Genomic DNA, 288,358 nt, shown 5'->3' with positions numbered 1-288,358 from the left:
AAGGTGATGGAATGGACCGAGATGGCCACACAGAGCTCCCAGTCTCGGGGGGCCTGGGACAGCCAGGTCCGGCAGGGTTAAGCCTGGGATGGACCTCCTCAGTGTCCTGTCTAATGCTGCTTCCTGCGAGACTGCTGTGGAAAGCTTCCAGAACACCTCTGGGAACAATGGCCAGAGCCCCTGGAATGGGGCAGAACAAAAATTTGTGGAATTCAGATATTAATCTCCCTTCCACGGCTGCCCCCTTTGGGGCCATTTTCCCCAGGAGGGACTTGTCCACAACAGATGAGCCCGTAAAGAAACAAAAGTTCCCAAATGGGGTTTGAAAGACAATTTGTGTCACGTGTCCACCTCCACTGAGACCGGGGAGGCTCTGAGCTGGGGCGGAAGGTGGAGAGGAAAGACGGGGAGCAGCGACGGCGGGCCCTGGCCTCGGGCTGCCATCGGCAGCCAATCAGGGGAGGCCGTGGGAAGCCCGGTTTAAACCTGGGGTGCGGCCGGGAGCTTTGCTTTACTCGCCACCACACTTGGAGCAGACACAGGCCTTGCAGCCACGCTCTGCACCATGCCAGGGCGAGGGGCTGGAGGGTGTGGGGACAGGGAAGCAGTACAGGTCAAGTTCCTCCGGGACTTTTCCCTTGTCCCTCCCCAGGCTATTTTAAGCTGTAGAAGGGCAATAATGGGAGGTGAGTAGCATAGCAATCAGGTGCAGAGATGACTGATGCGTTTGCAGCCAGAGACAGGGGACGAGTGAGGGGGCTGTCGATAGGTCTGTGCGGTGACGTGGGCTGGACAGGGCTTGGCAGCGGGAGTGGCCATGGGAGGAGATTCAACCTGGAGACCAGGAGGACTGCGTGTCAGAAAAAACAAGCATCAGGTGCCACCTCAGGGTTGCACCCGGGGTATCAGCGATGCGAACTGTTTGATTCCAAATCCCTCCCTTGCACCAGCCTCAGCATGCAGGTCCCCTTCCATGTTGTTAGCCGAGGGACCTGAAACACAGATGCTGACGGGTTACGAGTTGGGAACAACGCTGGGACTTCACTTTCTATAATTCTGTGATGAAAACAGACCTAGCAGAGCAACAAAGCCAAACCGTTAACTTGGCCCTCGAGCCTCTGAGGATTTTATAGGTATTTGAGAAAAGAATCCCATGAATTATTTCTTCCTCTGGAGAGATACACCACCCCATCCACTGTCCTGCCAACAAGGCTTGTCACACCCTAGGAGAAGAAAGAGAACAGAACAAAATTTCTCTTCAGATGGTCAAAAATAAAATTAATTCCTATTCTCAAGATGAGAAAGCATGATGGAAACTTCTCACGGGTCCAGAGACACCTCCGCTTCCCCAGAAGTTTGCAGGAAGTTGATTCATCTCAGCAAACATTTACGGATGCCCCTATTGTGCTTGGTACTGGGCCCCTTGATTCTGCCAGCGGGAGCCTCGGGTGGGAGACAAGCCTTTCCCACCGCAGCAGGCCTGGACAGCCCAGCCCCTGGGAGGAGGCAGATTTTGCATGAAATCTTAAATGTAAGGGCTATAAGAGGGTGGGGAAGGGAATACATGGCTTTTTTGGAAGAACACGTGGCATAAGAAGAGGTGGAGAACCAGAGCTCTACTTTCTGGTTGGGCTATATATACAACTTTGCCTCTGGCAAAATAACTTGGGCAAGAATTGGTGGCAAAATAACACCAGCAAGAATTCCCAGTGACTATCCCTTCCTGTAAACTGCAATCTGTAGCCCTTAGGGACAGTCCCAATTACTTGGGGCATAGCACAGGATCTTGCTTGCCTTTTCTTGGTGTTAGTTTGGTGCAAAAGTAATTGCGGTTTTAGCATTGTTGAAATTCGCTGTTTGACACTGGAATATATTCTTAAATAAATGTGGTTATGTTATACATCATTTTAATGTGCATTGCTTGCTTTATGTGTTTTTGCTAATGACTTATTACTTGCTTTTTATTTTATATTTATTTTAGACTATGGAAATGATGTAAGACCAAAAGCAAATTTGAGCGATTTTCTTAGTTGAGTTCAAAATGGGTCGTAAAACAACAGAAACAACTTGCAACATCAACAATGTATTTGGCCCAGGAACTGCTGATGAACGTACAGTGCGGTGGTGGTTCAGGAAGTTTTGCAAAGGAGACGAGAGCCTTGAAGATGAGAAGTGCAGTGGCGGCCATCGGAAGTTGACAATGACCAACTGAGAGCAATCATCGAAGCTGATCCTCTTACAACTACTGACGTTGTGGAAGAACTCAACGTTGACCATTCTATGGTCGTTCATCATTGGAAGCAAAATGGAAATGTGAAAAAGCTTGGTAAGTGGGTGCCTCATAAGCTGACCAACAATTAAAAGAAATAGTCTTTTTGAAGTGTCATCCTCTCTTCTTGTAGGCAACAACAATGAATAATTTCTTGATCGGATTGTGACGTGCGATGGAAAGTGGATCTTATACAACAACCAGTTATGACCAGTTCAGTGGGTGGACCGAGAAGAAGCTCCAAAGCACTTCCCAAAGCAAAACTTGCTCCAACAAAAGGTCATGGTCACTGTTTGGGGGTCTGCTGCCGGTCTGATCCACTACAGCTTTCTGAACCCCTGCGAAACCATTACGTCTGAGAAGTCTGCTCAGCAAATTGAAGAGATGCACCAAAAACTGCAACGCCTGCAGCGGCATTGGTCACCAGAAAGGGCCCAGTTCTTCTCCACGACAACGCCTGACTGAAGAGGGCACAACAAATGCTTCAAAATTTGAACGAATTGGGCTACAAAGTTTTCCCTCATCCACCACATTCACCTGACCTTTCGCCAACCCACTACCACTTCTTCATGCATCTCCACAACTTTTTCAGGGAAAATGCTTTCACAACCAGCAGGATGCAGAAAATGCTTTCCAAGAGTTCGTCAAATCCTGAAGCACAGTTTTGAATGGCACAGGAATAAACAAACTTATTTTTTGTTGGTGAAATGTGTTGATTGTAATGGTTCTTATTTTGATTTATAAAGATGTATTTGAGTCTAGTTATAATGATTTAAAATTCATGGTCTGAAACCACAATTACTTTTGCACCAACAAAATAGTGTTAATTTTGTAGACCATTTTTTGTCATCTATATTTAATAATTTTATTTACTAAAACTATATAGTTCTGCATTGCAATTATTTGTCGATGCTTTATGTCCCTACTAGATTGTAAACTGCTAGAGGGCAAGGGCCATGTCCTGTCATTCCTGCTCCCCTCGTAGCATCTGAAAGCATGCTGTAGAGTGCAGTGCCCAACGGCACTGTTCAGAACACAGGTGTGAAGCAGGAAGACCTGGGTCTGCCCATGCCCTGATCCCCTCCTGGCAGCGTGACCTCATGCAACTGATTGAACCTTTCTGAATCTCAGTCTCCTTATCCAAAAAGTGGGCATGCATACAGCTGCAACAGGGCATTACTGTTAAGATTAAATGGCACGACAAAAAGTGAGCAAGGTAGTATTTGGAGCTTAACAATTGATCAAAGGCAGGGAACCATGCAAAACCTAAAGTCATGATAGTAGTGGATATTCAATTATCATTAGGATGAGGTGAAATAGCTGAAGGCAGCAAAACTGACAGGAAACAGGGACTTGACAGGCACACAGGCTGATGGCCTATTTTGAATCTGCTACTTTCTCCTTGTAACTTAATCGGAATCAGGGTTTCTCCACTGTTCTACCACAATATTATGTACTCAATAAATAGTAACTTAAAAAAGAGATCACATAGGTTAATTGCCTTCTCTGGTCTCACTTCCCACTACAACTTGTCTGCAGAGACCTAGGCTTAATATTTGAATCCTGCTAGTATTAATCACACAAGGGTGAGCAATGTGTTGTTGTGTATCGTATTAGAATGTGAGCTCCTGGAAGGTAGTGGTTTTTGCCTTATTGGTTTACTTCTGTGTCCTAAGGACCTAGAATAAGATCTGGCTTATATTAAATATTATGTGTCCAATAAATATCGGATGAATGAATGAATGAACAAATGAATGAGCCCCCGGGCAGTTTTCAGCCGGTCATAGCAGTTCATTTGGGTGCTAAAGCAGTTTGGATTAGGCATTGTTACTGGCTGACAAACGACTAAAGCTCAGCTGTCCAACGCGACTGCCCCTTGCAGTTGAGTTAATTCAATACCTGAGGCATCTTCTGGAGATTATGTCAGAACAGCCAGTTTCCAGGGCAGGCAGGCTGGGCTCATAAATCTGCTCAATGCATTCTCTCTCTTTAACAACAAAAAAATTCATTTGGAGGTAAAATGTCTTGAAGGGGTCTTCAATAATATGTGTCATCGAAACAGAGAGGGCCCAACGGTCACCTCAGCACTGGGAGCCGTATTTCATGGCTAGTTAGCATCGAACGTTATCTCATTTGTCAACAGAGCGCTGGGGAAGTATGACCAGGCAGCCGCTGTGGGACAGGCCGGCTTGGAAGCAGGGGAGTCCGGGCTTACGGGAGGGAGAGCCTGCTCAGCAGCGGGTGTGTGCATCGCTTCAGAGCCTGCCTGGGACAGCAGCAGCCTGCAGCTGATTAGTACGCTCTCTCTGGCCACAGTGAGTGGCTACGCTGCAATTACTCCTAAACACAGACCGCAGCAAGCACGGAACACTCGTGCTTTCAAAGGGGTTTTCCATCCTTGTCTGGCGAATAACTGAAAAACAAAAAGAAACTGAACAAAACTGGGAGCTACGCTGGGATATTTATTGACCTTACTTTACAAAGGGTTTAACTAAGGTTACGAAGGGCAAAGACAGTACTTACAGGATAAATATTTGTATTTAAAGAAAGGGGAACAAATGGGTAGAGGATGTGAGTTTCACTTTTACCATCTGGTAGGGCAAGTTGGCAACTTTTTTCTTCATTAAAAAGTTTCATGCTATTCCATGTTTTGCATTGTAGGAATTTTAGGAGTAGATTGTCTAGTTCCGTGGAAAATCTTGTTGAGTTTTTAATTGGTTTAGAATTCATTTACAGATTAATTTGGATGATATAATTTTTTAAATCCTTTCATGTTTATTCTAGTATTTTACAGGGTTTTTTTTTTTTTAAAAACTTTGATCCATATAAAATAATTTTGATGCGAACAATGAAGTAGAGATCCAGCTTCCATTATTTTTCCTGACAATGAGCCATTTGTCCAAACACCATTTATTGATTAATCCATCTTTCCTAACTGGTCTGCCTTATATATCTTACACTAAATTTTAACTTACTTTTGGATTCTCTTTTCCATTTCCTTGATGTCTGCCTTCTATTCATGTGCAAATATTAAGCTTATAATTATTGTACCTTATAATACTAAAAATCTTCTCCAGAATTATTCTGGATGTACTTTTACGTTTACTTTCCCATTACTGTTGAATCAGTTTGTGTGCCCTGACTAACCGCTCCTTCCCCTCTAACATGTCAATCTCACACAAATGTAAACATACAGATTTCTAGTTTTGACAACTTTATAGATTTATAGAGTCTTGATAGTTTTAAAATATTGGCTTTTCACCTCAAAAATAGAGTATTTCTTTCCACTCATTAAAATATTTTTTTTTTTTACAATTCTCACCAGTATTTATAAATTTTCTTTGTAGAGCACTAGCACATTTCTTGCTAATGATTATATGTTTATTCTTTGTTGCTATTTTAATTACAATCTTTTTCTCATTATGTTTTCTAAGTGGTTGATCTTTTTATAGTGGGAAGGTATTGAATTTTTTATGTTGATTTTGTAATCAACCACTTTACTAGGTTTTCTTTTTGTTCTTAATTATTTTAAGCTAACTCTCTTGGGCTTTCTAGATATGCTCTCTTATCTTTGGCAAGTGACAACAATTTTGATTGCTTTCCGATTTTATGCCTCATATTTTTTTCTCTTGCCTACTTGTACTGGTTAGTACCTCCAGATTAGTGATAAAAATCATGGGCAGAATAGCTTGATTTACTCCTGATTTTAATAGGGATGCTTTTAGTGTTTCATAGTTAAGCATAATGCTGGCTTTTAGCTTAATCTATAGCTACTTTATGAAGAGTTTTATTTTTATTTTAAAGTTAAGAATGGGTACTGAATTTTATTCAATATTATTTGTCTACCAGCTGCAGAGGTATCTATGCCTTCTCTGCTGCTATGATGAATATTGCCGTGCAAGGCATTTGGTGGCTATATATTCCTATGTTAATGTCCTTCAAGATTGTTGGTTAATACATTATTCAGGACCTTTTCAATGACATTTTTAGTGAATTCATTTCTGTCTTATGTCGTTTTATTTTTGTCATATTTTGATATCCATAGTATGATGGTTTTATAAATATAATTTGGGAACTTTTGATTTTTAAGTTCTAAAACAATTCTGAAAGCACTTGGGTGATCTGTTAGCTGAAGGATGGATAGGATTACTTGGGGACCTGGTGAGGTCTGGTATCAGTTATCATGTTCCTCTGCAAGTTACTTTCTGTAAATTCACGGTTAAACCTAAAGACATTACCAAATTTATATTTTATTTTATTTTTGTAAGACTTCTTCTTAAGAGTTGTAGGGTACTTTCATTAGGAATGTCTGATTTTTCTCTTTTTATGGTATTGGAAGCCATTGATAATCATTATCTAGATCCATTAATTCATTGGGAATTACTAATTATTAATATCCCTATTGTACCATTTCTTTTTTCTTTATTTGATAGAATATTTTGTTAAAAGAAGCTTTCTCTTATCAATATTTGGTTATATTGAGGTATAAGTTCATATAGAAAAGGCAGAATAAATACCCTTAATTCTTGCTTTTTTCCCCCCCACATAGTGAGTTTTTTCCTCAGCATATTTCACAGGAGAGCAACGAGAGGTATTTTGATGCGTCGTTGCTGTTGTTGACTTTGTATCTTTACGAGCTGCATTTAAAACTCACAACTAACGGACACGGTGAGCGTTGTAGAGGGAAGGGCATGCCTCTAATCCCCGAGTGGGTGAGGCAAAGTCATAAACCTTAACCAAAATGTTTGTACCCTCATAGTATCCTGAAATTAAAAAAAAATTGTTTGATGTGCTGCATTGTAGCTACCAGCCTAATTAATACTCACATTTTCTCATCTGTGGAAATAAGATCTTGTCAAACTTTATTGACGAATCTTTTTGACATGGACCTTGTAGTATTTGATATTTTTCTTGCTTTCTAATGGAAAAAAAATCATAGTCCCATTTTGTGATTTCTTTTACTTTCCCAGATCTAGAATGTGGGATCATTTTTTTTTCAAAGAATCCTGGTTTATCTTAGGAGAAAATAATATTTACAGAACTGGGCACAAGGTATGTTTGCTGCTACTGGGTCAATCATTGTTGGTAGGCTTTTTCAGTGGATAGAGTTAAGAAATTTTTTTAAACTCACTTTGTGAGTTACCACTGATACTTCAAATTCTAATAATTAACCATCGTAATGATTGATTTTCTTTATTTTATACCACAACACACACAACAATTTCCTTTTGACAATATTAACACTACTATCAAAGAGGTTTAAGTGTTTGTATGTGGTAATTATTTATATTCTTAGAATATATCCCCCAACTATGAACACGCAAAAATCACTGTTTTAAAGTCACCTACAATAGTGTCTTCCTGAGTAGTTATGCTGAGTGGACACTGAGTTTGGATCACTTGTTTAATTTATTTTCTAATTTGTAGGTATGGCTTTTTAATTTAATTTTGTGTTATAATTTGCATTTTCCTAATGACTAATGATATTGAATGTATTTTCATGTGCTTGTTGGCTATTTGTATTATCTTCTTTGGAAAAATAGCAACTGAAATAATTTATCTATATTTTAATTGGGTTTATTGTCTTTTTTGTTATTGAATTGTAAGAGTCCTTTAAGGATTTTAGATATAAGTCCCTTTGTATACATATACGTATATAATTTATAAATATTTCCTTCCATTCTGTGGGTTGTAGTTTCACTTCTTTTGATTGTGTCCTATAAATTACAAAAGTTTTTACTTTTAATGAAATCCAATTTGCCTATTATTTCTCTTGTTGCTAATGCTTTTGGAATCTCATCTAAGATACCATTGCCTTACATAACATCATCACAATCCTGTGCTTTTTCCTAAGATTTTTTAAAGTTTTTACTCTTACATTCAGGTCTATGGTCCACTTAAAGTAATTATTTGTGAGGAAATATTTGAATATTAATTATGATGTGAGGAAGGGATCCACCTTCATTCTTTTGCATGTGGATGTCAGTTGTCCTAGCACCATAGTTAAAAAAACCACATCTCCCAACTGAATTGTCTCGGTACCCGTGTAAAATATCAATTGATCATAAATGGGAGGGTTTATTTCTATACTCTCCACCGTGTTACATTGATGTAAGGTCTATCTTTATGCCAGTACCACACTGTCTTTATTACTGTACCTTTGTAGTAAGTTTTAAAACTGGGCAATGTGACTCCTGTAAATGTATTTTTCTTTTTCAAGATTCTTCTGGTTATTCTGGGTTCTTTTGGTTTTATTGATATTCTCTATTGTTTGTCTATTCTTATTTCATTTCTTTTCAGTCTAATCTTTATTGTCTTATTTCTTATGCTTATTATTGATTTGAGAGCTTTATTATTTTTTAATATATGCCATACATTACAGCTATTCATTTCCCTCTGAACATTGCTTGAACTGCATGCAATCCACAACTTTTCGTATGTTGTATTTTTGGTTTATTCATTTGAAACTATTTTCTATGAGGCCATTAAATATGAAAAGTCGGATTTCAAATCAAAAGTTTAGTTTATAATATCTTATACAAGAAGCACTACAATTAATCAAAGTATGTGCCTAAACTATTGACACAGTTTTGTCATCTTAACGGCAGTTTGTTTATGTCAGCAGTGAAGAAGTCTGGAGAGCAAGTGGCAATGAAATCGCAAAAAGGATTTTTTGCAGATTTTGAGAATTGAATATTTTTCCTTGCAAGAAGTGGTCCACAGCCTGGAAGAAGTGGTAGTTAGTTGGTGCAAGGTCTGGTGAATACGGTGAATGACAGAGAGTTTCCAATCCAGCCTCTGTTTTGAACAGTGTCATTTGTGTGACACATGGTCGAGAATTGTCTTATCAGAGGATTGGCCTGCCTCAATTGATCAATCTCGACTGTTTAATTGTAAGTATCCTCATCATTTCATTCAACTGGTTGCAGTAAACATCTGTTGTGTTTGACTGATCAGGTTTCATGAAGCTGTAGTGAATAATACCAGTGCTGGACCACCAAACAGACACCATTGGCTTTTTTTGATGAATATTTGGTTTGGGACTGTGTTTTGGCACTTCATCTTTATCCGACCATTGTGTCAAATGCTTGTGATTGCCAAAAAGAATCTATTTTTATTACACATAACAATATGGTATAGAAATGGTTTGTCTTTATGTTGTGACAGTGAAGAAAGGCAAGTTTAGAGACATTTTTTGATGCTTGTTTAATTTATGTGGTACCCAGGTATCCAGTTTTTTTTATCTTCTCAATTTGTTTTAAATGGTCTAATAGTACTGGAATGGTAACACCAAACCTTGTTGTTAATTTACGTGTAGGTTGAGATGGATTTGCTTCTACTATAGCTTTTAGCTCATTATTATTCACCTTCATCTCAGGTCGCCCACGTGGCTCATTTTTAATATTAAAATCACTAGAATGGAACTTTTCAAACCATCAGTGTACTGCGGATTCATTAGTCACATCTTTTTCAAACACTTCGTTGATATTTTGAGCTGTCTGCACAGTACTGGTTCCATGGTGGAACTCATATTTGAAAATAACACAAAGTTTTGATTTATCTATGGTTTTACAAGAATTGTTTAAGAAAGATAATCACAAGTTGAACTGTGTGTTTGAAAGAATGAGGGTGTACCTTTACAATAAAAATAAAACATGAAGTGTCAAAGTGAAATGTCAGAGATATCAACTGTCAAACTTAGTACTTACGGAAATTGCACATCTCATACTTAATGACCTAATACTTTTCCCTATGATTTTTTTTCTCTGACTTTTAAGTTCTTTGTGAATATGTTGTTTAATTTCTACATGTTTGTGAATTTCTCAAATTTCATTTTGTTTTGGATTTCTAATTTAATTCCAGTTTGGTCAGAGAGTGTGTATTGTATGACTCTAAGCATTTTAAATGTATTTAGGTTTGTCTTAAGGCTTAGCATTAGAACTCTACTGGAAAATGTTCCCTGTATGCTTGAGTAGTATGTATATTCTGGGGCTGTTGAGAGGAGAGTTGTGCAAATGTCTGTTAGGTCTAGTTGGTTTATGGTGCTGTCTAGCTATTCTACTTATTGGTTTTCTGTCTAGTTGTTTTATTCATTATTGCAAGAGGGGATTGAAGTCCCCAGCTATGATCTGAATTGTCTTATTCTCCCTTCTATTTTGCCAGTTTTTGCTTCATGTATTATGTTTCATGCATTAAATGCATATATATCAATATCTTCCTAATAGACATAATTTATTTGCCTCTAGTAACAATTTTTTTGTCATAAAATATATTTTATTTATATAAGTATAGCCACTATAGTTTTCTTTTGTTTACTTCTTGAATGGTATATCTTTTTTAGTCATATTACTTCCAAATTATTTGTTGAATCTAAATTATGTGTTTTATATGCAGCATATAGTTGGGTCATTACAAAACATCTTTTTTAATCTCTACCTTATGGTTGAAGTGTTTAATTTATTCATATTTTTTGTAATTACTGACTAGGTAAGATTTTCACGATATATATGGTATTTTTTCTATATGTCTTTTTGTTTTGTTTTGTTTTGTTTTGCAGCCTTTTCTGTAAAATAGATAACTTTTTCATGTAGACTTTTAATGCTTTTGATGTTTCTTTTACTATTTTCTGAATGATTATCTTATTTTTTTTTGAGGATTATAATTAGCATCTTAAATTAAAATAATCTTGTTCATATTAACTTAATTGTAATAATATACATAAACTTTGCTCTAATATACCTTTTTTGCTAACCCCTCTCCTTTGTGCTATTATTATCATACAAATGACAAATTCTTACATTATAAGCCATTCAACACTACTTTATAATTATTTTATTTTGTAATCATCATTTGAATCAGGTATAAGAAGTAAAGTTTCAAATAAAACTCCATTTGTACTATATTTTATAATGCCTATCAGGTTAACTTTACTAGTGCTTTTTATTTTTTTATGTGGATTCAAGTTATGACCTACTATCCTGTCATTGTAGCCTAAAAACCTCTCTTTAGTATGTGCTATAGGGCAGCTCTGCTAGTAACACATTCTCACAGTTTTTGTTTATCTTGGACTGTCTTAAGTTTACCTTTATTTATTTATTTATTTATTTATTTTTGAGACAGAGTCTCACTCTGTTGCCCGGGCTAGAGTGCCGTGGTGTCAGCCTAGCTCACAGCAACCTCAAACTCCTGGGCTCAAGCAATCCTGCTGCCTCAGCCTCCTGAGTGGTTGGGACTACAGGCATGCGCCACCATGCCTGGCTAATTTTCCCTATATGTTTTTAGTTGGCCAGATAATTTCTTTCTATTTTTTAGTAGAGACGGGGTCTCGCTCTTGCTCAGGCTGGTCTCAAACTCCTGAGCTCAAATGATCCACCCACCTCGGCCTCCCAAGTACTAAGATTACAGGCATCAGCCACCGTGCCTGGCCTTACCTTTATTTTTGAAGATAGTTTTGCTGGATATGGAATTCTTAGTTAACAATCTTCTTTCAACAATTTGAAGATGACATCGCACTGTCTTTAGTCTCCTCGTGGTTTCTGATGATAAATAAGCTGTTGATCTTAATTAGAATTGCTTGGATGTGATATTATTTTTCCCTAGGTACTTTAAAGATTTTCTTTCTTCCAGTTTGGCTATAATTTGTCTAGGAATGGATTTTCAAATTTTATTCTACTTGCAATTTGTGGAAATTCTTGGGTATGTAGATTAATAATTTAAATCCAGTTAGGAAAGATTCGGCCATTATTTCCTAAAAAATTTTTGTACCCCATTCCATTTTTGTTCTCCTTCTCAGACTCCTACTATGTATATGTTTGTACTCTTGACAGATCAATGAAGCTCTGTTCATTTTTGTTAATTTTTCTACTTTTCTAGTCTGGGTAATCTTTCTTGACTTATATTTAAATTCACTTATTCTTTCTCTTATTTTCTCAACTCTGTTATTGACCCCCTCTTAGTGGTTGTTAAATTGTAGTTATACTTTGTAACTCCAGAATATCTATTTGGTTCATTTTCATAATTTCTGTCTTATAGTCAACATCAAGATATTCTACTCAATATCATTATTGATAGTATCTATCCAAGAAGACATAGTTCTCATATTTTCCTTTAATTCTCTATGATTTATTTTAGGTATTTGAACACATTTATAATAGCTGCTTTGAAGTTTTTGTCTACTAAGTCCAAAATCTGGCCCCTGTTAGGGACATGTTCTGTTGGGTGCTTTTTCCCCCTATGTATGTTGAATACATTCCTGTTTCTTTGCATTTTTTATTTTGTTGAAAATTGGATATTTTTGATAAGGGACTGTAACAACTCTACTCAGATTTCTTTCCCTTTTCTAGGTTTTTTTTTTTTTTTTTTTTTTTTATCTTATTGGGTTTTTGGTTTTATTTTTGTTGTTACTTACTTTCTTATTGCTGTTTGTTTAGGGAATTACCTGAACTCATTCAGTAGATTCTGCATTCTCTGCAAGTGAAGCCACCGAGTTCTCTGCTACTTTTATTTTTTAAAAACATTGTTTTAATTTTTGGGCTTAGCTTCCTGGAGTTCATGCCTAAGACAGTGTAATGTGATCAGCCAGTGTAGGTCAGAAGATTTCTTTAAATGCCTTATTTGTTTGTTTTCCTCCCTTTGCAATGGGGATCTGTGTGGGAAGGCACAACTTCAAAATTCAGACAGTTTACCAGGTGACCCTAGCTTTTGCTTCCTTTTTATGGAGTGTTTCAAGGTCAGCCAGAGGTGAGTGGGTCTTATCTTTTACCAGATCTTTCCTTGGTATATGCACAGCCTTTGAGTTCTCCAAGAAAAATGGGAGAGCATTCAAGTTCTCTGTGGTCATCTTGTTCTTCACCATTTCCTTTTATATTCCCGGCTAGCTTCTTGTTTGCCACTAGCAAATCAAGTCATATCCTTGGAAAGCTGCAATGTTGTCAAGAAATTGCTATTGTTTTGGCAATGTCCTAAGGGTAGGGCTTTTTAAATTATCTTCCTGATGAGCTGAGCTCTGAGTTAAATTGAATAGCCATAACACATGGGAATAGAGGTTTTTCCTCGGAGCTGGAAGTTCAGAGAAAATATTGACTATGCTCTGAAGGTTGTGCTTTTAGTGGAGTTTCAGATGAGGCAGGTCATCTTGGTTGGCTGCAGGAATGCTGGCGCTACTCGTTTACACACTACTGGGCTGGGATGAAGAGGGAATGGGAACAACCTCAGGATGAAATGTCACATGCCCTGCTTTGTTACTGAGGTGCAGTAGCTTCTTTTGCATAACTGACTTCGAGTGTTACGAGGAGGCTTTGGTCAATTTCCAGTGTTCTGAAATAGGTAGTAATTAATTTTGTTTTGCCAATATTGTCACTGCTTTTGCGGTTCACTGAGGTCATCACATCACCATTTTGGTGGATCACTCCCCCATTTTCCTGATAATTAAGCTAAATCCTCAATATCACAGTACAAGGTCAGTACTATATTTTATTCCTTATATACATGATTTACCTTCATGAAAAATACATATTTTATGTTCAAAACCTGCCTTAAATTGATGTAATCTCAATCATTTAGGTTGTCTGAAGTTCATTCTTTAGATTTTCAGGAAATAATCATGAGAACAATATTCCCTCTATTCTTGCAGGAACAAAACTGTGCTTATAACTTTTCTATTTGAATACCAGTTTTACTGGATATACAGTCCTTGGTTTACATTTTATTTTATTGAATATTTTAAATATCTTCTGATATAAAATGCTGCTATCAAAAAATCTCTTGGCCATACAAGTTTCTTTTCTTTACAAGTTATTCAGCTGTTTGCCAGAAATCCCAAAGGATCCTTCCTTCTTGCAGGAAATCTTCCTTCCTTCTTTTCTTTCTCTCTCTCTTTCTTTCTTTTTTCTCCTTCCTCCCTTCATTCCTCTCTCCTTCTCTTTCTCTCTTTCATTCCTGCTTTTTTGTGCATACAACAATTTTATTGTACTATCTCTCAATGTTAGTTTTTCTGGGTAAATATTGACAAGTAGTATGTGGCATGCTGTTTTAATGCATGATTCATGTCATATTTCAATTCAGAAGTTTTCTTGAATTATATTTTTATTATTTGTGTTACTTGGTTTTCTTTTCTTCTTTGGGAACTCTAATTCTATGTATATTGTATTTTATTTATCTCTTTTCTATATTTACTACTTTATCTTGAATGCTTTTTGTTTCCACTTCATTTTTTTTATTAATAAATAATTTTGACAAGGCATGATCTGTTATGCTAATTTTATCTTATAATTTTTTAAGTATTCATTTCAGAAATGATGTTTCTCTTTTTTTAAATAATTTTGAAAATACTCAAAAATTAGTTGATGAAGTCAAAGATGATTGTTGTTTTTTTCTTTTTTCCAAGTTTGTTTCTAAGAAAATATCTTTATTCTACTATCTTAAACCTAGGTTATCAGAATATGTTCCACAGGTAATGTTTTGCTATCAGTGCTATCATCAGCCTTGGCAGGTGTCAGAATCTTTATGACTTTTTTTTTCTGTAGTGGCTTTCATTGCCATGGATAGAAAATTAAACATTTAAGAACTTCATGCCCTTCCTTTGACACTTTTTATGTTTTCTTTTCTACTCTTTTAAATAAATCTGATGCATCTTTTTTCTTTCACTGCTAGAAAAAATTAGTCATATAGCTTTCATCCAGCTTTTCTTTTATTAATCCAATCAATATTTATTGAATTTTTACTATGTACAAAGCACTAGTCCAAGTAGCAGACAGAAAGTTCTTATTGTCATGGCCCTTTATTCTAGAGAAAGATGAAGACAATTTAAATAAGCCTGCATGACTTCCACAGCTCTCCAGGGAAAGGCTCTTAAACTGCTCACCTTCTCTACTTTCAAAGTTTACCAGTTCTCTTTGAACTTTAGTCTTGTAAGGGTTTTATTTGATAGGATATTGGTTTTTATGATTAATTATATTTTATTGCTAATGCTGAACATTGTATAATGTAGCCTTCAAAAAAATATTGAACTTGTTGGGACTCAGAGGTAACATAGTCTAAGCTTGAGCCAGAATATAGATTTCACAGAATAAGTTTGGGAGTATCCCCTCCTCCTCAATTTTTTGGACTAGTTTAAGTAGAATTAGTATTACTTCTTCATTGAATTCCTGATAGAATTCCACAGTGAAGTCATCAGGTCCTGGACTTTTCCTTGATGGAAGACTTTTTATTACTGCATTACTGCTTCTATCTCATTACTTGTTATTGGTTTGTTCAAGTTTTGGATTTCTTCCTGGTTCAATCTTGGTAGGTTGCATGTGTCTAGGAATTTATCCATTTCTTCTAGGTTTTCCAATTTATTGGCACATAGTTGCTCATAGCAGTTGCTAATGATTCTTTGGATTTCTGCAGCATCAGTTGTAATGTCTCCTTTTTTATCTCTGATTTTATTTATTTGGATCTTCTCTCCTTTTTCTTAGTATGGCTAAAGGTGTGTCTATTTTGTTTATCTTTTCAAAAAGCCAAGTTTTTGTTTGGTTGATCTTTTGTATTTTTTTGTTTCAATTATATTTTTTCTGCTCTGTTCTTTATTATTTCTTCTACTAATTCTGGGTTCAATTTTCTTTTGTTTCTCTAGTATCTCTGATGAACATAGATGTAAAAATTCTCAACAATATAATAGTAAGCTGAATTCAACAATATATTAAAAAGATTATTCATCATGATCAAGTGGGATTCATTCCAGGGATGCGAGGATAGTTCAGTAGACACAAATCAATCAATGTGATCCATCATATCAACAGAATGAAGGACAAAAACCATGTGATCATTTCAATTGATGTTCAAAAAACATTTGATAAAATCCAACATCCCTTTAAGATAAAAAGCCAAAAACTGGGTGTAGAAGGAATTTATCTCACTCATGACAGACCCACAGCTACTATCATAATGAATGGAGAAAAACTGAAAGCCTTTCCTCCAAGATCTGGAACAAGACAAGGATGCCCACTTTCACCACTATTATTCAACAAAGCACTGGAATTTCTAGCTAGAGCAATCAGACAAGAGAAAGAAATAAAGGGCATCTAAATTGGAAAAGAAGAATCCAAGTTACCCTTTTTTTGAAGACAATATGATCTTATATCTACAGAAACTTGAAGACTCCACCCAAAAACTATTAAAACTGATAAATAAATTCAGTAAAGTTGCAGGATACAAAATCAACATATGAAAATCACTAGCATTTCTATATGCCAATAGTAAACAACCTGAAAAAGAAACCAAGAAAATAATCCCTTTTATATTAGCTACAAATAAAATACCTAGGAATAAACCTTAACCAAAGAAGTAAAGGATCTCTACCATGAAAACTATAAAATATTGATGAAATAAGTTGAAAAGGACACAAAAAAATGGAAAGACATTCTATGTTCATGGATTGGAAGAAACAATATTGTTAAAATGTCAATAGTACCCAAAGCAATCTACAGATTCAATGCAATCCCCATAATAATACCAATGACATTCTTCACAGAAATAGAAAAAATAATCATAAAATTCATATGGAACCACAAAAGACCCAGAATAGCCAAAGCTTCCCTAAGCAAAAAGAACAAAATGGGAGGAATAACATTACCTGACTTCAAATTATACTTACAGAGCTGTAGTAACCAAAACAGCATAAAAACAGACACATAGACCAATGGAACATAATAGAGAACCCAGGAATAAATACACATCTATAGTGAACTTATCTTTGACAAAGATGCCAAGAACATATATTGGGGAAAAGGCAGTTTTTCAATAAATGGTGCTGGGAAAACTGTATATCCATATACAGAAGAATTAAACTAGACCCTCATCTCTTGCTGTATACAAAAGTCAAATCAAAATGGATTAAATACTTAAATCTAATACCTGAAACTGTGAGACTATTAAAAGAGAACATTGGGGAAATGCTTCAGGACATTGGTCTGGGCAAGGACTTCTTGAGTAACACCTGCAAAGCACAGGAAACCAAAGCAAAATTGGAAAAATGAGATCACAAAAAGCTAAAAAGCTTCTGTACAGCAAAGGAAACAATCAACAAAGTGAAGAGACAACCCACAGAATGGGAGAAAATATTTTCAAACTACCCATCTGACAAGGGATTAATTACTAGGATATATAAGGAGCTCCAATAACTTGATAGGAAAAAATCAAATAATCTAATTTAAAATGGTCAAAGGATCTGAATAGACATTTCTCAAAAGAAGACATATAAATGGCCAACAAGTATATGAAAAACTGCTCAACATCATTAGTCATCAGAGAAATGCAAATCAAAACTACAATGAGACCATCTCACCCCAGTTAAAATGGCTTTTACCAAAAAGACAGGCAATAATGAATGCTGGAGAGGATATGGAGAAAGGGGAACTCTCGTACACTGTTGGTGGGAATGTAAATTGGTGCAACCAGTATGGAGAATGGTATGTTGGTTTGTCAAAGAACTAAAAATAGAACTACCATATGACTCAGCAATCCCACTGCTGGATATATATCCAGAGGATGGGAATTTAGTATGTTGAAAAGATATCTGCACTCCCACATTTATTGCAGCACTATTCACAATAGCCAAGATATGGAATCAACCTACATGTCTGTCAACATGAGTGGATAAAGAAATTGTGGCACATATACACAATGGAATATTATATAGCCACAAAAGGATGAAATCCTGCCATTTGCAGCAATATGAATGGAACTGGAGAACATTATGTTAAATGAAATAAGCCAAGCACAGAAAGACAGATATCACATATTCTCACCCATAGATGGGAAGTAAATATTAAAAACAATTGACCTCATGGAGACAGAGAGTAGAATGATGGTTACCAGAAGCTGGGAAATGTGGGGGGAGGGTGGGAGGTAAAGTGGGGAGGTTAATGGGTGCACAAATCCAGTCAGATAGATGGACAATATTTGGTAGCACAACAAAGAAACAATAAGTTAGGGTATACTTAAAAATAACTAAAAGAGTGGAATTGGAATGTTCCTAACACAAAGAAATGATAACTGCTTAAGGTGATGGATGCCCTAATTGCCCTGATGTGATTAATTCACATTGTACACCTGTATCAAAACATCACATGTACCCTATAAAGACATACAACTATTATGTATTCATAATAATTAAAAAGTAAAAAAGGAATACAGATTTCAAAATATACTGAATGCAGGACTTTTAAAAAAAGAAACACTGAAAGCAAATGCAGCCCATTGCGTAATACAGGCCACTTGGAATTTAGCACAAAAGGGCATTTTACAAGCTGCTTAAAGGTAAATCTTGTATCTATAGAAATATTGATGCTTCCTGAGTCAACCATCCATCATTATGTCCACAGATTTCCACCAAAGTTTACAATGACTCTAATTTTCCTTGTGTTCGAATTACTTGCACAGAATCAATGAAAAACAGTTGCTCCTTGTCAGAATTATAAGACAACAAATAACAGAGTTACAGCGATCTTTAGTCAACTTGTTAATTATAAGTATTTTGGTTACTTGTTAATTTTGAATTTTCTCTGAAGTGCAATCTTGCTCTGTGTCTTTCTCCAGTGGAGTGCCTGAACCTCGTGAGTTCCAGAAGGTCGGGGCAAAGCAAGTAATTATTATTACTGCCCTTTTGAGCCCAGAAATCGTTACAAATAGCAAGATGGAAACTTTCACCCGTCATCCTAAGCTCCTATCTGTTCAGTCCACATGCTCCTGTGTGCCTGTTTTTATAACACGCTCATTATCAAAGCTGGGAAATAAGACATTCAGCTTCAATTAATCCCTGTTGTTCATTCTACTGTGTTTATCTTGTAAACTCCAGAGCTGAGCTAATTAAAAATTAGCTTAGGTGGGCATGTCATGATTTCTTCACCAACTTTTTTTCCTGCTTTGACCAAAATTACTCCTGCAGTTGAATGTCATCAGCTTAGGGTTAAAGATGACATTATTTCAAGGGACATCAAGCTAATGTGGGGAGCAGAAAATAAAGTAGACAGAGATTGTAGCAAACATTAGGTCAGTGTTTTAGGTTCCCTGAAAATAGTCTCTGAGATGGGTTGTGGCATGCAAAAGGCCTTTTTGGGTGTGATCACAGGAGACAAACCTGTAAAGAAGTGAGAAATCAGAATTAGGTGGAGGGGAAAGGTAACCTTCAATGTGGTCTTACCTAAGGCCCCAGCCAAATGCGCGGGACCTGTTGAGCTGGGACAACTCCTCACAGAGACCAGGCCTTTGGTTCCCTGATCAGCTTCCTCAGTGGTGGTGTAAACTTGGACGTGGAGGTTCCCTAAGGCTGAGGGCAATGTCCAGAGTAGATGCAGCGGTTAAGTGCCAGCATTCCATAGTCATGGCAGCTAGGACGTGTGTGTTTGGCTTTGTAGAGCGGGTCTGGCTAGAGCTGCAGAGACTCCAATACAGGTAGGCTTAAGGGTTAAGGTTGGGGAGTCTGTTTATGTTACCAGAAGTACAATTTAGGAGTCAAACTCTTCATGCTACTAGAAGTCTAGTGATTAAGCCTCACTGCTAGGCTTTTAAAGCCATGAGGCAAGAGTTAATGGTATAATAACATCCATGTTTCTTTAAAATGAGTAGTTAATTTTCAACCCAGACCCGAAATAGGCAATGGCTCTTCATGTAAGAAAGTATAAATTACAACCTACTGCAGCATCACACACTGAAGGTAACAGAAGGCAGAGGAAAAACTGTTTGGGCAAATGGGCAGGGAGAGAAAAATAAAGTGGAAGAGAGAGAGAGAGAGAGAAAGGTGTTTTGTCTTTCCTGAAAAGCAGCTGGCTTTTCACAGATAATTTTTAGGAAATGCAACTAACTATCGGAATATTGATCATAAAAGTTAGAGTCTATAAGTGACTTTTGGATTTTCCATCTCCACTAAGGGAGAGTGCTTTTTACAGACCAATGTTCCTGCTGAGAACAACCACAAAATGGAAAGAAAATACAAAACCAAATCTCTTTGAAGGCTTTAGAAAACTACTAAGGCAGCCAGAACGTGAAAGGTCAGGATCTGAGAGAGAAGGAAAGTGTATTGAGATGGGGCCAAGGTGTCACAAGGATTTTCCCATGGAGGCATTTGGCAGTTGTTAAGTGGCAGAGGGCTTGGAGGCTCAGAAGCCACACAGAAATCAGTGGTTGGAGATTGGGAAGCCACGCTGAGCCTTGTGAAGCCTCCTGGAGGAGAGAAATTAAACTTAGACTCCTAAACTACAAGGCAGTCAGGTGAGGATTGACCAAGATGCCAGAGAGCAGGGAAGTGCACTGAGGTATACAAAACCATGTGTGCTGCTCTTCCTCCTGTCAACCTTTAGGCATAGGAGTTAAGAAGGCAAGAAAAAAGCAATAGAGAAGAGCAGAGCTTTTGGTAGTCATGACTGGCTGAGCAGACAGACGTTCTGAGCCCACCAAATAGAAGGGAGCCTGAGAAACACTCCACCTTCCACTGGTAGGACAAGGAACGGATGCTGGTGAGGAGTAGGAGTGAAGACATAAGCCCGCTCTCAGAACACTCTGGAACCCACCTTCAAACCATCTCAAACTGACTGGATGAAGGGTGTCTACTCACAATAAACCCTTTCGGGAAAGAAGGGAGAACCAGCCAGGGCATTAAGTGATCTGTACAAAGTTTAATACAAACTGTGTGCCATTCAGTTAAAATTACTAGGTATACCGGGAGTCTGGACGAAATTAAACAAACAAACAAAAATGGAAGGGAACAAAAGCCACAAAAATGACCACATGGATCCTTAGTTATCAAGGGAAACAGACTTTAAAATACTGATATTTAATATTTTCGACCAAATAGGTGACAAGTAGGAAAATTTCCACAGAGCCTTGGAGTCCATAAAATAAGAGACAGATAGAAATTATAGAGATAAAATATAGTATATGAAATTAAAATCCCAATATGTAGATTTAACAAATTAGAAAAACAAAGATAAGATTAGGAAAACTATAAAGTAGTCAGTAGAAAATGCCCAAATTCAAGAATAGAGAGGAAAAAAATTAAAAAATACATAAAATAACATAAATGACACAAGAGAAACAACAAAAATTGCTATATATATGTAACTGGAGTCCCAGAAGAGGAGGAAGGTCAGAATGGGGCAGTGCAGTATTTACGGATATTGGCTAGTAATTTGCCCAAGCCAATTAAAGACATCAAATCACAGGTTCAAGAAGATTTACAAACTCCAAGCAGAATATATGCCAAGGGATATAAAACTAGGCACATCAGAGTAAAACTGCCAAAATCCAAAGTCAATAAGATAATTTTAAGTGAAACAGAGAAAATAAAGTATTATCTCTATAGAACAACAGCAAGACTTATAGCTGTCTTCTCAATAGAAATTGTTGAAGCCAGGGACATGGAACACCATTTTTAAAATGATAATATGAACTAAATGCCAATATATAATTTTATATTGGACAAAAATATCTTCCAAAAATAAAGGTAAAATAAGTACATCTTCAGGCAAACAAAAGTAGAAAATTTATAACTAGGAGATCTTCATTAAAAGCAAGGGCTTATTCACTAGTGCATCAAATATGTGTGTAGTATTGGGAGAGTGTTAAGGAAATAAAAGTGAATGAGGCATAAAAAAAAAAAGAAATTCTAGAGGAAGTTATTTGGCAGGAGAGAAAGAATTTTAAATGGAGATGTGGAAACATGGAAGTGAATATATAGCATTGGGAACAGTATATATGAGGGAGGTAGCTCTAAATTTATATTGACTATAAAAACAATGTCTTGTAGACCTTAATGTCAACATAGAATCAAAATACATAAAACTAATAAAGCCAAATTTGAGTGTGGGAATTTAACATAATTAAATTGTTGTAAAGTATTTATGCTGTCTAAAACACTTACAAAGAACTCATTTATATTATACTTTAATAACTCAAAGAATTCATGTAACCACTGAAACTACAGTAAAATAATTTATAAGAAGATGATAGACAAATTGCATGATTAAAATATTATTTGATAGATTCAAAATAAGGCAGGAGAGGATGAAAAGGGATTATAGAATATATAGGAAAAATAGAAAACAAATAGTAAAATAACTTTAAACCCAGAAATATCATTAAATTAAATTAAATTACATTTAAGCCTTTTATCACAGATTATATGGAGCAATAATGAGCCTGTTGCCATCACAAGGGCTGAAGTTAGTGCCTCCTCTGAGTATTGGTGGGGGTATGGACAGGATCCTTCCTTCCTGGCTCTGCAGTAAGGGCACTCGTGCTCAGAGTGGGAAAGCACAGCTGTGGCTATTTATAACCAGCCTAAATGAAGTATGCATATTACTGGCTGTTTCTAAAATTAACATGCAGTATCATGTTTCACCTAAACAAGACTGATGTACGAGCACGACTGAGGTGAAGGGTCGTCTCACCTTGCCTTAGGCCTCGGGCTAGTCCCGGCTGCGGAGGGCATGGCTGTGGGTTAAGCTGGGCATGAGAAAGTTATTTCTGCCCTTCCAAGTGTCAGAGTCCAGTTTATTTAAAGTTACGTTAAGTGAAACAGACACAAGCTCCTTGTGTCCTTCAGGCAGGCCCGAGACAGGTCAGAACAGACAAGCACAACAAACTGTGAGTGAGGTCCCTCTGCCACCTGTGGAGGTGGGGTCCAGCGTGCAGTCCTGGGAATGCCAGCTGGGGTCTTCGAGACCAGGACTGAGCCGGGGGAGGATGGGGCAAAGGCAAGTAATAGCACCACAGCTCTTCCTGCCATTTTGACTTGCCTTTTTCTCGATCCATCCTTCACTTTGCTCTGTGAACCTTTCATGGACGGCCAGAGTTCTGGACAGATTTTGCTCATGTTTTGATGCTCCTGTGGAGGGACAGGAGTTGGGAGGTGCCCATCCTGCCATTTTGCTGACACCACTGTTTTTGAACTTCTAAAAAATAGTAATTCTAATAATTTGTATGTATATTCTCTTGTGTTTTACATATACACTAACTTATAATCTTATAATAATTATATTTTTATTTCTTTTTTCATATATAGCTATATAATTATGTTTTATAATACATGCTACTATAGCTATTATGTAATCTGTATGTCACACTGTGCTTACTACACGCAAGCACACACGTACTAACTAGCTAGCCAGCTAGCTAACTGGATATCTCAAAGTACTGGCTAAAATTTCTAATGAAATGTATATAAATAGTACTAGAATAAAAGTATTTGATAGATGTACTCTACACAATTTAGAGTGGTCCTTATATGCCTAATTCGCTGAAAGTTATTTGCTTTTAGCCATTACTTTGTTTTAAATTTTATCTAATGCATTTTCTGCATCGATTCAAACCATCATATTTTTAAAAATATCAAATACAATCATGTATCACTTAACAATGGGGACATGTTCTGAGAAATGTGCCCTTGGGCGATTTCGTCCTTGTATGAACATCCTAGCAGGTACTTACACAAGCCTGGGTGGTGTAGTGTACTACACACCTAGGCTATATGGTGTAGCCTGTTGTCGCTCTATATACAACACACAGAGCATACAGATGTAAGCTTATTATTATACATCTTGCTTGAGATTGATTTTTCCTGAATCTGATGACTTGGGTGTTTAATTATCCTTATGAGCATTGCACCCCCTGTATTTTCTATATTTTCTTCATGCAGAACTCTGTGTTAGATCTGTGTTAGATGTTCTTTTCCTGTGTTCCTTTTATTTTAACCTCTCTCATAGTTTTCATTGTCTTGTCTCATTGTGTTTCACTCCAGAAAAAATCTTTACATTTGTTTTTATGTTTTCTAACTTATTTCTTTATTACATCTAATCTGCTGTTTGAAGTAGTTCTATTTCGTTGTGTTTAAAATCTTCCTGGTAGTCTCTTAGTTGAAATATAACACAATAGGCATTTTTACAAATTAAGCCCATGACTAACAAAAAACAGTACCAGATTTTATACATAGGTAATGAAGAGTGTCCCAGGCCGCTCCTGGTGGTCCCTCCCAGGCATTGCCCACCCCCTTCTCGTGGTAACCACTCTCCTCCTTTCTAACACAATTGAATACTTTTACCTGCTCTCAATTTCAAATAAATAGAATCAATGCAGTATTCACTCTTTAGAGTCTGTCTTCTCTCACTCAGTATTATGTTTATGAGACGCGTTGTGTCATCGCACTTATGAATGTATCATTATTTTTCATTGCCAAATTCTTACGAATGGTTATACCACAACGTCCTCATGCCTTCTCCTGGTGGAGGCAATGAATTTGTTCCTGACTGGGGCCATTAGGAAAAGTGAGTCTCATCCTTGTCATCTGCTGCATACTTTGCACGTATCTGTAGGGTATATAGCTAGGAGCAAAATAGAATCATGGTCAAAGAATTGGTGTGTATTTTGCTTATGTATGTATTAATATTATACTTCGAAAGGGCACCAATTTATATACACTAATAATGCCACATTGTCACCAAATCTGATTTTGCTACTTTTTATATAATCTGAGCCATTCTGGTTGGTGTGGTGTTGTATTTGGCTGATATTTTTGGACATCTTTTTTCTTTCTCACTTTTTAATTTTTTTTTAAATTTCTTTAATTATTTAACACATACTTGTTTTATGTTCTGATTTGATAACTCTATTATCTGAAATTTGGGGCAGTTTCTTCTGCTGATGTATATTTATGGTGACTTGCTTAAACACGCACACGCATACTCACACACCGACAAATTTGAGATTACATAAGTTTGTTGTAAGTTCGGTGAAGACTGGCTTCCACTCAGGATAATTGTGTTGCTTCTGATAGTTGCTCTAGACTGCTATTAAGCAAGGACTACTTACAATTAAGTTCCCTTCATTTATGGTAGCATTGTATCAATCATGAAGGGATACGAAATTGGTGGAGGATTTAAAAAGCTCAGAGGAGATACTCTTTTTCATCTTCGGTCCAGTTTGAGATGGATTTTTTTTTGTATTTGTTTGTTTCCATTGTGAGGGGATGAGATTTCTGTAGTCCACCCATCAGTGCACCAAAAGCCATTGGAAGGGCTTGTACCGATGCTAGTCTCCCAGCCCCAGACTCCCTCTCCGGCTACCCCACAGCCTTCTCCGGGGTGGCCTTTCCCACCCGCCGTCCTTGTTACAGAGAATGCAGGAGCTGAGGCACCCACGTGTGGGTGGCCTTATAGCGCCCTGCTCAGTTTTGGCTCCGGGACTTGGCTTTCACTTTTGCAAGAATATGTGGCATTTTAACTACTATTTTTTATTATATTTAATCCAAGATTTTTGCATGCTTTTAATAAGCAAGCTTGTTTGGCTTTCCGGTCCTTGTCAGATGTGGCGCTGTCAGCATTTCTTTCACTGGTGATTTCTTTCTATTCATTCCTTTCAATCTTCCGTTAGATGGACCTTGCAACTGCTGGTTTATTTTCATTTTTGCTATGTGTCTTTACATACTTTTCATACTTTCGCCACGTGTGCTACGTGCAGGGGCATCCTCAGGCATCTAGTTCATTATTTGCTTTCAGCTGTGTTTATCCTACTCTCCATCCAGGTATTCTTTTTGTTTAGTAAACGTAATTTAAATGTTCATGATTTCTCATAGACTTGTGGTTATGATTATTTCTCCTATGGTTCTAAGAATATTGTCCTGTTCAATTTTCTCTGTTTACTTTGTTTACCTGGATTGAGTTCTTTTGTTTGTAAATTTGCTTTTATTTATCCAAACTTGTGGCTTCCTATAAATACTAGAGAATTCCTGCTTTGGGGATCGTCTCTGGAGCTGACACTCCCGCTGACCGGCTCCTGTGTCTGTGCAGCTCGCGCAGGGAAGTGGGCGGCACAGCTGCCGGGACTCCCTATTAGCAGAAGCAGGAAGGAGGGGGCGAGCTATTGAGAGGTGAGTCGCCCGCAACATCCTGGACGCTCAAGTTTCCCTAGTTGCTTCTGGCAGCTGCAAACTCTGCTCTGTCTCTAACTCAGGCTCTGAAACCCACAGATCTTACCCGGCACTGAGGCCTGGCCCTTGGGGTGGCTAGGCCAGTTATTACAACGCGCACTCTTCACACATTAAAATATAATATTTTCTTTTACCACTTTCTCAATAATGTGGTAATCTTAGAACACGTTAACTCCATTCATCCTCTCTCACCATTTGTGCCATTGTTTTAGAGTATTTTAATATTCTCTATATTTTTCATCATACACTGCATACCCTCATTATTTATTTAGATTTATCTACTTATTTACAATCTTTTCATCCATCCTGAATATCTGAACTTCAAACAGACATAATTTTCATTTGGCCTGAAGCACTTTAGTACATATCTACTGATGATAAATTATCTTTTTTTATGTTTGATAGAAATGTCTTTATTTCACCTTTTGTCTCAAGGATATTTTGCTGGGTATAGAATTCCTATATGGCGGTTCTTTCTCCTTCCTCTGCCCCCATAACTTTAAACATACGGTCCCACATTCCATTGCCTTCTGACTTTCCTACTCTCCACCAAAAACTACCCCCAACGTTACTGTTACTCTTTGAAGATCATGTATCTCACCCTCTTAGCCTTGGCTTGCACTAGTCTCGTTCTATGATGTGCCCTGGCTTTTCTTCATTGCTTTAGTCAGTTCAAGCTGCTGTAACAAAATGCTCCATAAGCAACAGAGATTTATTTCTCACAGTTTTGGAGGCCAAAAGGTCCGAGACGAAAGTGCCCTCAGATTTGGCTCCTGGTGACACTCTCCCCCTGGCTTGTAGCTGGCCACCTTTTCCCTGTGTGCTCCTACTGGAGAGGAAGCAGCTTTGGGTTTTTCCTTCATGAGGACACTGATTCCATTGTGGGGGCCCCACCCTCATGACCTCATAGAAACCTGATTGCCCCCCAAAGGTCCCACCTCCTAATACTGTCACACTGGGGGTGAGAGTTTCAACATATGAATCTTGGGCAGTCCCATTCGGTCCATAACATTTATATTTATCAACCTGAAGCTTGATGTAGTTTGTTAGTTTTACAGTGTCCTGAACCATCCTCCAGTATACTGGATTTCCTGTCCTGTGTGTAGTGTCTGTGTTGTTTTAGTCAAGTCTGGTACTCTCACATGCATCATAATTTTTGTTTTAAGGCTAGGTAATGTATTTGAAAATATTTAAAGATAATTTGAAGCTCTTAATAATGTTATCTTTATTCACAGAAGATCTATGTTTGCCCTGGCAAGCAGCTGGCTGGGGGAAAAATTCCTTAATCTAATCAGAGATTAAGATGATTAAAATTTGGGGTTCATGTCAATTTCCAATTCTTTATTATTCCAAGGGTGTTGCTCTTACAACACCTAATCAAAAGCCGTGCTGTTTGCCAGACAATCTGGTCCTTGGCCGGCTCTGATCTCCAGTTTAGGTGCCCTCAGCCTGCTGGCGTGGGCAGAGCCGGCATTCAGGCCTCAGCTGCTCTGCCCTATTTTTAAAATTGGCAATCCCTCAAGGGGATAAGAGGTGCCGAATACTGAGCTTGCTTTTACTGATATCCCCCTTTGAAAGCTTGGCTGCAAAAATTCTCTCTGACTTTGTAGCTCTATGACATATTCAAATAAGGATTTAAAAATATATATATGTGTGTGTGTGTGTGTGTCTGTGTGTGTGTCTCTCTCTGTGTGTGTGTGTATGTGTATAATCCAACTTTTCTAGTTTTCTGTTGTGGGAAACACAGCCCCAGGAGACCTGTGTTTCAATCTCAATACTGTCACGAAGCTGTAAGATATTTTGACCTTCTGAGTTTTCTTTTTCTCATTCCAGTCAAACCATTATCTGCCATGTTCACTTCTCGGGGCTCCGAGAGGATCATGTAATGCACTAGGTGTGGAAAGGACGTTCCACCTTGTAACGGCGTGCGGTACATAGGCAGCGTGCTTCCCCGAATGAGTGCGAATTGCATCAGCATTGATGGAACTCGTACCACACACAGGGCAGTGTTCTACGCACTTTATGAGTGTCAGTGCATGACACCTTCACAGTGCTCCCATGAAGGATGTATTATTATAACCGTTCTGCAAATGAAGAAACTGAGCCACAGAGAATTTAATTGTGTTGGTAAAAGTCACGAGCTAGTAACAGAGGTGCCAGAATTCAACCTAGGTGTTATGGAATGTGAGATCCTGTTCTTAAAAAGGGGAAAGACGCTTTACAAAGAAGAAAAACAAATGGCAATTAAGCTTAAGAAAGTCATATTTGTTCTAGCCCATTTGAAAAGCTAAAATAATTGTGTGCTGTGTTGATGAGAGTGTGTCCACACAAATATCTTCCTTCCCTGGAGGATGTGCCTGTGGGTGCAGTCTTGCTGGGGGCAAGTTTTACCTTATGCTTCAGATGACTTAAAATGTTTATATAATCTTATCCAGTTATGCAAATTCGTGGAGTATATCATAAGGAAATTGTTAGATATACTCACAAAAATGTGTGAAGCGATATAGCATAATGCTTTATGTCAGATTGAAATGACTTTCTTCATGTAAATATCTGCCACATGGCAAATATTTAGTAAGTTACTTTGTACAAAGATATTCATTAAATATTATTTATCATAACAAAAAGTGGGAACAAGAAAAATGATCCACGATGGGGTAGTAGTTAAATAAATTACATACCATATTTAGAAATACAATTAGCCCTTAAGAATTCTATTTCCAAGAATATTTAATGGCAAGAAAAAATGCATAATATGATAAATGTAAAAAAGTAGAATATATTAATATAATTGTGGCTACAGCACGATTTTTAACTTATATGTTATTGTGTTTGTGTACATTTATAACATATGTTATACATTTATATTTTGAACTCTTTAAATTATTTCTATCAGGCTATCTACCCGTCAGACTCTATCTTTTTCAGAGTCTCACGCTCTACCAACTGAGCTAGCCGGCGCCTGCTCGCTCTGTCTCGGTAAGTCCGTTTTTCTATTATCTAACTACACAGGGAAGGAAGCCGAAAGGCTACTGAGAGATAGCTTAGAATGGTGGCATGACAGGAGATTTTCATTTTCATATATTGTTCAGTATTTAAAAAATGTCTATAAGCTGCGTACCTTAATTATGAAATTATGAATACATGCACACGTATGTACACATACCCACATATTAATATCTGTGTCTATGCGTGTGTGTGTATAGTGAGTATACAATGTGAGTTTGTCTTGTGTGACCACTAAATCACGTCACGTGCATGTAGTGCCTAGAATGTCCAATACTGTCCTTGAAGTGTCGACTGATGTGCATCCCATACTCGCCAGTCTTTAAGTCGCAGCTCTTCACCGTCCTGCGCCTCCCTCTGCCTGGCAGCAGACTGAAGACGTTCTGGGTGGGGTAGTCCTTTCTGTCTGTCCCTGTCTAAATGCACAGCTCCTTGCCCTTCCTCCTTGCCCCCACTTCCTACTGGCTCTGCCACAGATTAGTAAGAATGTTGCCACCGTGGGCAAGTCTTCCTTCGCTCACCTAGCGTTGCCCACAGAGGGTGCCTGCACAAAAGACTCCTAGAGAATTTGTAAGAGAACTGATCCGTTACACATTCCTTCAACGTGATTCCCAGATTCTCCTCGTATTACTGTGAGTCGAGAGTACATACGGGAGCAGAAGGGGGGGGGTGGAGAGAGAGAGGGAGAGAGAGAGTTTTATCCTGTTATGGCCATGCACCCATTTCCAAGAGGACCCGAAGGCTGGACCCTGCTGGAGTGCTTCCTGTCACCAAATAGTGTCGTGTGCGTGGCTTGAGAAATTTAGAAAGGGGATTTGAGAAAAACCTGGGGAAATATACCATTCAAATATTTTTCTTAGTTGAATTGACAACCTTGTTTGTTTTTATTTCATTTTTAGATAGCTAAAGCACTTCTGGCAAATACAGAAAAGAAGCCCAGCTCTTTGGCATTCATGTTGAATACTTAGCTTTGAGTGTTGTTAATCATTTATTAGGAAATGCTTTCCCTTCAGATGTGTGTATATCAAGAAGTTGTTTGTTTGCATAAATGTAGTCTCTAATCCAAAAGTTTTCCCAGAAGAACACGTCTCTGAGTTTGTCGTCAGAATGTGCGATCAGGGAGTGCACACTCCTACACACTCATCCACTCTACACAGTGGGGCACCTCTCTCTAGGCTACTCTCTTGCCCACTGAATGAGGGGCAGCCCCTCAAAACAAGGAAGGCATTAATACTAGTGGGCGTTAGGTGGCCCTGTAATCCTATTTCAGAAGTTATTTGGCTGGTGTTGGAGAATAGTCTTAAAGGAATCGGGAACTCAGGTGACTATATAAAAAGATGCATTTTCCCATGGCACCCGGCCCCCCGCATCACAGAAGAGCATTCTGTGACTCCAGTGTCTGTGTCCTAGTGCCCTTTTCCCATGTCACTTTGGAAATGCCGGCTCCCGCGGAAGAGCCGCAAGGCACATGGCATCGGGGACATGTCCCAGGTGCCAGCCCTGGGACATGCCACACCCTGAGAGCGGTGTGGGTCCTTGGCCTGCCCCTCCTGCGGTGGAGATCACTGGACTGTGGGGAGGGGAGAAGCAAATCCTTTGAAATAGCTCCGTCAGAGTGTTCGGCCCTGAAACGGCGGAGAGCATTCATTCGACAGAGATTTCTAAGGTGCTCCAGGCCACCCTGGCAGGGGGACGAGGGTGCAAAGCAGGTCCCGATGCCAGGGTCACAGGAGCCTCCTGCAACGTGAGAAGAAACGTAGACCCCGAGAGGACATCCCCAGACCCCACAGTGGTCGGTAGCAGGCTCGGCGCTAGATTCTGGGGTCCTGCTTCTCCTTCCACATCGGCCTTCCAAAAACTGTAGCCAGATTGTCAGGGAAGCGTGTCAGCGCGTGGTGTTTGCGGCTGCCTCTCTGCGGCTTGCCAGCCTCCACTCCACGCCACCGCATCGCCTCACCTCCTGTTCCAGCCCAGCCCCACGCGTTCCTTCACTCAGACTAGTATTTATCAGCACCTCTGTGTGACACCAATGACGCTCTGTCCTTTCTAATTTATATCGTATGATTTTATAGTTTGTATCATCCCAAGCCATCTCACTAATGAAGATAAAAATAGAAGAGGAAAAAAATCTAAAAATAGCTAAATTAACACCTACTAATGCTCCTGTCACCCCACCTCTTCATTAAAACCATTTCCTAAATTCTTGCTTTCATTTGCTCATTTGGAAGACTGGAAATGCCAGCTTATCTTGGTCCCCAGAAACTTCTCCTGGCCATTTGTTTAGGGCACATTTGCACTCCTCATTCCTCTGCAGAACTGAGATTCTCCTGCTCAGTGGCTGCCCAGGAGTAACCAATTTGGCTTTTATTTATTCTTTGCAAATGCTCCTGTGTCTTGTTTTCCGGACCCCATATTTGAGGAGTGCATCCAAACCTCCTCTTTTTTGCTCATAAAGGCTTCTTGCTGGCACTTCAAACCACTGTCTATCTCCTGCTCTCTCATATCCGCTAGAAAGATTGTATAATGGAAATCGCATTGGAGAGGGGCAGCTTCTGGTGCATCAGAAGAACCCTGAGAAGTAATTTTCTAAAAACAGGTTGTTGTTAATACCAGCAATAAAGTGGGGCTTGGAAAAAATACCCACTGTCAAAACACAAAGGAAGGTGAAAAGGCAAACAGCAAGCTTTTGGAACACGCACCTTATCGTGGCGCAGACAGGGTGTTTTCCTAGAGAAATCGCTCGCAGCGAGTATCTGAGAATAATAGAAACAGTAACAGCGGCACTGCTGAAGCTAGAAGGGAAGGAGGGAACGAGGGGTTGGGGGATGAATGTCCTGTGGAGTCAGGCAGCAAGCTGGGAAAATGTGCCTGGTGGAGTAGGACGAGCTTGGGTTCTGGAGTCCCCAAGACCTGGGTGGCATCCGCCTCAGTCACTAGTCATGTGACCGTGAACAAGTCTCTTAACCTTTGTGGATCTTGGGGCCCCCGGAATAATGGGAGATGAATGTATTTCAGATTCAGAGAGGTTTAGAGGAGACAGGCTTGTTCCGCGCCTAGTGGAGTGCAGAGGAATAGAATCTACTCTTCCCAAAGGACGCTCTCCCTTGCTGGAGTATTCCGAACAGAGAACGCGTTGACACAGAGGCAGGAAATGAGGCCCCTTGAGAACTGACAACGGGTTAGCAGGGGATCTCTTTACAGGTACATTTCCAGTGGCGGGGGTGGGTGCGGGGGCATTCTGCCTCAGGCACCGAAGGCTCGAGCTTTGGAGTTCACCAATTTTATTTCACAGCACAGAGCATCTGGGCATCTGTGGCGCTCGGCCCTGGGCGGGGCATGAGGACTTTGAGGGGAAGAAGAGCGAGGTGTGGCCTTGAGCAAACCTGTGATATTACCGAACTCTGCATTTCTGTGCCCTTCTCTGGGCACCTCCAGTGTCCCCATTCCCACCCCCACCAAAATTACTCACAGTAAAGGCTGTTTCCACCCATGGACATGAGTATAAGTCATAGACTTTCCCTCTATTTCCACTTTCACCCCTAAAATTTAAACCTCAGATTCAAGCACCTTTCTAGACCAACTCTCCCCGTTTTCCTCCACATGGACCAATGCTGATGGGCTTTGCTGTCATCCAGGACAAACCTCTACTGGCAGTGCCATGGGAAGACGTAGATGGATCAGTGACTCTGTCTATAGCCCCATGGCACCGTTCCAAAGCGCTCAGCTCCACTGGTGCTTGTTGGTTTTAAGCTGGGTCCTGCCATGCTGTGCCCCTCTCGGCTGATACATCTGTCAGTCTTTTAAGACTGTGAGACAAAGATGCATTAATTTGTAAAGCTTGGGTCTCCACTTGGCTGGTCTGGCCCCAGAGTTTTATTTTTTCCAAATACATTTTACATTTTTGCTAACAAACATCTAGGTAGTATTTATGATGTGCCAGGTGGTATTCTGGTACTTTACAGACATTGACTCATTTAATCTTTGTAACAATCCTCTAAAGAGGATATTATTATTATTATTGTATGTCTATTTGGGCATATTATCCCTGTAAGAAAATCAAGACACAGAGAGGTCAATGTCACATAGAAAATAAGTGGAAAAATTAGTGTTCCAGATTTAGCCATATAACTTTTATAACAACATAGAACTTTCTAGTACAGTGCTTTCTAGTACAGTACAATCCCCCATGGAACCAATCCGTGGGGGACTGGTTCCATGACAGCTTCTCCCAAACCTCCCACCCATCCCTCAATTCCAAAATCTGTGGATGCGCAAGTCCTTGATATAAAATGGCACAGTATTTGCAGAGAACCTGCACGCATCCTCCTGAATACTGTAAATCATCTCTGGATTACTTATAATACCCAATACAATGTAAATGCTCTGTAAATAATTATGCTGTAAATATTATACTGTATTTTTAAACTTGTATTATTTTTTGTTGTGTTCTTAGTGTCTGTTTTTTCCCCCAAATATTCCCAGGTGGCTGAAGCCAGAGATGTGGAACCCGCAGAGAGGGCGGGCTGACTGTGCAGCACATCTTGTGCAATATTCTTGATTATCTGAAATGCAGATTTCACCAGAATTGTGTGTTTTATCTGGAAACTAGCAAAACAGAATGGAACCCAGGAGGTCTGCTTCCCAAGCCACCCTCCTCACATGTCCACCGGAATCCTGAGGTGCCTCGTGGATTTTAAAGTTTTGACTGTCACTCAGGGAGTTGTCATAACGCTTTGTCCTGGCCAAAGCAAACACTCCAGGGCGACCCGGCTTCACCAGCTCTCACTTGCTCGCCCCGTGCTGTGGGCTCAGTGCTGGGCGACACTCTCACTGATCCTGGAGGTGTCCTCTGGTATTTCACAGAGGGACATTTAGACAGGAATGGCAGGGGCAATACTGTCCAAGCCTTTTTCTGATTTGGGGCTTCCTTTCCATGGGGGTGTAGGGAAATGAAACTTGCAAATAAGAGACTGGAGAAAAGATTGCTCTTCTCCGAGCAGGCCCTTTTCAAGCCCTTGCGACAGAAAGGTAAGCATTTCCTCACTGAAGAAGGACAAGCTGGTGACATTTCCTCATTTTGCTGCATGTGATATTCACACTGATTCCAATTATGTGCAGCGTCGGTTCTGAGAGTTCAGCTTTAAGGGGCCATAGGTTTTCTTCTCAATTGGGTGGAAGCATTTTAAATCATTCCCACCTCATGCCTGCCGAAGTCATTGTTTTCTTTACAGCCAACTTTCTTCTTTCTTTTTCCAAGCACAGCACAAAAGGTGGGAGGTTACTTTAAAGAAAGGCATTTATTTTTAACAATGAATCAAGATCTGTGGAGAAGGTAGAATTAGAGAGTTAGTTCTTGCCAAATGAAAAAAAAAATTACGAAGACATTATGCTAAAAAAAAGATTCTGTACAGAAAGTGAAGAGTTGTTGGCTTAAGAAAATACAAAATGTACAAAATAAAAAGAACATTTTATTTTTCAGAGGTCACTTCACATTCCCAGGCTTTTTGTATTTTCTTCAGTGTTAAGAATGTGCATATCTTAGTAAGAAACATAACCTGTAATTTGATGGATATACGTTGCCTTCTCTCCTTTTTTGTGGACATGTGGAATCCCTGTTCTAGGAATGCTCCGGGGAGGTGCTACTTAAGGCGATGGATATTTTCTGGGGGCTTCAGGGATCACCCATAATGTTTTGCAGTGGTTGGTGGCTAACGTTTTCAGTGAAGCTTTTCATGAAGTTAATTACCTGAGAAGAAGTCGAGAAAAGGGTCTAAAGATTAAAGGATCATATGTGTCTGATACTGTAATTTACAGTAAGAAATACAAGTATTTGGTTTCTGTTCTGACTCCTGGCACAGAGCTCCTAAAGTCCTGGGTGACAGACGCATCTTTTATTTTAAAGAAGCAACTCGTGGTGGGCTCCTTGGGTAGGGACGGGTCACCAGGAAGACCAAGCCATGGTTAGAAGCTTGGAGCTTTCAGCCCACCCCCATGCTCTGGGGAGGAGAGGGCTGAAGATTGAGTTAATAACTGCCCATGCCTACTTGAGGAAGCTTCTGTAAAAATCCCTAAAATGCAGGGTTCAGAGGGCTTCTACACTGGAGAATAAGAACACGTGCAACGTGCCAGGAGGGTGGCACACCCCAAACTCTGGGGGGACAGAAGCTCCGGTACTCGCCATTCTTCCAAACCTTGTCCGCGTACGTCTCCATCTGGCTGTTCAGCAGATCCTTTGTGATAGCCTTTAAAACAAGCTGGTAAACTTAAGTAAGGGTTTCCCTGAGTTCTGTGAGCAGTTCTAGTGAATGCTAGCACCCAAGGAGGGAGTTGCGGGAACCTCTCACTTACAGTGGCTTGGTCAGAAGTGCAGGTGACAACCTGGGACTTGCAGTTGGCATCTGAGCTGGGGACAGTCTTGTGGGACCAGCCCTAACCAGTGGGGGCTGTGCCATCTCAAGGCAGGTCGTGTCGGAATTGAACTGAACTGGAAGACACCCAGTTGTCCACAAAGAATTGGAGAATTAGTTGATGTGCGAAGACATCCACGCATCTGGTGTCAGAAGCCAAGTGTTCTGGGAGCGTTGAGTGTCGTGAGAGTATGGAGAAACACAGCCTGACTCTCCTGTACGGTGTGGTGACGGGGAAGGGATGGGGTTTTCTGGGACAGAACTTCTCTCTCTTACGTGAGGAGACAGTGCACATGGGCCCTGGCAATGAGCTAGCAGGACAGTCACTCAGTTATTCCTTTTTGTCTTATTCTTCCATCCATTAGTTTGGTGCCCATGGCCTAGGATGGCCTGTCCTGCCTGTGGTGGTGCAGAGCCCAAGTCTGAGTTCCTGCACCCTCGAGAAGGTCCCAGTTCAGCAGGAGACACACGATCCAACAGAGCGTGCAGAAGCCCGTGGTGACTTGAGCAACTGAGTGTGTATGTTGTCCTGGAAGCGAAAGGGCTGGCTTCGCAGAGAAGGTGGGGCATGAGCTCACTTAAAACATGGGAAGGAGTTTGCTAGGGGGACAGATGGCAGGTGGAGAGGACCGAGAGTGAAAGTGCGCGGAGCACGTGAGATGCTGCTGCAGGGACCAGCTCTGCGCAATGTGGAGGGAAGGACGGGGCTGCAGAGGGATGCCGATGCCTTCCTGGCAGGGCATCCTTCAGGACGTTCCTACCAATTAATGCTGTGTTTGCTTGTTTCCTGCTTTTTGTGAGGCTCTGGGATGCCCTGCCTGGCCAGGGTGAATGAGAGGGGCTGCTCTAAGGAGAGCCGCCCACCAGTTCCTAATTCAGGAACAAGACACGTTGCAACATCCAGAGTTTTCCTCAAGGCGGGGTTGGCCCGCCTCCTTCATCAGAAGCACACGGGCACCCCGGGAGCCTGTTAGACTCGCAGCCGCCCAGCCCACTGCAGACCTGCTTCATCAGACTCGCTTCCTCTGTGAAGGGCCCCAGGGGTGTGTATTTGAACAATCTCCCCTAGGGATTTTTCGGCGCCCCAGAGTTTCAGAACCACTGATCTGGAGACACTGACTGGCGTTCCGCGTAGAGGTGAGGACCTAGGCCTCATGACACTCTCTGCCCTCACCAGCGCCGGCGAGCCCTGCACCGGGTTCCCTGGGCTCTTGGTGTCTCTCCAAATCGATGGCAAGTTTCCAAGGGTTTAATTGTCTTGGCATCTCCTGCCAACCAGGAACAGGATGCAGCAGAGAGCAGGACGTCAGCAGTGTGTGCTGATGACTCCCAGACTGACCGTTTAGGGGAGGGTGACAAAGGAAGGCTCTGAGTCGTCCAGCCCTCTGTGCTCAGTCCTTGGAGAGGATACGTACGGGTTTATTGGGAAAGCAGCTACCAGGAACAGCACTGTGCTGGCAGTAGAGGGCAGGGCAGTAATGGTGACCACGCTGGACTCCTGCCCAAGACCTCTCCTCTCGGTGGGCACAGGGCCACGGCAGAGTGGGGGCGGCGCTGAGTTTGGAACCACTCGGTCTCTGCATTTGCTGCTGGATGCCGGAGTCGTGTCAAGCAGAATGGGAGCCATAGAGACAGAGGGGTCGTAAGAGCTTTGGTTCACATTCTAGGGCTGCCTCTTACTGGGTGCTCTGCCCGTAGAGAAATGACAACCTTTCTGAGCTTCAATTCTCATATTTCAAAGGAGGTTATAATGGCAGCTTCACATCGTTCCCGTGAGAAATGAAGACTAGGCCCACTGTGTGAAAAATTTAATAGGAGGATCCCGGATTCTGGAATGTGGCGGGTACTGTGGGTGAGTTGGCCACGCCCCTCAGTCCCTGGTCTAGAGACGCAAACAGGTTCCTTGACTGACGGGGGCTGTGGCAGTAGAATAACCTGCCCCCTACAGGTGTCCGTGACCTAATCCCCAAAGCCTGTAACTATGTCACCTTGCAGAGCCAAAGGGGCATCGCCGATGTGATTAGGTTCAGGGTCTCGGGGTGGGGAGATTATCCTGGGTAGTCTGGGTGGGCCCAAGGTCATCACAAGGGTCCTTATAAGGGGAAGGTCAGAGTCCGAGGCGGCTGCCGGTGCAAACGCCGAGGAACGCAGGCAGCGCCAAAGCTGGAGGAGGCAGGAAACACGTCCCGCTTGGAGCCTCCAGGCGGAGGATGCAGCTCGGCCGACGAGTTGATTTCAGCACTGCAAGACCCATTTTGGACTTCTGACTTCTAGAAAAGTCAAATAATACATTCATGTGCTTTCAGTCACTGAGTTTGTGGCCATTTGTTACATCAGCAATAAGAAACTGGTATGGGGGTATTGTAATTCCTGTTCTAGGGTAGAGCGCACGTTAGGAAGCCTCCTAATGACACGGATAGAGCTGGTGCAGTTCTTAGTGCAAAGACTGCACATTGTCAAATTCAAATGGCCTCCTTTGAAATCACCAAAGGGAGAGGCCACTGAGATTTAGACCCTTCCTCCCCTCCTGTCCTTCCATTCCCTCTCCCTTCCTTTCTTCCTTTTTGTATTTTTTGATGATTAATTAGTAAACATTGTGCTCCCAGCATGAAATCATACGTGCATGGATACTTAACCAATTCTATTTTAATAGCATTGTGCTAAACACTGCTGCACTGGTATAGACACACTCCCATCTACCAGTTCATGTATATTATTATACATAATATTAAATCACACAGACAATATGATACATATGCAGCATATATAATTTCTAAAAGATAGGGACCTCAACAGAATCTATAGTTACAGACACACACTCACACCATAGATGAGCCTTATCTCAATCCTGACTCTGTAGCTTCCTCTTCTTGTTGTAGACAGCATGTTCAGTATAAAAAATTGCCCCTGTACTCGGGGAATAAAGCACTGGTGTGCACAGTAGGAAAACCTGAATGCCCCAAATATCTGGAAGCTGAAAACCAGAATGCTTCCCTGGTCTCTGGAAGCAACAGTGGGAATGGCTTTTATGTCAAGTCTCTGATGTGTTTAAGGTGCGAGTTCCTCTGGGAGAGGGCCACACTGGTGGGCCTGCAGTTGTGGGTGGGTCTCCTTCCATTTCCAGATGGATTTCCCTTCTGCGCAAGAGCTGTCCGGGGGGGCTGGTGCTGGGGAGGCCTCAGGCTGGGCCGGATCCTAGAAGTGATTTCTTACATCTGATGGGGAAACCCAGGTTACTCTTGCAGGAGCAATATGTGGCTTATACGGAGGACTGAGTTTTAAGAAAAGAAAAGAGAAGGAATTAGGAACATCTGGGGAGACGTGTGACTTGCCAGGTACTACTGATACCACTTGGGCATGTCCAGGGATCAGACACAGAGCTGTGGGAATAGTCACGACAGCCATGGTGCCCACACCTGTCTGTGTTGAGCACTGTGTCTTGGCACTCTCCATGGACGCCTTTTAAGTCTCCTGACAACCTCAGAAGGGACAATTTGTAGCCACCGTCATTAGCCACGTTTTATGGACTAGGGAAATGAGGCACAGAGAACTTGATTCATTAGCTCAGGCCCACACAGCGGATGATAAAGCCCATGTCCAGTGTCCCGATGGTCCCTATCACTCAGGCCGCCCTAGGGCTGCTCATAGAAGTTGCCCAGGACTGTCTTTCCCCATCCGTCACTCCAACTGTCTCTGGGATGTTACTACCTGGACCTCCCCCTCTCCTAACCAAGTCGTGACACTGGCCTCTGCTCCTCTGACTGTCACTGAAGCTCGGCTCTCCCCGGTGGATGCTGATTCTCGGTCTCCTCCAGCAATGTGGGCCCATGTTTTCGTGGATAGGAGGAACCACCCTCCCGCTCAGGTCCCGTGGAAACCGTCCCTAACTTCTCCACTCGGCTGGCCCCCGTCAGGGTGGCCAAGACTTCCAGCCCGAGGGATGACAGAAAAGGAGAGTGAGGGGAGGCCACGAGTGGACCCTGGTGGCAGGCCTGGAAAAGCCATCCTGGCCGGGGAGGGGGAAGGGGCTTTCTCCCAGGAGGGGCTGCCTCGTGGTGCAGAGCGTGTGAGTTAGGGGGAGGCAGAGAGGGAGTGAATGTGCATTTTAGCCAAGTCTGGTGCTGAGCAAGGCTGGGGCCCCTGGAGTTTTGGTGCTTTCCAGAGCACAGATTTCAACATGGAGCAGACAGACAGGGTCTCGTGTCCATGAGAGTGTCCGGCAGGGAGGGACCAGAAAAGAAACCACAAGGCAGCTGCACGGGACCTCTTTCTCATAGGCTGGTTGTAAAGTGAATGTCATGAGAGCTGCTTTTCTTCAGCTAAATAAATAACAATCTAGTAGACAGAAATTGACCATTATACTTGCTACTGACTGTTCTGGGGAAAGTTTTAACCCATTTAAGTCTTTTTTCCCTATTTGCATAGTACCTAATTCACTGGGTTATTTTGAGAATGAAACAGGATGATTTTTTAATGCCACTAAGTGTCGGGACGGGCCTGTCACACAGCAACGCATAGTGGAAGGATGCTGTGAAGGAGTGGGCGAGCGTGTCTAGGAGGCAAAGGGTGACGGCTTCAGGAAGGGCTGGATCTAGAGACTGAAACAATGTCATTGGGATGTTGTCTCTTTCTCCAAGAGGTTTTTCCTCCACTTTTCTTCCTCATTAGTCAGATTCTCTGTACATGATGACAAAAACTGTTCCCCGGTAGTTCAGCCTTATGTCGTGCCGTTAGGAATGCCTACAGAAAGAGAAGATTTCTTTCCCAGTAACTGAAGAAAAGTCCGGGCCTTTCCTGTCCTTGGCGTGAATGGGTGCTGTGCTCAGGCCTGGCCAACCCCTGTAGACTGGAGAGACCATTGCTGTGTCCTGTTTCCACCCTGCTGTCTGGGAGAAAGTTAGCCCCACCCAATAACAGGAAAGGCTGATTCCCCCAAAGAAAACGGACATGCTACTGTCAGGAAAATGAACAACAGATGTGGGGCCAGCAAATCAGCACTTGCTAGTGCCAGTCACTGCCACTCAGGGTGGGGCTCTGGCTTTGGGCCCAGAGTTAAATCACACAATCTTTGGCATCAGTGGATGCGCAGTTGCGTTGAGGAGAACCACACACACAGAATCGGGTCAGTGTAATCCAGCCTTGCAGGTACTGTGTGCATGCGCACGGACAGGAGGGGCCCGTGGGATCTGGGGGGCGGCATCCCTCCAAAACGATGATGTCCTCTTTTACGGGCAGAAAGCCAAGGACGCTGCTTTCCCTTCAGAGCCCACGCTCTGGCGACTGTCTTTCCAGTTGGGGTCCTGGTTGGGACTTGGCACCGCGTGGGTTCTGCAGCAGCGAACGTCACTGTGGCAAAGTCGGGAAGGATGGCAGACTCCGAGAATCACCCGAGAACAGGGGAAAAATGAACCGTCCTTTTACAAACTCCTCTAATAATAAAATAAATCAGCTGTATTGTTCAGTGATGAACTGCTCTGCTCTCTGGCCAGGGGGGCTCCGAAGTTATTACTGGCTAACAATAGCTTGTTAAAGTGCTTGGGCACAGAAAAATCAAACTCTACAGGTCCTGGGAGAATCTAGTCATATAAAAGAGGGAATCCATTCCAAATGTGAGCTACTAGTTCTGCTCTGAATATCCCTGTTATTAACCGGAGGGCTGCAGTGAAATTTCCAACCTGCCAGGGTCTCAATCCTCATCAACTGCCCAGGAAAGTGACTGTGACAGGTGCTAATTGGTGATTATAGAAAAGAATACCTTTGGACTGGAAGAAATGCTCCAGGTGCTAACTAGTCATGATAGCAGTGCTGTCCTGGGGTGGGGGGCACGGTGCTCTTTGGGTGAGCGAGAGTGCTCTGCCTCCGCAGCAAACCGCCCTGATCGCTGCTTCTTGATCTCTCTCTCTTCCCCCCTCAACCCCTGTCTCTCTCCCTCTCCCCAGCCCCCCTTCTTCTCTCCCTGCTCCCCCTTTCCCCCATCTCCTGCTCCTTCTCTCCCCGTCTCTCTTTCCTGGGCTTCTGTTCAAGCCAGACCCTGACTACACATCCCGACTCCTCAACCCTGTGCTTTTTGGCTTTGAAGAAACTCAAATCTTCTTTCAGTTCCCAGCTACCAGCACAAGCTCTGTGACTGGCTTGGTCAGGTCCTACCTAATTTCTCTCTTGGTTTAATTTTCCTCAAGTCCAAATTCAAATGGTATTTGAACTGACCTCAGAGAGTGGTTTCCAGGAAGCCACAGATGTAAAAATGTGTGCTTGAGAAGAATGTGTGTTCTGCTGCTGTTGGATAGAGTGTTCTGTACACGTCTGTTAGATCCATTGGCCTATAATTTTATTCAATTCTGTCTGCTGTTTGCTTGTTGACTTTCTGTCTGGTTGAGCCACCCATCATTGAGAGTGTGTATTGAAGTCCTCTGTTAGTGTTTTCTTGTTGTCTATTTCTCTCTTCAGTTCTGCAAATATTTGCTTTACATATTTAGGTGCTCCGATGTTGGGTCCATACATATTCACAATTGTTATATCCTCTTGATGAATTGAGCCTTTTCTCATTATATAATGACCTTCTTTTTCTCCTGTGGCAGTTTTTGACTTAAAAAACTGATATAAATATAGGCACCCTCTGTCTTTTGGTTAATATTTTCATGGAATATCTTTTCATATCCCTTCACTTTCAGCCTATGTATGGTTTGTTTGCAGGTGACATTATCTTATATAGAGAGAAAACTAACTTTAAAGTCTCCACCAAAAAACTATTAAACTAATAAACAAAATAATTCAGTACAGTTGCAGAATACAAAATCAACATACAAAAATCAGTTGTGGTTTACTAACAATCAACTATACAAAAAATTAAGGAAACATTACATTTATAATAGCATCAAAAAAGAATCAATACTTAGAAACAAAGTTAACTAAGGAAGTGAAAAACATGTATATGGAAAATTATAAACAATGAAATAAATTTAAGAGGGCAAATAAATGGAAAGGTATTTTGTATTCGTGGACTGGAAGAATTAATATTATTAAAATGTCCATACTACTGTCAAAGGATTAATGCAATCCTTACTGAAATTTCTATGGCATTTTTCACATAAATAAAAACAAATCCTGAAATTCTGATAGAACCACAAAAGATGCTGAATAGCCAAAGCAATCTTGAGCAAGAAGAACAAAGCTGGAAGCATTACACTTCCAGATTTCAAAATACATTACAAAGGTACAGAATTTCTAACAGTGTGGTACCAGCATAAATAGAGACCTATAGACCAATATAACAGAAAAGACAGTTCAGAAATATATACACACATTTATGGTTGATTGATCTTTGACTAGGGTGCAAAGAGTACACAATGGAGAAAGGATAGTCTCTTCAATAAATGATGTTGAGAAAATTGGATATTCACATGCAGAAAAATGAAATTGGATCCTCATCTCACATCACATGCAAAAATCTTCTTAAAATGGATTAAAGACTTAAATGTAAGATCTGAAAGTGTAGAACTACTAGAAGAAAACATAGGGGAACAGCTTCTTGATATCATCTGGGCAATAACTTTTGAATATAATCCTGAAAACATAGGCAAGAAAAGCAAAATAAACAAATAGAATTGCATCAAACTTAAAAGCTTCTGCACAGCAAAGGAAACAATCAACGTAGTCAAGAAACACCCTATAAAATGGGAGAAAATATTTGCAAGCCATACAGCTGGTGAGTTAATATCCAAAATATATAAGGAACTCAAACAACCCAATTGGAAAAAATCACAAACAACCCAATTAAAAAATGGGCAAAGGACCTAAACATTTCTCAAAAGAAGACATACGAATGGCCAATGGATATGTGAAAAAATACTCAACATCACTAAACACTAGAAAAATGGAAAGTAAAATGACAAATAGATACTATCTCAACCCAGTTAGAATGGGCATTATCAAAAAAGGCAAAACAAAATATGTTTCTGAGAGGATGCAGAGAAAAGAAAACCTTTGTACATTGCTGATGGAAAATGAAAATAAAAAGACTCTTTAGATAAAAAAATAAAATAAAAAAGTTAGGGAACAGGAGTCTCCTGGTTTTTTGAGCAATTTCTGTCCCTTTCTGTCTAAGCCAGTGACACTTTTCCTGTTACAACTGCCTTAAAAATTTTTGTGGATTTTCTATGTGTCAGATTGTACTCCAATGGTTTGGTAAAAACTATACCTAAAATTTGTTGAGGTATGGTTCCCTCTTGTAGCTTTAAAATTACTTTAAAATTAGGTTCCTATAAGAACATGCCATTAAGATTCTTAAGAGATTGTTTTGTTTTGTTTTATCTTAGCTGAAAGGCTCTACTGACTACCATTTAAAATCTTTCAGAAATCTTCAATAAGTGTGAGTCTCACTACATAGCCTTTAATTTCTATTCACATACTAAACAGTTCTTTCCTTAGCTCATCTCTCTTGCAATACTTTATCATACATAGATGTACCCAACTGACACTAGGCATTCTGCCTAGATACCTCCTTAGCCTGATCAAAAGGTTATAAGGTACATGTGATATTCCTTAATTCACTCCAGGCAGCAGCTTTGCAAACTGCTTTACTACACTAAATATGTTGCCATTTTCCAGCTGCTATGGCAGTTTCCTCATCAGTTTGCTAGCCGCCACTGAAAGTGTGCAGCCTTGCTAAGTTTCTCCACTGTGCTTCCAGCCTCCATCCACTGCCCAGTTGCAAAGTTACTGCCGTGTGTCTGAGAGTTTGTTTTAACAGCAGCACCCCACGTCTAGGGAAGTATTTTTGTATCAGTTCCTTTTACTACCTTACAAACCACCCCAAAACCCGGTGGCTCAAAACAATAACCATTTATTTAGCCTACACATTCTGTGGGTTACCTGGGCAGTTTTTCTGGTTCTGTTGTTTCTGTGGCCAGCTGGTGGGGTGGCCAGTGAGTGGTTGGTCCGGGATGGGCTCATGAGTCTGGCAGTTGGATGAGATGATGGAGGTAATAGGGTTACATATCTATCATGCTCTGGGAGGCTTCCTCAGGCTTCTTCAGTTGGTGGCAGCCAAAGTATCCCTAAAATAATAAGAGGACAAATACCACGGAGCAATTAGTTTTCAAGCTTTATATCATGATGGCTGATGTGCCATGGGCCAAAGCGAGTCATGTGGCCAACCCAGATTTAAAGGGGAGAAGTAGACCCCACCTGTGGATGGGATGGGATGAAATGTGGCTAGCTGTGGCCAGGTTGGCAATCTACAATAAAACCTTAGTCGATCCAGGTCAACGTCCAGCATTTAATCACCACCCTACATGGCCTCAAGTTAAACATTACACTAAAATCCACAAAACCAGTGAATATCTGGTGGGGTTAAAGAATATATTAAATTTCAAATATGAAGTAATACTTATAGCCAATTAAAGGCCAGATATAATTCTCTGTGTTAGCTCATTATAATTGCATAATAAGGGCAGTAAGATATTTTGGAGAGTATAGGAAGAAAGTTCACTCATTACTATAGCATTACTTTTCCATACTCTTTTCTAAGCCAGATGTCAAGTAGAAAAGAAGAAAATTGGGATGGGGAGTAAAAGTATCAGTTTGATGGGTAAACATACAAAGCAGTCCGGATGGCTTATCTCTAGGCACACTGAGATGGGTTTAGATGGCCTTTAAAGGAGTAGGGAATTTAGGAAACAAAGCAGCAAGTGTCTTGCTTCCTTCCCTGCCGATTTAGTAAGGACAGCACTTCACACCTGCGCACACTTGGCAGCTTGCTCAGCTCTTTCCCTTCATCCTCTCGCTTCGCGCTCGCAGTGCCCGCGGGTCCTCTGCACGTGCTGCTGTCTCCATTTTCAAGATTACTGAGACCCGCCCAGCGGCCCAGCGCATCCGTGTCAGGGCAGGGAGACCAGGGAGAGAAGAAAGGGCCTTGCGAGGGAGCGTGGAGGAGGTAGAGCAGGAGATGAGGGCATTGTTCAGAGGGTGGGAGCTCTACGGAGAGCAGGCGCTTGCTTGAGAGAAGTTACTGCTTCAGAGCCTAGAACCGCAAGTACAAGGAAAGGCTCTGGAGATCGCAGAGTTCTTGATTGTTCTCTCAGAAAGCAGGTTCCTTGGGGGCAAGAGGAACCAGGGAGATGAGGCCCAAAGTGAGAACATAGGAGGTAAAGGAGTGTGGGCAGGTACACAAACTGTTTTTTGTTTTGTTTTGTTTTGTTTTTGAGGCTGAGTCTCACTCTGTATCCCTGGCTACAGTGCCGTGGTGTCGGCCTAGCTCACAGCAACCTCAAACTCTGGGCTCAAGCGATCCTCCTGCCTCAGCCTCCCGAGTAGCTGGGACTACAGGTGTGTGCCACCACACCTGGTTAATTTTTTCTATTTTTAGTAGAGACAGGATCTCATTCTTGATCAGGCTGGTCTTGAACTCCTGAGCTCAAGCAGTCCTCCTGCCTCAGCCTCCCAGAATGCTAGGTTTATAGGTGTGAGCCCCCGCGCCCGACCTCACATGAGCTGTTGGGTGCTTGTGCCCACCTATAGCAAATCCTGTTATGACCCAGAACTCTGGATTCTTTTAAAAGGGAATGTTATTGCTTGGAGAGCTAGCTTTCTAGATGTGTTAAAACAATTTAGGGGATACATTTCATACATGCAAATGTGATATTCGTGTCAGCAAAGAGATAATTTACATAAAAGCAGGAATAGCCTTTATAACATGAAAGTTAGAAAAGGGCAACAAGCACATTGCATCAGACTTTAAATGCAACAAGTGGTTTAGAGGGTTTCACTTATTTACATACTTATTTTATTCATTCAGCAAATATTTATTGCATGCCTACTATATGACAGTAAATTTGATAAACATTGAGAGTGTACAGATGAACAGATGCCCACATGCAGATAGCTCAAGACCTACGGTGGTGCAGCCGGTGGAAACACAGCACGAGGCACCATGCATTCCAGGAGCGTTCCAGTGACTCGTAGCACATCTCAGTTGCCACCAGCCATGTTGCAGCGCTCGGTAGCCGGATGTGGCTAGCAGCACCCTGTGGACAGCTCAGGGCAGCGGGGGGACAGGGATGTAAAACATTACCGCATAATATGGAAAATACCATGACAAGGATTTCACAAGGTGCAATGCAAAGGGACATGAGCCTTCAGACGTCTATGTCTACCTGCACTTTAACACTTAGTTTAATTGGAGTGTTTAAGCCACAGTTTCCAACAACGTCCCATTTATGTTTGAACTGAAAAAAATAAATGATTTCATCTCCTAATAAACATGAGAAATGCTTCATTTTATAACCTCTTTTTGAAATTTAATATGCATTTTAATATATTTAAAGCTCTGAGAAGTACTGCAGAAAAGATATCATCTTCAGTGTGCTTAACTTGATATTTCCTCACAGTTGTTGACAATGAAATTCTCTCTGCATAGTTATAAATAATTACGAGAAATACTTCTAGAAAAGCCTGCTTAAAGTGTATGAACTCTGTTGAATAGAATTATTTGGATAACTGAGAGTTCTGTTTCTACTCTGGCCAACATTTTTCCCCTAAAATGTCTAGTTTGGTTTTCTTGCCACGATGAGTGTAGTGAATCCACTTTTACCCCTTCTAGGAATCTACGCCTACAGCACAGGTTTCCTCTGTCTAACATGTCCTTCCTCTTTCTCCTAGAAAAATTTCCTGTTATTTTGCCAGATCCAGGCCAAATATCGCGTCTCCTCAGAAGTGTTCCCTGATTCTCCGAGGTAGGAGCAATGGCTCCCTCCTGTGTACCCAGGACAGTTGCCGTGATTAGCTGTGTTGCAGTTTAATTTCCTTAACGCAGGGCAGGAGCCCAGTCTCAGCTACTTCTGTATCCCCAGAGGCTGGTGTAGCGCCAGGCACCTACTAGCTATTCTCTAAGTTTGTTATTTTTGCCCCATTCACTACCTGGACCCCATTAACGAGGGGTGCTCAGCTAGTTTTCTGTATTGGGAATCGTCTTGCTCCTGGCCCTGTCCAGCCCTGCATCCCGAAGGCCCCGTGTCCAGCATCCCGCAGGCCCCGCCAGGATGTGTCCAGCAGCACCACCTACCACGCTGCTGTGGCTGGAGCTGGAAGACGCCAGCTCTTGGCCTGGCTCTGCCCCTCCCCCTCAGTCTCCTTGCTTGACTCCTAACCCTGCATGCGGTGCTGGCCCCAGTGAGGAATGGCAAAGTACCAACCCCATGCCTTTGACCCTTGGAACCTCCTGGCCTGGGGTCAACCTCTGCCCTTCTGCCCTTAGGGTGCACCTGGCTGTCTCCTCATCCCCCCACTCAACGCCAAGCCCGCTGTGACTGCACACTCGCCAAACACAACAGAACTGCCCAGAAGCTAACCCCTCCTCAATTGTGCAGTTCTCACTCTGTTTGTTCCTTGTGTCTGTGACGCTCACCTTTGAGCTGCCATCTAACATTTGAAAACCCCTCTTTGCTTGGGCACTGGGTCAACTTTGTCTGTGTTTGTGCCCTGTCTGCCTTGCTTCCCCGCCCTCTGCTGCGTCCTCCTCTGCTCGATCCCATCCCCCTGCAGGCGCTGGGCTAAGCCACCTCACGTCTTCTTGGAACAAGATGGAGATTACATAGTAAAGGGCCTTTTTTATTCCTTCTTTTTCTTCAAGCAGTATACCTGTCTTAGGGAACAGTCCCTGACAGCCCTGTTGAGTAGATTCAGATTAAAAAAAATCAGGAGATAAACACGTCCAATTATTTTTCCGTTTCACATGCCTAACTCCATCACAAAGTAGGAGCACGGGCCCTTGGACGTGGGCCTCTATTTAATGAAAGCCTCGCACTGCTGCTTCAGGGCTGTATCATAAAGCGATGCCCTTTGGACCTCAGTGTTACGGAAATGAGAATTGTTTAATTTATGGCCTTTCCTACACCAGCCTTGTAGATCTGAAAAATTAATTAACCAAATGTCATATTTTACTCCCCACAAAACTGGGTAGAGAAAGAAAAGAGAATTTTAATGTGGGAGCTAGGGACCCCTCGGCATGGTAATGCCTCCAGTCTAGGGAGCAGCGGCACATTGCGTCCTGCTCTCCCTGCCCTCCTCTGGCTAGGGCGTGGAGCAAGGGTGCACGACCTTGGCGCCCAGCAGGCTGGCAGGGCATACTGCCCACTCCTTACCTGGCTGCAGGCCAGGCAGGGCTCGATCCTCTCTGAGCTGTCTGCCCATAGGTAGTTTGTTTGGGTATCACTACCCACCTCGTAAGTTTCCCATAAGAATTCAAGGAGAAGCATATTCAAAAGCTCCTAGCCAAAGCAATCTTAAATAAAAAGAACAAACTGGGAGGTAACAATCCACCAGACTTCAAGCTGTACTACAAGGCTATAGTAACTAAAACAGCACGGTACTGGCACAAGAACAGAGATGTAGACTTTTGGAACAGGACAGATAATCCGGAGATGAAATCATCCACATATGGTAATCTAATCTTTGACAAAGCAGACAAAAATATACACTGGAGAAAAGAATCTCTTTTCAATGAATAGTGCTGGGAAAACTGGATAGCTACATGCAGAAGATTGAAACTGGATCCCCACCTCTCACAAAAATCAATTCAAGATGGATAACAGACTTAAACCTAAGGCATGAAACCTTACAAATTCTAGAAGAAGATGTTGGGAAGACCCTTTCAGACAACGGCCTAGGCAAAGAATTTTTGAATAAGACCCCCAAAGCAATCACAGCAGCAAGAAAAATAAATAAATGGGATCTGATCAAATTAAAAAGCTTTTGCACAGCCAAGGAAACTATTATTAGAGCGAATACACAGCCTACAGAATAGGAGAAAATATTTGCTCTCTACACATCCAATAAAGGGCTGATAACAAGAATCTATCTAGAACTTTAAAAAATCAACAAGAAAAAATCAAACAACCCCATCAATAAATGGACAAAGGAAATGAACAGAAACTTTTCAAAAGAAGACAGAATAATGGCCAGCAAATATATATATATAAAAAGATCAACATCTCTAATCATTAGAGAAATGTAAATTAAAACCACAATGAGATATCACCTAACCCCAGTGAGATTGGCCCCTATCAAAAAATCCCCAAACAACAAATGCTGGTGAGGATGTGGAGAGACAGGAACACTCTTACACTGCTGGTGGGACTGCAAATTGGTGCAACCTCTGTGGAAAAGAATTTGGAGATACTTGAAAGAGCTAAAAATAGAAATACTGTTCGATCCAGCAACAGCACTATTAGGCATCTACCCAAAAGAGCAAAAGACATTCTATAATAAAGACTTCTGCACCCGAATGTTTATGGCAGCACAATTCACTGTTGCAAGGATGTGAAAACAACCCAAGTGCCTGTCGATTCATGAGTGGATTAAAATTTGGTATATGTATACAATGGAATATTACTCAATTATAAGAAATGATAGTGATCTAGCACCTCATATTTTCCTGGACAGAGCTGGAGCCCATTATCCGAAATGAGGTATTACGAGATCGGAAGAATAGCTTCCACATGTACTCACCGTCAAACTGGCACTGAATGATCAACACTATGGTGCTCACACTGTAGTAATATTCTACAGGGATTAGGGGGTTGGGGTGGTAAACTCACAACTAATGGACACGGTGAGCATTGTAGAGGGGAAGGGCAAGCCTCTAATCCTTGCTTGGGTGAGGCAAAGACATAAAATGTAACCAAAACGTTTGTACCCTCGTAATATCATCAAATAAAAAAAAAAATGCTCATAGCCGTTGGAGAGCCCAACACATGTTGTGTGATTGGCTCCTGTTCCCTTCCTGCTGTGCTTGATTGGACCCAGGAACCACAGCTGACCCCCGGGCCCTCCCTCATTGCGCGCCTGCCCCTCTCCCTTCCCCTCCACCTCTACTTACCTCAGCGCTGGGGGCCAGGAAGACCCCAGTGTCTACACCCGGCCCAACAATGTCTCTCCAAAATCTTCCCTGAACTTTTATTATCTGAGTTGTTTCATTTCTTTTGCTTAAAGCCCGTGTCACTGGGAAATGACTGCCCCCCACTACACACGCACACACACACACACACACACACACACACACAGGGCAAGTATTCCTTTTGGAACTGGAAGATGGTCTAGAGATAACTGTGCCCGTCTCTCTGAATAGACAGGTGGGGAGAGTGAGGTGCAGAGAGAGACGTAAACCGCCTGGGGATCCACAGGTGGGGCTCCCAGGTCCCCAGCCCCTCTGCATTGTGTGCTGCGCGTGGAGTTTGTATTCAGGAATCCAAGGTTCTCGTCCTACTTCTGCCCTGTACATGGGATGCTCATGCAGCTGCTTAGTGATCCTGAGCCTGTTTTCCCATCTATAAAACTGGCATAACATTCACTGGTTTGGGCACAAAATGAGATCAGATTCCATACAATACTCAAATGATTCATGGTCTCCCCACTGGCCTCTTACGGGAACACTGCTCTCTGTCCGTATGATCCTCCCTGCTGGGCAACTTCAAGGCAGCCAGGTGAGTGTACTCAGTTCAAGGAGTCACCTCTGGTTATCCTCACCTCTGAGCAAGGGGATGCAGTTAGGAAGACATCTGCAGTTCTTTTGCTTATTGTAACAACCACACAGTGGCACTGCTACAGCCCGGGTGGTCTGGTTGCTCACACCACTGTGCTTGTCCTTGCTGGATAACCGCTGAAGCTTGGTGGCCAGGGAGCAGGTGCCATCCCCACCCCTGCAGACAGGGCTGACAGAGTCCGGGGTTGCTGTGGGAGCTGGGAGTTGGGTCTGAAGGAGGAATCTCTTTTCCTTAGCGTCAGGGTGTTCAGCCGGTCCTGTGCCACCATAGGTCTTGGCTTCCAAAGCTACAGCTCTTTAGGGGACCATCTTTTCTATTTTTCACTCCCTGCATGACTGTTTTCCTAAGGCCTGGCCTCAGTGTCAGGGTGGCTGGGTCTGCAGGGCTTCCAGTCACAGAGACACTCAGACCCTGACCCAGTACACTCTCCTGACCTCCAATCCCTAATGCTGCAGATGCACCAAATCCACCCCTTCCTGTCCCAGGACGAGCAGCATTTTCCCAGGCGAAGGTCCCATCATCTCAGGCTGCCATGGGGCCTTCCTTCTAGGGTTGCTGCGAGGGCTGAGTGTTCCCAGGTACCTGGAGAATGTGGCACTCTGCTTTCACTTCTGCCTCTCAGGACAAAGGAAGGCTTACATAAAACGTTTTTATTTAGAAGCAACACAAGGAGAATAAATAAAAAACAATCACATTTTTTTTTTTTTTTTTTTTTTTTACCTACAATAAGATAGTAGGGTGTGGTGTGGGCTGGAAGGCTACAGGAAACAATGACACTTTTATAAGCATAAATTTTATAATCTTCTGATTTTTAAAGCTTGTCAATAGGCTATATATTCAAAAAATGAAATCAACAAGAATGGAAGGAAAACTAAACATAAAACTGAAACGAAGGAACCCAATGAGAGCTTAGTGAGTACCCTGCACACACTGAAGGGGAAAGAAAGCAAGCAAGACCTCATCCAGGTAACTAAAGGTCACACTATGTGACACATACTACGGATCTGGGGCAAGGTGGGATGTGTGTGTGCACGCAGGGGGCAGTACACACATTCTGAACTTTTGAGTAGGTTTGTTCATTTTAGTGTTGTAGAGAAAACTGGTCTAAAGCTATTTTAGATGCAATATAGGGCTGAACAAATACAATGCACTGAGGCTGTGAGGACCAGCGTCCTCCACACAGAAGGGACATCAGAATATGGAATGGAGGTAGATTGAGGCATTGGTGTGGACTCAGGATTTCTAAAATATGTACACACATGCATTTTTAGATGCATGTGTGTGCAGACATTTGTGTATGCATATCCGTGTGTGTGCATGTGTATGTGTGAAAATATGCAGCTGCTTTTTGTTTCTGCCTCTGAAAGAGCCACAGGCAAAGCCCTTCCTAATAGCAATGAGCATATTGAACAACTAGATCATGGTCTGTAATATCATTCTCTTTAAAATGAATCAGAGCACAACAGAGAAATGGCTGATTGCACGACTGGGAAGGGAGGTGCAAGATGAGCTTGGAGCATCTTGTATGCCAAAAATTAAGAGGTGTTAAAAAGACAATGGTGGGGCACGTTATAAGGAGCCAACTCGAAGGGGGTCCTACAGGCCAAATGTGGGACAATTTGAGCATTAAATAATTAAGGGCAGTAAAGGTATTATAAACCTTTAAAAATACAAATTTATTAGTCAACACAGAAATATAGGTAGATAGAAATAAATGGTGGGGAAGAATTATAGTAGAATGTGGAGAGCCATCTGTGAAATGTAGATGTAGTGTCAGAGTTGAAGAAAACCATTTGCAACCAGCATGGTAAAGATTGTATCAGGCGAGACTCACTAATGGATGCTAAAGGTAGGGAAATTTTGATGAGAGGAAGGATATTTGCACGGTCTTAAAATGTGTTCCTATAAACTGCTTATTAGATATTGCAAGGAAAAGAAACAATAATTATACACTGGAGAAGGGAAACTTTTTCATTGGGTGTTCAAAATTAACATCGTCTATGAGGGACAGTTACACATACAAGTATGATAGCGTGAGAGGAACACATCAACTATGTGGTATTTCAAGAATGCATGACCTTAACATACACATGAAGGAAGAATACAGGTTCCCCACTACTGGCTTTTAATGTTTAAGAGAACTCTTGCAGGTTTCTTTTGAACTTTGAGCTACAGATCAGAACAAAAAAGCTGAAAGAAATACAAAGCACAAAGAATATTTTTCAGCAGTTCCTTTTGTGCAGATGGTCAAGCTACCTTAATTGCCTTATACAGCCCTTTAGGTAAGTGTTAATACTAAAGTCCTTGACTAATGAGAAGTACTGTGCATGCTTGACCTGTATCATATGTAAACATGCGATGACACACACAGAGAGAGAGAGAGAGAGAGACAGCGTGCGTGTGCGCGCGTTCTGTGTCACTTGCCAGGGAGAAAGTTAGTTTCCACAAACAGGCAGGCAGTGCGCGGATCTTATGCTCCAAAAAACTCTTGCTGCGGTGCAGGAATGGCTGGAGGATTCCTGTCTTGACTGGGAATGAGAGCCCTGTGTAGGCAACCTCTGATTAACTCACCTAACTCACCAAGCTGGACCAGTCTGGGTCATTTCTTTGGTCTCTTGACATCATCTCAGTTTGGAGGGAGGTTTTTCCACACCGTCCTGAGATTCTCCCAAAACAACAGGTGTATCTCATTTTATTGTACTTTGCAGGTATTGCATATTTGCAAATTAAAAGTCTGTGGCAACCCTGCATCTAGGAAGTCTATTGGTGCCATTTTCCTAACAGCATGTGTTCGGTTTTGTGTCTCTGCGTCACACTTTGGTAATTCTTGCAATATTTCAAATGTTTTCATTATCATTATATCTGCGATCAGCTACCTCTGATGTGACCACTGTAACTACAGATGTGGTGGAAACAGCAAGAGAACTAGAGTTAGAAGTGGAGCTTGAAGGTGTGAGCGAATTGCTGCAATCTCGTGATAAAACTTGAGTGGACGAGGAGTTGTTTCTTACAGATGAGCAAAGAAAGTGGTTTCTTGAGATGGAATCTACTCCTGGTGATGATGCTGTGGACATTGCTGAAGTGAAGACACAGGATTTAGAATATTACAGAAACTTCATTGCCAAAGCGGTGGCAGGGATTGAGAGGACTGACTCTGATTTTGAAAGAAGTTCTACTGTGGGTAAAATGCTATCAAGCAGCATCCCGTGCTACAGAGAAATCTTTCATGAAAGAGTCAAGACACATGGCAAACTTCACTGTTGTCTTATTTTAAGAATCGCCACAGCCCCCTCAACCTTCAGCACCCACTGCCCTGGTCAGTCGGCAGCCAACATCGAGGCAAGATTCTCCACCAGCAAAAAAATCATGACTTGCTGAAGGCTCAGACGATCATTAGCACTTTTAGCAATAATGTATTTTTAAATTAAGGTATATGTAGTTTCATAGACTTAATGCTATTATTATGCATTTAATAGACTACAGTATAGTGAGAACATAACTTCAATATGCGCAGGGAAACCAAAAAGTTGTGTGACTCTATCGTGATTACTGCAGTTGTCTGTAGCTGAACCCGAGACACCGCCGAGGTCCATCTGTGATCATGCAGAAACAGCAGATACAAGATGGGAAACAATGTATCTAAACAAAAGCAGGGGTTGTACTCTTCAAAAATGACAGTGTCATAAAAATCAAAGAATGGCTATGGAAATATTCTAGATTAAAGGAATGCAAAGAGATATGACAACTAACGCTACACCTGGCCCTGGACTGAATCCTGCACTGGAGGGAACAGTGCTAGAAAGGACGTTATTGGGTTAACTGACAAACTTAGATCACAGCAGTGGGCTAGGTAAAGGCACCGCACCAGTGTTAAATTTGCTGGAGTTGGTAATTGCACTGCGGTTGCATCAGCGCGTACCCCTGTTATAAGGAAATGCACACCGAAGGGTTTAGGAGAAAGGGGCTGGTGCGTGTGACTTACCCTCAGATTAGAAACACAGACAGAGAACAGGTATTTAAAGCAAGTGATAAACAAAACAATCGGTGAATCTGGATAAACGGTATATGGGTATTCTTCATACTGTTTTTATTATTGTGACTTTTTTGTAAATTTGAAATTCTTTTCAAGTGAAAGTAAAAACAAAGTTTTTTTGGTTGGTCTGAGAGACATCTGTGAGGAGACAGCAAATGAGGTCCTCGGCTCCTGGTAAAGTGTGTAGAACTGACAAGACCCCCAGGGGAAGGGGACAGAGGTGAACTGCCAGCTTGTCACTTTTGCCCTGGGTCACATCTCCCTGTCTTATCTAAACATCATGCAAAGTAATGAGAATGTATTTTCCAGCTCTGGACTCTCTTTGAGTCACCAATAAATGTCAGAAATAATCCCATGCTCAATAAATCAAATATACGTCTGCACTTAATTATCTCCTTTTGTTCTCACAAATCACTTGCGTTAAAAATACTTTCAGGCAAGAACAATTATAAAAACAACCGGCCATTTGCTCCTGACTTAAGCATGATGTCAGGCCAAGTAGGACTTTCGCCATTTGGGGGGCGTGTGGCCTTGGAGGAAGTGGAAGGTGAGCTGTCAGATGCCACACTTCCTGAAGTGAGCCCCCTGGGGTCAGGCTGGGCCCTCCTTTGGCAGCCGAAGTCCTTACCAACAGAATGTTCTCCATGCCACAGGGCTGCCTCACGGGGCCTGCATGACTGTCACCAAGAAAGGCAAACACTGTAGACTACAACACTTTGAATGTTTTTAAATTTCTTTTGCACTTTATCTCAAAAATCTTAAGTCATATTTCTTTTCAGGCTAATATAGAAGGGCAGGTTTTTTGGAAAACATTTTAAATTATGTTAAATAGATTTAGAATCTGAAGAACTGTCCTCACAGCCCCCCTCTGCTTCTCTCTCAATCTCTCTTTCCCTCTCTCTGTGCACGTGTGCACACACACACACACTACATTAAACATGCACAGTACATGTGTGCAGGCACACGTGTGTGTGTGTGTGAAGTTCTTTGGCACTTTTACATGAATGAGCACGCTGGTCCTGTAGGGTCAGCATTTGCTCCTTTGGTGAAGAGGGGTTTGTAAACTGCCCTGGGGGAGAATGTCATTGAAATAAGCTGAAGCTGGACCCCCATTTGAGCAGACCCAGGAATGGCCTGATGTCTTCCTGACAACATCACGCTGCACCCACACTCTGTCCACAGGTCTTGGGAGGAGCTAGGGAGGATTAAACTAACACTTGGTGCTTTATGTTCAATAATTCAAGGCAGAATTGGACTCTCTCTACACAGCCTGATTTCAGAGGTGATGAGAAAGGCCTGCTGTCATCCCAAATCTCCCTGTCTCCTGCACACAGTGGTCCTGAGAGTCCTTTATCCACCCACAAGCTAAACTCCTCTCACCTCACCACTTGCAGGAAGCAGAGTGTTGGTTCCAATGGAGCCAGCACAGACTTGCAGTCACCTTCTTCGCTTCTTTTCTTTAAGTCAGGCCTGTGCATTTTAGTTGAACTCTGAGATGGGAGAGGATTTAGGGCTTCATTCCAAGAAATCAGCCTTCCAATCAAAACCAATCAGACTCCCAAGAGTAAGGATGATTTTTGGCTTTATTAATAAATCCTATTTTTATCAGAGTTTATCTGAGTTTCTAAAATCCTAGTGTAAATCCAAGCAGCTTTGCCTTAACATAATACCCTTGGAAGCTATTTAAGTTGGTGCAGCTGCTCGCTCCTGCACAAAAGAACTCACATCTGCCTTGCACTCAACCCCCACTGGGTGTGTGCCTGCGATGCAGATATATGTGCTAGCTGGTGAGACGTCAAGGGCAGATAAGACACTCCCTATTTATAGGGCTTCCTGTTTGATGGTGGAGACGCACATGTTGATAGATAATTGACATACAACTTACTAAACACTAACTACAACTGAGATATAAACCAGATTGAGTGGGAGATGACAGGAAAGAACATGTACATGTGCCAAAGGGACTCAGGGAATTTGAGCAGGCTCCAGATGAGTCTGCTAGGTGAAGACTGTGAGGAAAAGAATTCCTGACATACAGAGCATTCCGAGAAAAGCCACAGTGGTGGGAAGGGCGTGGGAGTCTGTGGCAGGTGGAGAAGAGGGAGGTCTGGGGCAGGTGGCTGGAACCGGGGGCACTGGGAGGGGACGGAGATGAGGCTGGGAGAGACGTGCGAAGGCTGAGCGTCAATGGCCTCAGAACTTAACGAAGAAGCCTGAATTGTGTCTGTATTAATTATGGTTTTTTTTCTTTATTTTGTAATGCTTTGACACCTGAGGTCTTGCTAACCCAGGAGAGACTACCTCTTCAAGGACTAGCTAATTCCTAGAGACAACAAAATACTTGCCTGTGTGCATGCCTTCGATTTGCAAACCAACCAATCCTAATTCTATACCTCATGGCCTCCTTTTATCAGGTTCCTACCCTTACCCCAAATCACTGCAGGGCCAGGTACTAGACGACTAGGGACCACCCTACAGCCCAGAGCCTGACGGAGTTATTCAAACCATCCAATCCTTAGCCTGCTGACCCGCCTCACCCATCCCTTCCTGTGAAAATCACAGTAAAGGCTCCTGCCCATGTTCTCCCCTTGCTCCTCCCGCCTCCTGGTCTGCCTGAAGCGCCCCCCAGTGGCCTGGTGTGGCACGGCATGCTCCCTCTTGAGAATTGTGAGCACCAAACTATACTTTCAATAAAAGTCATTTCTTGATCTGCTGGCCTCACCATATACGAATAAAAATAAAATGCCAGGTACATTTTAAAACATTATTCTCAAGGTAAAAGTTGTGCAACAGAGGCATTAAAGTAAGCATAGCTTATAATTTTTTTGCAAGAAGATAACCTTAATGACACTGCAGAGTGTCACCTGGAGTGGAGGAAGACTTGGGTGGGATGAGCAGTAGGAGGCGGCAGAACCATGAAGGAGAACACAGTGAGGGCTGCTGGGAATGGCCATGCTACTGGAAAAGCTTCCGAATCTAGTCACTCCCATTGCTCAGAATGTTGTTTTCTTGTGTCTTATTTTTATGCTTAGTCTGTCTTTTTACTTTCCCATCAGCTGTATTTCCTTGATGCTGGGAAGTGAACTTCTAAGAAGATTACTCCCTCTTCCAGTTTTCTATCTCTAGCTGGACATGGGTTGGGGATGCCAGGTACTCAAGTTTGTTAGAAGAGTATCTAAGGAAGAGCACATGGATTTTGTGAGTGAAGGCGTGAGGATCTCTCCTGTAAACAACATCCATGAGCTAAAGTGTATAGAAGCTTTGGGATCCTTGTAAAACTTTCAGAGGTTTATGCTTGAGCTAAATTCTAGGACTTCATACTCTAAATATTTCAGACAGAGAAATATCCCCTGGATAATTTGAAAGCCTGAGAAATGTGGGAAAGTTAGAAATATTACACGAGTAGACTTGTCAGTATTTCTTTATTCCTGGTCTCAGAACAGCTTGCCAAATCTGTGTTCTGTTCTATTCTAAAGCCTTCTCACTTCCTGTGGAACCACATGGCTTGGTCCTCCAGGTATGGTGCAACACCTAAATTAGGAACCAGACAGCAGAAACCAAGCATAATGACAAACATTAGCCACGGACAAAAGAGTAGCCCACTTGCTGAGACCGAAGGCGAGCTGGCCAACAGTGCTTTCCAGCAGAGAACAGGAGGATAAGGGAGGTGAAGTTACAGAGGCAGGTGTTTGAGGGGCGCTGACCTTCCAATGCAAACCCATTGCCTCAGCTCACAGATTTCTACCCATACGACTGCACTTCAATTTCCTTGGTTAAGTTTAGAGTTGGAAGAAAAATTTTACTGTGATTTCAGACGTAATTTAGGGTGCTTAGGGACATGAGGTCTCATTTTTAATGTGGACAGATTTCAATGTGAATGTGTCAGGGACATTGAGGCAGGAGGTCTCAGTAGTGGTGGGACGTAGACTGAACCCAGCAGGGAGGCATGCTATTGGAGAAGGATCCATTTCTAGAATAAAGAGAAAATGCAGGTTAAAAATAGCCATTAAAAATATGTAGATAAGTACACAAGGCAGATTTATAAAGGAAAGGCTGTGAGATAGACGTCTGAGAGAATGGAATATAAGACGCTGATGTGAGTAGATGAGGAACTAGTTTGTAAACGAAGAGTGCATGCGTATGTGGATCTTTTAATCATTATAAGAAATTTTACCAATCATTAAGCCTTACTTTTTGGAAGGTTTAGTATCAGGCCTTTCACATACATTATCTCCTTTCCAATAGAAGGGAATATTAAAATGTATATAGAGATGAAATTGTCCAAGTCACATGGGTAAGTGAAGGAATGAAGATTGCAAGGAATAGTTTGCTCTATAACTTTGTCTTTGATTTCTATGATTTCTATATGATGTCTGTCTTGCTACAGGGATTTAATGTGGCTGCTCAAAGATACCAGACTGGCCTGGAGTGAAGGACACCAATAGAAAAATAGCCCCCTCATACTCTTGGAAGAACATACAGTTTTGTTGGAGAAATCAGACTTCTCACCTTAATAAAAATGATGGAACAGTAAAAAACAGCACAGACTTAAATACATGACTAGGGAGTTAGGAAAGAGTGAGCTGAAATTCCAATGGAGTTGGGGGGACTGGCCATAAAGCAGAACTTCAACTGGGCCATGGAGGAAAGTGCGGTCGGGCTCGGTGACGCGGGGAGGTGACCCTGGAGGCAGGCCTTTGCATGTTCCTCTACATGACAGAAGGTCCTTCTGGTCTTTGTGTTAAGTGGAGTCTGCAGACTTCCTTCCTAACCATCTCCGTAATCCATCTCCTTCCTCCCAGCACACAGAGAGGTGTGGGAGAACTTGTGTTGGACATTTTGCCACGGGCGAGGCTCACTGTGTCCTGGGAGGCAGAGGTGCTCTATCCTCACCTCCACCCTGCTCCTTCCACTTCCGCATTTCACACGGGCCTGTGGGGTGATGGACTCGCCGTCATCCTTAGCAGGTTATGGACCTCTCTGTCTCCAATTTCTTTCTTACCTAGGGCTGGCTAAAAGGTGGGGAAAGCTGAAGACTTAAGTGTGCTGATGTGCAGGATTGGGGTGCAGGGCCCGAGGCAGAGGGAAGGGGAGAGGGGTGCTAGCCCTAAACCGTGTGCTCCAACCCCACCCTCACAGATCTCTGCAGCAGGGGTCCCGGCTAGTGCAACCACCTCTCACAACACAAATTATTGCTCTGGCATCTGGTAACTTCCTCCCGTGCTTCAGCCTAGCACCGATGGTGCCGGTCTATTGGCCAGTCCTGGTCTACAAACGCGAGCAGTGGCAGAAACTGTGCAATGCTTACCCAGTAACATTCACACCACCTTTTTCTTTCCCAGCAGGGCACAGATTATACACAGAGAGCCATCCTACTCCTTGAATCTATGTGTCTCCTGGAAATAAGAGGAGCCCTGTCTCCAGCCCAGGAGGGAGTGCTGACTGGCTGAAGCCCTGGATGGACTGAACCAGTGTTTCTCAAACTGTGGTCCCTAAACCAGATGCATTAGCACCACCTGGGAGCCAGAAACTCAGGTGGTATTTCCTGGCAAAAACTTGATTGATGAAACTTTCCTTTCTGCTGTTAGACATTGTCACGTCCAGCCAAGCTTTGTGACACAACCTTGTGGCTAGGCAGGAGCCAGCCTGGGGACAAGCACGCAGCAGCGCTGTGGGGCCCTGGAACAAGCTTCCCTGCAGCTGCCCTGCCTCTGCCGTGGGGAAGAATGCTTTTCTCTGTTTGTTTCCGTTTAGCTGGGCTTCTGTACTCTGCAGACAAAAGTGTTCAATTTGAAAATAAAGACAGGACAAGGAGAAGCATAGAGCAAGGAGGGAAAATATGGGCAGCATGAAAGAAAGAAAGAGGAGGAAAAAAGAGCAAAAGGCATCATCACCCTTTCACCCACTGCTCTCCTCTTACCCCAGCCACGCCCTCTACAGACTTCCACCCCCGCCTAATCACCCGCAGCCTGACCACACCACTCGGGTCCCCGTTCCTGCTTCCTTTCCCTGTGACATATCGTGCCTGAGTATGGGTTTCATGCAGTTCACATCTCCTTGGATTCCTTTTGGTTTTTATTTTACTCGGGGTATATCCTTAATTAATTCTGTAGTGGGGGGGTGTGGCTGGTGAATTTTCTGGGGTCCTGTATGTCAGGAAGCACTTTTAATTTTACGTTCACACTTGGATGCTCATTTGTGCAAGTAAAGAACTCTATGGTTAAAATGATTTTCTCTTCACATTTTAACGATATATCCACTGTTCTCCTATTTAGTGTTGCTAAAGAAAGTCCTGTGCTAATAAGATTTTTAAAAATTTTTTTTTATTCAAGATATTATGGGGGTATAAACATTTTGGTTACATGAAATGCATTTGACTCGCTTAAGCCAGGGCCACAAATGTGTCCTTCCCCCATACAGTGCTCCCTGTCTCTGTTAGCTGTGGGTTTACTCACCCCACCTGCTCCAGCTCCCACTGCTACCCCCCAACCTGACCGGCACCCAGTGAGTATTACTACCATGTGAGCACCTTAGTGTCGATCAGGTAGTACCAATGTGATGGCGAGTACATGTGGTGCTTGTTTTTCCATCCTTGTGAGACCTCACTTCCAAGGATGGGCTCCAGCTCTATCCAGGATAATATAAGAGGTGCTAGATCACCATTGTTTTTTTGTAGTGGTCCCAGACCAGATGGGCTCACTCCCGAATTTACTAAACATACAAAGACGAACTCATACCTATATGCAGAAATTATTCCAAAACATTGAGAAGGATGGTATCCTCCCCAACTCATTCTAGGAAGCCGGTATCACCTTAATACCAAAGCCAGGAAAGGATGTAGCAAAAAAAGAAAACTACAGACCAATATTCCTCATGAATATAGATGCAAAAATCCTCAACAAAATCTTAGCAAACCGAATCCAATAGCACATCAAAAAATTAATTCACCACGACCAGGTGGGCTTTATCCCAGGGATGCAAGGCTGGTTCAACATATGCAAATCTATAAATGTAATTCACCACATAAATAAAAGCAAGAACAAAGGCCATATGATTCTCTCAATAGATGCAGAAGAAGTATTTGATAAAATCCAGCACACTTTTATGATTAAAATCCTCAACAAAATAGGCATAGATGGGACATTTCTTAAAATTATTAAGGCCATATGTATGACAAACCCATAGCCAATATCATATTGAATGGGGAAAAGTTGAAAGCATTCCCGATTAGAACTGGAACCAGACAAGGTTGCCCACTACCCCCACTTCTATTCAACATAGTGCTGGAAGCCCTTGCCAGAGCAATCAGACCAGAGAAGGGAATTAAGGGTGTCCAAATGGGGACAGAAGAGGTCAAACTCTCACTCTTTGCTGATGATATGCTACTATACCTAGAAAATGCCAAGTTTTTTTTCCTTTGGTAAGGACACTTAATATCTTCCCTCTTAGCAAATATCAAGTATACAGTCAAGTATTGTTAACTATAGTCACATAGTTGAGGGGAAATAGGGAGATGTTGGTGAAGGTACGAAGTTCCAGTTATGCAAAACGGATGCATTTATACATGGTTCTTTTAAAAAATTGATCCTTCTTAGAGCATGACGGACATCTTCACCTCAAAATCATTTTCATAGCACAGGCAACATTTTTCTTTTTAAAAATTATTTCTCATTTTTTTCTCTCTATTTTCACATATCAATTTTAACACCCTGGAATGGTCAGTACGTCTCTTATCGTTTATCTTACATTTTCTATAGTTTTGCATTTTGTTGTATATCATGAGAAAGCACCTAGATTTTATTTCCCAGATCATCAATTTGGTTTTGGGGGGTCCAATTTATTATTCATATATTTGGTTTATGTTTAAACATGTAATTTGTAACAATTCTTTTTATGTTTGTTGTTTGCTTATTTTTACAATAACCATGCATTTTAAGTTGAAAATAGGCTTTCCATTCTTCCTGGCGTTGATTCGTTTTTTAAATGTCTGCCCCTTTCCTGAGTAATTCCTGGTCGTTCCCGGATTGGGGGTTTGGCTCCTGGCTGGGCCGGAGGCACTTGCTCAGCGCGCGCACCCTCGACCGCAGCGCCGGCGTCGCCTGGGACCTTGTCAGAAACGCGGATTTCCCAGCCCTGCCCCGGGTCTGTGGAATCAGGATCTGTGGGGTGGGGCCCAGAAGTTTGTGTGTTGCTCATGACAAGCCCTCTGGGGGACTCCGATGCAGGCTAGAGGTTGGGAAGCCCTGACTTCGGCTGGTCTCTCCCCAGGCCGTAAGTGACACCATAAGTGACAGCCAGCTGTGTGGCTCCCGTGTGGTCATTCTGGACGTTCCTGGCTAGTACGTCTTTTCAGTTTTCAGAGTCCATGCTACATTGTTTATTAAATGTTTTCATTAAAAATTCTCTTTATGATGTTTGTTTTACTCTCACTTGATGATATTTAGTTGTGTTTATTTAACTGCAGACGAAGAGCTGTGCGAATGGGCAAGGGCAGCTGGCCCGGCCCGGCTCCCGACAGCTGGCTGCGGGTCCTTTCGCAGGGACTGAGCCGCGTGGGCCAGCGCGGGCCGGGCAGGCTCCGAGGCACAGGCGTGCGGCTGGCGGGGCAGGACGGCCTCTCTTGCTTCCCCTCCTCGCCTCACCTGCAAGACCAAACTCACCAGGACTCTGCTCTGCTGCTTTCCCAGACCCCAGACTTTGTCCGGCAGGGCAGCTCATTTTCTTTTTAGAAAGTGTAGGCTTTGGGCCTGAAGGCAAAGGGGTTGCCATCTCCCCTTGCTCACGTATTCACAGGGGCTGCTGTGAGGCCAGAGTGGCTCTGCTCGTTCTGATGCCGGCCTTGAACACGGTGCTTCCCCTACCTGAATCCGCCTTTGGATCCTGTTAAAATACAGAGTTGAGTTTAGTCGGGAGGGTAGGCCCACGTTTCTGCGTCTTCAGCAGGTTCCCGGGTGTTTCCGGTGCTGCTGGTCCTGGGAGCACACGTTAATTCCGTCCTCTGCGCACTGGCCAGAGCGTGCCCTGCTCTTTAAACTATTCCCTCCAAGCCTCTGGTTCCTCTGGTCTGCTCCCGAAGTCAGAACACACAGCTTTCCCTGCGTACCCTTTCAGCCTGCTTTCTTCTATCCTGTCGCCCACTGTCCTTTTTTCCTCACTTTTAGTTGTTTCTTATAATATCCAATATGTGGAGGAAAAAAACCCTTCTTCTTGTTAGTACTGTTTTAAAATTAGTATTAAAAGCACACAGTGTATAGGACATGAAATTGACTCAGGTTCTATATGCGATTATTTTGGATTCTATATAAAGATTTCATTTCCAGCCTCTGCTCACCTTATGGTCTTGATGTACAAAATCGGCTTGTCAGCTAAGGCAAGCTACAAGGCATGTTCTGGTCTTCTGAAGAATATTCTCCTGATCTAACTTAATTAACTCTCTTGGTTCTCTCCAGCCTTCAGGACTTCATACTGCGCCAGTCCTCAGGACCGCCCAGCATCCCCACCCGGGCCCCAGGGTAGCTCGCCACCTCCCCGTGTTCATCCGGAGAGTCAAACGAGCCCAGCCATCCCACTGGCAATTGCTCCGTACCGTCCACACACAGCACTTCCATCCTATGATATGTCCTAGTTCAATTTGTTGTTGACCTCCAAGGAGGTTCCTATCCCCAAAGGAAGGGCAGCATCAAAGTTATAGCTTGAGGGAGCTAATGGACAACAAGCAGGTCCCTTCTTTGCACTGGAGCAACCTTTGCTATTTTATTTCTTGAGGACGCCTTGCTTTATGAATGCATACATGTGAATCTTAAAAGAAAAATCAAAGTCTGAAGGCTGGTGCTATAAAATTAGCACTGCTCAAGGCAGAGAGTGAAGAAAGAATTTTTAAAACTTCTTAGGCCGGAATCTCAGATCCCCTTGAGGAAGGACTTCATCTTCATCTCCAAGCCATGTCTAATTGCCTCTTTGTCATCCTCTGATTAAAACCAGCAGCAATTGGGCCGTCTAGGTGCTCTGTATATAACAAGGTTTAGATACTGGCTTGGCAGAGCAGTGTGGTTTTTCAAAGGCTAATAAGGTTGAACTTGGCACCATCTATCACTAATCTGTGGCTTCATCCTTGGCTCCCCTTTCATGTTCTGCCACATTAAATTTACTGCTCTCATGCTTCAGGTGGCACTGACGATGCTGAAAGTCAGTGGGGTGTGGGGGGTGGGGTGGGACGGCTGTGGTTAATAAATGTGGTTCTGGCAGTCTGGTGTGTACCTGACCTTTATCTTTCAAATAACCTGTGTAAATCCAGAAGAGTCAATGAACCCAAATAGATTGCTGTGTTAGGGGAGACAATGAAATTAGGCGAGCAATTCCACTACAAGGAAAAATGAATGTGTGGCTCACTCAGTCCACACCACCCAGTTCTGCACTTTTTCTTAAGTGGCTTCCTTGGGTGATATTGAGTGACTAGGATTGGCTGCTAATGGGAATAGATGGCCCATTTTCTAATGCGCTGGGATGATGGAACTTGATCTCAGAGGTTATTTTCAGAAGAGAGGAAACAGTGTCATGACTGTGAACAGGAAGACAGGTTGCAGTGTCTTCTCTCTAAAATGGGACAAAGGAACAAAACCCTCCTGTGCACCTTGCCCCAGATGGCTTATAAAGAAAAGTTGCAGACTCTGCTAACTTTTCTTTTTCAAGGGACACTTTTTAGGTCACCCCTCCTGTCACATTTGACTTCACACTTTGACTTGCTCTTGTCTGTTATCCCTAGGGCTTTTGTCTCCAACTCTAAATCTGTGCTTTCCTGCATAGTGTTTGGCTTAGCTCTCTATTCCAATTTGAGCATCTCCTGTGTATCAAATAAAGATAACAGGTTCTACCCTAGGCTGTAAAGAAACCAGCCCTGCCTGAGCTAGTCCCCCTCTTTACATGAAACAGAAGCAGACAAGGCAGAGAGAGTGGGCAAGTGTCCCTTAGGAGTTTACCCTTCTCTGCACCTGTGTTCCCAGGGGCATCTATTCTTAGCTTATCAAAACATGCTCTCAGATTATTATTTTATACAAACTTACAGGTCCTTGTTAATTAAGGAAGCACTTGCTGCTGTGAAAGATAAATGCCTAAGTCTCAGTGACATAGTACAATAGTTTATTTTGTATTTGCATAAAGTACCAATGATGGTGGAAGGACACAGCTCCTCACAGTTGCTGGGTGCAGACTAACAGAAGGTCTTCCATGTCAGCATGCGGCTTCTGAGGTCATCTTGTGGTTTAGTAGATGCCAGCAGGCAGGGGAAGATGACGAGAGCAGTGCTCTGTGAGAGGGTTTGACACGCGGGTCTGAAGGACAGAGGAAGTTGCCTACTTCCAAGTGAGGCTAGGGATTCAGCTGAATTGTGTGTCCAGGAAGAGTGAGAAACCATTCCGTGTGCAGAAAGCCAGTTGTGGGCACAGATCTGCTCAAGAAAAAGAGCTCTGGACTAGAGTTAGGAGGATGGAGTCCTGTGTAGTTCTGGCTCTGCCGCTAACTTAATACATGATCCTCTCCATTTGTTTGACCCTACTTGACATAGATTTGCATACTGACAATAAACTATAGAATCTGCACTCTAAGAAAACTTCTGGTACTAATAAGCTATAAATTTATATTAATAGTCAAAAAGAAAGAACAATAACTAGGAAAAAGCTGTCAAGTTTTGGCTATTACTAGTCATTATATTTTTGTCCCATACCTTAAAGTTGATCTGCATGGCACCTTATACCTACCCAAACTGTCAAACTTTCCCGAGTGTACTGTGCATGTTTCCATCACTTGAGCTCTGTGTAGTTTGAATGTGGTTTTAGCTTATCTCAATTAATTCATCTGTTTCTTTCCCAGGTTGGTTAATTTGAAGCAACATATTTATCAAACCCAGGATTGGGCTCCAGAATCCAAAGACTCTCTTATCTGAAAAGAGGAATGTAGGTAACTACTAATTGGAATGATTTATAGCTGGGCAGTGCATACTTCCCTCCAAACTGCCATCTCCTCCATCATCATGTGCATATTCTTTTTGCATATTTAACTCATAAAATGTAGCCACTACTCCCTCACTTCTCAAAACTCATTAACACCTGCAATTTATGCAATGTACCCATCACTTGACTGTAATTGTTCTCATCTCTACTCCTCTGCCACAAATTGTCAGGTCTGTGCAAATGACTCCCCAAATGTATATCCTGTCCCAATCACTCTCAGGATTGGTAACTATCCAATTGCTTGTGATTATTTTCAAGTGGCTTTCCTGCAAACACTTCACATTCAATACACTAACCATAAAACCAGCATTGATTCATTCATAAATAATTAGTTAATTCCAGGAATCCTCACTATAGATTTCTGCTTTGGTACATGAAGCAGTAATCAGGATGAGACTGACCCTTTTGCCATTAAAAAAAAAAAAAACAAACCCAAAACCCCCAAACCTAGAAAACTATCAAATGGTACATGACTGTGATCCCAGAAAGAAGGAAAACCAATGGGATCAGCCCTAAGAATATCCCAGCCGTATACTGGATGGTATTTTCTGGATCATAACCAAGGGAGGAGGAACTCAAGCAGAGTAAGAGTCTTGCTAAGTTGTATGGACAGGAAACAACTCCAGGGAGGCTGAGATGGATGGCATTTGTGGAACATGGTATTGAAGAAGAAAAATATATGCATAAAGGGTTGCAGACATTCTCATGGGTGGTGTTCTTGAATATTCAGCTGTATACTAATTTGCACAAGAAATTCCAGGAGGTCAGGCAAAGAAGAAGTTCTTGGGAGCTACAGAGTAAACAGTTCCCAGAATCCACACAGTGCTGGGATATCAGGGGTTCGTGATGCCCCCAATATAACCAGGTCCCCAGGCAGTGTGCGCTGCAAGAGATGGGAGAGACAAAGACACGGACACAAAAAGTAAGGTGAAAGGGTGCGGGGAAGATCAGGGGACCACCAGCATTCCTGTGAGCCAGGTGGCACTGACTGAAATCTAGCACCATTTTTGTTCTCTTTTTCATGCTATAGATTACAATGATTGCACATGAAAAGCTCCTGGATTACAATGTGTAGAAGTTTCAAGTCTCCCCTAATAGTCACAAGATGCCTTAGCTAATTACTCCTTTTATCTATCGAAGCAGGAACACATAGCTTGTCATTAAGCACAACTGCGCCTTAAGGTATGTACAGATAGTATCTCTGAACTCAGCAGCTGTGGCCCATTCGACTGAAGAACAAAGAGATTAGTACTTCTTATTGGGAGGTGAGCTCCCCATTAACTGAGGCATTCTACTGAGAAAGGGGAGGGAAGGAGCTCAACCTGGTGTTTTTAAGAATTGGAGCCTGAGTCCCTTCTCCCAGGCTGACATTTTGCAATTTTCCTTTACAGCTGTGGGTGGCTTTCATGTCAAGCCGCTCTGAAGCTTTTTAGGCATGAGGCCCCTCAGGCTTTACAGTGGGAGTCTGCTTTGCTGCACACCCAGATCACTGGAATATCCCCCAACTAGGCAGTTAACTTCTGCTCTTATCTCTGGCTCCTGCTCAGGCAATTCCTTCACCTCCTCTCCTCCCACGGCCTCAGAAATGGGGTCCCTAAGCCCTGGTGGTCTTATCCTCATCACTGGGAGATGCTTTAATTCTGTCTGGCTAGTGAAGATAGACCATACTGAAGAGTCTGAGCAATAAACAGAGATCCCACGTTATCACTTACTCGTAGTAAGGCCAGATGAGTCCTAGAGTAAAGGCTACTCTAGACTTGCCTTAACAAAGCTTAAAAACAGGTCTAGAATGCGTCAACCTGATCCAAAAATCACTTCATTCCCTGGCAAAATAAACTTCATCACTCTTTAAAGTAACATAACTAATTCTGAAGACTCAACAATATAACATTCACAATGTCCAGCATCTAAAATAAATTTATTAGGAGTGCAAAGATGTAGCAGATTGTGAACCATGGCTAGGTGAAAATTCAGTCACTAAAAAAGACCCAGAAATTACAGAGATTATACGGTTAGCACATGAAAAGCTGAAAAGAGCTTTTATAAATATTATTAGCATGCTTATGGATTTAAAAGAAGACAGGAATATAATAAGAAGAGAAAGAGAAGACAATTAGAAATAAAAAAATAAAATAAAATATTTTTTTCTGAAATCTGAGATACAACTGATGGGATATTGGGTACTGCAAATAAAAATATCAGTAAAAGCAATACGCTTTATGCAAAATGAAGCAGAGTGGAGAAATGATAAAAATTTTAAAAAGCCTCTGCAACCTGTGAAATAGTATTAGGGAATCTAGTATTTGTGTAATTGAAGTCCAAAGAAGAGCATATGGAGTGAGAGACAAATAATTAAAGAATTAACAAATGAAAAATTATTCAAACTTGCTGAAAACTATAAGGTCACAAAAAATGTTTGATGAACAACCACCAACATAAATACAAAGTAATCAATACCAAGACATGTCATAATCGAATTATTGAAAGCCCACTGTAAAGAGAAAATTTTGCATATCCAGAGAAAGAAGACATACAGTTAGAGAGACAAAAATAAACACAATTGCAGAATTGTCAGAAATTATGCAAGCCAGAAGGCAATGAAAGAGTGCTCTTGCAGGCTGGAACAAAATAAGTGTCACCTAGAATTTTATATTCAGTGAAAATATTGTAATGAAAGTAAATAAAAGATGTTTCTTAATATGAAGTTAGAACATTTTTCAAATTTCCAAGACCAAAAAAAGAAGACAATTTTCACTAGCAAAACTGCATTAGAAGAAATGTTAAAAGAAGCCGTTCAGATGAAAGGAAAATTATAATAGGTGGAAACTTGAATCTACACACAGAACTGAAAAATGTTAAAAGTGATATATATGTTAATAAATTTTTTAAAATTTTGTTTTCTCAATAGTTTTTAAAATATAATTGATTACATAGAAGTAGAAATGATAGCACTATTTTGTAGTGTTTATAACACATGTAACAAAAAATGTGTGCCAGATATAGCACAACAAATGATGGAGGAATGGAAATATACTGCTGTAAAATTCTTACACTAAATTGAAATTATATAATAATTATATATAATAATGTTTAAAGGTAGACTGTGATAAGTATACATATTATAAATCTGAGGCAACAACAAAGAAAGTAAGAAAGCAAGCAAGAAAGAGACAGAGAGGGAGAGAGTAAGAGGAAGAAAGAAAAGAAGAAAAAAAAGAAAGAGAAAAATAAAGGAATTATAGTTAAAAAGTGAATAGCCAATTTAAAAGAAATTAAACAACCTCAAATAATCTGAAGAAGATTAAAAAAATAGCGAAAATAAACAAACAAAGAACAGATGGGTTTTGTCTACTATTTCTCACCAAATAGTAGAAAGATTTAAACTCATGCAAATTATTAGATATAATTTTGTGGCACATATATCTGTAAAAATTATATATAATTTAATTATATTAAAGACAAATAGTGTAATCCCTCCAACTAAAAGGCAAAGATTGTCAGGCTTGATTAAAAAGGCCCAGTTCTATGCTATGTATATAATATGTATTTTATTTTATTATTAATTGAAAACTTATAGTTGTATATATTTATGGCACACAGAGTGATGTTATGATTCATGAATACAATGTGGAATAATTAAATCAAGCTAATTAACATATTAGCCACCTCAAATACTTATTCTTTGTGGTGAGAACATTTGAAATTTACTCCCTTAGAAATTTTGAAATGTGTAATGCACTATTATGTACTATATTCACAATGCTGTGTAGTAGATCTTTAAAAAAATCAAATTCATGCCTCTTGTCTAACTGAGGCTTTGGACTCTTTGAACATGATCACTCCATTTCCCCCACCTCCCAGCCTCTGGTAAACACCATTCTACTCTCTGATTCTATGATTTCATTGTTTTATATTCCACAGCAAAAGGCGGAACAGATTATTGAATCTGGAAATTAACCTCTGCATATATAAGTCCATTGATTTTTGACAAAGACACCCAGAGTATGGGATAGGAAAAGGACAGTATCCTAAAAAATGGTGCTGGGAAAGCCAGGTATTTATGTGCTGAGGAATGAAATGGGACCTATGTCACACCGTATAAGTCAACTCAAAATGAATTAAAGACTTAAACATAAGACCTGAAACTATAAAGCTGCTAGAAAAAAACATAAAATAAAACTATATAACATTGGTCTGGGCAATTATTTTTAAGATTTGACTGCTAAAGTGCAGGCAACAAAAGCAAAAATAGACAAATGGGATTACACCAAAACAAAAAGCTTCTGCACAACTAAGGAAAAAAATTAACAGAGTGATGAGATAACCTATGGGTTGGGAGAAAATATTTGACAGCCATATGTCTGATAAGGAGTTAACATCCAAAACATTTAAGGAACTCAAACAACCCTATAGAAACAAAGTAAATAATCTGATTAAAAAATGGGCATGGGACCTGAACAGAGATTTCTCAAAAGAATATATACAAATGACTGACAAATATATGAAAAAATGCTAAACATCACTCATCATTAGGGAAATGCAAATTAAAATCACAATAAGATATTAACTCACACCTGGTAGAGGGCTAATATGAAAAAGATAAAAAATAAATGCTGCCAAGGATGTGGAGAAATGGGAACTCTTGCACACTGTTGGTAGGAATGTCAATTAGTACAGCCATTATGGAAAACCGTATGGAGATTCCTCAAAAAACTCAAAATAAAATTACCACATGAAGCAGCAACACCCCCCCTTCTGGGTATTTACCCCAAAGATTTGAAATCAGTGTGCTGAAGCCATGCCTGAACCCGCATGTTTATTGCAGCGCTATTCATAACAGCCAAGTTATGAAGTCGATTTAAGTGCCCATCAATGGGTGAATGGATAAAGAAAACATGGTCTACATACACAAGAAACACTATTCAGTGTTTAGAAAGAAAGAAATTCTGTCATTTGTGACAGCATGGATGAAATTGGAGAACATTATGCTAAGTGAATAAGCCAGGCACAGACAGGCAAAACACATTTTAAATATAATGACAGAGGTAAATAAAATATATGGTTGAAAAAATATAACATGCGAACAATAAACGTGAGAGAAACAGAGGAAGGGAAGGGATGTCCGCAAGATGGCTGAGCAGGAGACTCCAAGCTATCCTTTCTCCCATAAAAACACCAAATAACTAACCACATACATACGAAAATAGCTTTGGGAGATTTTTAGCAATCAGTTAAGAAGCTACAACAACCAAGATAATGCCTAAACAAGAAAAAGCTGCACCCAAAATGGTAGGAAAATTTGTGGCCTATTGTTTGCCCTTTCCCCAGCCTCTTCAGAGCAGCCCACTGTGGTCAGGAAGAAGCCACCCAATTCCTGGGTCCTTCCTGGGTATGGAAGAGAAAGAGTAGCACTTACCTGAAACATTCTGGCTTGTCTGGGACTGTACAAAGGGCTGGTTTCTGTTTTGCCTGACTCAGAGCACACAGGAAAGTCGGCATAGTTTGGATACCAGCTTGGATGATGCTGAAAGCAGTGGCGGGCATTGGGGTTCATCAGCGCTGCAGGGGAACTGCAGACACATGGGGTCCTGAGGACAGGAGATTATGAGCAAAATAATAAAACAGAACAGCTAAAGCAAGAAGATGTAGATGTGAGACTCTTAAGGAAATTAAGGCATTTAAAAGCAGCATGAGTAAGGGGAATCTGTAACAAACACACCATGCACAGACCTACGGAAGACATATACCCAGAAAATGTTGGGAAGCACCTCAAGCCTTCTTCCAGGTTGATTACTGAAGGTCTTTCCTGGCATGGAGCCAGTTCACGATGACTGGACAAGTGGCTGTTTTTTCCAAATGCCTAATTTTTAACAAAAGATGAAAAGACATACAAAAACAAACAAACAAACAAACAAACAAAAAACCCAGAACAACATATCCCAATCAAAGAATAAAAGTAAATCTCCAGAAACTGACTTACTCAACAAAGACTTTATTTTTAAATTTTCAGTGATTAAATGCATATTTATTTATTTATTTTATTTTTATTGCACATATTTAAGGTGCACAACATGATGTTTTGATGTATAGTGAAATGATTATTGCAATCAAATTTACATATCTGTCACCTTCTTACTACCTATTTATTATAGTAAGAGTATCTAAAATATATTCATTTAGCAGATTTTCAGTATACAATATACTATTGTCAGTCATGGTCCTTGTGTTCTACATTAGATCTCTAGATTTATTCATCCTACCAAACTGTAAATTTGTACCCTTTGACCTGCTTCTATGCATTTCCTCCTCCTCCCTGTTCCTGGTAACTATCAGTCTACTCTCTATTTCTATTTCTTCAACCTTTTTTTTTTTTTGATTCTGCATATATGTGAAATTGTACAGCATTTTTTTTGTGTGTGTGTGTCTGGCTTATTTCACTCAGCATAATGTCCTCTAGGTTCATCTATGTTGTTGCAAATCACAACATTCATTTTATCTCCTTCATTTTTAAGCCTGAATGATATTCTATTTCATATATATAGACACATGTGCATATATGTGTACATATATATGCGCGTGTTTGCATGCATATGTATATATGTGTCACATTTTTTTAATTCATGCATCTGTCAATGGACACTTAGATTGTTTTCAAATCTTTGCTATTAAGAAAAATGCTGTAATGAATATGAGAATGTGCATATCTCTAAATGGTGTTGATTGTATTTCCTTTGGGTATACATTTGACAACAGAGGTTTGCTGGATCATATAGTAGTTCTATTTTTAATTTTTTGAGAAACATCCATATATCCTTTTCCATAATGGCTGAACCAATTCAACAAAAACTTTAAAAAAATTTTTTTAAATGATCAATGAGCTAAGAGAACACAGACAGACAACTAAATGAAATCAGAGAAACAATACATAAATAGTATTAGGAAATCAATAAGGAAATAGAAATTCTAAAAATGAATCAAACAAAAGTTCTGGAATTGAAAAGTACAATAATGGAAATGAAAAATTCACTAGAATGGTTCAACAGCAGCCTCGAATAGGCTAAAGAAAGAATCAGGAAACTTGAGAACATGTCATTTGAAATTAAGTCTGAGCAGTGAAAAGACAAACAGAATGAAAAAAAGTGAACAGAGCTGAAGGGTCTTGTGGGACACCATGGAAGGGCCAATGTGCGCATGACAAGGGTCTGAGAAAGAGAAAAGGGAGAAGGAGAGTAAAGTATATTATTAGAAGAAATAATGGTTAAAAATGTTGTGTATTTGATTAAAGACAGAGATTTACACATTCAAGAATCTCAAGAACCCCCAGTGTAATAAACTCAGAGATGTTCACGGCAAGACACGTTATAATCAAAGTGTCAAAAAACAAAACCAAAGAATCTTTTAAGCAGTAAGAGAGAAGCAAGCAATCTGTCACTTACAAAGAATACACAATAATATTGACTGCCAGTTTCTTATCAAAAACCATGAATGCCAGAAGACAGTGGGATGACATTTTATTGCTGAAAAAAGAAAACAGTCAACCAAGATTTTTATATCTGGCAAAAACTGTCCTTCAAAATGACAGAGAGATCAAATAATTCCCACAAAAACAAAAATTTAGGGATTTCCTTTCCACTACACTGCCATACAAGAAACGCTAAAGGGAATCCTTCAGGTTAAAATGCAAGGACACTAGACAGCAACTCAGTCATATGAAGAAATAAAGATCTTCAGTAAAGTAAATACATGAGCAAATATAAAATTAAATATTACTGTATTTTTTGTTTGTTTTGAACTTTTTGTTTCCTATTGGATTTACAAAACAAATGCATAAGAAATTATTACAAATATATATTATTGGGAATATAATGTATACAGTTATATTTTTGACAACACCAAACATAAAGGAATAGTGGAGATGTATAGGAGAAGAGATTATTTTATGCTTTTGAAGTTAAGTGGGTATCAATTCAAAATAGATTGTTTTAAATTTAGGATGTTAAATGTAATCCCATGATAACTACAGAAAACCCTTAAAATTATTAATATATGAAAATGGGAAAAGAGTCAAAATGTTTTGCTATGAAAATTGAATGAACACAAAAGAAGTCAGTAATGGAGAAAATGAGAGACAAAAGGTATAATAAATACAGAAAACAAATAGCAAAATGAAAGAAATACACAAGTAAGTCCTTCCTTTACAGTAATTTCTTTAAATGATAAGATTAGGCTCTCCAATCAAAAGACAAACATTGGCAGAATGAATAAAAACACATGATCCAACTATATGTTGTCTATGAAAGGCTCTCTTTAGATACAAACATAAAGAGATTGAAAGTAAAAAGATAAAAAGATTCTATGCAATTATTAATAGTAACCAAAAGAGAGAAGAGTGGGTGTACAAACATCAGATAGAATAGACTGTAAATAAAAAGTTGTTAAAAGAGAAAAAAAAATAATATATTGATAAAATGATCAATTCATCAAAAAGTTACATCAATTTTAAAAATATATGCTTCCAATAACAGAGTTCCAAAATACATGTGCAAACACTGACAGAATTAAAGGAGGAAATAAATCTACAATACTAGTTGATGATGTCAATACACAATTTTCAATGATTGATAAAACATCTAGACAGAAGCTCAGTAAAGAAATAGAGGGCTTAAGCAACACTACAAGCCAGCTACATCTAACAGATATATGTAGAATACTCTACACAACAACAGTAGAATACACATTCCTCCCAAGTGCACATGGAACATTCTCCAGTACAGACTATATGATAAACCACAAAACAAGTCTCCATAAATTTAAAGATTGAAGTCATATAAAATATCTTTTCTTTTTTATTCTTTTAAAAAATTTTTTAATTGAAACATTTGTGGGGTACAATGTGATGTTTTTGATACATGTATATATTATGTAATAATCAAATCAAAGTAACATATCCATCACTTGACTTGAAACATGTATCATTTCTTTGTAGTGATAACATTAAAAATGTTCTCTTCCAGCTACTTTGAAATATACATTATTTACTATTGTTACTGTACTAGGCTATAGGACACTATGATTTATTCCTCCTATATAATTTTAATTTTGTACTCATGGACCAATTTCTTTTTCTGTGCGTCACCCCCACAATCTTTCCCAGTCTCTGGTAATGATCATTCTATTCTCTGCTTTTATAAGGTCAACATTTTAGATTCTACAGATGAGTGAGATCAGGCTGTATTTGTCATTGTGCATCTGGTTTGTTTTACTTAACACGATGTCTTCCAGGATGATCCATGTTGCAAATGACAGATTTCATTCTTTTTTAAAACTGACAAGTGCTCCATTTTGTATATATACTACATATTCTTTATCTATTCATCCATTGATGGATACTTAGGTTGATTCTGTATCTTGGCTATTGTGAATGGCACTGCAGTAAACATGGCAGTGCAGTTGTTTTGGACAAACTTATTTCTGTTGTGTTGGATGTACACCCTATAGCAAGATTGCTGAATCATATGGCACCTTCATTTTCAATTTTTTGAGGAACCTCCATATTGCTTTCCATAGTGGCTGTACTAATTTACATGCCTATCAAGGGTGTTAGTGTCCCCTTTTCTCTACATTGTTGCCAAAATTTATTATCTTTTATCTTTTTGGTAATGGCCATTCTAACTGGAGTAAGGTGAAATTTGATGTGGTTTAGATTTGCATTTCCATAATGATTAGTGATGTTGAGCATTTTTTTCATATACCTCTTGGTCATTTGTATGCCTTCTTTTTGAGAAATTTTGCCTATTTTTAATAGGATTATTATTTTTTTGCTACTAAGTTGAGTTCCTTATATATTTTTAATATTAACCACTTGTAAGATGAATAGTTTGCAAATATTTTTCCCATTGTGCAGACTGTCTTTTCATGGTGTAGATCATTTCTTTTGCTGTGCAAAAGTGTTTCAGTTTGATATAATCTCATTGTCCATTTTTGCTTTTGTTTCCTGTATTTTTGGAGTCATAGCCAAAAAATTCTTGCCAAGTCCAATGCAATGAAGCATTTGTCTGTTTTCTGCTAGTAAGTTTGGGTCTTACATCTAAGTCTATAATCCATTTTGGGTTGATTTTTGTATATGGTGAAAGATAGGAATCCAGTTTCATTCTTCCATATGTGGATATTCAATTTTCCAGCACCATTTATTAAAGATATGGTCCTTTCTTCAATGTGTGATCTTTGCACCTTTGTCCAAAGTAAGTTGGCTATAGATGCGTGGATTTGTTTCTGGGCTCTCTACTCTGTTCTAATGGTCTATGTGTCTGTTTTTATGCTAATGCCATGATGTTTTGGTTACTATAGCTTTGTAGTGTATTTCAGAGTCAAGTAGTATGGTGTCTCCTGTTTTGTTTTTTCGTTCAAGATTGCTTTGGCTATTCAGGGTCTTTTGTGTTTTCATACAAATTTTATGATTTAAAAAAATTTCTGTGAAAAATGTCATTGGTATTTTGAGAGAGATTGCATTGAATCTATAGTTAGGTTTGGGTATGGACACAGGATATGTTTCTATTTATTTGTGTCCTTTTCAATTTCTTTTATCACTGTTTTATAGTTTTCATTGCTGAGTTTTTTTTTTCACCTTCTAGGATAGATTTATTCCTAGGTATTTTGTGTGTGTGTGTGTGTGTGTGTGTGTGTGTGTGTCTATTGTAAATGAGATTGTTTTTCTAATTCCTTTTTCAGTTAGTTTACTATTAGTGTATCAAAATGCTACTGGGTTTTGTATTTTGATTTTCTATCCTGCAGCTTTACTAAATTAATTTATTAGTTCTAAAAGTATTTTGTGGACTCTTTAGGTTTTTCTGTGTATAACCATGTCATCTGCAAACAGGATAGTTTGACTTTTTCCTATCCAATTTGGATGCATTTTTTTTCCTTACTCTTGCCTAATTGCTCTGGCCAGGACTTCCAGTAATATTTTGAATAGAAGTGGTGAAACTAGACATCTTTGTCTTGCTCTAGATCTTATTGGAAAAGCTTTCAACTTTTCCACATTCATTGTGATGTTAGTTGTGATTTTGTCATATATGGTCTTTATTGTGTTGAGTTACATACCTTATATACCTAATTTGTTCAGAGTTTTTCTTGTAAAGGGATGTTAAATTCTGTCTTTTTTTTTCTGGATCTTTTAAAATGGTCATATTTTTGTCCTTTATTCTTTTAATAGGATGCATCACATTTATTGATTTGTATATGTTGAACCATACTTTCATCCCTGGGATGAATCCCACTTGAACATAATGAGTGATCTTTTTAATGTGCTGTTAAATTTGGATTGCTCATATTTTGTTGTTAGTTTTTGCATCTATGTTCATCAGGAATATTGGCCCGTGGTTTTCTTTTTTGTTTTTTTGTTGTATTTTTGCATGGTTTTGGTATCAGGGTAATGATAGCCTCATAGAATGAGTTTGGAAGTATTCCCTCTTTTTCAGTTTTCTTGAGTAGTCTGAGAAGAATTGGGATTACTTTCTTTAAATGTTTGGTAGAATTCAGTAGTGAAGTCAGGAGGTCCTTTTCTTTTCTTTGATGGGAGACTTTTTATTAGTTATTCTTTCCTCAATGGTTACTAGTCTGTTCAGATTTTTTATTTCATTATTATTAAGTCTTAGATGATTGAATGTGTCCAGAATTCATTCATTTTTCATACTCATCCAATTTGTTGGCACATAATTATTCATAGTACTCCCTTATAATCCTTTGCATTTCTGTGGCACCAGTTGTAATGTTTTCTATGTCATTTCTGATTTTATCTGTGTGAGTCTTTTATCTTTTTTCTTGGTCTAGATAGAAGTGTGTCAATTTTGTTTATCTTTACAAAAAACTTATTTTTATTAATCTTCTGTATTTTAAGTCTCTATTTCATTCATTTCTGCTCTGATGTTTTGTATTTCCCTTGTTCTACTAATTTTGAGTTTAGTTCTTGTTTTCCTAGTCTCTTGAGGTACATGATTAGGCTGTTTATTTGTAATCTTTGTTATTTTATGACATAGTCATTATTTGCTACAGACATACCTCATTTCATTACACTTTGCTTTATTGCACTTCACAGATATTGTATTTTTTATAAATTAAAGGCTGATGGCATTTCTGCATTGAGCAAGTCTATCGGCACCATTTGTCCAACAGCCTGTGCTTAGTTTGTGTCTCTATGTAAAATTTTGGTAATTCTCACAATATTTGAAAACTTTTCATTATTATTATTTAGTGATCTGTGATCAGTGATCTTTGATGTTACTGTTGCAATTATTTAGGGTGCTAAAAACTGCATCCATATAAGATGGCAAACATAACCAATAAAAGTTGTGGGTGCTCTGACTGCTCCACTGACTGGCTATTTCAAGTTAGTAGGTTCCCCAATTTCTCTTCCTCTTCTCAGGCTTCCCTACTCCCCCCAACATAACGATATTAAAATAAGGCCAATTAATAACCCTACAATGGCTTCTAAGTGTTCAAGTGGAAGGAAGAGTTGCCTATCTCTTTCTTTAAATCAGAATCTAGAAATGATTCCGCTTAGTGAAAAAGGCATTTCAAAAGTTGAGATAGACCAAAAACAGGCCTCTTGCACCCAACAGCCAAGTTGTGAATGCAAATGAAACATTTCTGAAGACAATTAAAAGTGCTCTTCCAGTGAACACATGAATGCCAAGAAAGTGAAACAGCCTTGCTGATGACGTGGAGAGTTTGAGTGGTCTGGAGACAAGATCAAATCAGCCACAACACTCCCTTAGGACAAAGCCTATTCCAGAGGAATGGCCCAACTCTCTTCAATTCTGTGACGGCTGAGAGAGGTGAAGAAGCTTCTGAAGAAAAGTTTGAAGCTAGCAGACATTGTCTCATGTGGTTTATGGAGAAGAACCATCATCATAACATAAAAGTGCGAAGTGAAGCAACAGTGCTGATGTAGCAGCTGCACCAAGTTATCCAGGAGATCTAGCTAATATAATTGATAAAGGAGGTGCCCCAACAGCAGATTTTCAATGCTGACAGAACAAATCTTCTCTTGGAAGAAGATGTCACCTGGGAGTTCTATAGCTTGAGAGAAGTCAAAGGCTGCCTTCAAAGCTTCAAAGGACAGGCTGACTCTCTTGTTAGAGGCTAACGTTTCTGATAATTTTAAGTTAAAACCAATGTTCATTTGCTATTCTAGAAATCCTAGAGCCCTTAGGAATTTTGGTAAATCTACTCTGCCTGTCCTCTATAAATGAAACAACAAAGCCGGGATGACAGCACATATGTTTATACCACGCCTTACCGGCCATTTTAAGCCCACTGTTGAGACCTACTGCTCAGAAAAAAAAGATTCCTTTCAAAATATTACTGCTCATTTCCAATGCACCTGATCACCCAAGAGCTCCAATGGAGATGCACAAAGAGATTCATGTTATTTTCATGCTGCTAACACAATATCCATTTTGCAGCGCATGGATCAAAGAGTAATTTTGACTGTCAAGTCTTGATATTTAAGAAAGCCATTTAATAAGGCTATAGCTGCCTTGGATAGTGATTCCTCTGATGGATCTGGGCAAAGTAAATTGAAAACTATCCTGAAAGAATTCACCATTCCAGATGCCATTAAGATTTGTGATTCACAGGAAAAAATCAAAATATCAACACTAACAAGAGTTTGAAATAAGTTGATTCCAATCCTCCTGGATGACTTTGAGGAGGAGTTCAAGAATTCACTGGAGGAGGTGACTGTAAGATGTGGAAATAGCAAGATAACTAGAATCAGAAGTAGAGCCTGAAGATGTATTTGAATTGGTGTGATCTCATAAAACTTGAACAGATGAGTTGCTTCTTTTGAATGATCAAAGAAAGTGGTTTCTTGAGACGGAAACTGCTCCTAGTGAAGATGCTGTGAACATTGTTGAAATCCAACAAAGTATTTAGAATATTACATAAACTTACTTAATAACACAGCAACAGGGTTTGAGAAGATTGACTCTAATTTTGAAAGTTATACTGTGGGTAAAATGCTCTCGAACAGCATTGTATGCTACAGAGAAATATTTCGTGAAAGCAAGAGTCAATTGATGTGGCAAACTTCACTGTTGTCTTGTTTTAAGAAGTTGCCACAGCCACTCTAACTTTCAGCAACGGCCACCCTGATCATTCAGCAGCCACCAACATTGAGGCAAGACCCTCCACAGGCAAAAAGATTATGACTCGCTGAAGGCTCAGATGACCATTAGTATTACTTAGCAATTAAGTATTTTTAGTTAAGGCATGCACATTATTGTTTTAGACATAATACTATTGCACACTTAATAAACTACAGTATAATGTAAACATAACTTTTATATGCACTGGAAAAGCAAAAAAATCATGTGATTCACTTCATTATGACACTTTACTGCAGTGGTCTGAACCAGACTCACAACGTCTCTGAGGTGCGCCTGTACTGTATGATTCCAGTTACAGGAGTCTCTACAAAAGCCAATCTAAAGGGTAATGAGAGAATGCAGTCCAGTGGTTGCTTGGGGCTGGGAAGGGGCACAGGGAGATTTATTTAGGGGTAATAAAAATGTCTTAAGTCTTAGATATGGTGGTGGTTACATAGATGTCTCAGAACTCATCAAACTATACTCATAGTAAAAGCATTTTATTTTATATAAATTATGGTTAATAATGTCAATTGAAATTAAATAAAACTATTTCATGAATAAGAATGAAATGTATAATTTTGCATATCAAAATTAGGAAAAAGGAAACATAAATGAAACTGAGTCATTTCAATAAAGGGCAGATAAAAAACCATTACTATGAGAATACGCTTGGATTTGAACAGATCTGCTCCACACCTGTGTCTGCCGCTTCCTACCTTGGATCATTGCTTAATAGATCCAGCTCAGTTTTCTTACCTGCTCTTACAGATTTAGTAATTACACCAACCTTAAAGTGTTGATTTAAAGATCAAATGAACATAAAATACTTAACATTGGGTATGATATCAAGAAAGTATTCAATAAATCCTAAACATTTTTACTAGTATCACAAAATAATAATATCACTGAAGGAGGTTTCCTTTTCATTCTCTCATAGCACCATGGTGATGTTCTCCCCAGCACTGAACCTGGCTGCTGCCACTCTGCATTTCCATGCATGCTGGTTTGCTTGATTTCTCAGCCCTTCCCTGCAATGTGTGCCTGCTTTGGCCACTGCCGCGCCGGCCCTAGCACCGCCCTGGCCCGTGGTGGGTATTCATTGTTCCTTTGTCCAACGATTGAGGATGTTCCAGGAGCACAGAGAAAGGCAGCCGCATTCTTCCTCTCTCTGGGGAACTTCCATTTTCAGTCTTTCTCAAGCCTACTTACTCTCATTCCTGCTGCGAAATGAAAGACCTCGTCCCATAGAAATCAATTTTGGGTTTTGAGCGCACAAGCCCTGGGGTTTCTGGGGGATAAAAGAGCCTTTTCTTGTAGTCTTGAGTCTAGGCTGGGTGTCCCGAAGACCCTTGATGTGGAGGGCAGGGGAAGGCCGCCTGGCGCAGCAGGAAGAGTTGAGGGTATTATTGGGTTTTGCAGACCCTCCCTTAGGTGTCAGCCTCCTTCTTTCCCTGCGTGTTGCTTGAACTCTTTGCTTCTGCCTTCCTGCTCAGGTACCCGCTATTCATGAACTCTCTCTTAAGCCTTTCTTTGAACTATTCATAGTGCTCATTCCTGCTAAGAACTTATATTAATAAATGTGACATATGGAAGTCCTTACAGATTTGGATCACTCTCTGTAAACTCCACTTTTGTTGCCTTGGTGAACAAACTGTCTGGGGGAGGTTACACATGTTGCCTCACATCGTGCAGCTAAATAGGAACACAGCCAGGGCAGGACCTCGGATCCCTGAACACACCATGCACTTCTGACGGACGTGAGAAGCATTCCTTTTGAATCCTCACCCCCTGCCCGTATTAAATGGCAACTGTGGAGGTTGTATGCCCTGGGACAGGGCCAAATTCAGTATTTTTATCTCCCAACATTGATGCTGTCCGCTGTGCTTACCCTGTGGATGTTATGAGCCTAACATGCTTCCTAAATATTGCTGCATGTGTGTAAGAATGATGGCCCATTTTGTTCTTATTGGCAAATACACTTTGAAGGGGGTGCTCTTTGATTTGCTTTTTAAGTTTATCCCTCTCCAAAAGCATGTTCTGTTGCTCTGACAAATAAAATCTTGTTTTAAAAGGACTTAACATGTAGGTAAATTTTATTTGTCTGTCTTCCAAAAGGAGCAGCAGTGGTTATGCCCATGGATGTGTGCACTAATTAATCATCACCTCATCTTCCCCTGAGTCCCTGACACCCACCCGCAGCAGCCTTGGCTCTCACAGAAGCCAACGCGATGGCAGGGAATTAGCTTTTGTTACACTTGGACCAAACAGAACAGGTTTGAAAGGGTAATTGAAGTTTGTGGAAAGAAGAACTGTGTATTTTTTCCCTCTTCTCCAGAGATTATCCAATAAAAGGGATTTTTGTTCTGCACAATAAGTGGGAATTGGCAGGTCGGCAGCCCCTGTCACTGCTGTTCTCTCCACCTGCTGTCCAAAGGGCCAGGTCACCTGAGCGAGGAGTAATTAAGATCCTCAGGAAGGGGCAGGTGTCAGGGGCAGCAATGGGATCAGGGGGCTCTGTAATTCAGGAGGCCATCAAAATAAACGGTGCTTTTATTTAAATGTGCCAAATTACCCTAACAAGCTGTTTTTCAATTTCAGCCGCACTCGAAATTTTATCTCCTTAACTCCATCCCAGGTGTTGGGTTCTGCCACTGGAATGAAATATTAGCAATAGAAGCACCGTTCTAGTTAGTCTCCATTCAACCCCAAACTTTAATAGAAATAACCTGTCGACTTTGATTGAGTGTGATATCACTATAGGAGCCTTGCATTTAAACTGGGGGATGAAGAAAATTGCATAGTGTGTGAAGCCAGTTTGACTAAAATGGAAATTTTACCTCAGTCCCATCTGGCTGTCAAAAGGCCACTTCTAACACTTTCACAAAGCAATTTACCTTCACAGCAAAAAATAAAAAAATAGAAACTGGAAATGCAAAAAACCTCAAACCAAACCAAACCCAACCTGCATCTCTGCTGCAGGGTTTGAGCTCCTGTCCCCTGTTTCTCAGGGGCTGGGAGAGTCCAACCCCAGACTCGCCTGCTAGGCTAGGTGCCCTTTGTTCTTAAGCACAGCCTGTTTTCCTGGATTTTAAATATTTTAAAAGAAGAAAAAAAGCACCCCCAAATAGAAGCTCCTAAATCATCTGTTAGATAGTTGAATGAAAATGCATTCCACACTGGCTTCAAGACTCTGAGGGAAGAGGGTATGCTGATTGTCATGGCGTGCAGCAAACCCGGCAAGAGACGTGCATTCCCGGGCGGCGTATGGGCCCTGGCGCAGCTCTACCGGCAGTTCCAAAGGTCCATTTCACATCCGGGGCTGGAGATCTTGCCACAAGTTCCTTAGGGAAACTCCTAGAACTGATCCTGTACGTCTTAAATGGAAATGCCATTTTGGTGACAGTCCTGCATGAATACAAGTGAATGTTGGTGCTCTGACGTGTGTGCAGTGGGGCTGAGGCTCCGAACAGGAGAAATGGGGCCATTCTGATCGTACCCCAGAAGGATTTTTAAAAAAGACATTTAGTCCGTTGTCTGCCTGAACACTCTGTTCCAATGTCCATTAAAAATGCACGCAGGATACGGTGGAGAGTGTAGATGTGCACTAGAGACGAGCTTCAGAAACAGGCTCTGCTGCCTCTCCAAAATAAAAGGTTTCCCCAGACTGGCTAACCAGAGCATCAGAGGAAAGAAATCCCTTTGTTCGGAAGGGAAAAGTGAGGTCATGGATTCCACATGGACAATTTCTTTTAAAAAATTGGCTTGGTCAGTAAAAGAAAGCAGAGGCCGTATCTATATGCAGTTGTCTTTGAGTGATCAGACACACAAGCACACATGCACAAACACACATGCACACACACACGCACACGTACATGCACACATGCACACCCCTTGGTCATCTTTTTATCCTACAAAGCAAATTATAGACCACGAGGAACAAAATACAGACTCCCTGGAGCGTTAGTCTCTCAAGCCTCCAGGTCTGGACGTTACTTCAGTGTGTCCTTATCAAAATAGACAGACAGACCGGCTGACTAACTTGAAAGCCAGTATTACTATATATCCATTTATAGATGTGAAACTGGTGCTCTAATGTTTTGAAGGCAACCAGCTTGGCCAAGATCAGCCAGCTGCCGAGTGCCGGAGCTGGGGTGCGACCGGTTCCTCTCATTGCGCACTCCGCACCGTGGGCCCTGGCCGAAGCCCTCCTCCCCGCGGCCCTCTCCTTCCAATGGGTGCCTTCCCGTCTCCCATGGAGGGCGCTCCGGTTTAGCCGAGAGTTCACACAGAGCTACAGCAGCCACTGTTTTAACCTTTAGGATGTTCTCTCACCATTTTCCATCTCCCTGCCAACACTCACAGGCCCAAAGTGCCACTCGTACAGGCCGTGCCCTCCAACCTCCAATGTCAGACATAAACCTTGTGTTGGGCCATCTGAGCAAAAGTGCTGCTGGCCGATAACAGTATAATGTATCACAACTATCTCCTAAATTCATTTTCCAAAACACTCCTGTAATTATTCCATTAGATCTTGGGATAAAGTTCACGTTTCTGATTTCTTCTTATACTACTAATACTTTCTCCCTACCAGCATGTATTCCTGCGTGGCCTCCCGCACCCCGCTGCCTGCGGTGTGGGTGCTACTTTCCGTGTCTGTGCGTGGGGAGAAACTGTACATGGCACATCTCACAGACGCACTCACCCTTTTCAAGAGGCATTAGCCATCCAAAACAAATCCCACAATGGATGTTATTCCGTCTTACAAAAGAAGGAAATCCTATCATTTGCAACAACACAGATGGACCCAAAGGACATGATGCTAAACGAGATAAGGCAGGCACAGAAAGACAGATGCCGCGTGACCTCACTTACTGGGGGAATCCAACTGTCCCACTCACAGAAGCAAAGAGCAGAACCATGGATACCGGGGCCAGGCGAGGGGGAAGTGGGGAGTTGTTTAGTACGTATAATGTGTCAGTTATGCAAGATGAATCAGTTCCAGAGATCTGTCATATCACACAGCGCCTATAGCCAACGATAGTGTATGTTGTATTTAAAAGTTTGTCGAGGGTAGACCTCATGTTAAATGCTCTTACCACAAAACAAACAAACAAAAATTTCACATACGTTCTTTCCTCTAATTCTTACAAAACCTAACATTGTGCGAATTATAATGTCTCACTTTCCATGTGACAGTATCAATAATTCAAGAGGTTGCTGAAAGGCAAATTCACCGTGAAGCTTAAACTGTGGAGTTCCTCACTCGGGTGAGCTCCTGCGGCCGCCGGGAGCTGCTGAGAGCCGCAGAGGGTCCGAGGTGTGAAGGGGAAGCCGGCTGCTGTCAGGAAGCACTTCTGTGTGAGCACTTCCAGTACCTTAGAGAAAAAAGGGTTCAGACTGTCCAAACTCCAGGCATTTGTTGTGATTTCCTTTTTCATTATTAAAAAAAATCCCATTCATAATTTATTTTGTATTTGCATTCTTTTTACTTAAAGATGGAGCACCAACATAGAATAAGCCTTAAGCCCACAAAACCAGGTTCCAATTCTGAGTTATTGACCTTGCCCGCAACAGTGGGAGAAGAAGGCCTTGAACACAGTCCGTACCATTCCAGGTCCCCATGTCCTTTCTGGGCACCAGATGCTGACACTGCAGTGGCCTCTGCCAAGGCCCAGGGAGCAGTGCCTTCCTCCCTGATGTCTTCCCAAGGCAAAGACAGCATCTCTTCCTGTTCCCTTGGATCGCACACAGCACTTTTTGAGGCTTTTGATTAAAAAATACATTGTTTTTGCAGCAACTGTACAGCAAACTGCTTTGCTACTCTGTTCTCCAGTCTTGATCTCATTTCTCCAGCTAACCTGGAAGAGACGCTGGGCTGAGGAATGTGTCCTGTCTTCACCTTTCTGAAAACGGTTGCCATGGCAGGAACTTAGCAAATTGCAACAAGCCTCTCAGAGGATGGCTACCCTTTCTTGCATCACCAGGTACCCTGCTGGGGATTTTCACAGGCCTTTTGTTTTAGAATTGTAAGGAGAGTTTATGATCTAAGATGTCAGAGAGACCCTAAGAACATCCTCCCCCAGATAGTAGAGGACAAATTCATGTGTGTGTGACTTTGCTTTCAATGTTCACCTCCAAGCAGAAGTTGCTCCCAGCTCTGACCATTCATTCATTCATTCATTCAGCAAATATGTTCCAAGCATTGACTTAGATTCCGGAGACAAAACTGAAATAGATTTCCTCCTGCCCTCAAGGAGCTAAGCAAAGAAAGTCCGGAATTTCCTACTATCGATAATGTTTCTGTAAAACTTTAAGTGTTATGGATTATTTCATACTGACCCATGAAATGAAGCTTATCACAGATAAATGGGGCAATTATTTTTACTTGACAAGGTACACTTGCTTTATGGAATAAATTTGTTCCAGAAAATTCGTCTATGGAGTAAGTCTTGCCTTTCTTTCTAGTAACCTTCCATATAAAATCTGACACATTTTTCTGATCGAAAAAGTCCTTTGATTAAGTCGCACACTTTGAGGGTGTGCAGCACCAGTGGCAGAGGAGAGGAAGGATGGAGGGGAAGGGGTAGAGCAGAGCACATCTGGCCTGTGAGATCCAAGTGACAGGTCACTTACCTTGGCAACATTTGGGGAACTTTCTCAGTTCAGAATCTGCTTTTTCATGACAACAATTCATTTTCCTACTCTTCTTCTTTTTTTCTCTGACCAGGAATTTCTAACCCTCTAATTTATTCTTTTCCCATTTATCTGTAGGACATAGAACTTGGACTACAAAACGTTCTTAACGGTTGCCAGAGGATGTACTGGCAGCATGGCTAGAACAGTATTTAATGAGTTGAATACTTTTTATTCTTTATAAAAAGTAAGTTTGAAATTTGGACGATTAAAATGCGTGCTGGGACAGTCCCCACTGATAGCTCCCGTTCCTATGCTGCTTTTACGGAGGAAGGAGGCCAAGCCAGCTCGCACTTCCTTACGCGCACGTCCTCTGCGTCGCCGGCGTAGACAGCACCCGCTTCCAGGGCAGGCACGGGGTCTTCTGTTTCTGTAGCGTTTCCCGTAGAACTTGGTTCCATGCTGCACACACAGCGCAGGACTGGGCTTGTAATGGTTCCTATTGACAGTTACGGCCACACCTGGCCCGATCACCTCTCCACTTACTGACGTCACTGCGTTGCCCCCATGGCTTCCAGGGAGCTCACCGAAGGTGGGGCCGGTCCGGTCCTCCCTGCAGCCTCCGCACTCAGCACTGCGGGGGCGTCTGGTGGGGGCCAGCGAACGTAGGGTGAGCGAGTGAGTCAATTCCGTTCGTCTCACTTCTCACGACTGGTTGATTTTGAAGTTACAGCTGAAACGACGCGTGTCAGTGTTCGCAAGCTTTGCTCTCCTGGAGCGTGTAAGCTGTTGGTGTCTAACTCTCCTCTCTGCTCTGCCGGACCGGCTCTGATGTATTCCGAAGAACTCACTTCTTCCCTGGAAGTTTTCCTGACACTTGAACAAGTGGTAGCCGCTGCCTCCCCGGTACTCACACAAATCCTGGCACAAACGACGGTTACAGCAACGCTTTTGCGAACACCCGGGTGCTCCCACACTGTGCTCGGTGCTGTGGCCCTGAGTGCATGACTTGGGGTTCAGCAGTGCCCCGTATCTCTCCTCCCACTGGGTCTGCAGAGAAGACCAAGTGTGGACACGGGGGACCCTGTTGGAACACTGTCCCCCACATTCCAGCTTTCTGGCATTTTCCCCTGAGCCTATGATTCATGTGGCTCCTAGATGGAGTGTGTGGTTACCATGCAACTGATTTTAGCCTTTTCCTCAGTAACAAAAAAATAATAATAATTGCAATAGACGCCCATCTACAGTCATGTCATGTGTCTTCAGCTGCACAAACTGAATTCCTCTGGCTTGAGGGAGCAAATGCTGTTAAAATCATACCGATTTTTGGAAATTCCCGGCTGTGTCCTCTCGCTGAATGATAAAGCTCAGCTCTGTCTTTGGTCCCTGTAGTTGTGCAAGAGGCCTGGACATTGCTCCCTGCGGACCTCGTGGCTGTCCCCGTCCCTCCCTGTGGTCTGCTGGCCCTGCCATGACAGAGGCAGCACCCCTGTGCCCGGCTGTCACGGGGCAGACCCAGGAAGCTGCTCTCTTCTGTCCCGCTGTGTCACACTCTGTCCCTGGGCCCTGAAACAACACTGCCTGTGTTCTGTGTCCCACCCATGTCCTCATGAAAAAGACATCCTCGGTTTATACCAACACTCCTCCATCTCAAAAATAAGCCCCCTGAGCGTGGGTGAGGTGGTGAGACAGGGGCCTTGGGGTCCCCTCCATGGCTCTCCCTGGCTCTCAGGTGCTTCTGTGCTCAGGTCACCTCTGCCCCAAGGCCACTTTCTGTTGTGTAAAATGATGTCCGAAGACCACAGGCAACCAGTTCCTCTGACAGACCCTGGCTCTGAATCCCAGTTTCCGCCTGTCTGGCACCCAGTTTCTGCAGCGAGACCCCATCAGGAGTGAAGTAGAAGAGTTCGCGTGCAAAACAGGTGATGACACGGAAAGAAAATTAGCCCACAGGTGCTGCTCTGGTGCATGGCGGGCGCGGTGGTGGTGTTTGCAGAGAGGGCGAGACAGCCAGGGGGGACCAGGACACCAGGTCCCGGGACCAGCAGCCCCGCGTGGCCCTAGCCTGTCCATTCTCCAGCAGTGTGAACTTGGGCAAGTATCGTAACTACCTGAGCCTTTGATGCCTCATTTAAAAATGAAGATAATGATACTCAGCTCCTCACGCTGTGAGGACTGGAAGGGAAGCAGTGGCACCTGGCACGTCACGCTGGCCTGCACCGTCACCCCCTCAGTTCCTGCGGAGAGACCTGGTAATCAGTGAGCGGCACGAAGCAATGCGATACCTGAATCTTACGAGTTAAGATTAAATAAAGTGCTAAAAAAAAGAGAGTAAATAATTTATCTGCTTTAAAGACTTCACTAAAGTAAAAGGCAGGAAAGTGTTTTCCCCCAGCAAGGGAGAGGCCTAAGGCGCCAACTTACTGGTGACATCTGAGCGAGGTTTCAGAGAGTTCCTGACATCACTCCTCGTTCCAAAAGCCATCAGAAAGTTGTTCTGCAGTGTTGTTTTAAGTAGGATTCAGGCCTTCCGTGGTAGCAGGAGGCCTCCCAGGGCAGCGGGGTTATTCGCCCTGCGCTGTGGCCTGCTTGGTGAGGCCTCAGCCCGGCCAGGAGCCTGCAGGGTGCCCGCTGGGCCGCAAGTGCGACTGCCCGGGCGCTAATTTGTGCCTGCTGTGGAAAGGGCAGGAGACGGGTTCTGCACAGATTTGGTAAAACGCCTTGGGAAGAAGACATCAGAAGATCCTATTACAAGGGAGTTAGCACTAAGAAAGATGCACTTCCGCACTTTATGGCACATAATTTTGTTCTTTATGTTTTTAGAACCATGCAATGATTTTTCCCTCTTAGAAATCCATCACGTTTGGTCATTTATACTCTGTGTAAGGGGAGTGAAGAATCCTCTAAATGCCATAAAAGTTGCTCCATGTTAGCTCAGTTTCACCTAGAATGATTTATGTTCTATCTTCCTTTGAGTAGCCTTTTTTTTTTTTTTTTTTTTAATTGCTGGTCCTGCCATACACCTCACTGAGCATCCATGAAAATAAATAAATAAATAAATAAAAAGGGAAAGCTGAGAGGGATCGATTGTTTCTGTGCTTGGTACTATCAGGCTCAGTGTTGGACAAAATAGAGGAATAGCCCGTGTCGGAAGGTTCGAGTTGTCATCGCTAGCAGCCGTGCAGAGCCGCATTCTCTTGTGAGAGAGAGCTGAGGGTTAGTCCAATAGGGGAGGGAGAAAGATGAGGCTAGAGAGAGAAAAATAAATGGAAATATGTTTTCCTAGTGGCAAAGCTTCTGTCTCTCTTGAGCAAGACATTTAAATTATTTCCTCTGTATCTTACGTAAAATAAGAAATATTTTAATGGTCATTAAAAATAATATATGAGGTTGTTTAAATACCAGGTAAAGAATACAGCTCCTCTTAAACTAATCATGGCAATGTAAATTTCACTGGTGCACGATGATGTCAGAAGCACCCCGGGGGATGAGAGGGCAGAGCTGCTGGGCGTGGCTGTGTGTTCGCAGGTACCATATTGGAGTGGAGCATGTGCCAATTTAAAGCCAAAGAACCTTCATAACTTCTTAGCCTGGTCCTGTTGGAAGAAGAAACCAACCACAGGCCTTGAGTGTCGCTATACCCTCTAGCTGGGCAAGCCCATAATGCAAAGTACTGACTACTCTCTCCCTGGGCCTTTTCTCAGGATTATATTTTCAGGGAGTAACTTGAGGGATGACTTAATGTCTCTATTAGAGACCAAGAGCAGGTTTGCTTACTGCTTGCTATAAAATGGTGGATTCCCTAAGCCCAGTGTTCTCCAGCTGTATACAAACCCACTGCATGCTCAGCATCCATGTGAGCCATGGTGGGACTTAAGGGTAAGGGGGAAACAATGCAAATTTGCCACTTGCTGTGCTGTAATAATGAAGTCCTTGGTCTCTGACCCAGGAGTCTTGTGTCTTTTGCCAGCATCCACGAAACAGGAATAAACTAATTTATTAGCTTGTAAGTTGGCCAAAATTATATCCCAGACCTGTTGATGTCCTGCCAAATTATTTCATCCATCCAATTCTTGGTTTGCTCCTGTGTAGAACACAGACAATAGTAGTGCTGTGTAAAGATCGGTGTTAGCATTTAATACCTTACTAAATGTTAAGGACCTAGCCCAATTCCTGCTAAGTGGCTGGATCCTTTCCAAGGCCCCAAGCTATGTGGATGTTGCTGAACTGTTGCTATGGCGTGGTCAGAACCACAGCACTTAACAAAGCATTGATTCCTTCTTTTTCCCATGTGTCAGTCGCACCTGCCATTGGACACTAAATAGCGTGGGAATGGGTCTGCATTGCAGGTGTCTCTCGTGACCCTGACTGTGCTTAGCACAGCATCACCAAGACCCTGAGCACCCAAAAACAAATATTTGAGCACAGCTTGATGAGCACATACCTCAGCCCTTCAGGTAAGACACTTATTCTACACCTTGTCAATAACAGAGTTGATACAATCAAACCTGTTCACTTGCCTCACAGGATTTTCTTGGGAGACAATGACATAATTAATGTATTTGTAAAATTATGAATATTTGAAATCATAAAGTAATAACTCACATTTACTTTGTGTACTTCTGTGTGTACCAGCTACTAAATTCATGTATCTCATGTTAGCCTCCCAATAACTTTAAATTTTTTTTTTATTATTTTACAAATCTAAAAACCAAGGCTCAGCAAGGTTGAGTAAGTTTCCTAAAGTCACACAGCTACTAAGTGAAAGAGACAGGGTATGAACCCAGGACAATCTGACTGAGGATTTGTGCTGTTCAATGTAGTAGCCACTAGCCACAAGTGGCTACTTAAATTAAAATTAATTAAAATTATATAAAGTAAAAACTTCAGTTCCTCAGTTGTACTTAAGTAACAAGTGGCTTGCGGCTACCATCTTGACCATATTGGACAGTGTGACTAGAACGTTTCCGTCATCCACTGGGCAGCCCTGGAGCCCACTTTACTCTGTATATAGCACCAACTTTCCCCACCCCCTTCTACTCTTACTGCCGCGCAAATGATACTTTTATCAGCACACATCAATCCCTGCCCCAGCCCACTCGAATGGTGTTTCCTATACTCTCCTTTGCTTGTGGCCACCTTCTGTTTCCATGCACTCCCCTGTTCCTCTGTTTGTCAACCCTAACCAAGCTTCCCAACCCTTATCAGGCGGCAGATCCCTGACCTGGTTTTCTGTTTCCTGACGTTGTCCCCTCAGGTGGGATGTTCCATTAGTACTGGGTCTTCAACCCGACACTGAGCTCCCAGCTAAACTGAAATTAACTACCTCTGACTAAACATTGTGCTAAGTTCTGAACATATATTATCTCATTTATTCATCGGAAAAAATTCTAGAAAGTGGTTAACAATATCGCTGTTTCATAAACGTAGAAACCAAGGCCTAGGGCAGTCGGTGCCAACCTGCTGCTCTGGGTGCCTCTACAGTGACAGTTTCCCGTCCCTGGGCGTGTGGCTGCCTCAGGCTGTTCTTGACCGTCAGCCTCATTCAGCAGAGCCACGGGGAGCTCTAGGGCTGGTCACCTGCCTCATTGGTTCCACTCCGCGCGAATAGAAAGTGGTGGGCACACTTACACAAAATCTGAAGCTCAACAAATGTTGGTAGAAATGAATTATCATCTTTTTCATTAACTGTTTTTGTTAACAGAGATGAATTAAGGATGCTACAGAGATGAAAACAAATCTGGCATCTTTGGAGGAGAAAGCTGTCTCCCGGCTGAAATATTACGAGTATGGGCACTACGTACTTCCCGTGGACTGAGTGAAAGCCCAGTGAGTGACAGAGACAAGGAGTATTACAGAAGGTCAGAAAAGCCAGAAAAACAGAGACGGAGAGCAGTCAGGACAACTTTACCACCACTCGGGAGGACCGACTCGTGCACTGAGCTAGGAATTCAAGCTCCTTAGCAAGGCCAATCTTTGCTCCCTTTCTAACCTGAGTCCCCAGCAACGTGGCATGGTTTGAGCTCCATGCAGCTTGCATGTCCTTACACATGTGGCGCTTCTTGCTCACCTGTGTGTTTTTGCTACTGTATTTACCCTACTTGTGACATTCTTACCTCCTGGCTAATTTCTAATTCTGCCTTAAGAGTTCTGTCCTGGAAGTCATGTATAATCCCCACCAGACTTGTATCAACAATTCTCATCTGTGCTACCTGAGTCTGGGCTTATGTCTAAAACTGCACTTACCTGGTTTGTTTATGCTGCTATCTCCCTGCACCCATTAGCTTTTGCTGCTTAAGAAAGCGCGTCAGAACTTAGTGGCTTCAAGCAACACTCATTTATTATTGGTTGTGAAGCTAAGGGTCATCCTGGTGCGTCTGCTGATTCGGGCAGGCTTGGCTGGCCTCAGTGGGGCTCACCCATGTGTCGACCGTCAGTCTGTGTGTAAGCTGCGGTCTGGCTGATCTAGAGTGGCCTTACTGACATGACTGTTGGTTGGGGTCCAGGGGAACTAGGCTACATGACTCCCCACAATTCAGCTGGCTGGCCCAGGCTTGTTTACATGGCAGCTGGTGGAGAACAAGAGCAGAAGCACATAAGGCCCCTTCAGGCCTGGGCTTGGAGATGCCACCATGCCATTTCCCTCACATTACACTGGTCAAATAAGGACAGAAAACCAACCATGCACAATAGCTGGGAGGTGGGAGTTGCTGAAAGTCGTAGTGCACAGGAGTGATGATTGAGGCTATTGTTGCCAATGAGCTACCACACTCTGGGTATATTTGTCATCAGCAAGGCTAGAACTGAGCATCACTCATCCGTCTATGCCCAGACCTCTTTGTTAGGCCTTTGTGATCGTTTTATAATGGATGCTGATGAGTGGAAAATATCCAAGTAAACACTCCAGGCAAGAGGAAACGGGGAGATGGAACAAGCCATGCAGTTGCCCTAGATGAGGACCTCTGATTCTTATACTATAAAGCCAAACCTGGAAATACAGTAACCATGCACCATCCTCTTCCCTTGCATTCCATCTTCCTGCTCACTGAGATCACCCCGTCCACCCCGCACACAAAGATATTTCCAAGGAAGAGTATATGGCTCAAAGGATACTCCTGTTAACTGCACTCTCTTAATTACTACATAGATTTTGGCTCTAAGTCCATGTCTTTTCTCCCCAAAGGTTAACTGGGCCCGATAGGTATGAAATCTGAGGGTCCTGTCCCCTCATGCAAACCCTTCCTGCCTCACCCTCTGCCCTGCAGCTCTTACTTGAGATCTCCAAGAAAGAAGCGGGAAGGATGGAAGGTGGAAATAAATAAGAAGGAAAAGTCAACCACAGGGTTAAAAAGAAATATGCCTCTGTCAGGTCAATTTATAATCTGTTAAATTCTTTCAGAGAAAGGTCCCCTGCAGGGGTCTCTGGGGACTCCATTTTGTCCCTGACCCCCTGGTCCAGCTGCCACTTGGGAGGCGAGAGACAGGCGGGGCTGCTGCCCTCGGAACAGCTTCCCAAAGTGCATTTTATGGAAGTATTAAGATCAAATAGGGGGAGGCAGAAGTTTTCATGGTCCTAAATGTTGGGAAACCTTGAGACACAGCGCAACGTACCTCTTCTTCATGGAGATCCACGTTGCTTGCTGTTATTTCACCACTGAGAACCACTTGACATAAAATCTACACATTTCTTTTGAAGCACATTTTAGAAAATGGTGCTTCCATTTCCAGAGCATGTGAGGAAATGATATAGTTACCTATAAAACTGCCCCCAAAATTTAGTGGTGTAACAACCCTGTATTAGGCTCACAAGCTTTCTGGATCAGGACTTCAAACAGAGCAAACCTGCAGTGGCTCCTCTCTGCTCCCCGACACCTGGGACTCAACTGAAAGGCTCACGGCTGGGGCTGGAGTCGTGCTCAGGCTCACTCACTTTCACGTGTGGTGGTTAGTACTGGCCGTGGCCAAGACTGCAGCTTCCGCTGCTCACCGGAATGCCACGCATGGCCTCTCCATGCAGCCTGCTCTTTCCCACCACCCAGGGCTGAGATCCAGGCACGGGCACCCTGAGAGAGAGCCCGGTTGGAACCATACCACCTCTTATGACGTAGACTCAGAGATCATGTAGTCACTTCTGTCACATTCTATTCATAAAGGGGGTCATGAAATCTGCTGATGTTCAAAGGCAGAGGAAATAGACTGCCTCTTCATGGGGAGTGGCAAGATTCTGGAAGCGCATATGGAACTGGAAACATTTCTGTGAACTTTTTTTGAAAAATACTATCTGCCATACTAATTATGTGCAGAGGGCTGCATGGATATGGGCCTCATAAGACCAGAGAATTGGGGTAGGAAAGCAGCGAGGGGATATGTTTAGAAATGGATATTGGAGAACACAATGTTTTAATTGATCCATATAAACAATCATTGAACTATATTTTGTCAGTAGATTATATTGCCACATGGAACAGCGCAGCATTCAAGAGTTATGAAATCAGATGAGTGATAATACCTTTTACAATCTCTACATAAGGATCCTTCTATGCTCATGCTTAAATGTTTCACTGTATTATGTTTCACTAATAACTCACTTGGAAACACTTGGCAGAGACTTAAATTCAACTGATCACTGTGAGATAGCTGGAAAATTGGAGCCGCACTGCATCTGCTGCGTTATGAAGAGACTGATAACCTATTATTGTATTTGATATAGGATGTTAAAGATTCAAATATAATAGCTTTAAAGATATTATATAATATAGGTTTCTCCAGTCTTCAGACAAGCCCTCCAGCTTTCAAGAACTTCTCTTTCAGGTGTGTCTTGATGTTTCATGGATGATACATGCTCCTTAAAAGTCTAATATTACTGAGAAAACCATTGCCTGTGGCAAGTTTTATTCTTTCTGTCCATTCTCTACAGTTCTGGGAACCGGCCCTGCCATGCTGGACATCAAGGGCTCCCCTGGGCACGGACTGTTCTGACCAGGGTCACTGGTAACTAGTGGATCCCGGTGGAGCTTGTCAGCCAGCACAGGGAGAAAACGCATGTCTTCTCTTTGCTGTTGTGCTGTGTTGATGGGGTGTCCCCAAGGCAGTCTTGCTTGTGTCCTGATCTTTGACAGTGTATTTAGCGAAGCAGCATTCATGAAACTCCACAGGCATTCATCCATGGAGCCGTATGGGGGACAAAGTCACCAGAGAGTAAAAATGCTGCATTTAAAAATCACTTTGCAAGAACCTCTACTTCTGCACAAGGGAGTTGCCCATTCCTTCAAGGGCTTCCCTTTACAACTGAAAAACCACACACATAACACAATGACCCAGTACGGAATTAGTTGAAATTTAGAAAGAAGATGGGGTACATGAAAACCTCAGGATTTGAGGAACAAAATAGCAGCAAGTTCCCTGGGTTTTCTTACTGTTTCCCATATATTCCAGATAAGATGATAAAAAAGCCTCAAATTCAGAACCACCACCAAGCACAGAAAAAAAAGAAAATATAAGCTGTAAGAAATACCTATTTTCTTCAGCCAAAGTCCCAGAAAAGAGTGGTCTAGCAACAGAAGATATTTTTGGCAATACTTACTTTATTCCAGTCAAACCCCAACAGAAAACCCATACCCCCCAGCCCTGGTAAATTAAGCAGGGCTGAGCAGAAAATTGGTCTTCCATACTACCTTTTCCCTGGAAACAGGTGGCATGCTCTAGATCTTTTTCCAGATGTTGTCAGTCTGGCTGAGTAGGGAGCTGGTTTTCTGTCCCTCACCTGACAGAAGTAGGTGGCAGTGATGTGGTTCCCTTGCATCTGAAGTATCGGTGAGGTTGAGCAGGAGACCTCAGTTCCTCACACTGTAAAGCAGGTGGTAACCTGATCATTCCACCCTGATGGTGTCAGCTGGGTCCGTCAGTGAGTGGAGCTCCATCCCACCCAGCAGCAATGAGACCTACTGGGGCGGTCTGGGCGGGGGCTGATTATCGCTAGGCTTCACCCTCCCCGCTTCTGTCCCATCCTGTCATCAGGGCCAACCGGGAAGCTGAAAAGATACAACCACTCAGACCTCATGGAATACCTCAATAGGAGAACTGCCCAAAAAACAAAAAGATTAAATAGGATCCAGAGTTTTACAGTATAATATCCAAAATGTCCAGGATATGACTGACAATCACTTGGCATACCAAGAACCAAGGACATCATCAACAGAAAAACACCAAGGTGAATCAGAGGCTGGAATTACCTGAAAAGGATTTCAAGGAAACCATCATCAAACTGCTTCAAGAAACAATTCAATTCTCTTGAATCAAATGGGCAATTAGAAAAAAATTGGCAAAAAACCCAGAAGTATAATCAATAGACATTATGGATCCAAAACATATGATAACTACTCACTCAGGAAAAAAAAGAGTAAAAAAGGAAAAAGAACAACAAAAAACAACGCTTGCTAGATGGGCTCAATAGTAGAGTGGAACTGACAGAGATAAAACAATTGCATTTGAGGGCAGATCAATAGACTTCCCACTCTGGACAACACAGACAAGATAGTCTTATAAAAAAATGAACAGGGCTTCAAGGACCTGTGGGAGAATAATAACAAAATCTAAGATTTGCAATATTGAATTTAAAGAAGAAGAGGAAAAAGAGAGTGAGGCTGAACAACTGTTCAGAGAAATAATGGCAAAAACTTTAAATCTGGCAGAAGACAAAAATCAAACTGCAAAAAGGATAAACCCAAGAAATCCAGGCCAAGGCACTTCATTATTAACTTCTGCACTCTAAAGCCAAAGAAAAAAATCTTGAAAGTAACAAGAGCGAAAAGATGCATACTGACAGGAGCGACAAGCTGAATGACAGTGGATTTGTCCCCTGAAACAACAGAGGCTGCAGGAAATGCAAGATGCTGTGAGTGCTGAAGTAAGGAACTGTCAACCAAGAATTACCGCCCAGCAAAACCAACTGCAGGAATGAAGGGGAAATACGTTCATTCTCAGACAGAGGGAAACAAAGAGAATACTTGGCTGGCACCTACCTGTAAAGAATTGCTAACCAATGTTCTCTAAACAAAAAGAACACTAACAAGTGAAGGCTCCTCACTTCAGAAAGGAGAGAGGAACTTTGAAATGGGTGAGAACAGAGGTAAACATAATAGACTATCCTTACCATGACTTTATTAAACCATATATTTGGTGGTCAAAGCAAAAATTATAAAACCACTTTATGTGGTGTTCAATATATAAAAAGGAAATACTTAAGAGAATTATGTATTTTTAAATATGACTGAAAAGAGACTTAAAAGGAATTACATTTTCTACACTTCTCTTGAAGGGGTAAAGCACCAATACCGGTAGACAAGGATAAGTTGTACGAGTATATTGTAATATCTCAAGCAACCAGTAAGAAAATGATACAAAGTGATACACTAAAAAAGACTATAAGTAAATCAAGTTGGTTCTCAAAAAAAAAAAAAAATCAATAAAATTGATAAAACCCTAACAAGACTGACAAAAGGAGAGAAGACATAATTCACCAATATCGGGAGTGAACTAGGGAATATAGGAGCTACCACTATAAATCCTGCGGCCCAGAAGGAGATGACAAGGGTACTGTGAGCAACAGTCACACACAAATCTGACAACTTGGAAGAAATGGACTAGTTCCTTGAAGACCACAAAGTACCAAAAAATCAAATAAGATGAATTAGAAAAACCTGTATTTTAATTTTAATTTTAATTATTAAAGAAATCAAATTTGTGATTTAAAGACTCTCACAAATGAATTTCCAGGGCCATGCTGCTGCATTATAGAATTATACAATTCTATAAAACATTTAAAGAATTAACACCAAGTTTATACTCTCTCTTCCAGAAAAAAAGAAAAGAAGGAAAAACTTCTCAACTCATTTAATGAAGCTAGTATTACTGTGCTAACAAGGCCAGTGAAAGACAGTACAAAAGGGAAAACTACAGACCAAATCTCTCTTAAAGTTAGACCCGAAAGTCATCAGGAAATATTAGCAAATATTATGTTATATAAAAAGTAGCAAAAATTGGGATCATAAGTGTGAAACATAAAACTCTAAAACTTTTACACACAAAAATAGGACATTTTCAGGATCCATAGTTAGACAAAGTCCTTAGGATACACCAAAAGTAAGGAAAACAAGAAAAAATTAATAAATTTAATCTTGTCAGAATTTAAAACTTTTACCCAAGCAAGCACCTGTGAACAGGCTAAAAAGGTAAGTTACAGATTGGCAGAAAATATTTACAACCATATATCTGACAAAGGACTAATACATGGAACATAAAGCTCTCAGGCTTCAGCAGAAAAAAGAAAACAAAACAAAAAAACAACAAAAATAAGCCATTTCATTTAGAATAAGGACAAATGACCTGAAGCAACACTTTACAAAAGTGAATAAATAGATGTCAAACAGGTGCATGAAAACAGGCACATTAAACATCATTAGCCAATAGGAAAATGCATATTAAAACCACAATGAGATATAATTACACACCTATCAGAATGGCTAAAATAATAAAAAAAAAAAATAACGACCACACCAAATGCTGGCAAAAAGGCTGAGGAACTGGGTCCCTCATATATTGCCAGTGAGAATGTGAAATGGTACAGCCAATAGCTTCCGAAAACAGTTTGGCAGTTTCCCATAAAACTAACCATGCAACTACCACACGACCCAACAACTGCACTCTTGTTTGTCCATCCCATAGAAACGAAAATTTATGTTCATACAAAAATGTGAATGTTCTTAGCTCCTTCATTCCTAATAGCTAAAAAAACAACGCAGATGTCCTTCAGTGACCGGATGGTTAAAACACTGTGCGTTGCTACTCAGCAATGCACAGAACAAACTAGATACACATGACAAGCCTTGATGAGTCTCCAGAGAGTTTCACTCTGAGTAGCACAGAGTAAAGGAGAGGGTGCCCACAAGGCCAGCTCTTTTGATGATTTTGTTTTATAAAGCAGAGGGCAACTTAGGTCTTGAAAGTATCAAGATTAGAAACTAACAAGTCTCCTACTGAGATCAGGACTTTTTCTATCACATGAGAACTTTTTTTTTTTTTTTTTTTTAATAAAAGCTAACTCTTTCTCCCCTGGCAATTCTAATTAATAAAAGCCAACCCCAAAGGTTATATATTATATGATTCAATTTTTATAATATTCTTGAAATGACGAAATTATAGAAATGAAGGACAGATTAGTGGCTGCAGGGGTTACGGAGGAGTTGGTGGTTGAAAGGAAGTAGATGTAGTCTTAGAAGGGCAGCGTAAGTGACCCTCGTGGTGATGGAAATGCTTTATACTGGCTGTATCGATGTCAATATCCTGGTTGATATATCATAATTTTGTGAGATGTTACCACTGGGAAACAGGGTAATAAATATATAGGATTTTTGATATTTCCTACAGCTGCATGTATACCACAATCATTTCAAAATTAGAAGTCTAACTAAAAACACTTCTCTCCTGTCCATGATTGAGGCTTCACTACATCTACTTGGGATGCTGGCGCCCTCCTCGACCTGGTGTGCATCATTCCTGAAGCGGCCTCTCAGTGCCTCTGCGTGTCACCATGCGAGGAGCCTACCCAGGACTTGACATGTGCACCTTGTCCCTTCTCCCCAGGAGTAGCACAGTCCCAGCTCCCTGTGAGTTGGTGACTAAGTGATCGAGCCATTTGTGGGCCAGATCTGCCTGCTTGGGCCTGAACTCGGCAGCTAAGGCTGAGCCCTGCTTGTGCGAAGAGCAAGGCGCGGAGAGTGGCTGCAAGGCCAGATCCTTCAGCGACTCCATTCTACGGCACAGAGGGCAGCGTGGATCCTTCCGGCATCAAGATCAGAACCTGACAGGTCTCATACTGAGACCTGCACTTTTTTTTAACATGGGAGAATTTTATAAAATTTAACTCTTTTTCCACTAGCAATTCTAATTTTAAAAATGCTTGTTATTAATATTATTGCCCTGTTTTTGTATAAGATTTTTGTCTTCCATTTACAATCCAAATGGCACTAGTTTCTCCCCACAGTAGCTTTACCAGTTCCCGTTAAGCAGCTGAATGGCATGTTGGTAAATGTTCAAAAACTGTCTCTCTGAACAAAAAAGAATGTATGTGTATGCACGTACACACATAAACATATATGTACATGTACATATATTTGCACACATCTATTATAAATTTTACTCATATGAAGAATGTTTATGGTGCACAATTTACAAATAACAAAATATGCAATGTTTTGTATTGTAAATTCCATAGAGCAAATCAATTCTCACAGAATGCTTTGTTGATTTTTGCTGAACTCACATCCATATGGTTGCAACTGATGAACAAATGTATTTCCCATATGGTGCTAGTTGATACTTTTGTTTACATTAACATGTGTAAGACAAAAGTGAAAACATCAAGGAAACTTCCCTCATTTGTCAATGACGTGAGTAAGTTCTTTGTGGATTCAGATAATTGTTGTTAAATACTGAAAGAATGTTTTCTACATTTTTGTGCTGTATGAGATGTAACAGCTACAGACATAACATTTTGAAGTTTAATCTGTATTGTCAACTTTTTTCCATTACCTTCTTTAGTCTAGACAGGGCCCCAAAAACTTACTGTGAAGTGTCGGAGAGTAAATATTTTAGGCTTTGTGGGCTAGACCTCCTCTGCCACATTACTCAGGGCTGCTGTTCTAGCATGGAAGCAGCCACAGACAGCACCGAACAAACGGGCCTGGCTGCGTTCCAGCTAAACGTCATCCACACAAACACACGGCGGCTGGATCTGGCCGACAGGCCGGAGTACGTCAAGTCTCGTTCTAGACCAGAAGCCAGCAAACGTTCTGTAAAGGGCTGGATAGTAAATATTTTAAGTTTTGTGGCTATATAAGATCCCTGTAGTATATTCTTCTTTATTTTTGGTTTATAACCCTTTGAAAATGTAGAACTGATTCTCAGCTTGCAGGCTAGATTTGACCCACTTGCCTATATTTGGTGATCCCTGGTCTAGAGAACTAGCAAAACAGTGGACCAAGCCTTGACTTATAGGATGCGCCTATTTCTCTGGTGTAAATATTCCCTGGGTGATTAATGTGACACAGAGTTGGGAAGAGATGCATGGTAGAACAAATGATACATATTTCTACTATATAAATACAATACATGTGTATAATCTCAATGGCATAGAAAATAGGTGTAGTAAAATCATTAGGAAATGATGAATTTTGAGTATCTGTTACTTTTGTTTAAAAATTATTTAATTATAATTACATTTAATATATTAAAATTATATTTCATGCTATATGAATAATTATAATTAAATTTAAACTTAATTCAATTTAAATTTATTAATAAAAAGGTAAATAATAGAAATTGAATTGGATTTTTTTTTGGAGACAGAGTCTTGCTCTGTTGCCTGGGCTAGAGCTCCATGGTGTCACCCTAGCTCACAGCAACCTCAAACTCTCGGGCTCAAGACTTCCTCCTGCCTCAGCCTCCCAAGTAGCTAGGACTACAGGTGCATGCCACCATGCCCAGCTAATTTTTTCTATTTTTAGTAAAGATGGGTCTCACTCTTGCTCAGGCTGGTCTTGAACTCCTGACCTCAAGTGATCCTCCTGCCTCGGCCTCCCAGACTGCTAGGATTACAGACATGAGCAACAGTACCTGGCTGAATTAAATTTATTTATAAAACCACTTTATGGATGTATGACTGATATACAAAAAACTGTGCATATTTAATATATACAACTTGAATTTAGAGATAAGCATAGGGTTAAATTTAAATTTTATTATAATTATAAACTAGAGGTTGCCTGGCTGATAAATAAATTCTTATTACTATAATGTCCATGGTCCTAGGACTAGGTCAGGTAGTCCTGCTGGGGCAAAGTTGAGGAAGAGAGCATTAGGGCAGGGGCCCTGAGTCCCCAGGGACGGAAGTATTGATCCAATTATGGGGCTGGGGAGCCAGGGAAATTAGAGCAGCAACTATGTCCTGGTCAGCAGAGGGCACGTGGTCTGGGGAAATGTTGGACACGGGGAACACACCCATTGCTACGCAGCGACTCCCCAGCAGATGTGTGCAGGGACTGGGTGGGCGTTGTCTGTAAGGCTCTTTACATGGGTCTGGTAGGGGTAGGAAGGGTTCAAGAAATACTCATTATTATTAATATAACAATATCATAGTAATATATAATATAATTATTAAACAGAAAGAGAATGAGAGGCTGTGGCTGGAGTCCATGATGCTTCTTTTTTTTTTTTTTTTTTTTTGAGACAGAGTCTCGCTTTGTTGCCCAGGCTAGAGTGAGTGCCGTGGCGTCAGCCTAGCTCACAGCAACCTCAAACTCCTGGGCTCAAGCAATCCTACTGCCTCAGCCTCCCAAGTAGCTGGGACTACAGGCATGCGCCACCATGCCCGGCTAATTTTTTCTATATATATTTTAGTTGGCCAGATAATTTCTTTCTATTTTTAGTAGAGACGGGGGTCTCGCTCTTGCTCAGGCTGGTCTCGAACTCCTGACCTTGAGCGATCCACCCGCCTCGGCCTCCCAGAGTGCTAGGATTACAGGCGTGAGCCACCGCGCCCGGCCGATCCTTCTTCCACTGAATCTGGTGACACTGAAGTTCCTGATGAGGTCCCCATCTCTGGAACAATGAAGGGCCAAAGCCTTTGGGTTTATTTGTGTGAAAGAACAACCAGCTGTCCAGAGTGTGAATGAGTGATTAGCCCATGTTCATATACAAATCAGCAGGCAGGTTCCAGCTCCCAGCAGACAGTGCCAGCTGTGTGGCAGCTGCATGCGTATGGCTTCGGGGTTCCCCCACAGCCGCGCCTGCCAGCCGTGTCCAGAAACGTGGCCTGGCGAACAGGAGTGAACGGCAGACGAAGCCGGACCGTCTGTCTCCTGCTCCGTATGTTCCCGCTTTGCTCATCTTCACCTCTGACAAGTTGCAGCTGAAAGGAAAGAATCAATCCCTGGCAAACCCTATAACATAGCTGTATGGGGAGGAGGACGCCTTCACTCAGCAGCAGGCAAGGGAATAGTGTCAGGCAGCCCCGAGGAGAAATGCATGTGATTTATTATTATACCAGATCTTGAATAGGGAGGAGGTTGTGTAGTTTTAGCAAACACCTCTGTTCCAGGGAAAAGAGGTGAGCTGAGAAAGAAAAGGCAACATGAGAGAGGAGCGGTGAAGACAAAGACAGTGACACCATGGAAAAGAGCAGAGAAACCTGATTGAGGGGTGTCACTGGGCAGCCTTTGGCAATGGAGGAGCCCATAGACAGGCTGAGCCAAGACATGTGGCTGGGGTCTGGAAGGTTCTCCTATTGTTGACTACCTTAAGTAGTGCTCATGCAATCTCAGGAGGCTGAAGCATTTCCAGAAAACAAACAAAAAAAAATCTAACTTGCATAAGGAGTCAGAATTAAATACAGAGATTTGAGTCTTTTTCTACAGCCTTATAATAGGAGGACTTACCAGGTGGCTGGGCAGAGCGTTGCTGCTTCAGGGTGAAAGTCTTATCCAGGTGAGCTCGCTAGAATACGCCAGGTGATAGGGCAGCTCTGCCAAAATGTACGGGCCTGAGCCCCTCTACTGCCCCCCACACCACCACTCCAGCACCCCTGCCCTCTCTCCGCATCTCAGAGCGTGATGACTAGGCTGAGAATGTGGCAAACAGCCCAGCCCCACACGGGGTCAGTTTCTAAGGCCTTTGACTCACCAGCTGTCACTCCCCTCTCAAGCACTCCCTTTCTCAGTGGATTTTGCTGACCTCCCTGCCCAGGTCTCTCCTCCCCCTCAACCCAGACTCCCGACTGTTGCCAGGCAGATCTGATGTGAATGTGAGTCACTTGTTCATTATCTTTAAGTGTGCATAGACTTAAATTCCTGGGTATGGTTCACTGGTTTCACTAAGCTCCTTGTTACATATGATTTCTGCCAAGGTGCATTCCCAGCTTCCTCCCCTCCCCTGCACCTGTTTGCATTTTGTCAGCACTGAATTGCTGTAGATCCCTGCGCTTTTGCACACGCTGTTCCTTTGCTTGGAAGGCCTCCCTTTGTTTTCCTCTCTCATCTTGGTTTAGATTTCTGGTCCTTAGGTATCAACAACACCAACAGTCTTTCACCAGCCCACCCATCTGACCCAGGCAGACTCTCACCCCAGGCCATACTGCCTTTCTGTTTTTAAAAAAAGCAGGGGAAGCTGCCTCAATACACGTGAATCCAACTCTGCACAGACATTTGCAGATGATGCTTCCCTGGGGAGAAGTTAGGGAGCTATTTTTAAGGCAAAAATAAGTGAATTTCCTAACAAGGGAATAAAAGATAGGCATTTTCATTTTTTAAATATAAATGTAAAATCTTAGGCATAAATTCCAAAAATATTTATCAACTTCCTGTTGTTGATTATATGCTGAGAGAAGGTAACAGAGATGGAGGAAGATGGAGGAGGAAAGGATTTTATCCCAAGCTCGAGCTATGTACGTGGATATCAATCTTTTAACTTCAGTAGCTGCGATCCATTTGATCAAGGAACAAAGAAACTACATGCTTTCCACTGGGAAACTGGTTTTACATTAACTGAGGCATTGCGGAGAGAAAAGGAGAGAAGGAGCTGGGCCCAGTGTTCTAACAATGGAAGCCGTAAGACCCTTATCCCAGGCTGAGATATTGCAATCTACCTCTACAGCCATGAGGAGTTTTCATGTCAGGGTGCTCCGTGGCTTTTCATGCCTGAGACCCCTCAGGCTCTGAGGTTGGAGCATGCTTTGCTGCACTCCCAGATTGCTGACATGTGTCCCCCAGCTAGGCAGTTAGCATCTGCCCTTATTTCAGGCTTCTGCTCAGGCAATTCCTTCACCTCCTCTCCTCTCACAGCCCCAGACACAGCAGCCCTAAGTCCCAGTGGACTAGGTCCCATCAATTGTTGAATCATAGGGGTTCTTTAAATATTCTGTTTCTCAATCCCTTAGCAGATACATGATTGGCACATATTTTCTCCCATTCTACGAGTTGTCATTTCACTCTGTTGATAGTGTTCTTAGATGCACAAAGGTTTTATTTTTCATGATGTCCAACTTAATGTATTCTTTCATTGCTGCCTGTGCTTTTGGTGTCATCTCCAAGAAATAACTGCCATTCAACGCCATGAACTTTTCCCTTATGTTTCCTTCTAAGAATTCTATAGTTTTAGCCCATATGAATCTGTTGATCTACTTTCAGTTAATTTTTGTATATGTACAAAATTCATGAGGGAAGGGTCCAACTTCATTCTTTCACATGTGGATATCCACTTTTTCCAAGACCATTTGTTGAAAAGACTGTCTTTTCCCTGCTGAATGACCTTGCACCCTTAATGAAAATCATTTGACCACATACGGGCAGGTTTATTTCTGAGCTTTCTGTTCTATTCTGCTGGTCTATGCGTCTGTCTTTATACCAGTAACATACTGTTTTGATTATGGTGGCTTTGCACTAAGCGTTGAATGTTTTCATTTATTAAAGAAGGGATATGACTGATCTTGTCTCTGGGGATAAAAAACTTGAACAAAATATTCCTAGTCAGCTCCATGAATGCTGCTACGCCAAACCCAGGGAACACGGGGCCAGGTGGAGAAATGGGCAAGGTCAGCAGAAGGAGGTGCTGGGGCCACTGCGGCATTTGGAGCCAGCTGGGTATGCGTTGTGCAGGCTGCCCTTTGGCTCTGTTGCTGTGAAACAGATGAGGTCTCTTGTTATTGGCCCTGGGTCTGGCTAATAGTGGGGAGACCTGTTCTTTCCGGGACAACATGTGTGCTGATTTGTATATTGTAAATCACAGTGAGACAGAGACCGGTACATCAAACGCGTTGTACCAAACAAAAGCTAGAGATTGCCGCGCCACCCCGGTCTCGTCCTGACGAGGTGGTGTCAGCCACCCCGGTGGTCACTAGAGTGGCAAGGTTTGCCTGCTGAGAAGCGCAGAGGCCAGAACCAGCCCACATCTCACACCCTGGGAAAAATTCCTCAAGAAGCTAAGGGTTTAGGGATCCTTCATATCATTTTCCTTCAGGGCAAGATATTCAGGTGAAATTTAGTTATAAACCCTGCCCAGGTCTAAAATCCTATCCCAAGTTTCTTTGACTGCAATTGGGATGCAAAAGGACAAATCATAAAGAAAAAGAAGTTAGTAAGGGACTTTCATTTGTCATATGTTCTCCCTATATGTCTTTGTTACAATAAGAAGGTCAATGTCCTGTGTTGGGTAACTTCCTGCCCAAGAATGGTTTGTAGCTAGACTTCCAGCATGGTCCCTTTAAGAAAAAAAAATATTGCATGACTGTTAGGGTTTTAGAAAACTTTTGGCAATTTTTCTGAGGATCTTATAAATAATGCCAATGTTACCTCTTCATACTTTTGGCTTTCCAAGTGTCTGTCTGAGCACAGTGTGGTAGAACCTGGAATGTCAGCACTGGAAGGGAAAGATCTAGTTTGATCTACACATTGTCTGTACCAGAAGACTAGAGAGCAGAGAAAAGAGGCAGCTTCCTCCAAGTCACGTGGCCTGCACGTCTCTGCGCCAGGACTGATGGGGCTCCCTGACACTCAGGCTGCTTTTCCATCTGCACCTCCAGCGAGCGTAATTCTGGACGGACTCAGATGCCTCAGAGCCTTAGCAGGGTGGCTTGCATTTAATAGATGCTCAGGAATTGCCTGCGGATGGACTGAGCAACTAAACCACTAAATTAAATACTGTAAAGTAACATAATTAATGGTGTTGGTGTGTTGAAATTCTGTCTCCACCCAGGACTCTTGTATCCCCCTAATAATCAGAGGCACATTGGCCGCATACTCTGGAAGGCCTAAGAAACTGTAGCCACTGTCAGAAATACACTGCATGCAGTACAGGAGCACTGCATACGGTACAGACACACTGCATACGGTACAGACGCACTGCATATGGCACAGACACACTGCATATGGCACAGACACACTGCATGAGGTACAGACGCACTGCATACTGTACAGACACACTGCATACAGTACAGACGCACTGCATACTGTACAGACACACTGCATACAGTACAGACACACTGCATACTGTACAGACACACTGCATACAGTACAGACGCACTGCATATGGCACAGACACACTGCATGAGGTACAGACGCACTGCATACTGTACAGACACACTGCATACAGTACAGACGCACTGCATACTGTACAGACACACTGCATACAGTACAGACACACTGCATATGGCACAGACGCACTGCATGAGGTACAGACGCACTGCATATGGCACAGACGCACTGCATGCGGCACAGACGCACTGCATGCGGCACAGACGCACTGCATGCGGCACAGACGCACTGCATGCGGCACAGACGCACTGCATGCGGTACAGACGCACTGCATATGGTACAGACGCACTGCATATGGTACAGACGCACTGCATATGGTACAGACGCACTGCATATGGCACAGACGCACTGCATATGGCACAGACGCACTGCATGCGGTACAGACACACTGCATATGGTACAGACGCACTGCATGAGGTACAGACGCACTGCATATGGTACAGGTGCGCTGCATGAGTCACAGACACACTGCAGGTGGTACAGGTGCACTGCGTGTGGTACAGACACACTGCATACGGTACAGATATACTGCATACGGTACAGATGCACTGCATGAGGTACAGACGCACTGCATATGGTACAGACACACTGCATACGGTACAGACACACTGCATACGGTACAGACGCACTGCATGTGGTACAGATGCGCTGCATGCGGTACAGGTGCACTGTGTACGGTACAGACGCACTGCATGTGGTACAGGTGCACTGCATGTGGTACAGATGCGCTGCATGCGGTACAGGTGCACTGTGTACGGTACAGGTACACTGCATGCTGTACAGGCCCACTGCATACCGTATGGGTGCACTGCATGCAGTAAAGACTGCATACGGTACAGGCGCACTGCATGTGGTACAGACACACTGCATACGGTACAGGCGCACTGCATGTGGTACAGACACACTGCATACGGTACAGGCGCACTGCATACGGTACAGGCGCACTGCATGCAGTAAAGACACACTGCATACGGTACGGGTGCACTGCATGTGGTACAGGTGCAGTGCATACCATATAGGTGCGCTGCATGTGTGGCATGGTGGGATGCTGCTCTCTTGCCTTGGGATTCTTTACTGCTTTCATTGTAATTCGGTTTTTCTCAACTCCCTCCTTCCCACCCTTCTTTCCTTTTTATGGCTCCCTTCTTTTCAAGGTTAGTGCCCTCAGGGTGGCTGCTGGCCACACTGGCTTTCACAAAGGCACACGGGCGTCTAGTGTACTCTCTCTGACCCCCACGCCTCTGCCTGTAGGTTCCCCACAGTCCACCCCAGTTTGTCAGCCTGGTCCCTGCTTTCTGTATCTCACTTTTAGTCATGATATGTGTGGACGTGCCGTGACATTAGGTGAGAAGTACCCCACCCCACCCCAGCACAGCAAAGCCAACATACACCTTAACAAGATCTTGTGATGCCTTACTATAAAAATCACCAGATTGGGGGTATCTGGGGTATTTGAGGATGCTTGTGGAGGGGACTCCTCTAGGGAGAGGCACCATGGAGCCCCTCAGAGCCCACTCGCCGGATCAGCCCCACTCTGCCTGTGCAACCAGCTAGGGGTGGGCTGCAAGGGGACCGCCACTGAGAGGCTCCGGGTGGTTTACAAAATCTTACAGTGATTCTCCACTTTAGTTGCACGTATGGATCGGCTGGAGGATTTAAAACCTGCTAAAGCCCAGACCTGAAAGAAAAAACAGAATCAAAGAGCCATGGGACAGTATCAAACAGTAGCATATGTATAATTAGAGTCCCAAAGGAGAAGAGAGAAAAACATGGAAGAGGAAGCATTTGATGAGATAACAGCTGAGAATTTTCCAAAAGTAATAAATATAGGTATCACACCACCCACGAACCATAAAACTCATAGAAATCTAAGTAGGCTAAATATCCAAAAGAAAGAGGGAGAGACAGAGAGAGAGAGAGAGAGAGAGAGATCCATCATGTTTAAACTGTTAAAATCAAAGATAACAAGAAAAATTTTAAGGCAGCAATAATAAAAATACTCATCATATACAGAAAAAAAGATAATTACAGTCATCTTCTCATCAGAGACTACACAAGCCAGGACAGTAGAAAATAAGAAGCTTCAAGGAGTCAAGTTTTCCTGAGCATTTAAGTGAGATAAGCACTCTTAACGTTAGGGAAAGTAACACCTATCACCAAATGCAAAAGACAAATTCACAGAACCAAAGGTCTGGAAGCAGAGGGATGAGACCAACTGAAAAAAATAAAAAGTTGAACTTAGAAATGAGAGAAGCAGAGCCTTTATAGATTTTCCTTAGACTCCGGCCTGTTGTGAAACTCGCCTTTGTATCTGCTCTTCATGAGTAAAACATGAGGCTTTGTGTTCTCAAACACATTCCAAGCTCTCTCAGTGCCCCTTGCAAATCCCTCTCACGTAGCCTAAGGTGGGGCAGAAACAGCCGTCCCTCCTCTCAGCATCCTCCACGACGTCCAGCAAAACCATTTCTAAAACTGCATCTCATTCGTCCTTTTCAATTGTGTTATCTTACATACTTGAGTGGGATGGTGGGCTAATTAATCATGGTTGTTTGATTATGTACTTTCTTAGCATGTCTTGTATGTGTGGCCTGTCACCTGGCTCACTTAGCCCCTGCTGACGTTTTACACATTGAAACACCCCTTTACACCAGCTCACCGCCTACGCTCTGGGACAAGGCTTCTTAAACATTTGTTTGCGTGAGAATCACCCATTGGTAGGCTGAATAATGCCCCAGAGTGTCCAGGTCCTAATCCCTGGAACCCAGGAATGTTACTTTACATGGTAAAAGGGACTTTGCAGATGTAATTGGAACAGCAGTCTTGAGCTGGAGAGGTTATTCTGAATTACCCAGCGGGGCCCGTGCAGTCACGGTGTCCCTATAAGAGGGAGGCAAGGGATCAGAGGGGAAGTGGGGATGTCACAGCAGAAGCAAGAGATTAGAGTCACGCAAGGAAGGGATGACGAACCAGGGCTTACAGGCAGCCCCCGGAAGCCAGAGGAGGCAAGAAACGGCTTCTCTCCTGCAGCCTCCAGAAGGCTCTGAGCCCCTGACTTTGGCCCAGGGAAACCGATTTCCAGAAGAGTAAGAGAATAAATTTGAATTGTTTTTAACCACTAAATTTTCAATGGCTTGTTACAGCAGCAATAGGAAACTAGTGCCCACCCAGAGCTTGGTAGAATAGAAACTCTAAAGTAGCACTTTCACAGATTCTGAAGGAGTTCCTCGGGAAGCTGAGATTTTAGTAAGCACCCTGGTTGTGCTGCAGTGGGTCTGTGAAACACATGTAAGAAATACTACAGAGTCCTATGCAAATATCAGATATCCTTCCCTAGTCTCACCTGAGAACAGAGAAAGGGGCCAAACGTAGACATTTTTAATATTTCCTAAAATTTATTCCACCCTAACATGTGCTGCCAGGTATGGTTTAATTCTTATTTCTCTCTCTTTTTCTATAGGAACTTTCCACACGTGTTTCTCCGAATAACCTTTCCCTTGTCATTAGCTTTTTCACTAAATGCAGGTCAACTTTGAGGTTTCCCACCCAATGGTGGTGGCCTGTGGCAGCCCCTGGAGCAGCTCAGAGGCCCGGCGGGCACAGGCTGCTGCCGCCTGGCAGGGGGAGCTGCCCGAGGATCTCCGAGGGCCCCACGTGCTTTCCTCCAAACAGGAGACCACAGCAAAATGCTTCACATCTGTGCCATAAGGACAGGGTGCATAGGAGCAAAAATAAAATGGGCAAGAATAAAGTCTTAAAGGAAGAAGGTTTGAGCCCTCCTGGAAAGAGATTTCTTTTCACTACTTTTTTTTTTTTTTTTTTTTTTGAGACAGAGTCTCACTCTGTTGCCCAGGCTAGAGTGAGTGCTGTGTCGTCAGTGTAGCTCACAGCAACCTCAAACTCCTGGGCTCAAGCGATCCTCCTGCCTCAGCCTCCCGACTAGCTGGGACTATAGGCATGCACCACCATGCCCGGCTAATTTTTTCTATATATTTTTAGTTGTCCAGCTAATTTCTTTCTACTTTTAGTGGAGACGGGGTCTCACTCTTGCTCAGGCTGGTTTCGAACTCCTGAGCTCAGACGATCCTCCCGCCTCGGCCTCCCAGAGTGCTAGGATTATAGGCGTGAGCCACTGCGCCCGGCCATCTTTTCACTACTTTTATTTCCTAGGTATTGAGACAGAGTTGGTCTCACATGTGCATTCCGTGGTCTGTCACCTTGTCATCTTGGAGACGTCTCTCTTACAAACCCCATGCCCTCACCTTTTATCACATGCATGAAATTGAAGTTAAAATACAGATACCCTTTGGAAAGAGTCAGGTATTGGCTTCCAGAACCCACATCTATGGCTTCCTGGAACAACTGCATTGGAGAAACTTAGATTGGGAACTCACAACTTGGCTTTAAGTAATTTTCTGTCTTTTATACCATACAGAAAGGGCTGGAGAGATGACCAGTGACCACCATCACCTCGGGGTACAGAAACCTAATGACTATTATGAATTCTCACAGGGTCTTTCACTCCTTAATTAGCCTGTGCTGGACTTTGCTCAAATCTCAAATTCATATTATGCTCCGCTCACTTATGTGTGCGTGACTCTCCTCGGACTAGGATCTTGGAAAGGCAGTTACCGTTCATTGCCAACTTTGTGTCATCCGTACTTAGGTACAGAGTGGGCCGGCAGTGCTTGATGGACAATGTGCCCATTTATTTTGGGGGACTGGGGAAGGATGCCTAACAGTGTCACAGAGGATGTGTCATGGCTCTACTCAGGGAGGGTACAGATTAATTTTCTGCTCAGATGTCAACCGGAGGCATTCTTTCCAAACAAAAAGTTCCTTATATTTCCTTACATTTCTCATCGCTATCTTAATTGCCCCTTGTTGCCGCAGAGGTTCAACGCAGACAGCAGCACAGAGGACAGAGAGCTGAAGAGTCAGGACTGGAAGACGGTGCGGTGCCACACCAAGTGCACGCAGCCCAGACGTCGGAGGTGATGGAAGATGCAAGCCTCCTTAGCAATCCACAGATGGGACTTGATTTGAAAAGGAGCTTTGAGCATTTGCATGTGCAAAGAACAGGCACTTTCTCTAGAGGGCAGTGAAGGTTCTAAGGGATGGAGTTCCTTTTCCTAACTCCAAGGTGGTGAAGCAAAAGAGAAAGGCACTCGGCCCATCCATCAAAAGGAGTGATTTGATTCCAGCCCAGAATGCTGTTCTGGGGGAGAAAGCTTCTCTTCCTTCTCCAACCTCCCGGACTCTATTCCTTGCTCATCTCCCCTGAGAAAAGACATAACTATTCCGACTGACAGGAATCCAGACTGTTCTTTGGTCCCTCTGTGGGGCACATCGGTCTACTGTGTCCCATGACAGAAATGAGGCTCTGTGCTGTCTCTTTCACACCTAGTGCTCAGATTCTTTCCTGCTTTCAGAGACTTCCCGAAAAGCAGGTCTGGGAAGGGTCTCCTAATGTGCCAGGGGAAGCTGTCGTGCTAGTGTCCGGTCTGCCAGGAACTGGTGGGCAACCCCGGCCCGCCAGGCCCTCTGTGACAGCCGCTCCTTCCTGGGTCGCTGCTCTCCCAGGCTGCTTCTGGTGCTCCAGGCGCTCCGGCCTCTGGATCTAGGTTTGGGGAAGAAACGAAAGCCCCACTTCGCCAATGACCTGCAGTATGTAACACCGATGATTAGACTCTGTGTCGGTCCATTTTGCATTGCCATGAAGAAAATGGCTGAGGCTGGATAAGTTATAAGGAAAAGAGGTTTATTTGCCTCACGGTGCTGCAGATTATGCAAGAAGCATTGTGCTCATGGTGAGGGCTCTGGGGAGCTTCCAGTCACCGCGGAAGGCAAAGCGGGATCAGGCGTGTCACATGGTGGGAGAACAGCAGCAGAGAGAGGAGGTGGGGCTGGGTTGGTCCCTCCCTCCCTCGCTTCCTTCCTTCCTTCCTTCCTTCCTCTCTCTCTCTCTTTCTTTCTTTCTTCTTTCCTTTTTTTATTTCAAAATATTATGGTGATCCACATGTTGCTGTGACATGCATACTTTGTATAATGCCTAAGTTGGGGCCTTTAGTGCACTGATCCCCAGAATAGTGTTCATTGTACCTGACAGGTAGGTTTTTACCTCCACCCCCTCCCACTCTGCCTCTTGCTTTCCAATGTCCCTTACATCTCTTGTGCCTGCGCGTGCCCATCGTTTAGCTCCCGGTTATTATTAGTGAGCACACGTGCTATTTGCTTTTTAAGCAACCAGCTCTCCCTTGAAGTAATAAAGCGAGAAGTCCTTATTGTGGGGAGGGCACCGTGCCATTCATGAGGGATCCGCCCCATGACCCAAACACCCCCCACCAGGCTCCCCTCCGACACTGGGGGTCACATTGCAACACGAGGGCCAAGCATCCAAACCGTATCATACTCCTACAAGCCGTCTCTGTCATTCATCTTGTTACTGGAAGAATCTTCCTCCTCCTGCAGGAGCTGATGATGCCGTGTATTCTCCTCCTCAGCTTCCTCGCAGTGGGGTTAGCTGTGGGATTCAGTTCTAACCCACGAGTCACAGTACAAGGCTTCGGGAATTTATATTCCTCCTAAATAAAAAATAAACAGATGCTTAGAGAAAGCTTGTTTTTGGCTTTATTCTTTGGGCACAATTGTGTTAGGGTTCGGTGCTTGGAGGTGAGGCTGCCCTGCCACCAGGAAGGAGCACACCTCTAAATGGAAGACACTGCACTGAGGAGCACGGAAGGGGCAGGAGGGAAGGGCCTGAGTCCCTGAGGACAATCTTGAGACTCTGCATCTTTGTGTGAAACCCAGCACAACCCAGCAACCTCTGGATGACTCGTTAGGCAAAACAGTTAAGCTCTTAACCATTTAAGCCAGTTTTAGTTGTACATTCTGCAAGTACATTCTGCAAGCTGTACTTAGTGACATCCTAACTGGAATGACTTGCTTTGGGGAGGATACAGGGCCCTCCTGAGACTGTTAAAGTGGTGCTTTATTTCTCCATCGGCTCTGAGTTTTGTGTGTTTGCCCCATAACACAGAACTGCAGAACCCCAGACGAGCAGAGCTGTGGAAGGGAATCCAAACACTAATGAGATGATGACCACAGCACCCATGTCACAGATTCACGGCGACATACGTAACCTGCCTGAGGGCAGAGCACGGGGCGTAGTATGTGCCGAGTGTCTTAGCGGATGTAATTACATCCATGATACCTTCACCTGCTGTATTTCACTTGGTTTTTTCCCCAGTCATCAAACCAACAAAAAGACACTACAAGAAATGTAGTAGACTACATATATTTTAGAATGTAGAGTTTTCTCTATTATCTCAATCCTTTATAGTTTGTCCATGGTAACTTAATCTTTTATCCTACAGCTTAATTTTTCAAGCAGGCATATTGATATTAGGCCCAGTGGTACAATAATCCGGGTAGATAATGTTTTCCCTTATTGGTTTTATTTTATTGAAATGTCAAAATATTCTTTGCACTGAATTCCAGCTCAGGGAGAAATAAAAGACTGAAGACTTGGTGGAGTAATCCGACCACCCCAGAACCAGGCTTCTGGGACTCACTGCTGCACATTTTCAGCAAAAGTCCTATGATAAAATCACCCTCTAAATTGCCGTTCGTTTACCTACCGTATCGCCTCAGAGGACCCGTGACTGTGTGGCTGCTAGTCCTGCGAAGCACCTACTATACGTCAATACTGCAGAGGGCATTTGCTACACATTGGCCAGTCCTACAACAAGCTGGTGTTTGCATGAGTTTTGGGGGATCAAGCCAGTTGTCCAAGGTCCTATAGTTAGGAAGTGGGGGAACCAGGATTAAAACAAGGGTCTGTTTTGCCCCAATCCTTTTTCCCCCCAACACAAAACCCTACTCACTTCCATAAGATGAAATATTCCTGAAATGATTTTTTTGAAAATTTTTTATTGTGGCAAAATACACATAACATAAAACTTACCATTAGTGACATGTAGTATATTCAGTGTTGTGCAACCATGACTTCTACCTAGTTCCAGAATATTACCACCACCCCAAAAGGAAACCCTGTACCCACTAAGCAGACACTATCTGTTCCCCCGGCTCCTGGCCACCTCTAATCTTCTTCCTGTCTCTATGAATTTGCCTATTTCAGATATTTATGGATATTTAATATAAATGGAATCAATCACATGACGGATTTTTAATTAGAATTATTTTCAAATCTGGAAAATCTGTAAGACCAAATGATCAAAACTTTAACTTACAATGGGAAAGTTTTCGTGTATCTTAATAATCCAGTTTAAGTGTTGGGGTTTTCCCTTAATTCATGTCACACAAACTGCATGAATTTCGCTGTCAAGAGGCGCGGGTTTAGGATCTATCTCTGGTATGTGCTGGCTTTGTAATGCTAGGGAAATCACGTAAGGGAACACTCTGGGTCTACGGGGTGGTCAGTTTACACCATCTTGAGGTTCAGTCTTAGAGTAGTCCTACCTAGTTGGCTGTGGTTTAGGGACAAGTCTTAACTCAGGTAGCAGGAGCTGGATGGTGCCATCCACACAGTCCTGAGAACTGGGAATGTTCTTATAAGTAACACTAGTAGCAATAGTAGTCATCATAATAATATAAAGAGGTGACTACTTATATAATATGATTTGAAGGTCATCATAAGACCTAGTGCCACCTCAAATATATTCTCAATCAGATTGTCACTTGTATCTGAAAATTTGACTATTAAACTCATTTTTTTGCATTAAGGCATTGTTTCCAGAAGGCAACTGCTGAACGACATACATCTTGCCTTGCCTGATGGCTAATACCGTCTTACATTTCTGTGCGCTGTGCGGTAGAGACTGACACTTTCAGCCCCAGGTCTACACTCAGCCTCTGCCATTCCCAGCAGGAATCATCACGCTTCCCCTCTGACTGCTGAGCATCAAAGTCTGGATGCTCTGGATGCCATCAGACCAAGTGATTTTGTGATGTCCATTCAATCTGGTTTGCATGGTTACTCCTTGCAGTTGCCAGTTCTCAGGCCCAGGGCCCAGCTTCCTGTAACTCTGGCCTCATCCCTTCCCGCTTCCTTTCTTTGCCCACCAGTGGCTGATGCTGGAGAAACTGCAGCAAAGCCCTTTTAAGTGGCCCTGGTGTGGGTGGCGTGTTTGTAATTTCTGGCCCTTCACCTACAAGCTGGGTGACTGTGGGGAGGTTTCCTAACTCAGCTTTCTAAGCCTCTGTTTCCTCATTTGCATGCTGGGAAAGATGGGGGATTTTGTTACCACACAGCTATGGAAAGATGAAGCACATCTTGCGTTGTTCCTCAACTGGTCAATTTAACAGGGGTTTTGGTGTTTAAACAAACATCCAGGCAAGACTCATTAGGCTGGAAGAGGGCTTGAATGTCATAGCCTACAAGGAACACTTGCGAGGCTACCAATGAAGTGAAATGAATAGAATTCCATAATAGCTAACATTCACAAGAAGTATGAGAGGTAGGAATTATCCACCATTAATGACAAGAATGCTAAACCACAGAGAGGTTAATGGGTCTGAGGTCACACAGCCAGTCAATGGTAGGGCTAGGATAGGAACCCAGACAGCTTAGCTCCAAAGCCTGTGCTACCGAACAATTGGCTGTGTTTCCTGAACAAATCATCTAGACAAGCATTTCGATATGGTCTATGTTATTGCTTGTGATAAAAATAGGTCCAGTGAAAGTCACTAAGGGGGGCAACTTATGCATATTCCAGTGATGAAATTGTGGTACCCCATGAGGATGTAAATGCTGAAGCAATAAAGGTGTTCAGGCAGATTGGAATAGACTATTCCTGAGAGGGTTCTTTCACTGCAAACGGCAGGTTGCTTTTGGTGAGCCCAAGATTTTTTCCTAAGATCCCATGAATGCAGACCTCGGTATTCTGGGTTAGATCTGCCACTGTCTGCGCGACTCCAGTGTGTCTGGCCCTCTGCTAGATCTCTCATGAGCAACGGTTCTAATCTTCAACACAGTCCTGGAAACGGCTGCCGTTCCTCCCATTTCTCAGATGGAGACATTGGTCTTGGACACAGACACAATCGGTAAAGAACAGGGTCAATCTCTCAGCCTTTCTAATGCCAAAGCTCATGTCTCCAAAAGCAGCTTTTGTATAGTAATAAATTCCTCAAAAACAGCAAGGAAATAAAGCACTGTGCAGAAGAACTTGCCTGATACATTCCTTACTATGTTCTTTTTAATTGTTATAATGTTAAAGTAGATGAGGGTGGTGATAGCATTCATAATCATAATTTGAATACCACCCTAATTGGCTTTTATTGCTGCTTGGGAATGGGTCAGGGTTGTACATGGAATATTTAAATTGAAATGTGGTTTCCAATACTTAATAGAATCCAATTAGGATTTTATTGATTAATTAGTGTCTACGTGAAGCATTCTATTTTTCTAAAGGCCAGTAATGTGCCTGACTGTTCCCTAAATGTTAACATATTCAGATAATTATAACTGCATCATACTCTGCTTAGACTGTTTTGAGTTATTTGCTATTACTGAGGTTTTGGATTCATGTACTTTTTTAAAGTAAAAATGATATTTAAATAATCTAAAATAATTGTTATAGAAAATCTCTCTTAAGTACCCATTGATTAATGACTATAAACATGCTACATTTTCCTACACAGAAGCTCATTTCAAATGCTTTTGATGCAACAAGCACAGGGTGTGGATACAAAGGAGACCCTACAGCCAATAAGGGGCATTGCAGTGTCTTAAGGTCAAACTCATTGTTTAAGGAATTTCAAATAACAGTACAGCAGCATGAATGAAAAACACAGCCTTAAAATTCAGACCAAGCATATTCAGCAAGTGGTGTTTGGCTAAATCCTGTCTCAAGTGTCAGTTGGTAACTGTTTACTATCACTACCTATTTTTACAAAAAGAGCTGAGCTAAGATTGGAAGGTACTTAGACACTCAGTGCCGGAAGTTATTATGGTGCAAATTAAAAGAATGATGACCTGAGACATCTATAGGTTTCAAACTGTACTCTGATGAGAACGACATGACTCTGCTGAGAAGCTCCAGTCTGAATTCCAGCAGATTCCAGACCAAGATGTCCAAAGACAGGAAAGATCAACGCTCCATCTGAAGGCAGCCAGACAGACGGAGGCCCCTCTTACTCTTCTAAAGTAAAAGTGATGATATACTCTCAATAAAATATTCTCAGGGGAAGAGAGCTGTCAGCCTTGTGTTCCGTTCAGGCCTTCAAGGGATTGGGTGAAACCTACACACTGAGGAGGGCAACTTGCTTTGCTCTGTAGACTGATTCAAGTCTTATTCTCATCCAGAAACACCCTCGTAGACACACTCAGAAAAATGTTGGACCAAATAGCTGGGCACCCCTGGCCCGGTCAAAATGAAACGTAAAATTAACCGTCGCAAGTAGTTTTGGAGCTCTCTGCAGGTAACGCAGGTGCAAAAGGGCCTGGCCTACCTCCTGTCACTGTACTCAGTAGCTTTTAAATTTGGTGGCACACTGAAAGCACCTGGGGAGCTTTACAGATTCCTAATGCCTGGGTCCTAACACCCCTAGAGATTCTCTTCTGTTGGTCTGATTCTAAATGTGCAGTCAGGACTGAGAACCACAGCTACAGCCCTTGTTCTGACATGTGGCCGGTGTCCCTTTGCTCTCAGCTACCAGGCACCGTCTTTCTGCCTCTCTCAGATGGCCTGCCATTAGTCACCCCATCCTGAGAAGTGGCCAGGGATCAAATTGCATCCAGAGCTTTTAGACTTGTATAAAAACAGTCCTATTATAGCCTGTAACTATTCCCACTCCATTGCAGGGGGAAAAGTTTTTCCCACGGAGACCCAGGAGCACTTCCCTTTTCCGGAGGTAGACGGAAAATGTTCATCTTTGCCCTTCGGGCCAACCCCTCATGAGTCACCTCAGTCGCACTAGCACAGTAGCAAACTGCTGCTCCAGAGAAGTTCAGAAGTGGCAGTTATTGTTTCTTAACTATATTTTACAGATTTTTCCACATCTGCACCCTTGCTGAATGGAGAAATTGCACATCCTGCCGTCTGCTTGTGCTACAGTTGCAGCAGTTGTGTTGAAATAGGATATATTGGGCACAGGGAGGGAGAGTGAGCACAAGTGTCTGGATCCCAGCTATCCTCAAGCCCCTCCAGCCATACAACCATCAGTATTTTGTGCATGGTATGCATTCAACAACTGGGCACTAATAACATCAACTTCGGCTTTGCAGCATCTTCCACGTGGCAACCACGTTCCGATGTTTCTGGCAGCTGCTAAGTCTGAGACAGGTCTCTGTTCCACAGGAACCTCAGACTCAGTGCAGCACAGACAAGCCCACACGGAGCAAGTAGAGGAGGCACCTACACTACCATGTCCTGCCTCTACCATAGGGGTGTAGAAAAGACAGAAGGGGTCAAAGGTGTGGGTGGAACTTGGATTGGACATTTTTAAAACAAGTGTCTCTGGATAGGGTAGGGAGAAGTGGAGAAAGGACTTTGCAGACAGCGAACACAACTTGAGCAAAATTCTGATATTGGAGAAAGAGGACAAGAGGTGGGAACGAGGTGCCTTGCCTCCGGCAGAGATGTCTGGTGGAGTTGCCCGGGCATGTCACGTCGTGTATAAATATTCCCAAAAGAAACAGCAAAAATCCATGTTACTCTCTATCTACCTCTTTCATAGCACAATTGGCCATTCTTATATTTGTTTGCTTATTTATTTTTCTCTTCAGCTAAAATGTCAGTTTGTTTTTAGAAAGGACTTTTTTTTTTTTACTAATTGGTATATTCAGACTTCTAGCTTAGTGTCTAGCACAAAGTAGATATTCAATATACAAATGCCCAGTGGATAATTGAATGAATGAATGAATTAGTGAATAGCCTAATGAGTGGATATAGGATGTAAGCAATTTAATTTTCCTTTTCATATGCATCCTGAGTGGAAAGGATAGCTTAGAGAAAAGTGTCAATTTTATAACAATACTGAGTTTTGCTATTTGCATGTGGCCATTATTACTTCTACTGGAGATAGTATATTTATATATTTGCCACTCATACAGGTTTTTTCTTCAAATTTAGGAAGACTGGCTGCAAAAATCGATGGTGTTGTATTTTGGGTTCAATGATAGACACCTGGTTGGCTTGCAGAAGCGTGTGCCCTGGCAGCAGTGAGGGTCTGTACGGAGAAGGTACAGCACGTTTGGTCTGGGTCGCCTGTCTGAATTACACTGTTTCCCTGCTTTGGTTCTTTCCACTCTTCTTACCCCCTCACCACAGACACTCTTTCATTTCTCCATTCAAGCAGTGAGTAAACAGAGGTGAGTGAGATTCTCTGACTTTGGCACAACACTCGGTGGCTGGGTATATCAATCAGGGTCAATAAAGAAGACAGAAAACACGTACAAAATTAACCAGATTAAAAAAAAAAAACCATACAGTGAAATGCACAGGTGTCAAGTATACAACTCAACAAATTTTTGTGATGTACACATCCATGTCACTAACACTCCACAATCAAGGTACAGAATTTTTCCTCCAACCAAAAAGGTTCCCATACCTCCTCCCTATAGGAAATCAGTGTCCTAATATGTAGTAACCACAGGGAGTTTGCTCTTGAACTTTTTGCAAATAGCATCATACAGTATGTGGTCTGTGCCTGGTTTCTTTAACTCAGCATATTGTTTTTGAGATTTATTCATGTTCTTGTGAGTTGCCTTTATTATTGATGAGAAATACTCCATTATACAAAAATAAGACAGTGTTTGATTCATTCTTCTGTGGATGAACACCTGAACTCTTTCCTGATCTTGGCTACCACAAATAAAGCTGCCATGCACATTCTTATGCACTCCTTTTGGAGCACATATTTGCATTTCTCTTGGATGAATAACTAGAAGTGGAAACTTTGGGCCATAAGGTAGGATTTCTATAATAGTCGACATTGTCCGATAGTGTCAACATTTTTTCCAAAGAGGTTGTAACATTACATACTGCCACCATCAATTTATGATGTCTCTAATTGTCCCATGCAGTTGTCAACATTAGCTTTGTAACAGGGTTTTTAATTTTAGTCATTCTGCAGTGATGTTTCATTGGAGAGCTAATTTGCATTTCGCTGGTGACTGACGATCTTGAACTTTTTTTGTGTGCTTTGTCAGCCATTTCCACGTATTCTATTGTGAGGTGTTTGTTTACATCTTTTGCTCAATTTTGAAATAGGTTGTCTTTTTATTATTTATTAGTATAAATTCTGTTTGTATTTTGAACACAAGTCCTTTTTCTCTAAGTCTGTGGCTTTATTATTTGCATAACTATATATTTTGATGAGCAGAAGTTTTTAATTTTAAGTCCAATTTATCACTTATTTTTTATTTTATAGTTGATGCATTCTGAGTCATTTTGGGCAATCTTTGCTTATTTCAAGGTTGTGAAGATATTATCCGGTTTTCTTAAAGAAGCTTTATAGTTTTAATTGTACTTTAGCATATGATCCATCTTGAATTAATGTTTGTGTATGATGTGTTGCAAGTGTAAATGTTCATATTTTTGCTTTTACATGTTTATCTAATTGTTCCGGTATCACTTGTTGAAAAAATTATCTTGTTATCACTGAATTACTTTGCCACTATAAAAGCGAAGAAATGGGATATCTTCCTTGGGAGTTTTCAATTTTATTAATATTTTTAAAGAACCAAATTTAACTTCTGATAATTTTTCTATATTTTCCCCTATTTCACTGATTTCTGCTCTTATTTTCATTATTTTCTTTCTTCCACTTTAGGGTTGATTTGATTTTCACTTTACAGCTTCTTAGGGTGGAAATGTAGATGAATGACTTTCAAATCTTTCTCTTTTTTTCTACAATGAGTAGTTAAGTCTATAAAATTTCCTCAAAACACTGCTTTGGCTGCATCTCACAAATTCTGATATGCTCTTTTTTCAATATCATTCAGTTCAAATATTTCCTAATATAGCTTCCCAATTTATTTTTGACCTATTTATTATTTTGAACTATCTTATTTAATTTCTAAATATTTGTGAATGTTCTTCAAGTATACTATCATCACTGAATTCTAATGTAATTATGTTGTGGTTAGAGCTTATATTATAATCTTTTTATGATTTGTTAAGATTTATTTTCATGGCCCAACATGTAATTTATCTTGGTAAAGATTCCAAGTGCTATTAAAATAAATTTATACTTATTAGGTATAATGTTCATAATGTTCTATGTAGGCTAATTATGTTAATTTGTTAATGGTATTGTTCAAATCTTCAATAGCCTTACTGTTTTTCTAATTATTCTGTTGGTTACTGAGGATGGGTGCTAAAATTGGCCTAGAGGCCAGTGATCTACCTTAGACCAATTAAATCTCAGAATCGCTGGAAATGCACTCCCCACAAGTAATTTTAATTTGTCAGCAGGGTTAAAAACTATTGTTCTAGAGAAAAATGAAATTCTTACTGACATTACTTGTTGACAGAAATCACTGCTATAATTACAGTCATGCACCACCTAACAATGTTTTGGTCAACAACAAATCATATATGTGACAGTGGTCCCCTAAGGCTATAATGGAGCTGAAACAGTCCTATTACCTAGTGACGTCAGAGCCATCATAACATAGTGCAAGGCGTTACTCACATGTTCGTGGTGACGCTGGTGTAAAAAACCTGCTGTGCTGCCTGTCGTGTAAAAGTACAGCACAGACAATTATGCACAGTACATAATACTTGATAATGACAATAAACAACTACATTTCTGGTTTATATATTTGCCAAACTACACTTTTCATCATTATTTTAGCATATTTCTTTTACTTATAAAAAAATTAACTGTAAAGCAGCCTCAGGCAGTTCCTTCAGGAAGTTCCAGGAGAAGGCGTTGTTATCACAGGGGATGACAGCTCCATGAGTGTCACTGGCCCTGAAGTGGCCAGTGGAAGTGGAAGACAGTGTTATTGATGATTCTGACCCTGTGTAGGCCGAGGTTAGTGTGTGTGTGTGTGTGTGTGTGTGTGTGTGTGTGTCTTAGTTTAAGTGAAAATAAATTCAATGGAAAAACGCTTATAGAATAAGAATATAAAGAAAAAGTGTTATGCAGCTATACAATGTGTGTTTTAAGCTAAGCTTATTATAAAAGAGTCAAAAATATAAAAAATTAAAAAATTTATAAAGTAAAAAGGTTACAGTAAGCTATGGTTAATTTGTTACTGAAGAAAGAAAACTATTTTTTAATGAATTCAGTGTAGCCTAAGTATACAGCGTTTATAAAATCTACGGTGCTCAGTAATGTCTTGGCCTTCACAGTCACTCACCACTCAGCAGTGCTCACCCAGAGCAGCATCCAGTCCTGTGAGCTTCGGTGTACAGCTGTGCCATTTTTTAAAATCTTTTATACTCTATTTTTACTGCACCTTTTCTAAGACACACAAATACTTATTGGTTACAATTGCGTACAGTGTTCAGCACAGTAACACGTGTTACAGGTTTGGAGCCTGGAGGCGACAGGCTGTCACACGCAGCCTCCGTGCACAGCAGGCGGTGCCGTCTAGGCTTGCGTAGGGATGTTCTGTGATGCTCGGACAACAACAAAGCCGCCCAGGGATGCAGTGCTTGGAACATATCCCCATCATTAAATGATGCCTGGCTGGAGATTTAAATTTTGCTTATAACTTATTTATAATTCCTATAGAACTATAAAGTCAGAACAAATACAAGCAGTCCCTGGGTTACGGACAACCTGATTTATGGCATTCCCTACTTATGAATGGGCCCCCAAGTCCCCCATAAGGATAACTTATAATTAAATAATTAAATTAATGATTCGGGAACCAGGCCACGCATGTAAACAAACCCGCGTGGTGTAAGTGGTTTGTTGGCGCAGCTTTACACTAGCTCATACTTAGAGAAGCCGCTGATAGAAACACAAGAACACTAAGAATCAGAAGATCCAGAGCCAAGAAAAAAGTTTAAACAAAAGAAGTAGCCGAAGCCTTTGGTCTCATTGAAGCAGGATTTGCTGAGCTTGAGGGGCAAGATTGTAACACTGAGGGGTTTACAGAGGTTTACCACGCAGGTAGTGAGAATGTCAACTGCTACAAGTCTATTCATGACGAGAAAAATAAAAAGGCTGTGCACACAACCCTAGACAGCTGTTTCAAGAAACCGACTTCAGTGGTGAGCTCCCCTCCTCCAGCACCAGAGTCGGACCCTGACCCTCAGCACCCGCTCCATCCTCTCCGGCACCGTCCCCGCCGTCACCTTCCCATTGCCGTCAGCTGGCTTCCTGCCTCAAAAATGCCCTGTCGGCAAGACCTTGATGCAACATTAAGTGTGTTAACCTTTAATGTTTTTTTGAAATTTCTCCTATCTCTTATCTAAACATTATATATGAGCTTGTTTTTATGTTCCGTTTGTTCAAATTAAAAGAAAGAGCACCAGAGTTTCTGTAACTTATTATCACAGTACAGGGGTGCTATTATTACAGTATTACGCTGTGTTATTATTACCACATGTGAGCCATTATGGTGTTGTTAGTATCACTGCACATGTGCTGTTCTTTAGGGATCCGAGTGACATACAAATCCAACCTGAAGACGCTGTCAGGAATGTATCTCATCCGTAACCCGGGGACTGCTTGCATAAGAATTACGTACAAAATGACAAAACTGATACAATTCAAATTAGCAATATTAATTCAATGGCTTATGTTCTGCTAATACAGCATTGCTAGTGTTGGCTTTTGTAGCCTCAGGTTCTGTTTTATGTTTAATCTGTTTTTGTATTTTGAATTCAATCATAATCCCCTTTCCTTTAAGTATGCTAAATTGCATTAATAATAGTATTGTTGGCTGATGAAGAATAATTATTCTCCATCTTCAACCAAAATTCTGCCAGCAAACTCCTGCATGCTAATTTTAATAGATGCAAAAGTTCAAAGCTCAGTATTTGATCACTGCCTCCTTTCCAGATTATGGTGGCTTTTGCTTTCCTCTTACTGGTTTGTAGAAAAACAAGTACCCTGAATTGAGAGTAAGAACACTGTATTCTGGCAGAGCAGGTCCCTGTCTGGTGGCCCTTTGCCATTGATAGCATGACCACTGTGGGCCTTGCCTAAAGCCAGCACAACACTGGCTAATGCTACCAGGCACTGAATTCAGAGGTGAGATGACATTCAGATCCGTGGTTCTGATGCCCAGAATACCCTTGCTTGAGTTATATTTATTTTCATACAACTAGACGTCTGTCACTCAAAATGGTCCCTAACCACAGCACATTCGCCCATCAGGCAGGAATCATGCTGGCGAGCTAGGAAGGTGACCTGGCTGGACTTCAGGCACCCAAAATGCCCCTGCTCGCCTGCCCACGGCAGAGTCTGTGTTACCGTGCCGAGTGTGGGCGCCAAGCCTGGGAGCAGGCCTTGTGGGTACTATGTACCTCACTTAACGACTCTGTGCAATTGACCTAGTCGAAGATCAGGTTAGGATTAGTGCCATTAAAACCTGTCTTGACGCAGTTATTTATGGATTCAGGAACACACAGCTCCTGGCTGCCTACTTACTCCCCTACGTGCTCCCACGGAGGTGTGGCGTGAAGAGGACGTTGATAAGCGCAAGGCGATGCCAGCCCCGCACGGCTCCACCAGAGACACAAAGCCGGGACAGACGAAGGGGCTCACTGGGAGAATGGCTGACACAACGTGGGCGCTGGCCCCACCGTCTCTTGTGATGCTGCTGCCTTTGCTTCTGACGCTGCAGCTTGAAGTCCCCCCGACGGGCTGGCAGACAGGGAAGACGGAGGGAAGGGGGCGGGCAGGGGTATGCTGGGACCCACAGCGTTGTCGGTGAAATCCTGGAAGCACGGACTGACACACACCTCTGACCTTGGTGCCCTTCAGGACCTGGGCCCCTCGCCGCAGAGCGAAGCACACACCTGTGGCCCAGGAGTCAGGAATTTGAAGAAGGCTCGGAGGAAGAATGGGCAGGTGTGGGCCTTGCTGTGGCCTCACACTGCTGAGGTGAGTCCGGGGCTCAGTCACAGTTTCTGTGGGCTGCAAATTGGCTATTCCTTCCCCCTGTCCCCCACAGCAGAGGGGAAAGTCCCTCGTGGTCCACTCTAACGGAAAACATGCAAGAAAGCAAATTCTGGCCAATGTGGTTTAGCCCAGCCACATGGACACCTTACAAAGCCATAAGGTCAACACGGTACTGATTACTAGATTTAGTTTCACCAATAATTGGTCCTTAAGTCTTGATTCGAAACCGATTATGTGCATTGCAGCAAATGCCAAGGGGAATCTAAGGGTGCGGGGTCCCCAAACGTGCGTGGCCACAGGAGCCAGTTCACACCACAACGACGCCCCCACCTCCGCTCAGAAAAGGGTGATGTCAAGAGCAGACGCCGACTCTCAGAGCTTGGGTCAGGGTTCCGTCGTTTAGGTGGTTATAAAATGATGCTAAATATTGCATTGTACTTTTTAGAGTACCATTATTAATAAAAGAGAAACAAAACAATTAGAATGGCTGTGTTTTCAGTGAGTGATGTCATGGAACTGCAGGCCCCCGCTTTGAAAAGCAATTGCTTCACATCATCGAGACAACATTGCTTCAGACAATAAAAAAGTAATTACAGAGTCTTGCTCTGTTCTGGGCAAAGTGATAAGGGCTGGAGCCACAGAATTAAATCACAGGCTCTGAGCACAAGGAGCCCTCTTAATCCCAGATAAACCATCACCTGTTAACAGGAAGTTCTGTGGTCAGGCAACATCACGGCATCAGTTTTGGTGAAGCCTTGCAATTTCTGGGCCTCTCCTGCAGCCAACCCGAGCGTCTGTCCGTCTCCCTTTACTCAGTTACCGCTGCGGCCTACGGAGAGCTGCTTGCATTCTCGGCCACTCGCCGCTGTCCGCGTGATGAACATCCATTCTGAGACTCTCCCTGCGTTTCATCAGCTGCCATCAGTGGCTATTTGTGCATCCTCTTGCTTAAAACGAAAACACGGGACCTGGCAGTCCAAAAGCATCTGGTAGGTTATGCATAAAGAATGGTCCAGTGCAAAATAGCCGCTTTAGATTTCGCACGGCCTTGATCTTGTGGCCCCTCTGAGTTGATAACATCTGATTTATACGATTTCTCCAGTAGGCACTGAGACCAGTGCACTTGCTAAGATCTGAGTGTGGCAAATCGCTTTCACCCTCTTCATTAGAAATTTACCATCCAGCCGTGATCGTGTTGGAAGAGCTGTGTGCTCCTTGATGTCCGAGCACGGCTGTGGGGTACAGGACGGCACAGGGCAGAATAGACGGGCATCTCCTCTTCCTCAGAGCACTTGTGTTTAGCTTTCTGACTGGATTCACCACTCTGGAGTGAGTATCTCCAGTACTGAGTGCAGAAAGTGACATTTGGGTAGTGCTAAAATGAAATAAAGAAATAAACAGCAGTAACAAGTATATGAAGAATAAACAAATGACCCCAGTACTGGACCCACAACAGAAAGTGTGTGCCACAATGCGGCAAACTGGGAGGCTGGGACTGAGGCAGGCCCGAGTTCACGGGGAGGCCGCGGTTGAGGGTAGGAGTGAAGTCCACATCGCAGGCTGAGCTGCCGGCCCCGGTGGGGAAGCCGAGAGCACTGACTGCAAAGACACCAGTGCAGCTCTTCATGGGGCCTGAGGCGCTTCAAGACTTTTGATATTTGATGTTTACTTCTACTCCGTAGGTGAGTGTCAGTGACCTGTCTGTCTGGGGGATGAAGAAGCTTAGATCAGCTTGTGTGTGACTAATCTCATACCCAGATTGCTTCCCTCCAACGCTGCACACTTTTCATGCTAAGGCCAGAGTTCTCATGGCCTTGTGACACTGAGACAGGCATGACCTGAAGCCTGGTTTGGGGACAGAGGTCTGGTGGGTGTCATTAGAAACTCACAGGATCGGGGGAGGTATGAATCAGTAGACGGCAGGTTTAAGTTTAAACGTCCCATCTGGCTCTTAGACTAAAAAGCAAAGCAAAACACACCAAGAGGGAAAAAAAGTCAAAACCAAAAATACAACAAAACAATAACAACATAAATGTGGCCTGTAAAGGTGAATTTCTACAAGGTGAGACCACACACTCGGGCTAAGGTGCCTGGCAGGAGGGACACCTGAGCAAGGCTTTCTGATTAGGCACATGTCCTCTGCGGGAAGGAAGTGGCTCTGATGCAGCCAGCACAGGTCTCTGCTGGAAACCTCCAGGTGACAGCAGGGACGCACATGTCTGGGTAGGGGGTGGAGTGAGGTGGAAGAGTATCCACCAGCGGTGGGGGCGGGCAGAGTATGTGCAGCCCACACCCCGGGAAGGTGCACCCCACTGCTAAGTTCTCCTCAACTGCAAAGGTCAGGTGAGATCAGAAACCAGCTGGACGGGTCTTTTCTGAGCATCCTGTGCCCAACTGGCAGATGGCCCTCAGGTCCCCATTAGCTTCAACTACCCAGATGTGGTCTCAAACACTCCAGCAAACCACACTTTCTTCTTCCTGGGGCTTCCAAGCCTTCTGTGTCTTGGTACCCAGCAAGGTGTCCCCTAACCTCCTGCTTCCTGAGGCAAGTGGCACGGGAAGGCCCGAGTGATGGCACCGACCCGGCGGGGGAACTGACGAAATCCATTTTCTCCAGTCCTGCTCAGTCAAGCAGCTTAGCCCAATAAATCCCAGGGTCCTCGAGAACATGGACAGGAGTAAATCATCAGTTCCGCTGCCCCCACCCCACTCACCTGTATGGGTGCTCAGGTTTCATGGCCTTAAGTCTTGCTTGAACATGGGTGACTTTTCCCGGAATTCTCAGGAAAAGCCCGTCTTCTAGCTCAGGACTCAGGCAGCGACTGTATCGGTACCTGCTGCCTCCATCATCTCCTCTATGCAGTAAGTGCCTAGAGGAGGGACATTTGAGGAGGCGGGAACTAGCACACTGAGCTCCTACTGCATACAGGCTCTGCCCCTAAAGCCAACATCTGCCTGCTGGTCGGCTGTTGTCACGTACAGTAGCACGTTCGCAGGTTCTGGGGATGAGAATGTGGAAATGTTGGTGGGAGAGCTGTCATTCTGTCTACCACAAAGTAGATAGTCTAGTTTGTCCCGTATTAATATAATCACCTAGCTCCCTTTTGGGCACCGTTCGCATGACATCTCTTTCTGTCCTTTTACTTTCAACCCATTTATGTTTTTAAGGTGTTTCTCTCCTATTAATTGATAGCATATAGTTGGCTCATGCCTTCCTTTTTAATTCTTATGCCATTATCTGTTTTTCATTAAGAATATTTCATGAATTTACCTCTAATGTAATTATTGATAAAGTAAAATTTGTGTCTACCATTTTCCTGTTTGTTTTCTGTATGTTGTATCTTATGTCTTTTTTTCTCCCTATTCCTCCACCACTGTTGTTTACGTGTTAAATAGATATTTATTTTCTAGAGTAGTATTTTATTTCTCTTGTCATTTCTTTCACTAGGTGTTTTTGAGTTTTTTTCTTAGTGGTTGCCCTGGAGTTTACAATTAATATCTTAACATGTAACTATGTAGATGGAAATAACACCAAATTACTTTCTCCATTATGCACTAACTTTGCTCCTAGTTAGCTCCACTTAATTCTTTCTCCTTTGTGGTATTATTGTTATACATATTGCATCTTTATGCATTGTGTGTCCATCAACAAATATTTATAATCATTGTTTTTATGAAATTGTTTTAAAAATAAGGTAGGAGAAATAAAGAACTGCAAACAAAAATATATATGTTCTGTGTTTTATATATTTATGTATTTACTTTTACCAGTGCTCTTTAATTCTTGAGGTGGATTTGAGTCTAGTATTCTTTCATTTTAGCTTAGAGGGCTCTTTTTAGTATTTCTTTTGGGCAAGTCTCTTGATAACAAAGTATCGCAGTTATTGTTTTAATTTCTTTTTCGTTTTTGAAGGATAGCTTTGCAGGCTCTTAAATTCTTGGTTGACAGTCTTTATTTCAGCACTTGGAACATGCTGTCCTACTGCCTGCTGGCCTGCGGGTTTCTGATGAGAGAGCCTCTCTTATCTTACCCAGGAACCCTTGCATGTGATGAGTAACTTCTCCCTTGCTGTGCTCAATTATCTTTGCCTTTTTTTTTCTTTTCTTTTTTTTTTTTTTTGAGACAGAGTCTCACTCTGTTGCCCAGGCTAGAGTGAGTGCTGTGGCGTCAGCCTAGCTCACAGCAACCTCAAACTCCTGAGCTCAAGGGATCCTCCTGTCTCAGCCTCCCGAGTAGCTGGGACTACAGGCATGTGCCACCATGCCCGGCTAATTTTTTCTATATTTTTTTAACTGTCTATATAATTTCTTTCTATTTTTAGTAGAGATGGGGTCTCGCTCTTGCTCAGGCTGGTCTCGAACTCCTGAGCTCAAACAATCCGCCCACCTCGGCCTCCCAGAGTGCTAGGATTACAGGCGTGAGCCACCACGCCTGGCCTATCTTTATCTTTTAACAGTTTAATTTCCATGTCCAGATGCGAATCTTTTTTAATTGATGCTACATGTAGCTCATTGAGCTTCTTGCATGTATTGATTAATGTTTTTCTTTAAATTTGAAAAGTTTTATGTCATTACTTCATTATATACTTCTCTCTCTTTCTTTCTTTTCTGTGACTTTCACTGTGCATGCTGTTTTTCTTGCTGCTGTGTCACTAGTCTCTGGGGCTGTGTTCATTTTTCTTTATTACTTTTTATTTCTATTCCTTTGACTGAATAATCTCAATTGATCTATCTTCAGGTTCACTGATTCTTTCTTCTTCCTACTCAAGTCTGATATCAAATCCCTCTAGCGAAGTTTTCATTTCAGATATTATACTTTTCTACACCAGTTTCTATTTGATATTTTTTATAATTGATCTTTTTATTGATATTCTCTATTTTGTGAGACATAGTTCTTATACTTTCCTTTAGTTCTTTAGATGTGGATTTTTTTTAGTCTCTTGAACATACTTATAATAGGTGGTTTAAAGTCTTTGCTATGTTCGATGTTTGGGCTTCTCCAGGGGTCACTTCTATTGAAAAGGGCCATGTGTTAGCCAGCATCCTCTGTTTGTTTGCATGTCTTAAATTTGTTTTCATTGAAAACTGGATATTTTAACTAATGTCATTTGGCAACTCTGAACTTCAAATCTTCTCACCCACTCAGGAGTTGTCGCTGCTATTTGTCGTTTTTATTGTTCTTTGCTTGTTTAGTGACTAATGATTTTATGAATTAATTCAGTAAGTCTGTGGTCTTTGTTGTGTGTGTTCACTGAAATCTCTGCTCTGTTAGCTTAGTGACCACCTAATAATTGTACATATATTCTTAAAAGCATGGAACAGTAATTCTCCTAGTATTTCTCAAGGGGCTCTGTGTGCGTGTTGAAGCATGACTCTAACTCTCAGCCTAGCAGTTGACGACTTTGACTTAACTTTCACATCTTGCTTGCACAGAGCCTCAAGGTCAGTCCAAGTCTAGAATTTAGGACCTTCTCAGTCTTTTCTCAGTGTGTGTGCCCAGCGCCGGACGTGCACACAAGCCTACTGGATGATGCCTGTGTAGCATGTGCCTGAGGCATCAGGGTGTGGTGCAATTTGAACATCAAGACCTGAGATTGAAGCTGGTCTTGATGTCCACCAGCTGTCTCATCTGGAGTAAGTAAGTTAACCTTTCCATATCAGGAATCATCTGGATTCCCATATTCCTGGGGATATGTCAGAGATTTTCAAAGCCCCTGTGAATATCTCATTCCCCAGACAATTCCTTTATGCTTTCTTTGGCTGGCTCATTGTTTGTCCCTACTGTTATTTACTGACTCAGGCAACTGCAAAGCTAAAAAAGAATTGCTCTGGGTGTTTTCCACAAATGCCAGGGGAAGAAATTGGGGAGCTGGGAACAATAGCAATGGCAGCCCGAGGAGAAAAACAGGAGTTGAAACAAGGTCCTTTACAGCTGTCACTAAGGAAAGCTCTGTCTGAATGTTTGCTGTCCCATGCAGTAGCCACCAGCCACATGTGTCTAAGTTTAAATTAATTACAATTAAATTAAATTAAATGTAAAGTTCAGTTTCTCAGTCATAGCAACAAAATGTCAAGGGCTCAATTGTCACATGAGGCTAGTGACTACCACTTTGAATGCACAGATGTAGAACATCTCCATCATTGCAATGCATTTTATTGGAAACTGTTGGTCTATTGTGTATGTGATGAAACATCGTGTGATGTGATTTGAACATCACAGTATGGCATTGATACTTATTGATATTAATACTTACCGGCTGCCTCATCTGGAGCAAGTAAGTTAACTTCTCAGTGTCAGAGGCCTTTAAACAGTAGAGAATATAATTATTTAGTCAGGAAAACACATATATAAGTATCTTATTCCAGATTCCAGCACATGGTAGGTACTCGATAAATGTTACCTCTATGCCTCTCCATATACACCCTCTTACCATCCTTCTCTTCCCTTGTAATACTTGCAAAGCGAACTGTTTTCCATTCCTGATTATACGGGATGCTAGCATCTCTTCATGCAAGCAGATGTTGATACGTGGCAGAGAGAAAACAGCAAAAACAGCACAGTCAACAACCCTAGAGACAAAGAAATTCACCTTTTCTGAGTGGCCCATTTATTTATTGGTGAAGGGTAAGGCTGGACCTTGCTGTGGGTCCCCTCTGTTGTTATTCTCAGCCCCCACAGTTCTTCCTGTCCCTTGATGATCCAGCCCCACCTTCGGTCTGAACCAATCTCCCTTCTGTGGCGCTTCCCTCTCCTTATAATGAGTCCCACCACATCCAACTGGCTTCAGACAACGGTCTGAAAACCTGTTTCCTTTTATAGAGATGTTTTTCTATAAGTATTTTCTCTTTTATAATTAAGAATGCATATTTTTAAAAGTTAAATTTAACAAAATATATATCCTAATTATTTGAAAATTTTTATAGTAACCCTTACTTATTAAGAAATGAGAGGTATATCTGCTCCATTTCTCATAAAAATATACCTTTCACTGCAATATTTTTTTCCTTCACATCCTTGAACTAGAAGAAATAGGGCCAGACACTAAAAGCCATGGATTCTTTACTGGTGGATCTTAATGGTCACTTCATGTCTGAACGAAAATGGATATTCCTTATGGGATAACTCCCAGGATTTAGTAAGAAAGGACAAGCCTGTGAACAGTGACATAACTTCTCTATTAGGCTGGAACTGCACAGTGGAAGAGGCAACTCTCGGCCTTTCCAGGACAGAGGCTCTCACAGGGTGGAGAAATGATGTGGCTACCCTCCCCCGACCATCATCTGGGAAGTAAAAGGAACAGCATCCATGCTGTGGTAGGTTCTTGTAAAGCTAAAAGCTCTTAAGTGAAGCCGCTTTTAAAAAGTTTGGGACTAGGATATTCCAAAATGCAATCAAAACTATGCATTTTCCTTGAAGGAAAAAATGTGTGGGGACTTTTTCCAGGGAAACAAAACATTATTATTTTCAGTATGCTGGAAACCTGATACAATGTTGTTTTCTTATTTATAAGCTATGACTTAAATAGCTGTCTTACACTGAGTCAAGATTTTCAACATTTCAAATGACTTTCTCGACCATTATCTCTGTTCTTCATAACACTTTGAAGGAGGATAAAAATTCTAATAGTTATCTCTATTTAACACACACAAAGACTTCAAAGCAATAGCCAAGTACTTGAACTGAGAAAAAAAGAAGAAAAAGGCAGTTTTCCTACCTCACAGGTAAAGAGAAAGGTGAATTGTCATCAGAATTAATATTAAAAAACAAAACAAAACAAAAAACCTGATGGTTTCTGCTTATCTTTGCAGCCTACAGTGTCCTGGGTGCTGTTTCATGAATCTAAAGCAAGAGACGGTGTCATGGCAGGAAAGGCAAGGGCAGAGCAGATGACAGCAACAAAGTAACTCAGAAATGTGACAGAATCTGCTTGGCCTGTCACAAGGGGAGGTCACACTGTGGACCTGAGCTAGTGGATCTGTAGTTCACCATCTCCTTGTCCTCATAAAATTAGGAGGGGAGAGAAAAGAGAAAATGGAGGGAATTCTGGCCAGATAGGGATTTTGTTGAGCAAACTTCAGTTGGAATTAGGCAGTCACTGGAGATTCCCAAGATAACTGATGGGATTTGAAGTCAAAGCTCATTGGTCAATATTTTTCCTTCCGTTCTTAAAAATTAGACAGTTATAACTCTATGATTTGCATTTGCATAGCTTAACAAAAAAGTTGATGATAACTGAACTCCTATTGCCCTGAAACTTTTGACCTCTCTTTTCACTTAGGTAGTTTGCAATATTTCTGGCTTTTTGGTATTCCTCTGATTCACTGATGGTGAATTTAAGAAGTGATTTCAAGATTATCCTAGTACAGGACGCAGAACAAAACTCAGTCCTGATGTAGAACATGGACTTACAGTGGAGATTGCGGCCATAGGCTACTGAGCTCACGTGATAAGGTCTTGGTGAATAAACTGGGACAGAGGTCGGATTTTTCTCTTGATAATGCCCTTGTTGCTTCTTTAGTGACATTGCTACCATGGAGTTAGAAACAAAACCTGAAGTAGGAGGGTATTATGAAACATTTTAGTAGAAGTTTTTAGAACTTCTAAAAGTCCTGGTCAAAAATGTCTCTCTTTAAATTGAGTTGCAGCCTTGACCCTGATTTGGTAGATATCATGACACCAATAAATATCCCAAGTTTCTGTCATTCAGATGAATCTCTTTGTTCTCTGTAACCTTGCTACTCAAAATATGGTCCTCAGACCTGCAGGATTGACATCACCTGGAAATTTGTTAGAAAAGTGTAATCTCAGACCCCACCCCAGACGTACTGAATCAAAAACTGCATTTTGAAATGACCTCCAGGTTATCTGGACCCACATTTGGCAAACACCGGAACCGTGCAGCACTCCAAGGGCCACGGTTACTCAGCAGGGAGCCAGCCTGGTATCCGGGCACCAACCGACGGAGAAAGGCTTCCTCAGCAGAGGAGACACGATGGCTGCTTGAGGTGCTGCCGAGCAGGTCCCTGCTCGTCTTCTAGACACAAAGTCTGGGTGGAAGTGAGCGCGGCCCCGGGGAAGACAAGAACCTCACACTCCAACAAAGGCGCATTTTAGGAACTCTTAAACTATAACCAAACCCTGCAACTTTAGTGAAAGTCTGATAGTAAAGCCTGAGAAAGTTGTGCGGTTTTAGGGTAAATACAGAGAAATAAAACGCTATTTTGATTTTCCACATGGGTCTAGGGGAGGGACACTGGGACAATAGTCATTCACATGTTGAGTTAATTCACGAATTTTTTGTATCTTGCACATAAACATTGTTCGAAGAAAATGAAACATTTTTCATTTTTTGTGTATTTGTTTATATTTCTGATGTGATCAGGATACTGCAAACACAGCAGCAATTTTTTTGTACTGCCTTGTATTTCTACTTCAGAGCGTTTTGTATGATTCTAAAGACTGGAATATGACTGGTGATCTGTCCTAGTTCCCCTGCTTGTTTCCACTCTGTGGCATGAGGTCAAGGGCTCTGCTGGTCACGTTAACCACTACATTTCCAGCAGAGCTTCTGGAACCTGAGCACAATGAGTATTTGATGATGTACAGGAGACAAGCGACTCTCATGTACGATGAGGTGCGCTATGGCAGCAGGAGGAAGGGGCTGCGGAAGGACAGGGACGGAGCCCAGCCAGCGGATGAGTCAGATAAGTGAGGGAGGCAGAGGAGAATGAGGGGAGGAGGATGAAATGGAGAGAAGTGGGGAGGAGGTGACGGGAAAGAAATCTAGGAGCACTGGGTGGCTTCTGAGCTTTTGAGTAGAGAGACGAGGGATGCCTCTCTTACCATCACTGCTTAATGGAAAATTTTATAAAAATCTGGAAACCAAGCATAGGGCAGCGGCATATCCATTCCAACACACCAGGCATGCAACACAGACAGTGTGTTCAATTATAGCACTGACAAAGAACAAAAGCAGTAATGGCGATCACTGCACTTGCTAAATATGATTTGCAGTAGTTTTAGTCATTTAATTTACATTGTGTTTTAAAAATTACTGGTCAAAGGTAATAACAGAATTATAACGAAAAAAAATCTTTAAACAGATTGCTTAAATTATGTGGCAAGTGAATTAATGGATACCAATTTCAAGCAATGAAATAAAGTCCTAATTACTCCATGTTCCACGCATTACATGGAGAATGAGTAAATTTATTTACCACTATTAACAGTTTTAATTGCTAAAACAGCAACATTTAATGAATCCTGAAGTGTTCCGCGTTAGATACTCCTGTTTGTCATATTAAAACCCTGTTCCGGGATCTGCGCAGGGTTCCCTGCACTCAGCGTGTGGACAGAGTGACCGTGTCCGCCGGGCGCGGGGCGAAAGGAAGGACAGGCACGGCGAGCAGCCGGGAGGCGCCTGCTGCAGGGCGAGGATCTGGTTATAAATATTTATAAAGAAGCTACGAAGAACTTCGCGCTATAAATCAGCATTAGAAGTTGAATTTGGTGGCGAGAAAACACAGGAGTTGGAATTAGAGGCCAAGAGTTGAGGTTTGTATCTGTCACTGAGAGGCTGTGAAGCTTTGGGTGATATTAATAAATACCCGAATCCGTCATTCTTTTCCCACCTTGTAAAATTTTGCCATTTGACAAGGCAATTTCTCAAATTCCTTCCTGCTCTGAAATATTGTGCTACTAGTTATAGAAAAATATATAGATTATTAATTCCATTTACATAATCTTCTAGTACTTTAAGTTCATAGATGTCTTTGAGATATGTTGCCTCATTTAATTTTTAAGTCAACAGTTTGTCCAGGATGGTAGGTTGGGAGGAATTTTTTCCCTTTTCTGGTAAATTTTGTTTTTGAAGAAAGGACACGCCCAAACACACATAGTATTACTAACTTATAGAAAACTAGAGCACATTTAATGATCATCATTTGTAATTATAATTAGAGCTAATAACTCTGTTGACTTGGGCATAAATTGTTGGAGCAGCATTTGATTTGTGATTCAAAAGCCCTTTGGCTACTTTGAAACATGATTGCTAGCAAAAGTCATGAAGATAAAAATATGGTTATAAAAGTGTATCCATTTCTGCACGCTTTCTACCTTTTAACAACCAAAGTTCCGGCCATCATGCCCTTCCCTGGAGCAACTGATTTGCAAAAGGCCTCAGAAAGCACTTTTGCGACTTTGAAGGTTCCTATAAAAGTCCACTCACTCCTGATATGCCTCATCTTTCTACATTACCTGTGAAGCCCAAGTTTTTCCCCACACTAGATTTCTGATTATTGTGTACTATATATATGCCCAGATACACCTATACATATACAAACATATATATAATTGTTGCAATTATAAGCTTGATATTTCTGCACCAGGGTTAGCAAAGACACTTTATAAATGTAAATTTTCATTAACCAAGTTTTTGATATGCTCTTATTCCATATAATAGTACATCAATCCATGTTTTAATAATCAGTTTGTATCAAATGAATTAACAGGAAATTACCATTGCAATTATATGCTTACTTTTTGATTTAAAGGGCAATTTTTTAAATCTTACTATTAAGAAAATCATGTCGATAATAGAATCATCCAGCATTATATGTTATTAATTTCTATATGGTCAGTTTTCTTGAAGGGGTTTTTAACAAATAAAAGATAATATAGCATTTAACTTATAAATTATTTTTTGATATATGTGAAAAGCTTACAAGGAGTTGCAGTTATATTTGCATACGCTGTGGTATTAATTTAAGAAAAATATTTCATTTTTTACTTTTAATTGACATATAATTATACATATTTATGGGGCACTTGTGATATTTCAATACCTGTATACAATGTGCATTGATCAAATCAGGATAATTGGCATATCTGTCACGTCAAACGTTTACCATTTCTTTGTGTTGGGAACATTACAGTTGGCAAAATTGTAAACTTTGCCTCACAAAACATACTGCCTTTTCTTTAAAGTCTTCTCTTATTGTACCCCTTAAAGTGGTTAACTAACTCTTCTGTTGCTACACGCTTACATCATTGTTTGATATGTGTATCTTCACTTTTCCTGTTAGTTCACAAAACTCTCCCCAACTACACCTATAAACCCCAGGAGGACAGGACCCGCATTATAGATGGACTTCATCATTGCCACTGACCTTGAATACAGCTCCCTGCAACAGAGCAGGCCATGAATTAATGTCTGTGAATGGTGACCGTCATTCCTGTATTTAGGCCACATCTGCATATGAACTTTGAGGTGATGCAGGCAGATGCGAAAATGGTGTGATATGGAGCCATTTTCATGATGTATAACACACATACAGTACAGTGTCAGTTGTGCATGTTCAGTTCAACGCATTCTCGCAAAGTGAGTCTACCCACGTGCTCATGTACTGGGCCAAAGAGTAGAACGTTACCAGCTACTCGGAACCAGCGTTGGGACCCTTCCTGTCACTAACTCTCCACCCCATGGGTACCGTTGTGCTTTCTTCTATCAACATTGAACTTCACATAAATTGTTACAATAGTTTTACTGTGAACTTCATATATATTGAAGCATAGAGTATAGATGCTTTTATGATATTTTTTACTTAATATTATGTTTTTGAGATTTATTCATGTTTTTGCATGTTATTGAATATAGCAAAAGCATATTATTTCTTATAAATATACTATGATTTATTTATAGAATCCATAGCTGATAAACATGTAGGTCTTTTCCCAATCTTTGTCATTTACAATTAGTGCTGCTTTTGAACATTTTAGTACGTCTTTTGTTGAACACATTTAGGTTGAGTACCTATTTAGAGATGGAATCGTAGGACCATAGAGTATATATATATTTATTTAAACTTAGTAGGTAATGCCAGTTTTTCAAAGTGATTGTAGTAATTTACACTCCATCAGCAATGCATGACAAATCCCACATGCTAATCAACATGTAACTTTAACAGATATTTTTATTTCAGCTATACTGATGGAAGTGTAGTGGCATCCCATCTTGGTTTAATTTACATTTCTCTGAAGATCAATGGAGGTAAATACATCGTCATGTTTACTGTACATTTAGATATCTTGATTTGTGCAGTATTTTGCCCATTTTATTGGTTTTCTATTTTCTATAGATTTGTATTTATACTTCATGTATTTTATTTTATTTTATTTTTTTATTTCAGCTTATTGTGGGGTTACAAAAGTTTAGGTTATGTATATTGCCCATGCTCCCCCACCCCCCGTGTCAGAGCTTCAAGCGTGTCCATTCCCCAGACAGTGCTCATCACACTCATTATGTAGGTATACACCCATCCCCTCCCCCACCCCCCATATCTGTCTGACACCCAATTGGTGTTATTCCCAAATGTGCACTTAGGTGATGATCAGGGAAACCAATTTGCTGGTGAGTACATGTGGTGCTTATTTTTCCTTTCTTGGGACACTTCACTTAGTAGAATGGGTTCCAACTCTTTCCAGGAGAACAAAAGAGATTCTATATCACTGTTATGTCTTATAGCTGAGTAATACTCCATGGTATACATATACCACATTTTACTAATGCACTCATGTACTGATGGGCATTTGGGTTGTTTCCACATCTTTGCAATTGTAAATTGTGCTGCTATAAACATTTGGGTGCAGATGTCTTTGTAATGTATTTTAAATACAAATCCTTCATATGTTATGTGTTTTGAAAATATATACTCCAACTCATTTATAAGTGTTGTTTAATTTCAAATAGTTGGGAATTTTGTAGTCATCTATCTTAGACATTCATCTTTAGCTTAATTCCACTGTAATTATAAAACATACTCTGTGTGACTTCAGTGTTTTGAAATTTCTTGGAAATTGCTTTATGGCACAACATATGACCAATTTTGGTGAATATTCTAAGAACAAATGTAAATTCTGATGCTTCTGTCTACAAAGTTTCATCAGTTTTAATCATATAAATACTTATAAATATCTAATAATACAAAGCTATTAATGTACTAATATACATATGTTAATCACATATATACATACACACATGTGTTAATTTCTCTGTTGTTATATTTTGTTGTTATATTTCTTTTCCTTAGGACTTTAACAATTATATTCCACTGTTTTCTAGCTTCCATCATTTCTGCTGGGAAGTCATTATTACTCGTTCAAATGTAATATGTCTTTTTTCTTTTGTTTCTTTTAAAACTTTTTCTTTGTTGTGCTTTTCATCAGTGTTACTCTGATGTGTGTACATTTTATTTTCCTTGAATGCATACTTCTTGGAGTTTGTAGCCTTTGTGGCTTGATGGATTTTATTTTAATTTTAGAGAATTCTTGCCATTATCTCTTCTAATCCTACTGTCTTTTTTCTTACTTTTTTTGGAGCTCCAATTATACATAAATATTTATATGGTAGAACTTTTCATCATGTATCATAGGCTTCTTATTCTCTTTTATAATTTGTTCGTTCTTTCAATTGTTCCTGTTTCATTTTACTTATTTTGTTCTGACATCTGTTGACTAATGCTGTCTTCATCTGTGTCTAATCTCAATTTAAACTCATCTATTAATTTAGTTTTCATATGTTTTAATTTCATAATTTCCTTTTTAAAATTTATTTTAAAGCTCTATTTAGAGATAATAATCATACAATAAATTACACTTATTTAAAGTGTATGATTTGATAGATATTTCCATATGTGTACAACCTTGACACCATTGCCAAAAATCAAGAAAATGAACACAGGCTTCCTACCCTAAGTTTTCTTATGTCCCTTTATTATCACTCCCTGGTGCCCCTTGTTTCTGCCAACATTGGGAGACACCTACTTTGTGTTGCAAGAGACTAGTTTGCAATTTTGAGAATTTTATGTAAATTCAATCATACACTATTATATACTTTTTTCTTTTTACTGTTTTTCTTGTGGTAAAATAAGTACAACATAAAATTTGACATTTTAAATATCTTTAAGTGTAGAGTTCAGTGGCGATGAGTACATTTACATTATTACACAACCATCACCACCATCCATCTCCAGAATTTTCATCATCCTAAATGAAAAACTCTGTACCTGTTGAACAACTCCCCATTCCCTCCGTGCCCTACCCTTGACAATTACTACTCTACTTTTATTTATTTTAACTTCAGCATATTATGGGGGTACAAATGTTTAGGTTATGAATATTGCCCTTGCCCCAACCGAGTCAGAGCTTCAAGGGTGTCCATCCCCCAGATGGTGCGCACTGCACCCATTTCTTGTGTATATACCCATCCCCTTCTCCCCCCTCCCATCTGCCCGACACTCGATGAAGATGAATGTTACTACTATATATGCACTTAAATGTTGATCAGTTAATACCAATTTGATGGTGAGTACATGTGGTGCTTGTTTTTCCATTCTTGGGATACTTCACTTAGTATAATGGGTTCTAGCTCCATCCAGGGTAATACAAAAGGTGCTAGCTCACCATTGTTTTTTGTGGCTGAGTAGAACTCCATGGTATACCTATACCATATTTTCTTAATCTACTCATGTATTGATGGGCACTTGGGTTGTTTCTACATCTGTGCAATTGAATTCTGCTGCTACAAACATTTAAGTACAGATATCTTTTTTATAGAATGTCATTTGTTCTTTTGGGTAGATGCCCAGTAGTGGGATTGCTGGATCAAATGGTAGGTCTACTTGTATCTTTTTGAGATATCTCCATATTACTTTACATGGAAGTTGCACTAGTTTGCAGTCCCACCAGCAGTGTATGGGTGATCCTATCTCTCCGCATCCATGCCAACATTTATTGTTTTGGAATTTTTTGATAAAGGCCATTCTCACTGGAGTTAAGTGATATCTCATTGTGGTTTTAATTTGCCTTTGCCTGATGATTAGAGATGTTGAGCATTTTTTCATATGTTTGCTGGCCATTAGTCTGTCTTCTTTTGAAAAGTTTCTGTTCATGTCCTTTGCACACTTTTTGATAGGGTTGTTTGATTTTTTTCTTGCTGATTTTCCTGAGTTCTATATAGATTATAGTTATCAGCCCTTTATCAAATGTGTAACATGTGAATATTTTCTCCCATTCTGTAGGTTGTCTGTTTGCTCTCATGACAGTTTCTTTGGCTGTGCAGAACGTTTTTAATCTGATTAGGTCTCATTTATTTATTTTTGTTGTTGCTGTGATTGCCTTTGGGGTCTTTCTCATAAAAATCTTTGCCTAGGCCAATGTCTGTAAGAGTTTTTCCAACATTTTCTTCTAGAATTCTTATAGTGTCATGCCTTAGGTTTAAGTCTGTTATCTACTGTGAGTTAATTTTTGTGAGAGGTAAAAGGTACAGATCTTGTTTCAGTCTTCTACATGTGTCTATCCAGTTTTCCCAGCACCATTAATTGAATAGGGATTCTTTTCCCAATGTATGTTTTTGTCTGCTTTGTCAAAGATTAGATGACTGTTTGAGGATGGTTTTATATCTGGGTTCTCAGTTCTATTCCATTGGTCTACGTCTCTGTTCTTGTGCCAGTACCATGCTGTTTTAGTTACTATAACCTTGTAGTATAGCTTGAAGTCTGGTAAATTGATGCCTCCCAATTTGTTCTTTTTGCTTAAGATTGCTTTTGCTATACAGGGTCTTCTCTGGTTCCATATGAAATGTAGAATTATTTTTTCTAGATCTGTGAAAAATGATGTTGGTATTTTAATAGGGATTGTATTGAATCTATAGCTAACTTTGGGTAGTATAGACATTTTAACAATGTTGATTCTGCCAACCTATGAGCATGGTGTGATTTTCCACCTGTTTACATCCTTTGCTATTTCCTTCCTTAGTGTTTCATAGTTCTTCCTGTAGAGGTCTTTTACCTCCTTAGTTAAATATATTCCTAGGTTGTTTACTTTCTTTGTTGCTATTATGAAGGGTACTGAGTCTTTGATTTGGTTCTCAGTTTGACTGTTGTTGGTGTATACGAATGCTACTGATTTTTGTACATTGATTTTGTAACCTGAGATTTTGCTAAATTTGTTTATCAATTCCAGTAATCCAATGGCATAATCTTTGGGGTTTTGTAGATATAAGATCATATTGTCAGCAAAGAGCAATAGGTAGTTTGACCTCCTCTGCCCCCATTTGGATGCCCTTGATTTCTTTCTCTTTTCTGATCACTCTTGCTCGGACTTCCAGCACTATGTTGAATAGAAGTGGTGGCAAAGGAAAACCTTTTCTACTTTCTGTTTCTATGAATTTGACTATTCTAACTACCTCATATAGGATGCTTCATATATTTGTCTTTTTGTGTCTGGCTTATTTCAATTAGTACAATGTCTTCAAGATTTAACCATGTTGTAGCATATATCAGAATTACATTCCTATTTAAGACTTAATAATTCTTCATTGTATGTATATATCACATTTTTGTCTATCCATTCATGTAGCAATGGAGATTTGAGTTGTTTCCACTTTTTGGCTAATGTTCTATGAACATTGGTGGACAAATACCTGTCCAAGTCCATGATTTCCACTTTTTTCCCAGAAGCTGACTTACTGGATCATATGGCAATTCTATTTTTAATTAATTAATTAATTAATTATTATTATTATTTTTGAGGAACCACCACACTGTTTACCACAGTGGCTGAATCATTTTACATTCTCAGCAGTAAGGTACAAGGGCTCCAATTTCCTCATATCCTGTGCAACACTTTTTTTTTCATTTTGTAAGAGCCATTCTAAGGGCTGTGAAGTGGTATCTCATGGTGGCTTGTATTTTTATTTCCCTAATGATTAGTGATATTGTACATCTTCATGTACTCAGTAGCCATTTGTATATCTTATTTGGAGAAATGTCTGCTCAGATCCTTTGCCTATCTTTTAATTGGGTTCTTTACCTTTCTATTGTTGGTATGTACTATTTTTTGGCTGTCTTCTTTTACTTAGCATAATTATTTTGTTATTGCATAACCAATAGTTCATTGCTTTTTAGTGCTGAGCAGTATTTTATTATATGGATGTGCCACAGTTTGTTTATCCCTTCATGTCTTGATAAACACATAGGTTGTTTGCAGCCTTTAGTTTAGGGTAAACTCTTCCCCACAGCTCTGACAAGATCCTTCTGGGTATTCTATCCAAGGCGGAACAGTTCTCTAGGTGTCTTGCATCAATGATGTCTTTTCCCCCTGTCTCACTTGCAGTTCTCAAGAATAACTAAAAAAAATGTACCGGGAATGCAACATCCTGAGGTAAAGTGGAACTGGCCAGAACAGCTCAGGTTCTGTTCCTGTCCCTCCTGAAACAGAATGTCCTGCAATGCTCAGCCCAAAAAGCCTTCCAGGCTTGACTGCTTCCCAGGGTGCCTCAGCTGCAGTGTATGTAGGGCATGAACAGAGAAGACTCCATCTGCCCTGGGGAACTTTACTGAGACTTGGGAGACTGTCCTGTCATGAACCCTAGGCTTCTGTTGTCCCTCACTGCTTATGCTTAAGTAATAAACCTACTTCTTGTAAGGTTTGTGTGAGTGTTCTGTGTCACTTGACTTGTGCAAGTGATGGAAGTGGGCACAGCCCAGGGTGTGGTAGATGAGGGGTCTGGAGTCTTCCCTGGAATTGATGCCAGTGCACAGTGAATCTGCTCCGCATCCAACACCCCGTGACACATTAGACTTTCCAGTCTGTTGAATGGGAGCAGGCACTGTTCCCAGCCCTTGTGTAGGTTCCAAATAATCTTCTTTCTAGTCCTTTCCGGTTATTCCTGGGGTCGTTTTTTCATGTGCATGCATAAATTAGTACTCTGTTGAATACTCGAGGTGGGAGAAACCTGCAGATATCCAGAGTCTTACTCATAATTCTCTCTGTGTGTAGCTGTCTCGTCTGGGACTCTGTCCTAGAAACTCTTCTCCTTGGTCTCCCCAGACTCCCAGCCCTGTCCATTCAACTTGGGGGTCTCCCAGGCTGCTCCTCAGTGTCCCTGTCCTGAGCTGCAGCCTGGAATCTCTCTCAAGGCAGTAATATGGGCAATTGCAGGGCTTCCCTTGTTTTCATTCCTCTTAGGGATCACTGTTCTTCATTTCTTGATCTCCAATGTCTTGAAAATCATCTTTTCTCACATATTTGTCCATTTTAAAATTTGTTTCCACTGGGAGGTCAAATCTGATTCCTTTTACTCCAATTTAGTCTGCAGCAGAAGCCATGAGTTCTATAATCACTACTTGCTTCTTTTATATTGATTCTCTTTTCTGGTGAGATTTTATATCTTGTCATCTACGTTTTTGAACATATAAGTCATAGCAATTTTAGAGTCCATTTCTGGTAACTTCAATATTTGAATCTATGAGTTTATTTCTATGTTCTGTTTCTTCTTTTTTTTTTTTTCCTCTTGGCACTATTTCAAGGTTGTGATGGTAGTTTATAATTGAGCTCTAGACATCATATATAGAAAAGTTATAGAGATGCTGGATGATGTTATATACCTTCATAGATTATTTGATTTAATTTAATTTTTGCTAGGCAGTTAGAGAAGGGGCAGATCACAAAATTGCTATCTGGGATCCAGCTATATAAAGATTGGATTTCTATCTTTTAATTATGTTCTGTTTCTGCTTTGCATTTACTCTCAGTGTGAACTTCTAAAGTCCAAACTGTGAGCTTAGGTGTTTCTATAAGGTCTTTCTTCTTCAGACCCATGTTTCTTTGAGCATATAGTACTGTGAGGCTCCCCAGAGCTCTGCTTAGTTTCTCCTATTCTTGGACTTTTCTTTCTCCTTGTTGTTGAGCCTCTCATGATGCTGTGAGTAAGGAGCTGTGGCAAGTGCCCCCAAGGGAAACATGGAGCATGTACCGAGGTCATTTACGGTGTTCTTTCCTCCTCTCTGTACTTTTGTTTCCTTGGGAACTCTGAATTCCAAGTTTTATCTCCTCAATCCCATTGGATTGTCAAAAATTTTGTTCATCTTTTTGAGCTTCTTTGGAGCAGCTTTTGTTTGACTTTTTAGACTCTAGTTCCCTGCAGTTTGATTACCAGCAAATGCTGTGAGAGGAAAGGCCATAGGCTCATCTCAACGTGTTCCTTAAATCCTATATTTCTTGATAACCCCCTGAGTTCAGGAAACCAAGGTGTGTGTGTGTGTGTGTGTGTGTGCGCGCGCGTGTGTATGTTACACAGCTTCCCTGTTTGTTCCTGGTGGGAGGTTTGGCCTGGCAAAACTGCTGAATTATAGCTGCAAGGAAAGGGTCATGATGGTGTTTTGAATTTTATCTTTATTAGTCACTAACTGTATGGTTTTTGAAAGTTAGTTAAGAAGAAGACATTTTTTGTTTTCTTATTTTTAGAATAGTCTATTTTATAAAGCTGGTGTAAATATAATGCAAGATGACATTTCTGAAAGCATTATGTACCCTAAAAATTTCTATATACTATGATCACAAGTTGTAGCACGAACAATAACAACCAGAAGTAATATTAAAAACAAAAATCACTACCATCCATTGTGCATAAACTAAGATATATGTCAAATAGTACAATGGGTTTTATTTGTATTATTTACGACAATCAGCATAATAAATATATAACATATTTATTTCCTCATTGCAAGACATCATTGAATGTAATATTTTTATTTTATATTTATTTTGATTAAGCATTTTTTAGAATTCTAAGCTTATCATTGTGAAAATAAGATTGAAGGTAGAAAAATACAACAGGCACTTCTACTTTTTATTTTTCTGGATCCTTATTATGATCTTGAACCCTTATTTTGCCACTCCTAAGAGATATGCCCTTGGGTAAGCACTTTATGCTCTCTGAGCCCCATGTATCTCACCTGAAGGACAGGGCTGAGCCTGCTTTCCTTGCAGGATTACTGAGGAAGAGAGCACCTGCAAAACCCCTGACATCATGCTTGAGATATCATAGACATCATTCAAAATTGGTGTCACTGCCTAGCATTTGATTTTCCACAAACATTTTAACAAATATTTCGGTTCACACAGAGCAGCAGTTATCTTATTTCTAGAATTTTGTGACACTTGTGGATATAAGTTGCCATGTGTGATAAACTAATACTTTGCATTTAATTTGTACGATGTGATCTTTGAACTTGCTGTATCTCAAGTACTTGAATGGGTCCTGCTCTTAGTACCTCAAAAAAACTTGATATTCTGTCCTCTTACCTGCCCCATCTGCCTGAAACACCCACCTACTTCGTCTTCGTGAATAAGCCCTGTGCTGTCTTCTAGGCAATTTCAAGTATAAGTATAATCTGCTCAAGAACACTCTTTCTAACCCGGTATTGTAAAGTAGAAAATTTACCACATTTGGGATTTCTTAACGTCATTGCACAAACATAGCATTTACTGAAGACAGGTTGCTCTTTTACATGCCTTTACCCTGGCCCACTCCCCACTGCAAACTCTGCTCCTCAGAATGAAAGGCTGGCTGCATTTTCATTGCTGAATTCACAAGGCTTAGCTAAGTGTTTGGCACATAGTAAGTACTCATGAAATGTTTGTTTCAAATTCTACAAGGAATGAATGAGTGAATAGATAAATTCTACAGTCTTAAACTGCTAGGCAGCTTTAAAAGAAGCTAATCTAATGTATTAACATATTAGGCAGCTACAACTAAAGCCACAATTTCCAGTCCAATCTTCTGAGGAGCTTTCAAAATATAAAATGCCTGTGGCTCTTCCCCAGGGATTCTGACTGAATTTGCTTGGGAGGAGAGAGTTCTGGAATTTGTGTTTTTGTAAAGCTGCCTAGGAGATTAAACAATGTTGTCATGTTTGAGAAGCACTAATCTAAACCATTCTCCTTGAGTAAGAAACACCAGATAGTAATGGTTGATTAACGTATGTATTGATTCTTTGTCTGTATAGGAAATTACAAATAGGAAAAGAAAAGGAGAAATAAATATAGAATTGGTTGAAAAATATAAATGGTGCATTATACATGTGAATGATATTTATTACATTTTCTAAGGAAAACTATCAGACACCTGGGGTGTAAAGAAGCTAATCTAAATGCTAAATATGTAAGCATAAAATTTTATTTAGTTTTTGCAGAAATCCAAATCATATTAAACCAAAACTATTGTGGAAAAATCTCGGATTTCCTCTGTGAGTACTGGGGTGAGGGCGGGGCTTGCAGTTAGGCACCGCGATTTGGACGCGGATCTATCACTTCTTGCTCTGTCGTAGGGGAAAGCCCTTTATCGCTCCAAGCACCCTCTTCTTCACGTGTAAAATCAGGGACACTGTAACATACGTATATTTTCATCTTCCCGGTCAGTGATCCTTAGAAAGGCCTCTCCTCAGGATCTGTGTGGGCGGTTGCCCTTGGCTGGGTTTTCTGGGAAGCAGATTCTGAGATGGAGCTTAGTTGCAAGAAATTTATCAGGGAGAGCTCTTGGGGAGGGAAAGGAAGCAGGATTTCATAGAGGCCAAAGCTGAAGTGTGAGACCTAATGACAGCCCCAGGTAACTCCACGGAGGGTTCTGGAGCTAAACTGGCCATTGGAGTTATCCCTGTGTTGGGCTGAAATGGCCAGGTCTGTATACCCAAGACTTGGCTGGTTGTTGGATTTGAACCCCCTGAGAAGTGCATAGCCTCAGTCTAAGCCGCTCTCTGCAGCTGGGGCAACCCGGAGTGCCCAGCGGCATGCCCAGCAGTCTCAGTAGCAGGTCCTCCTTGAACGGGGTCTGGGAGGCTCATAGCTCAGTTGGAAGGGAGCTGGCATGCAGACAGATGCACCTAAGTGATGAAGGAGCCAGTTGGTCAGTTCAATAAGCCACGCAAGTGAAGCACAGACAGACCTCCAGAATTCTAGAGCTGAGGCTGCCTGCAAGATCACTGAATCCAACCCATCACAGTACAGAAGAGGAGACCGAGGCCCAGAGCTGAGAGGGGGCTCACCCAGCATCGCATAGCAAGGTAGAAGCAGTGCTGGGATCAGATCTCAAGCCAGGGCTTTCCCCACTGCAGCATCACATCCTGGGAAAGGAATGGCACAGTGGTTATGCAGGAAGTTTGGGGGTCAGAAATATTAGATTTTTATTTCAATTCTGCCATTTGATGCCTTGATTTGGGGCAAGTTTCTACTTGACCTCAACCTCTTTTACTGTTGAATGAGGATAGGAAGTCATTACTCTGAGGGCTCATCTCAAGGATGGCCTCGATCAATTCTGTCCCTTGATGAGAGCACATATCCCTATCAAGAGGTAGACTTTATTCTTCCCATTCCTTGAAGCTGGGATGACTTGGAATTGTTTCTAACAGTGACTTCAGTGGAAAGGGATACTTACAAGCTCTGGACACAGACTGTAAGAGGACTGGTAGCTTCTGTCTGTCTCCCCTGCAAAGCTTGCTCTGGGGGAAGACAGTCACCGTATAAGCAGTGCCACCACCTGGGGCCCTTCAGCATAGGAGGAAGCTCAGACTAGCTGTATAGAGAAGTTTTGTGGGGAGAGAGATCCTTGCCCAGCTCCCAGATAACCCAGCCATTCTGACTCAGGAACCACACAGGTGAGTGAAGAAGCCTTCGGATGACTCCAGCTCCAGTGATTGAAAATACATCAAAGGCCCCAGTGAAATCTGCCCAGCAGAACCCAAGATATGTAACAACACACAAACACACACACACACACACACACACACGTTATCTCTTTATCTCGTGTGCTTAGCACAGGTCATATTAAGAGAGCTCAATATATTTAATAAATAAGTACACTGGTATATAAATTCCTAAATTCCCATCTCAAATACTATCACATTGGGAATGGTTTTTTAGTATGTCTCTATTCTAGAGGTGATGTCTGCCTCTATCACTATTTTTATTATCGCACTTAAACAACAGCTAACATTTATATAGTGCTTACTATGTGCCTTAAATTCTTCATAGAACTTTTATATATATATTAACTAATTTATTCTTCCTAAAAATCGTATCATATAACGTGCATGTATCATCAAGTATCATTATTGCTCTCATCTTATGGGCAAATGGGCAAATGGGAAATCGAAGAATTGGCCAAAATGACTCAGCTAGTCATGGTGAGTGTGAACCCAGGCAGTGTTACTTCAGCATTGGTGCCTTTAACCACGTGAAATCCTGCCCCCTAACAGCAGGTGTAGTCATTGAGAGGGGGCCTCATCTCCTAGGTAAGATAATAAATCCCGGGAAGAAAGGAGATCCTGTTTTTTTCTCTTTGTGCTAATATAGTGTAGTACTCAAGATTCCTTAAATAATATTACAAGTTTTGGAATTATGAGAAGGGAAGGGGAAGGAATAAAGAGAGAAAGGAAGAGAGCGAGAAAGGAAGAAAGGATTAAAATGCAATGTAAAGGGAGAAAGAGAAAGTTCTAGAAGGGGGATGTTTCCTAAAATTCTGCAAGGTTAAACAGTAAAATCAAAATGAGGGCAATTTTATTGAAACCGAAAGATCAATAGGTCCATTTGAACAGCTAGACACTAGAGTGTGTAATTTAAATATCTAAATGGATTTTCTTAGTGATAATGTCATATGTTTATTGCCCCTCCAGCTCCCATTGTTAATTTCTTCTCTGCCCATATGTTTCCAGGCCAGAACGCAGCTTTGCTGAGATAATGTTTCTCACTTAGCCTTGGGGTGGACATTCTGTCCTGTCTGAACGACATTCTGATGGCTACAAGCACCTTGGGAAGGAGCCATATCACCGAATACACCAGGGTGCATTAACAGATAAGCTAAATTCTACATATAGCAATTAATACAATCACTCAATTAGATAAATCATTTATTTAAAATTCCTCTGAGTCCTTTAGTCCTAAGACATGATTTTCAAACCCATGCTTATTTTATTACCTACCTAGTTATGGGTTCCCAGCCAAATAGCTCTTGACATTTTGCTGGGGGAAATGATGAGGTTTTTAAAAATGCACAGGGAATAGCTCACTTTTACTGCAGTGACTCTGTGCCCCGAAGGGGGAAGTGTGGGGAGAAGGGTGAGTACTGAGCAATGGGAACTACGGTGTTTATTCTGCTTTGGGTGCCAGTGTTGCACGCGCACAAGAATTGTAAGTAAACAGGCTTAGCTGGAAATAAACTGGAAGACTGGGCATGAGGGGTGAAGAAAAATGGTGTTCAAAAAAGACACACATCACAGTTACTCAACCAGCAAATACTGAGTACCCTCTGCATTCTAGGAACTGTCCTGTGAGCTAGGAATGTGACAATGAAAAGAGAATTGTTAAGTTACCAACTTCCTGACTGTTACTGTCCTTGAGAGGCTTGTATAAAATGTAGGGAAGGGATCTATTTTTTCAGAGTTCATTGACTATGCATGACTCTTGGCTGAGGAAACTTCAAAGGGTTTCTTATAGAAGGAATATGGAAAATGAGTTAAATCACTGCTTCTCAAACTTCACATGCATCAGATCCACCCGGAGGACTTGTTAAAACACCAATTGCCGAGTCTGACGCTGGCATTTCTGATTCAGCAGGACTGCGTGCGATGGGGTTGGAATATTTTCACTTCTAGAAAATTCCCAGGTGATTCTGATGCTGCTGGTGTGAGGTTCACTATTTAAGAATCACTGAACTGGATGGTAGAACTTGAGGCAAGAATCCCAGTTAAAAGACCATCGCAAAAAGACACAGTGTAAGGTACTATTTCAGGAGAGTCTTGGCTTTTGATTAACACAGACCTAGGTTTAAACTTGGCTTCATTGGTTACTGAAATTTGCATGTATGTAAGTCCCTTAGATAGGAAACCTTTAAAAAATGAACATGGTATTAAGGATGTTGGACAGGTTAATCAAATATGTAAATAGTTACCATCCTTTAATGTCTGAGTGGGAGCCTGATGCCCTCGTGAGGAATTCTGGAAAGCAGAGTTGAGGCGCAGGGTTTCATCTCAGACCCAGAATAGACCTTTTACTTATCCTTTCTAAGCCATTCTCAGATTCTTCTATTTCTTCCGTCTCTTCTGCCAGCACATGTGGTGAGCGACCAAAGCACTCACCTGCTCACAGGGTCGATGCAATTGTAGCCGGCATGATCCACTGTACCCACTCACGCTTTGCTGCCATCCATTTGCCACGAGTGACCTGTCTTGGAATGCAAATAGGACCACACGAACCCTTCTGAAAGGTTTCACTGACTTCTCATGACTCTTGGGTGTGCTTCATGCTCTCAGCATGACCTGTGAGCCCATGAATGGTTTGGGCCCTACCTGTCCCTCCAGCCTCACCTGATTCACATGCCGGCTTGAGTCTTTGTGCCAGCCACTGTGACCTCCCGCCAGGTCCCTGGATGTAACGTCCCCTCTCCTGCCACAGGATAATTGTATTCCTTGTTTATTCTTTCTGAAAATCACTCCCCTCTCCCTTCACCCCACTCGCAGCCCATGTTTACCTGGCCCACTCCCTCCTGGACTTCATATCTCAGCCAGACCACCCTTTTGCAAGAAAACCTTCTCTGACCCCCAGTCCAAGTACACAGTTCTAATCCCTTTAATTTATACTCTCCTAGCTTCATGGCCCTTCCCTCCATTGCTTTCATGCCAGGTGTAATTCTATTTATTTGTGTGGTTATCGGTTGTTTTCTCTCTCCAGCTGTACTCTAAGCTCCACATGGGAGAAACTACTTCAGTGTTGCCCCGACGCAGCATTAGCAGAGTATGTGGCACGTAGTAATTGCTCCATAACCAGCCACTGAATGTGTGATTGAATTCATGAATTCATAAACGGACCCAGAGTAATGGCCAGGATGTGGGTTTGTGTACAAGGAGGGCAATGCACTCCCGTGAGGAGAGGAAGGGAGGGCGACACAGCAGGACATTTCCTTTAAGCACATGATGAGCGAGCTGGCTTGGAAATACAGTTCAGTCAATGTCCTACTTTAGTGGTTTACCAATAGAAATGCAATTATCGCTGTGTTTGAGGCAATTCTTCATTGTGTGAGAGTACTTTGTTTATTGTAGGAGTTTTAATATTCCTGGTCTCTGCCCACAAAATCCCAGTAGTGCCCTTCCCTTGATCATTTCTAAATGGCCCCAAACCTCTGCACGTTATTGTTACGGAGCAGTGCTGCTGCCACTCGGGCGCCACTGTCTGCATCCCGTGAGCATCTCCTCCTGCTCGCGGGGGAGCACGGAAGACAGTGAACAGACGCAAACTAAGAGATTTTTCTCCTCCCACAGACATAGTGTCTGGCATCAATTCAATGATTGCTTGAGAGAACCTACATAAAGTGTTTAGTACCACCCCAGCACATAGTATGTGCTCAATAAATAGTGGCTGTAAGTAATGAGAAGTGACGTTGAAGGCCTGAACTAAGAAAGTGATGGTGGAGTTGGAGAAAAGGAGAAAGACTCAGGAATGATTTAGGAGGTAAACTGAATTTTTGTTGGTTACTTATTGTCTGACGTTGGAAAGGGAAGTCAAGGATGGTTTATAATTTATGTTTGCACAATGGGTGACACTAATAAAGACATGGAATATATAAAGAAGGACCAGTGTTTAAAGGATAATGCAATGAATTTGGTATTAGACACCTGGATTTGAGGTGCCTTGGGATGAATTGTCAGATATATTGAGTAGCATTTGGGTATTAGGAAATGGATGGTCTTGGAATTCATGTTGAAGGAGGTGAAATATGAAACCCTAAAGGTGACAGAGACTGTCTAGCAAGAGGGTATGGAGTGGAAGCCTGAGACACACCAACCCACAGGGCTAGGGAAAGAAGAGGAGAAGGGAACGTCTGAACAAGAGCAGGAGAATGAGGGGCTGCACAGGTGTTTTCTGGAACCCAGGGGACAAGTGTGCTGTAGTTACGAAGGGAGCCATCATCAGGCTCCCAGAGAGGGTTATCTCCTTTCCTGAGGGTAGGTAGCTCCAGTACTAGTTTATTACTTGTCACTGTGTTTGTGTGTGCCTAAGAGTAGACTACAGTTGACCCTCAAACAATGCGGGGGTTAGGGCTGCTGACCCCCCTTGAAGTCCAAAATCCATGTATAACTTTTGACTCCCCCCAAACTTAACTGCTAATTGGAAGCCTTACTGATAACACAAATAGTTGGTTAACACGTATTTTTGTATGTTATATGTATTATATGCTGTATTTGTATTCTTACCATAAAGTAAGCTAGAGAAAAGAGAAGGTTATTAAGGAAATCATAAGGAAGAGAAAATATATAACTATGACTGCAGCAAAAGGAAAATCACACTTTTGGGGAATGTGGTCAAGAACTGACATTTTTAGGATGTGATTTGCAGGGTACCATCTGCCTCACCCCATCACCTAACTCCACTCCAAAACTTGCGTGTCAACATCCTGCGGATGGTTTGAGATTCTGTCATGAGGAGGCATTCATGTGGGGTTAAATTATTGTTCTCTGCTTCCCTGGAGACAAACAGCCTTAAATAATTCATCAGTTAGATGATAATTTCTTACGAACAGGGAATGTGTCTGCAACTATGCTGTGCCCTTTTATCTCTCCAGCGTCCTGTCTAGGAAGCGCCTCTCTGGGCTCTGAGGGCAGGAATGGGCATTTTCCGCAGGGTTGGTGGGTGGCTAAGTTGGCAGTGTGAGGAGTGAGAGGCCCTCCAAGGCCCGGGTGGGACTTCTGGGAAGCCAGGTGATAGGTGCAGTGAGGGTGACAAGGGCCCACAGGTACTGGGGGTGGATACCATAGTGGGTGAGAGGTAGAAAGTGATGGGACTAGACCAGGGAAAGAGGGCACAGTGGTTAGGAGCCAGCCCCACTGGGTTCATGGACAGTTAACAACGAACATGTGCATGTGTGACAAAAGCCATTATTGATTCAATGTGGCTTAAGGACTCCCTTTTGCTGATGCTAATTAATGGGTCTTCATCACTTGCAATGGAGAGTTCTGACTAATGTCCCTGGTCATTCATCTTCATGTCTTGTCCCTTTTTCGTGACAGGTGAATGTGGCCAATGATAACCTGAATTTTTATCTTCTCCAATAGAAAGAGACATCCGTACACCTGCCCCAGGGAAAGGCTCTAACTGATGTCACTGGAGCCCATGCCCACCATTTAAAGTGACTGCTGTTTCCAGGGGAGTGGGCCATGCCAGTTATCAGAGAGGAGGGGTCTAATATTAGGAGAAGTGGAAAGAAAAATGCTTCCGGACGGACTTAAAGCAATGGTTCTGTTGACGGAAAAGAAGCCAAACTCTGTAAAATAATTTTAAAGAGATTTATTTTGAGCCAAATTTGAGGACCATGACCCAGAGCCACGCCCAAGAAGCCTTGAGCAAGTGGACTCAGTGTGGCTGGGTCACAGTTTGGTTTTATACATTTCAAGGAGACAGGGGTTACAGGTAAAGTCATAAATCAATATGTGGGAGGCACACATTGGTTTGGCCCAAAATGTGGGTTATCTTGAAGTGAGACCTTGTAGGGTATAGGTGGGTTTAAAGATTCTTTGACTTGTAATTGGTTAAAGATAGGAAGCTTTGTCTAAAGGCTTGGAATGTTTTAAGATAAGGAGATCTGTTAATGGGAGACAAGCTACTGGACATATTTGTTGTGTAAATTGAGGACCTGCAGGTTTGTCTTGCATAGCCTTAGGCCTGCTAATGGGTTACAAAGGATGTCCCCAAGAAGGGAGGACGGCATGATGAGGCATGTCTGACCTCCCTCCTCGTGGCAGGCAATTTAGTTTTAGGATATCCCCTTGGCCATGAGGAGGTCCATTCAGTCAGCTGGTGGGGGGTTGGGCTTAAGATTTTATTTTAGTTCACAGTTCCCTGATCTCCTGGAATAGTTATGTATGTTTGATGAGTGCTCTAATGGGGAAAACACAACAAGGCTTCATCAGTACTCGTGAGGACCACAGACCACACGGAGAAGCTTCCCAAAGTGACATTTGAAGCTTAGACCACAGATGAGAGTATTAGCTCTGTGAAGAGGGGAAGAGTAGTCCTGATAGACAAAGTGATGGAATGCCTGAAGTCCCCCTGCCAGAGGAGGAGGGAAGTGAGGAGAGAGAGGTGGAAAGAGAGAGAGAAATTGCCTGTGTAATTTGATTCAGGCTGGAATTTACTGGTTCATCTGATTGGCCACTTCTGCACTGAGTGGGGCATTTTGATTACGGCTCTACTGGAACTAATAGGAATCGTCTGGATTTATAGAGGGAACAGATTCATTGAAGATATGAAAACAGTGATTGGAGCAGAGGCAGATATTCTGGCTATGGTGGAAGACTGCTGGTTTGTCATTACATCTCTATGTCATTGTGCCTATTCTTTCAATTGAAATTTTTATCGGGCCACCAGTGAAATTTTATAGACTTAATTATGCCAAAGTCTCATACTCTGACTGAGAAGCTGCTCAAGGCTGGTGTATGATTATTTTCTGCATTATTTACATTCCAATTATGGCTACAATAAAAATAATTCAGGCTGAAGGAAACATCTTTCCGTGCTTTGTAAGCTGCTGCAGAATAGTTTTAACTGCAGTTCGTACCTGCAAAGGCATCGGGGAGAGACAGGAAAGCAAGGTAGAGACTAATAAAGAGCCTGATCCAGAAATCCTTACTGTTACTGGCAGCAGAAAACCAGAATGAGGTCTCACTTAACACCACACTCAAATTTGTACACCAAGTAGATTAAAGATCTAATAATGAAAAATATATATACATATGCGTGTGTGTGTGTGTGTGTGTGTGTGTGCAGTGTGCTTAATAAAATAAATTTCAGAAGAACATAATTTGACTGAAAAATTAAGAAGAATTTTTTAGAGAAAGCTTGTAAACACAAAGTACAAGTAAAAGGAACAATGAACTTGAGTACATTGAAATTAAAGGTTTTGGTTAAGAAATGTACAAAGTGAATGGACACACATATATACATTCTGGCCCTCAGATGTAAAGGTTTGAGTAAATAATATTTCTCAGCTCAGTGTTAAGTTATCCCATTGGTCAGTTGAAGGCCCCGCTATTTAGTAACTTATTTGTTTGTTTGCCTGTGTGTGTGTGTGTGTGTGTGTGTGTATTTACCCTTTATTTTCATTCCTCATTTCTATTCTCCCATGTGCCAACATCATATGCAGCTATTCTTGTTTATTATGTACTTTTTTGCTTGTAAGTATCCATGATTTTATACTGTTTTGTGTAAATTCTTAAAAAATTTAAAAAATTATGCATTATATATTTTCATTTTTTTCTCACTGTTTTCTTTTTGAAAAAGTTGCTCTGTGTATAATTAATCCCTTTCTTTTTATGATGTTCCATGGTATCCTATATCCCATTTAATTCATCCCACTAAACCCAGCTTCAGGAACCCAATAAATTCCAAACAGGGAAAAGAAAGTTTAAAAAAGTTACTCCTGGACACATCATGGTGAAACTGCAGAGCCCAAACGAAAGTGAAAATATTAAAAACAGCAATAGAGAAAATATGTATTGACCACCAAAAAGCATTAGAGTGATTTGATTTATTAAAAACAATTATTGATGACAGAGCACAGTGGAATATTATCTCTAATGTGCTGACATTAAATAACTCCTACCCCAGAATTCTATATTCTCCATAGTTGTTAAGAATAAAGATACAAAATAATTGGGGGAACAAAAAGTTTTACCATCAACAGATTTTTACAAGAAAATTATAAAGAAACATATATTTTGTAGAAATAAAAAACTCTCAAGTAGAAGATTTGAAATGGAACTTGAAAGGAATTATAAGCAGACATATTAATTATTAGTTAATATATAGTTAAAATATTTTAACATGCAGTTAGTATATAATCTAAGCATTCATTGCTATTAATATATTAAAATGGTAATTCCCCATGTGTTTATGTCCTAGGGGGTGATAGGAGCAAAAGAAGGAACACTCTGGAAAACAATGTAATTTGAGATAAAAGGAATAATGAAAATTAAAATATTTTAAGGCTCCTTTAGGGGGAGAATAAATATTTTGATTAACTTTATGCTATGTTATATATATTTTTTAAAATATTAGGCTACCCACTAAAAGAATAAAGAAAGAACATGTAACTTCCAAACAAGCAGAGAAAATAGAAAATAATGAGAATAATAGTAAATAGAAAGAAGGTTGTAACAAACTACAAAAAGAAAATAAGGGGCAAAGCAAACTTCAAAACAAGGTTGGTTGGTCAGAAGCCATTAATAAGATGGTAGAGATAGATACAAATATCTTAGTAAAAGTGAAATAGTTAAGCTAATCCTTCAGCTAAAATACAAATATATTTCAGGGTGAATAAAAATGAAAACAAGACAAGATACATGTTGTTTTCTAGACAAAATAAAAAGAATGATATCAAGAGTTAAAAGATAGGAGAGCATACTAAGAAAATACTAATCAGACAAAAATTGGTGTAGCTAGATAAGATAGATTTAAAAAATAATAACAACATTAAAGAGAATAATTCCATAATGATATATATTCAATTTAGCAGGGAGATAGATACAGCAATTCTGACATTGCTATATCTAAAAGCAAGTCTAAGGATATAAAATGTATTCACTGGTTAAACTACGAGAAATAATTTAAAAATTCACATATTAATTTTTAAAACAAATATCCCTCAGTAACTTATTCTGCAAGCAGACTAAAAAAAAAAAAAAGAAAAAGAAATAATATGACAAAAGGAGCAATTTTTGAGGTTTTGAGTAAAAGAATTGTCTTGATCAAATATTGCACAAAATAATTGAGAAATGTATTTTTATATATGCATGTTCATTAACTTTGAAAACTTTCCATCTGCTTGAATTCTCAAGACATTTCAAAGATTTTTATCATAACTTTTATCATAAGTTAGAAATAAATGATTAAAAGAAATCTAGAAAGAAAGGCAATCTATACATCTGGGAATTTGAAAGTAAACTTTTAAAAAACCAATGGGTCAAAGGGAAATTAGAAACTATCCTGCACTAAATGAAAATAAAAAGATAAATCGAAGCTTATGAAATATATGAGAAGCTCTGCTTAGAGGAGATTAAGAACTTTCATTATAAAAGGGGAAGGTTGAAAATTAAATGCTAAGACAAATAGACTATAAAAAAGAAAGACCCAAATATTAAAGATGACAGTGAGATTAATATGGGAAAAATTACAAGGAGACGATTAACAAAGCCCAAAGTTGGTCCTTTGAGAAGGCTAATAAAATGTATAAATCCATGGCAAGATTAAACAAAGAAAAAAAAGATTGAAGATGCTCTTAGCCAATATCAAGAATGAAAATAGAATACCCCACAGATCAGATACTACAAAAGAGTGTCAGAGGATATTATAATAAATTGGAAAATTTTATGTAATAAACTGGTAGCAATACAACTTGCCAGAAGTAACACAACTGTCATAGAAAATCTTTTTAAAACTATTTAAAAATTGAATCCATAAGTTGAACTCTTCTTTCATGCAAAACACACAGAATTCTAGCCCCAAATGGATTTACTGACAAATTCTATAAAACATTTAGGAAAGAATGATGTCAATCTTACAAAAATCCTGCAGAGAAAGAAGCAACAGAAAACACTTTCAACTCATTTTATGGGGCTTGCATTATGTTGACTCCCAAACCAGGAAGAAAATTAAAGCTTATTCACTTAGGAGTACATATTAAAAAAACAAAAAGAAATACACAGAACATTAGGAGACAGATAAGCCAAGCATAATTTATCTAGAAAAGCAAGAATTATTATTAAAAATGATTATCTTAATTTCTCATATTAACTGATTAAAAGAGAAACCTGTATGTTGATTTCAAGAGATAAAGAAAAAATGCTTCATAAAATGTATAGCTATTCATGATTTCCCAAAAATAACCTTTTTGAAAAACTAGGAATTTAAAAAATCCCTTCCTTAAGTAATTACTGATAAATAATATATAAACAAACAAAAACAGCAAATGGTGAAGTGTTGGAAACATTTTCCTAATGATCAGGAACAATATAAAGACTCATTGTTAGAATTCCAGACAGTACAGTGGTAAGTCAAGGAAAAGCAAAATTATAAAAATTGGAAAAGAGGGAATAGTTTTTATCATTTTGTAGCTGATAACATTTTTCTAATGAAGAAAACCCTAAAGAATCTATTAATAAATTATTAGAATTTATGAGCCAATTTAACAAGTTTTCTGAATTTGGCATCAATGTACAGAATTCACTTGTATTTCTGTATCCCACCAAAAAAGCTTTTAGGAAAAATGTAATTAAAAAACAATGATGCAGTTATGGATTGAACTGTATTCTCCAGAATGATATATTGAAGTCTTAATCCCTGGTAACTATAAATGTGACCTTATTTGGAAACAGGGTCTTTACAGATATAATCAAGTTAAGCTGAAGTTTTAGGTGGTCTTTAGTCTTATATGACTGGTGTCCTTATAAAAAGAGGAGAAAAGACACAGAGGGAGAAAATCACACAACGACCAATGCAGCTCCAGTCTTGTAATGATGAAGGTGCCAGCCAAGAAACGCATAGGATCTGCAGCCACCTTCGCATGGAAGGAAGAAGCAAGGAAGGATTGTCCTTAGAGTTGTAGAGGCATTATGGCCCTACTAACAGCTTGAATTTTGACTTCTGCCCTTCAGAACTATGAGAAAATAAATTTTCATTGCTTTAAGCTACTTAGTTTACTTGATGGTAACTCATTACAGCAGCCTTAGAAAACTAATATAGATACCATCTACGGTGATAATAAAACCAACAGATAAATTGCCTAAGTAAATCTAACAAATGTTATGGACAAATCCTATGAAGAAAATACAATACTTTGTTGAAAAATTTTAAAGGAGGCATAAATAAATGGAAAGCCATAGTATCATAAAATATTAGTTTTCCTAAATTGAAATTTAGTGGAATACAATTAAAATTCCAATATAATTTTCCTTGGAACTTGTTAAGCTGATTCTAAAATTTGTTAGGATGAGCAAAAGGCCAAGACAATTTAAAATATCCCTGAAGAAGAGAGAGGCAAATGAACTTTCTCTATCAAACATCGACTCTTGTTATGAAGCAATAGTATTCAAGATTGTAGAGTTGGCTTACAGATGAACAAATGGGCCAGTGAAACAGAATAGAGATACTGGAACTGACCCCCGGGCATATGACAGATCAGGCATTGCTGAACAGCACAGGAAGATGGGGTACTTAATAAGTTGTGCTCAGAAAATTTATCAAAATGGCAAAATTATAATCCTACCTCATACCATTTACATAAATTCCATGAATGTTAAATGTATAATGAAAAATTATAAAACTATTTGAAGTCAATATAGCAGAATATTTTATGGGATAAAAGTTCTATATATTCAACTACATTAAATTTAAGAATTTCTGAATGGAACAATGTCAGCAAGATGGCAGAACAGGAAGCCCTAAACCCTCCTTCCCCAACAAAGACATGAATTTAACAACAAATGAGCCAAAAGATCTGTGAGAAATCCAACAACAATTAAAAACTTCTGTGCCATGAGATCATGAAGTCAACCATATCAAAGCCTGTCAGGAAATTTGTGCCTTTCTCCACTATTTCTCTCAGAGCCCCTGCACTCAGAGCACAGCATAGAACATTTGTGGGAAAATCTCCAACACCAGCCTTCTCATTGGGGAAGGAAAGGAATAGAAACACTTTGCAGTTTGCACTTAGTCCTTCCAACATTTTGACTTTTAAGGGGGCTGCTCAAGGTACTGTTTTTTGTGTTTTCTGTATCTAAGTACTGATAGAAATAGGGCACCAACTTGGGGAGTCTTTAAGAAAAAAGGACAATCAACCTTGTAGCAGAATCTGTAGTACCACAGATAGACACTATCTGGGTGCCAATATTGTAATTTACTACAGCACCAAAGAGGTTGCAGTGTTGTATACAGAGACAGGTAGAGCTCCTGAGTAGAAATTAGCGGATTTCTTCAAATAGAACATTATATGAACATGCCTTGAGACATTACATACCCAGAAAAGTCTTGAGATATCTCTAGAATCTCTAGCCAGGGAGTATGGAGAAAGTCCTGCCTGCACAAAATCAGAACACAAAGTCTGAGAGAGTTAGCTGATTCTCCAAATGCTGAAATTCCAATGACAAAATATAACAAAGCATACAAGGTAACAGGGAGCATGACACATTTAAAGGAACCAAGCAAACATCCAGAAAGTGAACCTAAAGAAACAGAAACATATGAATTTCCATATAAGAATTCAAAAATACCATCATAACGATGTTCAGTGAATTAAAAAGTGAGCACAGATAAACAACTAAATAAAATCAGGGAAATGATGTAAGAACAAAATGAGACTACCAACAATGAGGTAGAAACTACGAAGAAGAACCAAAGAGAAGTTTTGAAACCAAACAATATAATAACTAATTTGAAAATTTACTAGAGAGACTAAACAACAGACTTAAGCAGGTGGAAGAAACAATCAGCAAACTCAGATACAGGACTTTTGAAATTACTGAGGCAGAGAAGCATAAAGAAAAAAATAATGAAGAGAAATGAAGAGAGCTTAAGAGACTTAAGGCTCATGAATAGAGTAGAAAACCATAGGCATCATGGGAGTTCAAGAAAGAAAAGAAAGAGAAAAAGGGGCAGAGAATCTATTTGAAGAAATAATCAGCAAGAAAAAATCAAACAACCCTATCAAAAAGTGGGAAAAGGACATGAACAGAATTTTTTCAAAAGAAGACATAAGAATGGCCAACAAACACATGAAAAACTGCTCAACATCTCTAATCATCAGGGAAATGCAAATCAAAACCACAATGAGATATCACTTAACTCCAGTGACAATGGCCTTTATCCAAAAGTCCCATAACAACAAACGTTGGCATGGATGTGGAGAGACAGGAATGCTCATACACTGCTGGTGGAACTGCAAACTAGTGCAACCTCTGTGGAAAGCAATATGGAGATACCTTAAAGAGATACAAGTGGACCTACCATTTGATCCAGCAATCCCATTACTGGGCATCTACCCAAAAGAACAAAAGACATTCTGTAACAAAGATACCTGCACCCGAATGTTTATAGCAGCACAATTTACAATTGCAAAGATGTGGAAACAACCCAAGTGCCCATCAATACATGAGTGGATTAATAAAATGTGGTATATGTATACCATGGAGCACTACTCAGCTATAAGAAATAATGGTAATATAGCACCTCTTGTATTTTTCTGGATAGAGCTGGAACCCATTCTACTAAGTGAAGTATCCCAAGAATGGAAAAATAAGCATCATATGTACTCACCATCAAATTGGTTTCACTGATCATTACCTAAGAGCACATTTAGGAATAACACTGATCGGGTGTCGGGCAGATGTGGGTGGGGGAGGGGATGGGTATATACATACATAGTGAGTGCGATGTGCACCGTCTAGGGGATGGGCACGTTTGAAGCTCGGACTGGGGGGGGGGGGCAGGGAGGCAAGGGCAACATATGTAACCTAAACTTTTGTACCCCCACAATATGCTGAAATAAGAATATATATATATAAAGAAATAATGGCTGAAAATTCCCCAAATCTGAGAAGAGAAATGGACATACAAGTTCAAGAGGCTGAAAAAAATTTCAACTGGTGAATCTAAAGAGACATTCACTGAGACACATCATAATCAAACTGTCAAAGGTGACAGATAAAGAGAATTCTGAAAGCTGCAAGGGAAAAGCAACTTGATGTGTACAAGCAAGCTTCTATGGATTACAAGCAGATTTCTCAGGAGACATCTTCCAGGATAGAAGGGGTGGGATAATATTTGCAAATTATTGAAAGAAAAAAAAAACCCTGCTAATAAAAGAATACTATAATCTGGCAAAATTCTCCTTAAACAATGAAGGAGAAATTATGATTTTTCCAGACAAACAAGGTCTGAGGAAATTCATTACCACTGGACTTGACCTACAAAAAATTCTGAAAGGAATTCTACAATTTGAAGTCAAAGGATGATAAAAACAGCAATACAAAAGCACACAAAAATATAAAATTCCCTGGTAAAGGTAAATACATAGACAAATATAGAATTTTGTAATATTGTAATGTAGGTGAGTAAATCACATAAATATGATATAGAATTTTTAAGAAAAACAAAAATTAGGAAATGAGATGGAGGTCGAAGGATACAAAATAACAGATATGTAGGATGAACAGACCTAGAGATGTAACGTACAATATGAGGTCTAAAGTTAGCAAAATTTTATTCTATTATGAATTTTTGTTAAATTTGGTGACAAGTTGCTATTCTCACAAAAAAGTAACTATCTGAGGTGATAGATCTGTTAATCTGCTTCACTATAGTAACCATTTTACTATTTAAATATGTATCCCATAACACTCATTTTGTAAACCTCAAATATAAATGGTAAAATTTACTTTTTAAAAAGCATAAAAATAAATTATAAGTTAATAAATTATAAATGTTAATAGATATGCAATATAAAAATGATTAATCTGTATCATCAATAAACAGATTGAACACATGTATTAAAATATGTAGATTGGCTAAGTGGATATAAAAAATAAGATACAACATTAGTTGTCTTTAAGAGACTCACATCAGATCTGAGAACACATATAGGCTAAAAGTACCAGGCTGGGAAAAGATATGGCACGTAAGTGGGAGCCTAAAGAGAGTAGGGGTGGCCATATTAATATCAGACAAAACAGGCTCTAAGACAAAAACTGTCACAAGACACAAACGAAGACATTACATTATATAATGATAAAATGGTCAATTTATCAGGAATATATTAATATTAATATAACAATAACTAACTCAGTAAATGTTATTAACACTTACTAGTGCTAGATGCTAACATTAAGGCACCCAAACATATGAAATAAACATTGACAGCACTGAAGGGAAAAATAGGCAGACCTACAATAAAAGTAGGAGACTTCAACACCTCACCTTCAATTACAGAGAGAACAATCAGGCAGAAGATCAATAAGGAACAGAGGACTTGAACAACACTATAGATTGATTGAATCTCACAGATGTTTACAGAACACGTCACTTAACCAGAGCAGATACACATTCTTCTTATGTGCAAATGGAACATTCCTCAAGACAGACCACATTTTAGGTCAGAAAACAAGTCTTAACAAATTTAAGAGAACTGAAATCATAAAACCTGTCTTCTCCAACCAGAATGGAATGAAGCTAGAAATCAATAGCAGAAAGAAAACAGGAAAATCCATAAATATGTGGAAAATAAACAACACACTCTTAAACCAAGAGATCAAAGAAGAAATTACAAAGGAATTTAGAAAATATCTGAAGACAAATGAAAATGAAACACAATATACTAAAACTTATAGGACGCAGCAAAAGCAGTAGGAAGAAGGAAGTTTATAGTAGTAAATGCTTACATTATAAAATGAAGAAAGATCTCAAATCAACAACCTTAACTTACACCTAAAGGAACTCAGGAAAGAAGAACAAATTAAACCCAAAGTCAGCAGAAGGAAGGAGATAATAAAGGATAAAGCAGAGATAAATGAAACAGAGAATAGAAAATTAATAGTCAACATCAGTGATTCAAGGAGTATTTTTTTAAAGATTAACAAACATTTAGCTAGACTAAGAAAAAAAGAGAGATGGGTCAAATAGCTAAAATTACAAATGAAAGAGGAGACATTTCAAGTGATGTCACAGAAATAAAAAGGATTATAAGAGACTACTATGAATAATTAGATACCAACAGATTGGATAACCTGTAAGAAATGGATAAATATCTAAAAAAACATGTGACCCACTAACACTGAATCATGATGAAATAAAAAATCTGGGCAGATGTATAACTAGTGAGGAGATTAAAGCAGTAATAAAAAACCTCCCAACAAAGAAAAGCTCAGTATCAGATGGCTCCATTAGAGAATCCACCAAACAATTTTAAGAAAAATTAACATTAAGCCTTCTTAAATGCTTAAACACTTCCAAAGAATTGAAGATGAGAGAACACTCCCATATTTATTCTATGAGGCCAGCATAACATTCATACTGAACCAGACAAAGACACAACAAGACCAATATCTTTTGATACTTGATGCAAAAATCCTCAGCAAAATGCTAGCAATAGAATTCAACAGCACATTAAAAGGATCATACCCCTTGACCAAGTGGGATTGATTCCTGGGATGCAAGTATGATTCAACATACGAAAATCTATCAATGCAATATACCACATTAACAAAATAAAGGACAGAAACCACAGCATCATCTTAATCAATGGAGAAAAAGCTTTGAAATAATTATCACCCTTTCATGATAAAAACACTCAACAAACTAAGAATAGAAGAAAAGTACCTCAATATAAGATCCATATATGGAAAGCACACAGCTAACATCATACTCAACAGAAGAAGACTGAAAACTTTTCTTCTAATATCAGAAACAAGGCAGGGATGCCTACTCTCACCACTGCTATTCAGCATAGTACTGGAAATTCTAGCTAGAGCAATTATACAAGAAAAAGAAATAACAAGCATATAAATTGGAAAAGAAGAGGTAAATTACCTGTTTGCAGATGACAGGATATTATATGCAGAAAGCCCTAAGGAGCCTTCCCCCCTAAAAAAACACAACTATTAGACATAGTAAACAAATTCAGCAATTTGAAGGATACTTAATCAGCACTCAAAATTCAATTGCATTTTTATACACTAATAATAAATTTAAAAAGGAAATCAAGAAAACAATGCCATTTACTACAGTATCAAAAAGGATAAAATATGTAGGAATAAACTTAAGGAGGTGAAAGATGTACACTTTTTGAGAACTGCAAAATGTTGCTAAAAGAAATTGAAGCAGATTCAAATAAATGGAAATATATCCCATGATAATGGATCAGAAGACTTAATATTGTTAAAATTGTCATGTTATCCAAAGAGATCTATAGATTCAATGCAATCCCTATCAAAATTCAATTGTCATGTTTTTTGTAGAAATAGAAAAATGATTCTAAACTTCATATAGGATCTTGAGGGACCTTGAATGGCCAAAACAATCTTTCAAAAGGAGAACATATTTGGAGGCCTGAAAATCTTCTGCTTTCAAAACATTTTAAAAAGCATCAGTAATTAAAACAATATGGTATTGGCATAAAGGTAGCTGTACAGACCAATGGAACCAAAGAGAGAGCCCAGAAAGAAACTCTTGGTATCTGGCCAAATGATTTTCCATAAAGGTGTCAAAACTACACAATAGGGAAAGGAGCTTCTCACTGAGGAATGGTGGTCGAAGAACTGGATAACCACATGGAAAAGAATAAAACTGAAACCTTGCCTTACACCATATAAAAAAACAAACTCAAAATGGATTAAAGACCTAAATGTAAGGCCTAAAACTATTATACTCCTAAAAGTAAACAGGAAAAAAATCTCACGACATGGATTTGGCAATGATTTCTTGGATATGATACCAAAAGCACAGGCAACAAAATAAAATATAGACAAATGGGACTATACCAAATTTAAAAATTTTTGTATATCAAAGGAAACAATCAACAGAGTGAAAAGGCAACCTATGACATGGGAGAAAATAATTGTAAATTGTATATCTGATCAGGGCTTAATATCCAAAATATGTAAGGAATTTCTATAACTCAACAACAACAAAAATAACCAGATTAAAAAATGGCCAAAGGACTTAAACACTTCTCCAAAGAAGATATACAAATGGCCAATACCATATAAAAAGATGCTCAACATCACTAATAATTAGGAAAATGCAAATCAAAACCACAATGATATATCAACTCATCACTATAAAAGAACACAACATTATAAAAGAACTTTTATAAACAAGTATGGGCTACAATATAGAGAAATTGATACCTTTGTGCACTATTGGTGAGAATGGAAAATGGTGCAGCCATTATGGAAAACAGTATGAAGGATCCTTAAAAAATTAAAAATAAAATCACCATATGATCTAGCAATCCCACTTCTAGGTATATATCCAAAAGAATCCCAAGCAGGATCTTGAAGAGATATTTGCATACCTACATTCATCACAGCATTAGCCACGATAGCCAAGAAGTGGCCAAGAGGTGGAAGTGACCTAAATGTTCATCGACAGATAAATGGATAAAGACAATGTGCTGTATACAAACAAAGGAATATTCTACAGCCTTGAAGTGAAGGAAATCCTGTCACATGCTATAACGTGGGTGAGCCTTGAGGGTATTATGCTAAGTGAAATATGTCAGTCACAACAGGAAAAATTCTATATGATTCCACTCATATAAAGTATCTCGAGTCATCAAAAATCACAGAGACAGAAAGTAGAAAGGTGGTTACCAAGGTCTGAGGGTGGGGAGAGAAGGAATTAGTGCTTAGTGGGTACAGAGATTCAGGGTTGGGAGATGAAGCCCTTCTAGAGATCTGCTGTTCGACAATGTGAGTATATTTTATGCTATTGAACTGTACCCGGAGTCTTGGTTTAGATAACAAATTTAATGCTATGTGTTCTGTTTGTTTGTTTGTTTGTTTTTTTTTTTTTTTTTTTTTTTTTTTTTTTTACCACCATTAAAGAAACAAACAAAACTTTAGGATTGTGATCCAAGTATTGGCCTGGTCACTAAACTTAAAATCACATTACCCTTGAACAATTAGAAAAAAAAAAAAAAGAGAGTTCTAGTTCATTAAAAGGAAACCATGAAAAATGAAAAGACAAGCCACAAAATAGCAAAGGTATTTGCAATGTATATAAGTGACACAGGATTAGTATCCAAAATGTATGTAAAATTTTCTAGAAATCAATAAGAAATAGCCTAATAGAAAAATGAATGAAACATAAAAACAGATACTGAGATATTACATAAATGAGGAAAAACATATGGCCCATAAATTAATGAAAATATGCTCCATCGCTTTAGTTTTCAGAAAATTCCAACTAAAACTAACTAAAATCTGAATGGAATATAATTTTACATCTACCAATTTAATTAATTTTTTTAAACCACAAAATTCTAAACATTTTAGCTATCAGGGAGCAACAGAATCTCTTGTTTATGAGAGTGCAAGTGGGTATAAACTAACCCAGCTTTATGTAGTAAAGCTCAACATAGCCTGAGATTCAGAAACTCCACTGTTGGATGTACCATTCACACTCTTGCATGCAGCGAACTACAAGATGTGCGGGAACAGGTTTATGGTAGCTTTTAAATAATAAAATAAACAAATACAAAACCTGAAAATGTCTATGGACAGTAGAAAGAATACATGGATTGCAGTTAATTCAAATAATGGACCACTGCAAAGCAGAAAATGTGAGTGAACCACAATCACTTGCATAATGTTAGTGAATCTACAAAAAAGAAAAAAGAAAGATTTCAAGTAAAAATAGAAAGTCACAGAAGACAAATAACACTGACCCCACTTATAAATTAAGAAACTCCAAATATAAAGCAATATATTGTTCATGGATACATCTATAAGTGATACAATGGAAAGAAAGGTGATTGTTGCCACAAAAATCAGATTTGTGGTTACATCTGAGTGAGTGCAGGGACTTCAGTGAAGGTCAGCATCTGCAGTGTGAATGCTTCAAGATACTAGAATATTCTATTTTGTAAATTGGTGGAGGGTAAGTATATGTTCAGGCTTATCATTCTCCGAAATTTATATGTATACTTTGTATGGTCCTTTATGTGTATTATATACTTTTGGAACTGGATAGGGGTCACTTCCATGAGGAAACATTATGTTCAGTTCACATAAATTATTTGTATTTCCTTGGGTCCCACCGGAAATAAACCTTACTAAGAAAATTGTTTGAACCTGGTACTTTGCAGCTAATACTCATTGCCTACAGAGCTCTAGGTAAAGCGTTAAGTTTCCAAGGCTGCTTCTTGATCAATAACTCCCTGAATCCCCGCTGGCTCTGAGACTGCCTATTTGTCATTCACTTTAAAGCCAGGCCCCACTGTAATGATTGCTGATTAAAGGAGGCCGCCTTGCCCGTAACTTCATTATCACCCGCTCGCAGGGGGAGTGTTGGGGCCGGCCATGAACTGAAAGGCAGCCAAAGCAAATTTATGGTGTTGCATACTGTATCGATTTCGATGGGAACAAAAGCAGAGAAGGTGAATAGGATGGCATCCAAAGTCATTACTGGGCAGAAGAGAAGACTAAATCAAAATGAGCGATTAATTTTTTTTTTTTTTTGCCATTTTATGTTATGTTCCTGCAGCCTCATAAATGATCCCATATCTTGGTGTCAGAATTTTATAATAAAATGGCAATGGGACTGTGATGGAAAATTCAGAACTGGGGACAAGAACAAAGGAGTGAATTCTTTAAAAAGTTTTCTCTATGAGAATGATTCAAACAGTTTTCCTATTTAGTGAAAAGTCAGCTTTTTGGAAGGTGTTTTGTTTTCTGGTCTAAATATAGCCTTCCTCAGCTCAGTGCCCTGACTGCTCTGCCTCACTCCGGTTTCCTCACCATTGAAAGGGGAGGCACAGGGTGCATGTGGGGGGTCGGGAGGGAAAGAGGGAGAGGAGGAGAGAGGGAAATCTGGGGATCTCCACTATAATGAAATGGATCCTGCTGTAACAGGGTAACCTTGAATTTTTGTGCTTGCATACTTTTTCCAGAGAAAACTAGACGACTGCTCCAAGAAATGCTTCCTAAATACATAGAAGACAACAGACAAATGTGATCAACAAAAAAGTGATACTAGTATTAACTCTAATAATCTACAAATATTAAGAGTTATACTAAAACTACTTACTGATGGGTTACTGTTCACTGATCATTTAGTTGTTCTGACACTCTGCCTCTTATCACACTCATTTTATTTAATCCTTATAACAACCCTGAGATATAGGTGTTATTATCCCTTTTTAAAAATAAAATAAGAAAATTGGGGCTCAGGAAGGTAAGAAAGGTTAGCTCATACGGCTAGTATTATAAGAGGTTTTTATATAAGGGTGTTGGACCTACAAGTTTGTGCCTTAAAACTCTGTTATAGTGACTTGTTAAGGGGCTGACACCCCCATAGCTATAGATTAAAAATATTATTTCCAGGGTGATCTTGAGAGAGTAAAAACCTTGCAGTTTCCTGGAGGAGACTCTTAAAATGCCATCTGAGTCATATGGTTTGGACCTCTCAGCTCACGGGTCACCGTGGATCACCCTGGGGGGCTCCTAGCAGATCTGGGTGTAAAATACTGGCAGCTGCGAGAAGCTCCTGCGTGAGTTCTGCTTTATCTAGACTCAAGTACTGAGGTTGCTGAGTTCTGCTTTATCTATACTCAAGTACTGAGGTTGCTGGACGCTGATTGTCACATTCAGAAATCCCCTTTTAAGAGATCCACTAGCATCTAGAACCTCAGAACCACTGGATAAAAAAGCACCTTTGATCTTTGCTGTCTAGTTGTGAAGTTGCCCCTGGACCCCCAGGGTTTGGCCCCTGCAGTTTCTTCCTTATCAGCAGCCTCCATCCCTACTGCCACTCCTTCATAACTGGCCTCTGTCCCTTTGCCTTCTCCTTCATGTTTAGTGATGTGAGACTTTCTTTAAACTTTGCTTCTCAGAATTATTGTCCCCTGGGCCCCATGCCTGGGCCCTGGAACATGGCTTCAGAGCGGTCTCTTCGCTCCTCACTGGGGGCCGATGAGCAGCTCAGCATCTTCCCCGCAGGCCTCGCTCAGCTGTCCCCGCGGGCCCGCTGGGGAGGGCCAGCTCGCGCACTCGGCGGCAAGTCTGGGTCATGCCTCGGTCGTTAAGGCCCACCTTGTGCTGCGCCCACATCCTGCGCTGCTGCTTTCTCTTCAGTTATCTCCCTAGAACACTCACACGGGCTGCCTTGCTTAGTCTCTTCTCCAATTTTGCCTCCTCTGGGAATCCCTTCTTCTCACCCCAGCTTCTAGCACCTTCTTCCTCTCAGAGTCCCGTATTGCCTTCATTTACCACTTCACAGGAGCCAGACACACAAGGCACTGTTTTTCAATACCCTTCTGTAGAATTTCCTCCAATTCTCATTCTTTGTCAAAGAAGACTGAGGATTCCAAGGCCCCCCTGCAGATCCTAGCCCTGGGTTGAAAAGGAATCATGACTTCAAAGGTGGGGACGCAGGGGTCCTTCCCTCCGTGGCACCGCAGAGTAGAGACGGCTGCTCGAAAAGCTTGGGCCCCGGGCTTGGCAGGGCCAGGGGGTCAGAATCCCTGGGGGCGGAGCAGCCCGCTGGGGGGCAGAGCCGGACTCGCCCTCTTACCCACCCCGCATGGAGGACCACTGACGACTCTGGTACCGGCCCTTCCGCATTCACCTACTCACTAGAGCTTTTTTTTTTTTTTTTTTTACATTTATTTTTTACTGAGGTAAATATGCATATAAAATTTATCATCTTTACCATTTTTGAGCGTGCAGTTCACAGTGATAAATACATTTATGTCGTTTTTTTCTCCTTCATCTCCCTCTCTCCTCCCCTTCCGGGCCTTTGCTAATCTATTCTGTCTTCATGGGATCCACCGTTTTTTTAGCTCCCACATAGGAGTGAGAACATGCAATATTTTTCTCTCTGTGCTTGGCTTATTTCACTTAACATAGTGGCTCCAGTTCCATCTATATTGCTGCAAATGATAGGATTTTATTATTTTTTATCACTGAGTAGTATTCCATTGTGTATATATGGCCCATTTTCTTTATCTGTTCTTCTGTTTATGGGCACTTAGGTGGATTCCATATTTTGGCTATTGTGAATAGCGCTGCCATAAACATGGGAATGCAGGTAGCTCTTGAATATATTGATTTCCTCTCTTTTGAATATATACCCAGCAGTAGAATTGTTGGATCATAAGGTAGTTCTATTTTTAGTTCTTTGAGGAAACTCCTTACTGTTCTCCATAGATGGACTAATTTACATTCCCAACGACAGTGTATTGTACAAGGGTTCCCCTTTCTCTGCATCCTTGGCAGCATCTTTTTGCCTGTCTTTTTGATGTAAGCCGTTTAAACCGGGGCACGATGATACATTGTGGTTTTGATTTCCATTTCTCTGATGATTAGTGATGTTGAGCATTTTCTCATATACCTGCTGGCCATTTGTATTTCTTCTTTTGAGAAATGTCTGTTCAGATCTTTTGCCCATCTTTTAAATTGGATTACGTGTTCTTTTGCTATTGAGTTATTTGAGCTCCTCATATAGTCTGGTTTGTATTCCTTTGTCAGATGGCTAGTTTGCAAATATTTTCTCCCATTCTGTGGGTTGTCTCTTCTCTTTATGGATTGTTTCCTTTGCTGTGCAGAAGCTTTTTAGCTTGATGTGATCCCATTTATCTGTATTTGCTTTGGTTGTCTGTGCTTGTGAGGTCTTACACACAAAAAAATATTTGTCCAGACCAATATCCTGGAGCATTTCTCCAATGTTTTCTCCTAGAAATTTCATAGTTTCAGGTCTTTAATCCATTTTGATCTGATTTTTGTGTATGGTAAGAGAAGAGGCTAATTTCATTCTTCCACTTATAGTTACTCAGTGTTTCCAGCACCATTGATTGAAAAGACTGTCTTTTCCCCGTTATGTGTTCTTGGCACCTTTGTCAAAAATGAGTTGTTGAAAATGCATGGATTTATACCTGGGTTCTCTATTATATTCTATTGGTCTATGTTTCTGTTTTTATGACACTACCATGCTTTGGTTACAATATCATTATAGTAAATTTTAAAATCAGGTTCCTGTGATGTGTCCAACTTTTTTTGCTCTTTTTGCTCGGGATTGCTTTGTCTTTTTGAGGCCTTTTGTTGTTCTATGCAAATTTTTGGATATTTTTTTCCAATTTATGGGAAGAATGCCATTGGTATTTTGATAGGGATTGCATTGAGTTCATAAATTGCTTTGGGTAATATTGTCAATTTAACAATATTAATTCTTCTACTTCATGAGCATGAAATATCTTTCCATTTTTTTGTGTGTGTTTCTTCCATATTCTTTCATCAGAGTTTTATAGTTTTTCACTAGATCATTTTTAACATTTTGTTGATTGTTACTTCAGCATGATAGGGTATAGTCAGCCTGAATTTATATTTATATTTATACATACACATACATAGGGACTTTAAAAAGTTTGTAAAAAATTAAATTAAAAGATAAAAATAAAAAATATAAACCCTCTTTCTCAACATAAGGTCCATCAACTTCAAGACACTTTTGTGAGTAATGATACCAGCCATTTAATCCGTCCCTAAATAACAATAACTGAGGGTCCTGGGAATTTAACCATGTCAAATGTAGTCTTCTTTTTATATTATTAACTGAAAAAAAAGGGAGCCCTTTATAAAATTTTTAAGATTAGGAAACAAAAAGAAGTCATTAGGACCAAAATCAAGACTGTAAGTTGGATTCCTAATGGTTTTCCATCAAAAGTCTCACAAAATTGCCCTTGTTTGATGAAAGGAATGAATAATAGCATTGTTGTGATGGAGGACTCCCTGGTGAAGTTTTCTGGGGCATTTTTCTGCTAAAGCTTTGGCTAACTTCCTCAAAACGCTCTCACAATAAGTAGATGTTATTATTCTTTGGCTCTCCAGAAAGTCAACAGCAAAATGTCTTGAGCATCCCAGAAAACTATTGCACGACCTTTCCTCTTGACTAGTCCACCTTGGCTATGACTGGACCATGTCCACCTCTTGGTAGCCATTGTTTTGATTATGCTTTGTCTTCAGGATTGTACTGGCGAAGCCATATTTCACCTCCTGTAACAATTCCTGAAAAAAAATTCTTGGGGATCTCAATTCTATTTGTTTAAAATTTCTGTTGAAAGCTCTACTTTTGTCTGTGGCTGATCTGCACATAAGGATTTTGGCACCTGAGTGGAAAGTTTAGTCAACTTTAATTTTTCAGTCAGAATTGTTTAAGTTGAACCAACTGAGATATCTATGGTGTTTGATATTGTTTCTGCTGTTAATTGTAGGGCCTCTTCAATTAGGGCACAAACAAGATTAATTTTTTCCTTGAAAATTGATGTAGATGATTTATTGCTGCAGGCATCATCATCAACATCATCTTATTCTTTCTTAAAATGAGCTATCCATTTATAAACTTCTGAGTTCTTTGAGGAATTGTCTCCATAATCTTTCTATAAAGCATCAATGATTTCACCATTCCTTCACCCAAGCTTCACCATGAATTTGGTGTTTGTTCTTGCTTCAATTTTAGTAGAATTCATGTTGCTCTGATAGGGGCTTTTGTCAAATTGGTACCTTATCCTTCTTAGTGCCTAAAGCTAGATCCTGTTAAGACATATTATAACAAGTTAGTATTATATAAGTTGATTTTGGTGCAAAAAAATTTTGAAAGTCCCTTAGTATAAAATTAAGTTTATTCAGTCCTTTGAGGTTCTGAGATATATGTGTATATATATATCCTATGATATACGTTATATATATAAAACATACAATAACATATACTATATACACACACATAGATACACACACTCATACATGTATGATTATATAAACTTGTTTAGCTGGTTGAGGTTCCACAATCTCTCAAAATCTCAGTTTTATCATCTTCAAATTGGGAATAAAAATATCATGGTATTTCATTTAATTTAAAGCCTTTAACTTCATATAGTACTGGGGTCACTAAAGATTTTTTTTTTAATAAAAACTTGGTTCCTCCCCACAAACCAATGGCTTTATTTGCAGTAACATCAATCCTTTGTAATGCTGGAGGAAAAAACTGGCTTGTCAGATGCTTCAAGAGGCAGTGAATACAAAACCATATACCCTCTGAATTATTGGTGGAATGTACTGGATTTTAACTCTATGATCTGACAGTAGAAACAACTCCCTAGGTGAGATGTAATGACTTCACTGTAGAAACTACCTCATAGTATTATAATGAGAAATAATAATAACAGTGATGATAATGATGATAAAGTAGTGGGGTTTCTCTAAGATCAGATTCTTAACAGGTCACATCCGAATATTGTATGTGCAATGTTAAGTACAGGTGAGCAACATGTACATTAAAAAAATACCAGATCATGTGTGTCCAAGTGCTATGGATTGGAGATTTGACGCCTCCAAACCTCATGTTGAAATCTGATCCCCAATGTTGGAGGGGGGCCTAATGGGAGGAGTTTGGGTCATGAAGGTAGAGCTTTCATGAATAGATGGGGAGGGGGGGTGAGTGAACTATCACTCTATTAGCTACCATGAAAGCTGGTTTTTAAAAGAGACTGGCACCTTCCTTCTTGTTTCTTCTCTTAACACATGATCTCTGCACATGTGATCTTCCCTGTGCCTTTTGCCATGAGAAGAAATAACCTGAGGCCTTCACCAGATGCCTAGTCTTCCAGACAGCAGAATTATGAGCCAAACAAACCTTTTCTTTAAATAAATTACCCATTCTCAATTATTTCTTTATAACAACACAAATGGACCAAGTTACCAAGGTAATTTAATGCTTCAGTAAAAAAAAAGTTTACACACAAGGGCATATATATATACACATACACCTGCAGAGAAATTACTGCTACGTGTGTTTCGAGAAACAAACAACCAACCAAAACATTAAAAGAGGCTATACTGGTGCAACAAAACTCTCTGACTCCTATTTTGCTCCTTTTTTCTCTGTCAAGCAGAGTCAACTTTGGACTGTAAAGGGTAGAGTGAACATTACTGAAAATAAAGTAAATAAACCCATGCTCGAGAAAAAACATTATAAGAGTACACATATTTGCTTTATGTGAGTCCAAATCTTCTGACTAATCTAAAGTACACCCGGGGTCTCGGGAGAGTGTCTAAATTAGATAACTGTCATTGATCTTTCACATTCGTGTAAAGACAAAGAGATTTTGAAAGACTGGAGACGGGTAAATTCTATTAATAATTAAAAGATGGAATAAGGTTTATTCCACAAACCACTCACTAGTAAGCTTCCACTATGACCTGCTAAAAACATTCAAATCCCTTTAGACTAAAATTTCCAGTCTAAGATATAAATCTTTTGCCAAGGTAAGATTGCCCTTCCTTCCTTCAGTTTTTCCTTTCTTCCTTCCTTGCAAAGATAGTACAGGAAGTATACGTATGCTCTATGGCTAGTTTCCCCTGTTATTAACATTTGACATTAGCATGGCTTATTTCTTACAACAAATGAACCTATACTGGTAAATTAGTATTAACTAAAGTCCATAATATATTCAGTTTTTTTAGTTTTGACCTCATGTCCAATTTCTGCTCCAGGATCTCATTAATAATACCAAATCATATTTAGTAGTTTTGGCTCCTTAGGCCCCTTAGGCTATGACAGTTTCTCAGTTTCTCAGACTTCGTTTGTTTTTTATGACCTTGACAGTTTGAGTGGTTATGGTAAGATCAGGTATTTTATGGAATGCTGCCCAATTAGAGTTTGCCTGATTAGATTTGTCCTGTGGGTTACGGAAGGGAGACCAGAGAGGTAAAGCACCATTTCCTTGACACCATATGAGGAGTTTATACATCTATATGTCTTATCAGTGTGGATTTTGACCTTGATCACATGGCTGAGGTAGTGTTGTTTAGGTTTCTCCACCTTTTAGTTACTCTCTTCTCCACCTCCCATACTGTACTCTTTGGAAGGAAGTCACTGTGTGCATTTCACAATTAAGGAGTGGGAGTCATGAGCCTTCTCCTTGAAAGTGAAGTGTCTACCTAAGTTACTTCAAATTTTTCTGCAGGGGAGATTTGTCCCTTCTCCCCTATTTATTTACTTTTTATTCTATCATTTATTTATATCAGCATGGACCCATAATATTTATTTTATACTATGGGCTATAATTCAACAACATTTGATTACTCAAATTGTTTCAGCTTGGTCATTGAGCTCTTTCAGAGATCTCCCATGTCCCTTTGACAAACACTCTCCTCTTTGTGTGTGCAGTAAGTATGCACACACACGTGCATGCTTGCTTAGTTTGTTGAGTGTTTCTTGACTTTCTGGCACTTCAAGATGCTGCAGAATCATCTTAGATATTTCCTGCCAGGTATGGTGAATGTTTTTGTCCCCTCCATAATTCATGTGTTGGAAACTTAATCCCTAATGCAACAGCATTGGGACATGGGCCTACTGGGAGATGTTTAGGTCACGAGGGCTCCACTGTCATGAAGGTATTAATGTGATAAAAAAGTCTTGCGGGAGTGGGTATCCTCTCTCTCTCTCTTCCACTCTTCTGCCACGTGAGGACACAGCTAGAAGGCCTATACCAGATGCTGGTACCTAGATCTTGAACTTCCCAATCCCAGAACCCTGAGAGAATAAATTTTTATTCTTTGCAAATTACCCAGTCTCAGGTATTCTGTTATAGCAGTGCAAACCTAGGACACTGCCCCAGTCCTAGTATCAGGATTTTTCTAAGAAACCTCCTTCCCTTTAGTGGAGAACGGTATTAGAATTCAAGCTGATGGTACTAGGCATACTCCTTGATATTACATGTCATTTTTTTCTAGGTCCTTTCAGCCAACAATGCAAGGAAATATGTGCATGCATGCCAAACCGTGTGTGGGTTATATATTTATAGATATTTAAACATAGATTTTATATGTATATACACACACAATGGTCACATACAGTAATATTTATAGATCTATCTGTATGTATACATTGTGTATATATTAAGCTAAATATAAATTTATACTGATGTCTCCAACTATAATCTGTCGCACAATGGATTATGCTAGCTTCATCACCTTGTTTATTTGCAACCTTCCACTCCAACAGTGAGAAGCCCAGCTCCTGCCATCTACCATTCTGTTGTTTAATTGTTCAATTTCAGCACACATGTGTATAAAAATATCAGAACTAGTAACACTTACCTCCATGGGAAACAACTTTACCAACTAGGGCACAGTATTTTTGTACAGTTTCTTTTGGGTTTAGACTTACAGACTCTACTCATTTCAGAAATTACTTATATCATCACCTTTTCCTCCTACTCCCTTTAGTGAGTTCGCTTTATACATTAGTAACATTTTTTTAAAGACTTTTGTCATGTTCTACATTCCATTCTGAAACCCTCTGACCTCCGCAATGATTTTTTAAAAAGTTGGCAAACATTAAGGTTTACTGTTTTTGGTATAACCTTCTATTGGTTTTGGCAAATGCAGCATGTCTGCCTGTTTTTTTGTTGAGGTGCCTTTTAATATATTTGGCCATTTTAAAAGTTGGTTGTTTGCTTTCTTACTGTTAAATGCTAAGAGTTATTTGTATATTTTGGAGACAAGTCTTTTTTCAGACATGTATTTTGCAAATGTTTTTCCTAATCTGTGACTTATCATTTTCTTTTCTTAACAGTGACTTTTCCTGAGTGGAAGTTTTTTTAAATTTTAGTAGTGTGTAAACTAATATTTTGACTTTCGGTGGATGGGGGCTAGTTGTCAGGGAAACCAACCATATGATTAGCGTATTCAAACTTTAGCCCCATCCCCAGAATTTCAGGGAAAAGAGAGAGGCTGGAAATTGGATTCACTACCAATGGCCAATGATTTGATCAATCATGTTACATAATGAAATGTTCATAAAAACTTTAAATCATGGAGTTCAGAGGGCTTCTGGGCTGGTGAATACATTCATTGAGATGCTAGGAGGTGACGTGCCCTGTCTCACATACCCTGCCCTCTGCATCTCTTCTATTTGACTGTTCCTGACTTGTACCTTTTAGACTAAGCCAGTGATCATAATAAAATGCCTCCTTGAGTTCTCGAAGCCATTTTAGTAAATTACCAAAACTGAGGAGGGGTCCCGGTAACCGCTGATCTATAGTTGGTTGGTCAGAAGCGCGGTCACAACCTGTGACTTACGCATGTGACGTAGAGGGCAACATTGTGGGTTTGAACCCTTACCCTGTGGAGTGTGTGCTAACTCCAGGTAGTTAGCGTCATAATTGGGCCGATACCCACTGGTGCCTGGAGGGTTGGAAAATTGCTTAATGTGAGGAAAAGGCCTACACATTTCCCGTCGGAAATGCTGTGTGAATAGAGAAAAACAGATGTTTTTCTTTTTAACACTCCACCTCCAGCAATTTATCAAAGTTACCATCCAAGTGTCCTGCCCACTCGTGGCTCCAGCGACTTCTGCTGCAGGTGAGTGACCTCGGCCGCGGCTCCCGGGATCACCTGCCTCTCCATGTTACAGGGTGGCTTTTGTACTAAAATCTCAGTTCTCTAATGAGTCCAAGAAGGTTACTGATTTTCAGTTTGTTCCGCTTTTTCCTGTTGTAAGAGTGAGAAGGATGACTTCTAAGCTTTTTAAATGTCACAATTGAAACCAGAAGTGCTGTTTTTTAAGTTTCTGACTCATGGACAATTTACTTAACTATAAATGTGCATGTTAACAGTGTCCTTTAAGCAAGAGCAGATCTGTTTGCATCTTCTTGGGACCCAAGTTTTTATTTTTTATTTTTTCATTTTTTATTTTCTGTAGGCAAGCTGGGGAGCTTCATTTCAGCTACACTGTCTTCATGCATAACAGCCTCTGCTGACACAGAGCAGGTAACTAATGCAAAGGATTCATTTGGCTTCTTACACATTCTCTAAGAAACTCATTTGTACGGCAGTGGCATCAGGCGCACCTCCCGTTTGTTTCAGATGAACAGCAATGCTAACTTGCCAGCTCCCGTATTTGCTCCATTAGTAGCTCTTAAACAGCCCAGATAATTCTTCTTCCTTGCTGGTCCTTCCAAGAAAGCATGCACGGTAATCTTTAAAAACTGCTCTTACCAGGACTGCCCCACAGAGGCCATGACTCGAGGTATGCTAAAGCTCTTCATTCTCAAATTCCCATTTTTGATGTATCAAATATATAGACAAGGACACAAAATATTAACAAATTGCCCAGACCCAGATATTCCTTTACAGCAACACAAAATGGACTGGACTAATGGACAGGAATAATGGGAATTTGGAATATGAGCGGGATGTCTGAGTGGTGATTTAATTTTATTTCTTACCCTAGGTCATAATTAAAAAGGGTTTAGCTGGGCAGGGTAGTACATGCCTGTAGTCCCAGCTAATTGGGAAGCTGAGGTGGGAGGATCCCTTGAGCGTAAGAGTTCAAGGCCAGCCTGAGTAACATAATGAGACCATCAGCTCTATGTAAAAAAATTAAGTTTAAAAAAATAATTTTTTAAAAACCTTAGCTTTCTGTTGATTTCACTGGCTTTAAAATAGAAATCTTCTAATTCCTTGAATGACTAGAAAGTGATCATGGTGCAAGCCTTGTCTGCACTGTTTAATCTCATTCTTAATTCATTATCTCACCGGCCTCCCTGTCAACTTGACAATGTACTCCCACAACGTGTAGTAAAGATGGTCTACCCGTCAATTGCCCAAACTCCACAAACATAGAATTCTAGGCCTTGAATGATGTCTTGAACCCTGTGGGAATCAAAGCTGCTTGCTTCTTCAAAACTGTCACAGATCAACATACAAGAAGCTGGATACAGAGGTGATGGCCCTGGAAAGTCTAATTGGTGGTGCCATAAAGGGACAGAAGAGGTGATTTAGGACGGAGGCCAGAGTCTAGTGTCCAGAGGTTGAGGTTTAAATTCTGACTCCACCTGGAATGACCCCATGAGTTACCTCCTCTCTCAGCCATTGATAATAATAATTACTAATATTTCATCTGTAAAATATGAAATAATAATTTGGAAGATTACTGAAAGGATTAAATCAGAAGAATCTACACGAAGTTCCTAGAACACTAGAAATGATACCTATTATAATAGGTGGAATAGAAACATTAACTGTAGAAGGTATAAAATAAAAGCACTTCAGGTAAGAAAGAGTGGAAACTGTTGTTCAAGGACCAAGGGAAGATCAGCCACTTTCCCAGGCCTTTCTCTTGGTACTCTGAAATGACTGAATAATCTCTGTTTCCAGAATGTCATGTTTACATAGCAATCTGATTGTGAGTGCCATATAATTACAAAATGACTATGTTAATGGAAGATTTAGTTCATTTTTAAATAAATAAGATTTTCACATTTTGCATCTAAATTCATTGATTATGCATAAAGAGGTCAGGAAAGCCTTGTGGTTTTATTAAATTGATTGACATCTAATAAATTATCTACAGAAACAGATGTTACTTCAAGTGAAAACACATTATCTTACACACAGGGAGGAAAATTAAGGCATCGAACACTGTGGAGAGCTCTAAAATGACTATATTGGGGCAAAAAGGAGAAAGAAACAACAAAACATCAGGGCTCTTGATTTGAGTTCTACTTTAAGTCATGTTTTCCAAATTAATTTCATCTTGAATATTTTTTACATTTCATTTGACTCCAGTTTAGGAGATTGTGTGCACACACACACATATGCACACACCCCACAACCTGGATGCTGTTGAAATCCAGAAGGAGTGTGATCTTCCTTGTCCTGGCAGAGGAAATAGCATTGCCTACCTCTTTCATCTCTTTAGTAATAAATATTTGCCTATGAATATCCACTAACACAAAGAGATCCCAGGGTTTTGCTTTGTTTTGTATTTTCTGGTGTTCCTTGCTTTTTTCTTAGAGTGTTTGCTTCTTTTTATGCCGCCTACTGTAGTAGCATCTGATTCATTGTTACTCTTCATCCTCTAACAAGAGGATCAGGTCAGGCCCACCTGGCCAGGTCACTTTTCTCTGTATATCCCTGGCTTTCCTTTTAGCCTGAGTCAGGCTCACTTCACTGAGATAGGGAACTGATGGGCCCTGCTCGATAAAGAGTCATAAAGCCCAAACCAAGGTCTCCGATAAAATAGGAGGCAGTGGAGAAGCCGGCCAAAACCAGCTAGAACCACGGTGGCCAGAAAAACTGACCTCAGCTTACCTTCACTGCTCATCGTACCCTGCTTATAATGTGTTAGCATGTTAAAAGGAACTCCCACGGTGCCATGACAGTTTACAAATGCCATGGTGACCCCCAGAAGTTACTCCATATGATTTAAAAGGGGGAAGGACCCTTGGTTCAGGGAACTTCCCTCCTCCCTTTCCCAGAAATCTTATAAATAATCCTCCCTCCACTTAGCACAAAACTAAATAGAAGGTATAAAATACGACCCTGGAAACTCACAAAGTGCTGCTCTCTGCAGCTGTGCCTATGGGGCAAGGCTTCCTTCTGCTTCTTTGTCTCTTCCATAAACCTCCTTTGCCTTACTCTGTGGGCTCGCTCTTGAATTCTTTCCGACGTGAAGGCAAGAACCCACTTGGCCTTCAGGCTGGACCCCAGTTTTGGGGTCCACTTTCCCGTATCATCACAGTAGTGATCCTCCGATTTGCCGTGGGCAATCACTCCTTTCATCATGACCTGGGTCCAGAGCTCTTTACCTAGATGAAGCCAAAGCCCACTTCCATGTTCAGGGAATATCCACTGTGTTTGCCTTAGATTCCCAAGGTGGAACTGGGTTTTTTTCCCCTATGACTCACAGACTCTAGTCATAAAATCACAGAATGTTACAGTGGAAAATAACCATAGAAATAATTTATTTCTAGATTCTTTATCATGAACGAAGAACTGCGGCCACATTATATTCAGCGAGGTATCTGAGCCCACGGACCGGAAGGCAGACACCGTCAGAATTAGAACCGGAAACGCTGCATCTCGGAGGGTTGAGAGGGAGGAGCAGGGCTGGGAGGAGCAGGGCTGGGAGGACGGCAGCAAGAGCAGGTGCAGGGGCGTGGCGACACAGGAAATGGAGGTAGCTGCCCCGGCACAGACAGAGCTGAAGGCAAAAGTGGAGGGCGCCGATACCGCAGCAGGGAGGAAATCGGGGAGGGCTGTCGGCGGAGGTGAGTGTCCGCAGCGCAGGTGGAGGGCAGAGGAAGCAGAAGGACTGTGTCCAGCCTTCTCTTCGTTAATAGTTGCAATGCTAGGACTTACCGAGAGGTTAGGAAGCATTGTTCTAAACCCTCAATTTGTACTAATTCATTTATCCTTTCAACAACCCTGTGGGCGGGCACTTTTCTCGTCTTCATTTTACAGATGAGGAATTTGAGCCACAAAGTGGGAGTTGGTTGCCCAGTCTTTACCCAGCACCCGTGGGCGAGACAGGGCTCATTCCCGGGCAAGTGGCTCCAGAGTCCCAGCCCATAGCCAAGGCACGGTGCTGCCTCTCCGTGTCCCACTGCCGGAACAGCTGTCTGGCCCTTAGCAAGTATTTAGGGTCAGTTGTTGCAACCGATGTCAGGGAGAGCCGGCGTTTAACTTCTGTGAAGCTGGAAATTGCACTTACTACTCAAGGCCCATGTCACACCCCTCTACCTGTGTCCCCACCCCTCTCTGTGCTAGGAATGTGGAGCAGGGAGCCTGAAGGCAGCGGGCAGGTCACGCTGCAGCTTGCGGGTTATCCGAGTGGACCAGCATCGTTCCAGCTGTGAGTGCGGGCCGGAAAGGAGAATCCTGTGCTAGATGGGGTGCTTTTTATTCTTTTATTTATTTTTTTCTCTTGTCTTCTGACGGGCTACTGGTGCCTGTGCTAGACAAGGCAGCACTTACATCTCTTCCATTTGTGTCTGTTACAGAGATGTTGGAAAGATGCCCTACGCTTGGTACACGGTCTGGGGGCTGCTGGAGCCCAGCTGTCTCATGGCGCGGGGCTCAGCAGTGGGGAAGAGGCCTTGCCTCCCGGCAGGCTTTCAGATTAGCACCCGGTTTCTTGACTGTTGCTGTGATCCTCTTACACCCATAGGTAGGTACTCAGAGGAAAACCCCAAAGTCTGAAGCCGAGTAAAGCAGTCTGCTTTCGAGGAGAAAGCACCATTTCTTAGACGTGAGTGGCCAGTCGGAGAAGGCCCTCCACAAACTCCCTGCCCTCTTCATGGGGAGGAGCAAGATCTTGCTGGTAATGCCGGTTCTGCAATAGAAAACTTCTCAAGGTCAGGAACACCAGACTAAACACGAGAGCCACAGAGCAGGGCTGTTCCCGGCTGAACTGGAAAGTTGTTCTTTATTGCCTTGTCATGAGATAGGCAGAGGGCGTACAATGACTGCCCTATTACTTGTGCTGACGACTTCAAAGGTATTTCCCACGCTCACAACACAGGATGATGGATCCTCATCCCATTTCTATGGATCGGGCACTATTATTCCCATTTCAGATGAGCACAAGGAGCCTCAGACACTGATCTGTCAGTTGTCACACAGCAGGTAACTACCAGGCAGATCTGTTCCGGATCTGCCATCTCCACCCCCTGCCTCGAAGCTGCCCCCTTCTGGCTGGCATCTTGACGCCCATCTGAGCATGCGTGCACCCTCCGAATCTACCCACAGAACTCACCTCCTACGTGTTACTCGCCAGTGTGCTCTAAATCCCAACATCTTAATGCTGATCTTGCATAAGATGTAGGAGTTGACTTACTCATGGAATGAGATAATTTTGTCACAGAGCCAGGAAAAAGGTCACATACACACCACCACCATATGCGCATCTTTGGGTGTGCATATTTTTGAACACCATACAAGCTGAAATATCACATGGTCCTGTCTTCCTCTCACCTTCCCTTGGGACATGGACTTCCCTGCATGGTTTTAGACAGACAGGTATGCAGAGACAGTTCATTTCTTCTTGAGATCATGTCAACATGTTTTCAATTGTAAAATACTATCGAATGGTAGCAGTAAGGGAAGAAAATCTAGAAAGATGAATAACCCAATACACTGAAAAAGTATCACTTATTCATTAATTCACTTGCTCATTCATCATCCTGTGTTTCCACACGTGATTCCAAAAGCTCAGCATACCTGGGCCTGTGCTGGAGCTGAGGCTGCAGGAATGAGTATGATTTCCATCCTCCCCCTACTCCTCCCCCAGCTGAGTTCATAGACTACTAGGGGAGATAAACATAAAAGTAAACATCACAGCATAATGGTTACATGAAGAAGGAAACCCAGAGTATCAGGGGAACATCAGACAAACACAAACTAAGAGCCCCCAGAAGTCTTCTCAGAAGAGATGGAAGAAGAATTAAATTTTTAAGGAGGTAAAGAAATGACTGTGGTATTTTAAAAGAGGACACGACACATATGGCAAAGAAATCCGAGAGAATGTCGGGCACTCCGCGCTGTTCCATGCTTATGTGATTGGTGGTGATGGATGTTGTTAATGTAAGGGAGAACTACAGGGTGTAGGAGATTTGCAGAAATGTTACCTTGAAGGATCTCATCAGAGGAGAGAGAGGATAATTTAGGAAAAGGGGTGATTGAGGGGGCCAAGAAATTCCAGTCAGCTGTTCTTGGGCAAAGAAACAAGGATTCAACTGAAGTTAATCTCAAGTCCTTCTGAGCAGCATGTAAATCCCTAATGAACAGGTATGTGGGAACAAGAAGTAGACAGTTGGCTTTATAAGAGAAATGTGACAATGAAAAAATAGGGATGCACTGACTGGGGCATTGTTGCAGGACCTCCACGGGAAGACTCAAAACAGGCAGGCAGGCCATTCCCCCCACTCTGACTTCAGCCTTTCACTAGGACTTCCTTTGATGGAGCTCTCTACCTATCCACAATATTTTAGAAATCTAATGTAATGTACAAAACAGATTAGCATGTATCAAGAATGATTGTGGGCTTTATTCTCTGGAAGCAGAATGATGGGACAGAAGTTGGCAGGTGGGATATGAATTGGGCGCCAACCTAGATGGAAGAGAGGACGAAGCAGTAGGACTGACCAGAGGGAGAGGTGAACTGAGATCAAGGCTGACAGCACCTTAGCCAACTCCTTTAAGACCAGGACCATCAGAGCTGCACCACGTCAGGCTGAAATTGATCCGCCATCAGTCCTTATGCCTGGGCTGATCTGGAGTGGCTGTGTCATCAGCTATCTGCCACCGAGCCATGCCTGCCGACCACACTGTCAGCCTCTGGGCAGCAAGGCCTTCCTGGAAGGGCATCTGTGTTGTATAGCTCTGTAGCAACACAAAACACCAATGTTTGTTTTCTTCCTTAGAACAATGCCATGAAAGTTAAGAAATTGAGATTCAGAGAATTCATCACTCACGGTCACTCAGGCTGCTCCCCTGAGCAGTCTATGACCCCAACTTCTGCCACACTTCCCACTGCTCCTGCACTGTGTGCTGGAGACATGTTGGGGATATGTCCTGAAAATTAAAAGCCGGTTGGGAAGGCAAGACTTAAAGGCACAGGGCAGTGAGGCAGTGCAAAAGAGTCTTTTGTTTTGACATCTTGTGTGGTCGAAATGCTGAATAGTTCCACGAAGGAGTGGGTTGAAAGGATTTTTTTCAATGAGGCCAGAGTTTAGTTGGGTTGGGAGGATATTTGGATTTCTAAAACAAAATACTTCCAAAAGTAGCATTAGTATGTAATAGGATGAAGATATGTAGTCACTCACTCGTGACCAGTATCAAAGCTTGGTAATCACTCCCAGGGTCAGAAATTCAGAAACTCCAAAGGATCTTGCTCAAAGAAATTCTCAATTCATTGTTTAGAAAATGGCAAGAATCCATTCAAAGTGCTGTCTATTACATTTTTCTCCGAATGGTTAGAACTCTGTGAAATGTAGTCTACAAGGACATTTTTTTAAGCTTACGATTTTCACACAGCTATTTTTTATTACATTTATCTCCAGATTCTTTTAGCTAACCTATATGGTGCACTGAAACAGACAGGGTCAAACGGATCATAGATTCACATGTAAGAAAAACAGGAACCCTCCAGAGAGCATAATGATTTGTCCCAGTAGGACGGAGTGGGGAAAGGAGAGGGAAGGGATGTTATGGGGTATTAGCTAACGCTGCTCAATAATTTACCAGTCAATTAAAATGGCATTATTATTCTCTTTTGCCACTTAACTTCTGTGATATTTAAAGGTCACATGGGCGCTACTGAGGAGGACAGCTATTAGCAGACACATGAAAATAGCATTTCCAGTCTCTGGAATAGGGTGTCGAGGTAATTTGTGTCCTAGCTCGAGGGACACTCATCAGTGCACAAGGGCAGATGTTTGACAAATCTAGTGTCCTAGAAGAAATGAGCAGGGAAAAGTGCTGATGAGGGTGTGGACAATCAGAGAGGCAGCACGACATACGCCATTGCACAACCTGTTGGATCCTTTCAGTTGCGGCCAGAAGATTTCAGGATGCTCTGTCTGCATTAATTTTCACATTTGTATCAACCAGACTCTAACCAAGGATGGGAATGAATTGCTTTAGATCACATTTTGGCTGTAATTACACACTATTAATTATTGAACATAAGTTAGCTTTTATCAAGCCCTTAACATTTATCAAAAGGTGTGTTGGACACTTTGCATGCATAATATCATTTAGAGTAATAACATGGGCAATATAGTGTATTTTATCCCTATCTTATAGAGAGGAAAACTGAGACAGACATGCTACACAGCATGTTTGAAGTTTCATGATGAATAAGTGATGAAGTTCTGGTCCATTGTTCTTAAAACTTCATGACTCCTTTAATTATTTACTTGGATTGGTCTGTTATTTCTTTTTTTTTCTCTCCTCATTCACTCTGAATTTTACAAACTGGTCATACTGTAAAGGACTTGTGGAAACAAGCTGGGCCTTTGATTAATTAACTGATTTAACAAAACAGCCTAATTCACTGCCACACGTGCAACATATGTTTGGGAAATGCTCACAGAGAACAATGGCTATTTTAACTTCTACTTTAGAAGACTGATCAGTGACAGAAATGATGTTGTATCCTCATATTCATATACTTCTTCCCTTATTCCCTTGGTTTATAGAAAAAAGTTGATGCATACTAAACTACTACTGAAGAGATAGCTTAATTGGAAATTTGGGGGCTCTCTGTGCATGGACATTTATTTCAACTCTGGTTGACAAAATAGCCTGGTCATTCATCAAGCAGCAGGGCAGTCATAGCTTAGCCAGCAGTCATCGCTTGGGATTCTCTTTGGGCCAAAGAGTTCATCTGCTGGGGCGTCCAGCTGTCCAGACACACAACCCGAAATTCCCCTTCCAGCTCAGTACGTTTCCCTGAGGATGGGCTCTGTGAGTCCACACAGGGGGATCAGCCACGAAGGTGTCAGGAACGAGTGGGACACAGAACCCTCGTCTCATTTGGTGTCCCTTGTTTTTCAATTCCCCGTTAGTTCCCCACCTTGAGCTACCCCAGCGTTTTCTTTCTTCACAGTAGTGACACTGAGAGGCAGCGGTGGCCAGGACCGGAGATGACAGAGGCTTGGAGTCATGGCCATGAGCTCGGGGCTCAGCTCCCGTCTCGCAGGGCTTTTGAGTTGGTGCAAAACACCCACATGGCTGAGCTGTAATTGCCTCCTCTGGGTAATGTCGGCTTCACAGGCTATTTTTAAAGGGTTAACTGAGATAAATGATAAGGTTTGTGTTGCTTTTCCTGGTACTCCTTGGATTCCAGTTACATTAAACAAACCCGAGCGCCCTGGCGCCCACGTGTGTCCTTCGTGGTTCTCAGACTCCTTCCCCCGGCCTCAAAGTCCTTTCCCCACTCAGCCTGCGAACGACAGGACCAAGGGCTTGTAAATGAAATGAGTTCTTGGAGGGCAGAGGGACATTATTAAAAAATCTCTCAGAGAGTTTCAGAAAAACTCTATTCTGTTTCTTCCACACATTCTGGAGCTACTAAAAGCCACTGGTAGAGATTTTTGTCAAGAAATAATTTGGGTATTTATCATCTTATCATTAATAAATTTGGTTTTCTTATCACAGTATTTTAATTGATATTTTAAAATATCCTCATTACACAGTATTTTAAATTGTAACTGAAATAGTCTATGTGGAGTGCTCCTGCCATTAAAGGGTGAACATAGAAACTTGAAAAATCATTTGTGTTTCTAATTGAAAAATGATTGGGTTTACAAGAAGGAAGTTATGATAATCGTTAGGTGTGACAAACAGAGATATATGTGGAATCTGCAGTTTCGAATACAGAAGTGTAACCTCAAGATTGTGCCTGAGGACAGCTTCTGTGTTTAATGCGTGTGTCTTACAGACCCCCCAAAGAAACTTAGGGAAGAGTGTGAGGGATCAGATGGCCAAAGAGGGCCGTGTGGGTAATTGCAACATTTTCTCACCCAGAAAAATCTAATGAGTAAGGGTAAGACTTTATATTGATTAAAATCTATTTTTGAGCCCAATTAGGACCATAGCAGTGCCTAATGTCAGGCAGGTTTGAGGTGACGCTCCTGAGGGATCCTGCCACCACTACCCTGTTCCCAAGGCGCTGTGCTGTGACAAGGGATCGCGGTGCAAGGCCCAGCATCTCGCTTTGTTCCCTAATCCAGAGAATAGCTTCCCTCCTTCTTTTTTCCTCTTTGAAATAAAATTCACATACGCTCACATTCACTCTTTTAAAGTGTACAATTCAGTGGTTGTTTTAGGATATTCACAGAGTTTTGCAACAGTCCCCGCTATCAAATTTCAGAGCACTCTCGTCATCCCCAAAAGAAGTCTGTACACATTAGTAGTCACTCCCAGTTTACCCTCCTCCCACCGCCTGGAAACCACAGATCTACTTCCTATCTCTAGGAACTTGCCTATTTATTCTGGCCATTTAATATAGAATCATACATTGCATGGCCTTCTGTACCCAGTTTCTATCCCTTATCATAATGTTTTCAAAGTTCGTCTATGTTGCAGCACGTATCAGTATTTCATTCCTTTTTATTGCTAAATAATATTCCATTGTATGGAGAGATCACATTTTGTTTCAGCTGATGGACATCTGGGTTGTTTCTACTTTGGGCTGTTAAGAATAATTCTGTTAGGAACATTCCTGTACAGGGTTGTTTTATCTATTTATTTATTTCAGCATATTACGGGGATACAAATGTTTGGGTTATATATATTGCCTTTGCCCCACTGGAGTCAGAGATTCAAGCGTGTCCATCCCCAGATGGTGCACACTGCACCTGTTAGGTGTGTATATACCCATCTCCCCTACCCCCCACCTGCTGGGCACCCAATGAATGTTATATATATGTGCACTTAAGTACTGATCGGTTAAAACCAATTTGATGGTGAGTACATATGGTGCTTGTTTTTCCATTCTTGTGATACTTCACCTAGTAGAATGGGCTCCAGCTCTATTTAGGATAATACAAGAGGTGCTAGATCACCATTGGTTTTTGTGGCTGAGTAGTACTCCATGGTATACATATACCGCATTTTATTAATCCACTCATATATTGATGGGTGCTTGGGTTGTTTCCACATCTTTGCAATTGTGAATTGTGCTGCTGTAAACATTCCAGTGAAGATGTCTTTTTTATAGAATGTCTTTTTTTCCTTTGGGTAGATGCCCAGTAATGGTATTGCTGGATCAAATGGTAGTTCTACTTGTAGCTCTTTGAGGTATCTCCATATTACTTTCCATAGAGGTTGGACTAGTTTGCAGTCCCAGCAGTTCCTATCTCTCTGCATGCATGCCAACATTTATTGTTTTGGGACTTTTTGCTAAAGGCCATTCTCACTGGAGTTAAGTGATATCTCATTGTGGTTTTGATTTGCATTTCCCTGATGATTAGAGATGTTGAGCATTTTTTCATATGTTTCGTGGCCATTAGTCTTATCCTTTTTTGAAATTTTCTGTTCATGTCCTTTGCCTACTTTTCAATAGGGCTGTTTGATTTTTTCTTGCTGATTTTCCTGAGTTCTATATAGATTCTAGTTATCAGTCCTTTATCAGATGTGTAGCATGCAAATATTTTCTCTCCTTCTGTAGGTTGTCTGTTTGCTCTAGTGATAGTTTCCTTGGCTGTGCAGAACCTTTTTGATTAGGTCCCATTTATTTATTTTTGTTGTTGCTGTGATTGCCTTTGGGGTCTTCTTCACAAATTCTTTACCTAGGCCAATGTCTGTAAGCATTTTTCCAACACTTTCTTCTAGAATTCTTATAGTTTCATGCCTTAGGTTTAAGTATGTTCTCCAGGGTTTTGTATAAATATATGCTTTTGATTCTCTTACCTATGGGCCTGGGAGTGAAATTGCGGGGTCATATGGGAACTTCATGTTTGACATTTTCAAAAATTGCCAACTGTTTTCCAAAATGTCTGCACAATGTTACAATTCCAGCAGTAATGCCTGAGTGTTCCAGTTTTTCCATATCCTCAACAACACACCACAGTGATTATAAAGAAGTATCTCTGTGATTTTGATTTGCATTTCCCTGATGACTAATGAAATGATATTGAGCATCTTTCCTTTGATTATTGGTCATTTGTATATGTTCTTTGAAGAAATGTCTATTCATATCCTTTTCTCATTTCCTAACTGGATTATTTATAATTCTCTTTTGGCTATTTATCTGCTCAGTGGTTGTCTATACAGAAACAGAACCCGTTCTGTCACGCTTCCCTTACCAGGCTTATGATTTGCATACACTTTCTCTCTTCTATAGGTTGTCTTTTCACTTTCTTGATTGTACAGCACATTTTAGAAAATTTAATAAAGCCTAATTTATCTACTTTTTCTTGAGTGACTTGTGCATTTGGTGTCATATTTTAAGAAACCATTGCCTAATCCAAAGTTACAAAATTTACAGCTATGTTTTTGTTTTCCCTAAAAGTTTTTTTAATTTTGTACTTACATTTACGTCTATGAACAATTTTGAGTTATTTTTGCAAATGATTTAAGGTAGGGGTCCAGCTCCATTCATTCAAATGTAGATATCTAGTTGTCTAAGCACTGTTTCTTGAAAAGAATATTCTTTCCTCCATTTAATTGTCTTCACATCCCTGCTGGAAATCAATTGACCATAAATATAAGAGTTTATTTCTGGCTTCTAAATTATATTTGACTACATTGAGTAGGTGCTCACACCTGTAATCCTAGCACTTTAGGAGGCCGAGGCAGGAGGATCACTAGAGGCCAGGAGTTCAAGACCAGGCTGAGCAACATAGCAAGACTCTGTCTCTACAACAAATAGAAAAATTAGCTGGATGTGGTGGCGTGTACCTGTAGCCACAGATTCTTGGGAGGCTGAGGCAAAAGGATAGCCTGAGCCTGGGAGTTTGAGGCTGCAGTGAGTTATGATGATGCCACTGTGCTCAAGCCTGAGTAACAGAGGAGAACCTGTCATAAAAAATAAAAAATATATAAATTTTATGTGACTACATTGATATAAACACACACATACACAGAGACACATATGGCTTATACCAGTACCACACTGTTTTGGTTACTGTAGTTTTATAAGTTTTTAAATCAGGAAGTGTGGGTTCTCCAAATTTGTCCTTCTTATTAAAGATGTTCTGGGGCCTTTGCATTTTCATATGATTTTTCATATAAATATGTTAATCCATACAAAAACATCAGCTGAGATTTTGACAGAGATTGTGTTAAATCTTTAGATTAGTTTTTGAGAATTGACATATTAACAATATTCTTCTGATTCATAAATTTGAGATGTATTCATTCATTTAGGTCTTCTCTAAATTTATTTCAACTTATTTTATTTTTTATTGTATAAGTCTTGCATTTGAGAAATTTATTGTCAAGTATTTTATCCTTTTGGATACATTATAAATGTCACAGTTTTCTTAAATTAATTTTTAGATTGTTCATCACTTGTGTAGAGAAGTACAATTGATTTTTGTATATTGATTTTTTATCCTGTAACCCTGCTAAGCTCATATATTAGCTCTAACAGTGTGTTTTGTGGATTCATTAACATTTTCTCTATATAAGATCATGTCTTGTATATAAACATATCTGTAAATAAACATAGCTTTAATTCTCGTTTCCAATATGGATTTCTTTTATTGTCTACTGTTGAGTAGAAATGGTGAGTAGACAACCTCATCTTGCTCCTGATGTCAGTGTTAGTATATGGGCCAGTATTTCCCATTTCTTTGCATATCTCATAATGTCTGCTGGAAAATGGACCTTTGAATAATATAACTTGGCAAGTCTGGAAATTAGATTTCCTCCCTCCCTCCAGGGTTTGTTGTTGCTTTTTTCTTTGTTTGTTTGTTAGTGACTTTGAGTTAATTCTATGAGTCTGTATTCTTTGTGATGTGTGGCCACTCTGGTCTCCACTCAGTTAAGTTAGTGGTCAGCAAATTATTGGACACAGATTTGCTTGAAAGCCTTGAATCAATAAATTTCCCAGCCTGTGCTTAGTGCCTCTGTGCACATGTCGGGGCACATCTTCAGTGCTCTGGTGGTCACAGCTCTGCCTTAGACTCCACTTCCCACTCGCATAGAACCTTAAAGTCACTTAAAGAAACTTAAAGTTCAGGAGATCTATTATACATCATGGTGACTATAGTTAATAACAAAATATTGTATATTTGAAAATTACTAAGAAAAATTTTAGGTGTTCTCACCACACACACAAAAAATGAGTTCTTACCATGAAAAAAATGCTAAGTGTGTGAGGTAATGCATTTGCTAAATAGCTTGATTCAGCTATTCCAAGATATATACATGTATCAAAACATCATGTTGTACACTATAAATATATATAATTTTAACTTGTTCAATTAAAGAAATAATCACATTTTTTAAGTTAATTTTTTTTTTGCACTTATTTTTGGCCAGTGTCCTTGTTGCTTTTATGGATGCTCAGATTTTTGGAGTACTTTACTCCACCATAAGGTTTTTACCCTAACAGCATCTACTTTCTGTATTTATTTGCTTTCCTTTGTCTTCCATCTCCCTGCTGTCAGGATTTATCTGAGATTGGATCTTTTTTGTGCAGAATGCCATGGCAGCATGGAACTAGTATTATATCCGGCAACTAAAACCGAGAGGGGCTGTAGAACTGGTGGTTGAGATGGTCTTGAAAAGGGAGGTGTCTTAATGAAGATGTTAAGTTTTTAACAGACCCCTTGAAATGCAGTTATGAAAATCTTCATTCTTTGCTCCTTTTGCCAATAACACCAGCTATTCACAGCAGGATAGGACTGCAATGATGACAGAGACCTGTCGATGTGGAAAATATTTTCAGGAAACGCTGTCACGGTATTCACAACAATCTCACTGAAACATTTTCTCTTTACTTACGGCTTGATTCTGTGTCCAGTCACCTTCCAGGCACCAACATTGTCAAGAGGGCAGTGAAATCCGCTGAGGCTGGAGAGGAAAATGGGTGTCTTCGGGGCTCCCTGGGGTTGCTAATGGGCAGTGTTCCTACGGGGGAGGGACAGCATGCTGGCTCTGAAGTTCCATGGCAGAGTCAAGCTGTGGCTGCTGGCCACTAGTCATGTGATCCTGGAGAAATTCTTTACATTTTCCTGCACCTCAGTTTCTTTATTTGTACAAAGATTATGTGTGTGTCCAAACTTTTTCATCAAATTGCTGTTTTTATCATTATGTTCTTGTTACAGCACAGGTATATAAATATCAGAGTGAAATAAAAATGCCCATCAGCGTTTCCCATAATCATGGGACAACCTGTGCTCTACGCTGCACTGGTGCATTGGACCCTAACGCAAGGGAGCTTGATCTTCTATAGTGCATCGTTGGCCTTCTGCCTCCTACCATTCCATGAATGCTATTGCGCTATTCTCAGCAACATATTTCTCTCTTTTCCTTTTATTTTTAGTTGATACATATTGATTGCACATAGTTATGGCATACAGAGTAATATTTTAATATATGCACACATTGTATAATGATCAAATCCAGGTAATTAGTGTATCCATCACCTCAAACACTTATTTGTGTTGTGAACATTCAAAATCCTCTCTTATAGCTTTTTGAAAATATATACTAAATTATTTTTAACTATATTCACACTACAGTGCTACAGAAAGAAATTAGACCTTGTCTGATAATTTTGTTGCATCACTGGTTTCCCTGAACTTCTCTTCTCCCTGAGCTACTGTTTGTCCCTTGATCTGATCTTTCTCAGAAATCCTGTACTCCAACACCCCTGGACATGTGTCCTTTGGAGGCTGTTCAGTCTTCATCTTGGAGTCCCTTTCCTCTCTTTACCTAGGTTATTAATGGGCTGTCTATTCTCTCCCCAGGTCTGTTTAAATGCTCCTGGTGGAGTGCAAAAGCTCTCATGATTTCAAACTACCCATTAATTGTGTGGATGACTTTCACATGTCTATATCCAATCCTTACACCCGTTAGGCTGATTTGGAGGGACTCAGACTCATCCTGTCTTTAGACAGAGCTGTCACTTCCCTGCGTCTCTCCATCCCCACCTGCCTCACTTCTGTCTCCGCACTGGCCACTCACCCAGCCACCACCAGAAGCCCACAGGCTGCCCGAGACTCCTCCCTCTCCCAGATCCATATCAAGTCAGTCTCCAAATCTTAATCAACAATTTTACTCTTGAATGTTCCTTAAATCAATCTCATCTTATCCACTATTTATTGCTGCCAGTGTGATCCATCTCAAACATAAATCTGACCATGCCATGCGTCTGTTGAAAATCACCAATGGCAGACAGCATTTGTGCATTCAAGTCCTAGTCAGCCCCAGCCATCTGTTTCACCCTGGCCTCAGAATCTGATGCCCACTGGGTGTGGCTGCAACAGGTGCTGTTTACAGAGAGGTCTCAGTGCTATGGACTGTGTGGGGGTGGACAGGAGAGAAAGGACTCCCAAGAAAATCACACTTGAGCTTAAATCTATAGCTGAGTAGATATTAATTAAACAAAGCATAGAGAGTGCAGTGGAGGAGTGGGGCATTTTGAATAAAAGGAACACCATATGCAGAAAGCCTCTTTCTATTGCTGGAAGGCGTTTGGCTTTTGCAAAGAATCAAGAGAAGGCTGGTGAAACTGGCATCCAAAAGGAAGGAAAAGAATGTCATCAGAGGAAGCTACTTAAAAAATTCAGAAAGTTGTTATTGTTGCTATGCATTTCAGTTCATAAAAAAGAAAAAAAAATACACCCCCCAAATTGAAATTCAATTCAGATCCTCTGGTTTAAAATGAAGACAGTGCAGTAATATCCCCAACTACAATATTAGGTAGCAATTCTTCTGTAGTCCCATATTCTTTATTTATGTGGACAATATGTCAAATGAAGTACTTGTAAGGGCAATTATTATATCTATGACATATGAGGGAAAAGAAAAGTGATACAATGTAAGTGCTTAGGAAAAGAGTGAGTTTTGGGAAAGCTATATGTACAAATACAAACAAATAATAAATATTAATATAATGTATCTTAATAGCCAACCAATTCAGATCTTCATAACAGACATACTAGATGATGTTAGAAAGAACTATCATACTTCCATTTAGGATGCTTTTCAAAGTGGAGAGCACATCAGTGACAAATATTACAGTATGGTTTCCAGTCAAGACTAAGCAGAGAGGAGCAAAGTCTCCCAATCTTTATTCCTTTTCATAAAAATGTCATCAGAAAATAAGCATCAGTGATAAATCTGGGTTCATATCCTATTGTAAGTGGAAAACAGCCAGTTTCACATCTTGTACAAACATTTTCATCACCTTTTATAGCCATGCACCTGTGTATTTGCAATTAAAAAATTAAAACATGCAGATTTCAGTAGCAATCTATGAGTATCAGAGTCAAGATGGTTTGCAGTGCCATATTTCATTCAGAGCTTAGCCCAGGAAGGTGGCTGTGGTTTAAAGGTCACAGAAAGCTGCGTCTCCTCAAGCTGCACTTTAAGGACATTACTGAAAATGCATTCTATTTAAATAGCTATTTGGATAATTAGATATGTCCAATCAGTGGCAGAAAACCACAAAAACAATCATTAGATGAGAAAATGCTCACATTTAAAATGCACTGGTGTCAGAAAGAAAGAAAATGATTTTTGTTTTCAAAGCAACTGGAGTTTGGGGAAAAGTGCTGAAGAATCAATTTATTTTCAAAGGAATGGGCTAGACTGATTATGCATTTGTTAGTTTCATTGGCACTGTTTGAATACGATATAGATGCATTGATTCTCATGCATATGTGATATGTCTTTTTCTTACACAGAAAATATGGTGATCACAAAAAAGATGAGTTTTTTGTGGTTAACATAATAAATTAGACTTTACACCTTCATCTTCTTAAGTTATTTTCCTTCTGAGATTAATAAATTATTTGTGATTTATTTTGGAGAATATTTGTCCAAAAAAATTAATTCCAGCAGAGGGTCAGACCTCAAACTCCTCATTTTGCAGCATTGTCTTTAGAAGTAGTTTTGGAAAAGAAAACAAGAAAAGGCAGAATTCACTGCACAGAGTCCTTCTCTAGTGGATGGTCAGACCAGGTGTGAGCCTTGAACGTTATTCTATAGAGTGGAGGAAATTTTTTTTTCGTATTCTGTTTTGAGGCACTCCCACAAGATCCTGGTATGCCCTTTCTACTCACCCCAGATCTCCCTGTGCCCTGAATTTCGTCCTTACCCTCTGACAAAGATTCTTGGCTGGGCCAAACCTGACTCAGCCTCCTAAACCTTCTGTTAAGACCCATCTGTGCATTTCCTTATAAAAGCCAGTTTTAGCAAAGAACCCGCTATGTCCGCTCAGCAAGAACTCCCCACCCTGGATATCTGGTCAGGTTCTTCATCCTCCACCCTCCTCTGAGTGACATATGATCACTCTGATCTGTCTCTAGCGAAAATCCTGCTAGGTCGGTTTAGCCACTTCCCTTTTTCCCCTTATGTTTCCTCTTAGTAATTTTGTATCCATGACCCTTACACTGCTCCTTGGCTATACATTCCCACTTGCCAACCCTGCGTTTGCAATTGGACTGAATCTCTCTCCCCCATTCCAAAACCCCATTGCAGTGGTCCCTATACCTAATGCAATCGTCCTAAAGTCTTTCTTGCTGGGCTTTAACATGTATTATTGAATTTTTTTAAATACACTTAAGAACACTTGACCCATCTTGTAAGATTTCCAGCTTTGGGAACCTGAAGTAGGCTTGGTTAGTCACTGAAGTGTGCCTGTGTAGCAGAGTTGCCTGGGAATTCATGTAAAGTGAAGATCCCAGGGCGATATTCAGTATCTAACACATCAGAATCTAATGGAAGGAGGTGGCAGGTAGGGTCTCAGAAACTGCTCTTTGAAAACTTCCAGTTGATTCTGGCATAATTTGAATTTCGGGATTTCAGTGGAGTGAAAAAACGGACTTTCAGAAAAAACTTACCTTTGCTGAAATCTTCCTTTGTAAGCATCATAGTGCCTTTATTCAGCTTAGGGTCTACTTAAAAGGCCCCTAAGAAGGGGGATGCATTATGGTCATTTGATTCTATGTGGGGCTCTTGTTATGTTAACTTGTTTCTCTCCCTTAACATTACCACAAACACATGTAAATTTGAAGAAGTACAGAGCCTTTTTGGAAGATTCTTATATTATAATATTATACATACTTTTTTTGGCCATCATTTGAAAAGTCTCTAAGATTCTGGCATCTCTAATAATGAAAGAGGGGCCCCACTGTCCTGTGTCCTGCAGTTGAGAATGTCGAGTTGGAGGAGTGGCAAATTCATGGATGAAGTGTTTGAGGCTGGCTGCAGTTGCTCTGGGCTTTTGAACAGTTAATAACGTTCAGACAGCTGTCCCACATGAGTTTGGTCTTCTGGTATTCACGGTAGATCTGTGAGGCAGACCGCCATTTTATTTCTACTTTTAAAATATTCGGTTGTTTTTAAATGCAGCTTAAATATCAAACTCATTGAGGTAACTCTGCCTACTTGAGACGGAGGCATCCTGTGCGCCACGATGCACATAAGTCAATGGGGAAGAAAACCGCGCTGCTCGCGCATGCGCAGGGATTGGCGAGCCGGGCACGTTCCGCTGGGAGATGCTCAGCGTGGAAGCTCCGCCGGCTCCCGCGTGCTGCTCGCACGGGCCTGGGGAAGGAAGCTTGCGTTAGAGTTTGGCGCATGCAAAGATAGACCTGCAGGTGAGAGATGGTTAAAAATATTTTGCTCAGCAAGAAGAGAGTAAAAGGTAAGAAGAGACGTGAGGAAATGCTGTGGCCATCAGATCTCACAGATTCGAGCAGCAAGGCTCCGGGAGGCTGGGACACTGGCTCACGGTGTCCAGGACAGAGATGGACGGCGCTGAGTCTTTTCTCTGCTTCCAGAGCGCGTGTCCCTGGCCAAAAGCACACACCTCAGGGACCCGCAGGTATGCATGAAGCACATTATATGTTCTGGGTTGAATCATGGATGTTTTGAGTGGTTTAAAATACGCTCCCGTGATCTGAGAGACCAAAATAGATGCCGGTGTATGAACTAAGATGGACACTAAGGTTAAGGAAACAAAGTTACCGATGGGTCAAGGGTTCGGGCCCCCGGCTGGCATGGCTAATTTCTAAATTCCTATGTCTCTAAACTCCCTAGCAATAGTAGCCATCGGACCCCTCTTAACTGCGATTTACAACCCAGTTTACCATTCAAGGTAAAGAGCTGAATTCTACCTCAATTTGATGCTAAAACTCCACTCCAAAGTGAACATGGATGTTTGTTACATGCATGTTTATCCATTGGGCAGGCATTTGACTCCCCTCATAAATATGCACAACTTTCCCCCCAAATCTGCTGAATATGCATGACTCAGGCCCAGTGAGGCATAAAAGCCCACCTGTCCTTCCCCTCTTTGAAGAGAGAGCACTTCTGGTCCACACTGGAGACCTTCCTGTTTGCAAACTGATATTGCCAATAAAGCTCTCCTGTCTACTATTTAACCCTCTGATGGTCTTTTGGATGACGTTCCTCATCCTCCAGGAGCTTTTAGGATGACTAGGAAGATAAGGGATAGGCATTACAAGCAGAAAGTGAAGTGTAGTAGATGACGTTAGTGAGTTTGTTAGAATTCTTGAATTAGTTTTCTCAGGCTGCCATGACAAAGTGCCACAAAATGAGAATATGAAAACAACCGAAGTTTATTGTCTCACAGTTCTGGAGGGTAGAGGTCCCAAATCAAGGTTTTGGTAGAGCCACCCTCCCTCTGAGACCGGTGGGGGAGACTCAGGCTGCCCCTTCTTGGCTCTGGCGGTCGTCGGTAGTCCGGGCACTTCTTGGGGCATGGCTGCTACACTTCAGTCTTTGCCTCCAGGGTTTTGTGACTTTCTCTCCTGTGTGTCTGTGTCTTCTTCTTCTTATCATATGACGACATCAGTCGTACCAGTTTAAGGGCCCACCCTACTCTAACCTTAACTTACTAAATCTGCAATGACCCTATTTCTAAAAAACAGTCATATTATGAGGTACTGGAGGTTGGAACATTAACATGTCGTCTTAACAGACACAATTCAATTCATAACAATTTACTCTTCTCAAAATCAATAAAATTATCCTGATTTTTTTCCTTTCATTATTTCAAAGTATATTGTATGTCTCCTGATCTTAACCAGGGCAGAGAATAACTGTGGAGATTTAATACAATTTCCTGGAGTCCTTATAAGAGATTCTGTTTATGATCTAAGAATAAGAAATAATAGACCCAGCTTTGATTTTTAGCAGTCTGAGAGCTGTAGTATATGACGTGGTTGGATGGTGGGGAACTTAAACATTTTCAATGTACAGATTTCAATAAAATGGCTAGAGAATGGGCACAGCAGACCTTTCTGAGTATCCAGGACTAGCCTAGGGCATTTGCTTCAGATCCATTCAAAATGAAGAAGGAGCACCATACTTCACATTGAAAGACTGAATGCTTTCCCCACGAAAGGACGACAGCCTTCATCACTCTCATTCAACATAGTACTTAGAGTTGTGTCCACTGGAATAGGGCAAGAAAAATAAATAATAGGGATACAGATTGGAAAGCAATATTAATATAATAGTTCCTATTTTCAGATGGCATGGTTGTCTATATAGCACATCCTAAAGAATCCATAAAAACTTCTAGGACTAAGAAATGACTTCAGCAAGGTTATAGGATATACGGTCAACCCAAAATAACCAATTTTACTTCTATATAAAACAAAAACTTCTAAACAAAAAAATCAACATGCAAAATCCAAAATTAAACACACAATACCATTTACAATTTCTCTGATAAAATTGAAATACTTAGGTATATGCTTAACAAAACATGTATAAGCTCAATATACTGAAAATTTTAAAATGTTAACAAAAAGAAAATCTAAATAAATGAAGATACAACATGTTCATGGATCAGAAGATGTAGCATAGTAATGATGTCACTTCTCTCTAAATTAATCTGTGTGGTATATCCAATTCCTATCAGAATCCCAGGAAGGATTTTTGTAGACATAGGCAAGCTTACCCTAAAATTTATATGAAAAGTCAAAGTCCCTAGATAGCTAAATACACACACACACACACACACACACATACATATACATACACACAAAATAAATGAATAATTAAGTGGAGGAATCACTCTATTCAATATTAAGGCCTACCATATAGCCACAGTGATCGATAGTAAGTTATTGGTGGAAAGATAGGCACATAGATCAATGGAACAGAAGAAACAGCTAGATCTAGGCCGACACAAACATACCCAACTGACTTTTGACAACATTGCAAAAGCAATTCAATGGAGGAAGGGTAGCTTTTTTGATAAATGGTACTGAAATAATTGTATATCCCTAGATCAAAAATTAACCTTGACTCAAATATCATAGCTTATACAAAAGTTTACTCAAAATGGATCATGGACTTAGGTGAAAAAGATATAACTTTGAGACAAAACATAGGAGAAAAACTTTAGAATCTAGAATTAAGAAGAGAGTTCTTAAGTTTGTCACTAAACACACAATCCATTCAAGGCAAACTTATAAATTATAAAACATCAAAGTAAAAACTTGTGCTTAGGGAAAAACTCTGATAAGAGGATGGAAAGACATGTTACAGACTGGAGGAAAGTATTTCCAAACCATATATCTAGTAAAGGACCACTATAGAATATAGAATATAAGTCTCAAACTCAGGAGTAAAAATACAAACAATCCAATTAGAAAATAGGTAAAGGGCATGAACAGACATTTGACCCAAGAGGATATACAGATGGCAGATGAGCACATGGAAATGTGTTCAACATAATTAGATATCGAGGAAAATGCATATGAAAATCACAATGAGATACCATTGCACACTGATCAGAATGGCTAAAATAAAATATACATATGTGTGTGTATGTGTGTGTGTATATATACATACACACACACACACATATATACGCACATACATACATATGTATATATAGTCAGATAGTGACAATACCTAATGCTGGAGTGAATGCAGAGGACCTGGATTAGTCATACATTGTAGGTGGATATATGAAAAAGCACAGCCACTCTGGGAAAGGTTGGCAGTTTCTTCTTTTAATTTTTTTTATTTTGATAGCATAACCAAGTGAGATTTATTCCTGGAACATAAAGATGGTTTAACATATGAAAATCGAACAATGTAATATACATTAGCAAAATGATAGAAACAAACAATCAGCTCAACTGATGCAGAAAAACATTTGACAAAATTCAACACCCATTCCTGTTAAAAATCCACAGTAAACTATGAATAGAAGACAACTTCCTCAACTTGCTATAAGCCATATATGAAAAACTCACATCATCTTGATGGTGAAAAACTGAATTTTTAATATCTAAAATTAGAAACAAAATGAGGAATCTGCTTTCATCAGTTTTATTCAACCAGTTTGGGAGGTGCTCCCAGGGAAATCAGGCAAGAAAATGACATAAAAACATTCCAGACTTAACAATACACAGAGCCCCCCAAAAAACACACAAAGTCATACTTTGTCACTATACGGACAGATAGGCAAGCCCAGCTACAGACACATAAACTCACACACCCAAGGATATAAGGGCCAGACACACTAACAGATGGTCCCAGAGACACAAAGACCCCAGGCGTTCTGCACTCTTCTCTAAGTTTCTCTGCTTCCTTTCAAATAACCATGATATACATACTTTTCTTTGTTTTCTTTCTTCTTGTCTTCTAGAATTTCAGGTTGCAGGGCACAGGGATATTAGCACAGCTTTGTTCACTACACCAATAAGGGAACCTGTGACACAGAGGAGATTAATACTTACTAAGTATCAGGACTCACACAGACACACAAACACACACACACACACACAGGTAGGTATTGGACCCTTCATTTATTGGCAGTAGTGCCCACTGGTTCTTGGACAGGAAGTCAGGGTTCCTGAAAGAGAAGTGGCAGGAATGAGGGAAGCCCGGGCACCCGCCAACCTCACAACTCTTGGTCTTTCCCTGGGTCCCAGCAGTAACCTTTGTCTGCCTTGGACCCTGCTGCTGTCTGAGTTCCCCAGCGCTCCTCTCCCCCCAGCCAGCAGCTGTGGGTCTGGTGGCGGCATGTGGGGCCCCGGTGCATACGGTGGGCCCTGTGAGGCTGGTTGTGCAGGGTCTGCCAGCAGGTAGGAACTCAGGGGAGGTGACGGCTGCCGAGGAAACTGCAGTGTATGACGTGACAGCTGTGCCACGGGGCACCACCTCTGCTGCCCTCAGTGAGCTCCCAATGGACAAGCACGCTGACAGACACTCAAGTCACCAGGGATATGTTTCTGGACGCATTGATAACAGTTTGGGGGCTGGAACAGCACTACTAAATCCATTTCAGCCCCTTACTTTTGCATCCGTGGACCCTCCTTTTGTGCTTTTATAGGAAAGTAATTTTTGTACTCTGTGGTTGGGTAGTGTGGAATTTCTTCCCCATCAGGATGGGATAAAGAGCCACATTTTGGGAGTAGTTTGGGGGCTAGGAAGCACCCTCTGTGCCACACGGGATGTGGTGAGAACAATTTACTCTTTGAAGATCAAGTGTATGTGGGCCTAAGATGAGATTTGGGCAGTTTCTTATATAAATGAACACTCAACTCCCAAATGGTCCTGCAGTTACACTCTTGGTCGTTTATTCAAGAGAAATTAAACTATTTTCTCATGAAAACATGTGCACAAATATTCATAGCAGCTTTACTTTTAGTAACTGGAAGAAGGCCAGTCCTTCTTTAATGAGTAAGAGGTTAGACACGCCAGCAGATCCACGCTGTGCAACATGCTCAGGGATGAAACGCAATGAACAATGGTGCGTGCAACAACCTGGGAGAATCTCCACGGAATTATGTTTGTTGGAAAAAGTCAATCTCCAAGCGTATATACTGTATGGTTCCATTTATATAAAATTTTTGACTGACGAAATTATAGAAATTGAAAACAGATTAGTAGCTTCTGGGGTGAAGGATGGCAGGAAGAGTGAGGAGCTGGGGCAGACAAAAGAGCGACATGGGGTCCTGGTGGCAATGGAACTGCTCTTTATCTTCCCTGTAACAGTGACAATGTCCTGGCTGCGATATTGTAATATAGTTTTGCAGGATACTACTTTGGGGTTTACCGGGTAACAAGTAGATGGGATGTCTCGGTGTTATTTCTAATGCCTATCTGTTTATGTTATCTAAAAATAAAATGTTAATTACAAACAGAAGGCGAAGAAGAGCTGACTTTGTATGGTCACATCACCAACTTTCACTCATTTCCTATAGCCGTAAACAGATTTTCCTAAAAGTCTCAGTCCTTCGTTGTAATAATAATGCTAATCTGTATAATTTATTGAGCGCTTGCTATGAGACACCATTTCCATAACAGTATCTCTAGACATCACGAGTCTGCAAGGCACACGGAGTTATCAGCACCGTACCAATGAGGAGTTGGCGGTTCAGTGATGCTGTCACTTGTGCAAGGCCACAGAGCTGGTAAGGAGCCCAGCCTGTCGGACTCTGAAACATGCAACCTGATCCTCGACAGATCAGCCTGACCTCAGAGCCAGCACAGGTGTGGGGTCAGTGCCCTCGTGCCAGACCGCTCATCCCTTTGCAGGCGGCAGCCACGTGATGCATTAGGAAGACACTGGTGTGACTTTCAAGGTAGATGAACTCATAAAGCATTCAGCATGTCAGGCTGGAGTTTCTGTCTTGTTTGGAAAGTGCAAGATAAATTTCAGCAGGCTGCGGTTTGTTTGAGGATGCTGGGAATAATCTAATCTGCGATTTCAAATATAATTTAGATTTAAGAGGTGTTTTGCTATTCTATTTCTGGAGTGCCTGAGGCTCCAGCTGAGTGTATTACGCATCACATTAGATTAAGGTCAATTAGCAACATTGTGAGGGATTTCTCCCCTTCATAATGAGAGGGAGCTGCAAATTTGTGATTAAAATCCTGTATGTTAGTACAGAGGGACGGAGGGATTCCAGACAAGCTCCAGTTATGCTTGAGGCTGTGGCATGGGGTCCAACGGGTCATGGCATGTCATAACTCCCTGAACTTCCTAATTGGCATTTATTGAATGGCTTGGCACTAGGAGTCCAACTGGCAGAGGTGACTGTTGTGCTGAGTGGCACATGTTTGGAGTGGGATTTAAATATTGACAGCAGCAGAGTCCACGTGAAGAAATGGCTTTTCGCACAGCACTGCCAGCTGCACAGGTGCCACCCCAGGGTGAGACAGGAGGTGGCCCGGGGAACACATCAGGGTGGGGGAACAGAAGACAAAGAAATAGAGAGATTATGTCATCAAGGGGAAAGAGGAATTTGACACTGGGAAGACCCAGGAGTAAATGTCAACTCTGTCACTTACAATTTGTGTGAATTTGGGCAAATCACTTAATTGTCTGAGCTTCTTTTTCTCAGCTGTACAGTGGTAATGGTATTTTGTTTTTTTTTTTTTTTAAGATGTACATGATGTGAGACAAGATATATAAAATAGCTTGTATGCAGTAAGGGATTTAATGAACGTCAGATATTATAAAATCAAAGTTTACCGACAATTTCAGCATTAAAAGAAACCGCGATGGTCACCTAGCCTTCCTGTCCCTTTCCTCTACTCGGGAGGAAAGTGGGAGTGACTTTTATTGTCAGGTGGCTGCTATTCATAGTCATCTCTTAAGAAAAGTATCTAAAATTAATTTAGTTAGAAAATATTGATTAAAAACAGATTATAGTAAAGTGGAAACCAGTCGCTAATTTCAAGGTGTAAGAGTTAAACGAATAGCATATGACACACAGATTGGAATGTTCCCATGAAGGCCACATGGACGTCCAGGTCATACCAACCTATGCACAAGTTGTCTGTAAGCAAGGGTGCTACAGATGGCCACCTGGGCTTGTGAGACTCAGTGTCCCTGCTGACAAAGTGGGAACAGTGAGTCCTGCATCCAGTGCTGTGAGGACTGAGGGAGATGAAGTATTTGGTATGGTCTATTAGAGAGTCAGTCTGCACAGTAACCCTCATGAACCTGGAGTCATGAGGGCAGAGCTCATGGCATGGGCGAGCTTGTGGCTGCTCGGGGCACCTGCAGGAAATCCCTTTGTATGCCTGGGCTTGGTCTGGTAGGAGACCACCACTGCTCTCTCCCCTCTGAGAACACACTCTACCCACGCCTCCCACAGATGTGGGTTGCTGTTGGCTCTCGTTTTGATCTGTGTTTATTTATTTGTTCATTTCACAGTTTGTTCATTTCACTAACTAAGATTATCAGAAGACTGTTGCCTATGTCCTGGGGGCTGCTTGTGTTTGCCTGGTGGTGGGCTGCTGCTGGGGGGTGGACTTTTGGGGGGTGGGCTGCTGCTGGGGGGTGGACTTCTGGGGGGTGGGCTGCTGCTGGGGGATGGGCTGCTGCTGGGGGGCGGGCTGCTGCTGGGCGGTGGGCTGCTGGGTGGCGGTCTGTTGCTGGGTGGTGGGCTGCTGCTGGGGGGTGGGCTTCTGGGGTGTGGGCTTCTGGGGGGTGGGCTGCTGCTGTGCGGTGGGCTGCTGCTGGGTGGTGGGCTGCTGGCTGGTGGGCTGTTTGCTGGGTGGCGGGCTGTTGCTGGGTGGTGGGCTGCTGGGGGGGGCTGCTGCTGGGTGGGCTGCTGGGTGGGGGACTACTGCTGGTTTGTATTGGCTCAGGAGAGCAGAGCCATGTAAAAAACAAAAACAAACAAACATAAAACACGGATGGCTTGAAATCAGCCATGGTGGGGACGTTTAGGCCGTGGGAATCCGGGGAAGCTGCCAGGCAGGGATCCCTCTGCTGTCCTCCTGGCCGAGAGCCGGGGGTTGAGCCTTTGGCAGCATGTCACTGGCTCAGGCTCCGGCTGTATCGACTGAGCTACAGTTTCTGACTTCCGCTCACACACCATAGCTCCGTGCATGCGGACATCATTTCTGTTTGGATTCTCACTGGTGAATTTGGAATTACAGCTGCCTTGTTCCCCACTGAGACTGACGGGCCAGGTGAGGCAGGCTGGCCTGAGCACAGTATTTAGAGATGAGGAGGGGACTGGTAGGGCTGCTGTTTGCTTTAAGGGGAAAACAAAATGACAATGGAAGATGTGGTTTTAAAAAGTAAACCTGAGCCAGCTAAAAACCAAGCCACACAGCCTTCCTGTGGGCGTCCCTCCAGCTCAGCTCTCCTCGGGGTCACAAGCCTCCTTGCCCCACATTTCGGACTCTGCACATACTGTCCCCTCCTCCTCTAGGCTGCGTATGAGCAGACCCACACTGTCTGGCGCAGTCTGCGGGCTCCAGGCCACGTGGCTGTGGGCCCAGGGCAGCAGCAGCCCTGGGGTCCAGTCCCGGCCCCCCAGGCTGACTGGGCCCCAGCTCCACCGTCACTAGATGGGGGCTCTGTGGGGACAGTGTAGATACTATCTGGGCACTGCAGTGAAAGCCACCTTACCCCCCTAGAGTTGACACAATGGCCAGGGGAGTGGTCAAAAGAACTAGAATTTGAGGTTTGGAAAGTGGGGAGGAGTCAGGGCACAGAGGGTAACTTGATACCATCTAAAAGAATGTGGATTTTGTCTAGACAACAAGGAAGAACCATTTGAGGGTTTGAGGGACTAGATTTGTGTTTAGAAATACCACCGTGAGTTTTAGAAAGGACTGCTTTGATGTAAGCCCAGTGCACGGGCTGCACCCAGGAGGAGTTGGAGGCAGTGCCAACGGTGGCAGCCTAAGAAACAGAAAGCGAGGGCCTGGAGTTACACCCTGCGGCTCTGAAAATGAAGAAGAGGAGACGGTTTTTCGGTGGTACTACCAAAATCACTCTTGGGATTTAAATTGATTTCCCAAGTCCCAAAACTTTGTTGCAAAACAGTTGATTACCTGTATATAAATAAGTGGACTTTATCTTAATTTTCCAGTGTTTGCCTTCTGTTTTATTAAAGCAGATTGGGGACACTCTGTTTTCCTCCAAACAGCTATTACAAAAGTGAAAGACAAGTGCAATTCACAGAGTTGGAAACTTGTGGACAGCAAGGGGCTGTTTTTACATGGTGCATTTTTAGTAGAAGCTGGTAGCCAGTTAATTATTTTACTAATTTTTACATTATCCTTATGAGATAGGGACAAAGAAGATATGATTATCCTCATTTCGCAGATGAAAAAACTAAGGCTGAGGCAGGCAGGCTAAATGATTTCTGCTTTCTTGGTGTTGCTGAAATGGAAGCGAGTGATTCTTTCCCTGGGAAGCCCAAGGGAAAGGGAACTGTAATTGACTCCGTCTTGGAGCAATCACTTAGGAAACCACAAACTAAAATAAATGACAAAGATCAGTGGTGTCATATGTCCTAATTAATCCCATAGCTCATTTAGAAAGAGTCACGTGGACTGCAGAAGCCAGAGCTCTGGCTAAACTCTCCACACCTGTGCAGCAAAAGCCACTGTGACTTCAGCCTCAGGCCATGGAGCTGTGCAGACCTGCAAATCCACAGGAGGCCCTCCAGCTGGGGGCTTGGTCACCACTTTCTGTTTGTGTATGCGTGTGAGTATATTTGCATATGTGTGTATGTATATATACACACAGAATTTCATGTAGCAAAAAACACTATATGTTGTGTAACTATATTTGCTGTAACACATATAACTTTGTGTAGCTACATTAATATGGTCCTATTATATGTAGAGATGGGAACTGCACAGCTTTGTTTTCCCCATGATTTATACCAGCCTCCTCAGTTAAAGATGCACCATGTAAAAACAGGCCCTTGCTGTCCACAAGTTTTCAACTCTGTGAATTGCACGTGTCTTTCGCTTTTGTAATAGCTATTTGGAGGAAAACAGAGTATTCCCAGTCTACTTTAATAAAACAGAAGGCAAACACTGGAAAATTAAGATAAAGTCCACTTATTTATATACAGGTAATCAACTGTCTTGCAACAAAGTTTTGGGACTGGGAGAATCAATCCCACTCTCCTTCCTAGCTTCACTAAAACATCTCTTCCTTGTCAGTAAACCAAAATTATAGCCCAAATATAACCAAATTTATATATTCTTCCATATTTTTCTCTATACTCATATAATCTTTTATAGATACAAATATATATAGGATTTTTTTTCCTGCCCAATATCATTGTTTTTTTCCACAAAAAAATATCTTCCACACACTTTTTTAAAAACCTGGTAGAAATACTTCCAAGTCCATTGGCACGACTTCAGTTCATTCTTTTTGATGGTTTCTTAACATTCCATGCTATAGATATGTGATACTTTATTCAAACACCCCCTACTGATGGGAAGTCCTTTTGTGGAGTATATTTTTTACTTCTATGTGACAGATTTCCAGAGATGTGTTTGCTGGGTCAAAGGGAATATGTGTTTTTAATTTTCAGAGTCTTATAAACAGTTTCTTAAAAGTTGTGAGGTTACTCTAGCAGTATGACAGTGCCCCATCCATCACATATCTGCCTTCAGCAAATATAGTTGTCCCTTTTTATAAAAAAAAGTTGCTAGATTGACAAATGTAAAGAAATAGTCATTGCTACCTTAATTAGCATTTCACTCATAATTATTTCATTTTAGCAGCTTTTTACATACCTGCTGGCCATTTGGATTTGCTTCTGTGTAAACTGCCTCTTCTCATCCTTTGCCCATTTTTTCTTACTTACATTGTTTGTTCTCTTTTTGTAAATGTGTAAAAGATCTTTGTATTCTATTAATAATGGACATGTCTGTTCCTTTCATTGCAAATTTTCTTTTCAAGTAGTTTTGTTTTGTGTTTTGACTTGATTTACGGCATCTCTCTCATCATAGATAATTTTAATTTTTAAAAAAAATTCAAGTAGGTTCATATCTAGTTCACCTTGAGAATATCCATGGAATCTACCAGATTTTCTTTAATTTTTCACATGAGTCTTTAATCCATTTGGAATTTATTTTCCACGTGATGTAAGAAGGGGGTCCGGTTTTACTCTCCTCCAGATGGAGAACCAGCTGTGCCTGCACCATTTCCTAAACAATCCGTTCTTTACACCCAGTTCAATTGCCAGCACTGCCATTTGTCCCATTCTTAAAAACGGTGCAGTCTTTTACCTCATTCCCTCTCACAGTCCACTGATCTATTTGTGTTTTCCTGGATCGAGCCACAGCCGCACAGTGGCCGTAGCTCTGTGGCTCTGACTCGCTGTGCAAGCAATTCTCAATGCAAAAGAAATGTCAGAAGGTCTTCATTGCTTCTCAAGTATTTATACTTTCATATACTCTTTCAAGTGGTTTTACTTGATCCCTGCATATATTACAGAAGTTCTCATTGGGACTTTATATACTTGTGTCGGAAGCTTTGATATTTTGATACAAATCATCTGTCTATCATAATATGAATCTTACAATCCACTTTTGTAGATCATATGTCATACTTTGTCTTTGGCCACGTGTAGCCTCAGCAGCCAGGAGATGCAGGCAGCAGAGGCCAAGGCAGCGAAACAAGCTCATGGTCCTCCAAGACTCTCCTCCTGGCCTTCTCCTCAGGGGCCCCCTCACCCCGCTGAGCCTGTAATATTAGTTCCTTGTTTTCTACTCTTGTGCCATAGGGACCTCCATCTCCTAGAATCTCTAGCCCTCTGGCTTCCTGACAGGTTTCCTCAATGGCAGGTGCAAAGGTTTGAGGACAGGGGAAAGAAAGAGAGAGAATATTTCTTCATATTTTCTCTCTGCTCCCACCAGCATCCCCAGCAAAGGTGCGTTACAGGCGGTTTCAGCTCCCACTGGTCAGCGCCCACCATGAGCAGAGCTCCCACTGGACAGCTGTGCCTCTTGAGTCCTGCTGGTGTATCTGGCCTAAGCGCCCTGACTATAGAGCACTAGGGTGCTGCTGCTTGCTAAACCGGGGGCTGCCTCACTGCTCTCTGTCAATCAATTTCCTGTCCCTCAGTTTGCTAATTCTCTACGTTAAATTCTTTCTGTTTGAAACACCTAAAGTCATTTGCATTTTCTTGTCTAAATCATGACAAACACATTCTCCAACTACTTCTCAACACTCTCTACTTGACACCTAGGCTTCCTTGGAACACAGCAAAAGTAGGAACTTTTCTCTTGCTCCCGTTCTTCCCGTGGTATAGCATGTCCATCTGACTGTGTTACCCAGGTCTACACACACCTTCCCTGCTACACCCACTGCATGTGGTGCAGGCCTCCAGAAACCATCCCAGCAAGGCCCTGTTTCCATGCTAGCTGTTGAGCAGCTGCAGGGAAGCTAGCATGGGTTTTATCTATTCCCAAGGACGGATTTGCAGCGTGCTAAAGCAGGTGTCCTGTATATGTGTCTAGGAAAAAAGGGAGGAAGAAGAGAAGGAAGTAGATAGGGAAAGAAGGGTGCTGGGAGGCTGTGAATGTTGTAGCAACAAGGCGGCACATTTGCATGTTGCAGAGGAGAAATGAGACCTCACAGACCTCCAGGGTTAACTGAATTTGTGATGTGGTAGGGTCATGTAGAATGAGCTTTAGTGATTGCATGTTTTTAGCTTTTCACAACATGAACTGTGAATCAGTGCAAAGTCAGTATGAAGGCCCTCAGCCTCAGTTTCTTTATTTTTATAAGGGCAACAATAATATCTATCTGTGCAGCATTATAAATTTAAGATATGATCACATACATAAAAATAATCTAAAAATAACTCTATAAATATGTGTTAAAAGTCATCTGCCTGGGGTCAGTAAATGAGCACGGTAAGGCAAATAATAATCATAATAATAATGATAGGCATACAGTTTGAAAAGTAAGAAGTAAAAATGTCTTTATTTGTAATTAATGAAGAAAATCCTTTTACCTAAAAAAGTTACTAGAAATAGTAAGTGACCTTACCAAGGTTATAAGACAAGAGGGCAATATACAAAAATAAATTGAAATTATACATATGAACAATAAAAAATTGGAAATAGAAACTAAAATAGTAATACGATTTACAATAGCAATAAAAACGTGAGATACCTAGGAATGAATATAACAAAGTATCTGCAAGAACAATATATCAAAAACAATAAAACATTGCTAAGAAAAATCTTAAAAAGATCTAAATGAATGAAGAGATATTCGGTGGTCATGAATCAGAAGACTCAATGCCATTAAGGTATAATTGACCTGTGGACTCGACATAAGCCCAATCAAATCACAGTATAATCATAAACGTGCAGTAACTTGCTGTGTGAGCTTGGGGGAATCACTTAACGTCTCAGAGTCTTGGCTCACTTACCCAAGAGGGACCTGGACTCTCTGATCTTTTAGTTCTATTTCAGCTCTAAAACTATTTTCTAAATCTCATTTTTTTTTTTTCCCAGAACAAAAATAAAACCTTTCTGCCTCTCTCTCGGACACTCAGTTCTCCCCCACCTTCTATTTAGAAAAGTAGGACATCTATTATAAATTCGCTAGAAAAATATTATTTGAACTTTCTGGTGGGATTGAATCTCAGTGGTTTGCAAGGGCTGTACCAGAGAGAAGGGAAGATAAACAGGTAGCCACAGCAGAAGACAGGGCTGATAAGAGGGACAACTGTTCGATTAGATGTTTAGATGGAAGTTTGGGAATGAGCTAAGAGGTCAGAGAAGATATATGTGTGTATGTATATATTTACATACATATGTGTGTGTATGTGTATATATATATAAATACTTTTCAGGTTGCTGAGGTTTATTTTGAAGCTTAGGCAATTCAGAGTCTCCTGAAGATTCAAAAACAAAAGATTTGATGTCACAGCGGGAGGCAGGATGCAGGAGGAGGGCACTCAGAACTGAATGATCTGACAAGTCTAATAAAGATGCAGGGAGTGTACAGTTTTAGGGGCCCTCACAGATATCAAATAAGAATAAAGAAATACCTGATAATCGACCCGATGATGAATTAATTGGCATGTTAACTGTAACACAATTTTCTACAACTTAGCTCACCAGAAAAATTACTACAGTTTTGTTCCCTACAAATGAAGTGGCATTTATATTTTATTATAGCATTAAATCTCCTGTAAAAGGGTATTTGATCTTTCTTTTTCTTAAGTTTTCTAAATGTATTCTTCAAGATGGGCACATTTTAAATTTTGAAACATAATTTAAGGGAAACGTGCTAAAAATAACTCCTGCCTCCTGATGCTCTGGGCGCCCACATGCACTGGGCACCATTAAAGGGGCGACGTCCAGGGAGCACCCAGGACCTGCCAGGCCGCGGAGCGGGCGCTGGGGCGGGGGAGCCTCCTTAGGTGCAGACCCTGCCTTCACGAACCCACAGCGCCTCCTCCCAGGAGTTACTTTGAGCGCTATTTGAAAGATGACAGGGAAATGGGACTAGAAAAATGAGGTACTGAGGAAAAAAAAACACTAGAAGCTCAGTGTGCCAAGTCTCATTACAGGGCCACATTAACTCCCCATCACCCTGGAGCCCCTGAGGTGTGCAGCTGGTGATGGAGGAGGCCAAAGGAGAGAATGCCACCAGGGTCCCCTTGGGAATGACACGGGGGTTTCCCCCATCTCAAGCTTTCCCGTCTGCCTGCAGTTACCCAAGAGGGCCGGGCCCCGCCTCCCCCCCTCTATGTCCCAGCTCTCCCGTGGTGAGCAGCGCATTTCCCAGAGCAGGCCAGGGAGCTTCACAAGTGATGAGGACAGAAGTGTCTCTGATCCCATGAATGTGAATGGGGGGTTCTCCCTGGGAGGGGTCTTTGCCCACTGGCATGCTACTTTCAGGGACATCTGTCACAGGAGGTCAGCGCAGGGGACAGTGGCTCGGAGGAACCCCTGTGGATTCAGAACAGGAAGCTCAGGTTCCTAGACCTGGGCTGAATGTCCCATCGCACTTCTTGTCAGCACCCTACCTAATCCCTAACTGGCCAAGGGCAGATCCCAAGGAATGTTGCCCGGTGTGATTCCCTCTTGGCAGTGGGAAATGAATGGTGATATTTCTAGTTTTAGCTCTGGGCTTCTCCAGAAAGCTTTCCCCTGATGCTCACTTCTCAGCCAGAACCCCGGGTCTCTCCTTAGGATGCTGAAGTCTTTGGGACAGCCTTTCCCAAAGGCTGGGTGTTTCCTTCTCTGGGTGTTTATTGCCCTGGTATCTAAGGTGAGAATGGGACCAGCCTGGGGAACATGCACATTCTAATTCCCTGAAATCAGCATACAAAGGGTTGAAGGTGGGGGAGTTGCTGGGCAAGCTCATGATTAGAGAGTGAGCTAGCCACGGCGTTTGTGTCTTCCTTCTGGAAGACAAGACATGATCAACATCATTCTTAGCTGAACAGATTTTTAAAGAAAGATCTCTTTACAAAGACATGAGCAGGGTTAAAGGAATAACAGGTGGCAGAGCATGCAGCTATGGTGTCAGTGGGAAGCTGTTACTGCTCTTGGTCTGCAGGAAGATGGGAAGGATCATGTCACCAGCACTTGGTGACAGCTGTGGCCGTGGTAGAGCAGCTGTGGGGAAGCCAAGAAGGAGCGTGTGCATATAGGTCTCCCCCTTCCTCTGCTACCTGCTCATCTCCCGCTGCTTCCTCCCATCTTCTAATCTGCTGCTGCTGCGTCCTGCTGTCTCAAGTCAACCAAAAGCCAGAAGGTAAGGGGGCCCGGGGGATGCAGTGCATGATCAGTCTCTCTGGGCACAGAGCAGGGCAGAGAGGGTCTGAGCGTGCATCTCTAGGCATCCAAAGCATCACAGGCACGGCAGGGTGGTTGCTGGAAGAAATCACCGCAGATGTTCTGTGCTCTTCACAGCAGAAGTCTATTTCTTCCTCAGGTAACAGTCCAGAATGGATTTTCGTGGTTGGCAGGTGCCTCTCCTCCACTCAGTGACTCAGGGACTCAGGAGCACTCCAGCTGGTGACTCCACCTCCTCCTAGGGCACCGTCAGTATCTGCAGCCCCCCATCAGGAGCACGGAGAAGCACCTGTGGAAGGTTTCCTGCAGGCCATGCCTGGGATCGGCAAGCATCATCCACACTCACATTTGTTTGGAGACAGTGTGGTTCCATTTCCACATCAAACCACAAGGGATGCTGTGCGATGCAGAGCAGTTTTGTAACCCCCACCAGGGAGAATAGAATTCTCTGTCTACAGCTAGCATCTGCGAGAGGGTTCTGTAGAATCCAGTATTCTAAGTTTTCTAAACGATCATCTTTTCTACCACTTGAGCCAGGAGCTCTACAAGTGAGATGACGTTGAGTTCAGATCACTGAAGCCCACCAGACCCTGGCAGGCAAGAGGAAATCCTAAGCTGGGTCTTCAGCTGCTGACACAAGTGAGCAGCAGTCACAGAGTGTGTCTCCACTGCAAAATGACACACATCCCTATCTGACTCACCACGGCCTCTGTCGGGATTCGCTTCTTGCTCCCTTCTCACCCTCATCCTGTGGATTACGTTTGCACTGAGCTTCACAAGTTAACTTCACCCATCATCCCAGCCCTGGGGACCCCAGCTGCCACAGCTCGGTGTGGGTACGTATCACGTTGTGGTACTGGAAACCGGCTGCGGTTGTCCCCGATGCACAGCAGTGAAAAGAACTGCAGAGGTGAAGATTTCTGCACAAGTCCTTGGCCAGTGTCATCTATCAGACAAGCGGTGTCTGTAAATATCCCGCCTTGAGAGACCAACAGGAATTGACCTGAGGACACGTTAGCTTTTGCAATCATGAAAGATGTTTTTGATATGCATTTTTTGCTCAATAATTCATTTGAATGAGTGCCCATTTATTTTCAGAAAACTGCGTGTGGCCTCGTTCCAGCAGCTCACACGCGAAGAGCGGCGCGAAGCCGTCTCGGTGCTTGTTGATGAGCCTGGTCGTTTCCCTCGAGTCTGCCCCAGTCTCGGACCGTCACAGAAGCTGTGATGCTAGCGGGATGATACGGGAGACCAGACTGCCCAGACTGACGTCGAGTTTCAGAGCACGGTTTCCTTTATACTTCAGCCACATGATTTGAACTAGAGCAGACCCTTGCCATTTACGAGAAATGTTCTACAATATTCTAAATTCCCCAAATTTGCATAAATTGTAGCATGTAATTCCAGTCACAGATGTAGTAAATATAACTGGAAAATGTAGTTGAACCCTATAGGCCCTGAATTGTTTTATACATACACAACCCAAGTAATTTATTAAGCTATTTTCTGGCTAAGAATCACCCTTTGCTATTCATTGGCACTGCAAGCATTGGCAGTTGGCTCTCTCTTTGGGGTCATTTTCTGCAAAGAGATAAATTCTTCATACTTTCACCACAGATTGTGCTTAAGCAATGAGGAGAATAAAAACTGCACAATCCCTTTGAGAGTCTAGCTCAGCAACTCTTGCCTGGCATCCGTCTCCCAGCCCTGAGTGAAATTATCTATTGTCCCAAAGATCCAGCTCTTCAGGCATCTGCACATAATGTGCAGCCCACACAGAGGGCCCCAGGCCTGTCTTTTGCCCAGGTCCCTCTGTGTGAGTGTTAAAGTTCTCTGAAAAGCCTTCCCCAGCCCCTAGCGTAAGCCGTGCACCTTGTCTGGGTGCACACAAGGTCCTGAGCTTTTCTCTATCAGGCAGTTTTCCACATGTCAGAGTTGGGATTTGCCCCAAGACTGACCCCAAAGCCCCAGACCATCCAATGCATCTTCAAACCACAGGGGAAGTGGGTTTCATGAACCTCTGAGGACGGGCATGCGGCCTCCACCCAACTTAAGCTGCCTGCAGGAAGTCACTTCTTTCAGGGCTGTGTAAATTCAGCCTCAAGAAATTGAGATCCTCTTGGGCTATAAAGGAAAAAGGCACAGAATCTGCCACAGAGGGGCCGGACCTAACACAAATCCTCTCTCTTACTTAGGGAAGACAGTTTCCACACGACTTTCCCACCTTCTTTCTCCAGCATCTGCCGTCACCTCTTACGCTCCAGTGCTGTTTCTGGACGCACCCCACGGTTCTCACCTCCTCCTCTCAGGGTTGTGTGACAGATGTTCACCAGTCAGCGTGGGCCAGGAGAGGGGAGGGAGCCCTGATTTGCAGGGTTTGCTGATTCCAAGCTGAGACACTTGTCTGAGCAATTCCACGACGAGAGCAAGAGAGTGGAAGGTGGGACAACGTCATGTGAAGGGGCAAACATCCAGATTGCAGAAAAAAGTGCAAACAGCAGATTTGGTGATGAGGGTTTGGATTGAGGATGGGACTGGGGTGACTGAGAGAGCGTTACAGGAAGGGGTCCGTGGGCGGACAGCGGCCTCTATTCCCGTGGCGTGAGTTTGCGTTGCCTTCTGTTAGTGGCTGCGGCCCCTGCTGGTCTATGTCCAAGCGAAGCCACCGCTGAGAAAGTGCAATCAATGAAGAGTACCTGTGGTGGCGGTGACATGAACAAATTTTAGGTGGAACACACTGACTTTTATTAAAAAAAAAAAAAAAAAAAGCAAACAAAAACAAACAACAAAAGCAGCAACAAAACCAGCTCTGTGCATTTTGCACTGGGGAGGAGAAAAAAATTCCGAAGTCGGTTTTCTAAGATTTATTCTTCATGAAAGCTTCAAGATGTTCCTTTCTTAAGGAAAAGGGAAAAAAAAATTAAAGCCTCACTGAAACTAAATACCAGCAAACCGCCAGGAGAAATGCAAGAAAGTGCCTTAAGGAAATTTGTGGATGTGAAGCAGGTAATTATTTTCCCCTCTGGGCAAAGTTTATGACAGGACAGGAAAAAGTGGCCAAATGTTATGTGGAAATGCTTATAACGACCTCAGGACTTCACTGACTGACCGTGGGGAGCGTCACCACCTGGGACGTGGTGGCGGCCACCGTGAGGACAGTGTTCATGGTCACAGCCCGAGGATCGCCAGGGGATTTAACGGCCCGAAATCCCATCATTATATATGTGTTCGTGGGAGTTTGCTAAGGATTTTCGTTTGCCAAGAGCCTCTCTTTAAGTACCCCAGGGGGGACTTTTCAGTGGCGCTGTCATTAACCAACACCCCCCCCCCCCCACGCCGGTTCTCTGCCCCGGCTGCGCGGTGTGAATCTCCGGGGAGCGCTGCGGAAGAGCCCAGCCTCTGGGCCCTCGCTCGGGATTTCCGATTCCCCTGGGCAGACCTCAGAGGTCTGGGATGGAGCCTGGGCAGGGACAGTTTCTGAAAGCCTAAAGGAATGGGACCGCCGAAAGACAGAGTGTCGTGGGCACGTTCCTCTGGAATAACTTCCGAGCACGTTTCTGCCTCTCCGGCATCCGTGTGACTGTAAAGTCAGGGTTAGTCTTGCACTAGCTGAAGCCAGTGGATGTTTATAATGTGGCCACATGAGGGACCCCCACGTCACAGTTCTCTGCAGACCATATCATAGTGCAACAATTCTCCTTCCTAAACGCTCTGTGTTCGCCACCTTCAAAACCACAGAGGAGACGAGGGATGTCAAATTGGTTTCATTTTTCATGTCACCCACAAATTGGGCAGCGATCGCCTGAGTGCTGTGTTGCAGAACAGTCGGAGCCTGCGTCTGACCTCAGCAGTAAAACTCCCTGGTCAGTTAGCAATGTCTGCCCTGGGTGCTTGGAAGGAGGAGGGCAGCTCAGGGGATGGGTTTTGTCACCTTCGAGTAACCCAGTCAAAGCAGAGCACTGTCTTCAGATGACCTTTATTCACCTGTGCACAGATACCACAGAAAGTTCCCTCTGCCGGAGAAGACTGTCTTGTATTAGGGTTTCTTACATAGCTAATCAACACCTTAGAAGGTGTTTTAAGCTTGGTTACACAAAATAAGCACTTATTAAGTATCTATAGATCATTTTTACTTTCCTTTTGTTTTTCTCTGCCTTTCATGAAACACAGTGGGCATAGAAAACATTGACTGCAAGAGGCTGTAGTCTCACTAGACAGAAAGTATGTATGCAAGCCACCACTAATGAGCACAGTATTATTCATTGTGACAGAATCATGTGCTGATATAATAAAGATATAAAGAGAGTAAATTGTTAATTATGTGGTCTGAAGAACAAACACTAATTGTACAGTATACCAGATACTGCTTTGACCAAAAGGATATTGGAGGGAAAATGGTGTGTCCACACAACCAACCAAAGCCACATTCTCTCACAAAGAATCACAGCACAACACAACACAACAAAAAAACACACAAATGTTCCACCTTCGTTGTGTTACATAGAGAACAAGTGTCCAGGCCGCCAACAGAACTGGCTCCAGCTCTCGGCTCTGCCATGGACTTGACCATGTGGCCCTGAGAGAGTCTCCAGTGTGTGCAAACCATTGCTCCCACCTGCGGGACGGAGACAGCAAAGCCGCCCTTGCAGAACTGTGTCAAGATTTAAGATGTTGTCAATATGCCGGTGCTTAATAGGTTCTCATAGATGTTACATGACTTCCTCAATTCTAAAATGACATTGATTTTAGGATGAACTCTTGAATTAATAGAAAGTTTTCAGGAAGAAGAAAAGTCTCTTCATTACAATGTACATTTATTGTAATGCGAATCTGAATTTTAGAATGTGTAACACGTGAACAAAAAGTGCACGTGGGATGAGCGGAAGTGGCGTACCATCAGGTGCAGCTAGAACAAGCACAGGGACAGCAGCAGTTGTTTCTGCAGGGCTTGCCATGCGCCAGGCACTGCCACTCGGCATTTAATCCTCACCAGAACCCAACCACAGGTTCCAGACGAGGCCACTGAGGTACTAATAGGATAGTGAATTGGCTAAGACCTCCCAGCTAGAACGTGGCAGAGCCCGAATTTCACCCAGGCAGCCTGCTCTGAAGGCCCTGACCCCAGCACATCCTGTGCTTCCCGGGGCTACCTGCGGGGAGGTGGCCAGAAGATGTTGGGGAGGGGATTCCTAGGGCCGACAGGGAAGGGACATGGAAGCAGGATTGGGAGGGAAGCTGACTCACCTTGAGAGAGACGGGCCTGCAGGCCCAGGGAGGGACCCAGTAGCAGCTGGACTGAGAGGCTGGAAGCCCAGGGAGTCAGAAGACAGAAGGGAGGGGGTCCCAGGAGGTGGCTGAATACAGCCGCATGTGAAGACGCTTCCTGTCAAGGAGGAAACGGACATGGGTACCCTGACATTTTCCTGCATAGAAGCAGGCTTCGAATCTCGCCACCTGTTTCTTCTCAGGCCATGGAGACCTCAAGACCAAGAGAACAGTCAGAGTATGTTATGACTTAAGCTGTGTCCCTTCCCAAAATTCATATGTTGAAGTCTTAGGCTGAGGTACTTTAGAATGTGGTCTTATCTGAGACAGGGTCTTTACAGAGGTAATCAAGTTAAAATAAGGTCTTTAGGGTGGGTCCTAACCCAATATAATTGTGTCTTTATTGCAAAGGGGAAATTTAGACACAGGCACACCCATTCATGGAGACCATCATGTCCATCTACAAGGCCAAGGAGAGACCTGGAGAGATGCCCCCTCACAGCCCTGAGAAGGAGCCAACACTGCTGACACCTTAATTTCAGGTGTGTGGTCTTCAGCACTGTGAGAGAACATGCCTGCGTTGTTTAAACTGCACAGATTGTAGTACTTGGTTCCTTAGCTGAGCCCTAGCAAACCAACACAGGGTATACTATGAACACCTGGTTTTTAATAAGCTGGTTAGTCATTCAACATATCTGAAAGAAGGATATGTCTTTCTGATTCTATATATTTCATATGTGTGACAAATTGTGAAAAAAGAAAGCACATTTTGAAAATATATACTGGCATATTCTTGTATTTTCCATGTTGGAATTAATTTATCTACATACTCCTTTAAGGTATACACCTCAAAATTTAATGTAACAGCCAGTCACCCACTACCCTTCCCTTTGCTTTCTTTCCCCTTTAGCAAACTGAGGTTCTTACACCTGAGCACAGGCCAGCATCACCTGCAGGACATGTTCCCATGGACTCCTGGGCCTCGCATTTCTGATTTGATACATCTGGAGGGGGCCGAGAATCTGCATATCTAACAACTTCTCAAATGGTGCTGGTGCTGCCTGTCCAGGGCCCTCACACTGAGATCCACGCGGGAAACATTCATGAGCATCAGGCTGAAAGCAGGTCTCTGTCCTCATGAGAGCTCAGAGATGCAGCATGAATAAAACATAGTCCCACCTGCATGAAAATAATGGGTATCAAATCAATCAACCCCTTTATAATGCAATTGCTTTCTTGAATCTCTATTTCTTCATGGAAAAATAAAATGTGCAGTGCATGGTGAGAGCTGTTTCTCCAGCAGCATAGTCCGTGCTTATAGAGGAAGGTGTTTTCTGAAATGATGAACATGCCTTGTCTATTCTCTTTCCTCTGCTTTAGCACCTCAACAGTGGGGTCTGCTGACGTGGGGTCTGGTCAGCAAAGGTAAGAATTTGTATATATGGAAGTTTAGATTGACAGAGCTCATATAACAAGCTGGAACTTTCTTGTTTTTCTTTTTTCCCCTTCGCCAATACCCTTTCCTTTTTTTTTTTTTCTTTTTTTTTCAGCCAATCCCCTTTCTTGAAGGGCAAAAGTTGAAATCATCAGCATAACGCTGCCTCTCTGATACCCACAAAGGAGCCAAAAAGGATGTGATGTGCCTGTAGAGGGCTGTCAGGACTGGTTCACCATGTGTCTGTCCTGCATGATGCATGTTGAAATGACACGAGAACCAGCTGGACACAGCAGTGGACTCTGTCTATGAGGGAGAAACCGAGCCAAGGAACAGAAGCAGTGGTTTGCCAGGATTCTGGCTTTTTGTCACTCATGAGCTGGGCTGGCAAACATTTGTGTTTGTGTTGATCGTATCTTGAAATCGTCTTGGGCCAGCCGTGCAAAAATGCTTACACTTGACCGAAAGGAAACTCAGTAACAACTGAAGAAAAGTTTCTCTTATTTCAAAAGCCAAGAGCTTGGCTTCAGAAGGAAAAGGAATTCCTGCGAAACGCTTCCCTTCAGGCGCCGTTTGCCAGTTCCCCATGGCATACCACTTTCCTCCGGCGGGGGCCTGCCTACTGTCTGACGTTAAGAAATCTGCTGATTTTTAGAAGAACAACAAACAGGACTTAGGCAGGTACTCAAAATCCAGGTGACTGGTTGTTTCTCTAGAGATCAGATGACCAGATTAGAAATCCATAAGGATATATTGACAGCCTCGTTTAGGGCATTAAAATGTTCAGTGCTATGAGAATAAAGAAAAACAAGAGCTCTCTACAACTCCCTTGCCCTGATAGATTCGAGAGATATTTTATTGTTAGAAGAACAAAGCCTTGTTGTCTGCATGGCCAGTGTGAATTAATGTGGTGATTGATTTTTTTTAAATGAAATTTGTATTGAACATTCAAGAAAACAGATTTACTTAAGAGTACATGCACAAGGATGCATCTAAATTAGTACTGTTAATATTTTCACTCCGCTGCTGTGGTTGTTCCTTATTATTCTCTTATAGACCCAATTCCCTCCATTCCTTATACATTTACAGAGCACTTTCTAGATGCTAAATCCATAGACACTACAAAGATGAATGCTTGGAACCTTGATTTTAAGATGTGCAGAGATTTGTTTTCCATCTTAATGATCTAATTTCCATTACTATCACCCTCAAACTGTTTTCATTCCCAGAGTTCTACCTTTGGTTAGAACCTCTCCGCCATACTAAGCTCGTCATTTTCACAAGCCTGTTTGTCCTTGCCATCCACAGGCACAGGAGGGACACTTGCCCCAGAACCTTCGTGCATTTGCCCGGTGGCTGCTTCTGCTGTCTCTGGGCTCTCTGGTTGAAAGCTGCATGCCTTGGACTTAGGGGTTCACTTAGATTGCTCTCATGCTATTAACAGTCCGGAACTCCTGTAGAAGAGCTTCTGTGTGTGTGTGTGTGTGTGTGTGTGTGTGTGTATACATAAGCAACGTCAAAAAAATGGACAACATACTGGTAGAAAATGTTTTAAACTTATATTGAATATAAAAAACTAGCTCCCAAATACATAAGGAACTTTTAAAAGTAACAAAAGAGACCAAAAACCCTATGGAAAAATGGGGGGGAAGGCACTAAAAATTTACAGGAAAAATATACAGATGCTTTAAATATATGAAAAAGATGTTCAACTTCACTCCTTTACGCACATGCAAATTACAACTACACTAAGATATCATTTTCTACCTATCAGATAGAAAATTGTTAAAGGCTCAACGAATATTCTGTTTGGGATTTGGTGTTGAAATCATCCTTCTCGTACACTGCTGATGTGAACGCAGGGTGAAACCATCAGGAAAAGGAGGATTTGGCAGGATCTCACAAAACTGCAAATGCATCAGTCCATTGGCCCAGAACTGCCACTTCTAGGACTTTACCTTGAAAATACACCTCCAGAAATACAACACACCATATGTGCAAGGTCACTCATTGTGTACATGATATTTAATGTTATACTATTGCTATTATATTGATTACTATGAACATAACCAGTATTATGTCTGGTAGCAAAATAATACAAAAATCAAAAAATTGTTATTTGCAGGAGACTAGTTAAATAAACTATGATGTATTATCACTGTTTAAAAACAAAGGAATGAGGAATATCTATATTAACTGATATGTAGTCACTATGGGGATTTTAAATTTAAAAAGTAAGATACAAACACACACATAGATTTATGCACATACACCTGTAGATTTTGTGTAAGAAAAATGGAGACTTTTTTAATTTTTTCAAAAATATACAAAAAAGGATAAAACAGAAAGCACTAAAATGATTCCCTGGGATAGGTGAGCAGAGGTGGGCTGGAGGGGCAGGAATGGACCGGTCACATGGACGTTTCTCATTGTGCACGTCTGTAGTTTTGACTTCTGAACCATGTAAACATTAAGCTATTTTGTTAAAAGTTAAACCAAAAACCACACATAAGGAAACCCTTCATATTAAAAATAAATAAAAATTTAATTTGATTGTGTGAAATTGATAGTATTAGTACACAATAAAAATGTAACCTGTATTAATTTTGAGCAGAGTATACCTTCTGTCCACCCTCAGTGGGATATACTCAAAGGACCAGAAATACTTGCGACCCACAGAGGACTTTATTTAGTATATTTATTGTTAGTAGTGGTGTGGTCTTGATGTAGTCATTCTCAAAGCATTGATTTTCCCTCCTTGTAGGATAGGATGGGTAGATATAGAGGGAGAAACAGAGAGACAGACGAAGATGGGTGTTGCTGTGTGTCCATGCTCTCCTGGTGGGAGAAAGGAGATTCAAATCCACAACAAAGGCAGGAACTGGAAATATCTGTAGGAAGTCACTGAAAAGAGCTTAGGGGAGACTCCAGTAGCAATGAGCATACCTAGTGTTCGAGTTTTGGTTGTGTGAACTAAAATAAAATTTTAAGGCTCACCCCCACCATTGGCTGACTAAATGGACCCCCTCGTGGCCAAAGGAATATCCTAAAACTAAATTGCCTGCCAGGAAGAAGGAGGTCAGACATGTTTTATCATGGCCCCCTCCCTTCTTGGGGACATCCTTTGTAACCCATTAACAGGCCTAAGGGTCTGCAAGACAAACCTACAGGTCCTCAATTTACAGAACAAATCTATGTCTAAGTCCGGTGGCTTATCTCTGATAAACAGCTCCTATGTTAAAACATTCCAAACCTTTAGACAAAGCTTCATGTCTTTAACTAATTACCAAAGAGTCTTTAAAGCCACCTATAACCTGTAAGGTCTCCCACACCTTCGAGATGGCCCTCCTTTTCGGGCCAAACCAATATATGCCTCCCACGTATTGATTTATGACTTCACCTGTAACCCCTGTCTCCCTGAAATGTATAAAACCAAACTGTAGCCCAGCCACAGCGAGTCCACTCGCTCAAGCCTTCTTGGGCGTGTCTCCAGGTCATGGTCCTCAAATTTGGCTCAAAGTAAATCTCTTTAAATTACTTTACAGAGTTTGGCTTTTTTTTTTTTTTTTTCATTAACAGTTGAAATATGAGCGAAAAGAAAGAGGTTTGTCATTGTGGACTGTTGACACCTAAGAGTTAATAGAAAAGCAGTGGCTCAAGATAAAATAGGAAAACCCCAGAAAAACTACAAGGCCTGGGGGCACCTGTAGCAAGTCCTTGTAAACCGGGTGAGACTGCTCATAACTGCTTTTGCTGGCCTATAGTACCTTTCAGCTCGCTTCGCTAATAAAACCCCCACCTACAGGAAAATCACATCATTAATATAACATGGGTTGTATGAAAACACATGGTCGAAATATTGCTCATGCTTAACATGTTCAGCCTGTGTACATGCGATGGCGTCAGGGAAGACTCCTCGTAATTCACTAAAAAGACATGCCAGGTGCCGAAACCCAGAGGCAGTGTGGATTTTACTCCCCAGAGAAGTTCTGTACCGCCCAGGCGTGAGCGCCCTGTGTGAGTGGCCTCTAATAAGCTCACGGAGCTCACCAAGCTAGACTTGTCCCCATCATCCTTTGGTCTTTCAACATCATCTCAGTTCAGAGGGAAGTTTTTCTGTACTGTCCCAGGATTTTCCCTAGATGAAATAACACATGAAAGAAATTAGGGTGCTTTGAAGAAAATGCTGATTCCAGGTCTGGGGAAGGAAGAATATATGGTACTTCTGGGACATATTGGCGTGTATGAGAATGCTCAAAAATGCAAAGAAAGATTCACCAAATTCAGACCATTAAGGAATTAATTAAAAATTAATAAAAATGATGATATTAATGAAATTAATGAATTATAAACATATAAAACAAAAATAAGACTCTATAGTGATTATAAGGAAAAAAACGGCGGAGAGGTCTTCTTCACAGCTGTGGTCCCCAACCCTTTTGGCATTAGGGACCGGTTTCATGGAAGGCAGTTTTTCCACAAATGGGGGTGCGGAGCTCAGGCGGAGATGCCAGCCATGGGGAGGACAGTGGGAGTGGCTGTAAATACAGATGACAAGCTTCACGGGCCGCAGCGGTCACCTCCTGCTGTGCCCAAGTTTCGTGGAAGACAATTTTTCCCTGGTGGGCATGGCGGGGTGGGGGGCTGGGGGGGAACTCTGCGGCACCGTCCCTAACAGGCCGTGGACCCTGTTGGGGACCGAAGCACAGAATATTAGCTAATTAATATAGAAAAGATGATAGAATTATGTAATCTCTATTTTAAACCTCCACTGTAATGACTGATTAGAGCAAGGATTATCAACTAGTAATACATGATTGGGTGACAGATATATGAACCAAATAATTTTACAAAGGCTCAAGGTATCACCCTAAATCTTATTTCTTAAGTTAAAAAGGAAAGAGGTACCTCTTCAATGAGATGCCTAGCGGATGCTCCCTCAGCCAGGTTAACAGAGTTACGTCACCAGTGCTGGGTCTGCTGAAGTCGTTTGCCTTCTGGTAAGTTTCAGTGGGACCGCACAACTGTCAACAGCAAAGTTCAACTTAAATCTAATCATGACACAAACCCAGAATTTGAAAGACTTCACACAAAAACAGGCCCATTCACAACGTCAATGACATGAAAGTCACACATTAAAAGAGACTAAAGGTGTTTGGCAAGATGAGGTTCTTGACTGGATTTTGGACACTTTCTCTGTAATAAATGCTGCTAACGGGACGTTGTTAGGATGACTGGTAAAATGCTATTATAGTTTGCCTACCTGAGAATATTATAGTATTTACCAATGCTCAGTTCCTTGTTGTTATGCAGTTGCATGCTGAAGTATTTAGAGGTAAAGTGGGAGGATGCCTACAATTTCATCTTGAAAGATACAACAGGTAGATAAATAAAGACAGGGAGACAGGGAGGGAGGGAGGGAAGGTGAAAAAAAAGATTTTGAGAAAAAAATGGGGCGAGGATGATATGCAGAAAAATTTCAAAAAGCAACAAATATAATGATGATTTTTAGGCATTCATTGTATTTTCCTTTCAGCTTTTCTGTACATTTGAAATGTTTTGAAATAAAAAGGCTAAAAGGAAAAAGCAGGTGAAAACAAGAAGATATATAACTTTTATAAAGAAAAAAGGAGGGGGAGCAGGAACAGAAGGGGAAGAAGAATATGTGGAGGAGGGAGGAGGGAGGGAGGAGGGAGAAGAGGGAGGAGGAGGGGGAAGGGAGAGGGTGGAGGGAGGAGGAGGAGGAAGGGGAGGAGGGAGGGGGAGAATGGGAAGTAAATGATCTCAGTAAGACCCAGCCCCACAGGACACTACTCCGGATCCTTCTCCATGTACTTGTCTGTGGCCGCATGTACTTACATGCACCATTTTCCACTGAAATGATCTCTACATGGAATCTCCTGTGAGTAACACACGTGAGGAGGAACTGGAGCCTGAGTAGCACCGGTCATGACCACATGGCTGTCATGATTGAAGTGGTCACTTTGGTTTTCACTGCTTCACGTCACACAAACCCCCTGATGTGGGCTTGGTGCCACAAGTCCCAGCACGAGGGTGGCGTTTCTCCAGCTGATCCTGCCTCCTACTGAAGGCAATTGACGCTGCAATGGCTTCCACCCTTACTGTAGGCAGTGACATGCACCTCAGCAGCAAACGGATTAACCCTACCTTTTTCTTGTCTATAGGCCCATCGCTCTTTCTTAAATAATTTCTACAAGGCTGCAAAACCTTTGAAGCCAGATAAAATATTCTTTACTCCTTTGATCCCTAGAATCTACCATGGGGCTGGCATATAGTAGGTGCTTAACAAATATTAATGGAAAAAATAGATGAATGAATATCACATATATCTAAAAGATTTTTGTAAGGATTTAAAATTATTCTTATTGATCTTCTCTTTATCATTCTGGCAAAAAATGTATTCTAGGCATGAAAATGAATATGGGAGGCATGGTGGCCAAGATTAACCTTGTGCTCACATCCATATCTGGGCTAATATTTATGAACCATTGATAGTTGTCTCCTTAAATTGAATAATGACTTTTTTCGTAAAGGAAAAAAGTTAATTCATAGAATATTTTGACTTTAACAGTTTTCATATCTTATTATAAATACTTGACATCTGTCTTAAAATCCAGGACAAGATACTATGTAATTTAGTTAATATTTTGTGGCATCCTATAAAATGCGACACATTCCACATACACATTTTCCCTAATCTAGAAACGTTCGAACACCACTGCCTTGGTGACCGTGATAGGAAGCAGTGCATAGGCACGGTGCCTGATGTGCACAGGAAATCCATCTGCTACCAGCTAGGTCAGAATTGTGCACTTTTGAAGGTTACGACCTTTCAGAGCCTCAGTTTTCTCAATGTAGAATAAAATGACACTTAATAGTTGTTTGTAAAGAAAAGAAAAAATAGTTGCCATGACTTTCCACATGGTTCATGGATGGGTTTCAGGGCACGTGAGAACCTTCCAAGACTGTATGGGAAGTGTGTGAAGTAAGGACACACACACACATGCAGATGGGTACATTTGTCTGGAAACAAGTTCATCTTTTTAGACTCTCAAGAAATCTATGACCATAATAGATTAAAAATCACTGTAAAGTGTGCACACTCTAAGTCAGTTGCTATTCGGACACACACAAAAAATTGTATGTCCACCCAACGATTTTCAAGCCCTTTCCATGTGGTGCAGTTGCAACAGTGGGCAGTGAAGAGTGCTGGGTCGGTAAGCAGTGGTCCCATTCCAGTCCCATTGCTCACTGGCAGCAGAATAGTGGGCAAGTCCTTTGGCCTCTCGGAATCTCAGTTTACCTTTTGTAAATGAGAATTACCTGTTCCATGAATGGCTTTGCTCTGAGGATTGCAGGCACGGAAAAGAGAAACTATCCCTTAAGCATCTGATACAAGTGACTGCCACTCCTAATCGTATCCTCTTTTCATTGCCGCTTTATTTTCTCTTCTTCCAGTCAAGTCATCCCGTTTGCTCAGGGTTTTCTTACTGATAACATTTTTGCAAACTGTAGCCACTTGTCTTCACGAAAAGATGCATTTTTCCTCTTCCTCAGTTACTTGCTGCGCAACAGCTTTGAGAGCCGTGGCCTCTTTAGACCAGTCCTGGGGGTGCTGGTCAGCCCCAGTCAGCCCTGGGCAGCACAGTTGCAAATGCATCATTTCCCACTCGGAATCTTTTACCAGTTGCTGAGTTTCCATGGAGTCTTCATATTTGTCCAGATGGCACAGTTATGAATGTGAAGAACATTAATGTTAAACCATGTTATTTTTACTTTCTGGGTAATAAAAGCGCTTGTTCTGCTTCTCTGTGCATTCCATGAGGAAGTATCATGGCCAGCAGGCTGAGACTGCTGTCCACCTCCCCAGGGGTGAGACCAGGGTCAGGCTTCAGGGGGTGCCATTCTACAGAGGGACGATGGAGCCTGAAATTTTGGAAGCAATGGACTGTTAGAGGAATTAGAAAGAGTATAAGCGATATCCTTGGGCAAACTAATAAATAAAATTAGAAGTTGAAATTTTTCTCCAACCTAAAGTAGAGGAAGCTCTAAAAAGAGAAAACATCGGGTTGACAATGAATTGAAAAGAAACAGATTACTAAAAAAAGATGGAGGCAAAGTAAGAAGACCCAAGATGATCGTTGTAAATGGGGCACTGAGTGTTCATCTTTATTGACTGTCAGACCTGTAGGGAACAGGTTAGTCTCATTGTCATTCAAAGACATACTGTCTGGCCAGCTAAGAATGCACCATGGTGAGCCGTCTTCTGATGGACGTGGATGCAACTGTGCCCTTATAAGGTCCAAGAGGACCTCTCGGCGTTAGCCAGAGCCGCGTCAATGCGTATGCAGAGAGCTGGAGGGAAAGACCCAGCAGAAGTCTTGGTACATGGGACCTGAGAGCCCCTCAAGAAAGAATTCGTGCAAAGCCTGGTGGAGCAGCACCCGTGACCCGGGACTTCAGCATAGTGGTCAGAGGCGGGTAGGGATTCTCAGATCAGCATGTTCATTTCTCAGATCATTCTAGGTCTAGGCTTGCTACATGCTCGCACATACATGTGCATGCACACACACACAGCACTTAAGTACAAAAGAAAAAGTAAGGAGAAACAGAAACAGAGGGACAGAGACAAAACCAGGTGGAGAGATATTTCAAAAAAGGTAAAAGGTAATTCTGAAAGCATCCAATCTAAGAATATTGTTTTTGGGTGACTTGAAGAGAATATGATACAAAAACAAGCATGTCATAGGCCTCCCATGCATTTCCCACTTCTCCTTCCCGCTAAATTTGATTTACCCCCAATTCTCTCAAGTACCAGTGCCCCAGGAGTGCATGGTGCCCCCATACGATCAGTGGAGATTTTGGGGTGGTGGCCCTCCAGCAGCACGGGGGGCACCTTCTGGAAGCACGATGTGGACGGACACTTAACAGAGGAGCTGAGGCTTTGTGAGGGCTGGAAAGAAGTTAATCAGCCAATTTTGAATTAGTGCATTAATGTGACCCTACATTCACAGTGGAACTAGACCTATTTGATGCAACATCAGCCTCTGATTTGGGAAAGGGGCTTATCTTACATTTTAGGTGATGTTCTATATCTATGCGGTCCAGTAGGGTAGCCACTAACCACATGTGGCTATTAAGCATTTGCAATGTGGTCGTTGTAACTAAAAATTAACTTTTAATTTTACTTAACTTTAATTAAGTTAATTAAAACTTAAATAGACATTTGCAGCCAGTGCCTGCCATAGTGGACCACATTGCTTGAGAGCATAGTGGGTTAACGACACAGGCTCTGGAACCAGACACCAAGTCATAAATCCCAGCTGCACCATTTACTAGCTGTGTATCCTTGGGCAACTTATCCTTTTCATAATCTAGTGTTATCATTTTTCTTATGGGGAAAATGATCGTAACTACCTCATAGGACTGTTGAGAGGATTAAGTGATGGTATTTATGCAAAGTGCTTGGAAAATATGTGGCCCATAGTAAGTACTCAGTAAGTTAGCTATCATTAATATTATTGCCTTTGTTATTTATTTCCTTCTTTCTGTGGGTGTTATACAATCTGCACATTAATAGTCAATAAATGCCCTTGCACACTATTCAGTATTCATACTATCATTTTCTTTCATCTCACAGTTAACTAAAAATAAATGTCTGGAGGAGTGATGACAGAGGATGTGGCTGAAGCTAGATCCCTTTGACAGTTTTGATCTTGAGACTAGGGTGGGGAATGCATGATGGAATGTACAGAAAAAACAGAATAGAGCCCTAAATAAGTGGACTATTCAGAAGAAGATGCAGAAACTCTGAATTATGGAAGTTTCAAAGATCTGCATCTACTAGCATTTTGATATTTTTGGATCTGGTAGCAACACTCTGATAAAGATATAATATTTCCATCAACATATAAAGTCTCCTCACCCCCACTTCCAGTAAACCCCAATCTCCTATGGGCAAACATTTTCTCATTTCTGTCACCCAGCATAATCTTTTGTGTCTAGTCTATGTCTTCATTGAAATTGCAAAACAATGTTTCTGAGATTCATTCATGTAGTTGTGTTATATTTGTAGTTCAATTGTTTTTTTTTTTCAATTGATGAGTAGTATTCTATATATACTACAATTTGTTTATCCATTGTCCTGTTGGTGAATAATTGGTTTGTTACCACTTTGGGCATCGTAAATAGAATTGCTGTTAACATTCTTATACATATATTTTTGTATATATATACTTTTATTTCTCTTAGGCACATATCTAATAGTGAAAATGTGGGGTCATAGGTTAAGTGTTTATTTTTATAAGCAGTCGACAAACAGATTTCAATAGGGGCTGTAGTATTATACATTCCTACCCAGCAATATGTGAGAGTTCTGGCTGCTTCATATTCTCACCCACAGTTGAGATTGTCAGTTGTTTTAATTTTAGTCCTACTGGTCATTTTAAATGGTAACTCATTGTAGTTTTATATTACATTTCCCTGAATACTGATAATGCTGAAATGTAAACTTAATTGGCTTAAAAATCTTTTTTTCTATTATAAGTAATTTGAACTATATATTTTTTCTTGACTATGCTTTGGCCCTTGGTTCTACCTCACAAATTTTGATATGTCATGTTTTCATAAATATTCAGTTTAGATTATTTTCTAATTTCTTTGTGATTTCTTGTTTAAACCAGGGCTTTTTAGTGGAGTGCCAATTAATTTCCAATATTTTTAAGTATCTTATAATGCTAATGTTTAATTTATTTGTGTTCAAAGAACAGGATCTGTAGGGTTTCAAATATTTTTCATGTATTGAGACTTGCTTTATAGCTCAGCATATGGTCTGCACATTTTATGAACACTTGAAAAAAGAATGTGTATTTTGAAGCCATTGAGTCTAGCGCTCTGCAATTGCCAGGCCTAATTGAGTTGCAGTGTTGTTCAAATCTTTTATATATTTACTGATTTTTGGACAATTGCTAAATCAATTGCTGAGAGGGGGGCGTTAAACTCTCCAGCTGTGATAGATAATTTATCTATTATCCCCTTTAGTCGGTTTTTGTTTCATGTACTTTGAAGCTCCATAATTAGATACGTATGTATTTGTATTGTTACACCTTCCTGAAGGCTTTGTAATGGTCTGCTGGAGGTGGAGCCTCTCAGTTTTTGTTTATGTCAACATGATTTTATTTTGCCCTAATTTTTGAAGAGTATTTTCATGGACATAGAAATCTAAGATTTTTCTTTCTTTCAGAACTTCATAGATGTTATTTCACTATATTACCGGTTGGACAATTTGAACTTGTGGGGGATTGGTTTTGTACACTTTGAAAGGGCAGGTCAGTGGAAAGCTGACAATATTTACCAAGACCCTCCAATTTGGTAGGATTTAAACTCAAAACTCTTTCTCCCTTGCTTTCCTCGGGCTCCTGGGAGTTTGCCTGCACGGGCATCATGCAAATGTCACATGAGAATCTGAGGAGAGCTGTGGCCCTTTTGGTCCAGGATTTCCCCTCAATTTCCAATAACTCCAGTCATCCTGAACTCTGTCTGCTGACACTTCAAGGCAACAAGAACGCTTTCTTCATGTGTCCCTGTTGCTCAGTGCCCTGGGACTGTGGCATACACCTAGGGGAAAAGCCTCATAAACACGAGTGAGGGTGGCCCTCCTCTTTCGAAGGCTGACTCCTCCCTGTCCCTGCCTGCCTGCTCTTCCCTGTTCCTCAGTGACGTTTCTATGTTTATGACCTTGAGTCCTGTGTAAGTTACTCCACCATTATGGGCTCCAGAACTTCCATGAAGTACGTTTCTTTATTGTCCTGTTTTGTACCCTATAAAATAGCAGATAGCCATCAAATATTTGTTGATTTCATTTTATATTTTACTTTATAGAGGTACTTAATTTGAAAGGACATTGAAGGGCCATTAGCATTCTATTAAAAATAGTAAAAGAAGATCTCTCAGCAAACTATACATCCAATAAAGGGCTAATAACAAGAATCTACAAAGAAGTCAAGCAAATCAGCAAGAAAAAAACAAACAACCCCATTAAAAAGTGGGCAAAAGACATGAAAAGAAGCTTTTCAAAGAAGGTAGACAGATGGCCAATAAAAATATGAAAAAATGTTCAACATCACTACTCAGCAGATAAATGCAAATTAAAACCACACTGAGATATCATCTTATTCCTGTTAGAGTGGCTTTTTTAAAAAAGTTCAAAAACAATAGACATTGGAGTGGGTGCAGAGAGAAAGGAACACTTATACACTGTTGAAGGGACTGCAAATTAGTACAACCTCTATGGAAAACAGTACGGAGATTCCTCAAAAAATTTAAAGTAAACCTATCATTCAATCCAGCAATTCTACAACTGGGTGTTTACCCAAAGGAAAAGAAGTCATTTTATCAAAAAGACATCTGTACTTGAATGTTTATAGCAGCATAATTCACAATTGCAAAGATGTGGAATCAACCCAAATGCCCATCCATTCATGAGTGGATTAACAAAATGTGGTGTATGTGTACTATGGAATACTGCTGAGTCATGAAGAAGGATGAATTGAGGCCTTTACAATTTGGATGGAACTGGAGACCATTCTCCTAAGTGAAGTATCTAAATAATGGTAAAACAAACAACACATATAATCACTATTAAATTGGAACTAACCAATGAGCACACATGTGCACAGAGGGAAATAAAACTCAGTGGAAATCAAGCAGGGGGGGAGGAGAGAGAGGGGCATGGACAAAAACCTACCTAATGGGTACAATGAGCACTATCTGGGTGATGAACACACTTATATCCCCGACTCCAGCATAACAAAATCAATACAGGTAACCAAAAACATTTGTACCCTCTTAATATTTTGAAACAAAAATAAATAAATAAAAATTTTAAAAAAGTAAAGCAAACACAGCTCTAAGTAACCACAGTTAGAATATCAACCTGGTTGTAAGTATTTCATAAAAGGACTAGAAGAATGTCAGTGTCACCCTGCCCCCTCAAGTTGCCAGACTTAGCAAATAAAAGTACAACACACTTGGGTAGATTTGAATTTCGGGTACGCAAATGACAGTATAACTATGTTCAGTGCAATATTTGGGATAACTTATATTAGAAAACAACATTTGTTGAGTATCTGAAATTCAGAGTTAACTGGGCATCCTGTATTTGATGTGCCAACACTACCCCCTCCCCGCTTCCCCTGCCTGCTGCTGCTTTGCAGGCAACAATGGCAAGTCATGAGCTGCCACAGTCCAGAGCTCTGAACTTTGGGCACCGCGGGATGTCTGGCTGTGGAACAGAAGAAACACTCTAGCAGACCTCCTGCTAATTTGCTTGCATGGACAGGGTGTGCAGCCCGTGGGTGGGCTTAGAACTCTCCCAGTGAGAATCAGCTGCCTGGCTGCAGACTTGGAAAGTCCACAATGGCCATGGTTGGAGTGGAGAAATAAAGCCTCTTGAAGATACCTGGGTTTTGTCTCTTTTCTAAGGCATTCTATGGGAAATTTGTTTAAAAAAAAAAAAAAGGTCACATTTGTCTTACCGGGTGGCAATTGCCACAAAACTCTCCTTTCTCAGCTAATTTCCATCCTATGGATTAATCACAATTTATTTACAAAGTACTCTACCAATGGATGTATCTCTAAATTTTCATTATGTGGAAATAAATGAAGACCGACCACAGAAGACAGGTGCAGGCTGTGTGTGGAGTTTGCTGCAGCTGCAGAGTCAGCCACCCCTGCCTGAGTTCTGGTGAAGACCCCAGGGCAGGCTGGGGGGACCTTCTGTAGCGGACAGAAGGGGGGCTTCAGCTGCGCCCTGGTGGAGGCTGTCGGCACAGGAAACCTGTAGGTGGTCTAACAGGAAGCGGATGCCCTATGTGATTGGCTAGGGGAGCATATTTGGCTTTTTCTGGTTGGTCCTAAGTTAGAAGCAAGAACAAAATTTAGGGAAGCTGTCGGAGTTTAATCAAGTCCTGGCCATTTTGTTACAGGGGTTACTATCGGCTTCCTGGACTAGTTGCTAGAGATAGGGGTCCAATTGCCCACACGAGTGGCTTGCAGGTAACAGGCTGGTTTCCCAGGCTGGCTGCTGCAGGTAATGGCTTGCAGGTAACAGGCTGGTTTCCCAGGCTGGCTGCTGCAGGTAATGGCTTGCAGGTAACAGGCTGGCTGCTGCAGGTAATGGCTTGGTACCTGGCCTTGTTGCTGTGGATTGTGGGTCAGCGTTCTGTTTTTATACATGCTTTGGCAAGTGTCCATTTGTATATTCAGGGTCTCAGTTATTAGAAATGACGTTCATTTATCATCTCTGTGCGTCTCTCCTTATTTTCCTTACTCAAAATTGGGTTGTCTATTCTTGCCTCTGCACTTTTATGTGAATTTTATAATCATTTTGTCTAGGTAAGCAATAAAATAAAAAAAATAAACAAATACACTACACCACACACACACACAAACACACACACACACACACTTTAAACAATTTGTGTTGAATTTCTACAAACAAAACCAAATTAAAACCAAACATTAAAATGTCCTGCCCTTGTCCCCAGTGTCTGAGATTCCACAGGGGTGGGTGGGTCCTAGAGTCAGCCTGTTTCCATACATCGTGCTGGGCCCTCGGTGGACCCTTAGATCTGGACTTGGAAAACTATAGTCCAGGGGGCAAACCTTGCTGACCACTTGAATTTCTGACTGGCCCACAATCTAAAAAATTTTTTGCATTTTTAAATGGGGAGAAGGAGGAGGAGGAGCAAGAGGAGGCTGAGAAGAAAGAGAAGATTCCATGACATGTGAAAATTGTATAAAATTCAAATTTCAACATCAATAAATAAAAGTTTTTGGAAGACAGCCAGATGTTTTCATTTCTGGATTGTCCGTTGCTACTTTTGTACTCTGATAGCAGAGCTGAGGGGTCGTGGCGGAGACTGAACGTGGATGGGGCTGATGGAGTCTAAACCATTTGCTCTCTGGGCCTTTGCAGGGAGTTTGCTGACCCTGGGCTGAGTTCTGTTTTCTCCTTGCCTGAGTAATGTTTTTGAAATATTTTTTATAATCTCCTTCCTTTCATATTTTGTTCTCTCTTTCAAAAGTATCTATCACATAGACATTATATGTCCTGGACTGATGGCTGTAACTTTCTAATTTCTCTCACCAATTTTTCCTGGTTCCTATACAGAAGCGGAAATGGCTCTGTAAATTCTGTGTTGAGTTTGCTCATTAATTAGAATCGTAAAAAATTGAGCAATGTTTTGGGCCCATAATTTTATGTGTCATTATGGAAAAGGATGAATATTACATAAAACGGTGATGTTCAATAATACTACTGTGATCATCTTTGCATTACATGCTGCTCGGTGGTAAGAAAGTCTCATATTGACATTAAGAAGACATGGATGGTCAAGAAAATATGGTTTTTTTTTTTTTTTTTTTTTTTTTTTGAGACAGAGTCTCACTCTGTTGCCCAGGCTAGAGTGAGTGCCGTGGCGTCAGCCTAGCTCACAGCAACCTCAAACTCCTGAGCTCAAGCGATCCTCCTGTCTCAGCCTCCCGAGTAGCTGGGACTACAGGCATGCGCCACCATGCCCGGCTAATTTTTTCTATATATATTTTTAGCTGTCCATATAATTTCTTTCTATTTTTAGTAGAGGTGGGGTCTCGCTCTTGCTCAGGTTGGTCTCGAACTCCTGAGCTCAAACGATCCGCCCACCTCGGCCTCCCAGAGTGCTAGGCTTACAGGCGTGAGCCACCGCGCCCGGCCAAGAAAATATGTTTTTAAAAAATACCCACTTTGAGTAATAGTTTGAGTAGAAAGGTAATGTAGTGAACTGGAACACTGAAGAATACTGACTGTGGCTCCTGCTTGTGACCCCAACACTTTGGGAGGCTGAGGTGGGAAGGTCACCAACTGAGCCCAGCCTGGGCAACACAGTGAGACCCTGTCTCAAAAAAAAAAAAATGTTGGCAGATTCCATATTTCTCTTGGCTTTCCCAAATTAAGATTTTAAAAAGTAAGAAACTATGTTTAATTATGTACATGCACTGTCATCGAAGCAAGAGTAAAACCTGTGTGCCTATCATGGATAAAAAGCCATGTGCTTTAAAGAATTGATTTTAAAAACCAAGTAGAATTTCACTCTCAGCAGCCCCAGAGCGCTCACTTACACACATGTGAAGCTGGCAGAGGAGTCTTCAGTGCCACTAGTGTAGTGACATCGGTATTAAACATTTCTCGTGACACATTTTCCAACTCTAAAAATACTCTGACTTTGCCACCATGTAGGGCTTCCACTTGCACGAGGCGCTGACAGGGGGTGGGTTCTGGCCGCCGAATATCTGCAAACTTTGTCTCAAGCTGCCGCAGCGTGTGAAAGACTCAGGTCCCCCTCTCAACACAGACACATAGTGATCCCCGACTCACACACCAGGGGCCCTGGCGTGCTGCCCTGGGTATGACTGTGCCCTCCAGTGCCATCCGGGAGACCTGCTATAACCATTCCCGCTGCCAGGCTGGCAGACAGGCACGTGGCACAGACACGCACACAGACGCATGCACTCCGCCCCCCTGGGCTCCTGCTCTGTACTCAGGGTGGCGGCCACTTTGCCTAGAGTCTAGGCACCTGTGCCTAAAAGCAGAAACAAATGGAGAGAGAGAGAGAGAGAAGAGGGGAGAGAGAGACAGAGATGAGAGAGAGAGAGGGGAATGAACCGGAAGATCAGAAAGAATGACAAACACAAGCATTATTCCCTTGAGTTCCAGTTCCCGTGTCTCACAGGTGATTTCAATCACTTATTGGAAGGCCCCTGTATTCTCATTCATGCATTCAATTATTCATTTGTAACCAAGATTATTTTATTTATCAACAATTACTCAGAGAGATCCTACTACTTACCAGGTACTTAACTAGACTCTGGGCGTACTGTAGGGACCAGGATGGAAAATTCCCCGTCCTCACAAGTATATTATATGTAGTGTGTGAGGAAACAGGTGCAAAAAATAGATATTAATAATATCAGACAGAGATAAATGCAGAAACACAACAGAACAGGGTAAGATGATGAAGCGTGACTGGCCAAGGGGTCCACTTTTAAACGTGGTGATCAGGCATGGCCGGTGTCGGAGGTGACCACAGGAGTTTCCTCGGGAGAGCGCTGCAGGCAGGAGGGGAGATACAGGCCCTGAAGTGGGCTGGGAACAGGCCCGTGTGGGCCGGAGGGCTGGACGCCATGAGGTCAAAAGGAGAGAGAGTCAGGAGAGGTTTCAAATCATGTTGGGCCTTGAAAGAGATGCCACGGGTCTTCCTGCCTTCTAATATTTGGACTGAATTTCCGGCAGGGGGTGATGTTATATCAAGCAATATAGCAGCCCTGGCTTCCGCTGCAGTGGAGGGTCAGTCGAAGGTCGTCGCTGTCCTGGGTGGCCTGGTCTGCTCAGCCTGGGCCTCGGCTGGGCGATGTCCATGCCCCAGACCCTGCCACCACTGCACAGGCCAGCACTGGGGAGGTGGTCGTGAAAGGTATGTCACCAAGGAGGAGGAGGAGAACCAATAATTCTTGGACAGATTCTAGGTCCTTAGACAAATCTGCTGCCTTCTGCTTCCCAGTCTGCCCACCTCCCCCCACCCCTGCATTTCCATTGTCCCTCCACCGTCATCTCCGCCACTTCACACTTCAGAGCAATTTATTCACCTCTAATGTGCCTTAGGTTTTAAAGTACTGACGCCCTCAGAGATTTACTTTCTATTCTAGGCACTTCTTTTTCCTAAAGAGTTTTTGTAAGGATAGATATTTTTTTAGAGTTAATTTCTTAAAATAAATCCCAGTGACAGCTGTTTAAATAAGATTTTCCCCAGTTATTCAATAAATGTGTTTTAAGAGTCCACCATGTGCCTGATTCTATGGTGGATTTTGAGAACGTTGCTTGACCAGGTATTTCGTGAAACTCTCAGTTTATTGGGAAAAAAGAATGAACATGATAAGCATGCACACGATTAACCAAGTATAACTGTGAAAGCACCACCGATGAAATTATAGCAGGTAACACCCTGTTCTGATGGATTATGGTAGTCTTTTCTAACGAAGAGTTATTTATTCTGAAATTTGAAAGAAGAGTCAGAGTGAGCCGGGGAGGCGAGGGAGCGGGAGAGATCCGGAAGAGGGAAGGCACAGGGGGATGCAACGTTCTGGTAGAAAAATGTCATGTTTGGAGTTACTGAAGTGATATCTCCGAGGAATGGGTAGAAGGTCAGTGTGAATTGGTGGTGAGATTTGTGATATGGAAGACTAGCAGATAGCTTGGGGGCACATTACGGAAAGCCCTGAAGATTTACAGAGACTTATTTGTCCTTGAGAGGAAAGGGGCTGAGCAATTGCACTGGAACCGCTCGCGTTCCTTCCAAGAAGCGGAGCTGCCTGTCACAGGCCAGGCAGATGCTGCCCGGGCCAGCCCACGTTGGCGTGCCTGGACCGCCTATGCCGGGGGGTGACCTGGAGTCTGTTTGAGACCCAGTCCCCTAGGTCTTCAGAAACGTAAGGCCATACCACACGAAGAAACTTATTAGTGGCCCTGTAAATAGTGGGCAAAGGACAGAATTTCAGTAGATATCGAAAATAGAAAAAAACAAGATCATTCCTCACTTCATATCATACACAAAACTTAATTCCAGGCATAGAATCTACCTCAATATGAAAACCAAAAAACAAAGCTTCTAGGAGACACAGGAGAATATTTTTATGGCATTGAGAAGGGACAAGCTGACATTTACTAAAAAAGAGAAAGAAAATTACCAATAACAAGGAAAGACCAATACATTTGATCATGTTAAAAAATAAGAGCTCCTGTTCATTGAAAAGATGTCTTTAAGAATATATGGGAACACTGAACTATTTTTTAGAATAGTTTTAGATTTACGGAACAGATGCCAAGAGAGTACAGAGGTTCCTGTGTACCCCTACATCTCGGTGTCCCTGTCGTTGACATCCTACGTTAACACGATAGCTCTGTCACAACAGATGGACCCATACAGATTTATTATCTAAACTCTGTACTCCATTCGGTTTCCTGATGTCCTCCCTGGTTCCAAGGTTCCGCCCGGGAGACCCCATTGCCTTGAGTCGTCGTGTCTCCTCAGGGTTCTTGGGTTGCGACAGTTTCTCAGTTTCCCTTGATTTTGATGAACTTGAGAGTGCTGAGCAGTACCGGACTCTGCAGGACGGGTTTGTTTGGTGTTTCTTTCCCTCAGGGTTATCCTGGGGTTATGCTTTTGAGGAGGAAGACCGCAGAGATAAAGTGCCGCCACGTCGTATCAACGGAGTGACTGTCAACTTGACTTCTGCCTGCTGGAGCTCAGCGTGGTCACAGCGCCGAGGTATTGCTCGTCACGCTTCTCCATGGTGACGTCCCTCTCCCCGTCCCCTTTCTGAAGGAAGCCGCTCTGCAGCGGTGCTGCATGGGAGGGATGTGGAGCTCCCCTCCCCCAGGGAGCAGCATCTACATAAATTATTTGGAATTCTTTTGTCTGTTTATTTAGAGGTTATATTCTTCCCCTCCCCCATTTACTTACTTGTACAATCATTTATTTATATCAATATGGACTCACAGATATTTGTTTTAAACTCTGGGTTATAATCTAATACTAGATTATTTATTTTGTTGCTTAGTTTCTTCTCCGGCCATTCAGAGGTCTTTCGTTTGGCTCCCGTGTTCCTTTGACATATCCCACTGGTTTGTTATGTAAGCACTTCCTTACTTTCTAAGTTAAATATTAATAATAAACTTGGATTATTACAAAAATTTTTTTTTAAATTGAGTTATTTCACAAAGCCAAATGTGGAGAGTTAGCATAGACTCCCAACCTGAAACGATAAACCACTTACTGATGTCAGAGAGACCTGGATTCCTTCCTTCCCTGTGCTCAGGGGCACTTTTGTCCTGAGGCTGGTTTCTTTCGTAGGCACAGTGTGGCTGTCTGTAGCAACAGTAGCTTTGCACTTTATTTTTTCCCAATACAAGATGTTGAAAATATCCTCCCCTGATCCAATGTAAAAGGCTTCCCTGGGGAACTGAAGAGGAACAGGTGGAAAGAGATGCTGGATTTGCAACCAGCAGGGTCTGCTCCATTCCATACCTGAGCCAGACTCAACATGTCTGGGAGCGTCTAATCCAAGGCAAAACGCACTGGGAAGAAGTTCAAGCAAAGATATGAAGATTTGCGTGGAATTCCATAACCGTGTGAAGAGAGACACCAAGCTTTGAAGAAATATGAACAGTTAGGAGATCTTAGAAAAGAAACGTCAAATTCAACACTAGCTTGTGTGATGTCCATACTCAAAGGCAAGGGTCTGAGGATGAAGGCAGCTAAGGTGATGTGCGAGGGGAAGGAAGTGTGGGGGAAAAGCTAGGACATTATGAAACAATCTCTCCCAGACAAAATATCTACCACGAGAGGTGTTAAATTAATAATAAAAAAACATGAATCATTATTATAAAGCAAATATAAGTACAATGGGGGAACTGAATCTACAAAATGAAATGCAATTGCCAATAGTGGCCTAGATACATAGTGAGAGGAAGCCAAGATCAGTTCTAACCATCTTGAAATGAACTGCGTTTTAAAAGCACACACAAACATACACCAAAGTCTGATTCCCTGGCTAGAGGAATGTGCACTATCCATTTATTCATTCAACAAATGTTTAATGAGCTCAAATAATGTACCAGGAACCATACTCGGTATTGTGTCTCAAACACAACATCAAAAGTGATAAGATTTTAAAAATGGCATGAAATCAATGAACGTTTTTCTTCTGGACTCTAACCATGCTGCTATTAGGATGGTTCCTGAAAGCATTTCCTCAAAGACCCACTGCATATCTATCTTTCGTTGAATTATTGGCATGTTTTCTGAGATATTTTCCAAATCCTTCTTGACCCTGTTTGTGTCTTCAACCTGCAACAAGGTGATGGATGGTGGTGGTGGTTGCAGGACCCTGGGAATATCCTACAAACCACTGAATTGTGCACTTTCAAACGGTGAACTTTATGGTATTTGAATTACACCTCAATAAAGAAGACATGAAGATATAAATTAACAAAGTAAATAGCTCCACACAGCAACGCATCCCTATGAGCGTGTGCACAGTGAGGCCTCAGCCCATCTTTCTAGAATCACCTATTTACATCACATTGCTCAATGATAAACTTCTGGAATTACCACCGGGCTACAGTACTTTGTGTGCCTGCCTCACGCTTTTGAGCACACCATTCTCTGCTTATATTATTCCAATTTTGGGGGTATTGACAATCAATTTAAATTAATGACCTCTATCTCCAAAGAAGGCCGGGAGAGAGCATCTTCATGGGGCAAGGACAGCTAGAATTTGCAGTCTCTAGATTTGCCTTCCCATAAAGACTTCGAGTTTCAGACTTGCCACCCTCACACTGGCCTCCAGGCATGCTCCCTTTAAACCATTCTGGTCCAGACTGAACCCCAGTATCCGCAGAGCCCCATAGCACAGCAGGCACCAGGATAGAATATTAGAGAGGACTGAAAAGCTGAGAGAAATGGAAACCAGAGTAACTTTCATTTCAGATCATGGAATCCACAGACCCATCCTTGTCCCTCCAGTTGCCTGCAGGGCTGCCCCTGACACCTGTGCACTGCATCCCACGTGGGGGCCTGCCGCCCTGTGGAAAAGACTGCCCGCCTATCACCCAGGGCACTCTAGGGTACTCTCCCAAGAGTCCAGTCCCAAAAGAGCAAGATTAAGGGAGGAAAGAATTTCTTTTCTCTTCAGATCTGCCATCCTTTTCCTGAACAATGCATCTAAAATAGTGTCCATCTCTGACCCTGTTTTACTTTTCTATGTAACACTGCAGTGTCAGGTACCTGGTCACATTCTTTGAGTGTCTGGTTTCCCATGCAGATGTCCATATTGGTTTGTGGGGGCTGCCATCGTAAATGCCACAGACGAGCGGGCTTAGACAGCAGCAGTCTGTTTTCTCCCACTTCTGGAGGCTGGAAGTCCAAGGACAGGCATCAGCAGGGCTGGTTTCCCCCGAGGCCTCTCTCCCTGCCTTTCTTGCTATGTCCTCTTGTGGTCTCTCCTCTGTGCGTGCATTCCTGGTATCTCTGTGTTCAAATTTCCACTTTTTGAAAGGACACCAGGCACGTTGGTTTAGAGTTCCCCCAATGGCCTCATTTTCATTTAATCACCCGTTTAAAGGCCTTATCTCTAAATATAGTCACACTCTGAGATACTTGGGTTAGGACTTCAACATATGAATTTTGTGGGGCTCAGTTCATCCCATAACAGCTTCCCATGGCCTTATGAGGCTATAGACTTTATTTGCTTTGCAGATTATTATATTCCCCAGTACTAAGGAGCAATAGGGTCTCAATAAATATGGGTTAAATAAACAAAGTTCCTTTATCCTGTCGGTGGTAGACAGAACCCTAAGATGGTCCTAAGATTCACACTCTTTATAAATCCTCCCTCTTTGAGTGTGGGCAGGTCCTGTGAATATGATGGAATATACCTGCCATAATTAGGTAGGGTCTACGGCAAAGGTGGAGGGATTTTGCGGATGTAATGAAGGTACCTGATTGGTTGACTTTGGAAATCAGTGAGGAGATTATCTTGGGTGGGCCTAACCTATGCAGATGAGCCCACTAGAAGGTCTCAAGGTCAAAGACAAGAAGCAGGTGCTCTTATGCTGGCCTTCAGGAAGCAACTTACCATGTGGAGGAGAGGACTCGGTGGCGGGGAACTGTGGGTGACCTCTAGGAGGTGAGTGCCTCCATTCTACAACCACAAGGGGCTGAATTCTTCCAATACACAGTGAGTTGGGAAGAGGACCCCAAATCTGAGACACCCACAACCCTGGTGGACACCTTGACTTAAGCATGATGACATCCTGAGTAGAGGAACCAGCTAACTTATGCCCAGAATCCTAAACCATGGAAACTGATATAACAGGTGTGTGTTGTTTAAAGCCACTAAGCTCAGAGTAATTTGTTCACAGCACAGCAATAAACAAACAAGTAAGTGAATGCACTATCCCAGGATCTTACTTTCCAAGAGCGACTAATACTCAGTGTGTTTACACATTTCAGCCGAACCAACAATCACCACAGAATTAGGAGACCTTATGGCCCCAGAGCCTGATCCGTGTAGAGCACACTCTTCCAGTTTCCATACAGGGGACATTGGACTCTAGGGGAGCGTGGGGTGGGGGCAGTATTATTTCCTTCTGTCTTTTGAAGCTGACCCCAATTTTTAACTTTATTATAGAGCCTTTATGGTCAACAGGAATAGCTTCTTTTTCCAGCTATATTCATGTGTAATATGTATGATATAACATTTTATATATAATATACATTTAATGCATCCATAATATGTATTAATATTATGTGACCTATATATTATGTTTGTCATTAATTTTGATATACTGTCTCGTTACAAGCCATTGTTTGTAAGTCTTATCTTTCTAACTGGTATACAAATCCCTTTAATTTAGAGGTCTTTGGAGAGCTAGTGTGGAAAAGTAGGACATAGTCTTAGTGCTTAGAAGAAGTGAGTTTGAATTTCAAATCTACTGTTTTATTTAATATCAGAGTCTTAGTTTAATCTAATTTATTTCTAAACAAGATTCATAAATTTGATCTTGGATGAGGAATACACACATGTAAATATCCTGGCACAGAGTATGGGCTCAATGGATGATACTACTCATATTATTAAATTCCTTTGTATCTTTTCCATTATCATAGTCCCCTGCATATATTAGGTATATGATATTGTTGATTAATTTTCTTTAATTCCTTTTGAAAACCATCTTGCAGGACATTTTTTAAGAAGCATATATTTAACTACTCAGCAAAGATTCCCCTCCTCTTCTTCCTTCCGGGTGACTTTATCCTACTGCTTTCTAACTATTTTAACACCATCTATTTCTGGTGAGACAGGCCTTTCCTGGGAGCAAGATTTTTGCCTTATATATCTCTATGTCAAGTGCATCGCTTACAAGGCTATGTGTTTGATGAATGAATGAATCAATAAATAAATCATTCAATCAAAAGTGATTGCGAAATTGGTGAAGCAAAGTATATCTCAATTTTAATAGGCTTGCTGCAAGAATAGATGATAATTATTTCTACCTAAAAGAAGGAAGAGCATGGAGTTTTGATGGATTGGCTTTGCTGATGTGATAGAGATTGGTTCTGGGTGAAAATGTTGTCCCATGCACTCACTCACCTTTCCTAATATTTCTTCTCTGTGAAAGAAATCCCTCAAGCCAAATCCCGGTTCTTTCAATCAATATTTGCAATAGTGGTGTGAAATTGGACACGTGCCTCACTCTCCAGGCCCAGTTCTCCCACTTCCATAAATGCACATGATTACGCTTTCCTCAAAGGCCTCGGTCTCTGTGAGACAGATGACGTGCAAGGGGCTGGCCATCGCGGGCCTTCCACACACACTCGCCACCACACCCCTTGCCCTTTCCGTACACACCCTCCCAGGCCACCTGCCCAGATCTCGGAGACTGGAGCTCGGTGACCATCCAGTGCTAACTGACCCGTACCTCATAAGGCTGACATTACGACCTTTTCTCAATCTACTTTTTATTTTTCCCCAGCTCTGCATGTTACCTTGGCAATTACCCACCATCTGTGAGCCTAAGTTTCTAATCTGTGAAATGGTGATGAAGATATCTCTGCCACAGGGCCATTGTGAGGGTTGATATAGCCATTCACAAATAAGGGCTAGTATTTTGAAGTAAGATGCTTGAATGAAAAATGTTAGCTCCTCCAGAATCCTCATACAATATTACTGAACCATTGTATTAATAGCTATCTCCTGCAAGGTTGGGGCTGGGGGTGAGGCTTCTTTACATAGGTGTCATGTTGATGAATTGCATCCCAATCCTGGGACTTCAGAACACAGAACAACCCCCTGTCATTTCTAGTATAAAAATGACAAGCATTGCCAGACATTTAAATAAAAACTCTATCTGTACCTTATAAGAATATACACATTACCTGAAAATGAACAAGTGACCTTTTTCCATATGGAAAGAATAAATGCATCCCATTTAGATGAGATAAAAGTAGAAAATTGGCTATTTTCTGTTCTATTGAAATAGAGGGTAAAAGACTGAAAACATTTGCATTTTAACAAACTGTTTGTAGGACAATCTAAATAGAGACAAGAAAAGAAAGAGAGAGAGAAATACAGAGAAGAAAATAAAAAGACCAAGGTTTGATTAATTAAATGAACAAATTCTGAGAAGCTTCAGTACTTTTCTTGCATGTTTTCTCTCTCTTTCTCGCCAGGAAGAAGATGTCTCCATTTCCCAGTGATCTCTGGGCGATCTCCCCCATCTCTCTCAGTGCGCTGCCCGCGGGACCCCCACGTGCTTCCTGTCAGCCCTTTGTAAGCATAAATTTTCATTCCTGAACCCTCCTTGAGATCGTGATTTGCTTCCATCCATGTTCATTCTTGGGAGCACAAACATTGACTAGATGTGGGCAAGGGAATCACACAAGTCAGTTTTCCAAACCGCCCGCGTGGACGCTGTTGTCTAATACCTGAAAAGCCAACAGGAGGGAGAGGGTTGAACTTTAGTGCACAGGTTTTGATCATTGTACTATATAACTTATAATAACCTGGGCTTCCTAGAAAGGGAAAAGGCAGCTTTGCAAAACAGTAGTCTCCTTGTTGTTAAACGTGTTCCAGCAGAAGCTAAATGATATTGCGTCACTCAGTAGTTCAGAAGTTAGATTGGTTTCTTCCGACAGAAGTGGTCCTATTCCTGTGCACTGATAACACACACACACACACACACACACACACACACAAATAAACTTTTACTAAACACTCTAAGAGCAAAGAGAAAAGAAACACGTGAGGAAATAGGAAATAGCAATTGCTGCCACCAGGCAGGCAGGTTGAAGGAGCAGAGATACTATTAAAATCGGCCTCTTTTCCCTCAGAAACTCTCCCTGCAGGGAGAGGTTCTTTTCGCATTCTATGTGTGTAATAATTTATCATGCCAATTCAATAGTTTTCATTCCCACCAAGGCAATAATCTGCTTAATTTTCCCTTCCAACAGTTTCCAAATGTAGAAATATGGCCTTTGAAAGGGAATTTTGCTATGGCTCTGTAGTGAAATGCCTGTTTTAGGTTCTCCAGCATTTATTTATTTTTTGCTTTTGTCAATAGCTCTTCAAATTTCTCCTGTGGCAGGATTTCAGTAAGAATGATTGTTTGGGCTTTTCATGAGCCCCGTCCGCTGGGCGCAGGACCGGAAGGGGGATGCAGGCCTGCAGGTGGGGAGCCTGAGAGTGCCCGCCAGGCAGCAGCAGACAGAGCCAAAGATGCAGAGAAATGCAGCCTTCCTTGTGCTGTTTGAACTCTTAGATCAAGCTGAACTTAAAGTCAAATCTCAATTCTAAACTTTTTGTTATATGAATCAAGTTTTCTTCAGTTAAATTGGCTTAAATTTTCTATAAATGGTGATCTAAAATGTCCTAACCAATATACAACCAAAGCAGATATTCTCCTGGAACCGGCTTTCTTCCTTTTTAAAGGCTCATGACTTTAAAGAGCTATTTCTAGCAAAATTCAAAGGAAAAAGTAGAAGCAGCCAGGGTAATTCAGAAAGTGTGCAATCTGAGTCGAAAGTCCAGCTGCTTTAGAAAATCCTGGTGTCTGACCTCCCTTGGCGGGCTGGGGGGGACCTGCTGCACTCCCGCCTCTGTGTCTGTTTCTCACGCGGCCTGCAGGTGTGGGGAACCGCACCCCTTCTCCCTACTCAGGGAGTACTGGGGGGCCTTTCATTTCTTCTTGTGCTCTTTTTACTACCTCTTCCAGTCCACAGAAGAGGTATTTCCTATGCTAATAATATAAAACACCCCTACCTATCCCCCCAGGCCATATTTAGCATGTGGACAGTCCCTCCTCTTTAAGGACACGGGCCCAGGCTGCCGGTCTCCGTTCCTGCTTTCTGTGCTCATGTGCTAAGTTGTTCCAGTAATACCTGCTTTCAGAGGGTGACGGGCACAGGCTTGGCCCCGGCCAGCAGCAAGCCATCCTCTTTTCTTCCCTGCAGTCTGATCAGCCAGAGATCCTCTGGGTGCCTAACATAAGACACTCCCTCTCTTTCTTTCTGTGCGTGTTGTCCTGAAATTCAGGTTGGGAAGAAGGGCGCAGCAAATAATCAGCTCTCCTTGGTCTCCTGGCCCCAATTTTCCATTATAGCTTTTCAAAGGCTTATGAGTCATTTCTCTATGAATAAAGCTATAATTTTGTTTGTTTTGTTTTCTCCTTCTGTTATTGCTTCCACTTGCCGTGCTTCTTTTGATGGAGAACCTAAAAGAGAAGGAGAATTGAGTGATACCATTCAGTTAGCAAGGTGCCACCTTAAATCCAAATCTCTTATATTTGTAAAATTATATAAAATATTATTTAGTTTTACCCTTATAACTCCCTACCTAGTTGTTAAGGTACAAATCAATATCTTGTTTTAAAGATGATGAAATTGAGGCACACTGAAGCTAAGAGAGTTACAGAGCAAGTTTCACAGTCAAGGTTTAAACATGTGTCTTCTGAACCCAGGTTCAGCAAGTCCAGTTGAGGTTGCGTAAACCACCATCACTCCAAGTTTCCACGCAAGGTTAATCCCAGGTGGCATGCACCAGGGCACTGGGAGATGAGATATGGACACGTGACTAGAGGACTTTGGAGAATTAGGGCCAAGGAATTTGCCTCAGTCTAAGCTAATTAGACATAGAAATCCAAGCACAAGAGAGCAAGCGGTCCTGGAAGCCTTCTGTGTCACCTTTTAAAGTCATCTGACATCAAAGTCCAGGACTCAGTAGAACTCAGTAAATGCAGTTACTTTTACTTCTTAATCCAATCTGATGTCAATACTTACAGACTTTCAAATTCTGCATTTCTCTTAGTGAATTCTCATTCATCAGCACTTTTCCTGCTGTATCTTTAGCCAATCCTCTTTTAAATAAGGATATAAAACACTGATCAGACCACCAAATATTATCTCTCCCAAGGGAATTCCCCTGTAACAAGCTTAAACACCTTATAGGTAAGAAGTTTGACTCTAAAGGTACAATTTGAGTCAGTAGGACATACGCAGAAGAAATTGTAAGAGACAAAAGGGCTTATGAGTGGGAGTGAATCAATGAAAATACGGAGTGTTCCAGCTGAGCTGTCAGCTAAAAACTGGGTATCTTCAATATATCCATCACCATATATAGGAACTAGTAAGAGAACAAAAAAAAGATAAACATGTCTTCTTTTGAAATTTGGATGCATACAAACATTCTATTTACTTCAATTCTGCAAACATTTACTAAAGGTCCATTAAACACCAACACCTATGTTAGGAAAAAGGGTACAAAACTTTGGGAAGTGGGGAGCTTTCTCTGGACTCACAACTGTCCTCCCTGCTAGATGCTGGTGACATTCCTGGAGGAAAAGGCTGTAAGAGTGAGGTCCCGGGAGCTTCTCATAGTCAGCGGGCCCAGCCCAGTCTCTGGCAGTTCATCAAAATCCCTGTGTTAGCGTCCCCAGGCTAATGGTGTCCAATAGGTTCTGCCCCAGAAAATAGAGGAAGAGGAAGGGTTAGAAGGCGACATGTTCTTAATTTCCCCATCCAGCCCAGCTCCACTTCTTTGGTGGGGAGAGGCAACAGCCTCAGGTTGCCATAGCAACCCAGATGCCTTCCCCTCGGAGACCCAGACCAATCATTACTGTGTCTAGCTAAAAACACTAGATCATGCTTCAAACTGTTGTAAAAACACACTGTCTGTGATTTTTTAATGAATAGTGATTGTTGTCAACAACATTGTCGCCATCAGTATGACTCTATCTCAGAGAGATCCGAGCATGGAGCTTGCAAGTTTGTACTTGGAGGAAGAGCAGGTACTGATGAGAGCTGCCAGGGCCTGCTCCGTCGCCTCTCAGTCCGATCTCCTTAAATACGGTTTCCTAGGATTCTAACAGCACTTAATATCTTATCAATATATAGTAGCCCTTACTGGATTCATAACAATTTGCCCATGGGTTGCAAATTGTTTATAATTCTATCAATTTATTGGACTTTGTTTATACAGATTTTGCCATACAGAAACTGTAAAGTGTGTACGGCTTCTCAGTTATGTCTCTATTTCCATTTGTGGGTATTCCATTTGCTATGTTTCTTAGCAAATTCTTCCCAACTTCAAGATTAGGCACATATTCTGTATATTTCTATTTTTTAAGCTTTTGATTTTTAAATGATTCCAGATCTATAGGAGGCTGCAAATATGGCAGAGAGGTCCCATTTGTAGCTCTATGTTATTATTTTTTTTTTTTTTGTCACATGTTTAGATTGGTGACCATGACCCCAGTCAGGGCACAGAACTATTCCATCACCGCAAGGACCTTCCTCCCTCCCTCTTGGTAACCACATCCACCTCCCTCAGCACCAGTAACATAAGTCTGTTCTCCATTTCTAAAATGTTGTCATTTCTACAATGCTGCCTCATGGAATCATACAGTCTGTGACATTTTGAAATTGGCTTTTATCACTTAGCATATGCCCTTGAGGTCCATCTAAGTTATTGGTAACAGCAGTTTGTGCCTTTTAATTCCCAAGTAGTATTGCATGGTATGAACGACTGCAGTCTGTCTAGCTAGTCACCTATCCAAGGACATTTTGGTTGTCTCCAAACTTTGATTATTACAAATACAACAGTTATGAACATTAAAAAAATTCATAAGAGAAAATACTTGTCCTTAAGGATGACACTGTGTAGCTAGAGATACAGGCATTACAAATATACAAATTGTTAAGGCCTTTCATCTCCTACTAAATAGATACAAAGTAAGACAGGCAGCTGTGATGATCGTTTTGTGTGTTAACTTGGTTAGGCTACGGTGCCTAGTTATTAATATTTAATCATACCTGAATCTAGGTGTTGCTGTGAAGGTATTTTGTAGACGTGATTGAAGTCCATAATCAGTTGAATTTTTATTTTCATTTTTTTTTAATTATTTTGGGTATATAATAGTTGTAAATATTTATAGGGTATATGTGATGTTTTGATATAGGCATACAGTGTGTATTTATCAAATCAGTGTAATTGGGGTATTCATAACCTTATGCATTTATCATTTCTTTGTGTTAGGAACATTCCAATCTCACTCTTTCAGTCATTTTAAATTATATCATAACTTATTATTGACTATAGTCACTTTGTTGTGGTACTAAATATTGTTCATTCTATTTAACTACGTAACTATAGTTTTATACCCATTAACCATCCCCACTTTATCCTCCACCCCTCTACCCTTCCCAGCCTCTGGTAACCATCATTCTATTCTCTGTCTCCATGAGATCAATTATTTTTAATGTTTAACTCACACATATAAGTGAAAGCCTGCAAGATTTGTCTTTCTCTGCTTGGCTTATTTCACTTAATATAATGTTCTCCACTTCCATCCATGTTGTCGCAAATGATAGAATTTCATTCTTTTTATGGCTGAATAATATTCCATTGTATAGATATACCATAATTTCTTTATCCATTCATCATTTGACGGGCTCTTAGGTTGATTCCAAATCTTCGTTATTGTGAATAGTGCTGTAATAAACATGGGAGTGCAGATACGTTTTTGATATACTGATTTCCTTTCTTTGGGATATATACCCAGCAGTGGGATTGCTAGGTCATATGGTAGTTCTATTTTTAGTTTCTTGAAGAACCACCACACTGTTCTCCGTGGTGGTTGCACTAATTCACGTTCCCACCAACAATGTATGATGGTTCACCTTTCTCCACATCCTTGCCAGCATTTGCTATTGGCTCAGTTGACTTTAAATAAGGGGAATTATCCCAGATAATCTGGTTGGGCCTGATTTAATCAGTTCACAGGCTTCAAGAACACAGCTGAGGCTCCCTGATGAAGAAATTCACAGCTCATGCCCAGCATCAGTTCAAATCTGTCCTTCCTGAAGGTCTGTCCTGTGGATTTTGGACTTGCATGACCAGCCCTTACAATTGCAGAAGCCAATTCCTGATAGTAAATATCTTAATATATATCTCCTACTGGTTCTCTCCTTTGACTGAACCCTGCCTAATGCAGGTGGGAGAGAAATTAGTGGTCATTTATTTCAGTGAATTTTCCAAATATTCAACAGCCTCAGAGCTTTGGGGTTAATTTAAAGTTACATCTGGAAGCACATTTTGTAATGCAGATATGCATGAGCATAGGTGGGCTTTTATAGCTTTTCTTTCTCAACTCCTTTCTTCACTTCCAGGCCAGTCATAGGCCCAAGAAACTCCACGTGTTACTTTTAGAAAACTTCTGAGCTGATGAATTAAAACCAGGACAGGTTTAGGAGAATTATTCATTTCATCTACCAGAATGGAAAAGACTAAAGCTTTTTATTTTCTTTTTAAATTCCAGTGTTGGTCGTGGGGTGGAAAACAAGCATTCTATACACTTTTAATTAGTCAATGAATTGGCCATTTCCACTAAAATGAAAAAAAAAGAACAGAAAAGATCCAAAATTCCTTTTCCCTTCCACAAACATACTGAGGCATGAATATTAAGATATATAGAAAAAGATGTGAGATATAAAACTGCTTGTAATAACAGAAAATTAGAAATGAACCAAAACTATGTAAGCAGTAGAACTGCATATCCATTTTATGGAATTCTATGAGGCTGATAAATAGAGTGAATTAGGTTGATGATTGCTGGCTAAATTAATATCGACTTGTGTTTTCTGGCCTGTAGCCTGATTTCTTTTTTTAAGTGCCACCAGATTTCAGTCAGGGTCTTGCAGTTGTGAGGACTGGCTCATTTGCATGGCTTTATGTTTAAATAATAGTAAAAGAGGGAATAGAGGGTACTGCTTGCAGGATGACAAAACCTCTTCTCACTCCCCCTATAAATCATCTGTCTTTTGTTGGTGATGAATAAGCAAAGATGGAATTAGAGTTTGGGAGGACAAAGAGAGACAGAGTGGCTGCCATTTCCCAATGTGTTCAGTGTCAGAAGCTTTAGTGACTACACGGCTTCTGCTCTTGCTGTTTGTGTGTATTTTATCCTAACAGCACATATAGTAGACAGAAATGTTGTTTGGTTGTTGTTTATATATTAAGGGAAAATATTTGATATTGACATTGTCTCAGAATAATTGTGACTTATCTCTCACAAGTGACATAACTGATGTGACTTCTACTGTTTCATGTTCTATTACATTTCCAACACTGGAAACCCTCCTGACAGCAGCGCCAGAGATATAAAATTGAGAGACTGAGGGATGCATATTCTCCCCAGCTTGTGCCTCCTTCCTTTCCCTCCTACTCTCAATACACTGGGAAATGTTAACAAAGCTGTGTCCTCCTCTGTAGGAAGTTAAGATGTTGCTGAGTGGCTGATAGAGACAAAATGGAACACACAGCTAAGTTCTGCTGCGCTATGCCATGCATCTTCCAATACCTGCAATACTCTTGTTTTAGAAAAAGGCATCAGAAAACATTTCACTGTTCTTGGATGGCTCCCTCTTGCCTAGTCACTTTGACAGGATTCTCTAGAAAGCAGAGACCTGGGCGAGGACTAAAGCACAAACTCTTCACTCGGTGAGGTGCCAACCCAGGACTGTGATGGGAAGGCAGAAAAGGATCCTGGAGCCAGGAAAACTGAAAAGCAGCCAGTGCGCTGAGTTCCCGCCTGGGCCAGGTGGCTCACTAGGCAGCCGGGGAGGGGTTAAGGGCTGGAACTGGGACTCCTAGACAGCAGCACACCTGCTCGAGGTGGGACCGTGCCTTCCGCAGCACTGTTGTGGCTACTTTTTTGCTCCTGAGCTCAGTAGAACTCGAAACAGTGTTTCGAGAGAAGGGGAGAGACCAATATCTAAGGGAGAAAATGGCCTTCTCAGCTAAGTTCCTCCCCATATTTATTTCCAAGGACAGGTGCAAAGGGTCAGGGCCATTTGTTAATTTCTTTAACAACTTCCATACAGGTCAGCTGACCTTTGCACTCAGCAAACAAGCAGCTTTGGGCAGGCGTTTTTGCCTGACCCTTCATTCATCTTGCTCACGTTCTTTCCATCCATCCATCCATCCATCCATCCTTGCTCCTAGGCCCAGCCCCTACACAGCACAGCTTTTCTGGTGAGGATGAACAGCGTGGGGACTGGATCTGCCATCGATGAGAACCTCAGCCAAGTGCCTGGAGCAGAGGGTGGAACTGGATGGAACCAAATTGTCTTCACTATACTGGAACTGGAGGTTTGCTTTGACATGCCTTTTAATCACGTTTGCTAGGGTAAGGGAATTGGGGGCAAGCGGCCTGATTCCGTCCTCTCACCCAGCCCCACTGGGTCTTGACTGTCAGCAGAATGCAACCAAGGCTGTCCCTGCGTGTCCCCGAGGCCCCCTTGGCTCCCTCAGAGGGCAGAGTGAGGTTTGCCTGAGTCTGGGTAATGTTTCTGTGCCTTGTCTTCTTCTGTTTGGCTGCTGACTGCGGGTGACCTTGGGTTGAAGTTCCTAAAATCCCTCCAACTGTGAAATGTGAAATATGGCGCTTCTGCCCTGCCTCAGCGTGACAGATAGCTCTGGACGGTATGAGATCTAATGAGTTAACATTTACAAAATGCTAGGAGCTATTTCAGAGAATGGCATTCTCCAAGCACAAAAGATCGTTATTCATTACCCAGAATGCATACAAATAAAAATAAGAGCGTTTCAGAATAGGAAGACTGATGCAGGGAGCTGTATCTGCCCTGTGTGAAAGACAGGTTGGAGATTAATTCAACGGATAAACTGTTTTAAAACCCGGCAGTTTCACGCTAATGAAAAAGAGGCCCACAGACTATATTTTGGTCTAGCGGTCACAGCAGAACTGGAAATGTCAAACTGGTATGATTCACTTCTAGTGTTCCCTCTCGGTTTTATTGAATACCTGCAGGCTATGCAGCCTAGGATTTCTGGAAGGAAAATTATGCTGTATATAAGTGTAATGATATGAAGAATACAGAGTTGTGCATCTGTGTCACTCATAATGGATGTGATATAGAGGCTGCCTTCACCAGCGATCAGCCATCTGATTACACACCTCTGGTGCTTCCCAACTCTTCCTCCTCACCAACCAGGTTTAACTCCTTCACCACTGCCCTCTGCTAACCAGATAGTATAACATACAGTACTGAGTATGGCCTGTTGATGGTGGAACTGTAGACCTATCACTTTATAATAGTCTCTCTTCTCTAAACATATATACTAATATATGTATGTGTGTGATACACATGTACATTATAGAGAGGAATATATTGATATAGGTATATCTATCCACCTAAGGGTATCTTGGTTTTTGTACATCACTTTTTACTTTACGTAGGGTTTTAGCACATTTCATTGCATTTGTTTGTCATGATTTGTCAATCATACAGTTGAATATAAATTAATTTTGTATTTATTCATTCTTTGAACAAATACCATGTAAATGCCAAATGCTGATCCAAATGCTAAAGATACAAGTTTTCTGCTTTCTTGGGGCTTGTATTCTAGAAAGGAGAGTAAAACAATTTTAAAAAATGGAAATAGATAGGAATCAGGATGGGCTGAGTGATGGAGTGTAAGGGGGCAGAAGGGCTGCGTTTGACAGAACAACCAAGGAAGACTTCTTAGAGGAGGTGACACGGGAGCAAATGAAAAGCCGAGAAGTCAGATGTGCAAAGAGAGAGGAAAGAGCACCTTCTGCAGGGTGGGTGTCTCAGGAAGTAGCAGAGCTTGGTCCTCTCAGGGGTAAGAACAAAAGCAAGGGGTGCTGGAGCAACTGGAAGAGAGATGAGATGGTCTTAGAAGGAGCCTTGCCAGCCTCAGTATGAGGTGTGTCATTTATTCTTTGTGGGGCGGGAGGCCATAAGATCTTAAGGAGGTGAATGAGATCTTACTTAGCAGGGTGTCTCTATGTCCTGGTTTGCCAGAGATGGCTCCAATTTATAATTTTTGTCATGGGGAAGTTGTTAATATTATCATTTTACTCTCAAAAGTATAGATTTGGATGATGCATTTTATAGTCACTGTAAGTAGAAGGTGCAAAAATGGAAGCAAAGAGTACAGGTAAGAGGCTATTTCAGCCGGCCAGGTGCAGATGGTGTCGGCCACCATCAGTGGGGCCACAGGAAAAATCTGTAGAAAGACAAATGCTGACCAATTTTCCTCCAATCACGTAATGACAGGCAGTGGAGCCAGGGCCAGTTTCCAGGCCTGGTAGCTGGTGTCGTCCTCAGTCATAGGATCAACTGGTCAGTGTGGCGCTGTTGGAAATGTGGAGTCCCACGAAATTAAGTTACTTCCCATACAGCTGGTCATTAAACTGTATCTGCTGGGGATGGGGAAAAACAGGCCAGTCAGGGTGGAAGTGCCAGGGAGGGGGCACTGCTATCTGAGATGGTGTGAAAAGAGAATGATACAGGGGCAAAATAGTATTCTGATGGATGTTTGGAAGGCAGAACCCATAGGATGTGCCGATGGATGGGATGTAGGCTGACATCAGGGTGACCAGTGTTCAGCCTCAGCAACTAGAGGGAGATGCAATTTTCTTCTTGAATGTTGTTATAATCTCTGAATTCTTAACCCTAGCATCCCGAGTATTTATTTACTTATTCTTTTTTTTTTTTAATTTATAAAGAATAGTTGTTTATTTAGCTCACAGCTCTGGAGGCTGGGAAGTCCAAGAGAATGGCACCAACATCTGGCAAAGTCTTTCCCATAGCTGAGGGGCCGAGGAAGGAAGCAAGCACGTAAGACAGAGAGAAAAGTGGCTCTAACTCATCATTTTTATCAGAAACCTAATCCCACAACAACTAATCTACTCCTGCATAATAGCATTAATTCATTCATGTTCATTTCTTAAAGGCCCCACCTATTAATACTGTTATGCTGGCAATTAAATTTCAACATGAGTGTCAGCAGGGAAATTCAAACCATAGCAGTATCTAAACAATATAACAGAACCAGATCACATGCTTTCATGTGATTGATTATAAAGAAAAATGTGGATTAAAGAATACAGCAAACTGGCAGGATACATCCATGTGAAGACACATAGGTTGGGTTTAAACACATACACACAAAATACTGTGCATAAATGATAAATGCACGTACAGCAGAAATATAAAACAAGAACTTTCTGTTCCTGTGTGAACTTTTGCCAGTGTTCCAGAAGACAAGATTAAATGAGCAGCTGTGCTTCTTCAGGGTTCTCCTGTTTTAGAGAGAGAAGTTAAGAGTCCTGCAGTTTCCTTCACTTGGCTGACATTGGTCACCTGCAGATAAGCTCTGTTTTCACAGATGAGCTACTTCCCCTTGTCTGGATATAGTCAACTGAGGATCTACATGCCTGCTGGGCCAAGTACAGGAAGCTATTACTGTCTTACTCTGACTGTGGCTTTAATCTGAGTTCAGAGTGTTTTCTCTTTTGGTCTCTCAGTAAAGCTAATAATTAATTTGCCTGATTTGCCATAGCCCATTTAATAGAGATCATGCTTTAAAATATTTAAAATTATCTAGATATGCTAAAGTCAGCAGGGATTACCTGGGCATTCCTAATTAACATCAAAATAAAAAAAATATGGAACGTTTCACGAATTTGAGTGTCATCCTTGCACAGGGGCCATGCTAATCTCTGTATCGTTCCAATTTTAGTATATGTGCTGCCGAAGCGAGCACTATTTACTTATTCTTGATGGTTCAGGGTCATTTTGAACTATACCATAAGGAAAAGGGCCAAAACCGAGCTATGAAATTATTTAGTCCTTTACTGAATGACCCAGGGGCTCTACTTGGAAGTTCCTGTGTTGGCTCCTCCCACCTCTCCTGCTTCCCTTCCTGCAGACGCCGGGAGCAGGTCTTCTTTAGGGTCGTTCTCCCAGCTTTTGAACAATCCTGTTGATTGGATACTCTACAATCTATACCTTTTGCAGTATATTAACACTGACTGACTGGGATTTTTAATCTAAAAAGTAGAAAAAAATGGAGGAAAAAGATGAAATCCTACTGTGGCCAAACGCATAGCAAGACTTACCAATCATTAGCACATTTATTTATTTACATGATTATAAAATTCAAGATAAATATGCTGGCTCACATTTTTAGCCCCAATCCCAGCTCACGGAGAGGCCGCTGTCAGTTCTCGATCCCCGACTATCACCTGCGGGCCTCGCAGGCTGCAAGAGCACCGTGCGTGCTCCGGGAGAGCTGGGGCCCCGCCCAGGTCGGCGTGCAGGACCGCAGCGTTTCCGTCGGTGGGGGGGGGGGGGGGGGGGAGGGAACCCGTCTTCCTCCGACGGCCTCGCCAGACTCGTCCTGCTTCTCATCCCAGTTTTGTCAAAGTCTTTCTCAGAAGTCTGTCCTCAAAACCCCTTGGACTGGGTGCGGTGCGCACCGTCTGGGGGATGGTCATGCTTGAGGCTCTGACTCGGGCGGGGCAAGGGAAATACGCGTAACCCAAACATTCGTACCACCGTAATATGCTGAAATTAAAAAAGAAAAAAATAAAACCTTTGTACTATGATGCATCGCTGCCTTAAGAACTAAAAATTTGCGTGTTGTTGCCTTTCCCTTGACTCCGTCTGTCGGCACTGGCGTCTTTCACACAAGGCGACGCTGCTGAGTGGGAATCACACTTGTCACTCAGAGACTCAGGCCCGCAGCGCTCCCGCTGCAGTAAAGGCAGAGCGCGCACAAAGTCGCCTGCGCGGCCTGCGCGGAGGTGGCCCTGCTGCCCTGCTGGTCGCCGGGACCGTGCCTCTCCCTGTCATGGTCGCGGTGCTACCCTCAGTGGCGGAGGGCTCAGCCGGGCATCCTCCGATTCCCTGAACTATCCTACGTTCCACCGGGACGGGACACAAAGCTCACCCCGCCTTTACTCCTGCCGAGGTTTTGAATAGATGATGTCTGTACTCTAGTAATAAATACTTTGCATCTTTTATTCATTAGAGATGATTATTTTATGTTTTAGGACAGGGCTCCACATCATGATTCAGTAAGTGTTAATTTACCAAACTTAAGTGGCAAAAAAATTGGTAAACTGTCCATTTGCTTGTCCTGCTCCAAAGAGGATTCGTAAGCAGCCAGCCTGTTTGTCAGCCGCCTTTCATTCTCCCCCTGCCTCTGTCCCTGCAGCTGGTCACACTTACAGCCACCGACATTCCCACCTGCACCCCTGCACAGCCCTGCCTGCACCGGGAGCCAGTTTCTGACAAAGCGTTTCTCGGTACCTTCAAGCTGGCAGCTCAAGCGGCTTAGATAGTGTTAAATCTCTTTTCCAAAATCTCATGTTTATACTGTTTTCCAAAATCTAAAGTGTCTCAAATTACAGGATTGAAAATTACATTAACTGCCTTTCCTCAAGCAAAGGATTAAGTTTGTTTTTTTCTGTCCTTCATTCTGCTGTATTTCTAAACCAATTCAGTTGATGAGCGCCTGTGTCCTCGTCTATATCTGAACACTAAGTCTATGTGCATTACAAGTAACTATCAATACTGCAGATAAGGCATTCCTCCATCCCAGGTTATAGATACTATTGATTTAGTCATTACTTTCTGAATTTCTCATTTTCTAGGCTTGAAGATTTGCTTTGCCCAGCGTTTGTGATAATTGTGTTGCTGCATTTTAAATAGAGTCCTCAGTCAACCCTGTATGACATCCCAAGCAGGGAGTAAACAGCATTGTTTCCATTTTCCAGTGATCAACTTCTGTTTCAGCTTAAAGAAAATCACTAACTGTCCTGTTTGTGGGTGACGTTTGATCGCTGATTTCCTAACAGTGTGGATGGAGAACATTCTGTACTTTCTACTCCCTCCATTTTTTAAAACAGAAATTGCTCAGGTGAAACCTCATGCTAACAGGGTTATAGGAAGGGGCTATGGGAATACACAGGTTTGAGCTGGCTCTGTCTGTATTTAGTGAGAGACAATATCTAATGAAAAGTAGGATTGAGCGGAAGCATTATCCTGAAAAATCAATGCAAAGTTCAGCAACTTTATCTGGAGAAATCTGATATGTAAGGTTTTTGTTTGTGTGTTTATTTGATTTTTGTGTTTTGTGGGGGTTTGGGTGTTGTTTTGTTTTTCCCCTCCCCATGTGTGGTATGGCAAGGACTTGGTTTATTTTGGTACCAACTGCAACCAAGGAAGTCTCCCTCTTTCTGCAGAAAGCCCATGCTGGAGACTGCTAGTATCAGGCAGAAGGTGGCAAGTATCAGAAAGACGGGCGCCCACGCCTGCCTTCCTATCAACCAGTTTATGAACTGAGCTAAATTACTTAGCACTTTGGGTTCAATTATCTACAAAATTTGGGTAATCTGAAGTTTCTTTTAGCCTTAGAATTTACAAGGTAAACAAATACTCCTTTGCTTAAAGTATTATTGATACTGAAATCTATCAAAAGGCCATTGTTCTGTAGGAACAATAAGGAGCCAAATCTGTGTCAGGCTAATTAAAGTCTCTTCATGGAAATTTAAGGAATAGATAAAAAGACTCAAAAGCAAGGTGTTCAAATGAAAACACCAGCCCTTTGAGAAAAGGAAAAAGGAATAGTAGACATATTTAGGGTAATTATGTGACATATACTCACTTGTTATCTATTTCCAATAATAGCAAAATAAAATTAAGTTTGGGCATGGCTACTCATACCAGGGTCCCTCTCAAACTGCAGAGAATTTCAGTGATCACAGGAATAAGGTAGAGGACAAGAGGCTGGACTGCAGTGTGAGGCACACTTCAGTTACAATCCAGGTTCTGTGTGACCTTGGGCAAGTCACATAAACTCTCTTTGTTTTGTTTTTTTCTCTCTATAAAATGGGACAAATAATAGAAAATAGCTAATAAGGTTGTTGTGATGATTAAATGAAATAATAACTGTAAGGCACTTAGAACAGTGCTTAGAACATAATGAAAACTGAACAAATATCAATTGCAATGTTGAGGATATTGGTGGTGGTGGTGGTGGTGGTGATGATGACTCCATTTGAGACTAAATCTCACTGATGTTATTTACAATGTCATCTGGCAGTGGCCAAGAAGGTATGACTTGGACTGCTCAATGTTCAGAATACATTAAAAAACACACTTTCACTTTCTAGACCTCTTTTTCTGAAATCTTACTAAATACTTCTTAATGCCACTTGCCCCATACAAATCATTATATTTCTATGAGATGATGACACAGTATATGCAAGGTGTGTGTGATCAGCTACTTATATTAATATGGGGCAGAAGTAAGGTTGCCATCTTAAAAAGCATAACAAAGTTGACTCCAAGGCTCTTCGACATAATTTGGTCACGTGGCCATCCCTCCTTTCTGTTCACTGTGTTGCATTGGCAGGGATTTGTTCATTTGTTGGCCTGATCTGCTATGGCCAGATTCTGTTATCTTTGTTTTTTCATCCAATCATCTTCACAATGAGTCTTATCATGTTCTTCTGTGGGAGTGATGCTGCATCTTGTGACCCTTCCCTTTTCTTTCAGTGCTCTTATAAATTATTACTCCCTCATATTCAAGCAATGGCATGAGAGGTTGGAATTATATGCAAGAACAAATAAAAATGCCTAACAATGTAGGTTGAAAATAATCAGATAACTTGATGGGGATCACGTTGAATTTATAAATCACTTTGGGTGGTATGGACATTTTAGCAATGTTGATTCTACTGATCCATGTGCATGATATGTTTTCCCATTTGTTTATATCCTCTTTAATTTCTTTCCTCAGCATTTTGTAGTTCTCCTTGTAGAGATCTTTCACCTCCTTGGTTAAGTATATTTCTAGGTATTTTATTTTCTTTGTAGCTATTGTGAATGGTATTGAGTCTTTGATTTGATTCTCAGCTTGACTGTTATTAATATACAGAAATGCTACTGATTTATGTACATTGATTTTGTATCCTGAGACTTTGCTGAATTTATTTATCAATTACAAGAGACTCTTGGTGGGATATTTGGGTTTTTCTAGAGATAAAATCATATTGTCCGTGAAGAGTCATAGTTTGACCTCCTCTTTCCCAAGGATACCCTTAATATTTTTCTCTTGCCTGATTGCCCTGGCTAGGACTTCATACTTCACAGATCTAGAAAAAACAATCCTACACTTTGTTTGGAGCCAGAAAAGAGCCTGAATAGCCAAAGCAGTCTTAAGCAAAAAGAACAAATCTAGAGGCATCACATTATCAGACTTCAAACTATACTACAAGGCCATGGTAACCAAAACAGCATGGTATTGGCACAAAAATAGAGACATAGACCACTGAAACAGAAGAGAGAACCCAGATATAAAACAATCCATATACAGCCAACTGATCTTTGACAAAGCAGATAACAACATACATTGGGGAAAAGAAGCACTATTCAGTAAATGCTGCTGGGAAAATTGGACAGCCAATTGGACAGCAACATGCAGAAGAATGAAACAGGATCCTATCTCTCACCACTTACAAAAATTAATTCAAGATGGGTAAAAGATATAGATCTAAGGCATGAAACAATAAGAATTCTAGAGGAAAATGTAGGAAAAACTCTTCTAGATATTGGCCTAGGCAAAGAATTTATGAAAAAGACCCCGATGGCAATCCTGGCAACAACAAAAATTAATAAATGAGATTTATTTAAATTCAAAAGCTTCTGCACAGATAAGGAAACAGTCAAAAGAGCAAACAGACAACCTATAGAATGGGAGAAAATATTCCCAAGCTACACCCCCAATAAAGGGCTAATAACCAGAATTTAAAAGAACTCAAGCAAATCAGCAAGAAAAACCCAAACAACCCTATTAAAAAGTGGGAAAAATACATCAAAAGATTCTTCTCAAAAGAAGAAAGACAAATGGCCAAGAAGCATATGAATAAATGCTCAAAATCGCTGGTCATCAGGGAAATGCAAATTAAAACCACAATAAGATATCACCTTACCCAATTAGAATGGCTTTTATTTAAAAGTCCAAAAACAATAGATGCTGACATGGATGCAGAGAGATAGGAACACTTATACACTGTTGGTGGCACTGCAAATTAGTACAACCTCTATGGAAAACTGTATGGAGATTCCTCAAAAAACTAAAAGTAGACCTACAAATCTGATCCAGCAATTCCAGTACCGGGTATCTACCTACAGGGAAAGAAGTCATTTTACCAAAAAGACACCTGGGCTTGGATGTTTATAGCAGCACAATTCACAATTGCAAAGATGTGGATCAACCCAAGTGTCCATCGATTCATAAGTGGATTAATAAACTGTGGTATATGTATACCATGGAGTACTAGTCAGCCATAAAAAGATGAATTAATACCTTTTGCAGCAATCTGGATGAAACTGGAGACCATTCTCCTAAGTGAAGTATCACAAGAATGGAAAAAACACAAACCCCATATGTACTCACTGTTATATTGGAACTAACCAATGAGCACACATATGGACAGAAGGAAGTAAAACTCAGTGGAAAGAACCTGAGGGAGTGGGAAGAAACCAATCTGATGGGTTGATGGGTACTATGAGCACTGTTTCGGTAACAGGCACACTTATAGCCAGGACTCAAGCATTACAAAAATGATTCATGTAACCTAAAACATTTGTACCCCCTTAATATTCTGAAATTTTTTAAAAAGAAAATAATCTGGCCGGGCGCGGTGGCTCACGCCTGTAATCCTAGCACTCTGGGAGGCCGAGGTGGGCGGATCGTTTGAGCTCAGGAGTTCGAGACCAGCCTGAGCAAGAGCGAGACCCCATCTCTACTAAAAATAGAAAGAAATTATATGGACAGCTAAAAATATATATATAGAAAAAATTAGCCGGGCATGGTGGTGCATGCCTGTAGTCCCAGCTACTCGGGAGGCTGAGACAGGAGGATCGCTTGAGCTCAGGAGTTTGAGGTTGCTGTGAGCTAGGCTAACGCCACGGCACTCACTCTAGCCTGGGCAACAGAGTGAGACTCTGTCTCAAAAAAAAAAAAAAAAAAAAAAAAAAAGAAAATAATCTGATTACCAGAAGCACCTGAAATCTTGTTTTTGAGCATTGTGGATGGTCTTTAATCATCTACAGCTGTGGGCATTTCAGCTGTTGCCAACGTCCAGTCATGGCACATCCCCAGCGTATTGCTAACCCACTTCTTACTAAACATTTACTTCTTACTCCTTGGTACATAAGACAAAAAAGAAACACTATCATAGAAATAAAATCAATGATTTCTTGCTGTTACTGTTCCTACCTCCAGTAAAAACTATAATCCATGGAGTAATAATAGATTTTATTGATAAGGGAATTGGTGTGTAGAGAAAAGGAGAGGCCAGAGAATGCATATGTATGCATATTCTCCTATCAGCCAAATTATTGCAAATGAAGAACCAATGATAATGAAAGACAGAAAAAATTGGCACCTCAAGCTAAGTTGGACATAGGTTCAATTCTTGGTAATATCTATGAATACTGAGATGGCTTCTGCATACAGGAATTGATCTGTGTCATCCTTTGAGAATGAGAAATCTGAAACCATGATTCTAAGAATTTTGGATTCCTTAAGAATGGACACTGGGTGACCAATTTTGTTATTTGGTCACATAATAAATACATTTTTAAAAAATAATCAGACCTACCATCTATTATCATCATTGTTTCATAATAGCAACAATGACTTACAGCAAACTTGGAAAAACAAAATTTCAAAAAATTTGAAAGTCCTTTAAATCGAATAAATTTAACTACTTGAAAAATTCTTAATGTTGTCCTTATAGTTTTAATTTTGCTATAGATGTAAAAGTTTTTGCCAGACTTGCACTGCTCCACAGTGCAGCATTTGAGAACCATGATGTTGGCATCTGGGGATGTTGGCACTTGTATGTCACCAAAGGTCAGGGATTCGTATTCTGCTCAAGCCTCACTCTTGATGACATTAGTGTCCACACCTAGCTCCCCAGGCTCTGCGGCACTGGCGCATATTCAACAGGGGTGCTCAGAACAAAGTCTCCTAAGTCCTTTGCCGGCAAGAAGACCCTTTAGACTTACAAGCACACGTGTGCTCTTGGGCAGAGGACACCTCTGAGGGGGCAGTCAAGCCAACTGAGGGCTGAAAAAGCAGAAGCCCATTGTTTACTTTGGCATCAGTATTTCACAGTACACTCAAAAACAGCTTTTTATTTAGCAATTTTGGGGGACTCCGTTCCTTTATTTTACAGCCACTCAGTGCCTGGCATAGTACAAGCTCCTGCGATCGTTTTTCAAGCCATTAAATGTTAACTTCATTTGCTTGTATGAATTATGCTTTGCTCTTTTAGTTTTGTAATGAAAAATAAGTACAGGTTATGCAAGCAATAACCCCTGTGTACGCAGCAGCTATCTTTCTAAACGGTTCATTATGCCACAGTCTGGTACTCCATTAAATATAGATTACAGACCGCTGAATAAATGAATACCAACTAAGCGTCCCCATCCTTCTGTACATATCAATGCAAATAATGAATTGTGGCATCTCATGAAAATGGAAAACTAAGAAGAGTGGGTCAAGAAGTAATTACACATTTGTCTTATCTCATGCTTCTTGCCCTCAAAACAGCAGAATACATCATGGGGTTGAGGGAACCGTGCAAAGATATTTCTGATCTGTTATTAGTGGTAGAAGCATACACTCTATTCTTGTTTTCTTTTTCCCCACAGATTTTTCTGTGGGAGGGGCAACCCTGGACCTAATAGTCACTCTTGTTTGCTTTTATTAAGCTCTGTGAAGTGAGACCTTCTGCAAGCCTCCTCGCTGTTTGAAGGGAGAAAACGTCATGTAATTATCCCCGTCTCTCACTTGGTGCCTGGGTGAGCACTTGCCTCTCCTCACCTGCATAACGCTTGAAGGTGCTGACTCGGGAAGGGGGGGTGGGGAAGGGAAGGATATATACCTACACTATGGATGCAACGCGCACTATCTGGGGAACAGACACGCCTGGAGCTCTGACTTGGGGGGAAAGGTGGTACATGGGCAACGTATGTAACCTGCAATTCTGTATCCCCCATAACAATAAGATGAAATAAAAAAAAATAATAATCAAAATCGGGAATTTGTAAGCCAGAGAAAGAGGACAGTGTCATGGCTTGGACACAAATGGACATTTCTACTGACTCTCTTCGCCTTTGACTTTAGACAGGTCCCTCCAGCCAGGTGTCCTTGCTTTGGTCCTTATTAATCCACCCGTATTTTAAATAGAACTATTAAAGGAATAAGAATAAGGGAGAATTGGCTTCCTGGGAGTCAATAGCTTAAGTAGCCTGAGGGTGTGTCTTAGTTTACATTTTGAGAAGATAAAGAATGATGTAATTCAATTCTAATTTTCAATGCAAGGATCACTTCTACTGAAGGGCAAAGCAAATGGGTTTATTTTCTCTTTGGCAGTTGCAGTAGCTGCCTCTCAGCTGATTGTCTTCTGTTTAATCTCACACCCTCCTGCCCCTTTGAGAACCTCATTTCCTCAACTGCAGCTTTCATCTGCTCATCTGCACTTCCCCTTTGCTTTCAGTCACATTAGGTTTCCTCACTGGTTCAAGAAAAACACAAAGGACCTCTTCAGTGCCATCCTTTTCCTTCTTGTCCTGCAAAAATCCTTAAAGGAACCTAAAGGAGTGTTTTGTTTCCTCTCTGCCCATTCACTGCTCCTTAATCTACTGCAGTTTAGCTTTTTCCTTCTTCCTTTACTACCAGACTGCTCCCTCAAAGGTCACCTGTAGCTTCCTAAATGCATTTTTTTCCTTCTCATTTCTTCTTCTCCTTGGTCTTTCTTTGGCACTTGATGTTATTAACTCCCCTTCTGATTCCTGCAACTTCCTTTTTTGCTGGCTTTTGTACCACTCAGTCAAGCAAATTTAACAGAGATTGAATTGAAGAAACGAAGATTTATGAATCGGGCAGCCCTCAGAAACGGAAGAGGTTCAGAGAGCTCCTGTCAGCACAGTGGGCGGGACCAGTGAGGGACAGAACATGGCGTGTAGTGCAGACATGGTTTGACGGGGTGCAGCTCAGCTTTTGGCTGATTGGGGCACGGCCTGGGACTCAGCCAGCTGTTACAAAAGACACACTCCTAAGTTAGACTTTTGGTTTGTTTATGTACTAATTAAGGTGCAGTTCACTAAGGATGGGCTCAAGGTCCTGAGGCCAAATGTTGTTTAATTTAGCCTCACCCATACTGTAGCTCAAGGGAAGTGCTCAACTGGTCCTACTTCTCCCACCTTGGTCAAAAGGCAAAGACAAGAAGGAGAGTTCCCCACGTGTGATGCATTGACTGGTGGAAGAATTCACATTTGAGTATCTTCAAAGCGGAGTCCCTTTTCCACCAATCCACAGTGTTTGTAATGGAAGGTTCTGATCCAACCACATCTCATCTCCCGTCAGAGAATGGCATGCCCTCTATTTTTCTTCTCAGGCCATCGTTTCCAGCAATTACCCTTTTAAAATGAAGATATATCTCCCAATAGCTAAAAGAAAAGGATGCACTTGGACATGACTAGAACGGAGAACAGTTTACAAAAAAAACAGTGGGAAGACCTGCCTTAAACGCACATACACAAATATACACACCCCCTCCCTAAATACAAGATACATAATATATTCTAAATATATAAATAAATTATATATCTAAATATTATAAGTATAAATATATGCAAAGTATATATAGAGAATACATATGTTTATCTTCTATTTGGAAAATAGAAGCCATAAACATAAGCCGTAAGACATTTATTTATTTGCTTCCTTATTCCATTCTCTGGCAATGATAATAGCGGTGGTAGTGGTGGTGACAGCAAGTCCTCATAACGTGCTTATTGTGTGGCGGGCACTGTTCTACTGGCTTCTCTCCACTAACTCATGCACGCGGCCTGGTATATAGTCATTGCCGTCGTCATCATTCACGCAGGGTAACCGAGTAAATCGCTTACGCTCACTCACGCTGGAGGCGGCAGCAGCAGGACCGCACAGCGGGTGGACTTGCTCAGAGCTCCGGTTCTCACGCACACGCTCGAGCGCGGTCCCACGCTAGAGCTCGCCAGCCCCGACTCCTGCTGTCCCAGCCACGCCGGGGCTTGCGGCAAGGGTGTGTCTCCTAAGCATCTCGATCCTTCAGTCCCCTGTGAAATACATTACGAGCGAGGACACAGCATCCCGGCGGAGTCTCACGTTGGGGAAGCGGTTGAAGAAATGCTCAGTTTATGGCTCGCTCGCTCCTTCCCTAGATTCCCCAGCAAAAGTAGCCCTGATAGTGACGAGGAAAAAGAAAGTGCAGATAAACGTGGCATATGGGGGAAAGTACTCGGCACAGAAAACCCTGCCAGCTGGGGAACATCAGTGATTTTCTCATCATTTGCCACCATTCTTGTTCCACCCAGCAGGAAGGAAAGCAGCACATTAATATTTCAATATCACTCAGAATTTTCGAGCTTTATATGTGACGGTTTGATTTCCACAGAGAGGTCACAGTGGGTAACTCATGAGTACTGGACAATGAGTGTCCTCCTAGGTTGCCACTCCTTCATCTAGATGTCCTGGTATAGAATTCACCTCTATAATAATGCTTCTGAGTCTGCATTGCTGCTGTTTGTACACGTATCTGTCACTTTTACTACACAGTGAAGTTTTACAGTCAAATATTTGCTTTATATATTTTTCTATCTTCAATATAAGCCCAATATCTGGCCATCGATATTGGAAAAATGAGTGAATTAATGAATTTAAAAACATAACTGTTGACCCCTGAAAGCTCTGTGATCTGACCCAGCCAAATATTTCCTCCCCGATGGTTTTCAAAAGTGTCAGCTTCTACAGTTCATCCGTGTCCCACACACTCTTTCAACACTGAAGGTGGCGGCTCCCACTTTCACTCTCTGTGCTTTTCAGTTTGCAAAGAGCTCTATAGAAGGCACTGTTGCTCATTCATATTCATCAGAGGTGTGCTTCAGTTTACATTTCCAAAATAAATTGATGTATGCTACAGTTTTGCAAAAGGGTGCACCTCCCTACTTTCTATGACCTTTAGTATACTGTTGCATGAAGGACCAGAATGATAAATAATTTGACAAAACCAAAGCATCAAAAGAAACTGCAGCGATCCTTTTACCAAACTTTCCACTAATTTGTAGCCAGATTGTAGTTACTCCATCTCAGATCGGGTATTTCTAGATTCAGAAGACAGTCACGGTTTGTAATCTCTAATGCCAGACATAGGGACTCACAGTGGCAAGACAGTAGATCCAAAGTGGGGTCTTGGAGCTGGGCCTGGCCTGCAGGCACAGTGCACAGGCTCCCTGAGCGCCTGGCCCCTGGGGACAGTGAGGAACCACACGCACTCTGGAGTCAGTCCAGAGTAAGATGACTTCCGGGTAGTGGTAACTTGGCTAAATTCTCAGCATCCTAATTTCTTCAGCTAGAAAAGGGAAACCATTAGCTATCTAGCTACTAGGTTTGTAGAGGGGACTGAATATGATGACACATGAAAAGTATTACAAGTTGATACCAAGTATGTGTCCAACAAATGTCACTGAATATTATTATGATTATCAATATTATTTTTATAGAGTTAACCATCAAATCTCTATAGATCTATCTCTTTTTGTATTTCCAAAGTGCTAACTGAATATACTCTCTCACTGGCTTTTTGTGAAATATGTTAGAATTCAGTGTGTGTGCAGGTAGCTACGTTACTTGGAAAGAGGGATTCCTCTCAGTTGTTACTGAACTATGGTCAGTGACAGAAGAACTGACTTGTGTCTCTATACTGTTGAAAACAAAAGAAGAATACAAAGAGGCCTGCATATTCTTGGTTATAGAAACCCTGTGTCCGAAATGCACCTTTGAATGTAGCTGTGGATGGATCCGGCCACTGTCTATTTCTGAGTCATCAGATGAAGAACAAAAGCATGAATGAAAGAGCACACGCCCTCCTCACTCGTGTTGCTGCTGGTCTTCTCACAGCAAAATCTCATTAAACATATGTCCCCTGCTAAAGACTGCAGCCTTCCCAACCTCTGAGAGAATTTCTGGCAACTTTGCTTATTAGGATCAAAAGCTTCAAGCAATTACAGGAGTTTCCTATTTTCCTGATTAAAAGCTATCTTTCAAAAAATGTTACCTCTAAGCTACTTAAGTTTTTAAGCTTCTAACCTTTTAGTCTAGGTTTTCTCCCTTCACTTGAACCAAACAGGGACCTGATGACTCCCCCTCTTCCCCCCTGTGGGTCCCCAGCTCTTCCCGCCTGGTCAGCAGATGCAGCGGCGCAAGCAAGCTGTGCCCCCCTGGGCTTCTCTGCCGGCCCGTCCTCTCCCACCTCCCTGTCTGAGCCCCAGCAGGCTGTTGAGAACAGTGAGCTTTGCTTCAGGATTCTTGTTTCCATGAAAACCTGGCCAGTGATCTAATGCTTGTGGACGCTTTGGGAAATCAGATTCTCTGGGCAATTTCAACTGGCTGGTTACTAAATGCAATGACACTATTTCTCCCACCTCTGTAGCACTCCCTGATTCTGAGATGTGCTTCCTGGAGAGGATAAGGGACAGGAAAGCAGTTACTAGGATGGAGAATTTAAGGATCAGAGAAATACGTTACTTCTCCAACATAGCAGGGAGGGGAAGGGTACCCAGACTAGAACCTTCCAGCTGTGCTGCCTGCCACTGAGGAATGGGAGAGGAGCCGCTGAGCGCAGGGCTGTCTGCCAGGCAGCAGCACCACCTGTGTCCAGACCCCATGACCTCCACATTGTCACGCACCACCTGGCTTTGCACTGGGATGGGCTTCGTTTCTGTCATTGAGAAAAATCCAATGTCCACCTCTCTCGGGCTTCAGAAGAGAAGCAAGTGACCAGAGCAGATTAGCAGGTCCCAAAGGCCAGGGACTCCAAGCAGGGCTGCTCATTAGGTAAAGAACAGCCAGGGGCCCTGCCAGGTCGCTGCTGCAGCCACAGAAGATAGAGAGAAAAGGGGGACAGCGTGCTGAGCTTGTCTGAGTCCCTGCGCCGGCACGTGGGGCGCATGCAGCTCTCTTGATCTTGGTGGCGCTGAGCACGACCGTCGTCCGCGCCCCGACTCTCCCAGGGCTCCCGGTTACTTCAGTCTTAAGAGTTAGTTCCAAGTTCTCTTGAACATGTCTTCTTGGCTGCCTTAAGACACCCGACACTTTTCTTTCCCTCCTGTTAAACAGACTCTTTCATTGATGTTATCCACGAAAGCTTGTGAGAGACTTCGCCTCTGACAACGCGGCAGATGCCACCTCCCGCAGCTCCTCGCTGCTGAAAGGCGGGGCTGTGCCCTGTTGCTGCCGCTCCCGCAGGGCCTCGCAGCCCGATGCTGCCGCCACCGTCACACGCACACACAGACACACACACATAGACACACACACATAGACACACACAGAGACACACACACAGACACACACACATAGAAACACACACACAGACACACATACAGAGACACACAGACATAGACACACAGACATAGACACACACACACACATAGACACACAGAGAGACACACACATAGACTCACACAGACACTCACACAGACAAACACAGAGACACACACAGACACACACAGACACACATAGAGACACTCACGTACACACAAACACAGAGACACTCACGCACACACATACAGAGCTACACACACAGACACACACAGACACACACACAGAGACACAGACACACAGAAACTCACACATAGACACACACATAGACTCACACAGACACAGACACAGAGACACACACAGAGACACAGACACACAGCCACACACACAGAGATATTCACACAGCCTCAGACACAGAGATAGGGGCACACACAGAGACACATATATACAGAAATACACACAGACATACACGCACACACAGCCATATACACACACATGCAGACATACACATAGATGCACAGAAACACACAGATACATAGCCACACATACAGCCACACACACACACACACAAATAGAAACACACACACAAATGCCTATACAGACACATTGAAACACATAGAAACACACAGATACACAGACTACACAGGCATGCACACACACGTAGCCACACTGACACACACATACAGACATACACACACAGGCACACACACAGACACAGCCACAGAAACCCACGGAGGTGCACACTGAGACACATGCACACAGACATGCTCATACACAGTCTCACACACAGACCCTCCCCCAGATGCACACGGACACACACAGATGCACACGCAGGCACACTCACAGCCGCAGTCAACCACACATGTTGGTCCATCCTCTGTCGCAATGACATCATCAAGAGTGCTGCCTTGTGTTCACGTCTCATGTGGATGTTATACTTTTTGCATAAAAATTACCTTATAATCCTTAAACCCCCTTTGTCTCAGGATTGGGGGCAGGACTCTGTTGGGCAGGAAGAGGGGCTAGAGATAAAAAGACCACTCCGTACAACACCTCTGCCTGCTCCGAAACCCTCCGTATCCCTTGTCCTCGATACCCTGGGTGATAGAAGTCCAATTCGCAGATTTTTTTTCTGGAAGCACTCCCCTGTCTACCTACGTCCCCCAGGCCACTGAGCAAATGTTACGGGGCCACTGGGGGGTGCCCAGCAGCCATGCTCACACCACTGTTCATCCCAGCCAGGTGTGGTGCCTCGTGGGGACTGAACCAGTAGAGCCCCTTCCCTGGCAATTTGGAAGCCACTCCGAGAGGGCTCAGGCCATGCCTGAGATATGCCAGGCTGCAGGGAGGAGACATAACTCCTGGACGTGGAGCACAGTGCTCTTCTGCCCTGGGTCACCAGACGGAGGGCTGGTTGCGGAAAGAGAGGGGCATGAAGCACTCCCAGACAGAAGAGCCCAAGAGAAGGGCGGAGGATCCTGCAGGCTGGTGGGTTCCGGCACGTGTCGGTCCGGCTGCACCCCTGCGCTCACTTCCACTGGCAGCCCCCCAGCCAGAGGCGCCCGTTCCCGTAAGATCAGATGAATACCATTAAGCTACAACCAAGTAATTTAAATTCAGAAATGGCATGACTTGAAAAAGTTCTCAAAAAATTGAATATATACTTCTATATTTAATAAATAAATATAAATGTATCATTTATACATATCTATATCTACATCTCAGCAAAGATATTTCAAGCTCTTAAAGCCAAATACATATAAACTAAATATCTAAATGTTCTGTCCCTTATGAGATTATGTTCTTTCTATTTGTTTGGTTTAAAATGCCATTTTTATCTTCAATTTTCTTTAACTAAAAAACAAAGTCCCACCGGTTGCACATCTTTGTATTTTAAGTAACTGGAGAAAGGGTGCATTGTGGGGACTCACTGGTACACCTCCCTGGAACTTGTGGCACTGCTCCCAAGTCGCCTTCTCCTGGAAGTTCCAGAATCAGTCTGTGGACACCAGGTTCCTGCAGCTTCAGAGTTTTTAACTTAGCTTGTATCTCTCTCTATCTGTCTCTCTCTCTCTCCTGGGGAGTCACACTGTCTTCCAAAGCCAGTTTCCCTAAGAGCCTCCCCACAGTCTGCAGCTTTCGCTTCTCATGCACGGGACTTCCGCTCAGCACCTGTGCAGGAACAGAAAACCAGGACTCGGGCCTGGTGCTGAGCAGTGTTCCCTTCCAGGCCTCTGCCTGGATCCATCCCTGCGGGTCTGCCGGTTGCTCCTGTGCCCAAGACGTACTCTGGGGCAGCAACACAGTTATCGAGATGTAGAGAGGCTGGTGGCCGCAGAAATGGGCTATCCTAAGGTTAGGTATCTTTTTGCAATGTTGAAAAACCAACTCATTTACAGTTTTAGAGTAAAATTTTACATATTTTAACATACAATTTAGGAGAGTCCAAGTCAAGAGTTCCCACCTCAAATAAAAGAACCAGGAAGAAAAAAGATAGCACTTTAGATAGTGGGGGAATTTTGAGCAAGCGCCCTGCAACAAGTCAGCTGCTCGTCCTGACGCACAACTGAAGAAACAGAAATCTGTCCAAGGCTGGAAATGAATCTGTGCTGTTAGGTTTTCTAGGAAAAAGCGTGTCCATTTCAACTGTGGTGCAATCGAGGCTTTTTCGCCTTGGCTTTGACTGCAAAGTGATGCTCTGGCTTTAGAACGTGCAGCAGCGTTAGGATGTGCTTCCACTGCAGCACAGCCGGTGGGAGCAGAGCCCAGCCCGAGCGTTAGAAGCCTGAGGACTCGAAGAAAGGATCTGCGTACTTGCGGGCCTCACCTCCCCGCCGCTTCCCTCCTCTGTGACTCAGGTGACCCTCCGGGGCTCCCCAGCGCTGCTCTGATTTGCCCACCCCAGGCAATCCCGGCTTGGGCCTGGTCAGGGTCCCACCAGTTCCCGTGCGCGTGAGCAGGGGAGCTCGTCCCCGCTGTGGACCACGCGCAGCCTGCACCCAAGGATGCAGGAATCCGAGGGCTCAGCAGGGATGCTGCAAAAGAGGACCAGCCCCAGGGCCACGAGCCTACGTCTACCGCAGCAATTCTGGTTTCCTTGTTTTTTTTTTGCTGTGTTATGTGTACGATTACTCAGTAATGTTTTGTTTGACATTTATGTAATATTATTAAAAAATAAAGCCACAGCTCTGGGGGGAAAATTGGTCCTTTATAATATTATTAATAGGTTCAGGATCTCAGAGAAAAATATGGAACCTCTTTAGATGCTATAGAATGAAGTACTGCATGCATATATAATTGTAGTGCTTAGGGATTTTCTTCTCATTAATGTAGTTAAACTGTTAATAATAAGGCACATGGAAATTAAGAGAAGTGAGTGACATTTTTGGACTAGAGACAGTGTTGTATATAAATATAATAGTGAAGTACATAATGCCGTTCGGTCTAGGAATTCAATATTCTAGTAAATGTCACAGATCTCATTTGGATGTGAGAAAATAACACAAAATAAACAGTATCCTTTCCTTGGCATTAAAGGTAAATGAAAACAAAATTCAGGGTTAAATGCAACCACAACTCACAGGCAGGAATCACTCAAAATTCAGATTACATTTTGTCTGAAAAAGGAATTACTTTTAATTACAAAAAAACATGATACTTGTAAATAAACTAGCAAGATCTCTTAAGAGTTGAGTGCTTATTTCCATTTTGCACTTTTATTTACCCTTAGGCCATTCTTTAATAATGGTAAAACTCTGTATTCTCTCTCAGTTTTATAATTCTTTACAAACACATGTTCCACATGTGTTATGAGCCAAAATAATTAGTATCCAGACTCCACAATATTTCTTTTTCAATGGCTAAAAATAAACAGCACTATTCTTTGTGCTTTTCATTTAAGTCTGGATACTGTATTTGTAAATATACTTTGTAAATTAATTGAATGCATATGCATACATTCACATGCACATTAAAGTACATCTATGCATTTTCCTGGGGTCTGGAGGAGGGGGTGTTCCCCAGGGAACTAGGTCACAGAGCCTCGAGCTAGATGAGTAGACTGGTAGAAATCCTGACCTTGTTACTAACTGGTTCTGAGACTTGAAACCCAACACAGGAAAGATTTCCATCCCTACTAAACCAAAGTGAGGGATGGAGAGCACAGAAGTGAGTTCTGATTGAGTTTTAGCCTTTCATTGTAGAGTGACTCATCTTCTGTGGCTCAAGTGAGTTTCAGATGGGCAGAGGTATTGATTACATTGGTGTTCGGAGTATTGGAGCAACTGGGCCCCGGCTGGTCTTCTCCTCCAAGGACAGCCTTCCTCACTTATTGGGACAGTACACATAAAGTTTTCCATGAATGCCAGGACATGGGAAAGTCTGGAGTGGGGGAACAGCTCTAAATCCCCAGAACCAAGGTAATTCCTTCCTAACTTAATTCAATTCAATTAATTATTATTTATTAAACATATGTCAAACTTTTTCTAACAGACTGAATAAGGTCTAATCTAATCTTTAAGAGCTTTGCCAGCTGAGAGAGGCAGGCATAAGGAGATTCAGTGTCTTGCAATGGGGGTGTTCTTGCAGAGATAATAATAAAGAGAACTGCAGTTAATCTTCTGAAGGGTTGGAAGATGGTTGCAAAGGGGCTAGTGTTCAAACTTTGATTTGTAGGATTAAGGAGTTTGTTGGGCAAAGTCACATACCAGGCTATGGGGCTGGGACATCCACAGCAAATGGTGCAAGCCACAGCAGGTGTGGCGGGGATTCAGGTGTGTGAGATGGGAAGGAATGGCAAGAGGGTAGGTTGAGGTCTGTTTGCAGAGAAACTCGCATATCCAAGTTATATGTTAGATAGATAAATAGATAGATAGATAGATTTTTACTTTGTTCCTAACAGGAGTTCACTAAAGAATTTCAGGCATGGAACTGATGATGTTGGCTTCTTTTGAAAGATAAAATGTGCTGTATGATGATCGTGCTGAGTGAGAAGAGACTGTTTGCAGGATTGTAGCTGGACCCCTTGAAATTTTAGTGCCCCAGCATGTTTAATGACTCATATAATGTAATATTGTACTAGGCCCTTTGTTGTTCACAGGTTAACTGCTGGCTTCATGCCCAGCACCCCTTATTCCCGCAGCAATTATTAACTGCGGATGCACCATGTCAGGCAGGAGGAGAAAACTTGCTCCAGGGTCACAAGAATCTATGAGTTAGTTTGGCAGAAGGAATGAATGCCCCTGAAAAAGTTGGGCATGTCTGTTGATGCCAGAAGTCTGGGTACTCAAGGTGCTATCTGAGACTGAATGCAAAACAGACTTCCCTTTCCTTACTCCCCACCCCACATAAAAGTTCACTGCCTCATTTCTGTGACAAGGAAGATCAAAGAGATCTTGTTCTTCTCTCTTCTTGCTTTGGCCAAATAAACTTTCCTCTATATCCAAGCACCAGTGTCACAGTGTTTGGCTTTAGCTGTGCATCCAGTACAGGAGTCTGAATTTGGGGTTCTGCAACAGGATTATTTATTTAACCAATATTGTTACATTGTGTCAGACACTGCTAAAGGAACTGAGAAGAGGCCTTGAACAAAGCAGACAAACATACCTGCCTTCACAGAGCTTAGCTTCTGGTGAGCAGCAGACACAATGCACGAGATAAGTAAGTACTGTGGAACCTGGCATGTAAGGCGCCTGGAAGTCACCACTCCATCCTAGAACAAGTAAACTAAAAAATCAACAACTCTTCTTACTTAGATGCATCAGAGAAGTGAGCACACAGAGCAAATTGCTGCCCTCACAACTGGGGAGACAGGCAGAAATCCATGAGCAGAAACCTCAGCAGGAACCACTACCAAAGTAGAGAAACCTCCCCGTAATTGACACATTGCGGAGGCTCAGCACAGAGATGTCTGAGAGTTAAGAGCTCGGGAGGCACGGGCAGTAGTAGGCAAGGCCCCCACACTTCTGAGTTTCACATCCATGAGCCTTATTAGGTTCTCATGTGCATAGCAGAGAAAAATTCTCTTGTGTTGTTGCGGCTACTTTTTTGCTCCTGAGCTCGGTAGGGAAGGAATGAATGATTACTCGAAACAAATCAGTCTTTTGAGAGAAGGGGAGAGACCAAAATCTAAAGGGAAAAATGACCTCCTCCGCTAAGTTCCTCCCGGTATTTATTTATTTCCAAGGAGGTATGCAAAGGGTCAGGGCCGTTTGTTAATTTCTTTAACAACTTCCATACAGGTCAGCTGTTTTCAGCTGACCTTTGCACTCAGCAAACAAGCACCTTCAGGCAGGCGTTTTTGCCTGACCCTTCATTCACCCTGCTCACGTTCTTTCTATCCATCCATCCATCCATCCATCCATTCTCCTAGCCCAGCCCCTACATTGTGTTTCTGGCAGGGAGAGAGGAGGAGTGGCCGTTTTGAAATACACCAGAGCGTTCTGTTCTTAGCAATGCCTGCTGGCCTCGGGAGAACTGTTCAGTCAGAGCCTAACCCATTGGGTTTTATTAAAGCCTAACTGACCAGGGGAAGGGAAATGACCACTTCCAGCTCCCTCAGGCCGTCCTGTCCCAACTAGGGAGTGGTGGGGAGAACTAAGAAGCACTTGGGAAGTTCACAGCCAAGGAGCACAGGTTCGTTAAAAGACTGAGACCTACTCATAATACAAGATTCAACTATTTGTTGCACTGTAAGAAACCTGTGTTAAATATAAAGGCACATATACATTACAAACAAAGGATGGAGAAAGATAATCAAGCCAACACTAATAAAAAGAAGGCTGGAGTGGCCGCATTAACTTTAGACAGAAAAGACTTCACTTCAGAAACAAAGTGCAAGGAAAATTATCAGGAATAAAGAGGAGCATTAAATAACAATAAAATAATAGATTCTTCAAGAAGATGTAGTAGTCCTTACTACGTATGCCCCTAACAGCAGAGTGTCAGAATGTGTGGCAGAAACTGACAGAGGTACAAGGAGAAACAGATGAATCCACTACTCTACTTGGAGGCATCGGCACCTCTCTAGTAGAAATGGACAGGTCCAGCAAGCAGAAAATCAGTAAGGAAATGGCTGAACTCAATGGCACCACAAATCAACTGGATATAATTGACATCTGTAGACTCCTTCCTTCAACAACAGCAGAATATACATTCTTCTCAAGCTCGCATGGGACATCAACCCAGGTAGATCACATTCTTGGCCGTAAAACACACCTCAACAAATGTAAAAGAATACACTGTCTTCTCTCAGACCTCAATGAAATTAAACTAGAAACCAGTAGCAGACAGATAGCTAGAAAAATTCCCAAATACTTAGAAAGTAAACATCACACTTCTAAGTAACACAAGGGTCAAAGGAGAAAGCTAAAAAAAAAAAAAAAAAAAAACTTCAAAAAATATTTTCAACTAAAAGAAAATGAAAACATAACCTATCAAAACTCGTAGGATTCAGAGAAATCAGTGAGAAGAGGAAAATTTATAATATTGAATGCACATATTAGAAAAGAGACATCTGAAATCAATAATCAAAGCTTCCATTTTAGGAAACTAGGAAAAAAAGAGCAAATTAATTCCAAAATAATCAGAAGAAAAACATAATAAAAATTAGAGCAGAAGTAAATAAAATTGAAATCAGGAAATCAAAAAAATCAACAAATGATAAAAGCATGAGGTGATACATACATTCATTATCAATACAGATGTGTATGAAAACATCAAATTGTACCCCATAAATATGTGTAATGAGAATGTATCAATGAAAGAGAAGAAAAAAAATTAAAGAAAGAAAGAGAAGAAAAGAAAAGAAAGAAAAACTTAACAAAACCAAAAGCTGGTTCTTTGAAAAGATCAATAAAATGATAACTAAGAAAATCAGGATAACTAAGAAAAAAAGAAGTCACAAATTACTCATAAATGAAAAAGAGTAGACCACTACAGATTCTTTGGTTATTAAAAGGATAATGAAGGAGTACTATGAGCAATTACATGCCCACAAATTTGATAACCTAGATTCTTTGAAAGACACAATCTGCCAAGAAGAAAATACACACAAGAAGAAATACACAATTTCTTAGTGTCTCAGGACACTAAAGAACAGAGGGAAACCAGCAGCTAAGGTCATATTTAATGGGGAGTCACTACAGGCTTCCTCATTAAGATAAGGAATCAGTATGTCTCCTCTCAACATTCTTTTCACCATTGTGCTGAGAGTTTGAGCTAATGCATTAAGACAAAAAGAGGAAATAAACGTACACAGATAGGGAAGGAAGAAATGATATTGTTTTTGTTTATAGATGATATGATTATTTATGCAGAACATCTGAAAGAATCCACCAAAATTTCTTGGAACTAATAAGCCATTATAGCAAGTGTGCAGGATACAAGGTTAATATACACAAGCCATTCTTTCTCCTATACACACACATACACACACTAGGGGACTGCAAATTAAACAACAAGATACCACTACACATTATTAGAATGGACAAAATTCAAAACACTGACAACACCAAATCCTGGTGAGATGTGGAGCAACAGGAATTCATTGCTGGTGAGAATGTAAATACAGCTACTTTGAAAGACATTTTGGCAGTTTTTTACAAAACTAAACACATTCTTACTATATGTTCCAGCAATTTCTCTTCTTGGTATTTACCCAAATGAGTTGAAAAGCTTATGTCTACACAAATACCTGCATGTGGATATTTATAGCAGCTTTATTCATAATTGCCAAAACTTGGAAGTAACCAAAATGCCCTTCAGTAAATGAAAAGATAAATAAATGGTGTCATATACAGACAGTGGAATATTATTTAGTGCTAGATAGAAATGAAGCCAGAGGTGGCTTATGCCTGTAGTTCAAGCTACTCGGAACGCTGAGGCTACAGGATCACTTGAGGCCAGGAGTTTGAGCCCAGCCTTGGCAACACAGTGAGACCCCATCTCTAAAAAAAAAAATGAGATGTCAAACCATGAAAAGACATGGAGGGAATTTAAATACATACTGCTAAATGGAGAAAGTTAATATGAAAAAAAAAAAAACTACATGTTGTAAGATTCCAACTTTATGATATTCTGGAAAAGGCAAGATTTTACTGGAGATAGTAAAATGATCCCTAGTGCCAGGAGTTAGGGATGAATCAGTGGAGGTCCAGGGATTTGGGACCATTAAACTACTCTGCCTGATACTGTATTGGTGGATTCATGTCATTATATATTTGTCCAACCCATAGAGTATACAACACCAAGAATGAACCCTAATATGAACTATGGAGTCTGGGTGACATTGACGTTCCAGTGTGGGCCTATTAATTGTAACAAATGTACCACTGTGGTGGGGGATGTCGACAGTGGGCGGGCTGTGTGTGTGTAGGTGAAGGGAGGGGGCTATAAGGTAATACCTTGTACCTGCTGCCCAATTTGGCTGTGAACCTAAAACTGCTCTAAAAAAAATGAAGTGTGTTAAAAAAAAAAGTGCTATGTAATATATCAGAAGGTGGTTAGTGCTAGATAAGAGTAAGGTCAGAGTAAAGTAATGCAGGGAAGGGAGGTTGAAACTCTGGGAGTTGTGGGTTTAACATTGGTTTTAGGTAAGGTCTTACTGAAAAAGTGATATCTTTCCAAAATCCTGAAGCAGGCGAGGGAGTGGGCGTGTGGACGTCTGTGGCAGGAGCAAGCAGGAAGGGAAACACTCAGTGCAGTGTGCTGAGGCAGAAGCATGTGCAGACGCGAGACCACGTGCTGACCCCGCGTGTGTGAGCCGGAACGGGTTACACGGCCTCTTGCAGGTACCTGGAAGGGCGCTGGCGTTTACTCAAAGGGCACAGGGAGCTATTGGAGCACCAGGTAAAATGTTCCTAAAACTAATCCAAACAAGAGAAGAAACAACTCTGAACTGAGGCATGGAAGGGAGGTGACTGGGTGGAAGAGAGAGGTGTGAGGGGTTGCTGAGAAAGGGTGGCAGAGCGCACTACTGAGGAAGGCTAAGAATGTGAAGGAGGAGGTCCACAAGGCGGTGGGTTGACCAGCAGTGAGAGCCACGGCTGGAAGGACGTGGCGTACAGCGCCTGTCTAGGCGCTAGGCCTTCACCATGCGAACTAGCCCTGTCCCTGTGGAACGGGAGGACATACCCCTGAAGTGTGGTTTAGTGACACAGCACAGAGCTCTTCAACTGAAGTTCACTGAGTACGTGCCCTTAATATACTGTAATGTGACATCTAATTAAGCATGAAGGCCAATAGCAATTTTAAAGCAACAAAGTTTATTTAAGCAATTATTGAGATAACAGGGACTAATTCCATCATCTTATTAAAGAATTCACATCAATTTTGTAAAGCCAGGGGCCAGCTCTATTTACCCTTTCTTTAGGATTTGGTTATTGGATGACAATAAGAAGAATGTCATAAAATGTTTTGTTTTTTTAAAAAAAATAATTTCTTTTTATGTAATTTTTGGACTCAGGCTTTTTAGTGAATTGTGTGGTTTTCCATCCAGTTAGCGATTGCAGCTGAATTGCCTTTCACACAGGCACAGACGGCCGCTCAAAAGGCTGGATGTAGTGAGAATACGTGCTTCTCACATATGCGTCAAATATGTATGGTTTATTAATTTTTTTGTACTTCGTATTAATTTCCTATTGCTGCTGTAACAAGTTCCCACAGAAGTGGTGGCTTTAAAGAACACGAATTTATTTTCTTATAGTTCTAGAGGCCAGAAAGCCAAAAACAATTTTCCTGGGCTAAAGTGCAGCTGTTGGCAGGACGAGGTCCTGGGGGCCCGGGAAGAGCATCTGTCCCTTGCCTCTCCTGGCGTCTGGAGGCAACCTGTTTTCACTGGCTCCTGTCCCCTCTCTCACATCACTACAACCATGTACTTTTGTCACGACATCGCCCACTTTCTCTTCTGTAGTAAATTGTTTCTTTGCCTTCTCACGGGAACACTTGTGACTACATTCAGGGCCCATGCAGGCATTCCAGAATATCTCTGTATCCCCAAATCCTCTGGGAAGTCCCTTTGCCATATAAGGTAATAGTCACAGGTTCTGGGGGTGCAGAAGTGAATAGCTTTGGGAAACCATCATTCAGCATACCATACTTACTATTTACTATAGATCTGCAGTCCCCAGCTGCTGGGCTGTGGCCCAGCACTGGTCCCTGGCCTGTTAGGAAACGGGTGCATATCACTACCCGAGCTCTGCACCATCTGCCTCTGACCTGTGACATCCCAGGCCCCCAACCTCGGTCCGTGGAAAAATTGTCCTCCATGAAACCGGCCCCTGGTCTCAGAAAGGTTGGGGACTGCTGCTATAGATCACCTTATGTATTAGAAAGGCAGTTCATTATAAGGTAAGGGTGTGCTATTTATAATAAAAAATAGATCAATTCTAATACAAGCTCTACCACATAATAACCACTTGATCTTGGGCAGTTCCTAATTTTCTTTAGCTTCAGACTTCCCTGTTGGAAAATGGAGGTAACACCTTGCAGAGTGTTTGAATATGAAGAAAGAATAGTTACAGCGGTATCCATTAACTAAGCACCTAACAGTAACACATCCCTGCACCAGCCCTGAAAGTTGCAACAGTAAATCATGCAGACCTATTGTCCTGCTCACAGAGTGGGCAGCTGAGCAGGGAGAGACATTGAAATAAGCAAGAACACTGACCAGCGATGACTGCAGGGACCCCTGGGGACAGATAGGGTCACACAGGAGTAAATCGTGTGTCACCAAGACAATCAGTCTTGGACAGGTTCCAAGAAGAGGAACCTCCAAACTAAGGCCTGGAACACGAGAAGGAGTTAGCAAGCCATAGAAGGAGAACAAGAGTCTTCCAGGCAGAAAGTTCCAGTGCAAGGAAAAAAAAAAAATAGAAAACAAAAATTTGAGAAACTAAAAATATAATTTCTCTACAGATGTGTCATAGAATTAAGAAGACGTACAGCAAAGGAGAAGTCTAAAAACTTAAGAAGGACCATGATAATGATCATGACAGGCCAGAGCAGTCGTGTTTGAGGTTTTTCCTCAGGACCTTGAAAATGGATTAATAATGTTTGAAAAGCCAAGGGTGACAGTGCCACCTCTGTGCTGTAGAAGGATCCCCGAATAAAGGAACTAGTATCAATAATTGGTTTAGGGAAAAGTAGAGGAATTCCATTGATAATAAAGAGTTTGAATGGAAAGAACTTGAAGGATATGAGGGAGAAGGAGTAGTTATTATGATATTCTGGAGAATGCCAAGTTTCTCTCTTGGAGATACCAAGCTTGGAGACAGGCGACCGAGGACCACGGCCGGGTTGGGGTGTGGACGGGAGAAGGGAGGGAGTGGTGGTGAACTCCCAGCTTTGAACGTGTTGGGATTGAGAAACCTGTGAAATCCCACACGGGGAGGACTGGGGCATCCCTGCTCAAAGGCCTGTCTGCCAGCAAAGGAGCTACCAACAGTTTAACGACCGTGTCTTGGCAGAAAAGTTGCGGATCACATTGAGGGCTGTGCCAGGTAACTAGGGACTACGGCGGGTGAAATGGGAATGGTGTCGTAGAGCGGGGTCAGGATTGAAAAGACAGGACGAGCATTTCGACAGGAAAGTGCCTCGTGTGAGCACAGCCACAGACGTGACAGAGCGTGTCCTCTCCCGTACAGTTTGTGAGCTCGGGAAGTCTACGAGAAAAACTGAAGAAATAAAAAAATGAAGTAAAAATCCCTCCCCGTGCGAGGTTCACAGGAACCAGACGTGGAAGGAAAGCCACACTGGAGTGGTCACTCGCCATGCAGGTACACCAGAGTCGCGCCGCGGTCCGTGGAGGCTGTGCTTCTGTCCGGGCTCTTTCGCTGTATCCGATCACGCACATACGCAGACACGCGCGGCCTCAGACGCCCGTTGTTAATGGTCTTGAACTCCCTGGAGTTCTTGCTTTATTCCTTTCAACAAGAGGCTGTGCTTTTGTGAGGCGGCTGCCTTGTCCAGACCTCGGGATGCGAAAGTGGGCAGCAGCGACAGCGACAGAGACAGTGACAGCGACAGCGGGCGCAGCCTGGAGTAACGCGCGTCCCCAGGAGCCTGACGGACTAAGCGGAGTGATGGACGGCCCGTACTTGACTGTTACGACAGCTGTAAAACCCAATCGGCTCCTAAATGGCCAATTACCGGAGGGGCACATAAACGCGGGCACACCCGGAGCCAAGGATCCGCGTTCCTCGAGCGGCTCAGGCCTCTCTAATTTAGTTGGGGCCTTGGGCTTGAGTACCTGGGTCTTCCTGGTTTTCATGCACAAATGACATTTTCCTGGTTCCCGCCTCGCTCCCCTTCCTTTGTCAGCTCCTAATGGGCTTTGCTCTGACCCACGAAGCGTGGGGTGCCAA

The 288,358-nt window shown here is 41.6% G+C and overlaps 1 non-coding gene across 1 annotated transcript; it reads right to left on the bottom strand.

The window, feature by feature from the left end:
* Nucleotides 1–261,213: 261,213 nt before the first annotated feature.
* Nucleotides 261,214–261,317, bottom strand: LOC138387776 (U6 spliceosomal RNA). The gene has a single exon (XR_011233978.1). It is a non-coding gene; the product is annotated as a U6 spliceosomal RNA (small nuclear RNA).
* Nucleotides 261,318–288,358: the final 27,041 nt, after the last annotated feature.

The sequence above is a fragment of the Eulemur rufifrons genome, chromosome 1 (assembly GCF_041146395.1).
Source record: "Eulemur rufifrons isolate Redbay chromosome 1, OSU_ERuf_1, whole genome shotgun sequence".
NCBI classification, from domain to species: domain Eukaryota; kingdom Metazoa; phylum Chordata; class Mammalia; order Primates; family Lemuridae; genus Eulemur; species Eulemur rufifrons.
This window is presented reverse-complemented; position numbering and strand designations above follow the sequence as displayed.